Below are 284,667 nucleotides of genomic sequence, written 5' to 3'. Positions count from 1 at the left end.
AGCTTAATATAACAAAACAATCACTTCCAGAGCAGTTCTCATACTCATAGTCTGACTCTTTTCATTTTATTAGTATATATATATAGCATTTATATATCCAGAGTTACTGCAGGAAACATTAAGATAAGAGCCTGCTACAGGTACATGTTAACATACTTGTTGTTAGATGCTAATTTACCTTTCCCCCCTCACTTCTGTTTGAAGTATTAAATATATCACATTGACAAAAATCAGTCCTATAACAAAATCCTTTATTGTGATTTATTTCTGCACCAAATGTGCTTTCCCTTGTTTCCGAGAACAAATGTCTCTTGAGCGGCTCCATTCTGTCAGAAACATATGCTGCCACTGAACCGTCTGTGAGAGTTTGAGACAACTCAGAAACTCTGCGTGGACTTCGCCGAAACCCCGACTCTAGGAGACGCGCCATCAGCACAGCTGCTCGTCACTCTCTGCCTGCTCATTTCCCAGAGTGCCACCAGGCGCCCAGCTCGCTGTCACCACTGTCGCCACGGTGCTGGCCACCTCCCCCCCCCTCTCCCCCCAGTCTCACTGGCTCCACTTTTCTGTACGCTTCACTTTCCTTGGCCGCTCCAAGCTGGCGTCATCCCTGCAGCGGAGCTCCTTCGGTTTGCCATGTGCGCTGACCCGCTGCCGACCCCGAGCCATGATACAAACTACAGGATTGTAATGAATCTCTAATTACCCACAATACCCCACTCTGCTTGGCCTGCCGGTTCAGAAATGTTTCCCTAATCGATTTAGACGCCACCAAGATATTCCGGCGTTCACAGCAGAGAGAGCAAATTAGGAGGCACTCATCAGGAGTGGGTGCCCCATTTATAAAGTGCTTGAAGGGTGATAAAATAACCACATGGACTAGACAAAAAAAGTACGCATGCATTTTCTGTGTCTTCTGAGCAGAGGGAAAATCAGGGAACCGTGTGTACCAGGATGGACAGCTAGAATAAGGTACACAAACAGATTCAGGATTACATTATCTACCACCAGTTAAAGCAAAGCAATTGAGCTTCACCAGAAAACAAAGCTAAGGAGTAAGAAAAAGGGTCATGCTTTGTGTAGTGGCAGGGCTGCAGTTTGTATGATGATCGTGGAAGAGATCCAAGGGTAGGATATCCAAATAACTGATTTGAACTGGTGCTATTAGGAAGTATTATTTACTTCATTCTTGATCAAGATTGGTGACCTCTGGGGTCGAGAGGGGAAGGTCATGTAAGGTCAAGAGGGGGCAGCTTGCAGATAGCAGTGAGGAGCCCTGCTGTCAGAAGCCCAGTGCAGGACTGAAGGGGTGACATTATGTATTGTCTCCAGACCCAACTCTGCTGCAGAGATCAGAACCTGTGCCACACAGTGACACAGCAGATCCAGTATCAGTTCTAAGGTTCATCTGGCCTCAGTAACACATGGCTCGAGAGTCCAGACTTGGTCCTCCTCCCCGTTTGCAGAAAGTGATCAAGAGAGAGATTAAAATGAAAAGAGTGAAGGTCATTAATAACGTGAGAGGGAGAATGTGGCTTGCCATGCAGAGGCCAGTGGGATAGCACACCACTGTCATCATGAGTTCGGCAGACTAGTAAGACCAGTGGCTTCTGGTGATCAAGCTCAGTGCCCCTTTTATATTTTTTTACAGCATTTCTCAATTTTTGCATCAATTGTTGAACCATAACAAGAATGTGTCAGGTATGTTCATATAACACACTGTTGCGTGCCTGTTAACTTCAGTAGTTGTGAATTCCAGTTTTAGAAAATCCATATCTCCTGCACATCAGTGTTGACCTTGCCAGCTTTACGAGACAAAGGCCCATGGGTATCACTTTCTCTTTATCATAGTCGATATGTCTCTTGTGTTTCAATGTACAGATAGAAAAGCCAGATTTGGATGGCTTACAAAAAGGATGAGCCACTAGCCTCTGCATCAACTGGTTTAGGAAGGCTGAAACTGAAGCTCTTCCTCATAATATTTTGCCAGGTTGTATTTCAACATTTATGTGAGTCACCTTTCATTAAGCACACAGCGGAAATAGCATTGTTCTGTAAAACACAATACCAAAGCTTGAAGCTGGAGTTTAGTTGGAGGCTAAGCTGGGAGCAGCAAAATTAGATTGCAGAGCAGGATCACGCTCTGCAGGGCAGACAATCTGGGAAACAGTATCTCCCAAAACTGCATCTTGAAAGATGAATCCCAACAGGGTGAGAAGATACCTTTCCTATCTGATTTAGCGTTTGTAAAATGTTGTAGCATTATGTCATTGGCAATAGGGTTAGTACAGTATTCTGTGTCACCCATCTTAGCATGAAAACATGCAGGATGCAAAAATGGGACAGGGTCCCCGTTGCAATGTACTGCCCTGTCTTTATCAGCTTTAACTCTTCTTTGCAGAATCACAGAAGCATTTTTATTGTCATTTTGTTTTTTAAATATTTAACTAATAATAATATAGATTATTCTTTGACAACATAGGGATACGCAGACATGATACGTTTCCTATTAAATCTCAGATTGCTTTTTTCAAATTGTCTGTGGTAAAAGTCATACCTTCCCTGTAGCAAAATGTCACCTCATGCTGTTCTACTGACTCGAAAATAAGAGGTGGGTAGTTGTCACCAGGACAACAGAGTCTCATTTTACCCCACAGCCCATTTCCAACCTGTTACCAAATTACTAAGTGCAGGGGCACAGCTTCAAAGAGCACAGACTGACGCTGTTAATGTAATGAAACTGTACACTCATCTAGTTAAAGCATGGTGTGTCAGCTTGAGAGTAAGAAGACCACTTCTCTTTTTTACCCCTACTGGCAAAATATCAACATCTTGGAGCTTCAAAGTTACACTCTCGCCTTGTGCCTCTAGCTAAAGGTCATTAATGAGGACACTTTTTAAGGTACCAATAAACGAGAACAGTACGCCCTGCTGCGATTTTATTTTCATTGTGCATATAACAGTGAGCTTTGAGAAAAAAAATCAGTCAAGAGAAGCATTTTTTACAAACAAGCCTATTTTTCACCATCCAAATACCATCCAAATGTATCCAAAAATACAAGTTTCATTAAGCTCTCCATAGCTGCCGTACTAGAATAGTATTTTAATTAATGTTTTCTAATAAGGTAAACAACCGGGAACGTAATTATTAGAAGTGCTATCGGATTTAGTTTTTTTCCACGCCAGAGTTACGCAACAGAAAAGCACAATGAGGTGGAGGAGAAGGCAGTCTGGATGCTGGCACCTGGCCGCAGAATCAGGCCACATGACTGAGTGACAGGTACCAGACAAGAAATCAGCTGAACAGATTGACACAAAACACTGCACGTGCCAGGAATCTATAAGGCCAATTACAAGCATTTTAAAGTCCTTCAATCAGAGAATCATTTTTTATTTTTTAATTGTAATTTAATTAATTGTAATTGAATTCGGTGTTTACTTCAGTTCAGTAGAGCTCACACATAACAGAACTTTTATGGAACCTGGTTTGTAATCGGAGAACTAGAAAGGCCACAGATGAGAGGCCACTCAGCCCATCATGGTCATCTTGTTTTATACCTCCATAGAAACAACCCCCCACTCCATGTACAACACTCCATGAACAACACCTCTCATCCGCTTCATGGGACTGTTACTGGGCAGCGGAGCACATTTAGCGATAGACTGCTCCAGCTACAGTGTTCAAGGGAATGTTTCCGCAGGTCTTTCCTCCCGGCGGCTGTCAGGGTGTATAACGCTACCCTAGGCTAGGACTGTTAGCCCTTCATCTGCTCCTCTATGGACAGCATGTTTACTCCATTGTACTTTTTGGACAATCAGTCTGTATAAACCTATGCACATTTTGCACATATTTTATTGTTTTTACAGTGACTATGATCAGCACATTTTGCACACACCTATGTATTTATTTATTTTAATTTATTTTGTTTGTCTTTTGTTTTATAACTATTCTGATGTCTGTTTTGCTTGTCTTGGGCTGGACTGCTGTAACACATAAATTTCCCTACGGGATTAATAAAGTATTATCTATCTATGTCAACAACAACCTCTGGGAGGGCAATTTGGGGTAGCCATAGTCACACCACCATAGTAATTAAAACGGTTTTAGTCTGTCAGGTTCATTTTAATATGAGTGTTATTATCATAACAACCTGTGTCACCAATTCTTTTCATAAGAAAAGAATTGAGCCTCTATGAACTGGCTACATTACTCTGCTCTCCTCCCCACTGAGAGCTGGTGTGTGGGGAGCGTTCTGGCGCACTATGGCTGCCGTCGCATCATCCAGGTGGGGCTGCACACTGGTGGTGGTGGAGGGGATCCCCATTACCTGTAAAGGGCTTTGAGTAGAGTGTCCAGAAAAGCGCTATATAAGTGTAAGCAATTATTATTATTATTATTATTATTATTATTATTATTATTATTATTATTAATTATAAGAGGGAGGTTCTGGAGAGCTTAGCGCCTCTAAAGCCCCCATTAGCTGAGCAGAGCCCCCTTTGCTAGCAGATGGACTCCCATCCTGCTTTCTTGCCAGGACCCAGGCCTGCTCTGGCAGCTTCAGTCCAAAAAAAGAAGTGGCCTTCCATGTAAGACCCACTTTCAGTGGAGAAAAGAGTCTAATTTAATTTCTTTCCACAAATGAGACATTTCACATGGCCAAAGGAAAGCAGGGCAAGCCTGAGAAGATAACTACAGATGGACAAGAAGCCAACGGCTGTCCTGATAGTGGAACACAGTAAAGATTACCATGATTTGAAGAAACAGGCCCTTTCCAGAGCAGTGCCCTAGCTTCAATAGAGCTGCAGTCATATTGCTATACCCTTCACCAGCAGACTACCACAGACTGACACACGTTGCTACAGCCATTTAAAGAGAGTTTCATTAACTATTATTTCAGTGTTGTTTTTAAACTGATAAGTTCAAACTCCACTGTACTTACTGTATTTTCAGGATGTTGACTCAATGAACCAGCAGTGTGATCTGGAAGATTCTGGATACCGTGTTGAGATTACCCAGAGACGTCTTCCTCCAGCATACTGGAGATCCACAGTGGCATCATCAAAACTGAGGGATCAGGGACTGCAAACGTGAGTTTCAAACATTGCCAGCTGTGCAAAAAATGTCTGTGAACATCACAGGGGCCAATCTTACAGAGGCCTAAGAGGGCCTGCGTTTGTATAACCAAACAATATAAAACTGTGAAGCATCACAACTTCACAAAACCAGTGTCAATCCTGATTAAAATTACCAACAGTCACCGTAACTGTTTCTATTCTACTATTATGAATCATTATGAAACCTTACTGTGATGGTAAATAATGGTAAATAAAACCTTACTGTGATGGTGATGGTAAATAAAAAACATTATTAATATAGTTCCATATTCTTACAGATTGCTTTAAAAAGCTCTGTCATATTTGTGATAAATGTACAAGAGGCTCTTAAAATAATCTCAGTTTTTATATTAATGTTTCTCACCATAAAGCTTATGATACAAAATGCAAAATGCAAGAGTGGGTCTGGACTGGACTTTTTTTTCTGCACAGTGCATAACTATTAATCTCCCAGCTATTCTGACCAGGATAAATCCACTTGCATCTTTTGTACTGCGGGAAAAAGAATCTGTCTTTAAAAGATTACTGTTCTGGCAGTCTGCTGAGAATTGCAATCGCAAAGGCCAAGGGGAAAAGTTCAGTTTAAAGGTGCAGCCTGAAAGCAACAAGGACACTGATTAGGTGCATCAAGAGGTCACACAGGGTCCTGCCAAGGTCATCAAGGCCCCAGTGCTGAGAACGAGCTCCCGTTTCTCATCACCAGATAGTGACTCATCCCAGTGTCATGCCCACTTTGGGCTCAAGTCTATGAGCTGCATGTCCAGGGAAACACAGCCACAGTTGTCTGGGGTCTGGCACCTCAGGAGATCTGGGCTTTAAGGCACAGAGTCCATCGCTCTTGTGCACCTTAAACACAAACGCATTGCATTCACATTAAAGACCTTGGAATACCCCAGACAACTATCAAAAGCGTTAGAAATGATTAAATAAGGATGTTTCAGTTTACATGGTGTGAGTGTCTTTACGTGGAGTTGCCGTACTCCCATCTTGGAACAAAACAACAACGGCAGGGAGTGGAATTATTAATTCTGTGCCGCAGTGGTGAATGAGTAACAGATCCATGCCGACATTCAGCAGCTGGCCTGGAGCCCCTGCAGCTCTGAGCGAAGGGTGGGGTGCCCATGTTCCAGGGCCCCCCGCTCCCGCTGTCACCGAGCCCCGTTCACTTGGCAAGGGCTTGCTATCTGGTGGCTGGGCCAGAATCTGGTTCTCACAGCGATATGTTTAAGGGCACAGCGGACTCCACCCAGTAATGCAAACCGTGAGGTTCACTTTTCCCACTCGCACATTGTCAGCGAATCCCCCTGGTAACTGACACATTTTATAGGCACAAGACGCTCAGAAGCACCTCTTGCGCACCTCACTGTCTCCAACCTGTCAGCTCGCTAATTTAATACTTCCCATTAGACGGATGCAACTTTTCCTGCCCATCCAGTGGCCCTGGATTTGATTTCGGATAAATTAAATACTGTAAAATGAGTAATCAGTGCTCAAGGGGGGGATTTTTTTTGCAAGAAAAATTAATGGACATCCTTGTAAAATATATTCCCAGTGGTAGAAATTTGTTACGTTATATGTGTCATGTTGGCATTCCCTTGAGGCATCTGCACTACAGAGCAATGTTCACATTTTCTGAAAGAACTGATAAGAGCTTTAGCTTTTGTCTAGCCTTAGTTAACCCTTCTGTAGCTGATCATAGTGCACTGTACTGTACCTGAGCACCTGGGATGCTGTTTGAATTGTAGTTCATTTCAAGACTAATCCTGTTCTCCAATCTCAGCACTTACCCAAACCAAAAGTCATTTATTTTTCTCTGCAGCTATTTCTCTTTGTGTATGGTGAGTCTTTCCTGGCTCATTGTTGTCATTCTTTTATTTTCTTACACCTGAATGTGTAATTGCTACATATGACTTCCACTGCCTCTCCAGAACTGAGCTGACTGATGAGTATTTAAGGTAATGTGGATGTTTTTTTCCTTTTCACTTGGTAAATCCTTCCTTCACAAGACCTGTAAGTTAGGTGTGGTTTTCTTATCTGTCATAAAAAAGAACAATGTTTCAAAAGACTTAATGTTAAATCCCAACACCTGTGCAATTTTAGCTTATTTCATATACTCCCTTGTACAGCAGACAAAAGAATGACTGAAGATTATCAAGATTGTAACACAGCTTTAGAAACTATTATCCTACATTTAAACAGGAATTATATTTTATACCAAGGGCGCTTAAATGGCAATAAGTTATTAAGTTAAGGAATGCCACCTTCCAGTGTTAAAATCAACCAAAATAAATAACCTTAGAATCCTAATCCTCAGAAACCTTCTTATAATGAAATCACGAAATTTTAATTGAAGTTAATATAAATAAAATGTACATAAATGTAATCAGTTTAATGCTAGAAGTGGTTTCAGTATAATGGTTATATATTAGAGAAATAGAAAGGTGATTAAATGGTTTTCTGAGCAGAACCATCCCCTGTAAAGTTTCTGTCTTCTCTAACAGGACATGCCTGGCTTCTTCTAGAAATGAAGTTCTAGATTGAAATATTGAAAACAAAACATTTCAGGAAACAAGGAAAATTCTACTGTGCACATATGGCATTCACTGTTAAGACAGATATAGTTTCTACACACGAGTGTTTGGAATTGACTTCATGTCTGTGTAGGTCAGGCCGCCGTCTCAGTTCAGTTTTCTGCAGGCTTCTTCACACACTCATAAGAAACGTTGCAAAAACTTCAAGCTGTCTTGTCACCTCCCAGGGGTCGCTGGGCAGACCAGGGCGATGGGCATGAGCCTGTCTGCCGGACACGGCAGCACCAGTCCGACAGCAGGACGCAGAGATGATGGCGGACACTTCACAGGGACGGCCGCAGGGGGCTCTTTCATTTGCACCGCAACAACACAAAAAAACAACACATTAAATGTTCTGATTGGTCATTTTCAGACACTGTTGCCAGGGGTAACCAGAACAATTGTTTTTAATCCTTCTTAAATTGCTACTGTAGTTCTCCATTCTTGGATTAGCTTTTTAGCTAAATTGGAAGTTCCTTTTAAGTACATACCAGTATTACTACAGCTAATTCTCTTCCTGAATTTCAGATTAGACTGTACAGTTTAATCAGTGACATAAACGGTATTCTTCTACATGCATACTGCTCATATGGGGTTTGTAATGCTACTTGCTCCAGTTTAATAGAATATAAACTTATTTCTGTTGTTATGCTCTAGGATTTAAAAACTGTGCTAACTCAAAAACATTTTTTTAATCTTTATAAAAGGAGCAAGGTTGTGAGGTCTCAGTCTCCCTCTTAGTGGTGCCCACGTGTAATAATTCATTCCATTTCTGTATGGAGCTCCTAGTTTGTCTGAATTGCAATGCAAGCCTACAATCAAACTGTCCATTTTCAGTTATTGTGCCTGTTTCAATAATGAGCTCTGGAGTATCAGGAACTGGGGCAGCTTGGCTTTCCCTCGGTGTGAGACAGTTCACTCCCAGGCAGCCATGAGAAATGACTGGCCTGTACTGATGTCACCTCTGTGACCTTGAGGCATTTTTTAAATTGCTGCAATTATTTCCAATATGAAGTTCAACAATTTAAAAGCATCATTTTTCTCAAATCCATTTGACTGAATTTCAAAGCATTTTAATTAGACTGAACAGCACATTCTTGTGCTGCTGCATTGAGACAGACTCACTAATTCATTTCTGTGTGCATCGGAAAACTCTGAGGATCTATAAAAGAAGGCTTTTTTGGTCAAGGCTTATGTGTGTTTCAGTTTCTCCTGTGTGTCTCAAGGCGTTTAGAGATTCTGAGTGTGAGTGAGACTTCTACCCATCAGATAGAGTCACTCCAGCAGTATAAACCTTGTTGCTTTCATGCAGAATCCAAAAGTCCATCACAAAGTGATGTTTATATGAAAAAAACCTGGGTTAGCTTAATTTACTTCATATTGTTATTGTTTGCCATTTCTGAAACAGTCATGTGTTGCATTCTTATTTCTGTATCATGCTTAAATTAAGTATTTATTCTAGATCTGAAATAGTCACAGCAAATCTAATTATTTTCTCCATAAAGAAGAACAATGCACTTGAAGAAGAGCACAAACCTAGTGACAGAAATATCTTCACACTGTACTTTATCGTGTAAATACATAAAAATCAATCTGTAATTTGAAGATAATGTCCATCTGATGAAAATGTTTCTTTGCAGAACATTGTGTGTGTGTCCCATTTTCTTTCGCATTGATCACTTTTGACATCACTCAGACTGGACCACAAATGACAGCGTCTGACAGGCTATGAATCACCCTTCAATTACTGTCCCTGGAAACCTTGAGAACCCACAGAAGTAAATAAGTACTGACAGGCTTTTCATTAACTCCAAGAGGGGTCTCTTCTGTACACTTCATGAGTGGATCTCCAGAGAGTGGATTAAAGAGTTAATTTAAAGAATGGCACTGAGTATCAGTATAAGAGTTATTCAGAACCATGGCATAAAATAAAGAAAAGAGAGACCATATAAATATAAGAATATACATTTTCTGACATATGCTGACAACACTTGTGTGGAGGAGCAGATCTATAAATTTTAAATTTTAAATGTTCTCTTCAAATTCATTTATCACAATTTCAATAAAATCTGAAGGTCATGCTAAAGTGTATTAATTTTTCAGCACATTTTCATGTTGGTGCTTGAATGCAGACTGCATTTAAAGAACCCGTGAAACCATTTTTTCAACAATTTTCATTCACATTTCCATCAAAGGATTTTTTTAATAAGCCATGATATTTTTTTTACTATGATTCAATAACCAGAGTTCATTTCCTGGCAATGAAAAGAAACTTCATGACAAAGGTGTCCTAACAACAGATTTTTTTTTATTTCATGGTGAAATTTTTTCCTGTCTCAGGGAAAGAGCTAAAGTGAGAATTCTAGGGGTTTTCGAGATCCAGCACTTGTCCCCTCTAAGTCTGCAGTCCTGTGGGCTTTATTCTCTGTCTGAAGCCGGGAGAAGCCATACTGAGTTCAGGAGCAGAGTGTGTGTGTGCGTGTTTTCTTACCGCACTGAAAAAGCAGCACTTTGATCCTGGCTCAGGTGACATTGGCTCCACCAAAGAGGATCCCAAGTTGACTTTGCCTTCAGCCCAGGAGGGTCTCAGGGGAGGTGTCTGGTTGACCAGAGAACCCAATTTAGGCACCTGATACCTGAAGGATGGTCTTTCAGTAGGCAGGTAGGATTGGCATTGCGCTTTATCATCCTGTCAGCTTCCCCCACGCCTGAGGCCTGCCAGCTCCAGGATGCTTCAAGAAGCTGATGCCTCACCGCTTTCGTTATTATTTAATCATAAATGGCTCGAACGTGGCTTTTTGCAGAAAAAAACAAACCTTCTACCATTTTCTTCTTTGGGCTAACATCACTGTAAAAAGTTGTTTCTGCGCAGCGGTGTGTAAAGACACAGCATCAAAACAGATCGTCTTTGGTTTGTTGAAGACTGCAGCAATGTCTCCACCAATGTCTCTTTTGGCTAAATGAAAAAATCAGCCTCCTTAGTGTGTGCGTTGTTAAAGTTTATGAATTGGTCTTTCTAACAACACCCACACCTCCCCTTCTGAAAATGACACCCTTTCCAGTTAATTCCCGTTTTTCAAAAACAGGAAAAGCATGCGCTGAAATAACACAACAAACAAGGAAGATGTCAACACTGGTAAGACATGTACGTTACCTGTTGACTTTTGTCATCTCACACCATCCCATTGTTTGATTATGAGCCACAGACTTTTTACGTTAAATAATTAAGGTGCACAGCTCTTCCCTGAGGCAGGTGCTCCTTGCATGCAGATGGCGACTTTAATTATTCATGATCTAATATGCAGGTAAAACAGACGGGAAGGAGGAAAGGAGTTAAACTGCCCTGGAGCAGCTGTTTTAAAGAAACCACTCAGCCCTGCTGCCCCATACAGCTGGGCAGTGTACACAAACACACATAATTTCCCTGAAGAACGGGAATGGGGCGCAGCTCAGACATACCCAGCACGAGCTTATTAACCCATTTTCTCCTTGCCAGCATTAAGTGGTCCATGTACCACTCGGAAACTAAGCTCTGCTGGAATTAAAAGCCATGTCACTTGACAGGGTTCGGAAATGTAAAACAGAGGACAGTAAATCAAAAAAGAATCGTTGCATTTAAGAGAAAAATGCACTTGTGTGGACCGATCTTTTTTCAATAAGAATAAATCTTTGCACGGGCTGTTTAGGACGTAGGTGAAATGATGTTCTGCATGTGTTCGACAAACACCCAGATGGTGTGGGATTTCACAGCGTCCGAGCTGTAGACCCTCCAGTGCAAACGCAGCTGACAACAACCTGTCGATTGCCTGGCTAGCATCTCAAAGAGCAGCAGTAACACTGCCCGCAGTTAAGAGTTTTTCCTGTCACTTTATCAGGCTTTGTAATCAGGTAAATGAGACAGGTAACAAGTTATCATCTCCTAGGCCCTGAGGAGACATTAGACAGAACAAGAAAGGGCTGTTTTCCACAGGCCTGCCATATGGAAGGCTGATCGTTAAGGTCAGAATTACTCAAATTTACATAATCCTCCTGGCCCCCTCCTTTCAGGATGGCTTAATGTTGACATTTCCAGCGCTAGGAACCTTCACAAGTGCAGCTTATGTCAAGTTAGACTTCAGCCTGCTAACTTATTTCTTGACTTTTAATGTTTACCGTGTTTGCTTTGATTAATTGGATTTAGCATGTCAGTGATGAGCCTTAATTTATAAATGTTTGTAAAGTTTGTTTTATTTCTGTTCAGTTTTTCTCAGGGGTATAATTTGGATTTTGTGCCCATCTTGTCTGCAAAACTTTGTTACACCTTGTCGTGCTTTGCTGTCATGTTTAATTCCTAGATACAGCAATCTCTGTATTTATGTATGAAATAACACAATTAGATCATGTTAATAGTGCATGCCTGTCGATTTTCAGGCATGAATACAAGCTTGTTTTGTCAGGTTCGTGTTAACATGGATTCATTTTCTTCACCTCTGCCAGATTTGATGTTGTTTTCAGGTATTTTCTTTTCTTATCCAGGTGTGATTTGCTCTAACATTATTGAATACATGTCTTTATGTGTTATTTGTGAAAATGGAAATGGGAATATGCTTCTTGCTTTAAGAATTCCAATTAAATAAGTTTTGTTTTTCACTGACAAACAGATTGATCCACTGATTTTTTTCAGTGTTTGGAATTGGTCTTATGCGAGAGCAATGTTTTGCTTGTCAAGTGAAATCTAGAAACTAGTTTAGAAATCTCTGCATTGATCAGTCAGAACTTCCAGATAAAGTCAAAGTACTGCACGTGTCTCTGGTTCGAATTTAAGGGGTTCACCAGCTATTCAATTCACTGCTCGGAGTGCAGCTTCTTCCATCTCCCGCTAGTGCTGCGGCTGACAGTCCTGCAGGGTTTTAGACAATGATGGTCACGCCTGTAACAGTGGCATCGCCACAGAATTTGAAAGAGGTTTATCTCCCCTCGTGTAGCATTTAGGTCAAATCCGTAATTAACCTTCCAGCGTGTGTCTAGGCTGGTATCCTTGACGGCATCAAGTTTCTTTACAAAATTCAACTGCCTTTAAAGAGGCTTCTAACTTAAAAAAAAATCATCTAAATAGTCATCTACAGAAAATATGGTGGTTGTGAGCAATTTGTAATTCTTTTTCATTTAACCCCATAAAACTGTGCCTGACAGAAGAGGGGCTTTGTCTTTCTTTGGGCCGCTCTCCTTGCCCCCAAGATAAACCCATGTGGTTGAGAAGAGTGGGGGCTGCACTTATTGATATCCGATCAGCAGGACAGCAAGGCCATGGCGGTGTCAGGAAGGAGTGCTCATCCGGCGTCCCAGCCTAAGAGAGGAGAAGCCAGGGTTCTTTTCCAGAGCTGGAGATGGGAGCCAACATGGCCGTCGGTTACTGGCTTACGGCTTCGATGTGTGGGGGGGCCCCACAGACATGGAGATCCAGTGCAGGAGCCCAAGGCCTGGAGAAGGGTGCGACCGAATATCCCGCTCAGCACAGAGCTCCCCACCCGTCTGGAAAGCTCTGTCGCATAATGGGAACGCGAAGAACTGTGGTGTGGCCTGAAACAGTGTCCTGATTTTGTTTATGTGTTTGGAGCACCAACCCAGCTGGAATGTGATGTAGAAAAGAGTCTTTCTCTATGTTAAAAATAAGTACATTCCTTAATACAGCTGATTCACTTAAATGAAAAACTACACAATGAAAGATACATTTTATTCAAAACATTTTGCATACTTCCTGCAACTGAGCTTAAATTTGCATTTGTTTTACCACTCTGAAGCTGAGTTTCACCCAACTGTTTCCCCATAACTGTCTCTTCCAAAGCGATCCTTCAAACAGGTGGCTCACTTATCCTCTGACAGAGGCAAAATAACTTTTATAATGGAGCAAAAATAAGCTACAGAAATCAACAGCAGCAACAACAAAGACTCTTTTATTTAAAAATAAGATTTGGTTTGGAGGCATGACTCTAAGCTTTTTACTCTCTTAAGACTAAAGAGAGTTGAGAAATATTTTCAAAGAGATTAGAGAGCAGCTGTAAAATTGAGTGTTCTCCAGCAGTCACTGATAAGCTAACCTTTGGGCTACTGTCATTATTTCAGCTATAGAAGTAGGGAAATCTGTTACCAGGGGCAAAACAGTATTACTTGCCAATGAAAGTAGAAAAAATACAGCAGCCAATAATAAAATTCTAAATTATGAATATGACATTAAGAAACAAGCTTAAATATGATGGGAAGGAACAAGCTAAAATATAAGGGACTTCTATGAAGAAATAGATAATTCAATGAGACAACAGAGTTACAAAAATAATGAATATACATTGTTGTTTACACAGTTGTTGGGTTCTAGTTCACTCCACTCTTTTATCCACCTGTAACTCTGCACCTGGGAAGCTTATAATGCTGGGTTTTGTACATAACACCTGTAAGGAGTAAAAATCAAAATGCTGAAGCCATTTTAAAAAGTAAAGAAAGAACTTATAACTGAAACCTTTCAATGTGTGTATTGCAAATTAGACTTTTTATTTGTTATTTTAAGTGGCATAGTAAATCTATAAAACATTACAACATTAAATCTCCACCCTCTTCTGCTGTATGATACAGTGTGATGTGGTGATTCTCCTTGACAATGTTTTGTTTTCTGGTTTGTCACATTAACTCCTCAAAAATGACTCAACAGCCTTCAAAACCAAAAAAGAGCAAAGGGTCCAGAGCAGTACGTTTTCGTTTCTTCTCCAGCAATTATTGACCTATCGTTTCATAAAAAGCAATGAACCCGAGCTGATCATACAACTGAGTCCTCACTCTGTGTCAGGACTTGTGTTTATCAGACACTACCCGGCTCACTGCAGGGAGATCCAGCTGAGCTGACGAAAGGAGTGGAAGAAATCTTAAAGGATCATACGTGATCAAAGCCATTCAACATGCTTACTTGTGGCGCCTTTCTCCAGAAACGGCAAGGGAATGGATGTGAACCCAGATTCTAATAAAGTCACAGTGCCAAGCTTTGGGTTTAGACACGCACATTGCTGTATCCTATTTCTTTGAGGGTCAGAGTGCCATGAAAATTAACAATCAAGGTTAGGTGAACTCCAGCCTGAGGTTATAGCAGATGACTATGATCAAATTTCAAGTTCTTTTTGCTGGAAGAGCTGTCACTCCCTTGTTAACATGTCAGTGACTGACCAAAAATAAAGACAATTAATTATTGCTCTGACTGCCATGCTAAGTTTAGTAGATATGACAATTGCCAATTAATAGTTAGTTCATTGACACACATCACAAGCCCTGCCTCCTTGCCCCTACCTCATTAACTTTTATATGGCTTCAGGAGCAGAAACTGTTATCACAAGTACAGGATTAAATCCCTTGTCTTGCTGAAGAGCAGTGAACTCCTGGGAGGTCTTCAGGTTAAGATGCAATAATGCGCTCAATGGTTTGGTCATGATATCTACAGTGACTGTCAGGTGAAGTTTCGAGGTACTCATCAGGATGAGCACTACAGTATGTGCAAGTACGTCAGGAGGCCCTGTTGTTGAGATGTTAGGACTGAGAACATGTGTTTGCCCAGGGATTTCTCCCAGGCTCGTCAGTATGACTCATCAGAGAGCTGTACTGTAGGTGTTAACTCTGTGTTCAGAGGGTGTTTCACAGAGCAGTGGGATGAGAAGAGACATCTTAAATGTCTCTATGATTGAGAGGCTCTGTATTGTGTTTTAAACAGGTTATATCTCTGTTTGTTGGTGTATCTTGGTAAACATAGGGTGTAGTAATATTTGAAAGGACCGACGTCCACTGAGATGGGAACGATCTTGGACAATATATGAACCTTAAGCTGAAATCTATGGACTTTACACACTCATAATTCATAGAGGGCCTGGAACCCCATTAGAAAATCTGGAGCATTACATTCAGCAGATGCTAGGCCACAAATAAGCACAAATGTTAATGCTGCAAAGATACTGGCCGTATGAAGGGATGCTTTGATAAAGAGCACAAACAAGACGTGACAAAACTGTTAACAGTAGAAGTAATTAATTCTGTGTCTTCCCCATTGTCAGAGCACTTTACGCTCAACACACTGGATGGATGCATAACAACTAAAGATCGAGAAAAGCTGCTGATAAAGACTGTGTTGCTCCAGCATTCCTGCATCCCCTGTAATAAACCAGCAAGCTTCCTCTCTGCAGGCCTGCGATCTGACGTGAGGTGATGGTGATGCGGCCCTGCAGAAACAGGCACCATGAAGACGTTGTCAGGTGTGCACTCATGGTGAACCCATGGTGGCCCAGCCCATTGGAGTCTTCCCCAGAGGGTGGAAACCCTTTGCAGCAGCTGGAAGACCTTGCTCAAATTGCTCCAGCTGGGTTTTATACATGGACAGGATATGACAATTTATGAACTTCTGAATTTTATGCAGAGACTGCAGATTTTAAAGTCTTAGCAAGAAATTTAATGAAGCAAAGGTTCAGGTCGAAAATATATTTTCCATCTTAAAACACAAAGCACTTCAAACTCAGGTTAATGACACTTGCTTACTATTTAACAATGACAGAAGTAATGAATGAAAGTGAAAGGTGTTTCAGGACACCTCTGTAATCAATATTGTCAAGTGTTTTGCATTTTCCCCCTCCAGTGGGGTGGCAGCAGACTGCCACTCTGCCCAGACATCGGCAGGCACACAGATCTCAAGGGTCAAGGGCTGCTCGGATGAAGGGGTATGTCGAGGGCTAGGGTCTGAAGACCAGTCTTGCACTAACCAGACACACACAGACTCGTGTTTAAAAGAAATTAATTCTCCTGACTGAAGCAACATTTTCAGTTTTGTTTTGTTTTTTTTACCATTTCTTTTTTTGGAGCAGCAGAAGGCAAACAGAGGGCCTTTACAATAGAAATCATAGGGGCAGGTCATTAGTAGTCTGAGTGCTAATAACATTAGTGAATAACATTCGTGCCGGACTTTTTGTCTAATATCTGCTGCAGAAACATGCTGTGTAATCCTTCACTGCCCTTTGATAAAGACTGTTTTGATTATGCAGTATGTCAAGTCTCTGGAGCACAGAGTTATTACTAGAAGATTATGCTCTGCTAATATTAGTTTCACTTGCGAGTGTCCAGGCTATGTGGTATAAATAAGACATGATTTGCTTGTGGGTATATTAGCTATTAGAGGTGAGAAGCACCACTATCAACACTTACCTTTCTTCTAGTTCAAATGCAGCACTAGGGAACCTCTATAAGAAGCACTCTGTCCTGCCTGTAATTAATAGTGATTCTAAGCCACTGTTTCCAGAGACTGTATCATGAGGCTTTCTACCATAAGGTTTTCTGTCAAATAGAAAATACAAGCCCTCCCCAGAAACAGAGACTGAATGCTCTTTCTGCACTTAGTGGAAGCAGTGTGGGTAACCTTGGTTCACTTCATGAGCTCTGTGAGGTGCTCTCTGCAGCCATATTATTGATACTTTGAAACATCTGTTTTTGTACCATTAGAAATGCTTCAAATATAGTATAATAACAAGTGAAGGAAACATTTTATAGAAACTTCTTCCAGAATAAAGGAAATTAGCAAAAAATAAGCAGTACTATGAGCAATAATAAAACACTGCCTCTGCATTTCTTCTGGTATATTGTAATCAACAATAAATATGCTTGGATAAAAGGAATGAGGGATTCTGTGCATATTGACATGTAGTGTTTAGCTTGAAGACCCTTAATTCAATCCTTAACTATGATAAAAGAAAGGAATGGATCCGGTAAACACAGTAACGCTAAAGCAGTTTCTCTGGTCTGGGGCTGAATCCTTGAGAGCAATGATGGCAATGTTTTTTTTGTTTGTTTGCAGGTTATACAGGGATCAGTGCGGGTGAGGCGGCCAGCTGCATCTCCACTCCAGCACTGCACCCCCCTGCATTCATCTTCAACAAGTGCTCGAAATAAAGCAGTCACTTTTGTTCAGGACAAATTGAAACAGTTTCTTTATTTGATTTTGAAATGAATCAGACAGATCACAACGGCAATAACAGGATGGGTCACGTTTCAGCCCCCAAGTGTCCAGTCCGCTATTCTTCTCTTCCTGGACTCATAGCTAAAGAGATTTGTCCTTGATGTTTTTTATTGCTTTTTTTATGTTTCCTGGCCTGCAGTGTTTTGTCAATAAGAAGATGGTGTTATTCTCAATTAACAGGGTAATTAACCGATCGGCCTGTGTTTTGGTTCCCCCCTGTGTCCACAATGCTCCACTGCTCTTCCTAACTTAAAGGCAAAAAAGAATCAAATGAGTGTGATTTTATCTTTATTTTTGTTTCATCTGTTACACCGTGGAGTGAATAGCATCATGGCTCCGTGCGCTCATCAACCTTCCGCAGATGCATATGGACAAGTGATTTGTGTGATGTAGCGTTTGCACAGTCTGTGTTCTTCAATGCACACGAACGTGAGCCCACGATATCGCCGTTGTGGCAGTCCCTCACAAGCCTGGCACTCCGGTCTGCCGTGGACAGAGTGGCACTGCGAGAGTGCGTGTACTGCACGTTCTTGGATATGGCACTGAGAAAGTCAGAGGTAATTAATTCTTTCATGTATATGATCTCTCCCTGAGGCCACTTTGCATAATTATTGCTTATAGAATACTCCTGAAAGAGCAGCATTAAAAACTAAAATTGAAATGCTTATATTATTATCACAGTCCCACGTAACGTCTTTGGATTTATAGCACACAGTGATCATTTTGCTTAATAACCACCTTTGGGGCTGCTAATAACGGCAAACTTTCCTGCATGGCTTGATGAATTTATCAAGATCCTCACAGCAGCTGCAACTGAAAAAGAGTTTCCAAACGAGAGCCCGAGTCCTCTCTCGCAATCTCGGCATGGCAGCATGCAGATGCTGAGGGATCACACAGCCCATGTCTGAGCATCACGCAAATAAAACCGGCCGAGGAGCAGCAAGTTCTAGAAGACACTCAATCCGAAGAGGAAGTGCTGGAGAGGCAGTTGTCATGCCAGAGAGGTGGGGTCGGCTGCAGCTGTGCACAAAGGCGACTGTGACCCGCTCTCACACTCGGCAGCCTGTGGGATCCGACAGCTTAGCATGAAAGCAAAGGTGAAACTGAATCCGAAAATTGCAGTGCAGCAAGAGAGGAGGCAGCTATCCAAGGGCTCCAGCTGAAACCCCATCGCCAGGATAGAGTTTCCAGCATGGTTTCATGCCCCGGTCAGCTGACCACAGCCTCGGGGCTTGATTGGCTGCCTGGCTTCCAAACACCGTAATGATGTAACCAGAGTGTATGGGAACCAGGGGCTTGTTCCACACAGGGTGATAAATGCTACTTTCCCACTCCCTACCCTAGATTGGACGTCAATTTTCCCTGCCGGCTCACTCCTGCCACTCCTTATCAAGAAATCCAACCTGCGTGGTTGTTGGGCTCTGTGGGCTGACACGAACTCCCCCTTTCCTGCGGCTCAGTATAGAGGGAACAGGTGATCTTGGCCTTGATCGGCCTTTAAAAACCTGAAGGGACAGGTTGGTATATCCAGCACGAACAAGCGCTGATAATGTTAGACAGTAATTTGATGCAGACGAGTGAGAAACTTGTGAATGGCTTCGGACAGCCAAGATTTGTTCCGCAATTATGGTCAAGGGGAAATTGTGCAGGTTGATATATTTGCTTGTCTGCTTACAGCTATATCTTCACCTAGGTGTGGAATAATTTAGCCCTGTGCAATGGTGTTTTTCCATATTTTCCCCCCAACATAAAATGCCCAAAAAGCAGCTCTGTTATCTGTATGGATGTTTTTGTCACTCAGTGCATCCACTGAACAGTGGGCATTAAGGTTTCTGCAGATTTACTCCTACAAAGATTTGGGAGGCCAAAGCTTCCCATGTATGAATATTCTTCCCGTTCTCAAACGCTACAGACATATCGCATTGCTAATTGTAACAAGGCTTCCTTCCTATCATCCATTGAGGTTGCAGCACAAAGGGCAGTGAAGTAGAACATAGCCAGGATGCTAGAGCTGAGCAGAAAAATGCTTCCTTAATTACTCAGTAGCCTTGAGTGGCTCTTGTAGTCTTCCAGTCAATTATGCAGGGCTGATTAACAAGGACTGAAGGTAAAGACATTGTCTCACTGTGGCTGCATCCAGATGTTACTGGACAATAGCTGTGCTCCATCAGCTTCTTCATTTTCCATATCAGTGTTAGAATATTTAATTGCTTTCTTTTTAATCATTCATTTTCATTTTTAATCAGTTCATTTTATTTATTTGGGGGGGGATCTTTCCTGGAAAAAGACTATGTTAGTGTAAAAACGCTTGTTCTCCCAGCAGTAATAATACGGTTCCTTAAGAGTCAGGGCTTCTGATGAGAGGCTGACCTTCTGAATATTATTACTTTATATTATTATTTCCCACAACATTTCTCATTTGTTTTTAAACTATTTTTTATTTTGTTATCATTATGTGAATGCCATTCTTCTGATGGTAGAAAGCTCTTGCACTGTGTATTAAAATGCATGATAAGCTTTAAATGTTAGCAGAATGTTACATATTTATTCCACTATTTTAGTTATCTCTACTCTGCTTTAACCGTCTAATTAACAAACATATGATAGTTTCGGGATAAAAACAAATGTCTTCATGACTCTGTGACACATGATGCTTTTAATAATTAAAACACCAAGAATATTTAATTACAAATATTAATTTTGCATTGCTGCATTCAATGTAACATGTGGCTTTGTTATTTTTAAGCCTCCTTTAATAGCGTTTGAAGTGGTACTTTGTATCTGTATCTGCTTAACAAGCTTGACTTTGGCTTTCTTTTGCTTTGCAAAACAGACAGTTATATAAATGTATCTAACATGATCTCCTAAACCCAGTGAGATTAAGAGGTGAGTGATATTTAGTCACTAGAACTCAAGCTTCTTGGCCGGAGTTTCTGCATATACATCATTTAATGGTTTTACGTCTTTGCAATTCTGCTTCCCTTGTGCCATTAATTGCGGCCTCACAGCAAGAGCTCTGGGACTTAATCTTCTTCACTTTCCTTGTGTTTCAGGCCTCTTTCTCTGAGAGGTCTCACACACTGGCGGAGCCTTCAGATAATCAGCTGCTTGTGTGCTGCAGTCTTGCTTCCGTTCCCTGTCCCCACACGTCTCAGTGAGGAGGCGACGTGGTGCCGTGACACATGAAGGGTTAAGCACCCCTCACCCATCCCTGAACGTACCCCACAGACTTCGCCAAACCTTCCCTTAATTAATACAACACTCGCTGGAAACGAGAACGCGGCCGGCTCTCAGGACTGGCCTCCCCCTGAGCCTCTCCCCGGAGTAATGAGAGAGCAGCGCATCAGGGCTGCCAGCTGAGGGGAAGGGTCACTGGGAATGGATTTGCGGGGCTCTCATTGAGAAGCCCTCCATGCTGAGAGGAGCTGGCCTGCTCTCGGACACCTGGTCATTAACATTGCTAATTAGCGGCCATTAATCAGGGCCCTGGATTTTTTGTGTGTCATGGGCTCAGAGGAACTGGCTGAATAAGAAGATTGTTCCCCCTGTACCTCCAGAAGAGGTAGGATAAAAGAGGTTCCCATCAGCTCAAGATGAGACAGATTAAGAGAAAGGTTAGACAACAGTCTGAGATGAGTCCAAACAGGCAGGGGGGACCTGAGACGTCCTCCAAGGCAAAATCAATTACCTATAATTAATGAAACAGCATTATAACCACCACTCGAGAGACTGAGAAATAAACCTGCTGCTTTAAAGACTAAATTGTCTACCTTAACATCATTTTTCATGGGTGTTTATTCTATTCATTTTGAGCCATTATCTATACTAGTATATACAACACATACACAAGGTGTGCGATACATCATGCATAGCATTTCATTTTATTCCCAAACTGCAATTTCTTGATGATTTTGAGCACTTGACTGTTTTATGAGTCATGGTACAAAAAACATTTTTGAAACTTCCGATAATGTTTTTTTGTGTTTCCTTTCAGTGCTTTGCCTTATTTATGAATTCCACACAAAGCACCACAGAGGGATGGGAAAAGAGATTAAATACACAGGCAGACATGTAAATGACACAGAGCGTCAAGCAGTGTGATAAGCACCTGATAATATTAGACAGACAGAATCCTTCCATATTAAAATGAGCACCTTCAGGAGCAGTACTTCCTCTTTGCTGTGATACTGTACACTGTAGATACAATTCTGACTGCCTCTGGCCCTGAACTCAAGGCTGAGCCTCAGATACACAGACTCTAGGGCTCCTGTGTTGCAGTCCTATAGTCCCAAAGCCAGACCTTATCTTTATTACCTTTAGTTACCTTAATTATCTTTGCCTACCTGGAAACATAGATGGACACACAAACAGATACAACATCAAGCAGTAAATCTCTGCTTTTGTTTTGTTCAAGCTTTTGTGCTGAATGGTAATTGAAATGACTTGACATTTTGTTAAGAAATGAAAAGTGTTAGGTTCTTAATTACGATCCTTTCACCAGATTGCATATTAGAATCAATTAAAAATGTGTACCATGTGGTTGTAGATGGTGTGTGGTGTCTTAATCTGCTAATCTTTTCATTCACCATCCGTGTAAAGCAAAGCAAGATCAGGAGAGCGGCTTTCTCTTCTTGCGCAAATGACACATGAAGGGACACAAGCATTATGGGAAACAAAGACTCAGTTTTGAGAAGCCTTGTGAACAATTTATTTCAAAAGCAGCTCATTATTACACGTGAAGCATAAAAGGTTATTTATTAGCAAACAGACATTAAGATTTTTTATTTTTAATACAGTCTGTGTACGTGACTGCTTTTGGTTGTGCTGGTCTAAAACTTTTGTGTCAGAGGACTGTTTTTAAATATCAAAATTGTAACAAATAGCTTAATTGTACCAAATGTTCACACATTGGCTTCAAGTTTAATGAATAAAACTGCAGAATAGTTTGTTTCCCATTTAAGAAATGTATGGGATCATTTTTAACCACAATAAAAAAATATAAAGAAATACAGATTTAGAATTAAATCAAACCAGCCTTTTTTTTTGTTGGCCATTGAATAACGGGATTTACACTTTGGAACATTTTAATTTCTGAATCAATTTTGTACTTTCCTTCTGTATTTTATTTTTACTTCTGCTCATAAGCCAGTCTCTTAAGCTTTAATTTGATTTCTGTGACTGTCCTGGGAAAGCTGCGTACTCAAGAGAAGATTACAAGGGCCAAACGAGAAAAAAAGTTGCATTCTGGCACAGAATCATGCAAATGGAGCACATTCTTCGGCTTTCTCATGGCGGACTGCTTCTGAAACTAGTGAGGCGAGTTGCTAAAATGCTAATGAGAGAGATGCATCAATGAGCTGTGTCATCCTGGGGCTTTCAGAAGGGGTGGCAGGGAATTTGGAGGAGGAAAAGGAATTTTTGTTTAGTGGGAGACTAAACCCACTGTTGCTTTCTTCCCAACACACTCCTTCACCGTGAAGGGGAGATCTGAATCTGAGCAGAAGTGGAGGTGGTGGCAGTACAAATGCCGGCTTTGGTATTTGTGGTGAAACCGCAAAACTTTGGCTCTTACTAATTCATAAATCACATCTTCCTCTTCTTACTCCTCTTCTGTGTGCGAAGAACTAAATGACAGAGATACTGAATTGCTACTGTATGTTCGACTTAGTAAATTCTTACCTTCAAGCCTAGTCCATCTTCATACAAACAAAGTTGGATACACAGATCTCCCTTTCCAACAGTACCACTTTCCAGCTCCGCACAGAAAAGGTTAAAATAGCCACTAAGAAAAGAAAAAAACTGTGCTATCTTTTGTGCTTCCTTTTGCTACAGTATAACCAAAATCTTCATTCTGATGCTCTGAAGGAATACATGCTTCAAACATTGCTAACATTTATTTTAATTCATTTGAATTTATTTTGCAAGATCCAACAGTTGTTGAACTTTGTTTTTCTGATGCAGTACACTTTCAGGAACACAAACATATTTTGAAGCTAATGGGGTTTTCTCTGTGGGGAACAGACTAATTTAAAATGCTTCTGGAAATCATCCAGAAACTTTTCTTTCTCAGCTCAAGCTCCAAGGTTCAACTGGGCTCACTTTTACACTATTTCCCAATAAACACTTGAGATTAAATGTTCAAAAATCTCAAAAAATAAAAGCTTGTTAAAAACTTGGGAAGGAGAAGGTAACTAGATATTTTGAGAGGAGGGTATTTAAGAAGGAAAATCTATATCTACTTGTCTGCATACGGAGAAGTAGCTACATTGATGCAGAAGATGGACACTTACACCTCAGCCCCCAGATTTAATTATCACTTTATCATGCAAGGCCTTGAAAAAAAAAGCCTTACAGGAGACAATAACCCACACAAGCTGGCAGCCCACGCAGCAGACTCAATCTCAAGTAGCTGGCCATGCTTGTTCAGTAATAAGGAACTCAGAGATATGGTGCAAAATTCCACTTGCACTACTTACAGAGAGTCCTTGGACAAGAAAGAAAAAATGTATATGCACACAAAAAAGAGACAGGACAAAAGTCTTGCTGATGCAGTGCTGTCTGGCTACATGTAACTAATTAATATTGCTAGTCGCTGTTTGCTGAGGCCCCTGGCAGCCTGAATCTCAGCAATTACAGTGTGAATTGCATGAGAGGATTATATGAAGTGCTCTCGGCTTGGGGGAGCCAGGACGCTTCAGCTCGAGTGCAGAAAACAGCTGCTTAGGGGCTTTGCACCTGCTTGCTACCAGGCAGTTTTCACCTCAAGATCTGAGATGAGCCGTCTTCTTCTTCATCTGCTTCATCTGATCCTTCCAATTTCCTTCAAAAGAGGAAAGAAAGAGAACCATATCAAAGCAACTTGGAAAGTGAACTTTTGTAAGGCACGAACTTTGGGAAAGACTGGGGGTGGGTGCGGGGAATTCGCAGTGCAGCGGCGCCCGGGAGCAGAACCCAGGGAGGGGGACACACTGGCAGACCTCCAGTGTAAATCAGCAGGAGGAATGAAAGGCAAAGATTTTTATTCTTCTGAGTCCGGTAACTCAACATACGCGCACCAGTGTGTGCAGTACGTAGCGAGGAGGGAGTTGCTACAACCCAAAAACCTAAAAATCCACCAACAACATACCCCCACCAGCAATACAAACACATTTACAGTATTTCTGCAGCCTGCTAGATCTCAGTCAAGCAAAGAATATGGGTGTGACTGGGTTTTTCTCTTTGGGAGGTAAAAAATATGAAAGTATGGATCGAATACTGATATGTTACATTGGAGAAACTGTCCTGTCACCAACATACATTTTACATACTGTTCATACATTAACTAATATCCCTAGTAACATGTTGCTTTCTATAAAGGCTTACTGTTTTAGACTCTTTTCATATCTGGTCCAAATATATCTGCATTAATGTCACTAACATATTAAGTGTTAATAATCACAGCCCATCTAGTACAAGAATACTTAGTCTAGGCTTAGGTTTGCCTGCGTATGGCCTTTATTAATTTCTAGTAGAAAGCAACAGTTTTTGTAAAGCAAATTATTCTTTGCATGATGTGTTATTTTTATCCTTAAATAATCAAAAGCCCATAAAACATTTAAGATGCAAGAATACCAGAGAAGACAGTAAAGTGTGTGTTGTAAATGAGATTTTTTTCACATTTGTTTTGTGTGATTAATTAAAGGATTATTATAACTTCATTGCTAGTTAGAAATGCTCTGCGTATCAATTAAGCTCCAACCAATTGATATTCTCTGTCTTTAAGGATGACTGAGACATGTGTGTGTTTTAGTTAATATTTATATTAGCTTTGTTAATATCATTTCAACGTGTGTTATGTTCATTTAAGTAGACTGTGTAATCTTTAGTAAAAAAAATAGAAAGGTTTGTTCAGGATGTTATTTCACTTGGGGATTAAGAGAGTCTGTTTATACTGAGCCAAAGAGGGAAAGGTCACACACCTTAATCTGATGTCACCAACATTATGTTAACAACTAATAAGCTTATTCACTGCTGATGTTGAACTAATTAAAAAGTTTGAAGACAAATTGTAATGTATTGAGGTTTCTAATAGTGTCCACTGGGGGGAATCGCAGGTGTTTAGATCAGCTTAAAAATAATAACCCTCCACCCCACTGAGTGCTCCCTTTTCACAACTCTCCCAGCTTTTATTCCCGGCTGTTAAGGCTACCTCTGACAGGAAATTCCTCACGTGATTGGTCTTTCCTGGGGGTGGAGGGCTTAGTGGAGACCCAGAGGGGTCATTCTCGGATGAGCCTGTGAATAACCTCTTTGGCCCAGGCTTCTTCTTCACACTGAGCTCAGAACAGCAGTTATTGCTTCACACCTCTCTTCAGAGAGTGCTTTACGGGCCGGTGTTAGAGACATAACCACACAAGATCCTGAGGCAATCAGGTTCGGCTGTAAACTCTTCTGCTTGTGTGTCTTAAATGTGTGGCATGTTTAATAGTGTATTTATCTTCACAACAGTCACTGGCAGCTCTGAAAATAAATACTTAGGGATTTTACTTCCTTTGTTTAATAAGCAAATAGCCCATAGTTACTGGAGAGGCTTGTTACAGCAGAGAAGCATGTACAGTGTGCTTCTTTAGAGCCACAATACTAAACAGCTCTGTCTAACATGTATTTAGCTCTACTAAATCCATAGGAAATCTGCTGAATGCAAAGCCTTGATAAGTCTGTATCAGACATTCTATGATTACGTTTATTAAATATTTTTAATTTGACTGAAACAAAAACATTTATTTGGTGCCACTCTGTCATTAACACGGTCAAATTACTTCTAGTTAATTATTTGTGTCTAATTGTAATCCTTGGGAAATACTAATATTTCAATTAGATTAGTGTAATTTATCTGTGTAATCTTAATGTCTGCCACAGACAATTGTGGGACAGATTTACAGTGTTTCTGCTTTCAAAGAATCAGATGCAGTGCCTTCTACATTACTGCACAAACAATTGGTTCTATGCTTTAGTTGCTTTAAAAATAAATGAGTCTTTATTCCGATACTTTGCTTGTGCTCCTGTGAGGCTCACTCTGCAGAAACCCGTAATATATTGAATGACACAGAACACGGACAGGCCTGAACCCAAGCAACCCAAACAGAGACGTGATATTACTAACAAAATCAGGTAGGTTTAAAATGGAGCTCCTTGCAGGAAAATCAGAGGGGGTTTCTTCCAATATCTTAAAAGAACAGAAAATGTACTATATTATAGAGATTGCGGGTGGATATAAGAATTATTTTTAAAATGTTATTCATTTATATTTAAAAATATTAAGAAGCATGTGAAATATATTTAAATACCTGAATAGATTTAAAATGTATTTTGCTTTTCCATTTTTAAACACATTTAAAAGTTTCTGGTGTTGATGTTTATTACATTGTACTGGCCCTTTCCAGGCTGGGCTTGTCCTGGGCACCAGCCCCACAGCCAGAGAGGGCTGCGCCCGTCCTCCAGCAGAGCTGCTGCTGTGCTGTGCACGCTGAGGGCTTGCAGGGGGACAGAACAGTAGGCCTGACTTGGGCCCATTCAGAGGAAAACAAGAAAGAAAAACAGGAGATCAAGATCTTTAAATTCTGCAAGACCCATGAACCTCCACCGCAAGTGGAAAAAGACTGGAGGGCGCTCATGAGCAGAAGCCCCTTTGCCCTCCGATCGACGATGACCACAGTCTCACCACAGCAGGCTCTCACACGCACACACACCGGCAAAGCTTTTCCTTAGGATGTTGGAGAGGGCATCCCACACCGGACTGGATGTGAGGGTTTCAGAACCGAGCAGATCTCAGCTCCAGCCAGAAGTGCCGCCTGTCTGAGGAACACCCAGGTCTTGGCGTGTCATCGCCAGCTGCAGATGCCTAGTGCCTGTCGGCGTCTGCAGGCGTCTGCAGGTCCTGCAGGCTCAGCTCCCGGCTGCTGCTTCTTCTCCCCGGCGGCAGCCTCTTAGCGCTCTTTCGAGCCTGTCTGGAAGTGTCACGTATTACGGCTCCCCTCCTCCCTCTGCGATAATAGGTCTTTAAAACATGCCCCAGAAATCTGCTTTATCTGTCACTTCTGTATAAATTTACCTTGCCAATACTTCATATCTCTCAGCACTGTTTGTACAAGCTTGACTGAAAATATATGTCCCTAGCAGCGGAGCAAATGAAGTTTTTTTTTTTCCACTTCATCTCGCCTCAGGCATGTTTAAAGATTTTTGAGCCACAGCTTAGAAAAAGAGAACCTGTGTCATGTGTTATTGATCACACTGTGGTGTAAGAGAGTTTCACCCAAAGCAGGGTCCGCGGTTAATCAGCCGCGCGCTGCTTCGTGTTCACAACGGACCGGGAGCTTGTGCTGCAAGATGTGAAGGTGAGCTGGGACTCAGCCCAGGCCTTTGTGTGTGCGAGGAAAGGGCTTGTAATACAGTGTGACGGATGTGTGTGAATTGACACTTGACCTGCACATTTATTAACGTACGTGTATTAGAAGAAGCACTAGTAATATATTTGGAAACTCTATTCACGTTACTTCCTTTGAACATCTGGCCATAATAACTCAATATCTCTTATTTGCGTAATCCATGTGGTTTAGAAGATAGAATCAAGAAGCCTTCTACTTTAAAACAGGGCAAAGTCAGAAAGTAAAATATACTTCTTGTGTGTCTGTTGGGCTGGTTGATAAACTGTCTGAAATGACCAGAATTTTTATCTTTCCATTCTGTTGAAAAACGAAAAGTAATGGAAGTGTCCACTTCATAGCACAAAACAGAGAATGGAAAGAATTCAAGAACCTGTGTGTTTATTAGCTACAAAGAAGGCAAAATATGATTTTTTTATGTAGCAAACTGCTTTGTTTTGAGTTCAATTTTAAAATTTGAACCATATGCCCTATGGTTTATATATTTTGTTCTCTTATTTTTCTGGGAAAAAAAGTTGAAGTCGTAGTTGATTGCCTAACCTACGTAATATGGAAGGACACGGGCCGTGCTGTGAGCCAGGCTCCACTGTACTAGTCTGGACAGTGAACTGACTGAATGTTAATATCAGAAAGGGAGGGAAGAGCTCTGATTCAGGGAAAATTTTCAGGTTTCAGGCTATAGGTAATTAGATCAGCTGTTACTTAATGCCGTGATGAAAAGCACTTATGTATTTTCTTAGCAAAAGCTCCCTAATGTTTACTCAAACCTTTAGCGTGGCTACATGGCCAGGTGAGCAAACTTAAAGCGTTTGATATTTCCGAATGCACATAGCTCAGCCTCAGTTTTCCCCTTTCATCTCTCCCGCAGGACCTGCCTGAGTGCTGCGCTAGAACAGGGAGCGCCTACTTTTTCACAGTTGTTGTGAAAAGAGTGAGCTCTAAACCTCTTGTTTTGAAAAGCCAATATGAAAATAAGGGCGTTTCCTGAATACATCCAGGGAAGCACATAATCACCAATTCACAAATTCACAAATCACAAATAAATTTGTGAAAACCTTGGAGATTGTCTAATTGTAAATAACCTCTGATTTACCTCATTTGTTGTGATTGCTTCCCGCTTGTTTAAGGAAAAATAGATAGAGCTTAAATACATGTAACCGAATGGCTTTATTCTTTACATAACTTTCTCCAGTTCAGCTGATTCTCTACCCTGCAAAGTCCTGGGATTTGTGAAGCCTTTCCTTGCTTGCAGCTCCTGCTCATCAAAGTGCTTTATGAGCTGTGAGTTCTAGCAGCTTGGGCTACCACCAGCTTCAAAGAAGATGACCCTGCAGTAACCCTTGCTGACATAAAATTCAAACTACTGGGCTTTACAGGACTTTTCAAGTGCAGAAGAAAAGATGAGGATTGTCTCTTGGCTTGAAGGACAAATTTCCAAATTACGGCATATTAATGACAATTTCTGGAGAACATACAAACAGCTGTTGTTATTATTATCCAATTTATTGTGCTATCTAATAAATAATAATAATTATTATAATTGCTTGCACTTATATAGTGCTTTTCTGGACACTCCACTCAAAGGCCTTTACAGGTAATGGGGATCCCCTCCACCACCACCAATGTGCAGCATCCACCTGGATGATGTGATGGCAGCCATAGTGTGCCAGAACACTCCCCACACACCACACACCAGTTCATAGGTCTTGCGGAATTTAAAAATCTTGATCTCCTGTTTTTCTTTCTTGTTTTCCTCTGACTGGACAGTGCCTGTGGTCCCTCAGCTCTCTGTGGTTCTTCAGCGTCTCCTTGTCTCTCCAGAGGTCACTGCGCTTAGCCTGTTTCTGCACAAGGTCCCCTCTGTTGTGTTTTCTTTCTTCTTTTTTTCAGCATGGAATAAACCGATTACTTGTTCCTTTGCAGCCTACGCATGCTGACGCAGCTACCTACCTGAACTACTTATCTATGTGTTGTCAACTGCAAAGAAAATTCATAAGAATAATGTACTTAGGGCACTGCCTGAGCATTTGGAAGTGATACAACACGCCTCAGGTGTGCCATTTGAACTGGCCATCGCATTTTCCAACAATGTAGAACTTGTGACTAAATGTCTGAAGGATGGGAGCTGGGAGTTTTCAACGAGCCTGGTGCAAGTTCTTCATCCAGACCTCTCCGGCTGCAAGTGTGTTTACTAAACGGAAACAGAATGGGGAAGTATTTGTATTCAGTGGTGTAATACTCTACTGACATTACTGAGTTTATTAAACCTCCACATAAAGATGGGATGGTTTCTTCCATCTACAACAGAATTAGGCTTTTCTCTGGCATTGCTGCAGTAAACTGTACAGCCCTTACATCACATCGGTAAAAATCATTTTTTGGGGAAAATCCATGGGCAGGACACGGACACGAACGTAACCACCATTTTAAAATAACTAGCATTCCTCCTTTTTTACGAAGCATTCTAAATTAAACACACAAATCCAGCTCCACCTGCAACAGGTAGTAACCAAGGCGCTGTGGTTTTATGAGGTGGATGAGTGGGAGATTTGACACTGTCAGAGCTAGCTGAGTAAACAGGTTATTAACCTCCCCTGTTCTCTCCTGTTTTAAAGAGAAGTCATCAATCTTCATTGAAAGCTGAAATAAGGCAATACTTTACACGCCATTTAAAACTACAATATTCTTGCAAAATAAGAAATACAACTTTCTTTATTTTGACAATCTATTTTAAAAAATAGCTTTATTTTACTTGCACCACTTTCCTTTTTAAAGAGATAAAAAGTAGGAACTATCTACACTGCAGTCTTTTGTATTTATTGATGTATTTAAAATAAATAAAATCATCTCCTAAAGTGTTTTGAGGATAAAGTTTGAAAATAAATTTACAGTAGATACAATATGTACTGGAGAGGATGGACTATGGTTTCTGTATTGTGTAGTAGCTGCCCTCTATTGTCAATTATTTGCAACTGACAATGAGCTATTCCAAGAAAGTACATTGAATGGAATTCTTTAATTTAAAAGATATTGTGAATTAAGCATAACGATTACAATCACAATATTTGATGGTCTATTAAAACATGAGAAAAATTCAAATATGTGATCATTTCTATTTCAAAGTTGTCAAACATGAATAGAGTAATTTCTCCAGACTAATTTCAGAGTTTTAACCATGTAAATTTCTAATTAGGCAGCGGGATTGTTTGACATGCTGTTATGTCAACTAGATATTAGACAGCTTTTCCAGAGTTCAATTAAAAATGCAGAAAATAAATGGAGGATTTTAAGTCGGAACAGATATAGTTCCTCTGCTATGAAGGAAACCTTTATTCTTATTTGTCTTTTAGCCCTAAAGACCTAGAGAACAGCAGGCAAGAGAGTTATAAGAAAGAGCTCAGTGCCATTCTGGAGTCATTAGTCGCCAGTGCTCCAAGATAAGCTGTGTCCCCTGGCCCTTCCCAGACCCAGGGACAGTGTGGAGCATATTGAGGGCTCCACACTCCTTACTCTTGGGCTGTGTGTTGGATTCCCCAGCCTGGAGTAAGAAGCTTCACCCTGAGTGCCACAGTTCACACAGTCGTATTAGTGGGTAACACTGTGATACACCAGCAAGCTATTTCGATCCACATAAAGCATTCGAACCCGCATTTGTCCAGCTGCTGGGCTCACATACGGGCCTGCAGATAGGGAAGGAGACGTTGGCAGAGTATAGATCCAGCAAGCGGGACCACAAGGGGGCTGATGTTGGCCAAAGCAGATCTCCGAGAGGACATCTCAAAGGGGAGAAGAGTGCTGCCCCTCAGTAACGACATCTAGCACCATCGACGCAGCACAAGGTAGCTCATGGGTCAGAGGGCAAATTCAGGGAATCAGGAGACATTGCAGTGTACCTGGGAGAATCATGGACGAAAGATAGAGAAGAGCCTTTCAGGCTCAGGAGGAAATATCCTACATAGGTCATAGTTTCTAGACAAAGGTGCTGAGCTTTCCTGGAGCAAAGTGTGGAAAGAAAACTAGAACTCTGAACTCCTGAAACAAGGGGCAGTTAAATGATCTTGTGTATCATGAGATTGCACTATTGCTACTGTATATTGTATTATTGTCTTGTACTGTATGTTATACAGTATGTTATGAGCTCTTGATGTGCAAGATAAATTCCCTTGGAGGCAGTAAAGGTTAATTCAATTCAAAGTACTTGTATCTCAGATGGGTAGATTTATTTAAATGATATGCTTCACTTGGAATGAAAAAAATTAACATCTCAAAATTATCATTGTGAGATTATCAGAACATTTATTAGCAAATTTTTTGTTTCTCCAATATCAGGTATTCCTCACTGTTCCGCACTGAGTGTTTTTTTGTGTTAGTATTATACAGTAAGTGGTCTATGTCCATGTCAATGAAAATGTTTATTTAGTGTTTATTTAGCTATAAATGTATTTAAAGTTTGGCTCTTAATCCCAGGTCATCCTGTAGGTCATCCTATAGGCAATAGCTTTTCACTGTATTGTTTTATTGTACCCTTTTTCCTGTCATTGGTCACCACGTCTTTGGTTTTAATTGGTAAAATAAGAATTGTACTAAGAATGAACTCTTCTTCAAAACAGCATGCAGATACAGTATGTCTCCTTATAAGTGTCCCTTTTACTTTAAGACCATCCATCTGCCACCTGAGCCACAGAACACAGTCACACGTCAGCCAGGACCTCCTAATCTTCTAAGGAGTGGGCCCCGGTGTTTGTACTGCTGTTTGGGAAGGAAAAGTAGTAAAATAATGAGTTCAGTGCAGTAGTGCCACAAAATACACTTTAGGGCCCCACAAGTGGCACTTTCATCATCAGACACTGAAAAGAAAGTACTTCTCCATCGACACTTTGAATAAAAATAATTTGGGGTCGTCATAAATGCTTTATGATCCCACATAGTCAGAGGCACGGAATAGTATTTTATGTTCTTAATTGCACAAATTCAGATTGTAGCAGAACAACACTGCCACCTACCTGTGGAACAGCTCAGCAATGCTGAATGTGCAATACAGGTTCACTCACGGGACACTGGCACCACAAGCCAGGATACTGTCAGAAACCTGGGATCTGATTGGCTGCCACCTTACTGTCAGTGAAAAAGCAAAATCTCTCTCTGTCCCAGCAGCCCAACCTCAAGGTCAGAGAGACACCTGTCACCTATCTGAAAACATGTTAAAGGCTGAAAGCCTTTAGCCTTGGTGTGTCTTTGTTAGAAAGAGGCAGCAGTGATGGACTTCCTGTGTCGTCCTGCCATGGAAACTTTATAGCATCTGCACTCAAGAACCGAAATATTCAGAAGATTCAGCTTTTTCAAAGGAAACAAAACTCATGCACAAAAAGTAAAGTAATACAGCCAAATTGTGTCTGATCTGGCTAAAGGAGCTAGGCAGGCTCCAATGCAGAAATTTGTTATTATAATAATAATAATAATAATATAGACTCCCCTTGGTTCTCAGCTTTAACATGCTTCTCTTTGCAATGATGTGAGCTGGTTCACAAGTGTTCTGAGGAACCACTGGGCTGACTTTCACACTTAAATAGATTAATCTATTCTTTTAGCCTGTCATCAATTTAGGACATACAAATGTGTGAAAAACTGTAATGTTCACAAATTAAGTGTAAGTTATAGTACAAACATGAAGATGCAGAACCTTGCAAACATACTCACCCCCTTCTAATAATGTCCCCTTGTGTTGAATCAGAGAAGAATGGGTACTAATTACATTGTTCAAGTGAATATTTTTTAATCACCTTCCGAACTCTCTTAACACTTTCATGGGTTAAAGATGCTAAATGTCAGCAAAACAGCAAAGAACATTCACAAATTTAATAAAGTTGATTGCATAAGTATTCACACACTTTTCCATGACAAAACAAAATTAGTTCAGATGCAAGGAGCTGTTTTGAGAAGTCACAACACATTTTACTTTCATGGTTTTTGTTTTATGATCAATTAATATACAGTGAAAACTGCTCAGTAACACAAATAAATTCAATATCTTGATCGATGTTCTTACCAGTCATGCTGATGCAACACAACTAATTAGTTGGTTCTGTCTGTCTGAAGTATCTGTTGTCTTGATTTCAGAATAAAGTCACACAGTAACTTTCAAACAAAGACCATGTGGCTTTCAAGACAACTCAGGTTGTGGAAAGACATATCAGGAAATGGGTATAAAAATTTCTAAAGACACCAAATATCCCTATGACCACGGTAAAGTCGATCATTCAGAGGAAGGTGTATCATACCACAGACACTGCCCAGATCAGGTTATCCCTCCAGTCTGAGCTACTGGGTAAGGTGGAAACTGGTCAGGGAACCATGAGGCCAATGATGACTTTGAAAGAGTAACTCAGTTCAATAATAATAATTGCTTACACTTATATAGCTTTACTATAAACCACTCAAAGCGCTTTACAGGAAATGGGGATCCCCTCCACCACCACCTGTGTGCAGCCCCACCTGGATGATGCGACGGCAGCCATAGTGCGCCAGAATGCTCACCATATACCAGCTCTCAGTGGGAAGGAGAGCAGAGTAATGAAGCCAATTCATACATGGGGATTATTAGGAGGCCATGATTGGTAAGAGCCAATGGGAAATTTGTCCAGGACACCAGGGTTACACCCCTACTTTTTTTCAAGAAACGCCCTGGGATTTTTAATGACCACAGAGAGTCAGGACCTCGGTTTTACATCTCATCCGAAGGACGGCACCTGTTTACAGTATAGTGTCCCCGTCACTATACTGGGGCATTAGGACCCACATGGACCATAGGGTGAGCCCCCCCTGCTGGTCCTACTAACACCTCTTCCAGCAGCAACCTTAGTTTTTCCCAGGAGGCCTCCCATCCAGGTACTGACCAGGCTTCAGTGGGTTGCCAGTTGTTAGTTAAAGAGTGATATGGCTGCTGGCTTCAATGGCTGCGATGGGATAAAATCTCCATTAGTTAACAATGTAACAATGTGTTAACAATCTTTGTCTGACCACTCCACAAAGCTGACCTGTATGTACTGAAAGAGCCTAAAAAAATCTCAAATCTAGTATAGAGTTTGTAACAAAGCATTAAAATGGACCAGCAAACTTGAGGCAAAGGGTTACCTGATAACATGAAACAAAATTAGAACTTTTGGTCAAAATGCAAGGTATTGCATTCTGCACAGACCTCACATAATGCCTTGCCCAGTCAACACCAGCCCCACCGTCAAGCCTGGTGTTGGCAGTATCAAATCAGCAGGGACTGGGCAGCTTGTCAATACCAAGGAGACAAAGGAGGGTGCAAAGCGCTGGTAAATCTTAGAGGAGAACCTACTGGACTTCAGTCAATTCACCTTTCAGCAGTACAATGACCAAGAGCACATGGCAAAAACTACACTGTAGTGACACAGAAGGAAGAAAGTCAATGTCCTTGAATGGCCCAGTCAAAGTCCCGACTTGTATCCTACAGAAAAACTTTGCAGAGACTTGAAACTTATTGTCCGTTAACAAATCCCCCACCAACATGACAGAACTTGAGCAAGCCTGTAAAGAAGAATTCCACCATACAAGTGTGCAGAGCTGACAGAGACTTACCCAGATCGGAGTACTGTCTCAGGGGTGGGGGCGAATACATATACAATTAACATATTGTAGTTTTTGATTTTTCTTTGCAGCTTCTGCTGATATTCAACTTCTTTCAGCCACAATAATGTTTAGTTTCAACATTAAAGTTTTGATTAATAATAATCATTTAAAAAACAGTGTACAGTAAATGTCATTTATAGCTCATCAAAATAAGTCATGATTGGAAAAGTGTAAACACATTTGCAAGACTCTGTACAGTACATGGTGCCTTGGTCTATTAAAGGTATATTAAACATTTTAAATAAGGTTTGTTACAGAAGGGATAAAAATCATCTCACATAAATCTTACTCATTAAAATATTTGGTGAAGGTGTTCTTAATTCTGTCTTCTCAAAGTTAATCTCAAAGTTATTTGATTATCCTAAAATTATTCAGTGAGGTAATTTTCTCAAGCTCAGTTGGACTGTAGCAGGGATTTTCGAAAACAAACATGTAACAAAGCAAGCGCCATATGTTCTTGCTCGGTCCCCATCTCCCTCCTTTCTCTCTCTCTTCCTTTCTCTGCAGAGTGGCAGAAGGATCTGTGACAAATCTTGTTGCTAGGCTTTATGGGTGGAAACTATCCTGCGCTCTGGAAACAGTGAACCGTTCATTAGGGTCTGCACACAGAGTCCTGCACATAAATAAACAGACTCATATTTACAATGCAAACTTGCGCAAAAAAAACCTTGTGGTGAACAAGCAAATGGTTATGCCATCTTCACAGGAACTTCAGAAAGACGGACCTGTAGTGAGTGGGCTTTGAGAAACCCAAATCGATTAAACTCCATTAATCTTTGATTATACTGTCTAATTACTCATCCCGTTTATGTGTCAGGGGTTCTGTGGCTGAACTCTCTGCGGGGAACAGCCCCTTGGCAACTCCTCAGCCTCCACCTTGCCACAAGAGTGCTGTCTCCGCGCCTGACTCCTTCACCTGCTCAGCAGCAGGCTGTCCTGGGAATGTCCCCAGCCTGTCTCAGGCCTGGCCTCAGTGCCGTGATTAATGAAGCAGCCTCCCAGAGGTTACTGTCTGTGGGGATGAAGCTGCACTAGAAACTGGTAAACCTTGGGTGGTATCCAAGAAGGAGTGAGGGCGCATTTGAATGTTTGTGGAATTTCTTTCTTTACTCTCAAGAACCTCAGAAAGGCAGGGGAACATTTTGCTAAGTGAGAAAGTCACAGGCCACATTGTTCCTGCAGTTGGTATTTGTTATTGAAACAAAGATTTTAATTTAGGAGTCTGCTCCATATGTATTGAAAGCTCCTTTTTTCTACTGAGAAATAAAAAAGCTGGATGCCACAAGTTTTTGCAGAATTAGTATTTTAATGTACTGTATGCTGTGTTGAAATACGTAGCAGTTTTTAGAATTTTGCAGTTTTTAGAACGTAAGCACGATACTTAATCTGCTCTGTGCAGATCTATTCAGTCAATTAAGTCTGTGGTAGCATGCAGACATGTGTTCTTAATATTTGTCAATAGTGGCCTACAGATAAAATCTCTGCAGTACTTGTTTTAGCGACATGAACATTCTGTTCCCAATGAGAACAGTTAGCTCTGACTAAAAGAACGCCATGTCTTTGGTATCTAAGACAACATCCAGGCTTTAGTGGCTGTTACACAGTCAATATTGAATTAAATTTAAATGAAATTCTTAAAGTTAAAACTGTGCTTGAAAGATTGAAGTTTAAGTTGTAGGAAATTGGATGAAATATTGAAAAGTTATTTTTTAATGTTAGTAAAATAAAAAATAAGTTACAAAAAATCCTTTACCCCCTCTTAAATTAATTATCTGTTTATACTGACATTTTCCCATTGTGGGTAAACAAGGATCTGTTTACTACAATAAAATTAATCATTTATTATCACATTTTCACTGATCCCGAGAAGTGTTTCAGAGCAGTAGCACAATTTACCCAGTCAATCCAATCAATGAGCTGGAAACTATGGTTTACTGCAACTGTGAGCTGTCACTTTCTCACAGAACCACTTCAAGTAGATTTCTGTGCACTCAGGTATGCTGTAGCTAATCAACACTTAATCAATATTCTCATCAATACCGGATTTTTCTAAGTGCCAAATAATAACATGCATACAGTACATATATAGTGGATTCATCTAGTAAGCTGTCAGGTCAACATTGTATTATCTAACCTTGCCACTTCCTACAGCTGAATTACTTCATGGTCTTCCAATTAATTATTAATTATTTATACCAGTTCTTGTCAGTCCGAAGTCTGTAAAGAATTTATGATGTGTAAAACTATCAGTTTTCGGCTTTATTGAAAAGATATCGATCGGAGTTCAAACACGTGTGGTATAGAAACACAGTCAAGGAAAGAGAATATCTCTCAAATGGTTTGCTAGAACCAAGAGCTAAGGGGATCACAAGCAGAGCTGTTACTCGGGAATTGGCAGCACCCTTGAGGTCAGGTGAAAGTGTGGCTGAATCCTTGCACACAGCAGTTTGTCTTTTCAAAAGGTCTGTTACTCATCCCAAGATAACTTGTCTGCTTCAAGCTTGTTCAGTGTGCTGTATGGCCTGTACACTGAATGTACACTGGACTCTCACGGCAAATCTCTATGATGTAATAATTATAAGAAGAAGAATCATGATGATGATGATGATGATAAACTTTATTTTATATGGTGGCTTTTAAGGTGGTTTCTCAAAGCGCTTTACAGAATGACTACAACAAAAAAATACACAATATATATGAATGAATATATGAATACAATATATATGAATACAATGAAAATACACAATGAGAGGAGAGAGTAGATTTGGTTACGTGATAGGGAAGGAGCAGAGGGGTAAATAACAGAACCAGTGAAGTAGAAGCTCTTCTAAAGAAGAAAATTTAAGTCTAGATTTGAAAGAGTTTAGGGAAGGTGACTCTCTAATATCCGTAGGGATAGAGTTCCAGATTATTTTGGGGGAGCAGCAGGAAAAGCCCTGTCACCCCTAGAGTGTACATGGGCTTGGGGGACAGACAGAAGACCAGAGTTTGAAGAGCGAAGGTTGCAAGATGTGGAGCAGGACGATTGCAGCTCAGCCAGGTACTCAGGTGCCAAGCCATACAGAGCCTTACAGGTGAGCATGAGGATTTTGAAGTCGACATGAAACCCAACATGGAGCCAGTGCAGGGACTCCAGGATAGGAGTAATGTGATCACTTGCACTAGACCTGATCAGGATTCTGGATGCCGAATTTTGGACATTCTGGAGTTTGTTCAATGTAGATTTAGAAACCCCAGGAAGTGGAGTGTTACAGTGGTCAATTTAGGCGAAGATGTGACTTCAAATAGCCAGTCAGGTCCCAGCCTTAATCATGAACTGTTACCTCCTTGTCCAACAACAGGCCTGAGGCCCCATCTTTCCACAACCAGTTCACCCCCATCTTCTTTTCCAGAAATTGCAAATTGTAACGAGACAAAAAAAACAGTCTTTCCTGCTTTCGATCACCCGAGCTTTACAATATTTTGTACTTGTTTTTCTTGACATTTTGAATTTCCCTGCACATGCCTTTTGTTTCAGTCACGTGGTGCTGTTACAGCAGGCTGGACAGCTATTCAACTTTCTGTCTGTGCTGGCTGTCAGCCCCATGTGCAGCACACAGGATAATAGCACTGGAAGGGCGCTCTGTCTTCAGAAAGACTTTTACAGGATGAAACCTACAAACAGAAGCCTCTGGACAGCTTCAAAATGTTAGAGGATTGAGAAACTGTTAAACCATAAAACTAACATGTTTTGACAAAATGTTTTTTCAGGTACTCTCTGCCTTTAGTGAGAACTGAGATGCTTTAAAGCTGGTGTTGACATAAAGGATCCCCGTTCTCCACATAAAAGCTTTTTCAGGTCTTACAAACTGATATTTGCACACACAGAAAGGTAACAAGTTCACCAATCTTTGATGTCAGGTGTCCTTCCTCAGGCCTAAACCAATTGAAAAAAAAATGCTAAAAAGAAAACGATGAACCTTTTCTTCTGTCATCCTGGAATTAATCTGCAAAAAGTGAGGTTTTAGCCAGACTTTGTTGAGCATTCTGCTGAAACTATCAGAATTTCCGTTTAGCGCTAGTGGGGGATTAGTGTCTTTTGGAGCACGGTAGTTCACTCACAGTTGAAAAGCAAACAAACAATGAAAGAATTTCTAGACGTGGAGCAGCTGGGCCATCGTGCATCTCCTGGTGCAGTCACGCAGGTTCTCAGCCACTGGCTGTTAGCAACAGACATCAATCCTCACTCCCGATTGTTACTGTACACCTGTACGATCTGGCCTCTGTCCGCTGCCAGAGTGCTAGTGTGTTGCATGATAGTCAAAAGGACCGATGGCTGGAAAGCAGAATCTAAAGTTGGTTTAACCAGTTCTACTTTATAGAGCTGTGAAATGGCCTAAATCCACATAACCATAACTCATAGCGACTGCTTGCTCTTCAGAGTCTTAAATTAACCAAGAAAAGTCTATAAGGTCCATTGGTTATCTTAATCTGTGCTTCTTCTGTGTTGGTTTGCAAAGCCTGACTCTAAAGTATTAGCATTTCATTTAGCTCTTGGATTATTGTAAAGTGCATTGAGGTCAGTTTTGGAAAAAAGACCACAAGAAAGGTTACAAACAAGGGAAGGTGATCCATCCAGTCAGGTACGTTTGGTTAGCTGTAGCTTGAAGATCTGAGCTACAAAGATGCCAGCGTATCAGCTTCAACAACATGACTGAGTAGTTTGCCCCAGAATCCCCCCACACATCTGTGTAAAAACAAAGGCACCACATACAGTGTACAGTACATATACATACACAAGTGGAATGCATGCGAAGGGATTTCCTGACTATCCAATACAAAATGTTCAGTAGAGCGCTACAACAGTAAACATCTAACACAGGCAGCTGAGAAATCAATTTAGCTGAACAAACAGTCTTGCATGTAATGACAGCTAGTTATCCATTTATGTCATACCAACCTTCCAGAGCCTGGAGCCTGAGCCCGTGCGTGACATTCCGAAATTGATTTTCTCCATTAATTTCTTTCCTTTTAAAAAAAAATTTAAATATCCTCAGGTTTCGCAACAGCTTCTCTGACGTGCATTTCTCTAACCCAGAGTGAACACAGGTGTAATTGTGAAGCGAGGATTTTTATTCTTTTATGTTTGTACTTTTCTTGTCTGATTACAGTAATGCGGTAACCCAGACCTGAGATTCTAAGTGCATGTGGATTGGGCTCATCTACTCCCTGGGGTGGAGGGCCCTGAGCTCAGGAGGGCAGAGCTCTGGTTGCAGTCCCGGACATGTGCTCAGCGTGCGTTAGCCTCAGCCTTGCACACTGGCCAGGGCGCTGCAGACCTGACCTCACCGGCGCTGCCAGGACCGCGCGCTCCTGCCGCCGTCTGCGAAGAGACAGGCTGAAGGAGTCTCGGGGAAAACCTGCTGGTGCGGACAAAACCTCTGTCCTCCACAATCCCATCACCTGGGCTTGGGGTCAAGAGAAGGACAACTCTCTTGACCCCAAGATTAATAAAGATGTATTCATACATTAATACATAGGTGTATTAATAAAGAATTTATGGCCACATTAACGTTTTTCTATGGCTGTTTGTAACTAATTTTATCTGCACTAGCGTCCATTTAATAAAACAGAAACTCTTCACCAGCATCTGCCATTGTGTTAAATTAAGAATTAATGGTGCCTCAAGTTTTAAATCTATTACATTTATATTGTAAAATGTCAATATGCTACTCACGTTTTGTGTAGCACAGTTAATAAGTATTGGTGTTTGATAAGGTAAGGTATGGATTACTGGGACTCAGGAGCACCTGGTAACAGCAAAGTAATGGAGGTGTGTAAAAAGAAGCAGCCTCCTGGAACAATTGTCGTTTCATTGCTAGTGGAAGCTGCTACAGAGCTGAACAGTTTTCATGTGACATAAGACTCCATCGCTCGTTCTTTTTTAAACCAGGGGAAAATGGAAGACGGGGTATACTGCACAGAACTTAATTTCCAGCCACAAGCATATACTGTAATACTTCAGTTGAATTTATGACCATTTTGCAAGATTCCCAAAGCATTGCACAGTAGGCAAGGTACTGTATACATAATAAAAGTGAAAAGAAGAGAAAAAAGGTCCATCAAATTGACCCACAAACAAAAATAAGGACAAAGGAAAGGTTACAAATGAGATGGCCATTGGCCCATGTAGCCTGTTTGGAAGTCAGAAGCTTTGGTAGCTCTTTCTTGAAGAAATCCAACTTTATCCACATGTCTGGGTAACTGAGTACACTCCCACAAGCCTTTGTGTAAAAGTACCCCCTGTTCTCAGTTTTAAATGCACTTTCATGTAGTTTCCACATGTGCTCTCTGGTTTGTGGTTGTGGAGTCTGGTCTTCAGCAGGATGAGAAGGTCAGTATCGTCCACTGCGTGTAGCCTATTTTCCTAGTTTTCATAAAAATTCTGAATTCTTTGCATGAAATCTGAGTTTATATGCTGCACAATCTAATCAACACATCTAGACTACAGCAAAAACAACTGTGATTTTCTAGACATGAGTTCTCCTAGTCTGCTGGGTTGCACTCCCCAGGCCTTTATTGATTAGTAAACAGTGCCCTCCACTGGCCTCTGTACAGCACTGCCTGACTACTGCAGAAGAATGGAATGCAAATCTCTTTTGCCAAGTTTGCCTTCAACAATGTTTCCCTGTGTGTGGACTCCTGTGTCTGTTTACCGTAAACAAAACAATTTCAGCTCAAAATTATGAAAACTGAAGTGAAGGCTATTCAGTTCAAGGCTATTGGGTGAGAGAAAGAATTATAAAAAACTCAAATGCAGACAATGTCCACAGTTATCTTAACAGTGTTGAAAGAATTCACAAAGCAGTCTGTCTTGTGCAGCAACAAACAACATCTCATGCCAGAGCTATGTGGTGATGCCAGTCACAGACCACACCAGCCTGGTTTTAGTGCTCACAGACAGCGTGATCTGTGGAGAAACGTTCTTGCTGTTCAGAAGGGGCATTTCTTTCTAATAAACGTATGAGTGTTAGATGTTCTTACAGTGCTCTGTACTATGTTATGAACAATAAAAATTGTTTACAAAACCTTAATGCATGAGTGATGAAAGCCTTTTTATTACAGAGGCAGTTGGTTGCGAAGATGATCAGAGAAGCAGAAGAGGGGGAGTAGGCAGAGTTTTTCCAAAAATAAAGGCTCTGCCATTGTTCTGCCTTACATGTGACTACTAAAGGAAAAAAATATTTACCTTGTAAGAGACTATCTTGAAAGGACTGTCTGTGAGGAGGGCTGTGGATCTGGGTGCCCTGCAATGACTCTTTCAAAGCAGGTTTCCACCTCTTTGATTCGGGCGCTGTGGAGGACGGCAGTCTGTTCTGAAGAAAGCTGGAGGAGGTGAGGTCAAAGTTGTGTTTGGCATGACGGTGGAGAGGTATGTGATTATGATCTGGATAATCAGGCTCGTACAGCTTGTCTTAGATTTCCTCGGTCAAGATAGCGGTTACTTCAAAACAGCCGCTAATGAGGGCCTCACAGCACTGCCCCTCACCTGGGCCAGACAGCTCTGCGTAGCCCGGACTCAGCGCAGATCAGACACAGACACAGAACCTCACTGCATAACGCTGCATATCTTGACTGCGTATTGCTTGTCTCCCAGCTTCCTTGAGTCTAACAGGACTGCAAAACACACTCCTGGAGAGTGTGCACTGAAGAGAAACTCCTGCATTTACATGTGCAAAGGATGACATAAAATACAGCAAATTCTGTATTTCCTAATAGAATGGATCGTGACCGCAGCTATAGAACAATCAGTAACTTTTCAGAACCTTGTCAATATAAACAACCTTTCAATATAAAATGTAATCTGGGCCTTACAGACTGCAATAAGCAGATATGTCTTGTCTTTCTTTTCATTTTTTACAGAGTTCAAAAGTGCTTTTCATTTCATTTATTGTTTTAATTATTCAGCTCAGACATTTTTTATGTTTTCGTGAAAACAAGAGCGGAGTTGGAGCTCTGTGATTTTTTTTAATTTGATTGTTTTTTGTTGATCTGAACACATCAGTTGATTGCTTGGCTTGTGAATGTCCCTGTGTAGTTCCATGTGTAGTCAATGTGAAAATGCTCTGAGACAACATGTTGTGGAAGGCCCTATATAGAAACAGAATAAATAGCATTAGTTCAGCAAGCGAGCTGCAGACTAACGAGAGCTCAGTCATGAAATGTGGTGTTTGGGCCCCAACCACAGCTTAGAGAGGTGTAACTTTCCTGTCCTTCTCTTCTGCTCTGCTTCCTGATCAACCACAGAAAACATTGTCGACTCTGTGAATTTTTCATTTGACTTTAAAATGTTGTTTTCTCCAGGTGAGAGTCATTATAAGTGATGAAGATGTACTCTTCTGTTATGATTCTAGTGTTCTAGTTATGATCATCATCATGTTTAGCAGCTCCTATGTGACATTCTATTTTCCCTCCATATGTGGTAGATTGACTCTTACATAAAATATAAATTAAATACAATTAAATATAACAGGTATGACAATACACCATCCTATTCACAGCTGACTTAAGCAACTGCAAAAACTTCATGCAACTTCAAGTAGAGTCAAAGATAAGTAAATAATGCCATTCACCACTTATCTGAACACATGGAAAATTATTGCCGTAATATATTAGATTGCTGTTATCTTTATGAACACAAAATAATTTAGTGCTAAATCTAAATAATGAGAATCGGGAACTTCTGATAATAATGAAGCTGTTTGGACAAAAGAGTTAAAAAGTTGATACCAAGCCTAATCGTTTAAATGCGGTAACAGGAAAAACAGTTCAAGAAGGAAAAAAATAAAAAACATGGAAAAAATGTGCACATATTTTTATTAAGCTCAGCACGCAAACCTGGTGGTCTGAAAAGCTTGCCACAGGTGCTGCTCAGGAAATGACTAATCACCGCTGTGAGATATAGACTTTTGGATTAGTAGCTGATTGACGGCTAGGTCTGCACACCGCTTAAAGCATTTTCTCCCTAAACCTTTTACAGGTGTATTAATAAAACCAACAGAATCTGTTCCTTACCTAACTAATAGTATAAGCCATTATTCCATACCCCTAATTCAGAGCTAACTATTGTTTTAGAGCGGTATACAGGACATGTGTCTAGAGGACTGATTTAAAATCTCTGCTTTATCCCTGCTTACACTGTGAAAACACTGTCTCCATGACGCTGTTGTGCTCTGCTGATATTTTGCTGCCCCGGCTTGTTACTCCTCTGGCCTGGCTCCAGCAAAGCGCTCGTGTGTGTTCAGAGCGCAGTGTGTTACTATATATACAGGCCTGTTTGTTAGGTCTTTTAGGCGGCTAATTTCTTTCTCAAGTTCCACCTGCGACGTTGGGGGCCCTGGCCTCACTGGAGCTGCGCTGCTGTGCAGCAGAGGGCTGCCAATCCGCAGGTGTGCTCTGACAATCTCTTGGCATTCTTCTCTTGCACTTAAGCATAAAGACAACAAAAACTGAGTGGATTAAGGCACATGCAGGTACTAACAGACATAAGAAGGTATTTGACATTACACTCTAGCCCTCTCAGAGAGAGCAGGCTGATGATGTAAAAAGCCAAGTTACTATGCAAGCAGCTCCCAGCATCTAGCCGATTACCATCAGTGCTCTGCCTTCAGCATGGAGAAAACAAAGAAAGGTTTCTAGTTCACAAAACAGATAATTACAGGACACTCAACAATATGTGACAGTTTACTCTGATTTCCATACTAGCAGAGCTCACACACTCAAGGCAGGAAGATGCAGAAGACATAAGCCAGACCCCTGTTACCACACATGGTCCTTTTTTCTCAGAAGTGTTTTATACCATGGTGCAGTAAAATGTTTTTACCCAGTACATCATTTTGTTAAGAAAATTCATTTTAAAATGTTAAGAAAAACTTCATAGAGACATATATAATTATTTGTTGTATATATTACAGTAAAAAGAACCAATTAAAAATCTTTCAATTTAAATTCATCAACCTGCTTAGTCATCTTCTCATACAATTTGTACTTCTTTCAATAAACAAACACGAAGTCCACACTGAAAGGCAGGACAAAAAATGAAAACACACAACACTCTGGCTGTGTAGCCTGTCCGAGTGTGAGGTCTCACCCTGAAAAAGACTCCTCACCTGAACAGGCTCCAGACCTGCTGCTCGAGGAACGGACCTTCGAGTTCACATCCCCACACTGACCTCTAGATTCCTTTTACTTGCATTTGTGTAAAACTTTCCTTGCATCCCAGTAGGCTTGTTCAGACTTCCTCCCACCTCACATAGACATACTGACAACTGTGACAACTGTGTGCATGTGAGTGTATGTGTGAGCATGAGTGTGTGAGTGTGTGTGAGTGTGTGAGCAGTTTGTGTGAGTGTGTGTGTGAGAGTGTACAGCGTGTGCAGTGTCTGTGCAGTGTGTGTGAGTGTGTGTGGATTCCATGTGTGAGTGTGTGTGCAGTGTGTGCAATGTGTGTGTGAGAGTGTGCAGCATATATGTGTAGTGTGTGTGGTCTGTGTGGTGTGTGCATGTGAGAAACTATGAATGTGTGCGGTGTGTGTGAGTGTGTGTGCAATGTGTGAGTGTATGTGTAGTGTGTGCGGTGTGTGAGCATATCTGTGTGAGTGTGAAGCAGTGTGTATGAGTATGTATGTGTGTGGCATGTCAGCCAGGTGTATTCCACCTTGTGTCCAGTGTTTCCTTGACCCTTCCAAGGAACGAGGGATTTGACTGGCTGAACAGAAGTTAATAATGGAGTGACTTCAAACCAGATTCCTTGTGGGACTTTTTCACCAAAACCACCCACTCACAAAATTGGTCTTAATTATTTAACTAACTTAAAAACAATAACACCACAAGGCTTATAAGTGTTTTTATCTTGATCCTTCGTGATGTCTCTGCTGCCAGATGCTCCTCCTGCCTCACGGATCGCACATATCCTGTCTCCTGGCTCTCTGTGCTGGTGTCCCCCAGGTTCCACTCCTGGGTCCCCTGCTCTTAGCTTCTCTTGTTATTCCAGTACTGCTGTCTCTCCACTGGCTCCCTGTGAGAAGACTAGGGGCGGGGCTGGTAGATGAATAGGGGGGCGTGTTAACGGTGCACTGGTGCTCTGGGGCACGTGGTCAAAGGCAAACAAGTCCAGAGGGAGTCCGTAGGGAAATCCAGGGTAAGCAAAAGTTAAAAGCCAGATCGGGATCCGGTGAAGGGTCAGGGAAATAAAAAGAGGTAACAGGACCAGACGCTCCAAGCCCCGGACTCAGATGGTCAGGACGCTGTTGCGAAACTAATGCCGTCGGGCCACTCCTGGACTCGCTGGTAGGCGGGCTTCCAGGCATCCATCTTCCAAAGCCGAGCCCAGATTGGTAGGAGCGTCTGACTTTTGTAGGGAGGGGCTGGATAAGAGTCAGGTGCAAGAAAATCAGCACAAACAAGAGCCGGCTTGCCCTTAAGAGGAGGGACTTACGATCGTGACAACTAGTGGTTGACATTCTCGAACTTGCTATTTGTAATGATTACTTATTGGGTTTTAATTATATTATTTTACTGTGCTGTACCTGCATGAGTGGTCCTTGCACTTACACCTCATGTATATGTCCTTGACTGTGAGCCTCAATGCACGGAGTCATCGGTTCTAAACGCCTTTTCACTTGCTCACTGCCGCCAGTCAGGACCACGGGGCTTGATGAAGATTGACCCTCTGGCAGGCAGGAGGCAATCGGTGGGACCTGGGACTGGAGTCAGTGTTGTGCTTGCTTTTGCAATTCCATTGAATCCAGCACCTTCCATGAAATAATGTCAGATTTGAGAATGTCCACTTGAGTCTATAATAAGATTAATTATGTTAATTGAGCATTGAATTGGGAATTTAAAACCTGATGTCTCTGGGGTTTTTGAGCAGTGCAGTTTGATAGAGTAGCTCCACGAAAAGAGAAAGAGGCTCTGAACTGACTTTAATCATTCATATGAACACATTCAGCATCGTGCTGCCTTACAGACAACAGTCGGGTTCGACATGGAAACTGGGCTGGCCAAAATATCTCATCAGAATTAAGATAGATACACAGTTAGTATATGGGTAGAAAACCTCTTAACCTAAAAGGGATTTAAGTTTGAGATGACAGAACTGCATATTCAGAGGTTCCCATTTCATGTAAAACATTGTTTTGCCAAGCCATCGGGGAGTCATCCAGGAAAACTGCAATGATTTCATTTCTAACAGGAACTCAAACTCAAACCATAGCCCATGAAATAATCGTCACTGTGTAATCGTTTGATAATTACCATGTATACTATAATTAGAACCTAATAATTGCATAATGATGTAGACTCCTGAGGAGAAGTGCAAAAACAACGTGTTCACAAATGGATTTCATGTGTCTAACAGTTAATTTGAGTCATTTTCAGTGTATTTCTTGTTTCGGCTACCCTGCCATGATGGACCATAATCTGAGATAGAGACTCTGTCTCTAATCAACAGCGACCTGAATTTTCTATGAACCACAACCTTATTGATTATTACCTTATTGATGTTGCTGCTTGCTGTTCTATGACCAGAGTTAAAAGGATTGAGAATAATAACAAAGTCCATCCAGCCATTCAGCTTTGGCATGATTGAAGCTCTGTCCTTTATCGCAGTTCTTACATTCCTAATTGATTTACAGCCTTGACCTTAGCAGAGAGTTTTCAGTGACAAAGTAGCCACAACAGAGGGCTCCTCTGTGCCCTATCTGCTCTCCCCATCACTACAGGTTCAGTACTAGAAAGCCTGATTCAGTTCACTGGAGCATCCACACCCCCTCAGACCGATCCCCAGCTCACATTAGACATGTACACAGTGGTTTTAATTCAGATAGGAGGGTGAAGCAGGTTTGGAGTGCTGTCTTTTGTAAATGGTGATCAGAGGGTTCTTTTCCAGCTGTTTAACTTGGAAGTGCTTCCAGTAGCTTTTTTAACAGAAGGAGAGCAGAGTGTGCTAAAACACTATACTAAACAAAAAACTGCTGGCTCTGAATGGGGGGGGGGTTCGAATATGCGGCTCTTCATCTCTTGACCTGCGGGCTGAGCTGCCTTTCCAGCTGCACACAGCTCTCACTGAGCCTCTGCACTCCCCGCTGAGAGCAGTCACGCCCGTGCAGACAGCAAGAACACAGGACACGTTAGAAAGAAGCTGCAGTATCTTTGTGACGCATCTTAAATAGAAACATTTCTGCAGCATAATTGTGAAATCACAAAGTCACAAAACATTTTTAAGGAAGCTTTAAATAATGGCATGGATATCTTTATTTAAGTGAAGTCACAGCTGCTTTGTGAAAATGTCATTTTTTTCTTGTTCTCATTAGAAACGTTGACTAAAGCTTAAGCAGCAAACTTTGCTGAACGTCTTTCTCTAGTTAAGAAAGTGCATGATCTTATAATCCGTTAAAAACCAGACACACAGGCAACACATCAAAAGTGCAAACGAAGGGCCCAGCCTTACATGGAATAGGAGTTCTGAGTCCAGACATCTTACTGCTTAAACTTTGGATGTTATTCATTCTGTCCTTGCGTAGGTGTGCAGAGCACAATGCTTAATGCTACATTACTATACTGTACATAGATCTACAGCAGATTTTTTAATTCAACAAAAACACAGATAATTTGTTCTGCTACTATTGAGAGAGATAGCCTTCTAGAACATCAAGACACTCAACACCAAGATCAGTACAGATCTGAGTCTGTGTAATAATCAGCCGTCATCTTGATGAGCAGCCTAGAGATGTTTAAAGATTGAAGAGTTTTTACCGTGATGATCAGAGTTCCCTTGGGTTCAAGCCCACTATTTTAAAGTTAGACCATTTTCATATTACAGTTCCCACCTAATTCAATTGATGTGGCTATCTGGAATAACTCCTTAGCTTACACAGCTACTTCTCACCTCTGGAAATACACCCGTCTTCACAGGACTGTCGTGCTTCACACAGTCACCCGCTGCTCACCTAAGAGACTCAGGTTCAGCGCCCGGCAGGAGGTCACTTCATAGATACAGCCCTTGCCAACATGGTTTCCATTGAGCAACATCAAAAAACACTTCAGAAACTAAAGAAAAGCACATCACCCAAGCTTTCGCTGCTGTTGCATTCAGCGCTCTTTGATGTGATGTAATTTGTTTGGGAGGGGTGGGGACAACAAACTCTTTTTCACAGACACAGTTTATTCTGGACTCCGCTGTTTCAGAGCACATCGGTACTCATATTGTCAGAGATCACTCTCACAGCAGCACAACAGATGGAAGCCACTCAGCCACCACACAGAGCCCATCTCTGTGTCTCTGTCTAACACGTGACAAGGAATGAATGATTGGTCCACTGCCCGTCTAACCCCAACACCTCCTGGGCCCCTCCCATGCGGCTGTCTGCATCTGGGCTGCACTCGGCTGCTGTCAGCAGAGCTCTCGTCTTCATGTCACTACAGGACTTGGAGGTGAGGCACATCGGAAGCTGAGAGAAACTGTGCAAATTCCTTTACACTCTCTCCATCAATGTCTGACCCCGGCCCTTCTCCTCGGGGGTGTGGAGGGCTGTTTGCATGCCTGACAACACCCTGTCCTGTGTGGCAGACCCCACAGCCACACGCACTGGAGAGATCAGGAGGAAGATCAGGAGGAAGTCTCACTTGTTGTTGTTTATTTTTCTACTCTTTTTTTCCCAGCAAGCCTTTACTTCTGCACCAGTTAGAACATGACAACCGCCTAGCAAAGCTTGTGGACTTCTGGTCATTTTTGTTGTTTCCTCTTTCAGAAGCAGTGTTCCTTCAGGTTGGTCGCACACTCCTTTGTCCCAAGACTAATGTGCTGAGAAGATAATTCCTAATTGACAAAATGATACCTCTGCCCCCTGTGTCACAGGACACGGGTATCTGCAAGCCCTTGTCCTTACTTGCTCTCTGGGTCAGTGGAAGTGATAGGCGCTCAATTGAGGTAGATTAGTTCCTCCTGAAACTCTATCTATCGGCTCTGCGGTCAGGCAGGACACACCCCAGTGGCTAGCCAGGAGCAGCCAACCAAGACCAACAGAATCATTCTCTTGACAAACTAAGTGGCAAGTTTGTCACAGGATTCTCCCAGCTGGATTATAGGCACAACTACATTATAGTTCAAGTAGGGAGCTGCGTCAGCACGCATAGGCTGCAAAGGAACTAGTAAAGGTTTATTGCCTGATGAAATTTACAGGGAATAAACCTTTACAACTGCATTATACTCAGTGCAGCTATTGCCACACCCTAAGAGATCTAGTTATGTACTGGGAATAAAGCTCACTCTTGCACTTCGAGGCTACAAGGTCTACCAGTTTACATTCTTCTTGAGGTGTCTGTAACTTGATTGATCCATGATTTCACTTAAATGATTCCTCCCTGATTCCTGATGTAGCAATGCATGTGAGCTCTGCAGTGTTCTAGCGCTTCAGCAGGACACTGAACAGTCCCGGTATAAAACTTCCCTAAGTCACAGTGGGCTTGTCCATCAGTGCCATGCAGTTGCCTACTGGTTATGCTGCAGGAATGAGATTCTTTCTTTAGGATGCATGAGTAGAAGCAGAATGAATTTACTGCATTGCTCAGCTGATGTAAAATTTGCACATTGCTGAAAGACTTAATTCTACAGAACCAAGCAGCTTTTAAACAGAGTGTTTAACAAAATAAAGAGATTATTATCTCTGAGAAGCCAGAATGTCCATCGATCAGGTAAAACTGTGCTTTTTATAAAGCACACCTTTGAGAACAGACTGTAAAATGTAAATATGTAAGACTGAAAAGTTAGTGACATTAAAGACAACTATTGTATTAATGTACATTAGTCTTTACCATTCTGCTTGACAATCAAAACAGCAGAAATTAACCAAGAATCTACCCTTCAGTTTGTCCAAAGAGGATAAAACCCAAAATACTGAGATTTAGTAACAGTTTTGTTTTTACAATTTTTACTATTTTACATTTACAATATTAGTGTGGTAATTTCTTTCTTTATTTTTTATTAAAAATATGTAATTCAATAAAAACCTTGTTATGTATGACCAGCGTTGCAATGAAGATATTGCACTGATATAAAGTGCCGTAAACTTCTTGGGTGAAGACCCTGGAAAGTTTTTTCCTGTGGGCATGAGTTTTCCATACTGCCAGTACAACATTCTCATACACACACACCTCCGCTCACACACACACACACACACACACACACACACACACACACACACTGCCCACCTCCGCTCACACACACACACCTCCGCTCACACAAACACACACACACACACACACACACACACTGCCCACCTCTGCTCACACACACACACCTCAACTCACACACACACTCCCTGCCCACCTCAGCTCACACACACACACCTCAGCTCACACACACCTCAGCTCACACACACACAGCCCACCTCAGCTCATACACACACACCTCAGCTCATACACACACACCTCAGCTCACACACACACCTCTGCTCACACACACACCTCAGCTCACACACACACACCTCAGCTCATACACACACACCTCAGCTCACACACACACCTCAGCTCACACACACACACCTCAACTCACACACACACACCTCAGCTCACACACACCTCAGCTCACACACACACACACCTCAACTCACACACACACACACCTCAGCTCACACACACACACCTCCGCTCACACACACACCTCAGCTCACACACACACCTCAGCTCACACACACCTCAGCTCACACACACACACACACACACCTCAACTCACACACACACCTCAACTCACACACACACACCTCCGCTCACACACACACCTCAGCTCACACACACACACACCTCCGCTCACACACACACCTCAGCTCACACAAACACCTCAGCTCACACACACACACACACACACACACACCTCAACTCACACACACACACCTCCGCTCACACACACACCTCAACTCACACACACACCTCAACTCACACACACACACCTCCGCTCACACACACCTCCGCTCACACACACACCTCAGCTCACACACACACACACCTCAACTCACACACACACACACCTCTGCTCACACACACACCTCAACTCACACACACACCTCCGCTCACACACACACCTCAGCTCACACACACACACACACACACCTCAGCTCACACACACACCTCAGCTCACACACACACACCTCCGCTCACACACACCTCCGCTCACACACACACCTCAGCTCACACACACACACACACACACAGACACCTCAGCTCACACACACACCTCAGCTCACACACACCTCAGCTCACACACACACACCTCAGCTCACACACACACCTCAGCTCACACACACACCTCAGCTCACACACACACACCTCAGCTCACACACACACCTCAGCTCACACACACCTCAGCTCACACACACACACACCTCAGCTCACACACACACACCTCAGCTCACACACACACACCTCAGCTCACACACACCTCAGCTCACATACACACACCTCCGCTCACACACACACCTCAGCTCACACAAACACCTCAGCTCACATACACACACCTCCGCTCACACACACACCTCAGCTCACACACACACCTCAGCTCACACACACACACCTCAGCTCACACACACCTCAGCTCACATACACACACCTCCGCTCACACACACCTCAGCTCACACACACACCTCAGCTCACACACACACACCTCAGCTCACACACACACACCTCAGCTCACACACACCTCAGCTCACACACACACACACCTCAGCTCACACACACCTCCGCTCACACACACACACACCTCAGCTCACACACACACACACACCTCTGCTCACACACACCTCAACTCACACACACCTCAGCTCACACACACACACACACCTCAGCTCATACACACACACACCTCAGCTCACACACACCTCCGCTCACACACACACACCTCAACTCACACACACACACACCTCAGCTCACACACACACACACCCACACACACACACACAGACACCTCAGCTCATACACACACAGCCCACCTCAGCTCACACACAAACCTCAGGCCACACACACACACCTCTTCTCACACACACACTCCCTGCCCACCTGCGGCACGTCTTGGTCTTCTCTGGGACCAGCAGTGTGCTGGAGCAGAGCCTCCCTGCCTCGAGACCTCCTCTCAGACCAGGGAGAACCTGCGCGGCCCGCGAGGAGCCCAGGCGGCACGTTATGAAATATTGATTGTTGTGCATTTGAAAACCCCAAGAAGGTGAAGTGCTTCCCACGGGACACCTGGTGGCAGGGCACTTCCTCCCTCATTAGGTTAGCATTTGGATGAAAGGACAGGAAAGACTCTTGCCATCGGTCAGGAGGTCCTATTACAAGTAATTAGGAAGCCACTTCTTTTATCTGCGCTACCTTGTTAAACTGCTTCAGTGTCAGTCAGGTTGATGAAATGTTAATTGGAGCTTTTATGCATTATTGATGGGAATTTGTGACCTTTTGTTGTTGCAGGATGTCCGTGGGGGTTGTATCTCAAGGTGAATTTTACTCTTTTGTTTGTTTTTTTTTAACAAAAGTAGGAACAAATGAAAAAAGAAGTTTAGATTGAACAACGCTAGCCAAAGCCTCATGCCTGCCTCAGCAACCTCTGCTCCCTCAGCCCCCAGACTGACTTCATCTTCTTCACATTAAACTTGATTGACTTCTGTTTACAGTCTGTGTTTTTCTTGTTTGGAACTTTTGCTGAACCGATCAGGAAATAAGGTGTATATATATTTTTTTATGATATAAAGACATAAAGATAAGAAAAAAGATAGAAAAGATAGAAAGATATTAAAGTTTAGCATAAAATTAAAGCTGTTAAACAAAACGAAAATTACTTTCTCTACCTGAAATCATAGGTAATATTTTCCCAAATCTTCTTGGATTTATTGATCGGTCCTGCAGCGTCGCCTAGCGGTGCAAAGTATGTACTACAGTTTCGATACGTTCGTGATAGAAGTGACCGGCGGCGCATTGCTACTCTGACTAAATGGGTTGCAGTGCTATTTTAAAAGCTTTAAAGACTGAACAATTAAAAATCGTTCCTTACTGCAACAGACCTGAACCAACGTCGCATCTTGACCACCTCGACCATGACTTTTCAGAGTAATACTGTAACAGGAGGAACTGAGGCTTCACTGATTGCACAGGCATTGGTTTATAATCGAGCATGTCCGACGTTTACTACATAGAACATTTGAGAGTATTTACTACATGGTTACGTGTACTGCGACAAAATACTGCAAATTTCCACTGTGGAAGTGAGTTTAATCAGACGTACACGTACTTCTTTACGTGAGGGGTTGTGGAACAAGCAGAAAAAGCTGCCGAGTCGTGTGTAAGACGATACCTTAGCTTCTTTCTAGAAACTGCTGAAGGAAACGCGGGGATCGATATGCTACCAAATACCAAACAAGCTAGATGGTTCCTCTCAAAAGTTTTTATTCTCTTATAGCAGTATAGCTGCACAGAGCACAGACTGTAAGCGCGGAAATGTTTGTCACTGCATTTTCTGTCTTGTAAAAAAAAAGCTATTGTCTAAAAAAAAATACTGAAAACTGTCAAACATTGCTCCTTACCTATTTACAAATGCGCAACTAGTACAAAAGAGAGAACGACTGCCCTATTCTTTCAAATGGACCCAGTTTCTGGTTTCTATTGGATTCTTAAAAGACACATGCAAGGTGAACACTGCAAATGCTGCAACAATTCACAAAAGGGAGGTGTAGCCTTATTTCAAGAGACCTAAGTAAGATGTCACTAGAAATAAAACAAAAAGCACCATCACTTCCCTGTAGCCGGATATCAGAACCTCAACAAGGCTGCTTCTCCAGGGAAGACCAGACTGCTACCCTGGTGCTGGTGGACCAGTTACTGGCCACTGCTGGTCACTCTAGACCACGGTTCCCACTCCAGCACACTGGTACGGTGACACCGAGGTATAAACCAAGTTCCTGAATACTTGGTCAGGAAGGATCCCTGGCCATCCCAAGTTTTCATAGGAGCAAGGTGTTCACCACAGAGTCCTGGCTGAAGCCTCTCTGGGCTTCTTGTACTTCAAAACAATGGCAGGTCACAGACAGGAGGAGCCATTCAGACCTTCCAGCTCGTGACACAGGGATCCCACCCAGCTGCGTCTTGAAATAACACCAGGCATCAGCTTCAAGAGCAGGGCTGGGTAGATGTGTTGCGCACTCCTGCAATCTGCCTTCCCCTAATTCAGCTGGAGAAACAATTTCTCGCTCCTCGCCCCTGGCTTTGTAGTGGGGCTTCTGAAGCTTTGTGGCTGCCATACCTCTGCAGATGGACGCTGTAGGTATTTTGAGATGAAAAGTGCTACAGAAACGTAACAATTTGTTCTAGATTTTGTGTAGATTTTATTATAAAACATTTGTTGAGTTAAATGGGTTAAAGGATCAGATTCTGAGAGTAACTGTGGATAATGGCAGCAGCGCAGGGTTTTAACACTGATGTGTCACAACACTGGGGCTCCGGGTTCAAAAGCAGACCTGGGGTGCTGTCTGGATGGAGTTTGTGTGTTCTCCCTGTGTTTGTGTGGATTCCCCCCAGTCCAAAAACATACTGTTAGATGAATTGACTTCTGGGAAAACTGGCCCTGGTCTGTGTGTCTGCCCTGCAAAGGACTGGTGTCCTATCCAGGGTATATCCTCGCGCCCACTGTTTGCAAGGGTAAGCTCCAGCCCCCCTGTGACCCTGAATTCAAAGAATCAGTCAGAAAATGGATGGAAACACACTACACAGTAATTCACCAACCCTTCCCGCAATAGAAGACTGCCGCAGTTAAACTGCAGTTCTACAAACTTCCAGCAGAGGGCTGTCGCAGACCAGACCGGAACGGGTGACGTCACTGAAGCTCTTCTATTTGCCAGGTGTGCTCGTATATCGCAAAAGTTGGCGATATTTTTATTTTTATCGTTATGCATACATGTATTACTTGCAAAGGAACAAATACTAGGTTTATTCCCTGCTGAAAAGAGAAGAAAGAAAACACAACGTTTAGGCTGTGGAGCCTTCTTCAGCTGTGAGCATGTGTAACTAGTACTTCGAATACATATAATGTTTTTACAATGTTCACGTTTCTGCTCAGTCAACAGTAAACTGCAATTTCATTTGAAGGAACCAAATATTTTTTTTAAATTCAGAGAAATATCAGTTTTTATTGGTGTAGGGTTGCAAAACCCCCTGATACACTGGTCCTGTGCGGCAGCACAGATGCAGAGTTTCTAAATGGCTGTTCAAACACCAGAGGTGTGTTCTGTTTCTAAAGGAACAGGAAGTTTCTAGAGTGGGAAAGAGGGAGGTTTCTAGAGTTCTAGTCCTGTTTCTAGAGTGGGGTTTCTGGAGTTCTAGTCCTGTTTCTAGAGTGGGGAAGTGGCTTCTCACTTCTGCTGCAGGTGATGCACTTCGGTACTGAAAAAAGCTGGTCCTTGCCTACTGTATGTGGGGTGTGTTGTGAGATAGAAAGTGATACACCAATGTACTGTAAGTGATGATAATTTATAGATAATTTGCTATTTGTAGATTCATTTCAGGGTTTTGATTCTGTGTATCATTTGGTTCTGGAAAACTGTCTGAAATATAAACTACCTCTTGGTTTCAGCACTACTTACAATTCTGTGTGCAATGTCTAATATCTTGCACATTTGCTACACAGCCTTTCTGAGTTACTAGGTATTTAGCTGCTTTCACTGTCAAGTCTTTATTCTCAAATATACACTGTTACTCGGATTAAGCAACTAAAATTGTTCAATAAGAACAAATTAAATTATTTTTTTATTTTCTCTGTGATTAACACAGCTTCTCCAGCCGCAACCTTGATCATAACAGAACTAAAATACTAAAATACGCAGGGGAATGTTTTAATCAGACTGCAGGAAGATGCGATGGAATTAAATTTAAAAATAAGCAAAAGGCAGAAAAACAATACAAACCATAAAATTTAATAAGCTTGATTCAGTTTTACTACAATGTAACATTATAATGAGTAATTGAGAACAGTTAATGGCAAAGTGACAACTCCTGGCAAAGATCTGGAGTTCTCTACTGTAGCAGACAAACAAGACCCTTTTGTTTGCATTTGTTAAGAACAGCCATCACACAAATTTACAACCCCTGCAAGAGCTATACAAAGTGAATAGGTTCCCAAATCCATTTTGTAACTGTCTCTTCCTGTTCCAACTTCCCTTTTATGCCGAGTTTAAGCACCAGGTCTGGCTTATTTTCACCTGGTGCTGCTGGTTATGATTCTTTTCAAACAGACTGATCCATTAAAGCCACAACATTGACAATTGTGCCCTGTGAAGAGTTTAACAGACTCTCTCTAGATGTAAATCAGAGAATAACATACAATGTATTATAAACATAAAATGCTTGTGCTGTGGCTTATTGGAGTAAAAATCACTCAAATCCTAAATCACAGATATAGTTATGTGACCAGCTGGATATGAAAACTGCTGTAGACTTACATCCAAGTCTTTGTTTAAATTAGCTGTGAGATTGAGAGAAAAATCTCTTCATATTACGTTCCAACCTATGCTGGCCACCACAAAAGCTTAAAAAACATAAAAACACACAATGTTAGTTTATTTAATTAGTTATTGGGGGACACTTATCAGGGAAAACCTGTATCTTGTAGTAATGACACCACTGCCTTTGCAGGTCTTAGTCCTGTAATTCCATTTTCACCTGATTAGGCTGCCGAAGGCCAGGAGGCCTGTTTACCCTCCCAGTCCCTTCATGCAGCACAAGCGAAGACTCGAGGAGCTGTGAGTAATACTTGTGCTCCCAGACCAGCACCCATACTGACAGCAGTACTGTCACCAGTACATACTGCCAGTGAGGTTTACCTTGAAGAGACGCCTTTGCCAAGAGATTTTGTGACCCTACAGTTTTGAAACGAGGGGACAAAAAGAAGGGCTCATCGCCGTTTCTGTAGCACTTCTTGGTGGTGTCAGTTAAATTGATGCTGATTGATTCCTTTGATTTTGAAAAGGAAGAGCAGATTTGTTCCGGGGACTCAGGAAAAAGGCACTCAACGCGCCAGAGAGAGGATGCTAATCAATATGAATGCAGCCTGGCACACTCCCGGCAGCAGAACTCACTGCAGGGGACTCAGATTAAATCTCAGCTTCCATTAGGTCACTATAAATCAATTGACTTCTGGCTTACAATTCAAATACCCCCTTGAGTGTTGTAAATCAGTTCCGACAGCACTGTGCTTGATCACCAATTACACCCACCTGAACCTCCTTCAAGCAGGGGATCAGCACAGAAACTCAGTTCTTCACTTCCCAACACATACAGAGAAATGCAGCTAAATGAGGTGACCAGCTAGACCACAGCACAGGCATATTTTAATAAATACGCCTTTAATAATTTTAATATTAATTGCTTACACTTATATAGCGCTTTTCTGGACACTCCACTCAAAGCGCTTTACAGGTAATGGGGACTCCCCTCCACCACCACCAATGTGCAGCCCCACCTGGATGATGCGACGGCAGCCATAGTGCGCCAGAACACTCACCACACATCAGTGGGGAGGAGAGCAGAGTAATGTAGCCAATTCATAGAGGGGGATTACTAGGAGGCCATGATTGGTAAGGGCCAATGGGAAATTTGGCCAGGACTCCGGGGTTACACCCCTACTCTTTCCGAGAAACGCCCTGGGATTTTTAATTACCACAGAGAGTCAGGACCTCAGTTTTACGTCACATCCAAAGGACGGCGCCTGTTTACAGTATAGTGTCCCCGTCACTATACTGGGCATCCAGGTACTGACCAGGCTCACACCTGCTTAGCTTCAGTGGGTTGCCAGTTGTGAGTTGCAGGGTGATATGGCTGCTGGCTATTTTGAAAACCTTCCTCCCGTGCTGTATAGTTTTAATAGTGTTTATTTTGTTTTGTTCTGTTTTTTTATGTGGGAAGTGGCTACATTCATTTATCTACATTTCATGATGTGCCATTTCATAGATAACCTGACTTATAGGCTGCCGTTGCACAGTAGGGAACCCAGGGTCATATTCAGAGCTGGAAGTTGGGAACGGCTGAAATTTGCATTACCCAAATTAATATGAAAAATGGAGAACTTACACGTCCCTAGTGTAAACACTACGTTGAGTTTTCACCTGTAACTTTCAACAGAAAAACAGGTTTAGATTGACAATCGTTTAGAGAACGAAGTGCAGTCATTAAACAAAGAGCCGTTGTTGCTGCGTGTGTAACGGAGCGCTGAAGGTGGAACAGGGGTGACGTCCCACCCCGTGGACACCTGACAGTGTGGAATTCTCCTTGTCTTTGCCTCTGCACTGACTGACTGAGCCACTGTAATCAGAGGGGCAGAGCAATGCCACTCTCGTGACTCGTGACACGTGCACAGGGCTGTCAGCATCAAAGCACAACACTGAACAGGAAGCGTGTCTTCCAGGAGCCTCCACAGCTGCAGAATGGCTTTTTTGCAGCTGCTGAAATGTTTTATCTACAAAACCCTTTTCTGTCTAAGCACTGCAGTGCCGTTTACTGGCCTCCTCACAATCTAATCAGGTCTATTCAAAGGGTTTGGGAGCAGAATCCGTACAACAAACATGATTATGTCCGATGGTTGCAATCCTGGGGAAATAACCTGCGGTGTACTCTGTGCCTAATGCATGTCCCAGCGGATGAATCCCTCTGCCCTGTGTCTGTGATGCCTGCAGACAGCTTGCTGTGGTGCTAACGCACAGGTTATCTCCCACCAAGATACTTGCTTTCTTGACAGCAACCTGCTGTTGCTGAAACAGTCAGGAATGACTCGTCTCCTAGTAAAAATGTGTCTATTTAGAAAACCTACCCACTGCTGAGATGATCCCTTTTAATATTATTATGTAATCTTCCTAGATGGGATTTTAGCATTGGACCTCTCGTACACATGATCACATGGATAGGATTGCATAACAGGCTACACAATGTCTGCAATTCATTTTTGTAGCTCAGCCTTTGCTCCCCCACTATCAGATCCACATTTAGGCACGATTCTGGCACTAGAAAAATCTCTATAGCAAATATTCATTGAGGTTCAAGAAACAGCTTCAGTAAGCTGTTTCTACTTCAGTCCGTAATTAAAAGTCTCCATGTTTTATTTCAACCAGCATCCGATGGAGAATTTTTTCCTCTTTGCAGTCTGTTTTTAGGCTCCTGGGAGAGATGCAGGATGGCCTCCCTCTCCGACTGTGAGCAGCCTGGTAACGACACGCAGGAGGAGCACGTCTCCTTAAACTCAGATTTTCAGCACCTTTAGACAGGAATATTTTGGCCCAGACTAGAATCTACCCCGTGGTACACCTGCTCTTCTTCACATTGTGCTCTGTACATTAGAAACACTCTTCCCTCTCCAAAAACTACTCTTTAAATCCTGAAACTTAGTATTACAACGATCATGCAGAGAAGTAACCTCTTCCTGCAGCACAACTGAGCTGGTGCCCGTGTACTGTATCTCACACTCAGCACCATCTAAAAACTAAAGAGTGGCTAAATCCGTCCCCACCATGACAGCAGGGAGCAAGGAATTACTCCTGGATCACATGGCTGTGTGAAACCCGCTATAACTTGTTAAAATCAGCAGGGAAACACCAATCAGAGCACACTGAAATTACAGAGAAACAGAGAGCTTTTACACAAAGGGTTGTGGGGTACTGCAACAAGGTTTTTATTCTTAGTGCACTCTGTTCGTGAAGACAAACCTAATCTGAACAGTGTGTCTGATAAACAAATACAGGTATGTTGAATTTTAAAAAAGCAGTGAGATGGGCTCTCTCTTTCCTTGAACAGCAGGGTTCACACTTGTGAAATCTCTGAGATCTCTTGTAGCTGGTATAGAGCCCTGGCACTGTGCAGAAACTACAGCAAATTGCTGCAAAAACATTATTGGTAACTTGTTTCACACAGAAGACACTTCACAGCACAGAAACAGTCAATCCCTCTCTACTTCCAAAAAGCTAAAAAGGCTTAAAATGAGAGAATACAGAACTGTCATGATCTTTACTACCCTTCAATACAGCTCATGGAGGACTGGCCTACCTTACAGCGTACAGTATATTAAAACCTCACTTGCAACAGAAATAATGCAAAGTCTCTTTAGAGTCTGAACAGCAAAGGAAATTCAGCAAAGCTTCTCTGCTGATTCTATAGGAGCCACACAGATTTATAGCATTGATTTGTCTCCGTCCTCTGTGTCTCTCTGCTGGGAAAGATGAAGAGCACTGAGGCTAGCAAGTGTCAGGCCATCTATACCTCTGGGTCTTCCTGCAGGCACAAGTGCAACACACCAGAACAATCAATTCACTGTAAGAGCCCTGGCCATGGTGGGGACTTCATGGAACAGACACAGAGCCAGTCCATGAATAGATAAGCTACACTCAATTGACAGCTTCTTTAAAAATACAATACATACTGTATAAAATGTAAGACAACAAAAAGACAAATAAAAAGTTATTACTTTTGTTGTTTTTACTTTACATTCAATATATTACACTAAGTGTGATTAATCAGAATGCAGCTGGAGCAGGCAGGGCGCTGGGGTCCTGCGTCCTTCTGGACTGGAAAGATTCTTCGTTGTGATGAAGTGCGCTGGGCTGGAGCAGATGGCTGAGTGCCCAGAAGAGAGTCCTGCACACAAAACCATTACCACTACAGTAGTTAGCCTTCCCTGCACAGGAATTAAACACCACGCTTATCAGAGTCACGACTATCAGTTTTGGACACAGTATTGAAAAACCCCGGCTACAACAGAGACAGCTAACCGAACAGTCTCCATTCATCAGTGTTATAATATAATAATAATAATTGCTTACACTTATATAGCGCTTTTCTGGACACTCCACTCAAAGCGCTTTACAGGTAATGGGGACTCCCCTCCACCACCACCAATGTGCAGCATCCACCTGGATGATGCGACGGCAGCCATAGTGCGCCAGAACGCTCACCACACATCAGCTATCAGTGGGGAGGAGAGCAGAGTAATGTAGCCAATTCATAGAGGGGGATTATTAGGAGGCCATGATTAGTAAGGGCCAATTGGAAATTTGGCCAGGACACCGGGGTTACACCCCTACTCTTTTCGAGAAGCGCCCTGTGTTGGAGTGTTGGAACGTCTGTTGTTCTTGCAGTTTAACACAACATGCCATTATAATAACAATGGCAAACTTTAAAAAAAATGTACGCAAAGGCAGCTCTTGAGTGAATGCCTAGAGTCGTTGTGAAATTCTCTCCTCGATCTTGTGATCGTGCATCTGATCATGTTTAAGCCTGAGTGTTGGGACAGGACTGGTGTGGCTGTGCTGAGGCCTTTCTTAGAGATGCCCTTTAAGTCACACGGCTTAACTGAGTCGCATTAACGGGTATTAACTTTAATTATGAAGGTGTGGGTGAGAGCAGTGGGGGAGGATATTTTTGTCTGTTATCAGCAGATAATTGCGTCACCTGAAGACAGAACCAAACCTAATTGTGTTGCTACTGCACACAAGCACCCGAGATATCGGGTCCTGGCCGGCGGGGCCGTGACAGCTGTCAGAGGAGAAAGTGATCTGCAATCAAGGGTGTCTCACAGGCACCGAGCGTGACGAGTTCAAGGAAGTGCGTGTGGGCTTGAAGTGAAAGCAGTTTTTTTTAAAAAAAAACAAGAAAGGGTCACAGCCACTGTGAGAAGTTATTTCCCAGAGAGCTGGTGTTTAGGGGTAGCAGTGCATAAAAACGGTTGATCCTTTTCAATAAAACACCAACGTGCTTGTCACATTTTATTGTCTTGCAGCACAATTCCCAAATATTTCAAGTACACTGAAGAGGAGACCCCCTCCCGACGCTGACCCGGTACCAGCCCCGACCCGCTCCCTGCCACACACGGTCACCCCGCTGACGGACAGCGCTCCCCGCTCTCCGCTGTGCGCCCGGCCGGGGACGGGGAGAGAGGCCGGGAGCGGCTGGGAGGACGGGCTCTCACGTACTGTATCCATCCCCGCTCGCTCGCCCACCCGTCCTCCCGGGAACCCCAGTCCGCCGGCCTGACCCCCGGCGGGCGGGTCGGGCGGACGAGGCCCCGGCGTCACTTCCTGGCTGCTGTCAGCCGGAGGGGAGCAGGCGATGCAGGCAGCCAGGCGGAGGGCAGAGCAGAGCGGGGGAGGCGGCGGAGGGAGGAGGCGGTAGAGAGACGCGCACCGGGCGAGCTGGCGCACAAGACCAGCCGCAGACATCGGGTTGGCGCTTCGCAGCCGGACATGGGGAGCCCGGACAGCTTTTAAACGCATGAACGGGCGCCCCGGACGCTTTTGCGTAAACGCGCTCCTGGCCCAGAGCCCTCGCCGGCGGTGACGGGGGGAGAGAGGAGACATTTCCGTATGTGTTTGTGAGGGTGTCGCTGGGGGAGCTCACGGATTTCACCAGGATGCTGCGCTGGATCCGACAGCAGCTGGTAAGGAGGTCTCCGCTCTTCTCCTGGGGGTGGCCGAGCCGGCCGATCGCTTCCTCCGAGCTTGCGTGCGTGGCGGGAGGTGCTGAACCGCGGTTCCCGGGGGAGGCTGCAGCCAGCCGGCCGGGCGGGCCGTGGCGAGAGGCGCAGGCCCAGCGCCGTGCCGAGGCCCCGGGCTGTTGCGTCTCCCTGCCCCGCCACGACCCGCCGGAGCTCCGGGCTGCTGACAGTCCCCGGCGAGGCGGCTGACGTGTTGCCGAGGGTGGCGCTCAGGCAGCTGGGTTTTATTTCGCATCGGCTCGGGCTTGTCTATCGTGGCAGCCCCTGTCGGAGCCGGCGACCCGTCTTCAGCACCTCTCTAGTGTGGTTTTTGGTTTGGGGGTGTCATTACCTGCCCAACAGGAGCGGCCACACGATCAGGAGTAACCAGCTGTCTCACGACAGACACACCCAGATCATCCTCATCGTGTCTCCAGGTGTTTGTCAAGAGCAGTGAACCCGTCTGCGGTAGTGGTTTGCACAACCCGGAGCGCAGCTGTCCTGTATCGCGTGTATCGAGTACGGGGTGAAACAAGTGCGTAATTAACTCTGAATGCATAGAAAAATATCCCATTATTTCCTCGATAGGCAGCAGAAAGTGAAGTTCAAGTTTATTGTCATTATACTCATACACGGGTATATGGTCTAACGAAATGCTATTTAACTAGCTCTCAGACGGTAAGCAGTACAAAAAAAAAACAAGACAAGTTTTTTTTAAGATTTTTTTTTCTCTTTTTTAAGAAAAAGAGACAACAGGCAGTGTGCAAAACAACATCAGCTGTGCAAAATCATACATCAACAGAAATAAATCAAGGATGGAAAATTATGGGGAGTGAACTTCTTGACATGCGAGTTGGAGGTAGATTTCAATGTGTGTTTTGAGTTGTGATGAAGAGAGAAGGCACTGTGAGGGTTCAGATCGTAGGTGAGAGAGGCTGGGAGTTTCATGGTTTGATAGTGCGGGGGTAAAAGCTGTCTCTGAGTCTGGTAGTCCGGGCCCGAATGCTCCGGTACCGTTTTCCAGATGGTAGAGGGTCAAACAGTCTGTAGCTGTAGCTGTAGTCCGAGGTGTGTGAGCATTATAACTCGTAACATTTCTTCACTAGGTGGCTGAAGCTCACACGCTTGTATTTGCAGATTGCATGACGTTCCTGAAGACATTCAGGAGTTTTAAGAACCGCCCGGGGTTAGTCCTGCAGAGGCGGTGTGGGGTCGCGTCTTCATGAACCTGAAGGCACGGAGGGTCGCTCGACAGAGCCCATTCGACTCACTAACCCGTTTGACAGCTATTAAACTAGCATAGAAAAGAATATGTGTGGGCGTCTTTATTTTAAGAGAAGTCTGTTCCTGTGTGTCCTGGTAGCGCAGAGGGGCAGGTGAGTTAGGGAAAGGTGAAGAATTTTGCCCCTGCCCCTGCCCATGGGGGTGTCAGGATGTGTTAGTGGCGCAAGTCTGCTTCTTGCATGCAGGGATATTTGCAATCGGAAACTTTTTTTTTAATGTGGTGCTTCTCGCTCTGACGTTAGACTTGGGGTTTCGTTTTCAGGATTTGTTTTCCTCCGTTTCTTTTCTTTTAATGTGCATGTCCCCCCCCAGGCGTGTGGTCTCGGGTCCGAGCCCACGTGGTTTCCGCGCTTGCGAGACGCCCACGGTACGAACTTGCCCTGAACCGGGTTTCGACATTGCTGGCAGGTCCCGGAGATTGTGAAGCCGTTTCCGCGTTGCGCACAACGTTGCCTCTGTGTAACGGTTCCAGGACACCGTGTCACTCAGATTGGGTAATGATTAGCAACATTTCATGAATTCTTTTCGGATTTTCTGGTATGTGAGCACAAAGTGCCCGAACAGGAGGGTACATGCGGACGCATGACTCGAGTTATCTCCGACTTTGTGTTGAAAACGCATCCATGGAGAGCTGTACTCAAAGGTACAGGAACATGTCAAAGAGGCGTTCAGCAGATGCAAAGAGGGTATATTTGCATTTTGAAGGAGTATTTAATACAGGGCCTTGGGCTGGGAACTGACTGCCACCCTAATTCAAAACCTTCAGTCACTTTTGCGGAGTGGTATTTTAGATAACCTAACATGCCGACCGCAGGCAGGGAGACCTGCTGTGCTCCGGCTTGCTCAGTTGAAGTCCTGCATGCTCGCGAAGACATGACTGCATCTGTGCTTACGTGTGCATGAGCCTGTCTGTCTGAGCGGGCTCTAGTTTGGAGGAAGGGCACTACAGGCTTCAAGCAGGGGACCTCAGGTGCTGGGGTCCCTGTGGGACCGCGATGTGACAGAGCTTCGTCAGTGTGCTGTTTACGAACACGGACAGCTTGGAAAAGAAGGTTTCAGCACGTTGCATAACTGGCTGATGAAAACAGATAGTGACACCTTTTTAATTAACGCTGTGGTGCCAGATTCCAGTATTCAGTGTTACTGCATTTTCACATTCCTTCAGCTTGCACATCTTCACGTGCAGCACAGAATTTAGATAGATGATGGTGGTTTGCTAATGACAGCTTCGGTGCTCTGACAAGATCACATGGAGAATGGGGCTTCAAGGTGAGATGTCACAGATACAGTAGCTTGAGAATTATTATAGTATTTTTTTAATGTTCTCACTTTTTAAAAATGAGTAATGTTCGAAAGCTTCAAAAATCTTCAACAGCTTCAGTAGCAAAAGTCGTTCAAATATGCTCCCAAAAATGTTGGCCTTTCTTATTTTTGAGTGTGATGATGGCTCATGGAGATTGAGTTTCTGGGGACCTGTCCACTGAACCCGGAGCAGAAGCTGTGGTGCTGGGTATGATTCCGGACCCCCTGCGCGGGCCGGTACTTCGGTGCCGAAGGCTGATCCGCTCTCTCCGTGCACACTGGGCCTGTGGGCCACTTCGCCGTCGGGAAAGAGCAGTTGTTCCCTTTGGAAAGATAAGGGGATGGATTGATCCGTTCAGCAGATGTCGGAAGCCCTGAAAATGACTACATGGCTAGAAAGGCAATGCAGTTGAGGCTCAGATGAAGGCAACCTGAGGCCCACCCATCAATCACAAATCTCTGCTTCTACCTCATAGAAGGCTGCCTTCAGACGCTGGGCTCTTAATTGGGTCTTAAATGGGAATAAAAGTTTTATTTAGGAATAGGTCTGCAAATGTCTTTTTCCTTTTGAGGGAACACAGACAAAAGCAGTTGTTTTTTTATAGATGTGAAATAATTACTGTATTTGATTGGATTTGCCATATTCATAAATTTAACAGTGCTGGAAACTTTTCTGAGGCATAATTTTAAAAATGATAGGTGGGGACATTAACCCTGTTTATGTTGACACTATTAAGGCATTATATGTAACCATGGTTTTGAAAACACTTTCTTAACTTGTGGTCACATTTCGACAGGATGCTCAGTGACCTTTCCAGCTGTGGTGTAGATAGTGCCACAGGAAAATACTGAATCTTTAACTTCCTCTGCAGTTGCCGTTAACCTGCCTCATTGACATGTTTGCAAGGAGATTTCATTGCCAGTTATCAACAGAACTGTCTGAATGGGAAACAACACCCTGCTAACGTACAGGTTTGGAAGACAAGGTTGTTGGAGTGTACTCTGCGTGGAGCTCAGTGAAACATTAACAGTCAGGACACGGTCAAGTTATGTCACATGTCTCCATCTCTGATATTCATGGTCCCGAATGAAAAAGGTTTTACTGCTGTACGTCTTGCTATATCACACACCAGTGAAGCCCGTCGTGGTGAGATGGCGGTATACAGGCTTCCTTCAATGGATTGTTTCACGACTGCAGGTCAAAAGAAGACCGATGAAGGTCTGGCCTACCTGCTCTGTCTGCACCAGTAGACAGACTGTGTGGCAGGCGAAGACTTCAGGCCTGAGGGGAGCAGCCTCAGTGATGCACGAGTTTGAAAGCTGATGGTGACCTGCGGTGACCGATTGATGAGTGATGGTCTTGATGGATAGAGGGACTAGATGGTTTCTTTTTGCGGCACCACACACTACAGCACAGCATTGCCTGTGCTCTGTTTTCTTTTGTGTTTCCTCGAGGTAGATGTTTAACTGAAAAGCATGTAAATGTATGTAAAAGCATGTTAAAATTAGTAGTAGAACGTATGGCAAGTTAAACTTATCGTTTAAGATAAAATTGTGGTGTTTAATGACAAGGAGGTCAGACTGTATTTGGAATGGCAGAATTGATGCAGAGCTATGAATACACACGGGTGAAACTTCAGTTGGATGAAAGAATTCGACCTGAATGACCTGGATTGGTCCGATAAGTAGGGGGATGTGAATTGGAGCTGAATTAGGGGCGCTGACCACCATTGATGGAAGGGACTGTAAGGTTTATATTGGGAAATATTGTTACAGTCTCAGTTGTGTTAGTCTGTTCTGGAGTAGACGTAGAACATCGGGCTTTGAATTGAATGTGTCGTTTGTGAGGCAGTGCTGCCTATTCTCTCTGCGAAGTGAGTGGGCTACAACGACCCATCTTATAATTAGCCCACAGAACAAAAGGCAAACAAAAATGAATGGAGTGAACGCATCGCCCCAGTGTGGGCCGAGGTCTTCTGATGTTGCTAATTTGAGTTCAGTCTTAGTTGTATGCGTGACAACCGAGTAACATACTCTTGTTCTCTACTGAGAGAGTTCATGCCACCCTCGGAGGACTCGTGTTGGTGTTGGTGTTTACTGATGTCAGCTCAGTCATGCGCTTGCCAGCTCCTCTCTGGTAGCGACGTGCGTGTGACCACAGCAGAAGGACGGGCCTGTGACGGTTAGCACAGCTTCACACACAATATTTAGCAGTGATTAGTAAGCGATTAGAGTCTCACTGGCCTGTGCAGTAATCCTGTTTATCACCCAGCTCTGATCCCATCTGACCGTAGGCTTTGGCGGAGCCGAGCAGCAGGGGACAGTTCTACCTGCAGTGTCCTGTCCTGCTGCCCATGCCAGTGCCCAGCCAGCCTGTTCAGCATCAGGCACACTGATAATTAACAAGAGAGGAGCTCAGGAGGGTCAGTGATCCAGTTATCCCTGGGGAGAGACTGGTATTTATCTTTTCAGAATACGCTGTTTCACGGTGAGGAACCCAGTCCCTGTTTTAGGAAGACTGGAGAGCCAGGAGTACTGACTGACAGTTCGAATTGCACTTCGCTGAGGAGAAATGTCTGTTCCAGTGTTCAGTGCTGTATGGGTGGACAGTTCCATTCCTAGAGATTCAGTGTCTGGATTCAAGTTCTGCTCGTCCTCTCATCAGTTGTTTAAGTTTGGGTGAGAGAAACCACAGTGTCGGTAAAGTTAGTAAATTGAGAGCAGGCTGCTGAAATGAAACCAAGAGACTGCCGGGGCTGCCCAGGGTGATCATATGAGGATACTGTCAATGCGATCAGCTATTGAAATATTAAAGTCCTGTCCCAATACATCTGCTGGGTTCATCCCAGTGTGACATCTCCTCCGCCAGCCTTGTGACATCAGCGGTGATCTAATAGGTCAGTCAGATGATGATGTAATGTTGCAGGTTTCAAACTGTTGGTGACTGCTGGCCAGCAGTAGAGCTCACAGGGAATGATGTAGTGCCCTGACTGGCATTATAAAGATTTATTACTCCTGCTAAAAGCTTTGGCACATCCTGAACAGAGTAACCGCCTGTCCTTTTGCAGAAATATCAGTTATACAGGTGACAGATGTACGTGGTCAAAACCTTAATGAGAACGTTGCGTGTTGTTTTAATGCAAACGTGTATTTTGTCTGGGGTTTTAATGGGAATTTGCACAGTTTACCGTTGGCTGTACCTTTTTGATAACAGGATGAAGCTCGGCTTCACTGCTCTCCTCCAGGCCATCTTAAATTAGTCTTGAAATGCCACTCCAACACCTTACAGGATTTGAAATGGAAAGTGTCATGTACCGGGTTTGTTTTAGTTTCTGGGTTTAGTGCTTTCTAATTTTCCATTTAGAACACAGCAGTTTATTGAAAAGGACCTGATGGAAATGCATGAGTCAATTTTTGTAGCTGTCACGTCTTAAATTAAAAATGTTATGCATTTGCTTAGAAACGAAACATTGATTTTATGCATTATGGTAAAATGAATTCCTTTGCCAACATTTTCTAAAATGCAATTAGTTCAAAATGAAATAATGCAGTAATGCTGTATTGCCAAGATATATTTCAACTAATTCTGTGTGGTATGACAACACCTCTTCTTGAGAGAGAAAGGCACTGCAGAGAATGGTGAATGTGGCCCAGAAGATCATCGGCTATGGTCTCACCGAGATTAAACAGCTCTATGAGGACCGCTGCCGTGGTAGAATTCTGGCCATCACAGAGGACAGTCACCACCCGGGGCATGAGCTCTTCTCCCCACTGCCCTCAGGCAAGAGATACAAGAGCATCCGGACACTTGCCACCAGATTTTTCAACAGCTTCTACCCACAACCAGTGCGATTAGCGAACACATTTGGCCATGCCCCACGGACCACACCTACACCATCCACCTCATTATAATCTACCTCATTATTGCACATCCGCAGTCATTGTTTACATTCGAACTGTTTACTTGTTTGCTTGTGCATTGTCCACTGTTTGTTTGTATATTGTCTTGATGCACTGTCTGCACTTTGTGTTTTTACACTTGTTTTAACAATCGAGAGACTTTCTATAAGTAAGAATTCCATTGTACCAGTACATGTACTGGTTACATATGGCAATAAAGTTCAAGCTCAAGAGAGATTTAGCATGGCAGTCCATTGCATGAAAAAGCAGACTGCTGTTGTCCCCAACCAATGTTGGTCACACAAGAAAAGCCTTACAGCTCTGTGTGAAGCTTTTCTGGAAGACTTGCATAAGGGCTCAGGAAGTGTCTTGCTGTAACCAAAGAAGGTTCCTCTTTTTACCCCTCATTAGAAGTTGTTATTGTGTTTAATACTATTAGGGGAAAAAATGTTCAAAGTCATTGGCGTATTCATGGAAAGTATTCTAAGGTGAGGAGCCTCTCGGTGTGGTGTTGGCTGTGCCCTGAAGCCTTGTGGGGAAGAGATGGGGAAGCCCGATTAAAAGCATGTGTGGCTCCCTTCCTTTCAATGTAACTCTGCTGCATGCAGTTTCCGTTGGTTGAAAGAATGTTTTAGGTTTGGCTTGGATCAGCTGTTACAGACAGACACTGGTGTTACAGTAGTGCAGTAGCATTACAACTATTTGAAGGTATAAGATTCCTTCCTTGTTAATTCCTGTCTATTTGTATTTAACAGATCTTTATAGTAATAATGAGAGCTAGAACGTTTTTTTCTAATGCAACCTTAGTGTTTTAGTGATCTTTTATACTGTATGTTTCTTTTCAAGTTTTAGTTTTTTGTTGGATACAGTATGTCGCCTATTCCATCATTTGAAATGTCTCATTCCCTTGTTTTGTGTCATCTGGGATGAACAGTATAAGAAATAAAAGGAGACACTGTGTTTCAAGTTATTTACAATGGTATTTTCTGCTTAGTAATATATCTCTTCACGATGCAATCCTGTTAGATTCAGGAAAAATGACATATCAGGACTTTGTTGTCTTGTAGAATACGTTGTACAGTCAGTGTCTTTCTCTCTGAATAAGAACATTTAACAAATGAGAGGAGACCATTTGGCCAGTCTACCTCATTTGATTGCTAATACATTGTTAATCTGTAGATCTGCTCCAGCCGTTTCTTGAAAGAACCCAGGGCATCGGTTTTAACCACATGACTGGGCAGCTTATTCCAGACGCCCACATTCCTTTGTGAAAAGACAGCAGCCATATCACCCTGCAACTCACAAGCGGCAGCCTACTGAAGCCTGGCCAGTGTGAGCCTGGCCAGTACCTGGATGGGAGACCCCTGGGAAAAACTAAGGCTGCTGTTGGAAGAGCTGTTAGTTGGGTCAGTGGGGGGCGCTCACCCTGCAGTCCATGTGGGTCCTAATGCCCCAGTATAGTGACGGGGACACTATACTGTAAAAAGGCGCAGTCCTTCAGATGAGATGTAAAAAAGAGGTCCTGACTCCCTGTGGTCTTTAAAAATCCCAGGGCATTTCTCAAAAAGACTAGGGGTGTTACCCCTGTTGTCTTGGCCAAATTTCCCCTTGGCCTTTACCAATCATGGCCTCCTAATGACCCCCATCTCTGACCTGATTTCATCACTCTGCTCTCCTCCCCACTGAGAGCTGGTGTGTGGGGAGAGGACTGGCGCACTCTGGCTGCTGTCACATCATCCAGGTGGGGCTGCACACTGGGGATGGTGGGGTGGAGGAGGGGATCCCCATGACCTGTAAAGCGCTTTGAGTGGTGTGTCCAGAAGAGCACTATATATAAGTGTAAGGAGTTTTTATGAAAGATGTGCTTCCTGCTCTCGGTTCGAGTGCTTTAACTGGTCGGTTCCATTTGGGTTCTCTGGTTCACGTCTCCTTGCCGGTTCCGAAGAAGATAACAGATAACGAATCCCTGCGCTAATCCAAGAACAACAATGTTTGGTGACCACATTTGTACACAATATTCCGCAAGCGCCGAGCTAAACGAGCAGTATCTGTATGTCCCGGTGAGGTCCTTACCCAGCCAGCACTTCCTTCTTCGCGGTGTGCAGTAGATAGATCAGCCAGTATTTAGTTGGAGCAATAACACTGAGAGATGTGTAGTTTATCCGTTCCGTCACGAGCAGAGCCAAGCCGGCTGCCTCAGAGAAGTCTTGCTGACTGACTTGTTTTCCGCCCACCTCTCTCCAGGGTTTCGACCCCCCACACCAAAGTGACACCAGGACGGTCTACATAGCCAACAGATTCCCTCAACATGGACACTACGTCCCGCAAAAGTTTGCTGACAATAGGATCATATCCTCTAAGGTGAGGCAGAAACGTGTTTCCCTGCAGCATCCCCAGAAATGTTACGTTTTTGTACCTTTTTTTTTTTTGCACCAATCTCAGTGTCACTGTATCCTGTGAACAGTGCTGGGCCTCACTAGTATTTGAATTCATGTCTTGTGGGGATCCTCAAATTTCAGAGCAGTTTTGGATAAAAATAATTAAATGCATTATCAGAGATTTTTATTCTCGTGCTCTGTTTGTTTTTAATCGATGTATTGTCATTTATTTCTCTTTTCTTTGCAGTATACCATTTGGAATTTTGTTCCCAAGAATATGTTTGAACAGTTCAGGAGAATAGCCAATTTTTATTTTCTCATTATCTTCCTTGTCCAGGTATGTGTCTCTGTTCTCTCTGTCTGCCGCTGAGCTCTCGCGGTGCTAACTGTTGCTGGCTACAACAACGTGAGTCATTGCTTATCAGTGGGCGAGATGTCGCAGATTATTCTTTATTTTTTAATGCAAGCAGTGACCAAGAAGGCCAACAGCAATATTTTGACGTGCATCAGGAAGGGCTCGCTAGGCAGCAGACCTTACTGTCATTTGTTCAGTCGTTGGTTTAGTTTGTTTGACAGAGATTAAAATTAAGTGTGGCCTGCAGGGTGTTTCCCAGACGTTTCTGTCAGGGTGATGGTGCCATAGTCAGACATGAGCTTTTTTCCAGTTACTCTCCTGTTACAGGATGGCCGAATGCTCTCCATCAGGCTGGCCTCGCATTTCCACTGAACGTTCGAGGTCATACCTCTGTTGGACATATTTTTCCGCTTCCCCTTAAAAGACAGTCAGGAGTCCGTCTCAGAAGTTAAAAGAAGTTTAGATTTCAAGCGCATGGGAGCAAAACACGCAGAGATGCTCGGTGCCTTTTTCTCAAAGTAATTAAACTAGAACAGTCCTTAATTATCTATCACGCTTCCCTGTGCTTACAAGATTGGCAGTGTTCCAAAATCATGCACATCTTCCTCCTTCCCTATTGGCTAAAGATAACTTATTTTAACATAATTGGTTACTTAGGTTCGTAGCACAGCCTCCCTGTATAACTGTATAGAGTTACATAGTATCCCCTGTGTCCAGCATTCTTCCAATTCAGTTCAAGCCAGTTCTCAATATCCACCTTAGAAAATATTGCTTCTTTTGCAGGAAAAGTGTGTACGAAGTTCACAGAGACCCTCTGAGCACCTCGGGAATGGGATTAAAAACGTGGTGCTGCTCTTCCTTTGCTTAAGGGAGGACTGTGCGCGGCTCAGTTGCTGGTGTTCTGCCTGTCTGTTGTCCGTTTTTGTGAGGAAAAATATGGGTTTATGGTTGATTTATGTCTTGCAAAATGTTGTTATTCATACTCAGGGACTGGTTATCGTTGTTGTTTTTATTGTTTTGTCTATATGATATGTTAGTTCAACCTCACGGCCAAACCATATATTGAGATTGAAAGATTGAAATTGCCGATTAACGTCTTCATGTCTGCCGTTCAGCTCATGATCGATACCCCCACTTCTCCGGTGACCAGCGGGCTTCCTCTGTTCTTCGTCATCACCGTGACGGCGATAAAGCAGGTGAGGCCTTAGCTGTTACTCCACTGGTCAACAGGCTGGTCCTGAATCCACACACGCACACATCCACATCAGTGTTTCATTCCTTACTGTTTAAATCACTGTTAGGATGCCTTTTTAACAGGGTCTTCCCATCGCTGAGTTTTCCGAATAGTGTTAGTTCTTAAGCTGTGGTTGAAACCAGTGCTTGACGTTTTAGGTGTCCTTTCGAAGGTGTGGTGCAGCAGCTTTCTTCACATGCCTTGTCAGTGTTGTTTCTTCACTTCTTTGCACATTTAAATCCCTGGCTAACGTCCTGGCGCAGCGCTGACCTGTGCTGCAAGTAACATGCCATAGCAGGACATGTGTCTGTGCATGCATGCTGTCCTACAGCTGTGCTGCCGCTGCTCCCCGCAGGGTTACGAGGACTGGCTGCGGCACAAAGCGGACAACGAGGTCAACGGAGCCCCGGTGTACGTGGTCCGCAGCGGAGGCCTGGTGCAGACGAGGTCCAAGAACATCCGGGTGAGCCCAGGGTTCGAGGGAGGCTCCTGTCCATGTGCGCCCCTGACCTCCGGCTAGAACAGATGTGTGGAGAGAAACCCCCAACTCTTCTCTTTACCCAACATATTGCAGTGCTGCAAAACACGCCAGTTTTTTTTTTACCAGTGTTGATTTTGTGTCAGAATATAATAATAATAATAATAATTGCTTACACTTATATAGCGCTTTTCTGGACACTCCACTCAAAGCGCTTTACAGGTAATGGGAACTCCCCTCCACCATCACCAATGTGCAGCCCCACCTGGATGAATATAGTGTTGATTTATTTTAAAATTTATAACAGAGCCTGAATGTCAATTCATAGTTTTTTTTTTAAAAAACAACATACCATGTCAAAATTGCCTGTCTCTTCTCTTGTAGGTTGGGGATATTGTTCAAGTAGCCAAAGACGAAACCTTCCCTGCCGATTTAGTGCTGCTGTCGTCTGACAGACTGGAGGGGACGTGCCACATAACCACGGCCAGCTTGGACGGAGAGACGAACTTGAAGGTCGGTGTTGTCCTTCTTATCTGAAAAGGAATAGCTAGAGAGAGACTTTGAGGGGGAAAAAGAAAAACAAGACCATGGTAAATGATATCCTTTGAGGGACTACTTTGCATTCATTTTTGATAACTGTTTTTCACAATTAAATATTTTATCTGTGGAGTTGTTTGTACGCAGATGGTTTCAAGTAATATCTGACCCTTTTCCTGATTGACATTTGTTACTTTTTTCAATTAGAATCGCCAGCTGGTCTATATCCACCCTGTTAGTTTTTATCAATAAAAATAAGTTTTTACATATTGCCAGTTGTGTGTTTTTCATGCCTCGGGCTGCGCACATGCGTCATGTAGGCCGATGTCTCCGGCCCGCCCACTTCAAGCCACTGCTCTTCTGACACGTCTCAGCCAGCACAGCCCTGCTGCTCGCACCGGAGTGCTCTCCCCCACAGCACCGCACGTGTGCCGGAGAGCCCTGGCCCGCTGAACCCCAGCATCGCTGCTCGGGGAGTCCCTGTCAAATTCTGCTATTGACGTGACCCAGGCTCGAGCCCGTGACTGTGTGACCCTGATCTGCACTCGGCCATGTGCCTTTACTGGCTTTTTCGGGAGGCCCCAGTGTTAAAACCACAAAGGCGTTAAGGGTCAAGACAAACGTAGCTTTATTCTTTCCTTGCGATAGCTGTTGGACTCTCACTTGTCATTTTTGTTAGTGCTGTTAACCTGGGAGATGCCAGCTTGAATTCAGCGTAAGGGTCCGTCCTCCAGGCTGCTTGTTCATCTGACTTCTCTCATGGCTGCTAACAAAACCCCTTTCTCAGGTGCTTCCATTGCAGTGGGCTTTGAGTGACTTCAGACAGACAGAAGCCTCAAAGGCACAAGTTTGCATTAAAAATTGTGATAATCTATGTGGCTAATGTGAAACACTTTCTGTTTTTAACAGCTTGTTAGGATGTGTGCGATAAAAGATTGCTGCCATACTTCTCACTGAAGCAGCGTCTGGTGATTCCAATGTTTTATTTTTCGGAAACCCCGGTTTAACGAGGGCGAACGTCTTGTCCCTGCAGACACATTTTGCCGTCCCCGAGACGGCGGTGTCGCAGTCCATCTCCCAGCTGGAGGCGCTGGTGGCTGTCGTGGAATGCCAGCAGCCAGAGGCAGACCTGTACAGGTACGTGGATGTATAATGTGCCCTTCATAGCTGTGCTATCAATAATCATATCAATGCTATCAACACTGAACTGCTGTTCTTGATCGATCAAGATAACTTGAAGATGGATTGCATTGAAAAAATTCTCCCTTTCCTGTATAATCTCTTGCCGATGTGGCTCAGTTTTTAAATTTGGATTTACTGAGACTCTGAGTTATGGGGAGCGGGAACATGCTACGCTGTTGAATCTGAGGATTGTGTTGCAGGTGACACGATGTTCTTAATCCCTTGCACTGGCTAAAAAAAAAACTTTTCTGTTCAGGTTTGTCGGAAGGATAACCATAACCCAGCAGGGTGAAGAAATTGTGAGGTAAGCTTTGTTTGTTCAAGAGCTCGAGGTTCTCACGGTTATAAATGCAGAACAGGACTGTTATTATGCTGCCGTCGGCTACTGACACAGCAGAGATGGTTGAGGGATTCCTCCAAAGCAGATGTTAAAAACTCTTCCTGCCTGTCCACCCATATTGAAATACTCATTAATCTGAATGGATGCTTGGTCTGACGTGTTTGTAATCTTCATTTCCATTGCTGGTGTCGTTGCCTCAGACCCTTAGGACCAGAAAACCTGCTGCTGAGGGGGGCCAGACTGAAAAACACCAAAGAAATATTTGGTATGTTTCTCTAAATGCACTTCGCTCGGCTCGGGGCCTGTAATTGGTTTCAAGGGAAAATTAATTTAAACTGCATGAAGGTGAAAGAGGGCCTTCTGTAAAAGCTGAATAATTGATGCAGCGATCTGATTAAATGTTGACATTGACATTGCTCCTGAGAGCGAACGTCTAATTGGATCTTGTTTGCTTTGCCTTCGTGCACATCGTGCTGGAAGGTAGCAGCTCCTGCCTCAGTAGTTGCTTGTTGGCCTTGAGAGCTCAGCGGTGCCACGTGGACAGTAACTCTCCCGGGCTCGTTTCAGGTGTGGCCGTGTACACGGGGATGGAGACCAAGATGGCCTTGAACTACAAGTGCAAATCGCAGAAACGCTCCGCTGTGGAGAAGTAAGTTTGGGAAGTAGTTTACTTCCTTTGCAGGGAAAGAGTGTAAGAAAGTTTAAAGTCACGCAGACGTTCTCTGGCCTGTTGGATTGCAAGATCAGAGCATCCTGTCCAGCCATTCCTTGAAAAAGTTTGTCTCCTGAAATGTGGCAGGGCTGCCTGGTCTACACACCCACCTTCCTTTGCAGCTTGCCAGGATGGTACTAGAGCTGCATCAACAGATTGTTTGGATGATGTTTTCTGGGAGGTCAGAGTGGCGCAGATTAGCATTAATACTTTCACCTGTTCTCATAATTGGAGTAAACTGACAAGTCACACACAGCAACACTGGTGCGTAAACTACAGCTGCAACTCTGCCTGGTACAGCAAAACCTAAGAATCAAATGATTTCTTCCAGCTCCCGCTATTCGTAACTGAAGTGTGTTTTCAGATAAACACCAGCCTCTTCTCTCCCACTTTAAGGTCCATGAACACGTTTCTCATCATTTACCTGGGCATCCTGCTGTTTGAGGCCGTGGTCAGCACCATCCTGAAGTACGCCTGGCAAGCAGAGCCGAAGTGGAACGAGCCTTGGTACAACGAGAAGACCGAGCAGGAGAGGAACAGCAGCCAAGTAAGTGTGACGCCAGCTGGCAAGCTTGCCGTCCGAGGGCGTGCAGCCGGGGTGATGCCAACCTAATCGCCCCCACAGCGGGCGTGGCGCCCCCTGTGAGCAAGAGGCAGCTGCTCATCTTGCAGGCAATCACGCAGGTGCTGTTCCCAGTTCAGTTTTTGCGGAATCAGAAGAGGGCAGCTAAAGTTGTTACAAAATTCGGCTTTCTCATCCTGCGTCTCGCTCCTAGTTGCTGAAGAAGATGTGTGCTTTTTGTTCCTGTATCACAGTTTGCTTTATCGCAGATTTGTGCGCCGTATCACAGTTAAAAGCACTGCTTGTGAACTTTCCCCGACGTGCCTTCTTGAATTCTTACTCGATGGACGGGATCTGCCTTGCCAGCACATGCAGCCTTAGAACATCTCGTTTTGAAGCAGGCGTCCCTGATGAAAGTCGCCCCCGCTACACGACATTCCACACTTCGCACGTGGTGGTAAAAAATTCCCAGCACGTGTCTTTTTTTAAGGCACCAAAAGCCAGCAGCCCAGTGCTTTGTGGATTATTCTGTTCTGGAAATGAAAAAATATTGTGAAGATAAAAATCCAACATTGCAGATTCTTGTGGAGACTGCTGTTGCGCGCATCTTAGACTACAAATCATTAAGGCCCAGCATTAAAAGTTGAGTTAGTGTCGGCACACGTTGCATCAGTGGTCCAACCAGTGGATCAAGGTCTGATCATTCACTTCAAATGCTAAAACAGTGTTTGGAAAACGTCTGCCCTGAAGCAGCAGAATGACCTTGTTGGTTTAGACAAGACCACAATTCAGAAGGAGTTGGTGACGCTGTCTTTGTTTTAGGTACATTACTTGTGTGCACCCCTGTGCTCAAGCTAATTAGATTGTTCTTTACAGATATTAATTCCCTCTTCAGAGTCATTTCACAATACTTTGCATTATTTAAGAATGTAACCTGGACTAATGCCGCCCTCTGTGCTGTATTTGTAAGCTACAAGTGAAACACACACTCAGTCTAACTCACGGTCTCTCACAGGACCTTCTTCTAGACTGAAAGCTTCTCAGTCGCCTTGGCAAGGATCGTGCTCTTCCAGTTCTGAGCCCTCCACATTGACATTGTTCCTATGGGGAACATGCTTTTATTTTGCTATGTGTCGTGACTTTCTGATCCCTCACCCCGATGTAGATCAGGGGCTGCCTGATGTGTTTGAGAGATCTCTTTTTCGCTGGCTCCTCTCCAGTTTTGCAGGGGTTTTTTTACGGGCACAACGAGGATTGTTTATTGATTAATTATTCATCCGGCTTGGCTGCAAAGACACATCACCTCCACAAATGTTTCTGTTCAGTATCATACCCAACACCAGCTACTGTACTTGTTGTATGTGGTGAACCACCAATCATTGCAATAAATGAGTCAATGAATTAGAAAACGGAACAAAGCAAAGGAAATTCAACAAAGCTCAAAATGTATCCGCATGAAAGTACCAGTTTAGAGTTTAGACAGAGGGATGCTGACATGTGCTGATAGTGTGCAGACAGTGTGGAGTGGAAACACACTCAGTTAGAGCAGCACACAAGAGGCTGCAGACCGTGTGTGTGGGGCAGCATGAGCGCAGTTGCTCACGAACGATGACTGAAACATGGGCCCCTGCCTGCAGCTGCCCTGAATGCTTGCAAGTTGACAGCTTGACATATGGAGACCTATTAAGCATGTAAAGTCTAATTAGGTGTTCATAATGATTATCATGTGCTGAGGGGAAAGGCCTCAGGTGTGAGTGATGTATTTTTCTGTTATGTCAGGATAGCTCCAAGAGGGAGAATAACGGTTGTGGCAGCATCACAGCTGGTTACAACAGAAGGCCCACAAAACACACCCACGCAGAGGCTACAGCAGATGAGTCAAAATATTGTGACAAGGAATAAGAAAAAGTGTCTTTCAAAGCATTTGCTTGGCTTGGGTCTCCGACATTTGATATAATTTAATAACAAACCAGAGGCTGTATGCTGAAGATGGTTAAAAATGTGAGACATTTTTCCACAGCTCAGAAAGTAAAGCCTGAACTCTGTCCTTTTTATTGCATTACAGATTTTGAAGTTCATTTCGGATTTTCTTGCTTTCCTGGTGCTCTACAATTTCATTATCCCCATCTCGCTCTACGTGACTGTGGAGATGCAGAAGTTCCTAGGCTCCTTTTTCATTGGCTGGGACCTGGATCTCTACCACGAGGAGACAGACCAGAGGGCTCAGGTGAACACCTCTGACCTCAATGAGGAGCTGGGCCAGGTACGTGAGCGAACGTTCATGTTGAGCACGGGCTGCAGGATTCGTCTCGTGCCGCGCGTTTCCCTGCACTGCTGTGATGCCGTGCACACTCTGGGTCTCAGTCTGTTCTATTGCATGTTCCAGGTCGAGTACGTGTTCACCGACAAGACCGGGACTCTGACGGAGAATGAAATGGAGTTCCGCGAATGCTCCATAAACGGCATTAAGTACCAAGAGATTAACGGCAGGCTGGTCCCGGAAGGAATGATGGAAGACTCTCCAGACGGACCCTTGTCCAATCTGGTAACTGTCTTTTCACCCGACGTCATCCCAGATTGTAAACGCTGTCATATTTCAACAGGCCCATCTGAAAACGATGCTTAAGTTGAGCTAGTTATTGTTTTTTAGTCTTAATTTCTAACTGAAAAATACCAGAAAAGCCTAATTTCAACAGCAGCACAGGGCTGTGCAAAAGTGTCTTGATAAAAGCAAGAAGTTTTGCAACGAGAGTCCTGGCAAGGTGGTATCTTTCAGAGAAACGCGCGAGTCCGCCTTGGGCGCCTGTGTCCGTGTGCAGTCTGTGATGTTGTTTCTGCCCGCCTGGCTTGCCGTGCAGAGCAGGGAGGAGGAGCTGTTCCTGAAGGCCGTGTCCCTGTGCCACACGGTGCAGATCAGCTACGACGAGATGGATGGCCCTGCCGACGCGCTCCGGCAGGCCAACGGGATCACGCCCCAGATGGAGTACTACGCCTCCTCGCCAGACGAGAAAGCTTTAGTGGAGGCGACTAAAAGGTGAGGAAATTAATCGTACCTACTTGGCTCCAGGGATCGTGAAACTATAGATGTGCGACAGTACGGATTTCCTGAGGTGACAAGGTCAATAATTCCCCGTCTTCTTCCCGGCTGTGAGTTAGTCAGGTGGTGCATCATTACCTGTACTGGAAGTCGCCATTCTGCAAACCCACCCCGTTGTCTCGATGTCTCGCTCCTAGCAACCCCCTGTACACGGGTGTCCAAGTGTCTGGTATCGATCACTGTGGCACAACCCAGCCTCAAACCCTTAGAGCTCCAGCTTGAAGACTTGAAAGAGCCTTGCCCTTTCACATTAATCTTTCTAATTGGGAAGGTTTAATTGGTAGGATGGTTTAAACTCAGAAATACTGCTGCATTTACTTCAACAAAATACTGTTAAAGATGTGTGTCTATTTCTATTTTGAAAAAATGTTTGGATGTTTGGAGGGAGAGTCCCTTGAGATTTTTGGGCTTATAAAAGAAAATGTGAGTTACCTGTTACATCTTTAATACAATCTTTAATTTTTCTTACTAGTTTTACAGTATGCATTTTGATTTTTAAAGCAGTACATTTTGAAATTGTACATGAAGTAGTTTACCTTATCAGTTACAAAGATTTCACAGGATTCTTGTTGGAAAGGTGTGAAGATGTATTTTATAGCAGAAATTGTGAATATCATTGTGCAGATACCATTTAGAGTGTGTGACTTTGTGCATTTGGCTTCATTGCAGAATGGGAGTGTCCTTCGCAGGAAGCAATGGAGAAACTATGGAAATTAAAACATTTGGAAAATCCGAGAAGTAACCATTTTTGTTGTATTGATTGAATTATTACTGCAGATGAACCAGTTTTCAAAAGATAAATATTTTTTTTCCAAATGCCACTCAGAGATTTATCGAAGCTTACCTTATGATCTTACAACTCAAAGCTTTTAATTTACTTTTTTCAGTTAAATCGCATAATGTTTTCCTGAGAGCAGGAAACTAATACAAAGCTTGGCAGAGAGTGGCAACTCCTGAGAAACAAGCCTCTGTTTGCAGGGACAGCGGGAGACGTGGCGATTACTGTCAGAACCCAGGATTTGCTCTTCCAGAGACTTTTCCATCATCTCTTATTGCACTCGATCACTTATATTTTTAGTCACAGGGTAAAACATACATTGTTTTGAAATCTGTCTGTGGCATTTTGGAAGCTACATGTGAATCTCTTCTCATCTTTTTTTCACAGGTATAAACTGCTCCATGTTTTAGAGTTTGATGCGAATAGAAGAAGGATGAGCGTGCTGTTACAGACCCCATCAGGTTTGTGTGTTTTAGGTGGGGGGGGGGAAGATAAGTTTAACATTGCATTTTTTATTACAAGGCTGTGTTTAATTTGCAGGGGAAAAGATGCTGTTCACAAAGGGAGCGGAGTCGTCCATCCTGCCAAATACAAAAGGCGGAGAAATAGATAAAACGCGGATCCATGTGGATGAATTTGCATTGGTAATTAAGTTTGTGTCATGTACCCACAGTGCACTATCCCTTACTACATGTGTCTGCCTGTGTATGTATCAGTTTATCTGCGTGGTGATCTATACCTGTCTCCTAGCAGTATTTCTACATTGCCATCTCTTGGCATGTCTTTCTTTCTATCTGTAAGTGCATCTGTCTTGGATCAGTTATCTACTACCAGCCAAAACAGCCTAGTTGACCTGGATGGCTTCCTCTTGTTTGCCACCTCTTATTTCCTCTCATCCTTGCGGTGCTTGCCGGCTACTACAGCAGAGGCACGGGGAAGTGCTGGTGTGCTCGTCGTGTCCCTGCCTGGTCTCGAGCGCCCACGTCGGTGGCACTCTTGCGTGATAGTCTTTCGTTGGCCAGCAAGCACGAGCTCCCACCAGCACGGGGTCCTTCAGCGGGCGCTGGCCCCAGGAGTACTGGCCGCAGAATTGGAACGGGCCGCTCGGTGCAAACCAGCCCTTCGTCTGTGGACAGCTGCGTGGCCTTGCCACTCGCACGTGCCGTTAAATTTCTCCTGCTCTTGTCCGGCTGCCCGCAGAAAGGCCTGAGGACCCTGGTGGTGGCCTGCAGGCGCTTCTCCGCGGAGGAGTACGAGGAGGTGGACCGGCGGCTCCACGAGGCCCGGACGGCTCTCCAGCAGCGGGACGAGCGCCTGGCCGAGGTCTTCAGCTTCATCGAGAGGGACCTGGAGCTGCTGGGGGCCACCGGGGTGGAGGACAAGTAGGAGTCCGGGCGCACGTCCCTCTGCAGTGCACCTTCGCCTGCCCCCTGCCCTCTCCAGATTCGCTGGGAGCAATGCCAGATGGAGCTGGATGATCACGAGTGCCCTGCATTCTCTAGCGTAAAAGCAGCGGCTGTGTTCTCCCTGTCTGCAGTACCGTGATCATCCATCTTCCCTGTACTTCCGTTATCTTTGATTTCAGATGTGAAGGGTTGATCATTTAATATCAGAAACATGAATGACTGCCTTCATGAAGGAGCAGCCCTGCGGATGACACACGCTGTGTGGCAGTCACTGTAATATTCTTTCTAATGTCCAGCAAGGGGACGTTGAGGGTGTAGTAAGGAGGAAAAGGCCATCAGTGTATCTGTTTTATTTGCTCTTTATTACTCGTTCACAAATATGATCCACTTGTGTGATCAGAATAATGGCTTTCCCTGTAGAGGAAAGAGACTTCAAAGAAACATTATTTTACATCATGTTCCCAACAAGGATCATTCTCTTTAATTCTTTCATTGTTCTTTGTTGCACTCAAAACCTGTTGACAGAATAATCCTGAAATTAAAGTATCTGAATTGTCCCTGAAGCTGCATAAAGCAAGTCTGGTCACTCAGCTACATGAGCTAACAGCGGCTGAACATTTGTCTCAGTGCTTTGAAAGTAGAGGAAAAATGGCTAATCAGGCTAATTAGACATTTTGTTACCTAGTAATCACCCTTTTTTCAATTAATTTGAAGTTTTATCCCTGTGTTCTCAGTGACATATGTATCAGATATAATATCTAATATCTCTACCGCTGATGTGATAAGTGTTCAAATGAGGATTATGGTAGTGGCTGGTCTGCTGGGCTCTGACAGAATGGCTGTGTGTGCAGATTGCAGGAGAAGGTGCAGGAGACTATCGAGGCCCTGAGGCTGGCCGGGATCAAGGTGTGGGTGCTGACGGGGGACAAGCACGAGACGGCCGTCAGCGTCAGCCTGTCCTGCGGTCACTTCCACAGGACCATGAACATCCTGGAGCTCCTCCAGCAGAAATCGGACAACGAATGTGCCGAGCAGCTGAGGAGGCTTGCCAGAAGGTAAGTCCGACTGCTTTCGTTTTTCTGTAACCTGTCGGGCTGAAACGCTCTGCCCAGCTTCATTGCTGAAGCTGCTCCTCTGGCTTCTTTCAAGAAGCGGGTCAGTGAAATCCTTTAGTTCAATTAGCCACTAGCAGCCAATCGAGCTAAGTGCTCTGACTAAGCTCCTCTTGCTTGTCAACATTCTTATGGCCTGATGTTCGTTTCTATTTTGCTATTTTGACACCACCCACAAGGGCTGGCTTTGGTGTTCCCTGGGAGACGCAGGTTTGAGACAATTGTTCATCATCGTCTCCTGACAGATTTGTTCTGCGTGAAAGCAGCGCTACGTTACTCTAGCATTTCCTTATGCAGGACAATGAATTGCTTTTGTAGGCTGTTCTCTTCTTGTCCTCAGGGGTCTCCAGGAGGCTCTGTAATGTGATATATGGGGGAACTGGTTGTCATAATTTTGCTAGAATAAACCTGGAGCCATTTATTTTCTTGTTACTGCAGTGTTACGTAATAAGCAACTGTGAACTGAGTATTGCGTTGCTTATTGTGTAACACTATAATAACAAGAAAATTAGTGAAGATTTGATTTGTCTTCCCCTTTTTTTTGGGGCAGAAGAACTCAATGGAAATATTCTTAAAGAGAGAAGGAGTGGTTTACGCTTCAGGTTAGGCTTTGGGTTTGGGTGATTGTGATGGCACACAAGGGTCACCAAACTGCCTTGTTAACTATGTTTTGCTTGGCAGCTCATAGTGACCACAGGCGGACGAGATGTAATGTTGAGCTGCGTGTTGATCCTGATTTCCACTGTCTCGGTGCACGGCACTTGCTATCGAAGGTTTTGAAGTGAGCGCGCTCTCGGGCGTTTTGATCTGACTTCTTTGCCTTGGCTGCTCTGGGCTGAAGAGGGCCTTTGTGTTTGCGTGCAGAATTAAGGAAGACCATGTGATCCAGCACGGCCTGGTGGTGGACGGAGCCAGCCTGTCTCTGGCGCTCAGGGAACACGAGAGGTTGTTCATGGAGGTCTGCCGGAACTGCTCGGCGGTGCTCTGCTGCCGCATGGCTCCCCTGCAGAAAGCAAAAGTAGGAAAATTGCGTTTCTTTCCTTGCGTTTTCTCAGACTTAGAGGGCAAGAGGCCGAGACCGGGAAGAGCCTGAGAGTTAGAGGAGTGTTAACCGTGTATTTCTTCATGCTGATGCCATGGTCCTTCAAAATCCAGACGACTTGCAAATTTTCTTTGATAGAACGATTAATGAAATCATCAGAAATTGTAGACTTTACATGGTACGTAAAAATAATCTGGTTGGCATTGTAAGTGCAATTGCCAAGCATTTAGAACAGGCAACAAGTGAGATATAGTTTGTAAGTCCTGTTTAATAATAGGGCACCTTCTGTGAGTTGACATGATCTGAATGTGTTGCTCAGTGTACATGGATGTGCATTGAGTCTCTGGCTTTGCTCCATGTTTCACAGGTCGTGAGGCTGATAAAGACGTGCCCGGAGAAGCCCATTACCTTGGCAATTGGAGACGGAGCCAATGATGTCAGTATGATTCAGGAAGCCCATGTTGGGATCGGTAAGTATGGCTCAGATTTTTGAGGATATTTACAAACGAGCATCTTCCCTAGTGGTTTTAACTTAATGCCTGCACTTTTTTATGATATGTTCTCAGCGCTCACCCCTATTTGCCCTCAAAAGAAATTGATAATCCATTCATGCAAATTCAGTTGTTTTTTTACATCAGTTAAAATATGAAATTGATTCATGTTCCTACATGTCTATTTATCATTTTTTGGCACCTTTTCTGATTTTTGTTGTATACCTGCCCACTCCCTACCCAAATCCGCCAGTTTTGTTTTCATCTCTTGGCTCACAGCTATGGGCCCAGGGAGAGTGAGGACTGTAGTTAGTCGCCTCAGAGTCTCCCTGTTTTCCCATGTTTTCCCATGTTCACCCTGTGCCAGAGCTTCAGTGCTGATTGAAGGAGAGGCCTGTCCCTCACCGAGAGCGCCACCCTCCCGCAGGGGCCCGAGAAGCCACAGGGGGCGCTGTTTCACCAGGCGCTAACAGAGCCCTGGCTTGGGCGCCCCCGTCAGTCAGATAGTGATATGACCCTGACTGGAAAGCTGTTATTAATAATAATAATAATAATGGGGTTTATTAGGAGGCCATGATTGGTAATGGCCAATGGGAATTTTGGCTAATCACAGAGAGTCAGGAACTCGGTTTTACGTCTCATCTGAAGGACAGTGCCTGTTTACAGTACAGTGTCCCCGTCACTATACTGGGGCATTAAGACCCACATGGACTGCAGGGTGAGTACCCCCTGCTGGCCCCACTAACACGTCTTCCAGCAGCAACCTTTGATTTTTCCCAGGAGGTCCCCCATCCAGGTACTGACCAGGCTCACACCTGCTTAGCTTCAGTGGGTTGCCAGTTGTGAGTTGCAGAGTTCGGGGAGCACCTTCATCAGCTTAGCTAAATGGGTGGTCCTGATTGTAACACCCCTAGCAGCAAAGATCATGTGGTGACTCGTTACTGTGTGTTGATATTGATATTGTCACCAGCGGGATTGGTTACAATGGCCGAGAAACATTATGTACAGTACGAGGACGGCTATGTGTGGCTGTGATGGATGTGACCACTTCAGTACGATCCTGGCATCACTCTCGTGCTAAAGCTGTCAAGAAAGAAGAGAAACCAAAGAAAAAGACCAGTTTAGGCTACAGTGTTAATACTGCTGAATGCAACAGTGTTCGACACTTGACTCTTGAATACACATGCATTGCCCCGAATATTGTCTCTCCTAAGCAAAGGGAAACAGTGCTGAATGATTAACTGGATCATTTGTCCAGCTCCCAGTGGAACACAGCCTCAATAAAGACAGATGCACACCCACTGGCGTGCTCTGTTGTGCGTTTTGGTTTGGAGGAAATCAGCTTGTGACTCGAATTCCCTTCTGCTTATTTCAGGAATCATGGGCAAAGAGGGACGACAGGCAGTGAGAAACAGTGACTATGCAATTGCAAGGTTTAAATTCCTTGCTAAGCTACTGCTGGTCCACGGCCACTTCTACTACATTAGAATAGCAACCCTTGTACAGTACTTTTTCTACAAGGTAAGTAGTGGGAGGTTTTATTCTGCCTTCACTGGTTCCAATTTAAGTTTAATGGATTGTGTTTATCAGATAAAACATTTAAGTATTTTCCTTTAATTCTTATTTTCTGTTTTTTTTTTAGAATGTGTGTTTTATCACACCCCAGTTTTTATACCAGTTCTTCTGTCTATTTTCGCAGCAAGTAAGTGTCCTCAGGTGGATCGTTATCCTCTCTGTACCTGTTGTTAGGAAATTCCTGCCATCCCATTCAGTGTTTGCAAAGGTGCCACACATAAGTATAGCTTGCTCTGCAATATTAATTCTACTTCACTTCTTCTGGAAATTAAACTGAAAGCCTTACAAAAACATTAACATTTTAATCTGCCCGTGGTGACTGAAATTTAGTATCGTGAAATATTGATGTGACATGGAAACAAACATTAAATATTGGAGACGGAAATGTTGTGAGTTGCTTCATCTTTCATGACCATAGCCCCAAGAAACTTCAATAGCAGCATGATGGTCGTGTTTTAAAATGCAACCAAGGCAGCTGATGTCCCTTGTGTCCACTTCACAGAATGAGTTAGCCGATGTTTCTTGCCACCCTGAAGCCAAAGCCCCCCTTGTGCGCTCGTCCCAGTGCCTAAAGGACATGACCTGACAGAACTGTTTTGTTTTCCAGACCCTTTATGACAGTGTTTATCTCACCCTGTACAACATCTGTTTCACCTCTCTGCCCATTCTGGTGTACAGCCTCTTTGAGCAGCTGGTTCACCCCCACGTGCTGCAGAGCAAGCCAGCGCTGTACAGGTGGGTCCTCCCCAACCTGCTCCCGTCTCCTGTGCAGGAGCTCCCACTTAAGGATGAAGATCTCCGGCATTTCACTGTAGACCAGCTGTGCGGCAAAGCTTTGTGCCACTTAAAACTAGGAGTAGTGTTGTTAAAATTGCAAGGTGACGGTTCCTGCTTGTCCGTTAGTTTATGCTTCACAGTTATTTTTCCGTAACAGTCAGATATACAGTTATCTGTTAAGTGTCTACTGATTTTGACTGAGTTGATGAGATCGGTGTGGTCGCAGTGTGTTTCTGAGTAACTTCTTGAAGAATAGTTAAAATAGAAATATTAGTTTTGCTGTATTGTATGGGTTATGTGAATATCTGCTGGTGGACTGCTGCTTGATTTGCTTACTGTGGCAAATCAACACACAAGGCTTTCTTTTTTTGTCCTGCAGATTCTTTTATATACATTTTTCTTTTTAATTTTTTCTACACTGAGGCTTGTTATTTACCTGTTACAGGTCAGTACTTAGAAAGAAAAGTTTGCAGTTTGCAGAGGTGTCAGAAAAGAGATGAAGCAGGAATTTCTGTCAGAAACTGTGTGTCTGATTGAGACAGGATGTACCTAATTGACATTAATTTTAATTTGCGGTATTTTTCACATTTGTACGAATCTTTGTTTTCCTCTCCCTATCCCAACAGAGACATCAGCAAAAACTCCACCCTCTCCTTCAAAACCTTTCTGTACTGGACAGTGCTGGGGTTCTCGCATGCCTTTGCCTTCTTCTTCGGCTCTTACATCCTCATGGGGGAGGACACCTCCCTGATGGGCAACGGACAGGTGAGCTCTGGGTTTCGGCTGGCGGCCACACAGTTGTGCACGAACACATTCTGCAGTGTTGGCATTGACCTGCAATACAGAAAAATAAAGTTTTGAAATGACAGAAAACCCTGTAGGGTTAATAACACAAGACGAACCAAAACAGTCAGAGCACCTACCAGAACTGAATTTTCTTAGGGTAAGAAGTAAACTCCTCCATGCTGAAAAGAGCAGAACACAAACACGACATCTCACCCCTAGAGCCTTCTTCAGGTGACGAAATGATGTGTTTCTTTTCTTCTGTCTTCAGCATGGAATACACCTTTATCTATTCCTTTGCAGCCTACACATGCTGACGCAGTTCCCTACTTGATTTTCTCAAACTGCAGCTTCCTCTTCTCCTCCAGTAGTCTTTCTGTCCGGAGGAGTGCTGGGGTTCTATCTTGACCTTTCCTTCTTTTATTTAACTGGCTTCCAGGTTTTGTTAAAATTCTGTGGCTGGGTTTAGTGTTTCTGTTGTTCATTTTTAATAGTAGAATTCACTAGCATAGCACTGTTCCCACTGCAAGGCGGTGGCAACAGCCTCGCTGCTGTGAGCGATGAAGCCACCCGCAGGCTGCAGGAGAGCTGCTCTGTGGGCTGCGCTCTGGGGAACAGCAGCTTTCACACAAGGGCACTGTCCTGCTAGCTGCTTACCTGTAGATTTGAAGCCAGTAAACTGCAAGTTCTGGCCTGAAGTTGCAAAAGGTCCATACAGTCAAATGAAGTAATATGGTCAGTGCAGTAATCTGCTTAACGTACGAACAATAGCTCTAGAACTATTAATATAAATATTGGCACCCACCATCTTAAATGGGTTAAATCACCATTACATGGTGAATTAACCATCATTGTGAAGATGAGTGCACAATAATGTTAAAAGAGGTATCATTGAAAAATGTTCATGTAGAAAACTTTTGCACTTCATGGATTTGTGAATAATCTTGATTCAGAGTACTGATACTTGTGCCGGTTACTTGTGTCCAGAGTTCTTTTATCAGGTTGACTCACTAAGAGAACTGAAAGACTTTGTCTTTATTTCCAGGGTCACATGTTTGTTCAGGCAGGGGCGACTGATGTTTTAAAAATGGTTTCTGAGAGGTGCTCTGTGTACTGAAGACACTTCCCTTTTCTTACAGCCTCTCACAGTCTTCGGGCGTTCACTGTCTTGCCTTCCTTGCCTGTTTCTTTCATTTTTCTTTTCTCCCTCTTTTGCACCCATGCATGCCTTCAGGTCTTGAGAGCTAACAGACAACTGGTAAGAGCAGACTAGATCAGATTTGATACATGTTCTGTTCTAACAATCATCTGCCACTGTCACCAGCTTCCTAAACTGGATTTAGTTCCTTCAGTGTTTGTTGTGCATGTGAAACGTTGGAACTGGACCTTCTGTCTTAATCACGTACTGTTTCATCATCTGTTGCTTGAACTTCTTGCGATTCTTCTTTGATATTTGTGAATTTTGTTGGACCTGTAATACGTTCTTCTCTTTTGATGTCAAATACTAATTCAAAAGCTTTGTTTCTGTAATTTTTGATAATTCAACCTTCCAGTAATAAAAGAATAAGGCACATTAATTCTTGATATTAGATATTATTTGTAAATTATATTTAAGTAAATAAGTTTTCTGGCATTACTGTGCAATAATATTTTGAACTAATGGCATTTAATTTATTTTTTCCCCTCCATATTCAGATGTTTGGGAACTGGACATTTGGCACTTTAGTATTCACAGTAATGGTCATTACAGTTACGCTAAAGGTAAATAGTCTTTCATTTCTTTGCACATTAAACAAAAATGAGATTGTTACAGTCGATTGTAAAGTAACTGTGACTCTTGCTCCTGTTTCACAAGCTGGCTCTGGAGACTCACTTCTGGACATGGATGAATCACTTTGTGACATGGGGCTCCATCGCCTTTTACTTCATCTTCTCCTTGTTTTATGGGGGAATTATTTGGTAAAGTATTGAACAGTGTTGAGATCTGTGTGTAAACCTTCATTTTCGTGGGTCCCCTCATATGTGCTGTGTGTTGTATACTTCCATGAGACTACAGTAAACCCTCAGTTTAATGGATCTGGATTTAACAGAAAAATCATTGAAAGGCCTGTTAAGAAATGTCATCCTTTTCCTGCAATTGCAACCATAGTACAGAAAAATTGTTATAGGGACATAAAACTGTTTACAGTCAGTGTTGTTTGTGTCTCAGATGCTTTAGTGGAGTTTTACAAAGCAATAAATTTAAAAATTACACTAATATGTAAACTGTGTGTACAAATAACAAAGCAAGGTAAAAATAACTTTTAGGTAGGCTTAAAATTCAGGAATATCAATTGTGACCTGTAGGAGTTGGTCGGCTGCTTACGATGGATCTTTTTTGTGTTGTGTAGACTTTAGAGAATTTTATAGGGTTTTTTTACAACACCTGAAATAAAAAGCTGATACTGTATATTCATGATAAAAAGGCACAGGGACAATTTTCATTCCCCGTGTTGGTTTCAATTATTTAAAAAATCTTAAAAGACCCAGACAGCATATATATAGTATATTTTTTTGCTCATAAAAGTTATTTTAAACTGAAAAGAGGTCATTTGTGATTTAACAAGCATCGGGCAATAATAGACACCCCTTTCCCCCTAAACAGAGGGTTTACTGTATATTTTTTCATTAAGAGGCAGACCTGTTTAATATTAGTTTCCCCTGTCTGACGTGTTTTAGTGATCTGATCTGGGTCTGGGAGGCTGGAGCCCTAGACTCAAGCCCGGTGGACTGTGTGTACACCTAAGACAGTCTGCACTAGAATAAGTAACAGGGTTAGCCAAAAAAAAATAGCTAACTGGGTGCGCTGTCGTGGATGGTGTGGTGAATTTGGAAGCGCTGAGAGGCAGGAGACACAGCAGGTGCAGGAAGGACTTTAGTGCAGCGGCTGCAGCACTGCTGGAGACACAACAGGTGCAGGGAGGACCTCAGTGCAGCGGCTGCAGCACTGCTGGAGACACAACAGGTGCAGGAAGGACCTCAGTGCAGCGGCTGCAGCACTGCAGGAGACACAGCAGGTGCAGGAAGGACCTCAGTGCAGCGGCTGCAGCACTGCTGGAGACACAACAGGTGCAGGAAGGACCTCAGTGCAGCGGCTGCAGCACTGCAGGAGACACAACAGGTGCAGGAAGGACCTCAGTGCAGCGGCTGCAGCACTGCAGGAGACACAACAGGTGCAGGAAGGACCTCAGTGCAGCGGCTGCAGCACTGCAGGAGACACAGCAGGTGCAGGGAGGACCTCAGTGCAGCGGCTGCAGCACTGCAGGAGACACAACAGGTGCAGGAAGGACCTCAGTGCAGCGGCTGCAGCACTGCAGGAGACACAACAGGTGCAGGTAGGACCTCAGTGCAGCGGCTGCAGCACTGCAGGAGACACAACAGGTGCAGGAAGGACCTCAGTGCAGCGGCTGCAGCACTGCAGGAGACACAGCAGGTGCAGGAAGGACCTTAGTGCAGCAGGGAGTCTCGACAGCCGAGTTGCACGGCTGCCTGCAGTGCGGAGCTCTCCAGCCGCAGTAGCGCTGTCCTGTCGGTAGTAGTTGTCATGCAGTTGTTCTTTGGCACTGGAAGGGGGTGTTTGTAGCTTCTCAAAGTCCTTTGTCACATTTGTTTTGTGTTTTTTCCACAGGCCATTTTTACACACACAGGACATGTACTTTGTCTTCGTTCAGCTTCTTTCCAGTGGATCAGCCTGGTTCGCCATTATCATCATAGTCATCATCTGTCTGTTCCCTGATGCCATCAAGAAGATCTTTTTCAGACAGGTTCAGCCCACAAACACCCAGAAGGCTCAGGCAAGTACCCATGTGCAATCCCTATGCAGATGTCTTTGTACATGCTGAAAGGACGTCTTCTTTTAAGTAACAAAAATATAGCATTGTTGATTCATTAGTATTTTTAAAACTGCTATCAAATTGTTCAGTTAACACAAGCTAGGACTGAGGAAAAACCATTGCCTCTCTTTATCCCTGTTATTTAATATGAGCAACACCATGCAGAAACTGAAAGCATGCACACACCCTTGATACATTGCTCACAGAGCATGGCTTAGCATGTTGTAACCTGCAGCCACAAGCAGCAAAGCATGTCTTATCTGAACTGTCCACTTAAAGCCCCCAAGTCATCGTTTTGACCCTGGATCACTGGAAAGTGATGTTTGCATTATTGTGAGCTATTCTGGCAATTGAACAGGTGGGAAAACACATTTTAAATGTTCTGAACCTGTGTTGAACCCCTTGCAGTGTTTGACCTCAGTGGAGGTAGTCTGCAGGCCATATCTCCATCGCAGTGTATGTAAAACAAGTGAGAGTGAATGTTTGAAATTTTTTAACTGACAACATCAAACAACTGGGAATCTGATTTGAAGCTCTCTAGGTGTGAGTTTTAACGACCATCATTGGGGCTCCAGTTCAGATAACAACTAAGACAGAAATGTTAAGATTTTAACTGCAGAACAAGGAGTGGTGAGTTCCTTTCAGGACATGTTTATGAAAGGAAGTTCATCCGATTGCGCTCAATTGAAATAGTAAGGTATTCTGTAAGTTTGGCCACGGCATAGTTACCTCTAACTGGAGGAGGCTGTTTAAACTGGTCTGTGCGGTTGTGGGTTCGACCGCCCCTTACAGTGGCAGTGAGAAAGCCCCTATCTCCAGCTCACGCAGTCGAAACCAGGAGTGTAAGCTTGTAAAAAGACCATACACGCCCGTTTATTTTTAAGTCAAGGTTATTCTGTTATTTTCGAGGTGTCAGTGCACATTCCTCCCCCCTATGCCTTCTGTGGGGAAGAAAGGACTCATCACTGGGACAGGGGGAAGGTCTGTGAGGTGTGGGGACGCTCCGTGTGCACAATCGCAGACTGCCCAGATGTTCAGCGCTCTGCAAGCACGATGCAAACCACACACTTCGCTTACGGGCCCAGCACAGGCATTTCTCAGAGGAGGAGGTTCACACGCAGGCTGTTAGGATAAGAACAGATATGCAATAAAATATTTATGTGCCCTTAGGGCAAATATCTAATGTTACCTATTTGTTACCCGATTTTTTTTTAAATCTTAATCAAATGTTCCACTGATTTGAAATAACAGGCTCTTACTTGGCTTACAAGACACAACTAGGGTTTTCACCTACAAGCTCTTAAAGTATTAATACAATATTTAATTAAGCATATTGAGTTCAATGCGAATTTTACACCCTAGGAATTAGAGCTGGCTGGTTTATGTGACTGCTGAGTGCAGAGCTGGACTTGGCAGAAGACTGATGTTTCCTTACTTGCTGAAGTCATTCAGCTCAAAGCTGGCGGAAATGTGCTGAGGCTTAGAGAGTCCGATACTATAATACTATACTGGTATTGGAACAGCCTGCTGCAACAAAACATTTCAGCATAGCTGAAGTTCACCTTTCTAAATTGTACGTGAGAATACTCCTTTCTGCTGTTTTACAGTGAAATTCTGCTGTGACATTAAAATAGACCTGAAAATTGTCATCCTAAGAAATCTAGAAATATCTAAGAAGAGATCTAAAAAATATCTAAAATGATATTTAAAAATGAGTATGAAAGAAAATGTTTAAATGTTTGAGTTACAACTGATGCATTAAAATGTATATCCGTTTGTAAGAAGTTATTGGGGACTTGATATAGGGACTTTAAGAAAATGCTTCCTGCAGGACTTGCTGTTTTCACAAAACGTCAGGGTTGCGATTAATACATTTTGTCATGTGCAACCACAGCAAATTGTATGTTCTTAATGAACATTTGCAAACAATATAAATCCTTGCTTCCTAGCTGGCAGGGTTTAGCGGTGTGGAAGTGTTAGATTTCTGAGGAAGTGACATATCCTACCAGAGCAGATGTGAGGTAGCAGAATAATTTCTATTAATTTCACATAAATTCCTTGTTTTTTTTTTCCTATGGACATCTTGAGTAGGTGTGTTTCACAGCAGTCATCTGACAGACAGCTGGAACAGGAAAACCGATTTGCTAAAACTTAAAATGTTAAAAACTATATTAGCCTTTAATTTATAAAACAATCTTAAAATAATAAATAAAAACATTAAACTGAATTTCATGTCTGAAAAAGACATTTTAAATGCAAACCCCTCACTTTTTTCTGTTTCTTATTTCACTTTTAAAGTGGTGCTTTTCTTCTAATAAATCGGCGTATAATCAGCTGATTTTGTGATTCTGCAGCCGAGAAATGAGAATTTCAAAACCAGGATGTATTTCTGCAGTGTTGCTAATTTTGGGCAGTCTGTGCCTGTCGTTCTTAATTATTCTGGGCATCAGTTATACAGTATAAGAAATGTCAGATTCCTGAAGCATTTAGATCACTTAGTCCTTCTGTAAATTTGTAGAGCTTTTATGCAAGTGCTTTGATCATAGTGTATCAGAGCTTACAAGTGTGTTCTGTGTGCTTATGTATATACAGAGATGGTCTGAGTTAAATGTGTGCAGAAAAGCAGAAAACTAGTGAATAGATCGAAGAAATCCATTCCGTTCTACATTGCTGAAATGTTTATTCTCAAGGCCGGGAAGTGTAACCAAACATTTCTCAACTTCTCAAAATTCTTTCTTTTTCTTGGAGAGTGAAGTGTTTTTGGACAGCGCTCCTAGGAAAATGACTCTTCAGTGCCTGGCCACAGATTAACATCGGTCTTCTCCTACCTTGGTCTGTCATGTGTGTGAAATACCTCCAGCAAGTTGTTTTTAGTGTCTTCTCTCCCTTACTGACCTCTTGTGTGTTCCTGCCCTCTTCTGTCTGCTCTGTAGATGTACTCCAACAGAGTTGCTTTAGGTGATGACTTCATCGCTCTGCAGCCCTTGTCCAGAGCCAAGAATCAGCTGGGAAAAATTAGGTAGAGTAGGAAAGCCAGTCACCTGCCCTTCTGCATGTGGAAGACAAACTAACCAGCATTCAGGGGAGGGAGAGACAAGTCAGACTGAGAATGTGGAGAGGCAGTAACCCCACGTTAGCTTGCATGTAAGCAGAGAAAGTATTTTACAACTCGGTTGTACTAAGAAGCTTCAATGCTTTCCCCAGCAGCTGAGGAGTGAGCGTCCACGCATGACAGTTACAATATCTGTCTTCATTCACCAAATTGTGCTCCTGCATGCTTGAAAGCTACATCTGGGCATGTGAGGTTTACATTCTTACTGTGTTGCATGATCCATTGATAGTATCTTCGTTTTTGCATCTGATACAATACAGTAGATTTTTCTTTAGGGCCGTTTCATATTTAGAATTTTGACACTGTAGGAAACTAGTGAAACTGATGATATCAGCCTAGTGAAGTAGCTGAATGGATCAGCTGTTTCAAGAACATATTACAGTATGTTGTTCTGGGCACAGCCTTTGCTTTGGAAAGGGTTTAATCGACCCTTCCTCTGAATCCGTGTCACAGCTTTAATAAAAGGCTGCATTTGGAAATGAGGAATGTGCATGCTCTCGAAAGAAATGACTGTTTTTTAAGCATGCCTCAACAGAAAGTGAGATGATAACTGTGCAATAAGAAGTGTTCAGAAAGCTTCTTCAATTGCAGTGAAAACACCAGTTCTTAGTACACACGAAGTACAACGTGTGTCAGTTCCTAATTTCAAATCCGAACATTCCTCGGTTTAAGATCGTAAAAATATGGTTTCTGATCCCAAAACCTGCGACTCTTGTCTTTACTCCCCTGTTTGCACGTTTATCTGCCACCACGATTCCTGTCACCCCAAGTCGGACACCTGCTGTACTTCAGCACGGAGGTCAGCATGACACCAGGCCTAACGCAGGTCTTTTACACTGGTGCCAAAAGGACCAACAATCGACGAGGAATCCCGAAGGAGCTTTCTGTAACTCTCCTTATGCAGAAATAGTGACTTTGTTTTTTTACACTTACAAGTTTTTTGTCCTTCTAGATGGAAGAGGATAAAATTTCAGTCAGCTCAGAATATGACTTTGCTGAAGGCAGGAGCAGAGGCGAGGACAATTGGCAACTGTTAGCTGATTCATCCAGCCAGCAGGGCAGTCCTAACGAGCCCTAGGTAGTACTCCCATCCAGCCGCTGTGTGCTTGCACACTGGGACCCCATCATCAGCCCATCCCCGTGTAGGCAAGGAGGGACGCAGGGGAGAGCTTGTGTAGACAGGCAATGGGGAAAAGCCATAGAGAATGCTGGCATGTTTGCTCCTGTGTCTGTATATTGTGAGTTCTTGTGGTCTCATGTGCTGTATTGTCTTATCCTTAGTACAGAGCCTTATGTGCCTTGTGGAGACTGACATGTTGGGTATTCCTACTGTAATCATATCATCTCATGAACAAAAGGCCTTTCAAAGGCACTTGTTTGTAATTGTATGTTGTGTCTTTTCCCCAGATGTCATTTTTGCTAGAGCAGTTTTATACACTTTTTGTAAGACATTTCAGCCATGTTATTTTCTACAGGAATATATTTTCCAAAAAATCAACTGCCACATTAATCCTGTGCTGTCCTGTTTTTACTTGTTATTTTGAATAAAGTCATATTTTAATCACTTATTTTTCTTTAGTTTGCATTCTCATCCCCATCCCAGTTTGAAGGGTCTTTTTAAGTTTTGATTTTCAAATCAGTTTTATTTATCTTCAAGCTCTTCAACTCCTATTCTTCAAAATAATGATGCGAAAGTATCTTTGTTGTCTGCTGGGGAAAATGAAGTGATTTTCATGACTTGATCTCAGTGCAGCATGAATTCAGTGTTGTAGTAACCAACAATAAGACCAGTCTTCTTTCTGGAGATCTGGCTGGTCTAGATTTCCTCTTGTACAGTTTGTACCAGGCTGTTTATGCTTGTGTTATGATGGCTTTGCTTCTTCGTAACAGACTAATTAACAGGGAAATGCCTGGCTAGCTTAAGTTTAAAATCCTGTCAGTTCAAATAATTTAGCTTGGTCGTGGAATATGTCATGCAACACTTAACAGACAAATTATTTTTTTCTTTGTTGTGTTTTGTAAATGACCTGGAAGTGCTGTTTTTGCGATTGGCAGCGCATTTGAAACTGCTCTTGCTAAGAGAATGTGGGGTAGATTATTTAAAAGTCAACTCTTGATAAAATTAACCATTTTTAGCAGTTTTCATAAGGATTATTAGGAAGATGGCAATGTGGGCGTCCCGCTGGGAGTCAATAGGCCAATTTTTCCCCCATCAGGGTGTCTCTCTCCTGGCTCCCAGAACCCCTGTTTGTCTGCTGCTGTCCACAATACCTGAACTACATGTACATGCTCAGATGAAGTACTGTATGGTCTTTCTTTGAGTTGTTTGCTGGACTGGAGATTTTAGCCATTTTCAGGAGTTAGAGCATCACCTGGTCTCACACTGTTGATATCATCAGGCAGAACCTCCTTCTGAATGAATCACTTAAGACACAGGGAAAGAAGTTGAAAAATATAACTTAGGAGGTATTGTTGGAGAAGGGTTTTTGTGTATGTAATTCTGATGAAGGTACATGAAATACTTTAGTAATATTTTATGACAAGAGCATTGGACATGTTCTTTAATTTACACTTATTTTGCAGTCCTTTGGCAAACATCATTTCTCAAGGGTGAGTTCTCACATTTGTCTAGGGCTCTTCCTCTTAAAGTATTCTAAAGTAATTCTTGCAAATGCTGGATGTCATCATGAGCTGAATAGCATGCTCATGTTTTGCAAGTTGAGAAGGTGAGGCGGTGGCAGTTTTAAAAAATGTTTCAGCCTGACAGCAGTTGGCTGCAGTAATGCTGTCTGCGTGGAGAGCAGGGGCTGCTCTGCACTGGCCTGCCTGCTGGGGGCGCTCTGCTGTGGTCTCTGCGGGGCTGCAGTGGGAGCAGGAGTTGCTTCCTTTGCTGTGAGGCTGCAGATGTGAGCCAGCTAGTCTTTGCAAATTGAATTCAGTGGGAGGAAAAAAACATTTCACACCAAAATTCACTTCTTTCATTTTTCACCTCCTTCACTGTTTGTTTTACTTCAAAAATGTCAGCCAATATTTAATTGCCATAATCATCTTTTCATCAAATTCTTTCATTCCTCTTTATCTAGCATTTCCAAACCATGTTATTTTCTCAGTGTCCATAAAGGTATTTTAGCTTCAAAGGTGATTGTTCCATTTTATAATCACTAAAATTGTCCCATAGCACACTAAGTGGGAATACATTAATCATTAAATAGCAGAACATCCATGTTAATACTCTTTTGCGTTTGACATTACCAAGTAAGACAGTAATGAATACAAAACTAGTTTTGATGTTCCGTTTATTTAACGGAACACGGTGGAAGTGTAATTTAATATAAAGCTTAGCTCTCTTAAGACTCTGAAGTGTGGTATTGTCTAACACTTAGTCAGGAAAATGAGAACTGTCTAGGGAAGTCAAAACATTATCCCTCCAGTTTGTGCTATAACACCATAACATACCCAGGTTAAGTCTGTGTATTTCAATGAAATGCACTTCCAGAGCTGATGGTGCTTAATAGTACATAGTGCATCACATACTTGTTTAGACTTTGGTCAGAGATTTGTACAATGACTGAGCTGAGCAAAGCGAAGAAACTGCCGATTGTGAGCAGAGGAGCTGATTGGAAACTTTAGCGCCGTCAGTCTGTAATTCTTGTACAGGTAGGTATAAAAAACAACCGAGGTGCAGGTTGGCCAGAAACGATCAGGCACTGAATGACCGTTGGCCACTGGGCCCTGGGTGTGAGGTTCCACAGCTGAGTGATGTGGCAGTTTAAAGAGCACCTGTAGTTGTGTCTGAACGGCAGGGACAGCTGGGAAGGGTCTCTGGCTGTTTCTCTGTGAAGACTCCTCGCTGACCTGTTCCCTAATCTCCTCTTCTTCTGCCTGGCTCTCCCTTTCCCCCCACAGCTTGTTGAAACCTGTCAGGGCATCAGCTGCGTGGACTCGGTGTGCTGCTTTTCGGACGGGCAGACAGCTTGCGCGCCGCTGGGGAGAGTGCTGGAGCGAGTGATGGGGAGGTGCGAGCTGCCGCGGGTCCGCAGGTGTGGAGTTTCTCTCAGTAGTCTCTGCTGCAGGCACATCTCCTATAAGCTGGAGCGCGGAGAGCCTGCAGCTGTCGATGTGTAGGATCCCCGCAGAATGCGAGGGGTTCGCCGAACTGCCGGACCCCAGGACTAAGGATTTGGGGTGTGCTGGCATTTCTAGTTTTATGGGGAAAAAATAAAAGTATATAGAGAGAGAAAATATATATTTTTTAGTTTTTCTGATCCCTATGGTTCAGTATTTCGTGTGTTGTATATAATACAGGACTTCTTGGTCTGCCCGCAGGTGTCTTGATTACTGTGTCTGTATTATTCTTTAAAACAACTGTCCTCGTCCCCCTCCCACTAGTAGCCCAAAACAACGCCTGCTCTCCTGAAGGCGTGGGGCTGTATCTGTGTTTATCTGTGTGGCTGAGCGGTTTTTATGTACTAGGTCTGCAAAAGGTTTGATGTTCAGCATAACTGGAAAATGATACCTTGTTAAAACGTTTTTGCTATAATTTGTCACGTTTCATATTATGAATGTCTTTTAGTGCATTTTTTTCTTTTTTTTTCATCGCATTAAGCAAAAAAACAACCTTGACTTGTATTAGAATTTAGAAGAAAATGCAGTCTTTGCAGTGCCCCTTGGTGAAGAATTTTTGAATTTGCTTTTTGTTCAAACCTTTTGTCCATCTCTCTTAGTTTCTCACAGTTAAATATGTAACATTCCTTTGCCAGGTGTTTGGATTGTGTTCTAAAGGTCGTGGCGAAGCTGACCTGTCCTCTTTAAAGGTTGATCCCTTTTCACCATTCTCCTGCAATACAAACTCCAGTTTCAGAGTTTATTCTTAGCCCTTGAATTGTCAGTCATTATTTTCTGGAAAAGCAGCACACTTTGCTAATTGGACCTCTTTTCTGAGACCCTTTGTGTTAGGAAGGAGCTGCCAGGTATGGTGACGCTCCCTTCTTCGTAGCCCAGAAGAGACGAAACTGGAGGCTCTTTTTCCTTTAAGCAGACTAGACTGTTCTGTTTTTACTGCTGTGTGGGTCCAGGTTTGCCCTTGTTGTGGTAGGGATGGTAGCAAGAGAAATAATTACTTCCCATTTGTTTTCAAAAGGAATGTTACATCTTTAGCAGGTTTAAATTTTCTAAGTGTGAAGCCTTATGGGTGTTTTGGGCATGAGAAGACTAAATGGGGCTGTCTCTGTTACACTCTGTAAATCATGTGATGCGTTTTTCCAGTCTCTGTGTCCCTGCAGTGTCCGGAGGTCCAGTACTGCTATTTTTCTCTCTCTCTCTCTCGTTTCCTGCTTTTTGCTGACCTGTTGGTGATCATCTGTGTTTTCTTACTTTTGAGGCAACCAAATTTGCAGAACATTGTTTACTCTTTGTGTTGAAATTTAAGACTAAATTAATATTAAATACTTTCCAAAGAGGTATATTTTTCAAACATCTCAGTACTCGTGTATTTGAGTTGGTTTGGACATATGGGAATCACGTGCTGTTGTTACTGTATTCTGCTCTCATTCTTTATGCTTACATGCCTGCTCAACTGGTGCTGATCATGTATGATTAACTTGTATATAGAGCAGAGTTTGAAATTTGCATTGATCTTTTAATGCACTCGAACTGGCTTAAAAACAGTTCTCAGTTCTGGAGCAGGTTACCTTTGATCTTAAAACCCCAGCTCCTTTGATCTTAAAACGGTTGTCTGAACAGTAAGTGTAATAGATCAGACATCTTTCCTACTGTGCCCATTCAGACTTTCTTTTCAATCTAGTCTTTTACAATCCCTGTAGACTGGGAGAAATTGACCCACTTCGTAGCCCAGAGAGTACTAAAAATATTCCAGTCCAAGCTGTGCCCACAGCGCGTTCCACATGAGTTCAGAAATGTCCAGAGCGTGGGCTGTCGCTAGTGCCTTTCCACACCGCGAACACGATGTCTCTCTGTTAAAAGGGCTATTGGAAAAGCTCTGCTAAATATAATATATATTATGAATTTGATATGAATATGAGTACTATTTTAAATGCATGTGTGAAGACGTTGTAAAACTGAATTAGAGTAAGCCATATATTTTTCTATTTATAGAAAATGTAAATCGCTGTACAGCAATAGCCTGAATTTGTATTTTTCATTACATATATGTATATAGTGTATCTATATATATGCTTTGAAAACATACATATTCCAGGATGAAAATGTATAATGTTTTTACTTGGACCAATCACAGCTAGTACTGATGTTTATATACAGTGTATCTGAGAAAAAGCCATAGGCTGTGAAATGTCAGTCACTGCTATGATTCCATTTAAAGCTTGTGCACAGAAACCACTTGCATTTTGCATTCTCACCCCATTTTCACTTTGTGTTTGTCTTTTGGTTTATCGTTGTGTGAACAATGCATCCAGATCATCTTCCTGACTTTTCTGAAAGGTCACGAAGGCGTAAGGGTGAGAGATCACTGACAGGGCAAGGATGGATGGTAAAAGTCACACAATTTGCAGAACAGTGCAAGTATATTTAATATGCTTGTGGAATAAAAGCAAACAGATGCCCTAGGTGTCCACAGGGGAGATAGTATCTCACAGAACTGTCCATCTGTCTTTTCCTCAGTTGTGACAGTACAGGGGAGACTTAGGATAGGTTCTCTGCTGCTTTCATTAGGGAGATATGTACAGTACCTTAAATCTAGTTTTGAGATGTTCAACCTTTTCTGTTCATTGTTGTTGCTGCTTTTAGATCGTGGAGCGACATGGATCCCGTCTTTTCGAATGACCGAAGCATCTTGACTCTGTCGGCAGTGGAGGCCTCTCATTGCTAACGTACAGGGGACAGTAATGGCCGAGACACGACAGCTTGCTGTTGCCTTGTGCTTAGATCCCACCTCTCATGTCTGAGTTTTGGAAGGAGCCTTACTCCGTTATTTATGGGTCCGTCTCCCACAGGGCCTTATAGATCTTGGCCCCTAGACCGATTTTATTTTTACATTTTCAGTTATTAGGAAAAGGAAATAAAATGACACCAAAGACCAGTTTTTAACACCAGTCTATGAAATTTGTCAGCACAGAGGAAGAGCAGTATCTGTAGTTTATCCAGTGAATCTCCGAAACGGTGATGTCTGCTTTTGCTTTAGTGGCTTGCAGTGGTCCTGTGCCTTCACATGAGCTCTTTTTGACATTAGTTTAAAGGATCTATCATCTTTCCTGAGGAAAACAGGTGATCCTTTAAACCCATATTCTCAGTTTTATAAGACCTGATTTTTCAGGTGTGAAAATGTGAGAGCTGCGCTGCAGAGATTTTATAAAAGTCTGGCTCTTCCATATCTGCTTGGGCTTTTACTCAGCTTTAATGTTGTAACCTGTCTGAGAGAAAAGGAGTATTGCATGTCAGGCTTTGAACTGCTGGGAGAATATGGCTTGCACATTTTTTTTTTTAATCTCTCATTGCAACACGTTATCCCCCATCAACTTTGTCATTATTTCATCCTCATTTTTTAACTAGACCACTTCTTCTCAGTGCTCTGTGCACTGTCACTGTCAGCTGTTCGAAGGGCGTGGGGTCACAGTGATGGGAAGCCTATGGCTTGCTGCCGGATTGCAAGGGCAGAGCAGAAAGAGACAACCGTTTTAAACTGACTAGCAGTGAAATCATGTTTCTGTGTAACTGTAGTGACCAGTGAACATGAGGTGTGCAAGGAAAGACAATGTCCTGCAGTCTCTCTTTGCAGGCTGTCATTTGACAGATTCTTCTGGGAATTTTGGTTGTTTTTTTCATGGAGGAAAGTACCTCTTACCTCAACAGTATGAGCAATGAAGACTTGAAGATGCTGCTGATTAAAATCCCTTGATGTTTTTTCTTGTGACTTTTCCGGCCATAGCAATTATTTAAAAGTACGATTATGGATTAAAGGGTAAAGTCAGAAGGTGACTAGACTGTTCAAGTGATTTCAAAGGTTGTAAATTAAACCTGTATGCAGAGTACAGTACAAGAAAGCTGTGGAAATTGTATTATATATTATATTTCTTAATTATTCCAATACGTTTTTAAATTAGAGTTCATTTTACAAGTACCTGAAACCAGGAATGCAGTTCAATTTGCTGACAAGTATGCCTTTTTTTAAACAACATCAAAACCTGGATTGACCTATATTTGTGGTTACTAGTCAAACCGTTTATGTACTTTAGCAATAAGAACCCAGTAGGACCTTGGACACTGTCTGACTTGGATGTCATGTCAAACCTTTCATTTTTTCCTGTGTGTTTCTGTTGTTCTTATTAAATAAAAGACAAATGCTGTTACTTGTACACTGTTTGATTGCTTGTTTATGAGAGCCAGGCAAGTAGGAAGATGTTCTTTAGTCTTAGCTTTGTTTTTGCCTTTTTTTACACGGGAAACTGATGCTTTTGATGGAGTGACTATAAGCTGACATACCTCCCTATCGAGCACTGTTAGAGAACAGTCCTCTCGAAGAGCAGGATATTTCCACCTCCAGCAGCAAGACGACATGGCCTTAAATCTGCTGGATGTTCACAGGTGTGCATGGAGATGTGAGAACACTCTGCCAGCCAAGCATCTGTCCACAAAATGTGAGTAACTGAACTGTCTGCTGTGAGCCTTCAGAGCACCCCACATGTGCTCAGCGGGGCTGGGAAATGTCATTCCTTTACTGTAGGCCAGTAAGTTTTTGTTCAGACATTCTGCATCATACATCAGCTCTTAAACCTGTAACCCCTGTCACTTCTGGATTTTCACACAGGCTAATCACAGCATAATCATTGGTTATTTGGTCTTTCTATGCAAGACCTTTTTTTTTTTTTTTGCTTTCAGCTTTAAAAAGCTGAAGGACATTTGTGACTGGTATCAGCCCTGTGCTACTTTTGCTGCAAGTTTTGGGACTGCCATCATTAAGGTGTGCTAGCTGGATTTTATCTGCTTTAGTGCAGAATGAAAATCCAAATCACTGTGGGTTGTCAGAGTGTCTTTTCCACCTATATCGGTTAATCAAGTCTTTCTTAAAAGACATTTCATCTGGAATAAAGCAGCATACTCTTGCCTGCCAAGTTGAGGGAGACTGTGTAATGTGTTTGAGAAAAACGCACATACAGGTTGGTTTTTTTTTAAACCAAGTGTCCACCCAAGTTCCCTGACAAAATTGTATGGGCTCGTACAATCTGGGCTAGTTTCCATTCTATTCAGTTGAATTTCCCATTCATGAAGAAATGTTTTAGTTCTCTGTATAATCTGGTGCTTGCTGGGGCTGTTGCTACATACATACTGTTGTGCAATAACCAGGAGCCTGCTGCCTTCAGTGGTGGATGAAATGGCTTCTCAACTATACATAAAGCTCTGTAAGAGAAGTTGCTCTCTGTTCTGATAGAAGAGCAACACTGCCTTTTTTTATAGCAAACTGTCACCCTGTAACTCACAACTGACAACCCACTGGAGCTCAGCAGGTGTGAGTCTGGCCAGTAGCTGGATGGAGACTCCTGGGAAAGCTAAGGCTGCTGCTGGAAGAGGTTAGTGGGGGCAGTAGTGATAGGGACACTATTCTGTAAAAAAAAAAAAAGGTACTGTCCTTCAAAACAAAACTGAGGTCCTGACTCCCCATGGTCAGAAAAAAAATCCCAGGGTGTTTCTCAAAAAGAGTAGAGTATTACCCTGGCGTCCTGGCCAAATTTTCTCCAGGCCTTTATCAATCATGGCACATTAATAATCCCCATCTCTGAACCACTGAGAGCTGGTGTGTGGGGAGTGTACTGCTGCATCATCCAGGTGGGGCTGCACACTGCTGGTGGTGGAGGGGATCCCCATTACCTGTAAGGCACTTTGAGTGGAATGTCCAGAAAATAGCACCATATAAGTGTAAGCAATTATTTTACAGCAGTAATGCAGTAACATCATGGGACCCGTTATTTTTAAACATAAAAAAAATAATTTTGATGACATGCTGTTGGCCTCCTGGATAACAGTGGCAAACTAATATCCATTTATACTGGACCAAGAAATCTTTACAATCACTTATTGCCCTCTTCAGCAGCCTAGCTATTCCAGGTCCATTTTTCAAGCCTGGTGAACATTAGAAATAAAGTGTCTGAAATCAGGCACAGTCAATGGTTTCTGATGAGATGAAGCAACTCTGTTCACTGAGTCAAGCTCAGAGTTCAGACTGAGAGCAGTTCAATAATTCATAAGGGTGCAGAGGTGTGTGTCATACAACATTTCTATTAATGGGGGTGTGACTGGGCCTGGAAATGGTTGGGAAACAATGCAATACAGACTGAAGGCCTGGTTTGCTACTACTTTACAATCCTCCATACCACTGATTTAGGCCATTCCCCCTAGTAACTGGAACGCACTTCTACTATGGAACAGAATATTTTCACATATATTGGTATGGGACTGTAAATAAAGATCAAACTAATCAGACCAATGATACTTCTAAAAACTGCAGAAAGAAATGCAGGTCTTCACCATTTCGTGGAAAAATCCTCTCTTGTGTCTTATTCTGTCAGTGTGCAAACAACACTGGCCTTTCATTTCAACCATCCTGAACCTAATACAAAAATACTGCAGTTTGTTTACACATATATTGTGCATATATTTAAACAGACCCTAACAAAAATCCAAAGATAACTGCAATTCACAAAAACCAAATATGGGGTTTTTCACATTTTCAGTCTTATCTGCTGACATCACAAAATTAAGTTGTTGTTTTCTTTAATAAAACAGGTGTCTTAAGTTACATCTACCAGACTATTCAATCCATATCAGTCTTTTAATTTAGCATTTTTTGGAAGAACAGGCTTTTGTTTAAAATAATTGATTACATATATTGTTCTGGATTACATCTGTACAAGAATTTTGTTCCATAACCATAATTACACCACACTATAATCCAGTCTATCAAAATCTTGGTGACTACATTTGAACAAGTCCCTCAGAAGGTTCTACAATACTCTGTCAGAAGCATAACGAACTTAAAGACTCTTCAAATTGAAATGTGCTATTACTAAAAGCACTTTGATATGTGCAAAGTGATCAGTACTTTATAAAGAAGAAAGGTGGATAGATGAAAATATTACTCACCAAAGAATAGTTCAATCCCTTCACATTTTTTTAAACATGTTCCTGACAAAAAACCCACCAACTGTGTCACAGTCACAGGCACTCCATGACATTAGAGTAAGACCAAGGGTTCACCTGCTCAGCAAAGACATTTCAAGCTTCAATCAATTTATTTTATAATTACATAGTAATTATAACAATGCAGTACCACTCTGAATTTTCGTGAATGCTTGGAGGACTTTACATTTTGATGAGCACAGGCAGCATGAACATGGTTTCTGTCCGTCAACCAGCACTTCTGAACTGCCTTCCCCACCTCAACGGAAAAAAAATGTGATTTTACAAATGCTAGTACAAAAACTTTACTTAAAAAGGTATAAATAAAATCAAAGTGAATTCCACAGTCCTTCTGCAACATAGGAAAAAAAAAGTTGAATCCCCATATCCTTTCTGCTGCTGGTTAATAAAGCACTATCTGAATAAGCCTTCATAGTCATGTCTTTTCATGGATGTGAATTTTACATTATTTTTCCAATAACTTGACATTAAGATAATGCAGCACAAAAGAAAAAAAAACATTTGAACATTTTTTCTTAAGTTTTCTTTCAAGAATACAGTCTTTCCCAATTTATTACAGCAGAGAGTATCCATTTAACCTTTATGCATATTTTATACAAGTCCACATTAATTTACACTATTTAGGTGGTTACACTTGAAGATAGACAGCAGTAACATTGCCCAAGAACGTGGAAAAAGGATGCTCTGTGCAGGTTGGAAACTTCCTTTTGCATCTTTCCGGTTAAGAATTCCTGCCATTACACGTGAAAACTTGGTACATTTCCAACTGTTCCCCACCTCACAAGTCTTGTACTGCTTTTATAATTCATTTCTGTTATAAATAAGTGTAGAAAAGAACCTAAAAAAGCATCATATCAATCTGGACTGTTTTGGCTTTCATCTTATAAGTGAACATTATCTCCTTCTTACGTCCCATGAAGATTTTTTCAAGAGTGACAACAGGAATGACAGTTATCTAAATAAAGTTTCTCACAATTCAAAAAATAATGACCGGCAATCTGAAGAGAATCATTGCTGTCTTGGCTCATATACAAAGATGAAGTCTGAAAGGTTTACTCAGAGGACAGATCTGTTAGTCAGGCTACTAAATCTTTATAAACCTTCAAGATTAAGTATCTTCTCGAAGTGTTACTTTCACAATACTGTTCAATTCAACGGATGGAGTTTCAATTTCCTGTGTGAGGAACTGTGTCATTAGACCTAGCAGCAGACACTTATCAAAACAGTATTGACCATTTTCTTTTGCAAAAAGAATTCTCTAAAAGGTAAAAATTTGTACACACCAAATAGGGTTAAACAAATTAAAACACATATTAGCCTGAATTACATGAAGCCTTTACAGACAATCTCACAAGTGGCAGACGAGCACAAATTATCAACGCTGGTATAATAAGCAACAAGTGGCCACTGATCATTTTATATATGCCTAATTAATGCAATCATTATCTACACAAAATCATAGTTTCTGCCCTATCGGAATAACCTGATATTCCTCTAAAAATTGTTAGAATAAACAATTTGTACTGGTCTGTCACTGAAAATTTTATTAAAATAAGAAATGAAGGAAAAGCCAAAGATCTAACGCTTTGAAGAGCATTAAAAGGAAGATGTACGTGACATTCGATAATAGAACCTCGTGTTCTGATTTGAAGACAGAATTGTGCTTCATGTAAATAACTGATGCTTCAAACAAACAGCACAGACCTAAGACTGGTAAAAGAATATTAAGGATAGCCCAGAAGAGTGGACAAACTCCAGCTGGCTGTAATAAATACAAAAGGAGGCCCATACTAAAGATAGAAGCCCAAACCACCATCAGATGACTGATAAGATATGCTTTTTTGAATGTCTCTTGCATCTCAACCCTCAGAATGGAACAGAAGGATTGATCTTCAGCAAAGTCCAGTCATCAGCGCTTTGTTGACTGCAAGTTTCAGGTGTGACTTGACTTGTACAAAATATGTACATTCTGGAGGAGGTTTTCACTAGACGGCACTAGACCGTTGTACTTCTCGTGCCAATCTGTGGTCGAGCAAACTCCACAAAGTCATCAATAAGGACTGGCCACGCACCTACAAAACAGCAGAAATCAAAGCCAAGAATAGTAAAGCCCATGGCTTCTTAGCTTTAATTACAATTCATCATTGTATATGAACAAACCGAAAGCAACAGATCAACCTCCTCAATAACACTACCCAACAGTTCTGTAGGTTCTTTCATTACCAGATCTTTTTAGAAGATCTTTAAATGTATATTTTACAAATAGGGTGGAAGTGTGTCCCTTCTGTTGAGGTCAAAGAAGACCTATCTTTTAAAAAACATTCTTCCTACTAGCTCTGCAACTCAAGCCTCTAATTTAAAATAGAAAACTTGACTTCTCCTTATAATAAGTCTGTTGCACTTAGTAACGATTAGAAGAGTCAGATGATATATACCTTCCTCATCATAATTTGACATGTCATCAGCTATCATTGTGCTGAAATCTAAGAGTAGGTTCCAGGTGTCTTTCGGTATTGACCTTTTATGATGTTCCTAAAGGACAAAAAGAAAAAGAGTGAGCAAACAAAATTTCTGCATCGTAGTATCTGTGCTGCATCACAGATCTGCTTGATCCCTGTTTTTCTGAAGATCAGAACGAGACTGCAGAAGAGTCTCCTCTGACGCCAGCACTGGCACAGCTGGCAGTGCAGCAGGTGACCCCATCTCTGGGAGAGGAGACACTGGCATCGGGGACACACTTCAGAGCGAAGAGTAAAACACTCGCCGGAGGGTACGAGTAGTAGCTGTAAGAGCGTTTAAAATCGAGAACAGGAGGCACACAGGGGGATGTGGAAGTGACCTTTCTTATGTTCTTAGTCATAAGGCCACAGTGTCAGCCCTCTCTATCAGGCAACTTGACACTTAGGAGGAAACCACAAAGGGAGTCCTACTCAAGTTACAGTACACTACTACTCAAGCAATTAAAAATCAAGACTGGAACAAATAAAGAATCGACAAGATCAAACTGAATACCAGGTTTATTTAGGACAGAAAACGAGCCGTGCCTGTACCCCTCCTTCTCTGCGAAGGTCTGTAAAAACTCTGGCAGCAGATTACCTGTAATCCACCAAAAAGTGGTTGGAAGAGATCCTGGGGGTTAATCAGAACAGCAAAGAAGACCTCTGGATGGAACACAAGCTCCTCTAACATTCGTATCAACAATAAAACTGGGCACGTTATTTACACAAGATCAGTTTTAAACATGAAGAATAACTTACCAATAAAAACTTGTTCCACAGATCTAAGAATTTGAATCTTCCTTGAAGTACTAAATTCCAATATGCAATTGCCATTTCTAAATCTGTGAGGAATAAATTCAAAAACAAATATTTTACCTCAGGTACTATACTTCTGGAAGCTAATGCCAAAAAAGCATTAAAAAAAAAAATACAAAATCAAGGTTCATACATACCTAAACCTTTCTGCCCAGGGTTCTTTGCAAAGTTAAATGTAAACTGATAAAAATCCTTAAATTTCCCTTGGTCTTTTAACTCTTGTTCCATTTTTGGCAGCTGTGCTTTTAGTTTTTCTATACTGTCACACCTTGGACAAAACACAAGATTTTTCATCAGTAACAATTGGAGCAAGAGGTTCTAAAACCACAGGTTTAAAAAACAGTTTGTAGAGGGGAAAAAAAACATCCAGGAAACAAAATGTAAAGAAAAGCCACGTGGCTCCCAGCTCCACCCACTTTTATAAGTACAAAACAAATTCACCTGAAGTGAGTAGAGATTGGAATCTCTGACAACATCACTGCCAGGTTCCTGAGTCCATAAACAAGCCTGATGCTCTGCTCACCTAGAATTCCCACATCTCTACACTGATGCACAAATGACACACAGATCTGGGGTTACATGGATTTTAAACACAGGTGCCCAACAAAATCACACACATCTGAACTTAAGTATGGGTCAAAGTATCTAAATAATCCTTCAATATTAAACGTTACACACGGTCAAAATAGGGACAACCAGGCTGGCATCACGACCTCCCAGAGCCTTAACACTAACCTGGCAGCCCTGACACACAGACCTGGTCAGCCTCTGGACACACAGCTGGCCAAGGCTGGCCAAGGCTGACCAGTCACCGCTGTCACCAGTTTATAGTATTAGAAGACGGTTCTACTTAAATGTCCTATTAATAGCGTCTACTAAGCAAATATTATTATACAGAAGGAAGGTTACAAAGGAGCTGGGGCTTATTAATGTGAGGATCTCATCTAGCTGTTTCATGAAAGACATCAGGGTACAGTCTCTGAAGCCATGGCTAAGTAGCTTGTTCCTGACCCCCACAACCCTTTGTGTAGGGTAGTTTTTATCAACAATTACTAGAAACTATTTTTACTAACAGACTTACAAGAAGACCACAGCCGTGGGAAGACATTAGTATTGTTCTATTACAGTGTCATCACTGTGAGGTTATGCTTCACTGGATGTTTCGCACTTTAATTATGTGGAATTTGCTTAGCGGACACCCTAATCACACTGGCACTGGCTTGCAAGAAAAGAAACACTGTTGGCCCAAGGACTCTCAGTGCATCCCTGTGCAGTCTGAACAGATCCCTGCCCACATCATCGCACTCTCAGAGCCCCACTGGCTGGCGTGAGCAGGCCAACATCCTCACTCTTTCACCCAGTCTTTGGTCTCGTCAGGTCTGATGGGAGCGAGACAGCGCTCAGTGGTGAATGAAAACTCCACACTGCTCTCTGTGCCACCCTAGATGTTCCCTGGCCACAGAAGAGGACGATTGCATCTCTAAACTGTCATCCTAGTGTGCATATCCTTTTCACTGACAGCCGGTCTGCATTCTGCTACACAGGTGGATCCTGGTGACTATCTACCTGTCAGGACCAGCTTGTGGCTCACAGAGCCAGTTTCCAGGTCTCTCTGCGCTAGTGTGCAGGTTGTGGGAGCAGAACTTTCACTCTCAGGGCACCATCCCTCACAGACAGGCCACCGTCATCCATGCCCACAGCAAACAGGTGATCTTCATGACTGATGCAGGGTGTGGTGACATCTTTCACTGATCTCGTGTTCAATACAGTTATGTTTTATTGAATGCCTGTTTGCACAGAATGTTCAACAATACATTCATGCAAATTTAACTCAACACACACATCCAGCTCTGAGCACTTAACTTTTTGTAGGAACCCATATGATTGTTATTCCAAGAAACTATCCAATTCAACAACCTGCTCTCCACGTAAAATGGAAATGACATAATGTGACCAAACTTAAGACTGCTGTGTTATCCTTGCGTGTCAGTATACCTACACAGAACAGTTTAAGTCAGGCTCAATTGAATTACAGGAGACCCAGGGGTCACACCTTATAACCCTTCTGCTCCTCGATTTATAGATTTTGACATAAACACAGAAATCCATCTTTAAACCATAAACGTTTGTGGTGGGCCATCACACCAACAATCTAAATACCCCACCCACCCCCCTCGAGGACCGGGAGTGTCTGTATATCTTTAGCTTACCCTTGCTCAGTCATACCGTCCATAAACTCCTGTTTCGAGAACTCGCACTGCGTTGCTGCTCTGAATTTCCAAGCAATAACCAGCACACTTATACTAGCAGGATCAAGTCCAAGATCGTCACAGAACTGCTGTATGCCATCTATACCGATCTTGTTATCATCTTGAGGATCTGAGGAAAGAAAAAGAACAGGTCCAGATGGAGTGCTCTTCAACAAAAGGAGAAGAGTGTTTTTCCTGTTACAGCTGCATGCCAGCTCATTCCTTGAGAGGGTGCAGTGCACACCTCATTTCATTTCACATAATTTCTGGCCCATCAAGAGCCCACTGAAGGTGGGGTGGTCTTCCTCACTCATGGCAAAAGAAAGGAATTCTGACAAACCGACAGCATCTGAAACATCAGTGCAAGACAGCAGTACCAGCGACTCTTCAAAACATGGCAGAGCCTGCTGCTCTCGGAGGACAGCTACCACAGCAAATGATTTTTAGTCACGTGTCCGAACAGCGAAACCATATATTTAGGACAAGTCCTAATCTCCCTGCACCAGGGGAGTTAACAGGTGATTCATGCTGCACTTTTCCTTTAGACACTTGCTTACTTCAGGAAACAAAGCTGAAGGGCTTTGTGGAGATGAATGGTGCCCAGGGTACTTCTGACCACTGTGACTCATATCTTCTCTCCTTGTGACATTACACACCTCTTAGGAGTTACATGAGACTCCTAACAAAAGCTGAAAGGGGCTGGTGTAGTGTAACATATACCTGCTTATTCCTTATTTTAGTGCAGCTCTGGAACAAGCATTGCTCTGACTGCCCAGCTTTCAGAAAGTCACTTTGCTGGTGATATAAGGATGTGAAAGAAGAGCTTCAGAATGTTTTAAAGGCTTTCCAGAATGTCTGGCCATGAATGTGAGGAAGAGGATGTTACATGCTTACCTCTGTACCTGTTGTAGAGCTGCTCTAACTTTTTCCTGTCCAAAACCCCCTTTAGGCTCTCGCGGATGTAAAGTTCTGGGTTTTGGAAAAAATTGTCAGTAGCAACGTCCAATTTCCAGTCATTCTGTGATAAGCAGCTCACTGCAGTCTTCTCACTGGATTGGGTGAAGATCATGAACTGACGAACTTTATCCTTCTGTGAGGACTTCAGCTTGTTCTGGGGGAGATAACCAGCACATTACCGCCAGCACAGCCTGCTCATTGCAATCATTCTGAGTGTTTGCTCCGTTTTGCATTGTGTCTCTCTACATAAAATAGAGATGTTTGAAAGAGATGCACTGGTACAAAGCAAAGAGGGACTTCCAAAGCTTTTTGCTGCCTCAATATCACAACTTGTTCCTGATTGATTTCGGAAGGTAATGGCACAGAACTAGATGTCTACAGATACCGACACCTAGCCTGATCCGGCAGGACTCTTCCACCATCCCATCCGGAGAAATCAGACTTTTAATCGGAGGAACTACACAACGTGGCCCCGCAGCGAGCTGCTGCCGGCTCGCTAGCGACAGTGTGGAAAGCGAGAGGCTGAGGCGACCAGGAGAGGAGACAACAAATCTGAAGACAAACACTGCCGCACCTGCGCCGGTACCCCCAACGTCAACAGCCTGTTTCGCTATAGCCAGGGAATTACTTAAAATGCGTCTTATGCAGGCGAAGGGACCTTGTTTTCTTTCTTTCTTGTACCTTGTGCTTTAACCTGCCAACGGCCGGAGCCCCTGCAGCTGCCGACATAGAGGCTGTGCAGCACTTCCGTGATGCCGGGGCGCTCCGTCGGCGTGCAGCCGGTAAAACAGCTCTTCCCCCGGTCTCACCTTCCGCAACACTACCGCCGGCCCCGCCGGTGGATTAGAGTCTGCCCGACGGGCCAGTCCTGCTTCCCCGGGTTTGTTCAAGCGTGCGATTTGTTTCCTCTCACCTCCAGCGGTTTACGATACTGGGCAAGCATCTCCTCGCACAGCGGAGAGCAAAAACACAAATCCAGAGCCACGGACTACAGGCGTCAGTAAAATCAATTATTTCACAAAGGTGAGGGGCTTTCGTCCCTTTGCCTTCTTACAACAATATCTGTCAAAAACAGAGAAGGACCTGCCTCCGTGCATTATATCCCGGTACTACAGCCTCCGCGCACCCGGGCCCTGATCATCCACGGGCCTCGAGTGGGCTCCACTGCCGGGCCTGTCTCTCCGCCGGGCGGTGGAGCAGCCCTCCCCGCGCCGAGCCGGCGTCTCCGGCTTCCCCGGGCTGCACCAACAATGAATTGAAACCGGTACAGGAGGAAACCCCTAACCTCCCCACTCTCTCTCTCTCTCCCTCCTGCCCCCCGACCCAAAACCAGCCGCCCGAGCCCGCAATACCGCGCAGGGGACACGGCCCGCGTTGGGACTGGTGGGCAGGAAAGCAGATCAAGGAAGCGAGCCCGCAAACAAAACACAACAAAGTGGAATCGCACTCACCATGTTTGTAACTGACAGGCTCCCTCTGTCCCTCTCTCTCCCTCTCTCTGGCTCCCACTGCTGCTTCCTGCTCATGCGCACTGCCGCACCGTGCGCTCCGGCTCCTGGCCCAGCGTCAGAGCGGCCCTCCTGCACACGCCCGGGGCCGCACGGCTGGGGCAGCACCGAGCCTCACACACTAAAGACAGGAGGGCTTTATAGAAACACATCATGCAGGTCGGCAGTGAACTGAATTCCGTTACTTTGAAATAACAAAGAAGACCTTACAGGAAAATACCCCCTTTATATTATAAACGTGTTTTCTTCTAAAATAGTTTTTTTTTTCTTTTCTCTTAATTTAAGGAATGAATTAACGTATCTTGTTAACGACCTGCCTCCGTCCATTATATCCCGGTACTACAGCCTCTGCCCTGATCATCCACGGGCCTCGAGTGGGCTCCACTGCCGGGCCTGTCTCTCCGCCGGGCGGTGGACCAGCCCTCCCAGCGCCGAGCCGGCTTCCCCGGGCTGCACCAACAATGAATTGAACCCGGTACAGGAGGAAACCCCTAACCTCCCCACTCTCTGTTTTACACGAAACTATTTTAGACGAAACTCCCAAAACTATTTTAGAAGAAAACACGTTTATAATATAAAGGGGTAATTCTGTAAGGTTTTGTTATTTCAAAGTAACGGATTTTGAACCAGCAACCTTCCAGCCACAGGCACAGATCCTTAGTCACAGTGCCACCTCTGCCCCCACAGGGTTTTGATGACCAAAGGGAGTCAGACCTCGATTTTACATCTCATCTGAAAGCCAGCACATTTTTACAGTCTATACTCTACTGGGGCATTAGGACACACACAGACTACAGAGAGAGCACCCCCTACTGGCCCCACTAACATCTCTTCCAGCAGCAACGTTAGCTTTCCCAGGAGTCTCCCGTCCAGGTACTGGCCTGGCTCACACCTGCTGAGCTTCAGTGGGCTGCCAGTTGTGAGCTGCAGGGTGATATGGCTGCTGTAATTGGTACCTTAATGACTCTGGTTTCAGCTCCCCTTCCTCCACGCAGCTATACTGTGCACAATCAAGCCTTTTCAAAGTCATTAACCGGGTAGGAAGCTTGATGGACCACAGAGCTTTGTGAAAAAGTAAGTGGACTTGACTTGAAATGAGTTGATTGACTCAATGCTGACTGATGCTCACTGCATTTCACCTGGTCTAATCAAGCACGAGCAGATCCAGAGTCTCAGGGAGCTGAATGTGAGACCACTGTGGAACTGAAGGGATTAGGGATCAGAGGTGTGTCTTTTCATTATCTTACTGATAATGTTCAGTCATCACTGAACACTGGATGGGGGCAGCGTTGCTCTTACCCACTTGATGAAGATTACACACACGTTTATATGTATACTGTAAGAATGCAGTTTTATTTACAGTGCTCTTTACGAAACACAGTATTGAATATATAAATACAAAGAAATTATGCAAAAAAAATCTAAACATGATTCATTGAACATTCAGGGTGTTCAACAAGGCTACCCACTGTACTCTGTGAAGTGTAGTGGTGGCACCATAGTAATAAAACAAATGAACATGCTGATCTTACAGAGAAGATGTTTGGGTTGAATTATAAATTAGAATTGCAACACCAGCATACCAGAGACCCCCACAATAATTTTCTGGCAATAGAAAGATTGTCAGACTGTCATGGTGCAATTACATGCACACAGTTATTCCTTTGTTTCATTGTGTGTTTTTTATTAAACTGTGACACTATGTGTTTAGTGATAACATCTGAATCATTAATTAATGAAGCAATTTATACAAATACAACAATCAGGAAAAACAATCCACGGTCCCTATGCTTTAAAGCACTAATGGAGGGTCTTTCATCATCAGTGGCAAACTGGAACCCCCTTCCTATGAAACAGAAATATACAAAAGCTTGTGTCATGTGTATCTTTAGAAATATACTTCTGTATTGTAAAAACATTATTTGAAATTTAAACATGTACTGTATTCATCCATAATTAAATATACTTAATAGATGTGTTCTATGTTTTTTCAAATGTAATATCATGTACTTTTAATATCTCAGGGAATGTCTAAAATACGCTTTTTATGATACTTCTTTCAGTTTTTCCTCCATATGGCCGGAATAAACAAAGAATAAGGTTCTTCTTTACACACATTGAATGAGTGTAAGAGCTTCTGTTGCACATTGGAAGACAAAAAGAATTTGAGGGAAACTGTGAGAATGAAAATGCTCCCCTGTGTTCTGAGCACTGTGCTCTTCAGCCCTGTAGGACTAAATGAAAACCTAAATTTATCGTAGATGTGGGGCAACGGTTTGACATGATTTACCTTCATTTCAGTGAAGTAACGATGGTACGCTGTCATGTCTGTATTAAAAGAGTTGTGGAGGTTTCTTTTTAACAACACCTGAACATAATCGCAGGAGAGCATAGAGGATGTGTATAAATAGTTTGTCTTGACAAGGCTGTAAATTATTACTTGCTGCCAGCTGTCTTTAACAAATGCGTTCTTCAGCCACGGCAGTGTGTGGCGGCGATTCCTCCAGCGAACAACACGTCTGCTCTGCCAGGAAGGGCAGCCAGGTGAGGACGCCCGAGCAGAGATTCCTCAGGAGTCATGCCCGCGTGCTGCTGTTTCGGCCGGTCTGCCAAGCAGGGCAGCGAGCAGGGGATGAGATCACAGCTCTGAGGCACTGGACGCAGCTGCCCCCCCTGCAGGCAGAGAGTGGGACAGCTCTTTCAGCACAGGTCGTGAGTGGGTGTCAGAGCAGTTCTTGCAGCAATGGAGCACTATCAAGCAGCGATGGTCCTGTCCGAGGCTGGTAACAGAGTGGGTTCCCTAAACGCTCAGCACGCCCTTTGGAAGAGCCTTCCAAAGCTGGAGGAGGGCTCAGAGCTCCTGGAGATGGTGATGCAGTCTTCCGACAGGCAGCCCTTTCCCCTGGGTTTCCTGCTGCACATGGCTACAGCAGAGGCTCTGATAACAGGCAAGCGTGTGATGCAAATGGCAGAGAGGTCTACAAGTGTGAATGCGTATGTGCCGTATGTGGACCATCTTCAGATTCATCACAGTCTGGAATTTTCAGTGTCGTTTTGCATTTCCATATCATATCAATTAAGTTTAATTTAAATAACCATTTAATTCATTCAATTTTAAATTGTCAGAATAACTAAACCTGAAATCAGACTAGATTTTCTTTTCAATTGCTGGTAAAGAATAATTTTAAAGGCTTCTGCTGTTGTTACAGACATATTTAGCTTTATGAATATTACATTTTTATCAGTACAACATACTGTACACCGAATGAGTATAAAGGCGTCTGTTGCATGTGTGTATTCAGAAGACACTCTAGCAAGAAACAGAAAGGGCTGATCAGCCAGCTTATTCACATAGAATTGACAGAAGTCTGAAATGTAAAAGATGTGGAGCACATTTCCCAACCGTTCTACCTGATTACAATTCCCTTTCACCCCTGTGTTCCTTCTCAAACCACATAAAAGATAATTTTAATTGTATCACTGTTCCAATAAAACAAAAAAGACATGATCGAATTCATTATTTAAAAAGACATGACATATTTGTGTTGTTTTAGGCACAGACAGCCTGCAATCCTTCTACAAAGAAGCTGTGAAACGATATCTTGTTGCAGTAGAAAGGCATCAGAGCTGCAGCAAAGCCTTTACCCTCGACACCAAAACAGGTACCTGATTCAGTCAAGAAACTGTTTACTCCTCCCGATTGGCTCTTCCCAAGCTGGGCTGCTGCCGTCGTAGCCGGCAGTTTTTAGAATGGCTAATTATAACAGGCTCCTGGGCTCGACTGCGGCAGTGGTTTCCCTTTGTGTGCACACAGCTGTCTGTCCCCATGCCTGCTCTCTCAGGGCATTCCAGTCGGTGTGAAAGACACCTTCCAGTGATCGACACCGTGAGCAGACTATAGGCTGGCTTTGACAGATCGTGCACTACAGCAGATAGGGGCCTTGCAGTTCATTTGTCCAGAAAACGCATTCTCAGACATTTTATAAAAATCAAATGATGTCATGTTTAATACAGTAATTGTTTTTTTTTCTACAGAAAATAAGACTGGTGTAGCTGTAAGAGGTTTGTGTATAGGACTGCGCTATTCAAAGCCTGATCAACTTTATGACCTAATTCAAGCCAGTGCTGAATGTGGCCTCATGACACACAGCTACCCTACAGGTAAGAGTTTAAATATACTTGGGCTAATTAAAGTCTTACTATTTCTTAAATATCCAGCATCTTCATTCTTTTTCATCTGGAAAGATGCAAGCTTTTAGCTCACATATATCCAAGGCCGCCATGGACTGGATTCTCAATCCTCGCAATCCTAAGAAGTCCAGTTACAGAAAACGTTTGTGAAAACCTGTCCCCTGTTTTCATCTGTTTGGCTCCACAAACGAAGAGAAAACTAACACTTTAGCTACAGTATATATTCCAACATTCTGGAATAGAGGAGAAAGAAGCGTCTTATTGAAATAAGGATGGTTATTGCAGTTTGTATCCCTCAGAATGTGAATATGATCACGAAGGCGGTTTGAAACAAACTAATCCTTCAGTTCCACTCAAGCCTTCCTTGTCTAGATTCCTCTTCTGTGAGCTCAGGCTGTGTGTGTGTGCTTGAGTACGTATCAAGAAGTAACTCTGCAGTGGGGGCTTTGTAAAAGCTTGGACACCCTATCAGCAGATTGGGTAACTCTGTTGGCAGGATACCTCGGGTGTCTGTGTGCTGCGCTGTTCGCCTCCTATGCCATACAAGGAGAGCCGGCAAGTCACTGGGGGAAGAGGATGCTGGGAGTGATGCCCCTGGCTGAGGAGTACTGCAGAAGGAGAACAACACTATTTTCAGGTACAGCCGAAATAGCCATGTTGTAAACATGTTGGCCAGTCCTGCAAACACACACAGAGATGTAAGTTTGAGTAAGGAGCTCCGGCAGCATGCGCAGGCTACAAAGCAACAGGTTTCCTTGCAGAAAGGTGAAGAACAGTAGGGAAGCACTAGGCTTCGGCTGTGGGGCCTTCTTCAGATAACAGAGAAACAGAGTGAGAGTTTGAAAAAACTAAAAACTGAAAAAAATTAAACTTACCCTCATTCATGAAGAAGGCTCCACAGCTGAAACCTAGTATTCCTTTTCTTTACCTTTCACATGGAATGAATCTTTCCTTAATATGTAAGTGTATAAAGTGTATACCGAATTATGCCAACTATGAGAATGGAAGAAATCTAAAATTTAATCGGGTAATTCTTTTAACTTTTTAGTAACCTCAGATAAAAAGCAGCCACAATGTTACCTTCTGGACTTGTCTAGTTGCATAGTTAAAATCAGATAAGATGCTTTGTAATGTACAGTATAAGTGTTTTTAAAGAATTAAAAAATTGTGGTGGGAAAGCGTACAGTATTTTATTTGTATGGTACTTAAAATTATATTTATTTATAAAGGTTGTCTTTATTCAGTTTTTAGTTAATTTGGTTTGTAAATTTACCTTCATATCATGATCTAAGAAAAGGTGAAGGCTTAAATAATACAAATAAAAGTGTTCTTATTTTTTATGGTGCTCACAGAGCTATGAGCTTAGTGCCACTGGAAGTTTAAACATCCACATCGTTTGAGAGATTAACGTATCAAATGATTTTGAATCATTTCACAGATGCTGTGGTCACAGTTGGCCTTGTCTGCCAAATCTGAATTGAAATTTGAATCCCTGGCTTCTAGTTTGTGGGGGTACCTTAAAGACAAATTGCACAGGAAAAACTTATGGACAACCAAAGTTCACATATAGAGATCACTTCCAGAGCTGGCATGGGTTGTATAGAATAACCACAGGTTGCATAAATATAGAAAAGCATAAGAAAACTGGTTCAAATTCTCAAGTGATGCAATTCTCAAATCTTTTTTACGTGAGATGACCTCCTAGTTTAGTACTTTTAAAAGGTCTAAGTAAAATACAATGTATTGGTAACAAAGGATAGAAACAAAATTAGTATTTATGTAGAGGGACTGTACAGAAATTCCCCAAAGCTATTGCACATCCTAATTTGTATTTTCTCACTAGATTATAGTGAGGACTGGCTTTACTTCGAAGCCAAGTGGCAGCTCTACCTTCAGCTCAGGAGGATTGACAAGGAGGGCTGTGGGAAGCCATTCTTTTCTGAGAATTACAGCCCCATAGAGAGAAGCAAGGTAAGCAGACAGCACATCTCAGGTGTGTGTGTTCTCTCTGTTTTCCCTTTAGAGGGAATTTTCTAAATTTTTGTTAGGGTGAGGCTGTCCTCTTCAAAAACATTTTTTTAAACATATTTTAGTTGTATTTGTTCAATTTTGGTTATCTCTTCACCTGAAGCATTAACAAAGATACATCTGTAATCGGGCTAGATTATAAAGGCCAGTTTATATCAGTGATCTACATTCTGGTATAGTAACTTAGTAAACTGGTCTCGTTTGTAGACTATACTAAATCAGGAGAATTGACAGATGATCTAAAAGCAGTGAATGAAATTGCAAATGATTTAGGTAAAATTCAAGGCTGAACAAACATCTGACAGATGGAATTTAATGTGGACAAGTGTATTGTTTTGCATGCAGGTAGTAAAAACATGAATTCTAAATAGGAAATGAAAAACAGTGAGCTAGAAGAGGCCACTTATGCTTTTATGTTGATTCATTTATTATTTGCTAGACACTGCAATAAGATAGAGCAGTTAAAAAGCAGACACATTCTAAGATAATTAAAAAATGGTGGATTTCAGATAAAGGAATGATTTAAATATCAAATGTGCAAGATGGGCCAAATGGCCTCTTTTTGTTTCTAAACTATTCTTAACTGAAATTTAATTTTGCAATTATTGCAACAGAGGCAGTGTGGAATATTTTGTAACAATAAACATGCTATGCAGGAATACCATTTCCTGTTAGCCACAGTTTATTTTCTTTCTTAGAATTATTGAGCCAAAACAGTCTTGCCTGGATAGAAAATACAAATAAAGTTGCCAAAACCATTCAAAGTACTATAATGAGAACTTTTTAAGTGAAGTGTAAAAAATCTGAATGTCAAATTATTGATTAAGTTTATTAAATTTACCATAAATGCTCATTATATTAAGAACTGCATTATAAAGTATTTCTGATCATCTAGGAACAACACTGCAGTTGTGATAAAAACCATAGCCAGAGATTCTCCAGTAGCTGAGAGTGACTGCAGATGGACTTCATGACTCAGAAAGGCATTAGTTGCAGTAATCAAACAGGCAAAGTGTGCAAAAACCTCTTATCATAATCCTTATCCTGAGAAGTGTGCAATTTCACATTTAGAATAGCAATGACATAAACTTAAAACAAAGAAAACCAGGGAGCGGATTTGAACACTTAAAGAAAAAAGTGAAAAGCATGTTAGTTGAACATGTCTAGCCACACTCAGCCATTTGTTACATGCATGCAGACGTCAGGGCTTTCCTGGCTGTGTGCTGTTTCCAGATGACACTTGGAGCTGGGAGGCATTTATGAAGGTGCCAGGAAAGTCAGGGAGTGACGCGGTCTGATAGTGGCTCGATGCTGATTGAGCAGCACGTCCTCTGCTTCTGCACCCACACAAAGACAAAGCTGACAGGATCTTCACCTGCAGCAAGGCGCTTCCAAGATAAATTTCACCCCAATGTCACATTTTGGGTTGGCAGCTGTACAAACGCTGGTGCGCCGAATCGTCCGGAAGGAGGCAGGGTCTGGAGGTGCCGCTGATCGCCTATGACGCGATGCTGGCCGCAGGGGCAGACTGGAACAAGCTCTGTCAGTGGGCCACGTTCCACGGAGGTACGGAGCAGTAGAGCAACTTACAGTGTAAGGGCTGTGGGAGCACAGCTCACCCTTATAACCAGCTGGAGAGCCTTCAGCTGTGATGCAGCTGGGTTCTTAAGTGCTGACTCAAAGCAGATGATGCTTCTGTTGTACAGTATATCTGTGAGGAGGAAAATGGTGACAATATTGGCCTAACAAAATAAGACTTCATATTCATCTGCAGAGTAATCCCTTTGCCTTTTCTCGATATGACACTGTAGGAGACAGTGAATCTACTGGCACCATCGCTGCAGCCCTGTATGGCCTCCTCTATGGGACTGATAACATTCCTGCACCTTTTCTCCAGAACCTCCAATTGAAGGAGCAGATGGAAAAACTAGGTCAGGCCTTATACCATAGCGCAGGTGGAGGAAGGTAATCAATCATTTAAAATGAACGACATCTAACACAGGAAACACCTTTGAATGCTTCCCTTATGTTCAGACTTTAATTCCTTCTCCGGAGAGAAATTGCAAACTGAACCAAGAGTGCACAGAAACCTAGTCTACTGGTACACAGCACTGATTGCGCTCTGAGCAGAGAAATCTGTTTTAAAGATGGTGGCAAATACATCACTGAAAAATAGGAATTTATTCTGTCCTGCAAAATTATATTTTTTAATCACATATTGGATGTACATGTGATTGAATTTGGGATTATATTTATAAACAGCTGTCTTTGCAAAAAGTCCTTGACACTTCAAACATCATGAGAAAACAGTCCATTTCTTTTTCAACTTTTTTTTTCTTGGGTGGGGCGGCAATCTGCTTGATATACATTGTTTCCTTGTGTCCTGTTTCACTACTGTATGCTTCTGCTAACTAGAGTACAGGCAGCGCTCATTCTAGATCCCCTGTCAATGTGCCGGTCAGAGGCTCCTGGTTTTCATTGCCTTGCAGGTCACAGCCTGACAAGAGCTCCACACCCTCCCGTGCGGTCGCTGCTCTACGACAGGCGGTGAAAAAACTGTCCAGCAGGCGCAAGGCAGACGAAGTGCATAACCTCCTCAACTACATGGCCAGCCTGGAGAAGGCCAAAGCCAGTTCCCCTGGGAGTGGGGAGCCTTCCGGAGCCACCAGTGGAGGAAGAGGGATACAGATGAAGGAGGCAGCAGCACTGAAGCCGAGACCCACCAGGTTCCAGCTCCTTCAGTCCAGATTCACCAAGCGCGGCCTCAGGCCTGAGCTGGAGAGGCTCACGCTGAGCGGTCCAGGAGAGGAGAAGGCAGCCCTGAGGGCCAGCCAGGCCTCAGGCGGGGACACTGATCATTCTGGGAAAGATGTCAATGGGACAGCGAGCTCCTCTGAAGGACTGAGCCTGACATCACACTGGCAGACAGCTCTATCGGATAAATTAGCTCCTCAGACGGAGCCTGTAAGCAAAGTTACAGGGCTGCCCAAGGAAAAGTTGAATAAGAACAGTGCTAAAAGTGCTTTTCTAACTCTGCCTTTTGTTAGAGCAGACAGTCCTCAGGAAATAGCTAAAACACGTACTTTGAAACAGCATTCAACTTCCTCAAAAGCTGAACACATGCAGTTACCTGCTGAATCATCTCTACAGTGCTATGGCAAAGAATATCCTGTTTCAGAAGACTCAGCCAGTTGGACGGTCAGTTGTGAAAATAATCCTGAAAGTCACTGGGAACACAACCCACACGTTTTGTTGAACACGGCATCTGTGGGACTGGAGGAATACACAAACAGCAATGCTCAGGGGAGATCTTTCAGCAGTGCTCAGGAGAGATCTTTAAGCCATGCCAAGAGCCAGACAGATGATAAACAGGACACAAAGCAAGAGGGCAATGAAAGCCACAATTCTGACTCCAAACAAACGGCTACAGGAATTCCCAGCTTGGTCTTGGGCAGGAATAATGAGCCTCTGTCTGTAAATAAAGACTCATATGACATTGAGCTCCCTGGAATAAAGGCCTGTTATGCTGATGGCAAAATCCCTGTTCAAGAGAGACAGATGTGTGAAACGGAGTCTCGCGCAGAAGCTGATAATGTTAAAATTAATCCTCCCACTGCGTCCAGCGGCAGTCCGGCCCAGCTTTCTGGCAGGGTCCGCAGTGCGATTTGCAAAGGCTCCAGCTCGGGTGCAGAGGAGTCACTGCCATCAGTCTCTGAACCCCCTCCAGTGACCCAGCCCGGCACAGACGAGTGGCCAGGCGGCCCCTGGGACAGGCCTGGCCTCCCCCTGCCTTGCAGCCTCTCGGCGGTGTGGTTCACAGAGAGGCCCGAACAAAGGCCTCCTGTGCAAGAGGACCCTCTGCGCCAGCCAGACATCGTGACTCCGGTCCCGGAGGCATCACCCGCTGGCCGCACCAGCTGGCACGATCCCAGAATTCACAGCCGCACCCAGACGGACGAGTCCTGCAGCACACACACTGCTCCCTGGAAGTATAAGGTGCACAGCTACGCAGAGCCCATCTCTGCTGCACAAACCCCACAGACCACAGCCAGGTTTGTTATACGAGATGGGCAGCTCATGAGACTTTCCTGAACCCTGCGGCCTGTCTTGCTCTCTCCTTAAGAAGGAAACTGACTGGTAGATCGAAGCCTGTCTGGCCAGTTTTGCTGTGTTTTTAGGAATCACACCTGAAGGAGGTTGGAGAATTGAATAAATCAAGTAGGAAAAACATTAGAGCAGCTTTGAGATATGAAGAAAATGCTATATCTGTTGTAACATGATGTGAACCAATTTTGTATTTGAACATGTTTATTAACTTGTGTTTAGTGTTCTACTGTTATCATTTTTGGCAGCATTTAATGTACAAATAAAATACCACCTTGAATCCAAACATAAAAGAATGTTTATTTGTGACTGTTTTCAGAAAAACATTAATGATTAAACTATTTAATGATTCCATTATTCAATATTAATTTACATCACTTACAGTACAGTATCATCATTATAAGTAAGTAACTTATCTTTGATGCTTTAAAATATTTATTGCTTTTTAAGGCACCTTTCAATCATCTAACTTAATGCTGGACAAAGAACCTGATTCCAGTCCATCATCCTTCCTCTGAGGAAAACTGAACTAAAACATCCCCCTCGTCCCCAGACTCCACACACCTGGGAAAGTGCTGAGCTTTGAGCACGGTCTGGTAGACTCCACACGGAAGAGCGCTGTCCAGGGATTCAGCCCGGGGGAGGAGCTGGAGTCTGTCTGTCTCCCGGCCTGTGTGTGCTGCACGCCCGCAGTCCAGCAGACACAGGTGAGGGCTCAGGTGGGGGCTAACCCAGGCCTTCCGCTCTACAGGGCCTGACCGGCCACAGCCCTGAACACAGCCTGTCCCTCGGGAGAGGGGGCAACAAGACCTCCCTGCCCCGCGTGTGCGTTAGCTACGCGATTCTTGGCCGACTGCCCTCAACCAGGCAGAGCAAAAGGCCACCTGCCTTCAGCCTGGTGGCGGGTTTGTAAGGGAGCACAACTCGCTCACGAGTTTTTGGCCGTAACTTTCAAGAGAAAGGTCCCTCGGCACACGACTGCACTGGGCACCACGGGAGACGGAGACGCGGTGCAACAAGGTGCGCCACAGTGAACGAAGTCTGGTTCCCACGGATACGGCAGCGGGACATCAAGGGCGACGCACCACCGAGGATGTGCCCTCACAACAGATGATACAGACGACGGGGAGGAGTTTTTCTTTTTAATGTTGTTCAAGGTGTTTAAAGGAAACTGGTACAAAAAACTTTTTCTATGTTCATTGTTTCTCCCCTGACAGGTGACGTACAGAGCTAGCTGACATTTTCAACATGTATTAGTACAGTTACTGTCTCACCAAGTATTTGCCACCACAGGCTTTGACTTTGTCCTGTTTTCCCTGCACACACACACACACTCGTGCACCTGTATGCACTCATTCGCCCACACACACACACGCGCACACGCGCACACACACACGCACGCACGCACGCACGCACGCACGCACGCACGCACGCACGCACGCACGCACGCACGCACGCACACACACGCAGGGCATTTCATAGCTTATTCTTCACTGCCTGCTTCCTGCTCCTTGTCTTCCTCCAGTTCCACCAGCGCGGCCTGCCTGTTGGCTGTGGCGCCTTCCTTGAAGAAAACTCGTTTGATCACTCCGTCTTTAGGCGCTCTGATGGTGTGCTGCAGGAAGGAGAGAGGAAAAAAAACCCATCATTTAGACCGAAGCACAAAGGCCTCCAAAACAGCCGAGTGACCGCGCCAGTACAAATTCACTGCCTGGCCTCCCAGGGGATTGTAAATCAAACCCTGGAAGCTGCTGGTCACCAAGTCCAGCTCAGAATAAATAAAAACCCCAAAAATGTTTTCAATTTAAACTTACAAGCTTCCACCCATCGGCGGGTTTGCAAGGGTTGCTTGATAGGCCGAGTGGCCCCCTCCTCTCTTTTACAACCTTATGCTCTTAATTGAGTAACAAGACAAGAAGCACAGCGATTACAGCCCCTCTTTCCCCTGGTTCTGTCTGAGAATTACTGCAAACAGCATGGCTGGGTGGATGCAGGGGTGCACAAGACATTGTTTGGCAAACGCTGTACTTGACTTTACATTACACTAATAATTTCAAGTCTTATTAAGATTATAAATCTGCTATAATGTTATTAACAATACTCTTTTCTTATTACCTATAGCTGAAATAAAAGATTTGATCAAAGCATGAGCTCACCTCCATTTTCATGGCAAGCATGACTACCAAGGGATCCCCAACGCGTACTCTGTCCCCCACTTTAACAAGAACCTGTGAGAAAGAGAAGAAATCAGCCTCACAGGAGGAGGACGACCGATCCGCCCTCCTCCTTTAGTACTGCTTTCATCTTTCCACTCCAACTGTTTCATCTCCACCATCTGAAATAACAGGCTACACCTGAGATAAGAGCTAAGAAATGAACCAGAAGACACAGGAATGTGCATTTGAACCCAGGACAGGAGACTGGTCTTTACCCTGCAGGCCATGTTGTTGAAGGCGATACCATGGTTTCTTTCTGCCTGTGAGGTTGCTGGGTAAATTAGCTACAAACTGCCTGACTAGACAGCCCAGATGGCCTTGTCTTTCTCTTAGCCTTTACTATGAACGGATGTGGCCAAGTTTCTTTGCATATGTGGGGACGTAAAAAAAAGCTACTTCTCATTTCTTATTCAAAACAGTATTAAACCACTATTGGGCATCTTATATGTGTGTAGGAGCACTAACAGGAAATTTCTGCACGTCTGCAACACAGTGTAGTTTCTCTATAATGACCCTAGAATCACAATAAATTTTCTCCTGTTTCGCAACAAAAATAAAGCTGCTCTGCAGGGGAGCTGTGGAAGAGACGCTGTCAGGTCTGGAGCCCACGCTGTGAGGACCTTCAGCTCTGGCCCATGTCTCCAAACCACCTGGAAATGTCAAAAGAGCAGGAACGTTTGGCGAGTTTGAACACGCGTTATTACAAATGGTCACTCTGCGCCACAAATGCAAGAATGGGTAAAGCTCACGAAGAATGCAGAGTTCTGATCTGGAGCAGCGGGGGGGGCGCGGACAAACCTTTTCGATCGTCCCCGTCATGGGGGCCACAGCTCCAGCCTGAACTGCTGACCCGCCAACTCCCGCCAGGAACTTCGGCACGGGTGCGGACACCTGCGCGCTGCCCTCCTAGGAACAAGAACAAGCGCCGGGGCGCGGTGAGACTCGCGCGTGCTGCAATCGGGGGAGCACCGCATGGGCAGGGTCACCCCAAGACTCCTCGTCTGGCTTCTACTCACAGCCAAGACACACGTCCCACTGGAGAAGCACAGACAGGCAGGAAGGGCTGCGGTCAGGTGAGCCACACAATGAAGCAAAGCCTAGCAAAGAACTGGGCAACCTCCTGTCACATCAACAGTAGATGAGTGCAGAGACCTGCCTGCAAGCGGTTTAAATACTCAATAAAAAACTGGTGCTACTGAGCCACAGGAACCTGCCTTAAAGAAACCAAGTCTGCGCTGCTCTCATGATGAGGCTGAGTATGCAGCTACGCAGCAGGGCCTCACCTACCAGCAGGCAAGAGGAGCTGCTGTTCCTATGGAGACAAGCCCCTGTCTATCTGTCAGTGTCTGTCCATCCCAATCAGCACTCGTTACCATGGAGAAGAGGTGCACAGTGTCACCCAGGAAGACCAGCTTGGGCCTGGACACGACCCCATTGACAGAGCATCTGAGGTAAGAAGCATCTTCTTCCCTGATCACATCGCCGGACACCTGGAACACCTGTCCGCCGATCTGCACAAGAAAGGACAGAGGGAGGAATCAGTCCTGGAAACACAGACACTCTTACTGCCACACAGACGCTGTCTTTGTCAGTTTATATATAGGGCCACAGTGTTCCTGTTCTGGCGTTTATGAATGGCTTGGGCATTATGTCAACAAAGCATTTTCTATAGGAAAGTAGTGTGCATTCAGGAGACTCTCACTAAGGTGCACTCCTGACATGTGGAACACAGGTTTGACAACTAAACCACTATTTTTCTTATTTTCAAGGATCTTCTGTACACATGCACGTCTGAATTACAAGAGAGACAGTGGCCCCATGTAGGGTGGTTTATGGTATCTAACACCTGAGCCATTTTGTAAGGTCACCTAGGTTCTTCCTTGTTTCGCACGCAAGCAGAATGAAGCAAAAGCATGCAAATCTGAGCACTTCCATTCTATTACTTGCAATGCAGTATCGCTGAGGTCCTGTATGTGCATTGCAATAAGACTCCAGTGCACTTAGACTAATCTCTACCTGAAACACTGCAATCTCACCCGCACGCGTGTTCTATACTCCAAGTGTAAACGAAAAAGAAAAGACTGGGCTGGTTTTAGGAAACTGTGTAATGAGAGAAAGAGGGAGAAGAATCACAGGCTGCAAAGATTTAAACCAAGGAGTTAGGGTTTGGGTTATAATAATAATTATAATCATTCCTTACACTTATACAGTACAGGGCTTGTGTGGACACCCCACTGAAGCGCTTTTCCCCTCCACTACCACCAATGAGCAGCCCCACCTGGATGACCATCTCTCAGTGGGGAGGAGAGCAGAGTGATGAAGCCATTAGGAGGCCTTGATCGGTAAGGGCCAACGGGAAATCTGGCCAGGATGCCGGGGTAAAACCCCTACTCTTTTCGAGAGACACCCTGTGATTTTTAATGACCACACAGAGTCAGGACCTCAGCGTCCCCGTCACTATATTGGGGCATTAGGACCCACACAGACCACAGGGTGAGTGCCCCCTACTGGCCCCACTAACACCTCTTCCAGCAGCAACCTAAGCTTTTCCTAAGAGTCTCCCATCCAGGTACTGGCCAGGCTCACACCTTAGCATCAGTGGGCTGCCAGTTGTGAGTTGCAGGGTGATATGGCTGCTGGCAATGGTTATGGTTTCACAAACATAACAAAAAGGAGAAACCACTGTCAGTCCCCAGAGCAAAGCTGGTTTGAATATGTAGACTGAACATTCAAACTAGACTTGTAGGCAAAAGGCCAAAATGTAAAAAGATTTACCTCCATGCTGTAAGTTCGGTCGGGATTGTAAGTAACAGCTATCTCCACCTCTAGAAAAAGCAATAAGCAATAAAAGTTTAATTAGATTTTTTCCAAAGTCCAGGATGAGTTCACCAGCCCTAAAATCTGTACTGCGGCAAATCACCAACTCCACACCCTGTCTGCTTCTCTGCCCCGCGTTTTACACAAATCTCAGATGTGTTTTGACCTTGGGGAAAACTTAGGCAAATCTATCAAAATGATTTCAGAGTCTGCCAGAGCTCATAATGAATGTGAATTAGTAGGCAATTTAAACGAAAGTTGCTGCCATTATTCAAGCAGTGACAAATAAGAATGTCACTTTATTACTGCTGATATAATCTCAGTTCATCCCGATGACAAATGACTGTGCATTTGTGCCTTCCGGAGTCATGAGCTCTCACACCTGCTCGTTCCAGCAGTGCGTGGCAGACTGATCAGGGTTGGAGAGATGATCGGCGACTGCCTGCAAGATGTTCCGCCAGTTTCCTGAAAATATTCTTCTCCCACTTATTTGTTTAATATCCATGACTAAAACAGAGATTTAATCTCTATGAGGCAACTGCATTTATACAGGTCAGCATTTACAGTAATCTTCAAATTCATTCATACCCTTGAGGAACAGCAACTAAATTGTGATTACATTAAGTACTTTTCAGTACAAATACAATCAACATCTAAACATGTGCCCGACTTTCAATTTTGTCTGTGTAAACAGAATATGTGTATTTCTAAATATAGAATGTTACAGCTTTTCACACCATGGCATCAGCATTTTGTTATTTCCTCCTTTGGCTTTGGTAACCTCAAAGAGGCACTTCCTGTAACTTTTTAATAGGTTCGTTAACTATTGGCAGGGATACTGCCCACTGCTTCTTGCAGATTTCATGGTTGTGAGGCCTGTGTTTGCGATCTGTTACTTTCAGCTCACTCTCGTAACTTTATGCATATTAAACTTGATCCTGGCTTTGTACTGTAGTACTAATCTTCTATAAAATCCACAAAGAACACATCTGAACTCCTTGACAGAAGCATCGGTTTTTGGGAAAAAAAAAAGCCTGGGTAAATTCTGGAAGCCATCTTGCCATCACTTCTAACAAGGACATGAGGATCAGAGAATGCAAACACCTCTAAACAGAACAGAGCGATTTCTATTCACTGAAGGGTTCGCATTCTTTTCCAGCACAAGCTTCTGCCTTCTGTGCTAATCACACCAAAGGTGAGTTTATGTTTCATGCAAAGCTTTTAAAGATTTTCAATTGTTGTCCTTGAGTGTGAGTTAGCCTCCTAAATCACTTTACTGACATTAAATTTCAGCAAAATGTTACTTCCTCATTCAAATGTGGAAGAAACCTTCTCGTTAGCTTTGGACACCTTGATAATGGACACCACAGTCACCCGGGACTTCTGATTAATTTGGTTGGTTAGGATATTTACAGGATATGAATACATTTGAAGATTGTGTCTAGGAACAAATTTAGCAATTCCATTTTCAGTTGTGCTGCAAATATATTAGCCCACCTTTTCATCCATTTTTCAAAATTATTTTTAATGGATACTTAGAAATGTTGATATGCTCTCCTTCACCCTGTCGTGACAAGAGCACCGCTGACTCACTCTCTCCTTCACCCTGTCGTGACAAGAGCACCGCTGACTCACTCTCTCCTTCACCCTGTCATGACAAGAGCACCGCTGACTCACTCTCTCCTTCACCCTGTCGTGACAAGAGCACCGCGGACTCACTCTCTCCTTCACCCTGTCGTGACAAGAGCACCGCGGACTCGCTCTCTCCTTCACCCTGTCGTGACAAGAGCACCGCTGACTCACTCTCTCCTTCACCCTGTCATGACAAGAGCACCGCGGACTCGCTCTCTCCTTCACCCTGTCGTGACAAGAGCACCGCTGACTCGCTCTCTCCTTTACCGTCGTGACAAGAGCACCGCGGACTCGCTCTCTCCTTCACCCTGTCGTGACAAGAGCACCGCTGACTCACTCTCTCCTTCACCCTGTCGTGACAAGAGCACCGCTGACTTACTCTCTCCTTCACCCTGTCGTGATCACCGTTTGCTGTTGCCCTAGGTGTGCAAGTCTTGACCGTCTGGGATTGGACACTTACTGCTTTCTCCCTGCAGCAGCGTCAGGTTCCGGGTGTGCAGAATGTTCACTCGATTTCCACTGCTGGAGGCAAACGGGGAGTGAGGGTCTGCAACAGGAATCACAAACCCAGGAATCAGGCACTTCTGAATTATTAACGTAATATAAGAAATCTTAAATAAACGTTACCCAACAAAAGTGTTACCCAACAAAAGTGCATGTTTAAATGTAATGTTTTTGACTTATCGATCTTTCTGATGATGCAAGTCATATTCAAAAGGCTAGATTGGCAGGACTGATGAATTTGTGGAAACTCTGTGCCATTTAAAGCAAGAACGGGCGGCACTTCTTTACTCAAAGGGTTGTGGGAGTGTGGAACAAGATTCCCAGCCAGGTGGCTGAAGCCGACACCCTGGTATCAAGAAACAGCTGGATGAGACACCGGCATCAATTAGCTACTAACCACCCAACGAGCTAGATGGGCCAAATGGCTCCTCTCATTTGTAACTTTTCTTGTGTTCACCACAACCTTAAACCTCTAACAAAATTTATTTTAAAAATAAAGTCCCTTGCTTGACAAATAACCTAGGTGTATGAGGTCGTACCCTCATTTTAATTACTTCATAGATTTACTTCTATTTCGAGAGTATTTTGTCCTGGAGAACTAGTTCAGCAGAACACCGACAGCTCTTATTCTGAGCCACTCGGGTCAATGCTGCTCTCACTGGGCACAACAGCAAGAATATCCACAGTGTAACATCTGGGGCCTCTGCACACAGCAGGAAGAGCTGAAGTATCTGCTGCCCAATCCCATCTTGTTCCCCCCGCAGATCGTCCGCGGTCAGCTGGGGTCCACACAAGGGCAGTGCCGTGGGGATCCGAGGACTGGGCTGCCCAGGAAAGGGGGTGGGTGGACGTTCGTCTCGGGCTCCTCGGGCCAGCCTTGCACTGACTGCTGATGAGGGGGTCATTTCTCCCACCTATATCATCCTGCAGCTCACAGCTGGCAGCCCACTGGAGCTCAGCAGGGTGAGCCTGACCAGTACCTGGTTGGGAGACTCCCGGGAAACCCAAGGCTCCTGCAGGAAGAGGTGTTAGTGGGGCCAGTAGGGGGCGCTCACCCTGCAATCTCTGTGGGTCCTTATGCCCCAGTATAGTGACAGGGACGCTGAGGTCCTGACTCTCTGTGGTCATTAACAGTCCCAGGGTGTTTCTCGAAAAGAGTAGGGGTATAATTCCAACGTCCTGGCCAAATTTCCCCCTGGCCTTTACCAGTCGTGGCCTCCTAATAATCCCCATCTCTGAACTGGCCACATCACTCTGCTTTCCCTCCCACTGAGAGCTGGTGTGTGGGAAGCATACTGGCGCACTATGGCTGCTGTCACATCATCCAGGTGGGGCTGCACACTGGTGGTGGTGGAGGGGATCCCCATTACCTGTAAAGCGCTTTGAGTGGAGTGTTCAGAAAAGCACTATATAAGTATAAGCAATTATTATTAATTTATTTTCATACTGAGGCGTCCTGATATCGCGGTTAACCCTATAATGAGTGTAATAGTGTAAAAATCCCAGGCCAGGCCTTACCACTGGAGTGGCCTCTGAAGTGGTCAGTGAGCTCCCTCTCACGCAGGATCAGCGCCAGGGCAGCCTGACACAGTGCCGTCCTGCAGGGGGCGCTGGGGGCCGGGAACAGCTGGCTGTGGTGCTGGGAGATGAAACTGGTGTGCACGTGTCCCGCCTCAAACTCCGGGTGTCCCGACAGGCTCAGCAGGAAGTCGATGTTGGTGCTGAGACCTACAATCTGACACACACACAGCGACACCACACCTGACATGGGTGCAAACACACTCCTCTGTACAACCAGACCTCCCTGCAGCCAGAGCGACAGTCTCAGGGACTGTAACTATTCTCTACAGACAGCAGCCACAGGTCAGTGGCTCTAGCAACAATTGTCCCCGAATTCCAGAAATCTGGAATGTGACTGTGAGCTCCACGAAAGATTTTCTAAGTGTTACTTGGCAAAAGTGCATTTTTTAAAGTCAAAACGTTTTTGACTTATTCATGTTTCTAATGATGCAAGACATGTTTAAAGGGCTTGATTGGCAGGACTGATGAATTACAGTGTAAGTAAGGTAGAAACTCTGTGCCATTAAAAGCAAGAGCGGGTGTAATTCTTTACTCAAAGGGTTTTGGGAGTGTGGAACAAGCTACCCAGCCATGTGGCTGAAGCCGACTCCCTGGTTTCTATAGCTAACTTCCCCTCCAGCTCTCGTGATGCTTCTGCAGGGGCGTCTTTTTTCTCACTACCTCAGGGCGAAGCAGGAACAGCACGCAGTGTCCTGAGAGGACTCTCCACAGATCTGCCAGGAGCCTCCCCTGTTTCTCAGGGATAAGACTACAGCTACACCAGTATGAAAAGCCTTCTTTAGAGGCATACGTAAATTAACATAAGTAGTTAATCCACTTTTTTTATTAAACAACTTCACCCTTTTGGTTTTCCGTCAATGCAACCAGTGACCTCAGGAGTACATTCATCCAGGTGGATGCTGCACATTGATGGTGGTGGAGGGGAGTCCCCATTACCTGTAAAGCGCTTTGAGTGGAGTGTCCAGAAAAGCGCTATATAAGTGTAAGCAATTATTATTATTATTATTATAACAGGAAAGCAATTAAGCTGTTGAATGAAAATGTGAAGCTGACTTTATCAATTAGTTGTTGCCTTTTTAGGTTTTCCACCATGTCCTGCAATACGACGTGACTGAGACAGACATTACTGAATGCCGCCGTATCAGACAGATTAGTCACATCTATTACAAATCGTTACTCAGGTGCTTGTCTCAGTCAAGCATCCACAGAGCCATTGTTTCATTATTCAAAGCTGTAAATCACGTTACCCCACATTATAACTAGATTTTATGAATACATGCAAGAAACACTGTGATGCACTGTGAAATAATTGAAACATAATCTCCTGTAAAATCAAAGTTTACTTGTTAACCTAAGAAGACCTTAAACTAACAGTGTGATACTAAAACAAGAATAAAGATCCAGACAGACTCTCTGTGCCCCTGGTACAAATATCAGCACCTGAGTCTGGCACTTGAGGATGCTGCTATGTGTGGTTGTTGGATAACATACAGTACAAGCCCATCTCTATGAGAGCAGGACTGTGCAACATTAAAAATTTGTTCATTTCGGGGTTCTCCAAGTAAAATACAGTGTTTTAAACTGTATGCAAGCTAGTTTATCCTTGTAGAAATCCCCAGTAGAAATGTGTTTCACACCAGCACATTAAGCAACATTAATGATGTCAATGGGCCAGTCAGCCCATCAGGGCTCAGCACTGTCCTGCAAACTCAGCAGCTGGGCCACACTGGCAAGCCTGGGGTCTGCCACCGCATGTCCGGTAATCCCTTATATCCTCTGATGATAACCTGTCTGTAAACGCGTTCCCACATTTACAGACATGGAAAACCTGACTTCCAATAAGTGTGCACGTATGTTCCAGTGCTCTGTCAACTGAACTTGGAATAACCCTCAGCAATCAACTGTTTCTACTCCCTTTAAAATTCTGAAGACCTCCCTCAGATCTCATCTTGCACATCTGTTTCTGCTCCTCCAGTGTGTGCTCAGAATTCATCTCCCTCGGCCCTGGAACGCCTGCTGCTGCTCTTCTCCTGATCAAGTTTAACCTGGATTCTTCCGTCTGCGTTACACATCTGACCACCCCTTTCCCCCTTATTGCTCTCTTACATTGTACTGACGCAGACAGTATCGCAGCTTCTTCAGGGCAGCAGAGCGGTCCTCTCCCCACACAACTAACTTCGCAATCATGGGATCGTAGTGCACAGAGACCTCATCACCTGGTGGGCAAGAGTTGGTTAACAAGGTTAGTGCCAGTCGAACTCGTTTCCTCCCAAACCACAAACAAAAAACAACACCACACAAAAAACGAAAAGGGCTCATACAAATCTGCACTGAAATGCATAATAATACTGATGCTGTCTTGCAAAGAAAAGGTGCCTCACAGCTATCCAAAAATTAATAATGTAACCCTAATTATTAGGTTCCTGAGTATTCTCCATTACCTGTAAAGCGCTTTAAGTGGAATGCCCAGAAAAGCGCTATATAAGTGTAAGCAATTATTATTATTATTATTATTATTATTATTATTATGATGATGATGTTATTACCGTAGTGCATAAATCAGACAGCACTGCGGTATGGATCTACAGGGAACAGGGCACTGAAAACACTGAAGCGCAATTCCAGATTGAAAACCACAGGACAGAGATGGGATACACTCTTCGACATTCCCAGGCCCGTCTGGGATGGCCGCTTGAATTTTTCTTAGCATCAGGATGTCACCCTGGATGTGCACCGCTTGGAGTCCTGGGAGAAAGGCAAGGGGCTGCTGGAGGAACCTCCTGTTCTCTTTGTTGTAAAAGTGAAGGTGAGACGAAGGTGCAGCAGTGGTCTTCCAGCCGCCTCACAGCTCGTAGCCCAGCTGCGTCCGGCGCCAGCGTTTTCTCTGGGCCCCTACCTTGCCTCACGCCCGTCTCGATCCGCGTGAGCGCGTCGGCGCGGGGAGTGGACAGGTGCAGCAGAGGCCCGGCCCCCGGGAGGAAGTCGTTGTTCGGGTCCTCGGCATAAATCCGGGCTTCGAACGAGTGGCCCCTCAGAGCGATTTCCTCCTGCTTCAAGGGCAGCGCCTCCCCAGCTGCCACCTGAGCGCCGAGACAGAGACGAGACCCCCGTCAGCGCGACAGGAAGCCTCACTGGGGGCCTTTAAGCCCTTAAAGAGAGAAATCGAGCTGCGAACTGTGAAAACACCTCACCTCCATCGTCTGAAACAACTGCTGTTTCATCACAATTGCGCTGTAGACCTATGAGCTCACATTGTGTTGCAAGACTTTGCCAAATCTGAGTGTGTGACTATGTCTGTCAATTTTATTTTACTTTTATTTTTTGTTTTGTTCATTTTCATGTTTCATGTTAATTTTCTTATTTTTATTTGCTTTGGCAACACTGATTGTACCCATCGGTCATGCTGATAAAGCACCTTGAATTGAATTGACTATGGGAGGGTTACGCCCTCTTGTGGTCACTTTGTCAGTTTAGTTGAAATCGGTTTTAGTGCCACATGGACTTCAAAAGGAACTGAGGCATCTTATGAGAATATGATGCAGGAGAAGCATCCATGGCATCGCCTTTCCTGGCTCTATGAAGGCAAACCGACCCCATCCTGATCGACCCGTTTACTCCATGTCCCCTCTGCAGCATGGCGGCCGTCTCTCTCACCCTGAGCTGCCACTCCACCAGGTCAGTCCCCGTGATCATCTCCGTCACCGGGTGCTCCACCTGCAGCCGTGTGTTCATCTCCATGAAGTAGAAGTTGTGCTGAGAGTCCATGATGAACTCCACCGTCCCTAAGAAGGAGTTTCAGAGCACGTGCTGCATTAAACAGCAACAGGTACCACAATTCCAAAACAAACAGCGTGTGGAAATCTTCTGGTGTTTTCTGCAAGAGGCATCATTACTTTCATCAGCTAGCGTGACGAGCTCTGAGCTCCCTTTGGCAGCGCTGGTACTCAGTGTGGGGCTGTGCTGGAGGCTGATGCCACACCTGCTTACAGGTGAAGTGTCAGGCAGGAGTGAGGAGTGAGGCGTCAGCAGGCAGGAGAGAGGAGTGAGGGAAGAGTGAGGCGTCAGCAGGCAGGAGTGAGGAGTGAGGGAACAGTGGGGAGTCGGGTAGAAGTGCTTCCCTTGCATGACAGCTACAGCAGCCTGCTGGGCCAATCGGATCGAACACCTGTGCTCACCTGCGCCCACGTAACTGACCGCTTTGGCAGCTCGCACTGCTGCCTCGCCCAGCTTCCTCCTGACCTCCGGGCTGATTCCCGGCTGCGGGCACACGAGCAGAATACAGGCCAGTTGTCAGAGAGAGTCTCACACCCCCCGCTCCCCTGCGCCCCCGACAGCAAGCAACCCAGAAGAGACTGTACCCCAGGCGCCTCTTCGATGATCTTCTGGTGCCTCCTCTGCACGCTGCAGTCCCTCTCGAACAGGTAGACAGCGTCTCCTTGCTGGTCCCCGAACACCTGAACTTCCACGTGCCTGCGGGAGAGCAGAGGGCACAGTCCTTCGGCTCAGGGAGTTGAGGATTTCTGTGTAAGGAATCAGTGTCCTTCTGCAGAGAACCTGGTCTCTGCCCCCTCCACCCCCCACCATCGAGGAGCAAGAACACTGTCCAACTGTCAAAGCAGGTGGCTCCACTTGCCCCTATGCGTTTTCCATTACATCGGCACCACTGGGTTTCAAACTCTGTTTTCTGAAACTTCAGAGGTTCCCAGAAGAACAAACCCCCTTGCAAGGAGAACATGCTTTTCAAAGAAACAACAGAAACGAAATGCATCCTTAAACTAGGTTCACACCATCCTCCTTCTCTCCATGACAGACTTGTTTTCATGTAACCTTCTCTATTCTCATGCAGGTTTTGACTTCATACCTTTCTTCACCCTTCTGCACTTTGCACTTCCTGAGTGGCCTCTGCCCCTCCTGCCTCCTCCCCTCTCCCAGCTTGTGTTCTTCTGTGCTATTTAATCTTTGCTGTCTGCCCTGTCCTTCTCACACCTGAAAAAGGCTTCACAGCCAAAACGTTGTGTTTTCTCTCTTCTCTTTTCAGCACGGAATAAACCTATTACTTGTTCCTTTGCAGAACATGCTTTTCTCCTCTTGCCTCAGCTAGATGCAGTTCAGCAGCCTTACAGCAGAGGGCACTGTGACCAGGTTTCCTCTGTACTAAACTGCTACAGCAACACAGAGCGCTCCCCTATACTGTACATGGTAAATGACAAAGACGGACAGACATTTGAAAAACATACCTGGGGTTTTCCACGAATTTCTCGACTAGCATGACATCGTCGTTAAAAGATTTCCGGGCTTCCCGCCGCGCAGATTCTAGCTGGTCGCGAAAGTCAGCTTCTGTTCGAGCGATACGCATCCCCTGCACAGAGCAGTTACAGAGCAGTCATTAACTCAGGAAGAGCACCCTAGGTGACATATACACACCACAGGATATGTACATTCATGTCTTGGAATCATCATATCCCTTTGGGGTTGTGGTGATCCGAAGCCTTTAAGCTTGTCCTTGGATCGTGGAAAGAAATCAGAGAACTCTGAAGAGAAGACCCACACAACCGCAGGAGGAACATGCAAACTCCACACAGACAGAGCCAGATTCAAATACAGGACCACAGAACTGGTGCCCACTGCACTCACTACAGTGCACCCTATACTGTATATGTACTGCACCGTATATAAACCCATTTCTGTCTCAAACTATTGCAAATAAAATCCACGGCTGCTGGCTGGATCTTACAGCACACGCAGCCAGAAAACAGATACAGATCAGCCCCAGAAGACCGCACGTTTTTCCATGTCGAGCTCCTGTTGACTGCTCACCAAAATCAACCCGCATTCACGTTAATCCATTCTAATTCTCTCAGCAGGAATTAATCATGAACAAATATTTGTTTTAAAAGAGTACCCTAACAACCTTCCAAGCAAAACTTGTGGCTCGGTGACAGAAAATGTGAAAAAAATGTACTAAAACATTGAACTCGGAGATAATTCCCGGTTCCTGTTTCCTAGCTGACCCATATGGTGGATACTGACCTTCCCGCCTCCCCCCCGCACCGCCTTGATCATCACGGGGTAGCCAATCTTGGCCGCCTCAGACAGCAGCCTCTCATCTGATTGGTCCTCACCATGGTACCCTTCAATGATGGGCACCCCTGCCGCTGACATAATGTGTTTTGAAGTGCTGTAAAACAAACCAAAGGCTGCTAAAAAAATACCTCTTCTGACCAAGCACATTGAAAAGAAATAAGAAAAATTCCAAGGTCTTCAGGACCTACCATAGTCCTGAAAAAGCATGACTGCTACTGTACAGTATGTACTTTATCAGTACAAATGACAATGAAAACAAAATTACAGGCACCAGAATGTCGGTTCTCATGACAGAGCTAACTGAGTAAAGGAGTCTGTTATAAAGGTGAATCTGGTGTCGAATTCTCCTGCAATACTGTGGGCACAGCAGAGTGGTGATGGAGAAGTATGCTACACATGTGACAGACATAAAACTTGCCAGCAGTGCTGGAGTATTTTTCATGAAATAAACTTTAGAAAATGACGCAGACCTTTTAATCCCCATGTCCCGTATGGCTGAAGATGGAGGCCCAATGAAAATGATGCCTTCTTGTTTGCACAGTTCTGCAAACTCCGTGTTTTCCGACAGGAAACCATAGCCTGGGTGGATAGCCTAGAAACACACAACTCCAGCCATGAGGAGTGAAAAAATTCTTCCGACGCCCAAAACTTAGAAGTCTCTCTGACGAAGAACACAAGCTGTGCCATGCCACTATCCACAGTGCTTATCAGACTACTTCTCAAGTGCATTCCTGAGACTTTCTGTCAGGGCCTTGGGGCCTTGAACAAACAAACACAGGGCTCTGAAGGAACAGTTTATCTTTACAGACGCAGACATCAGCTCGTCGGAACTCTCCTCTCTTCTGGCAGTATCCTCCTCCTCCTCCTGCTCCTGCTGTGGCACTAAGCCCAGGACTGCAGTGCAGAAGCGTCAGTGTTTCATGTTCACCTGCACGCTGACAACAAGCCTCTGCGTTTAAACCGAACTCCCCCGCTCTCAGCTCTACCCTGAGGTCCAGCCGTACACCACAGCGCCCCAGTCTACCCCACAGCAGAGAGGTCGGCCGCCCGGACCCTCCAGTGGAGGAGGGGCCAAACTCCTCCACAGCGCACTGCTGGCGAAAGTTCTGTTGTGTCCCCGTGGATCCAGGTTAATACAGGGACACTTACAGGTATCCTGTTCCCATTATCCACAGGAACTAACAAACCTCAAGGTCACAAACCTTGTACGCCTCTGCTCTGTGCAGCATCAGATACTGGATATCAAAGTTCAAAGGAGGTTAAAGGGGACCTGCAGTCCCAACTACTCAGACCGGTTATTAAATCTTGTTAACCAAATAAAGTCATTGACAGTGTAGAAAATTTTTACAGATTTCAAACTGAGCATAAAACAGTGAACTTTATAAAACTACTGTAAGTCTCCATGTTTGCTCACACCCCCAGTCTGGCCACAGGCAGGAGCGAGAGTTCCCTCGAATTGTGACTTGAATCGGCCCTTCCCGCTCACTAGTCACTGTCATGACTGATGTAATGTGACGGTCTAGTGAATCAGTATAGACACTTCACCGCAGAAATGTTCCAACGTGTTCAGCAGGAAGAGTTAACATATAAGTAGTATTTGTCTGTAAAACCGTCTTGAAATTGAGAGCAATATTTCTATTGGAATAAAAGAGATGTATTCACAAGCCTGCTCGTTTACAATTTAATAGGGCCGCTTAACGTCACCGGAATTTTTGTTGCTCCGTTCTGAATCACAGAATATGGCCCTGCAGCATCCTTGGAAATTTTTTATCGATTTTGTGATTATTAAAAGGTATTAAAAGTTACTGTGTGTATTTTACTTTTATTGCGGGTTGAAATGCACTCCTCAATACTGAGTCTTTCTAACCCCAAAATTTAAATTGTTGCACTTCACCCTTTAACGACACGAATCTTCCTCCTTTCGATGTGTGCCCATTTGTTCCCAGCATCTCGAAGGCATACGGACGACCTCCGTTCTAAATCGTTTGGATCAGACTGTACCTGGGCGCCACACTTCCTGGCAACATCGATGACCTTTTCCATGGATAAATAACTCTGCTGGGATGCAGCCGGACCAATGTGATAAGCTTCATCTGCCTGGAATGAATTAAACATTAAACCACATGCATATTAAAATACTTCCAGCAGGCCCTGCAAAACATTGCTGTTATATTATTTTAAACACGTCAAGCGGAGCCCAGCCCAGCCCCACCTGCACGGCAATCCGCGCCGCTCCAGATTTTACAGAAACCAGCACCAGACCCTGTATCCTCCAAGCTCATCATTGTACCTTACTGTGAATAAACCTTCATGGGCAGACATACTCAGTTACAACATGGAAGACACTGCCTTTTTGCTTCTCATAACTGAATGCAAACTGGATGGAATCAGACTATCCCGGAGTGAACTAGCACTCGGACACTGAACCGCGCACAGCTGTGGTTACTGTAAGTGCTGTCGTGCGCTGGGAGCCGACAGCCCCTCTCTCACCATGGCCACGTGCATCGCGTGTCGGTCGGCGTCGCTGTACACGGCCACAGACTGCAGGCCCATCCTCTTAGCTGTGCGCATCACGCGGCAGGCGATCTCCCCCCTGTTGGCGATGAGGATCTTCTCCACCCTGACCCTCCCTGCACCAAAGAGCAGCCGTTAGCAAAGCCGAGACTGCAGAAGGGCACACAGCCCTGCGCCCCAACCCACACCAGACCGAGGAGAAGGCAACATTAGTGCTGCCTTACACAGCTCAGCTTCATCAACTGAAACACCAGTCCCAGTAAAATGGATCAGGTCTGTCAATGCTCAGCTCCAGCCCCTGAGGTGTGTGAGAGGGTATACCATGACACACAATCCTGGATCCTTACCGAGAGATGAACACCTCCTGGGGCTCGCGGTCCATATCCATTTCCTGGTGAGGAAGAGACAGCTGATTACAGAGAGCTGATTACTTCTGCAAGGAGCTTGAAAATGCATTTAGACTGAGCAGCCCCACCTGGGTAAACACTGAATCTTTATTTCCAAAATATCCAGTGTGCTCATATGTAAATATATTTCAAGGACAATGTAAGTATCAACTTTCTTCCAATGAAAAATAATCAATAATTACAGCACAATTACTGTTGCTAGACAATATATTCCGAAACCCAAAAATAAATGCAAATTGCTTCTGTAACTTATTGGTATTGATTTAATCAAATATTATTTCTCCCGGTTAATGAATAAGATTAAAGTTCATACTTTTTATTGCTGAACGAACTTTATGTCCAAACAAGTAGTGATGATAACCGCGTATGTAGTATCGACCTGACATGAATTTCAAAGCAGATAGAAGTACAGTATTTTATGGGGAGACTTAGATTTTCAGGCAAATACAATGCACTAAATTTATACACAAAGATTACACATGCACCTTCCCAATAAACAACCGTTGCTTCACTATATGACTCACTAAAGCAATGAGCCTCACTTACTGTTGCAAAACTGCTCTGACACCTTGGTAAATCTGCACTCTCAATAGGAGAGTCGCCATGTTTATACTGTCACTAGAGCTACCAGGCACCGCACACCCTGACGGCAAATACGTGCTTCGCCAAATTCGAAGTGTTACTCATTCGTGATTTATTTCAGGTCTGCCGTTCCATTTTCAAAGACGTATGAATCACGCATGCCGTACACCTTAGTCTGGTCAAATAGCACACGCCACCGTGCTAGATGAGGCGTTTATACTGTGTAATTCTGTAGTTCTGTGAAGTTTGTCTCTCCGGTGGACCCGTAGAAAGGTGCAGGCTCTGCCCACCAATGACAGTGGAGGACATGGAGGGGCGTGACGTGTGAGTCATGTAGGACACACGTGTGTCTGCAGTGAGGGGGGAAGGGGGGGGGGCATGAGTGCCTTCTCAAGTCCTTCACGAAGACGGAAAGGTACCGACGTACAGAACAGAAAAACAAACCGAGGCTCCCTGACCGTCACTGGGAATGAACTATTATTTTTATTAGAAGACAAATGAAAAAAAAATGAGCGGAGGCAACTCATTCTTTACTGGTGTCCAGAGCACCCGCTGATAAAGTTTTATTTTATGGGGATAATACACAGGGGACGCAATAAAGACGCAGTTATGGATGAGGCCATTAGCCCGTTTGGCTGCCAATAGTTACTTGATATGATGATCTAGATGTATCAAACAAGGTATCCATTTAAACTTGGCCACTTGGGCGAGCTGCTTATTCCATACTCCCACAATCCTTTGTGTAAAGCAGTGCACTTCTACATAATTTTCCACTTGTGTCCTCTGGTGTGTGGCTCACTGCTCATTCTGTAGAAGGCAGTGCCTTTGAGGATTCTGAATAATGGTGTTGGTTCCCCTCATAGTCTCCTCTGTTCAAGAAGAAAAGGTCCAGTTCCTCCAGCTTGTCAGTGTAGGACATTCTCTTAAACCTTGAATGTATCTGGTTTGTCTTCTCTGTACTGAATCCAGAGCACTAACATTGTGCCTATGATACAGTGATTGAAATTTTATGCAATATTCCAAATAAGCCCCAACTAGTGCATTGCACAATCTTAAGATAACCCCTTGATAGTAATCCTTCTCTTTTGACTGTATAGCCTAACATTTTGTTTACCTCTTTATTTCCTCTGCACATCAGAAGATGTAATTGATGTGTCAACATAAACACCCAATTCTTTTTCATAAGAAGTTACTTCTAGCTCAGTTTCTCATTTTGTATTTAATGGTTTGTTTTTATGACTCGCATGCAAAACCTCGCTTGTCTTCATTAAACGTTTTCTGGTAATGTTAATAAGTGTTAACCAGGTGTTGGCACTTGTGATTTTTATCTAAATCTTTTTGAATTTCACTGCATTCACTAAATCTCCTAATTTGTTTCATCCACAAACTTAACTAGTTCACCAGCTGTCCCAGAATCTAGATGACAGGTGCTAGTCAGGGACAGCATTCAATTCCATCATACCCAGTCAACTGGTGACAAAGCTCAGGGGATTAGGTCTGTGCAACTCCGTCTGCATCTGGCTGCTGGACTTCCTAATCGAGAGACCACAGGTGGTGTGGATAGGTAATAAAACATCAAAACCACTCACCCTGAGCACTGGAACCCCACAAGGTTGCTGTCTGAGTCCAAGGTTGTACTCCCTGTTCACTCACAACTGCACAGCAAGACACAGCAACAACCGCATCATTAAGTTTGCAGATGACACCACTATAATAGGCCTGATCAGAGATGATGATGAGTCCACTTACAGAGATGAAGTCGTACAGCTGCTTGGGTGGTGTCATAGCAATAACCTGGACTTGAACATAAATAAAATGAAAGAGCTTATAGTGGATGTGCGGAGACACAGGCCACACACTCACAGCCCACTCACTATTGATGGAACAGAAGTGGAAACAGTCACCAGCTTTAGGTGTTTGGGAATTCACATCTCTCAAGATCTAACCTGGACTGTGAACACCGACTATCATGAAGAAGGCTCAGCAACACCTTGATTTCTTGAGGTGCCTCAAGTGATGGGGGATGCCAGTACCTGTACTGGTGAACTTCTACTGCTGCACCATTGAGAGCGTTCTCACCAACGGGATCACCATGTATGGCAACACCTCTTCTCGAGAGAGAAAGGCACTGCAGAGAATGGTGAATGTGGCCCAGAAGATCATCGGTTAAACAGCTCTACGAGGACCGCTGCCATGGCAGATTTCTGGCCATCACAGAGGACAGTCACCACCCCGGGCATGAGCTCTTCTCCCCACTGCCCTCAGGCAAGAGATACAAGAGCATACAGACACTTGCCACCAGGTTTTTCAACAGCTTCTACCCACAAGCAGTGCGATTGGCGAACACATTAGGCCATGCCCCACGGACCACACCTACACCATCTACCTCATTATGATTTCTTATTTATTGCACATCTCCAGTCATTGGTTACATGTCTGCATTGTTTACATTCAAACTGTTTACTTTTTTGCTTGAACATTGTCTACTGTTTGTTTGTATATTGTCTTGATGCACTGTCTGCACTTTGTGTTTTTACACTTTTTACAATCAAGAGACTTTCTGTAAGTAAGAATTCCATTGTACCAGTACATGTACTGGTTACATATGGCAATAAAGTTCAAGTTCAAACTCAGTGGTAATAGCACAGGTAGGCAGTTAGAGTGCCTATTAGAAGAATGGAAATCAAATTAAAAAAGTAAGTTTACAATTTCATATATTATGTCTTTAGCCTTTTTGGAATATTAAGAATTTTGGATAGTATATATTAAATCCTTTCATAGCGCCCTCGGTCATGTTCCCGAATAATCAAGCAGGACAGAATGACAATCAGGCTCAGCCCAACCACAGTGGCCACCAAGATGATGGGAATCGTTCTTCTTTTCCAGTCAGCGGAGCACTCTTCCTCTGGAAGCAGAAGAGCAGCCTGTCAATCAACAGAGCTTGCACCTTGTACAAGAGCAGTGGCATGGCTCAAAAGCACTAACATGGATCCTTTTCCCAGGGCTGGGGGTGTATGTGTTACTACAGTACCCGTGGGTGTTGCTGAAAAGGCATCACTGTGAAGTGGGGGGTACAGGGGGCTTGAGATATGCTTTCAGCCAACAGCTGGAGCAGCAGAATCAGCACAATCACAGTGATTCGTCTCTGATGGGGACTTGACTCCACTGCTGGCGGGTCTCCTGGAGGTGTTACTCCAACAGACCGATGGCACTGAGAAACTGTTCTCTTGACATCGCAATGAAAATAGAATGAGCTTTGAGATACATCTTTTCTTGTAATTGTTTTTTTTCACCTCTTGGAAGGAAGGCAGGCTTTGAACTAAAAAAGTTCATTGCCAGGAATTAACTTTTAATATAATAAACATAACAAACATGAAAAACTTAAAAGAGCTTGAGTGAATACAGAATAAAGAGTGTGTGACCTACCTTGTCCAAATCTCCCATTAGCGATGTTAAATGCCTGCATCTGAGTGTTGACAATCCTCAGGCTGAGATTCTCAGCTAGAAAGACTTCATACTGACTGTTGCATGTATAGGCATGTCCATCTGCGGTTTTAAATAGCTTCACATTGACAATTTTACCAGTGTATTCCTCACCTGGAACTGACAGTTTACAGTGAATTTACAAGAGTATTTAAAACCAAAAACGGAAGAAAAGTGAATTTCCTTACTTAATTTGCATAACAATTGTAATCTTGCGATTTTGCTATTGTTTTTCTATTTTCCTAAATCTTTAAATAGAAATACTCACTTGTGCATGAAACACAAGTAGCTGTTGGGTGCAGACTGGCTCTTATTTCATCAACATAAGAAATACTTCCTTCCTGCAAGAAACCACAGACTATTTCATTTCATATATCCAAGTAATTAAGAAAACAGGTTGCAAACCCTACGGAAAAAAAATGTTTCAAGTTTTACAATGAAAAAAGCTCTCATAATACACTGAGCACCAGGAAGAACCGATAATCACAATAAATTCCCAGTGTTATCAGGAAAATGACAATCTTTTTTGTAGTGGTAAAAATCACTATCCAGGTCAGTGTGTCTTATCAGCTGGGGGTCTGCTGTGAAATTACTAGGCTCCACCAACAGGAGCAATACGAGCTGCACATCTGCACTGCTTAACCTTGCAGATGCTGTCTGGTGGGTTTCTGTCCCTTTCCATCTCATTCCTCCTGTAGGTCTTTGAGCTTTAAATGTTCAGCTGGGATCCAATCAGTGAGTGGCGTCCCAGGATATGATCAGTGAAGCGCCATACAGTCAGCTAGTATCCGTCACTGTAAGTGGAGCTCTCTGCTGACAAGTTAGTCATGCCCAGACCATCACACTCAGCTCTTCCCACAAAGAGCCATGCCTAGTGCTGTCCCCAATCGTGGAGTCTCCTGGGACCAGCTTGCCTGGTTAGAAATTGCTAGCTGGTGAGACAGTGCGCTGACTCAGTCCAGCTCCTCACACACTGATGGCATGAAGGCGTTGTTCTCTCAAAGTGAGGCATATCGGCTCCTTTCTGTGCTTTTCTCTTTTCAGTTTCAGGTTTTTAAAGAAGCTAAATCACTTCATCACCAGCGCCCGATCAGCTCTTACTGATGAGGTTTCTTATGCAATAGTCAGTCGATCTTGAATGTAGGACTGCCGGTCGTGAACAATCCAAAATCTATATACTTCATTTTTATATAATCACATATGCATAGTTCTTTAGATGTTCAGAATTCCCTTTATTTTGCATATTTATATAATTTGATTCTGTACAATTTAGTCTAAGTCTAAATTCTGATTCTCTTGATTTAACTTCTCTTGTCTTCATTGTTCTCATGTGGATTTAACATTTTAACCGTGCTTTACTAACCACAGTATAATAAAACCATGATTTACCATGGTACACATTTCTAAGGGGTTACTTGCATATAGTACAGGTAAGCTGGGAGGATAGTGCAGGGAAACTGGGGTGTATTAGCACACAATTATCAAGATAATCCAGTTCAATCGCACTTTCACACAGATAGCAGATGGGAAACCGATTATCATTTACCCACAGCCTCTGTTCTCACCCATCTCAAAGACCGCAAATTTGATCATGAGTCACTCTGACCAGAAACCCTACATGCAAGTGAGCCTGCAAGACAGCCCTGGAACCTAACACTTCTCACCATCAAGGAGCTCAGAGAGATCCTCACACTATCAGAGTATCCTTTTGGTGTTGCATCAGGCAAGAATCTCAGATTCTTATCGAGAGCTTTTTGGCATCAAGTATAAGCATGACGAAACTTAATAACACACTGCTTGCAAATGGTATTAAGGTAACACCTACCTTGACAAATGTGAAATTAACGAAGCCCTCACTAAAGCTCAGTAAGAGCCAGGCTTTGCTTTGCCCACATTGTCCTTGTGCTTGTGTGGAGGTGGGGCTGATGTTAAAATAGGCAGTTTTCTGTGGAACAAGGAACTGTGTGTAAGAAATTGGCATTATAATTGGCACAGCTGAATATAAGAACCATAACTCAATCAAAACAATTGTGTTTGTCTGGTGATATGGTAAGTCCATAGTGTTGTCAAAATAGTATAAAAGGGTGTATTTATTATACACTTTAGAAATATGAGGGTTCTCCACCATCATCTCTCCTCCCATCCTCCCACACAGAGGAGTTGTGTTCTGTGGCTGGAGGTGACTCTCTAACAGGCCCCTGTGTGCACAGCAATGCACTCCTGTGTGCACACTGGTCAGGCAGTCTCCCCAAGAGCGTCGCGTCTTTAAGGGAAGTATCGTAGGCTGCCCTGCTACAGCATCAAAGAGAATATTCTGACCGAGCACTTCTGTCCACCATGAATTTTGTCTCCCTCAGGGGTCTCTCTAAATCTAGGATTTCTTAATCCAGTTCCAGAGGTCAGCATTCGGCACTGCAGGTCTCTTCAAGTAACCAGCACCAGTAGAGCTGGACGACCTGTAAACTGCTCTGATTAAGACAATGATAGGTGCTGGAATGCAAACCTGTAAGACTTGGTCCCTCCAGGGAAGGGTCTGAGAACCATTTATGTAGATGACTGTGGCACAGTGACATGGTCGTTGCATACTGTATTTGGTTGGGTAGTTAGTTTGATTCCAGACATGCTACATTTTGACTTCTCTCTGTACATAGAGTATACAGCTCTACAGCAGGGGAGTATAGCTCTACAGAAGGAGTATATAGCTCTACAGCAGGGGAGTATAGCTCTACAGAAGGAGTATATAGCTCTACAGAAGGAGTATATAGCTCTACAGCAGGGGAGTATAGCTCTACAGTAGGAGTATATAGCTCTACAGCAGGGGAGTATAGCTCTACAGAAGGAGTATATAGCTCTACAGAAGGGGAGTATAGCTCTACAGAAGGAGTATATAGCTCTACAGCAGGGGAGTATAGCTCTACAGTAGGAGTATATAGCTCTACAGAAGGGGAGTATAGCTCTACAGTAGGAGTATATAGCTCTACAGAAGGGGAGTATAGCTCTACAGTAGGAGTATATAGCTCTACAGAAGGGGAGTATAGCTCTACAGTAGGAGTATATAGCTCTACAGCAGGGGAGTATAGCTCTACAGTAGGAGTATATAGCTCTTTAGCAGGGGAGTATAGCTATACTGTAGGAGTATATAGCTCTGTAATGGGGGTGTATAGCTCTATAGCAGCATTACTCTACATCAGGAGAATATAACTCTATAGCAGGAGAAACACCCAACAGACCTTGTTCTTTTTCACCATGAACTGTGCTCCCAGGCGTGCCTTAATGCACACTTGGTGCTCGCTGTCGGTGACGGTGTAGTCGCCTGTCAGGGGTGTGGCTGGGCGGGGGCTGAGAGTGGCTCCCGCGGAGGAGAGGGGGGGTATGGGGCTCTGGCTGGAGACGGGGGGATGCCCGGCTGCTGGAGGCGTTTCCTGCTCGGCCGAGCGAGTAGCTGTGTGGCTCCCCGAGGCTGCAGCCTCCGAGGGGGGCCGACTTCCTGCCGCTGGCCTGGGGGCGGGGAGGGGGCCTGTAGCTGACCGCACGTCTCCTTGCTGTGTGAATCCACAAGCATGTGCTGCACACACAGCTGAGGAGAAACAGAGAGCTTTTACACGAAATGACACAAGACTGAGCAGAGGTCTTCATGATATTAACAGTCTCTTTACTGCAGCTTATCATTCTGAATCAAACTGCACAGCATTGAATTCTCATGGTACTCCAAGTGACAAAAACTTCTAAGCATGCATAAAATACATGGAAACCAAGGAATCTTAAACTAAAGTATCAATATTTTTTATATGTAAAAGAACATTATCTTTTGACAGTTAATTATAAAGCAGGGCAAAACAAAGTCTAGGTATGTCCAGAAATATTCCACAATCAGCAGCACACTGTGAAGTAAAAAATATCAATTCCTTTTAAACATATCTTTGTAACTTTGTAAAACGGCAACACCAGCACAGTGTAGAAAGTTCTATGTATCCCGGTAATCACAAACAGCTGTAAATCGTAAGTGGTGGATCTGAGTGTAATTTGCCATTGCTTTTCAAATGCCCCGTACTAATCAAGCAATGCAGCAGAATGATGGAAAGGTGCCTGAACAGCGCAGCCCCTGCAGACTCACCCACTATAATGAAGACATGTAGCAGAGGCTCCATTGCAACCTCTGGCCAGCACCTGGAATCTCCTCGTGCCCTTGATCCCGCAGCGCGCAGGGTGCAGAGGTGCTGCCTTTGATGCTATGAGAAAGGTTCACAGTAAAATTAGGAAGTGGTGCTGAAGGAGGAGCGCAGATGTTTCAGCTGGTTGCCTGAACATTGCTCTTGCGATAATGTTACAACGAGTGGCAGTAGTTCTGCAGAGAAGCAGTGGCGTCACTAGTAGCGAAAGAAGAATGAGTCAGATCAGTTAGTTGCAAGGTGGCAAGTGAGCAGGAGCCTTTTTTAATTTTTTCGCAGCTTAACAATCCCCCTACTGGTCCCCACCCTGCAGTCACAGGATTAGTAATGATCACAGTGCATTGTATCTGTAGGACTCCTACTGGTTGGGTAGATGTAGTAGTAGTAGGAGTATTTTCAGGAAATTTAAAATGACATACTCAACCCAAATGACTAATTTAAGACCAACAGAGTAATTGAAACCAAAGGTTATGGTGAAAATTTCACCAATTGTTCTTGTTATACTTGTAAGGATCGGAGGCCAGGACAGGAACTTCAGACCAAATAAGAAAGTTACTACAGCAGCCCTGGGACTCAGGGATGAAGAACGTGGTGTCCCTTATCTGAACCTGTATGGGTAGTTACCTCCCTCCTAGTGGTTCTAATGAGGCCCTTATGTCTATGTTCTGATACAGCTACCCGCCAAGTAGCTCCATCAAGGCCAAGCTAATATCTTCCGAGCCTTCGCACAGGAATGGGTATGATATAGTTTTCATATAATTTTCATATAACCCCAGGCCTAAGCAGGAGCAACTCAGAAGAAGGACAAACACGTATTGCAGGACATAAGAGTGATATAATGATAACAAAAATGATCAAACAACATTAATCAGACAACACATTAAGTAGGGAGCTGCGTCAGCATGCATAGGCTGCAAAGGAACAAGTGAAGGTTAATTCCTGGTGGAAAGAGAAAAAAAGAAACACAATGTTTCAGCTGTGGAGCCTTTTTCAGGTGTGTAGAAACCCGAAACGTACATGCCTGAAGAAGGCTCCACAGCCGAAACGTTGTGGTTGTTTTCTTCTATATACAACAAATCAATATTAGTATGAATCAATACTAGTTCAATCAATATTAAGAATATATGCAATGATTAGAAAACGTGCTACTACAAATTCCAATCCCCTTCATACACATGCGGTGTGGAACAGGCATGTCTCAGGGGAGACTGAGGAGCTGGAGGCAGACTCCTCTGACCCACCTGCCTGCAGCCACTTGTGCTAAAACACGTCGCCTGTCCTGCAGGTTCGGAGCAGACTGGAGCAGAGACGTGCCACTAACAGAGGCCACAGGGGGCGCTGTGCTGCTGGGCATCATCTCCCCCCACCCTCAGTGACACTAGTGACATTGGCTGGGCTCGAACCCGAGATCGTGAGTGCCTTTACTGGGCTGGCAGAGTCTCCACAGGGAGAGGCTCTGGAATTCCTTAAGAAATGCCTGAATGGTAGTCTTTGGTTAATGAGATAAAAGATAATATCTAAATGAGAAGAATGAGAGAAAGTCTCTTCTTGTCTGTTTTTCTCGTGTCGAAAAACCCTGCTGCTCAATAAGAAAGGTAAATGTTTGGCACAGTCAAAATTGTACTTGACATTAAAAATAAGGGGCAGAGGGCACTCAATCTTCAACAGGTGTGGATTTGAACAAATTAATTAAAGGCATTTGCCATGTCTCTTAGAACAGTTCCTTTCGATACATTACACTTTAACTGCTTCATACAATAAAGGAGCTTATTAAGCTGTTATAACCTTGTGATTGCCAGTACTGTCCTGGTTTTGCTAAAACTACACACACAAGATGGTAAAAAATAGCAAAAGCAAACAGAATAATGTATTTGGCATTCACCCTCCAGGAAGTAATATTTAACTCTCCCCCCCCCTCACTTGGAGAAATGGAGAATGACCGTTAATTGAGAAAGGCCAACAGTTATTTAAGTATAATTACAAAAATATCTTAGTATAGCCTATTTTTATCTTATTTTTTTAAAGGTCATGTTATTCAGTGGTACACACTGATATTCAAACCCTTGAAGGAAATTTCTTCAATAATGAGTAAAATAAAAGATAAAAGTAACATTGTTTTTTTAAGTCTAATTAGAAAACTAGCCTTTGACTGGCAGGTTCCTGTAGTTACAGTATGTGACAACACTTGAGTGTTAGATCAGGCACGAGGAGTATGACCTAATGGACAGTTATATCCCAGTATCCAGAACAGATCCTGGTTCTGCCACAGGTGAGCCAGACACTGCAAGCAAACGAGGGAACGGGGTCCAGAGTATCTGGACAGATAAACATTTCTTCAGTTCAGGACTGTCAGAGCAGCTCTGTACTCTGGAAAGATCAATGTGCTTACTTAAGCAAAATCTATGAATGACAGAATAGTATTTAATAGACATCCATTCCAGCAGAAGTCTTGCCTTTTCTCTGAGTTCCTTAACTGGAACATTTGTGGACTGCGATGGCCAAGCCAATTTGCAAAGCTTTCGGAAAACATCATTTACACCGCTGACTTGATGCACTACTTCTGGGGTCTTGTACTGTGAGTCCAAGTGGTTACATGTGTTTAAGAGAGCCCCCGTGTTGGCGATGAGGTAACCCATCTACACCCTCAGCGTTTTGGTTGAAAGGACAGAAGCACAGGCAGACAAGTTGTCTGCGGCGCACAGGGGACTCTTCCAGAATGACCAGTGCAACGTGACTCAGGGGACTCAAATGGTGCTTTTGAAACAGAGAGCATGAGGCACTTATTCACACAAAGGGTTGTGGGAGTGTGTAACAGGCCACTCAGCCATGGCGATGGCAGTGATACCCAGGTTTCTCTTTCTGGAACAGATCGTTAGATCAACGAGGTGCTAGTAACCATGTGAGCTGGGTAGGTGGAATGGCCTCCTCCTGCTGGTAACCTTTCTCATGTTCTTAAAATTATTGTTCAAATGGCTTTGTAACCAGTTATAGTAAATAAACAAAACGCTGCACATGTGAAAGCATGTCTGCATCGTCCACCCATCCATTTTCTAATCTCTTTGTCCCATACAGGGTCAGGGGGAGAACTGGGGCCTACGCTGCTCAGCTGTCTGTATCTTTCTAGAAGGGAAAAATTCTTAAAACAGGTGACATACCTGTAGCTGGGACAGCACTATCTTTGTAAATCCCTGACTTTTGAAACCAAAATATTGATTTTTAAAGTTTGCAAGCCTTGAGTGACCAAGGAGCACTAATAAGCAAACATTTGCATTCTGCCCTGGCCAATCGCTGTCCGATATCTGCATTGACCAGGTTGGGACATCTTATTTGAACAGGTTTGTTTGGATGAGTGGGCTGTATTTGCAGTACCAGGGGTTATATATACTGTAATTATCAGTCAGGCATCTCTGAAATGGGAGTCTGAGTTTGGAGAGGACTTGCACTGGGTACCTCTCTGTCCACACTGCTGTGAAACCCTTCCACTGCTCATGTGCTTTCACAATGTTAAATATCAAGCTTTTAGCAATTTTTTCAGTCTCTTTACTGATTTGTCTTAAAGGGGCTCGTTCCGAAAAGATTCAAGCTTTCTGTGATGACAAAGAGGTTGAGCTAGCTGTGGATCATGCCATTTTAGAATACAATAAGAACCTTACCGGGGGCAACCAGCTTGCACTCTTCCAAATCAGTGAAGCCTGGAAAGTAAGTAGACTTTTTTGTCTCTTTGTGATACACTGCTGGGGATGTCAGTTTGAACAGAGTTTGAACTCTGTGCATTTTGTTAACATGCTTCAAAGCAGAATTCTAGGTGGTTTCATATGAAAAGTCAGTTTCCGCTGTGTTTCTGTTTGCGTGTTCACCTGTCTAACTGTCTGGTGGGCTTGTGAAGTGTATCAGTGGTGGGAAATGAAATATCTCACAGTTCAAGCAGGGAGCTGCGTCAGCATGCGTAGGCTGCAAAGGAACAAGTAAAGGTTTATTCCATGCTGAAAAGAAAAGAAACAGAACATGTCAGCTGTGGAGCTTTCTTCGGGTGTGAGAAAGACAGGAAAGTCAGCAGAGATTATATAGAGAGATCTAGAAAAAGATTTAGAGGAAGGCATAGTGGGTCACTGCAAAAATAGGCTGAAGTATTACACGTAGGCTGCTGTGTTGACAGCAGCTGAACAGTGCTCTCGGCTACTTCTAAAGGACAGAATTATCATACAGTAAAACCCCGATGACTTTGTTTTTTGTCAAAAGGCTTTCTTATTATGTGTACTATTGCTTTCTGAAAGCGTTTAGCTGGAGAAAGTTGTTCAGTTACTACTTTGGGAAACTTTCCTACTGTATCCTCTCAAACTTCTTTACAAAATCCATGATCCTGAAAATGGAGGCTTGAGTTATCAAATGATTTTACTGGCCCTGCAAAAGTTAGACTGTGATACCCACAGCCCAGAAATCCACTGAAATGGATCCATTATACTAATACTACAGGTCCAGGTCCTTCACAATAACACCCTGGTGAAGTCAGAGGTGGGAACACGATGTTAAAAGCCTGACAAATCCAGCATTCCTGTAAGACTCTGATTTTATTGTCAGATAGTTTGAATTAGTAAATTAGGGCATTGAGCTGTGAGTGACTGTTGAATTTCTCTGGGCGCCCGCATTGTGAGGGTTAAACGGTCTCTCTCCTGCTTGTGCCCAGGAGGTGAGTGACACGGGGACAGAGATCTCGCTGCTCTTTCTGGTCAAAGAGTCTGACTGCCCTGTGGGGAGCGACAAAGTCTGGAAACAATGCGACTATGTGGCAAACAGCCAGCTGAGGGTAAGTCAGCTCCTGCAGTGAGCTTCTGTGGTTGAGGAAGAATGTTCCAGCAGAACTTTGTTTTAATTTTTTTTAAATTTCCATTTCCCAGGCCCCCTGGCCATGCACTGCTACGGTTGTAATAAATCATCAGGAAAAATCGCAGGATGTTACGTCAGTGAAATGCGTTGCCTCTGGTAAGACTGAATCAATTGATTAATCAATTGAATAATAATTAAGTCACACAATTGGGGCATTACAGTCAGTTAAGGATCTTTGGCTGGGTGTCAGCTGAGTCACTGCTCACAGACGAGTTGCCCTGTGAAGCTTAGGGTAATATTGTCAGCAGTGTCAGAGTGGTTTACTAATCTATTACAGCTGGACTTTAATATTATTTAAAGTCATCGTTCTGCTTCCAGCTGAAGAAATGTTTACCAATAAGAAAGGTTTATTTCCCTCCAAAATACATTTTGAAAGATTGCCCTTCAAGACCTTGAAAGTATCATAACTAAAAATGAACTGGAGAAGATATGACGACTAATTGATGCCAACAACAGACAGCAGGTATTGCAAGTAATTACTGCTAATTGGAAATGTAAAGAAGAGATGCAATTGATACATTGATCGAGCATAATTCTTTGCAATGTTGCTGAGGAGTTCAGAGAGTTTGTGATATTATAATGTTCACAATGTCTCCGTTATTTTGTAAATTAGTTGACAAAGGTTTCTAGCTCAAGTATGTTTTGAGATAATTAAATGAGACCAAAAAAATCAGTTTGAATCCTGTTTTTTTCAGTCGAACCGAATATTGTTCCTGAATCTTATCCGTGTGCTGGGTGCCCTCATGAAATAGACTCCAACAGCGACTCAGTGACAGAAATACTGCAGTTAGCGATGGAGAAACTGAACGCCCAGGACAATTCTTCACACCACTTCATCGTGTCCGCAGTGACCAAGGCTGTTTCACAGGTTGGTCTCCACCCTGTTGAAGCTCATGAACAATACAACTACACGTTACAGATTACTAGTCTATGTCTCACAGTATCAAGGGCACAGGAGTCTAGGATGTTATGCTATTGATTCATGTTCCTTTCACTTATTATTTTAACAGCAGCTACAACAATATAAATCCAGTTTAGAATTTCCCAGACACACTCCTTTGACCCTCTCTAGAGCCAAAGTGAAATCGGCCCTCCTGTGACCTCCATAGCCATTCTGAAACACAGGCCACATGCTGCAACAGCTCTTTGCTCCGTACTCGCTGACTCTCTGAGCCCAGGCCTCGCTCTCTCATGATGCAGACTAAAGCTGGACTTCTTCTTGTGATCGTCCGGACAGCTGCCTCTGATCTGCACGTTGCCTGTTGCTCAGGGTGACTCCCTCAATGCTTCCTTTCAATTCTTTAGGTGGTCAGTGGGATCTTGTATAACATTGATTTCGAAATTCGCCTCAGCAACTGTTCCAAATCCGAAGTGGTGAACATAACAAGTGACTGTCACCCTGACGAAGACAAAAACGTAAGTGACATGGCCCAGCGTGCATGTCTCAGTTAACCAAATATGCAAAGTTAGCGCTATCTTTATTTTTTGCAAAAGAACACATTATGAAACACATATGTTAAAAACGAATGTATTATAATGGAACTAAGACCTTTAACAGGTGAATGAATTGAATTATTGGTTGAATTTTCTAAATTCATCTCTACACAGTTAGATCCTCTGGTCCATTAGCATTGAAAATCGTGGTCACATCCAGATCGTCGTGGTCACAGTATGTTTTTTGCCATCAATGACTACAGTTAATGTCCTTTCAGGACCTGCAGCATGTGCTCGCTCACTGCATAAACAGGGCTTTTATTCCGAGTGCTCATAACGATCTGACAGTTTCAGCAAAGCCCCGCCCACAACCCACGCAGAGCTGGCATCAGATGTCATGACTCCCTTACCGAGTCCGGGCGGTAGCAGTGAAGGGAGGTGCATGATTGAAAAACGTGTAAGAGGTTCTACACCAGCTCAATGTAACAGGTCAGCTTGTGAGCCTGTCTCTCCACCTGTAACCTCTGCCCTTTCTCGTCTGCCCTCAGGTTTTCGCCCAGTGCAGTTCTTCCGTTGTTGTTGCACCTTGGAGGCAAACAACTGACCCAACTGTGACCTGTGGACCCCAAGTGCATGTACCTGTAATTAAGCATTTACATTTATTATCTGGGGAAGATGATGAAGCGGTTTTAGTGATGCTTTTTACAGCCACCTTTACATACATCTCATGACAAAAACAGCAAAGCGGCTGAATTTGTAGCACAGCTAGAATAAAAAACAAGCCCCTGGGAAAGTCGTGTGTAACATTTTTTCTTAAACTTTTTGCCGAGCTCACGTGTAATAGTTAAATCGTGCTTTTTAGAATCTGTCTTGCATTATTGTTTGTTCATTCATGCTAATTTTTAGATATTCTTTGTGAAAACTAGTGCTCAATATGATTCCTGTGCAACACTAGCAATTTTTAAATCCCACTTGGTGATTAAGTTGATGAATGATGAGAAACATTCTCAGCATAGCTTGTGAACTTTCTATTTTTTATAGAACACCTTCGCCAGGAGGCCCCCTGGCTGGTCTCCTTTCCGAACTGCAGCTGTGGCTATAGACGGTGCCCAGCCTGTAGCACAGCCTCTCCCAGGGCGTCTCATGCAGCAGGATGTGCCCATGATACGCCTGGATCGTGGGCTTCACTCCGGGCGTGGACACAGCCCAGGCCATGTACAGGGTCCTGGACAAAGTCACAGCCGTGGACAGGGACAGGGACACGGACAGGGACACGGACAGGGACACGGACAGGGACAGGGACAGGGACAGGGACAGGGACACGGACACGGACACGGACACGGACACGGAAAGGGACAGGGACTGGGACACGGACAGGGACAGGGACAGGGACACGGACAGGGACACGAACATCAAGAGGAATTTCCACCGTTCCTGCTGCAAGATCCTGATGTGTCTTCTGAAGAGTCTTCTGAAGCTACAGGAAAACCCCCTGTCCTGGCCACAGCAGAGTCCCCTGTGCTGGTGGTCGAAAGTGTTACGCAGGGCTCTGGCCCAGGACCGGTGATCGGTCAGGACTTGACGGAGGCAGGTGGTGTTCCACTGGGGTCAGCTCCCATTCCAACGAATCCAACGGCTCCGACGACTGGTCCTGCAATCTCGCTGGGGTTCCCCCTGCGTGAGACTCCGTCCTTCCACTGCCCCTCCAAGCCATGGAAGCAAGAGCCCCCCCAGACGAACCCCACATCGCCTCCTCTAAATCCCCCCTCCAGCTTCGACGACCTGGACTTGTTGCCCTAAATAAGTCCCAGAGGCTTCTTGTTCAACTGTACTTATCTGTCACTAGACCCTGATGTACAGTAGGCACTGTGCATACAATTAAATGCGTTCCTACGTTCATGATGCAGTACTAAATCATCCCAGAAACATAAAGGAAAAGAAGACCCGTGTCCAGGACTATATTTTATGATGTACTGCTATTTCACTCTTATTTGGCTATGGTGGATGTAAATTACCAGTGTTTGAAAGTTATTAAAATACACAGTAAATACCAAAGTTGTTGTCCTTTATTTCTAAAGGAACTCTAAAATCCACACAAAACAAAAGCTTTTCATTTCACACTTTGACCTTATTTTCAGTGTGTTTTGAAAGACCTGTGCTTTTGAGCTTTAATCAAAATAGTTAAAAACATCTTTAATTTATTATTATTATTATTATTATTATTATTATTATTATTAATTTCTATGACTGTTATGATATTTAAAAACATTGTAAACTAGAAAAGCACTGAAGAAAGGTTTTCCTTCACTCTGGAGAGTGGGGGGGAATTGAAAACTTAAACAACATAATAACGTTACAAATGAGAGGAGGTCTCCTGCGATTTAAAGGTTCTGTTCCCTTTAGTATAGTAATTATTGATAAAAAACATCATCATCATCTGCTTATTCCTGGTGAAGGGCTGCAGTGCTAACAGGCTGCGCAGGGTAGGGCAGACTAGACCCCTTTTTCCCTAGCAACAGTCTCCAGCTGCTCCTGGGGGATTCCCTGAGAGACCTACTCCCTCCAGCGAGCCTGGCCGTGCGCAGGAGACGGCCGGGGTGCGTCCTCACCACAGGCCCAGGACACCACAGCTGGCTCCTCTCGATCCCGGGCGGCAGCAGCTCGACTCCCGCAATCCCATTCTCCCTCTCACCGCCCCGACACTTTGATAAAAAGTACAAAATAAAAACACACTTAACTGTTTCCCTTGATTATATACATAATATATATAGTTCCAGTGGGTAGCTAGGTCAGCATGCATAGGCTGCAAAGGAACACGTAAAAGGCTCCACAGCCGAAACGTTGTGCTTTCTTTCTTCCCCTTTCAGCATATTACTTGTTTGTAAATATATATACAGTAGTTCACAGCTGCTGGCAGAGGTGCCACTGGCAGCGCAGGCTTTTGCCTTCGGGGCGTTTGGGTGTACGACCATACGACAGAGACACCAGCTGTGGGACTGGAGGCCCTTTAATCCAAGACCTCAGAGACGAGAGCGCCAGGCCAGATCCAACTCTCTTTTTCAAACACCACCAATTTTAATCCACCGCCTACTCACAGGAGGGCGAAAGACTCGCTAATGAGCCTGCAGGCCCCGAGACATCGTGCGTATCGGCTGAATACCCTGGTTAAAATTCAAGGGGTCTGTAATCTAACTTTTCCGATCAAGTCGCAGAGCTAGAACTTAAAAACCGGAGACCTCCATTAACTATTACTGTACTTTTCAAATAATTATTCGGACGTGTGATCAGCATTGTTTTGTTTTATTTTCTAGTTGCGTTTAACTTCAAGGTTGATTTTGCTTGTATACACATAATAACACACAAATAATACAAAAAGTTTGAAACTTTCCCTGTGCCCCTGTAAATTACCTAGTTTCTGGAAAACACCTGGTACACCGCTGGCCCACTTACGACTACTAGCGGTGAGACCCATGACACTTCACTTCCTGGAATTCAGCCAATGGGAAAGCAGTGTCCCAGAACTGTGGACGGGACTTCCGGTGTCCTCATATGCAGGGGCTTTCGGGAGACCCCGTAGCGAGCCGCATAGCCCTTTTCTTTTACTGCAATATCCTTCCGCTGAGTTATATAGTCCGAAATGCATTTTGTTAAAAAAAAAAGATATTACCTTATATTCACAACGCATCCTAGGAACGTACGCGCATTTCTGTTCTCTGTGTATTTATTATGGGGCTTCGGGAGTGAGAGCTGGGTGTTTGTCAGGGGGTTTCCCCCTTGCCGGAAGCTGGGGTCCGGCTAGATAAAAAGATGAGCGGGTGAATGCCTCCTCCTTTTCAGTTGAGCGCTGAAGCTTCGGCCGGATCATGTCAGGCGGTTCTGCGGATTATAACAGGTAAAAATCGACAAAAAAAATACAGAACCAGCCGGTCTGATATTAAAATATAACCATCTTTTATTATTTCGTGTTCGTGCTGCTTCTCGGTATGCCGAGGTGTAGCGGTCCCTTCGTCTTGGAACGTTTTTCGCGTACTAGATGGAGAGGCGCCCGCGCCGAACTGGGGTTCTGGAAACGCCTGTCGGGATGTGGGAAATACATTTCATGTAATCGTGTCCGGCGGCTGTGCAGCCGGAACACCGAGCTGTAGGCTTTTTTTGTGCGCTGCCGGGCTTGTGTGGGTTTAGCGAGGGCGAGAGGGGGGCGCTCGGCGAGCTGCCCACCCAGTTTCGGGCTAGGCCGTGATTTTTTTTTCCTCTCCCCCTCCGCGTGGAGGGGAGCCCACGGCGATCTCTGGCTCCGGGCCCTCGGCGTGCTCCTGGGCGGGAGCGCCTTGTGGCTGCCGGTGGCCCGGGGCCGTGAGCCTCCGCCGGTCCGCCGATGAGCACTTCTGTAATGGAGTCGTGTTCCCCGCTCCCGCCCTGCCCGGCTGCTTACGCCGCGGGCTCGACGGCGGTACAGTGGAGTAACGGGTGGGAGACGCTCGGACGCAGTGAGGTGATGGCCTACCATCTTTCGGGACTGACCAGTAATGGAGACACCCTTTTTGCTGCTGATCACTGCCGTCCGAGCCGTCCATTCCACGTGGCCGGGGTGGGGGCCCCCGGTGGGCTCGCATTGGGGGGTGTCCGCACCACTTCTTGCCGTACAGGGCCCGAGTCGAGCCCCTATGTCTGCTTAGCAAGACCTGGGCGAAACGGAATCCCGGGTTGAAAGTTCCCAGTCTGCCTGGACCGAGTTGCTGGAATTCGCTGACGTTTCGCTTCCACCCTCTTGGTTTTCGCAGCTCTAGAGACAGAGACCATGGCGGCCCGGAAGGAATGGAGCCTGATGGTGTCATCGAGGTGAGAGTCCGAGCGGCGTGTAGGAGCGGCTCGTTTCGGGTGTACGACTTGGCACACGTGGGCTTATCATGTCTGCCTCTTCCTACAGAGCAACTGGAATGAAATTGTGGACAACTTTGATGACATGAACTTAAAAGAAACGCTCCTCCGTGGTATTTATGCCTATGGTTTTGAAAAGCCATCTGCCATTCAGCAGCGAGCAATCATTCCTTGCATTAAAGGTAAAATGTCCAGTGTGTCACTTCTGCATATTGCTGGGAGGAGTGAGATGATGGTATTCCATCTTTCGGGACTGACCTGGAATGGAGATAACACTTCTTACTGATCACTCTGACCAAGACACTGGTTGAAACTTCTTAAGAGATTGTATGAGATTCAGAAATAACAGATAGGTTTAAATCACACTTTTAAAGCAAGGGGGAGTTCAGGTGCCTTTATGGAAGTGTGGGGAGCTATGGTATGAGTGCCCCTCTAAGAAGCACAGTGCTCACGAGGGACACTAAAAGTGAGCCCCCTAGGGTTTTAGCACCATCAGAACTGGCATATCAGCTAGTAGGTGAAACTCAAATCCTCAGCAAGTTGGTGCTGATGAACTTGTAACTTTTGTTACTAGATAAATATTAAATTGTACCCTTAACATGTTCTACAAGAGTTGATCAACGCTTATTGCCTTGTCTTTTTCAGGCTATGATGTCATTGCTCAGGCCCAGTCAGGAACTGGCAAGACGGCCACCTTTGCCATCTCCATCCTGCAGCAGCTGGAGATTGACCAGAAGGAGACACAGGCTCTGGTCCTGGCTCCAACCAGAGAGCTGGCTCAACAGGTATGCCGCACCTGAGGACTGAGAGAATACAATGTGGCACAGTAAACCAAGGCAGCATGTTTGGATGGTCTTCCAAAAGAAGAGGTACTAATTTTTCTTTGGGAACAAGTAATAGGTTTATTCCATGCTGAGAAGAAAGAAAGCACAGCGTTTTGGCTGTGGAGCCTTCCGAAACATTGTGCTTCTTGTTTCAGCAGGGAATAAACCTATTACTTGTTCCTTTGTGGCCTGTGCATGCTGACGCAGCTACACACCTGAACTATTTTTTGTTCAGCCTATTGGTACTGTTCAGGACTCTTCATTTCTTAATATGAAAGTTAATGTAAAAATTCTAATTGTTTTGCAGGATAAGTTACAATACAGCTGTGAAGTGCTCTATTGTCGTTCCCCCTGCAGAAAGAAACTCGTTTCATACTATCCCTGACTGTCCTGTCTTGTTGACTGGCAGGGACGCTTGGTCACGAACACTGTCATTCTGCTTTTGCATTTTGTGTTAATGTACATATTTAGTGTTGTTGTCCTGTAGTTCTGACATGGGATTCTTGGTTTTCTGTCAGATTCAGAAAGTAATCCTGGCTTTGGGTGACTACATGGGTGCCACATGCCACGCCTGCATTGGGGGCACGAATGTGAGGAATGAGATGCAGAAGCTGCAGGCGGAAGCCCCCCACATTGTTGTGGGCACCCCTGGGCGGGTGTTCGACATGCTGAACAGGAGGTACCTGTGTAAGTATCTGCCCTTGATGGGCTCTCTTGCAGGGAAGAGGTGGTGAGCTAGTGTTTGGAACTGCGCTCTAGAGGAGAGAACTATTATTTTAAAAAATTATCACTGCAGTATCTTGCACATAAATAGAAATATTTAAAGGGGAGTGACCTTGAACTAAAATGTTCTTTGGTTAAACAGCTCCTAAGTGGATCAAGATGTTTGTTTTGGATGAAGCTGATGAGATGTTGAGTCGGGGATTCAAGGATCAAATCTATGAAATTTTCCAGAAGTTGAGCACAAACATCCAAGTGAGTGTTCTTTTAGTGTTCTTTCAGTAAACTGGGTGACACAAATTCACAAAGAACTGCATTTAATAAGTATGGAAGACAAATTATAGCACTTTTATGCTGGTGCTTTTCTGACAGTCTTCACAAGAGCCATGGATACTGTTCCATGTTTGATCCCCCCAGAAAAGTTATGCCATTTGCACACTTGGAAACATGATTATTCAGAAACGGTTTTCCTTGTGGGCATATTGGCCATAATTGTAGTTCCAGTATTTTTGGAATACCTCTGTTGGAGGTGGGATAGTTTGGGAACAGTAGGTGAAGACTTTGGTTCATCTGGCGTATTCCACTTTTATGTGGAAGTCTTCCTTACAAAAGAACTGTGCTAAAACTGTGAAATCCATTTAATGGATTTGACAGTAATGCTAGCAGAGTATAAACGGGAAGAAGAGTATTTGCACTGTACTGCAAAAGAGACTTGGTTGGACCTCTTTCTTAATGTCCAGTGTCCATGTTCTCAAGGTCCAGTGCTACATTCCTTGCTTGCTTGTTTGGAGACTCGATTCTAAGAAAGCGGTTATGGCAATAATGTGACATTTTACAGGTCGTGCTTCTCTCGGCTACCATGCCAGCTGATGTGTTGGAGGTGACCAAAAAATTCATGCGTGACCCAATCCGTATCCTCGTGAAGAAAGAAGAGCTTACCTTAGAAGGTATCAAGCAGTTCTACATCAATGTAGAAAGAGAGGTGGGTGTTATACTACAGACTGCAGTGCGTTGTGCTATGTAAAGTGGTGGTTGTGGAGGGGAGTCCCCAAAGCGCTTTGAGTGGAATGTCCAGAAAAGTGCTTTATAAGTGTAAGCTATTATTATTGTTATTATTATTTTATTATTATTAAAGTGATAACATTCCTTGCAAGTTAGCCAGCAGCCATATCACCCTGCAACTCACAACCCACTGAAGCTAAGCAGGTGTGAGCCTGGTCAGTACCTGGATGGGGGACCTCCTGGGAAAAACTAAGGTTGCTGCTGGAAGAGGTGTTAGTGGGGCCAGCAGGGGGCGCTCACCCTGCGATCCATATGGGCCCTAATGCCCCAGAATAGTGACGGGGACACTATACTGTAAACAGGCGCCATCCTTCGGATGAGACGTAAAACCGAGGTCCTGACTCTCTGTGGTCATTAAAAATCCCAGGGTGTTTCTCGAAAAGAGTAGGGGTGTAACCCCGGAGTCCTGGCCAAATTTCCCATTGGCCCTTACCAATCATGGGCTCTTAATCCCCATCTATGAATTGGCTACATTACTCTGTTCTCCTCCCCACTGATAGCTGATGTGTGGTGAGTGTTCTGGCGCACTATGGTTGCCGTCGCATCATCAAGGTGGATGCTGCACGTGGTGGTGGTGGAGGGGAGTCACCATTACCTGTAAAGTGCTTTGAGTGGAGTGTCCAGAAAAGTGCAATAGAAGTGTAAACAATTATCAATTATTATTTTCTGGGGATGGGGTTTTAATTATTTTTCGTTCCTTCTAGTAAAAGCACTGTGCTGAAATTGTGAGACTCAAGCCTCTTTGGTTTGGCTCTTGTGATAATGCCAGCATGAGTACATCCAAGAAGGAGAGCAAGTGCACAGCATTGGAATGAGACTAGGATGGACCTCTTTCTTAATGTCCAGTGTCCTCTGTCTTAAGATTCTGTGCAACACTTTGGATTTAGAGCTTGTCTTTTTTTTTTGCTATACAAATAAAATCAGGTTTTTACTTTGGGCTTTCCCCTCTCTTGCAGGAGTGGAAGTTGGACACGCTGTGTGACTTGTACGAGACTCTGACAATCACTCAGGCTGTCATTTTTTTGAATACAAGAAGGAAGGTTGACTGGTTGACAGAAAAGATGCATGCCAGGGATTTCACAGTTTCTGCTCTGGTGAGATCATATTTCCTGTTCTGCTCAGGGTAGCAGTGCAGTACTTGTCAATGTCCTGCACATTTCTTGCTGTCCCCTTTAGCACAACAAAACAGGCAGTGATTAAATGCTCTTTTGGACCTTTGACTTTTGCACACTGCACATGTATAATGTGTTCTGTTGTGTGGCGGGTTAAAGAGGGATTGTTATCTTCATCTTGTGTATGTACTTGCAGCATGGAGATATGGACCAGAAGGAGCGAGATGTGATCATGAGAGAGTTTAGATCTGGATCTAGTCGTGTTCTGATCACAACTGATTTGCTGGTGAGTACCTGTTACTTCTTTGTCTCAAGATGTTGGTTTTGCATCTTTTAAGTCATCAGTTAAGTTTCAAACACTACAGTGCTCTCCAACATTTGCATGTGAAAGCATTTCAGTACCTGTTAAATGCATTGTAGAGCTGGAGTATTTCCATTTGGAAGAAAATGGGACTAGAAGAATTCTGCTTTTGAGGAAGTTGTTAAATAGAAGGCTATCCAACATAAAGATTATAGAACCATGAAGTTTTGTGAAAATTTACATGGTGTAGCTAGTTTGCCTTTTAGAAGGATGTCATTCAGCTGTAAAAACCCAAAGTGGAAATTCTCCTAAAATCCAGATTTCAGTAATTCTCCTTTGTTAGAAAATTACTAGAAGAGGTCTAAGTGAGGTGTCTTGTTTTTAAGGCTCGTGGCATTGATGTACAACAGGTGTCTCTAGTCATCAACTATGATCTACCCACTAATCGGGAAAACTACATACACAGGTGAGTGACAGTTGAAATGAAATCCTGGGGTATTCCCCACTCTAGTCTATAACTTGAGCTTTTCTGGTACGTGGTGCATGTTGAAACTGTTGAGCGTAATGTTCAAACTAATTTATTAAAGCTATAACTTTATTGTATAATTTTATTTCAGATTGTAGTCTTAAGAGTGAATCGTGTCTTCGTTGGTTAAATCAGACCTGTAACTGACCCGTTTTCTTTTGCTCTTTGCAGAATTGGTCGTGGTGGCCGTTTTGGCAGAAAAGGAGTTGCTATAAACTTTGTTACTGAAGAAGACAAGCGGATTCTTCGGGATATTGAGACTTTTTACAATACTACTGTTGAGGAGATGCCGATGAATGTGGCTGATCTGATTTAAACCCTGGGATGAGATTGATCTTATGCGGTGCTCGCTGTTGTTGAATAAACGCGTGCATTGTGCTTATTTTATTGGAAAATATTGAATCTTGTCTCAATGCTGAAAACGGATCAGAAATCCAGATTTTTGAAAAGTGAAGCGACATTTGTCGTGAACTCTTGTGAGGATAGCCTTAGGCTTACTCTTCAGAGTTAGACTGCTGGGGTGGGACATAAAGACATGGGGTCTTTAAATTTTTTCTTTATTAGGTTTTTTTTTCCTAGTTTAATAAAGTTGTGTGTATTAGATGTTCTCTATCATTTAATAATTTACTTATGGACTAAAAGATATAAGTGCTGTATTAAGTCTGCCAATTATGTGAAATTAACATATTTGCAGTTATTGTGAAGTTTGGGTCAGTGGGGATGGCCTTCTAAATTGTCAAAGCACTTTTAGTTCATTTTGTGGAGATGTATTTATTGAATAAACTATTTAATCACTTACGGTCTATTCATTTGTAAAATCTCAACTTGTTTGAGCTCTTCCTCCTTTAATGTGGGCCATTTAAAATTCGCTTTCCTGACCTTTTAATTTTGTTTTAATCATGAAGGCCAAATTGTTGAAAGACCCCATTTTGAAATAAAGAGGAATATGTGGTTATGTGTGTTCTTTGTTTTCTAGCTTTCAAGACCACCATGGGATCTTTTTCCTCCCTTAAATTCTAAATTTTTAAATCTGGCTGTGGCTCAACTAAATGAATTTGAAATTGCAGTACTTGTATCTTTAAGTCAATGCCACTTCCATTAAGTCCTGCAACACGGTGGTACTTTGGGATTTTCAGTGTTTGTCTTGATTCAATGTTTTTCTTGTATTGACATTAGGAACTTGCATTCCTGAGTGTTGCGAAGCACTGCTGTTAGCTAACTTACATCTGTGCTTTAGCATTCTTAATGGTATTACATCTGCATTGAATATAAGAGTATGAATTAAACTATGGTCTTAAACTGCATTTAAGTTTCATTTCAATAGCTTAAACTGACTTTACATTGCTAAGTAAAGTTTTTCTTTTGCATGTCAATGTATACAAAAGGCATAACTAGATTTTATTTTGGCAATTCTGTTGCTGCACAACCAATTAAAGCTTCAACTGAAAGCCTTGTTCTTGCTTCTGTAGTTCCAGCTAAGTGCTAGGTTTGCAGAAAGGGTATTTGGTTTTTGGAGAGGTGATGTGAACTTCACTGTTCAGTATCCTTAATGGGAGTGGCATGAAATGTAGGGTAAGGTTTATAGCCACATTGGCTCAGATTGATGCATGGAAACAAGCTCCCAAGATAAATGGGTGTTTTAGGATTCAGAATTGATTTCATTATTGCCAACCCATTCTCTTGGAATAACTTTGATTTTAAGTGGTGAAGAGTACCCATAACAACTAATACTAACCTTATCCATCACCAGAAGTAGAAGTTTTTCAAGACCATGTGCCATTTAGTACTTTGTCAATTCATACACCACTGCAGAACCAATCTGCACCAAGTTATACATGTGCAAGAAACATTCAAAGTGCAAGCCATTTCTCAAGTGAAGCACAGTAGCCAACCAGGACAAACTACAATACAAAGTACATTCTAGATTTTTTCCTTAGTTTTAATATTACAAGTGATCATTTAAAAATATACAATAAATGCTCTTTTTTCCATTCAGATCATTTGGGCACCGAAATGAATGCATTTTCTATACCGAGGCAAAGTTTAAATTTCAGGGGAAAACGTCTGCAGTTCCCTGTGAAGTTTCAGTAGCTCCGTTCAGTTGTTCTGGGAGCTCTGCTGCATAATAACAGAGCAGAGTGCGATCATCTGCAGGAACTCATCAGCGCCATCAGCCAAGCACTTATCCACTTCCTGTAAAGGAAAATCCAGAATGTTAGGCTGTTCTTACTCACTTGCTCTTATATATCGATTGAATGCTTAATTAATACTCATCCAAAATGCTGACCACTGCAACTTCAAGTGGCAGTACAACACTGGAGGTTAAACTGTAAGTGCAGTAATTTGCATCTTTACTGTTATTTTTGGAAAAGGCACAGGAGAATAGTGGATCTATGTTTTCTGAAATAACTGGTAACATGTTTTTTGGTGGGCCAGAAGACCTAACATGGTTTATGTGTGTGGTGTGAGTTTTTCAAGTTTGATTAACAAATGTCGATAGGAACTCGGCAACAGCTCCGTGTTTCACTGTCATCACTGCCAGGACAAGACGATTATGTCCTTTGAGCCCAACTAGGTCAAGTTTAAAAACTATTTTTTAATTGGGTGTGGGGGTGAGCGTCACAAATTTTCCATGGGATATAAAAGATGGAGAAAAACGGTGGCCCCAGAGCTGGGTGTCCGTTCATTAGTGAAAACGGACGTCTCATTCCCTGAAGCTTTGCGATTCAAGAAGCCCTCAGTGTTCCCCTGAGCCAAATATCCCAGCCTCCTTGTGCTCTATCCCTGACCCTTAAACTGACTTAGATAAGTTACATCTACCAGCTGATGCGGACTGGCATCACCATGCCAGAACCTTACCGCCATTTTTTCTGCGATGGCCGACTTCTGCTTGTCGTTCAGGCGCTCGTCCTCGAAGACGGAGTCATGAAGCTGGTTGAGAATTTGCGTAGCCGCAAATCCCTGGTCTATCAGGTCCTGCGATTTACAGCAAGAGAGGCCATTAAGGCGACAGTATTAACATGAAAGCACTGAGGTGCTAATTGATAACCTTCTTCTGGGTCTGTGACATTCAGTGCTGAGGTGAGAAAGCGACAACGAACCAGTCTGGACCTGCCATTCTGCTATTTCACTTCCTGGGGTGGAAGCCTGTGCTTTTAACACCCAGGGGACACCAGCATGCAGGCTGTCGATGCGCTAAAGACCAGATGTGACGCAAGACCTGACAAGAAGGAATGAATGTGCTCGACTCCGTAGAAGTAACAGCAACACCCTTCCTATGCTGTTGAAACTGCTCAATTCTTAAAATCATAACAATGTTCTGGCATCCTAGCACCTACATGAAAGTTATCATACTTTGCATTTTCTTCCTTCAAGCCATAGTAAGACCGAAAGAAACTCAGCACAGTCTGAGCAAAATCCTCTTAGCATAAGAACAACTGCTCCTAATTTCTTATGTTTTCAATTCACCTTCACATTCATATTCTTAATTCTTATTCAATATAAATAAAATTTGAAAACGAAATCTTGTACCTTGACAGAACTTTCCATTTTTTCAAAGGTGCTGTTGTAACATGTTTGTAACAGGCTGTCGATCACCTTGCAGGGAACAACCTAAAAAAGGACAAAATGTATCTGACAAGCTCTGTATTTTTCCTTTTCTGCAATACGTAAATGGAGAAATCTGGGATAACATGAACAGAAGGAAGGTTAAATGCCAGATGAGGTGATTAGCCCACCTAGCCCATTTAATGATGGGAACTAATTGAACCCAGTATCTCATCTCACCATTCTTGCAAGAAACAGGCATGGTCTTTAACAACATGGCTGGGTCACATGTTCCAGATTCTCCCAGCCCTTTATAACGAGCTTCATAATTAACGCACTCCCGTTCTAACTGAGAGAGCACCTGTAAGCGCTCTTACCCCTGCTATCTCGGTCACGATGCTCTCTGTAATCTCCTTCCCAGCAGTGAGCCGGGCAGCGCTCTGGAGAAAGGTGATGGCTTTTCGGAGGTCTCCTTCCGACACCTGGACCAAAGCAGCAATTCCCTACAAACAACCCCAAATGACAAAATTGACTGCAGGCACTTCAACAAGGCAGTACAGAGCACACACACTGTTAGCCCGGAGACAAACGATCTGAAGTCAGGCCTTATCAGGGTATCCCAGTGACGGGAAGTATTTAACGATCCAGAAGAAAACTTCGAGTGTCATGCAAGCAACATCGGTACTGTACCTCCTGTGTGCATTTCAAATTTTCCTTTTCACAGATTTCCAACAGTCGCTCCTCCTGTATCTTGTCACTTAATGGTTTAAAACGAAACTTGGAACATCGAGATGTCAATGGCTCAATGATCCTAGGAGGTGGGAACAGAAGTTTCAGTTAGCCTTCTTGTGGGACCGCTGCTGAGCGGGGCTACAGTACAGCATCACAGTGCCTCTGGAGCTCAGACCTGCTGACGTAGTTACAGATGAGGCAAAAGCGCGTGGTTTTCGACTCCTTCTCCATGGTGCGTCTGAGGGCTGCCTGCGCCGCGCCGGTCATGGAGTCTGCCTCATCCAGGATAATGATTTTAAATGGGGGGCACATCTTGCCACTGGTAATAAGAGACAAGAAAAGAAAACCTGGAAAACCTAGTGTCAAGCTTTAAAACATGCAACACTAACACGCAATATCAACAGCGATGGAAATCCTAGAGACCATCAGGATTTATAAAAAAAGGCACTCATAAAAAAAATCACCTACAGAACTGTGTCCGCAATGTCATGAAAACAGGGAAACGGCAAAACACAAGAGTCTTCTTACTCTGTGCGTGTCCCAGCAACTGTCAGCTGCGCAAAATTCTTCACCTTCTCGCGGATAACCTGGATTCCTCTCTCGTCTGAGGCGTTCAGCTCCAGCACTCTCTGTCGGAAGAGCTCTGGGCTGCCGGCACCAGACAGAAAGATGGAAACGTCACTGTCAGGCGGCAGGTGACCTTACTCACTTTGCTAAGTCACTCTCCTTTTTATGTACCACTTCTGCTCATCTAAGGTTTTTACAAAAGTAATATTATGCACTTATTTTCTTAAATAATTATCTAATATTAGAATAGAGACAATGGTGTTAAACAATTCTTAATAACCACAACACTTAAATGTGTAAAGCCCCTTATTTTTGTAATATACATACATATGCACATATCTGTACATTATACGAGTATAAAATGTCCTCATCTGCTTTGCCCCATCCAGCACACACTGTTGCAAAGTGAGGGAAAAAAGTTCCTGAAACAAACTGAAGACCAGGCTGGTCAATCTGAGTCTTTGTAGAAAAATAATTTTTTTCAGCAGGGGCAGCAGTTAGCCGGCACTGCCGATGTGGGCCAAGGGATTAAGGCTTTTGGAAAAGCACCAAGAATGTAGTGAAGTCAGCGGTTTTGAGCTGCCGAGACAGGCACTGTAACTGAGCCGCTGCGCCGCTGGGCTCCCGGCCTGCCAGATCTCTCACCCGTATAGCTCCCTGGCAGCTGCCAGGATTGTGGAGGTCTTCCCTGTCCCTGGAGGGCCATAGAACAGAAGGTTGGGAAGCTGGGAGGAAGACAAGGAAAGAGGCAGGATGAGGCTTCTATGCTTATACTCAGCACGGAGCATTAGGACCGCCTTGTGAGAGGCCCTGCTTCATGGTCACACTGGCCTGTGGCACACCTTCTTCCAAGCGCTGGACAACTTGAAGATCAGGCGGACAGTGGTGTGGCTCAGAGAACCGGATGAGGTGGAGCCACTTGCACATCCAACAGCTGTGCACACTCACACAACAACTGCGATTCTGGATGATGCAAAACCCAGAAGGAATGACCGCACACCTTTTAACTGCTAGAACTAAAATTCTGTATGCCCCTAAGTCAATACTGCACTACAGCTTCGCCGGGGGAAAGGTGCGTGGGAGTTCCCTGCACAGTAAACAATGCAGCAGTAGACAGCAGTAGACAGCAGACGTGTTCTGCAGCTTCTCTCATATCTGTTTCAAGTGCAGAGGAGCCTACAGAAAGAGTCTCATTGCGTCCATGGGGCCGCGGCCCCTGAGTTATAGAATTCGGAAACAAGAACTAGGATTTCTCACTTCCTGCTAAGTGTTGGAGTTTTTTCCCCTTAGAGAAGAAAAGGTTAATAAATTACAGGTACAGATGTTTTCTTTTATCAATTCAAGACATAGTAAATCTATTCCATGCTGAAAAAAAGAAGAAAGAAAACACAACGTTTCGGCAGTGGAGCCTTCTTCAGGTGTCACACCTGAAGAAGGCTCAACAGCCAAAACGTTTTCTTTCTTCTTTTTTTCAGCATGGAATAAACCTATTACTTGTTCCTTTGCAGCCTACGCATGCTGTCGCAGCTTCCCACCTGAACTACTATGGTAATATATGTCTTGCTGTTGAAGGGCTGCCTTTCCCTTTTGAAAACTACTATTAGACAATAACTGCATTTAAAACCACAAATCGCAACTATCTGCCACTCCACTCTTGTGTTATATGTTCAATTGTTTTAGTGATACACACACACTTTTAGGTTTTAATAATTTTCCTATTAAAGGAATCTGACAGTTAATATAATCTTTAAAATTCAGAATTTTTTATTACTGCCCTTAATTGAAGTGTCACCATTTATCAGTGTGTCAGAAACTTGCATTTAAAATTTGTCAAAACACCATAGAAACAAATATACTAGAACTGAAACCCGACCTTTAAGAAAGTCAGAACAAACAAGTTCCTGGTTTGAAACTAGAAGACATGTCAGCAGCAGGTCGATTACAAACCTTTCCGAGGGAATCTACAGGAGTTTAAGAGATGGTACAGTCAGCTAAATGTGCAGTTGTAGCACATAGCAGGTATACCCAGCAATGGCTTTGCCTGAGTATCAGTTACACTTGAACCGGTGTCCTACAAAGAGGGGTGAGATTCAAGACTAGGGAACAGTTCCTCCGTTATTTATAGTGCAAAGGAAACTCAATCAGGGCAGCGAGAGCTACATTAGCACAGGGAATGACGAGTCTAGAAGGGTGCAGGTGACAATGCAGGCCAAACTGCAAAACACACCACACCGCAATTAAATTGCATTATTACCCCACATAGCCTCCAGTTCCAATTCCTGAACAGTTTAATCTGGAAGCAGCAGAAAAACATTTTTCATCTGAAACAGAGAGGTCTAGCCCACAGCAGCCTGAAGAGGCGGAGCCTGGGGAACCCACTCCCACTGCGACAGAAACAGGGGAGCCAGCTGTAGCAAAATCCACAACTGTGCAGAATCGGGAACCGTGTGGAAACAATCTTCCCGTCGATCACAGAAACAACTCCCACTGTTCCCCCCTCAGCTCTGCAACGCTGCACATCACACATTTCACTCGATACCGGCAAGAAAGCTCACAGAGGTGAACAAACAATGAGGCAGAAAACTCACCCCTCTCAGAAACGGACTTGCAATCCAGCTTAACCCTCATTTCTATTTTCAGATGCTTTCACAATGTTTTTTGTTCTGTCTGCATCTCCTATGTGCGTATTAACTATGCATTTCATTATGTAGTGAGAAGCAAAGTTATTTAAAGGAATAAATGTCCTTGTGGGGTTTTTATGCACATCTCTATTTTTTTTTGCACATGGATCATACAGAAAGATCACTCCTCTGGTTCGGAGCATTACACTTACTCTCTTACAGTGGATGTCACATGGTCTCGCTGGGCTGCTTCTTAGCTTCCTATGACATCACCTGTCTGTGCATGATGAGGTCATTACGATCAGAAGCAGCCCCAACAGGAACATTGTTACAATAGGCCTCAATTCTGTACTTGTTTCACATGTACACAGCACAGCTGTCCAGAAGACATGACAGATATAAGAGAGACAGGTCTTACGGTGTATCCTGGGGCCCAGGCGACGCTCTCAGAGAACAAAGAATGCACACAGAGGGCCCCTGCTTGAGCCAATGTGCCTGTTTAAATACACTAACGAGTGTGAAATAAGGCCAATTACACAGCAGAAAGACTCACATCAGCGCCCTCTAGCGATCGTTTCAGTACTGCAACCACCTCTTCCTGAAAGGCCACATCGTCCACACATTTCGGTCTGCTGTAAGACAACAGCATAATGTATTAATCACTGTCCCCAGGAACACCCAGATATGAACCCTGTCACTGGGATGGTGTATAACTACTCTGGCTGAGGTGATCAAGACAGAAGCACATCTTATGGACTCTCCTGGTAGGAATTTTGTGCACACATTGTATGACTATTACACATCTTTAATGATAATAATAATAATAATAATAATAATAATAATAATAATAATAATAATAATAATAATAATTCCTTACACTTATATAGCACTTTTCTGGACATTCCACTCAAAGTGCTTTACAGGTAATGGGGATCCCCTCCAGTGTGCACCCCCACACTGGAGGGGAGATGGAGATAGAGATAGAGATGGGGATTATTAGGTAAATAACATGACTGGTAAAGGCCAGGGGGAACATCCCTACTCTTCTCAAGAAACACCCTGGGATTCTTAATGACCACAGAGAGTCAGGACCTCGGTTTTGCACCGTCCTTCGGATGCACGTCTTTTTACAGTATAGTGTCCCTGTCACTATACTGGGGCATTAGGAGCCACACAGACTGCAGGGTGAGCGCCCCCTACTGGCCCCACTAACACCTCTTCCAGCAGCAGCCTTAGTTTTTCCCAGGAGTCTCCCATACAGGTACTGGCCAGGCTCACACTGCTGAGCTGCAGTGGGCTGCCAGCTGTGGGCTGCAGGGTGATAGGCTGCTGGACGCATCTTTAAATCCTCACACTTTATTTTCTTCTGCCCCGTCTTTTTCATTAACTTATCCCGTCTGCCTCCTGAGAGGAACTCGAGCCAGACTAAATCAGATTTTATCTTGCCTGTAGATGAACGTCGTCTTATTATAAACACGTGCGTGTTTAATTATTATCTGATCTGCACAACCACTCCAGTACATCCTCAGCTAAACAGATCAATGTGGCGATGAGCCGGTGTGAGCGAGGCGGGAGTCGGGTCTTACTATTTCTCCACCCAGGGGACGGGTTTCTGTCTCTTCTCCCCGCTCGGCCCGGCGGTGGGTTTGCTTTTTTGCGGTTTGGGACCGAGGCTGGGGGTCCCTTTCAGAAACGCCTGCATGCTTCGCCCTGCAGGAGCGACACAGAAGGACGCTGAGGCGCAGGATGATGGAGAACCGGTACGTGTCCGACCCCACCCCCCTCAATCTCAGCCTTTCATCTGTCGACTTCTTGAACAGAAAACCACCAAACACGGCGAAAAACACAAGAACACACTCGCACATCACCATACAGTTCATGCACCCAGATAAAAGATTAGAATCTGCCTCAATAAGTCAACAATGGAACAGCCACCGGGCTTACAGAACAGTCTCATTAATAACCTTACCATTCAGCCATTCTTCACTATCAGGCACCTAACCTCTACCACCTTACCTAAACGTGGAAATATTCAGTATCTTCTTTAATAGCAAACTGTTGCACACCCCCACTGACAGCAGCTGCAATCCTCCCCGTGCACACAAATTCCCGCCGCCAGAGCCGAGCAACCTCCTGCCGGGACCATGACAACACTTCCGCTTCCGGCAGTCTGTGGCTCTGCCGGAGACAAACTTCCGGTGGGGGCAGCGCAGGGATTTATAACTACAGTATATTTATTCGTCTAAAACGACTTTATTGTCTCTCTATGGTCATGGTGGACACATCGTATTATGTAGTTTTCCGTGTTCATCGGAGCATAAGAAAATTGTCTAAAACTAACGTAGAGTACAAAACGCGGCGTGTTTGGTTTAGATTTTTTACTGTTGGTTTTCACAGAAATGACAGAAGTATCACCCTTAAATGACACATATAATGTGTATTGTATTACTTACATTATGTATTATGTATTTATAGTCAGGTGACTATTTTGGTTGAGGTCGTTTTAAAATGTAAAGAAGCGGTCGGATCTAAACCAAGATGTAATAAAAATTGCTTACACTAAGTTATGGATACTCCACTCAACGTGCTTTACAGGTGATGGGGATCCCACCACCTGACAGCACCAGTCCGCTCCCCACACATCAGCTTTCAGTGGGGAGGAGAACAGAGGGATGAAGCCAGTTCAGAGATGGGGATAATTAGGAGACCATGATTGGTAAAGACAAGGGGGAAATGTGGCCAGATAACACCCCTACTCTTTTTGACTAACACCCTGCGATTTTTGTTGACCACAGGGAGTCAGTTTCAAGTCTCATCTGAAGGCCAGCCTTTTTACAGTATAGTGTAACTAATACAGCGCTGCGCATAAGAGGGATCTTGGCCGCCCGGTCTGATGAAGGTCTTCTTTAGCTTAGCCAGCAAGACTCCTGTTGAGCAATGCCGGAGACCCGGGCACAAGCCCAGGAAACCAAATTCGCTACAGTATTCCCCTTGTCATTATACTGGGGCATTTGGACCCACACAGACTGCAGGGTGAGCTCCCCCTGCTGGCCCCACTAACACCTCTTACAGCAGCAACCTTAGTTTTTCCCCAGCTGTCTCCCATCCAGGTAGTGGCCAGGCTCCCACCTGCTAAGCTGCAGTAGGCTGCCAGTTGTGTTGCACAGTGACAAGTCTGCTGGCAGGATATATCTTTTGATTAGTAAAACTTATAACCAGTGTGCTGTCAAAGTAAAATAAAATAAAATGTATAAACACCTCAATTCTTCTGTTTCAAGCAGTGTTATTCCTAAATTGAGCAAAACCTATCTTAACAAAGTTAGTTGGATCTGTGTCACAGCAGGTTATAGCCAAAACACAACACAACACAACACAACACAACACAACATAAGACTGCTCTCTCCTTGATAATTGTAAGTCCCCAGTGGAAACAAGACTAGATCTACCACCTTCTAGAGATTTGGTAAGAGATAACATGAAATGTGACATTAATTTGGATATTTGCTCCTGTAGGTTTATGGCCTTCAACCTAACAAGATAGAGGTATAACCTCTGAGAAGGAGCCCAGCTGTTTGAGATCTTGAGACCTGAAGAACTAGGAAACAAAATGAGAGCGACTGTTTTGTCCATGAAGCCCATGTGGTTCCTTGTAGCTAATTAGTCTAAGGATTTTGTACAGAAGTTTCTTTAAATAAATCAGGTATCAGCTTCAACAAACTGGCTGGCTGGATTTTTTCAGACACCCACAACTCTTTGTGCAAATTTAGTTTTATTCAGTTTTAAGAGTGCTTATCCTTCGTTTCCATATATATGCCCTGTGGTTTGTATTTCACTGTTGATTCTGAAGATGGTTACTGATTTGATTTTGTTGGCGCCTTTGAGGCTTTTGAGTACTATGATCAGTATCTAGTCTTCTCAGAGCTAGAAAGATTCCGGCCTTTCAGCGTGTCGGCGTGTCAATATACAGTATCTGGTTTATCTTCTCTGGATTGATTCCAGCACAACAACATCTGTTTTACAACACGGTGATCAAAATTGCACACAATTATTAAAACATGTTATATTACATAACATGCGTTGTGCATTTTTATTACAACAGCAGTTTATTTAAATTTTTTCTTTTTATTTATAGATTTTCAGCATAAACATATTCTTTCTTCGTAAATCATTTAGTTTTCCTATCTTAAATATAGTTTATGTTTTTACTTTCTTTATGCAAAACTCTGCATATCTATTTTAAATTACATTTGACTGGTGCCTTGAATTATGTCCTTTTACATTTCCAGTAATTATTCAGTAGTTTACTAGTCTACTAGTAGTTTGCTAGGTTTTTGCTATAAATTAGGATGAGCAGTGACTAGGTTGCACATCACACAACCCAGTATCTCCTGAGGCAACACATGCTCGGCCATCCTACGAATGTGACGTATTGTCCTCATTAACCCTCCTCGACAATCACCCTGGCCTGCATGTGAGAGCCGATTACAGCACCACCTTCGAGCCTACACCTGCCAGGTATCTGCCGGAGCTCAGGAAGGGCCGGACCCGAGAGCTCTGAGGAAAACCAGGTTGCTGTTGCAAGAGGCGCTAGTGAACCAGTGGGTGGAGCTCTTTTCCCTGGACCCTACAATGTTCAGGTTTGCCTCAGTGGGAAGTGCTGTTTCTCAGACACATTAAACCAAGGCCCTGACTACTCCGCCATTGAAGATCCCTTGGCACTGCAGGAGAAAGTATCTTCTGCACTACACTGTGATCTCTTCCCACATGTAAATAACATTTGGGTTTGGGATTCCAAATAAAGGGAGGGAATTATTAACTACACTTCCGTAAATACACATCCAATGAAAATACATACTGTACTTGATTCATACAAGAACAGAGCGAAACAAGTTGAAAGCAGGTTGTAACCATGCCTGGGTATTTTCTGAAGAACTTGTGAACACAATTGTAATTGTAAACCCAGATAATACGAGAACACTTACAGGAGGTGACCTGCCTGATTTAAAATACTTGGATCTGACCAGGAGCTGGTAAAGTTGCTGTTAAAAAGAAAAATTACAAAAAATAATATTTAACCGTTGCACACTGTGACACTGTTTGTAGTTATACTGTATATTAGAGTGAGATGTGGAAACATATTTCAATATTTAATGTACTGAGTGCACATGCATACAATGATTTAGAATGCATGAAACTCGCTGACCCATAATGGAGGCAATCTTTCGAACCAGAAAATATGCTGATCAAGTCAGTACAGGGTTTCTAGGGGTTTCCAGGGATTGTAGAGGGAAAATTACTTCATATTATTTGCTGAACGATCTGAGGAGTTTTTTAAATGTCCTTAAATGGCCCTACTCTGTAGTCTTATCTCACATGAAGTTGAAAGCTGAACTGATAAGGGAGGGAGAAACTGTAACTCATTAAAGGAAAATTGATTATCTGTGTCCTATTTTCCTGGTGAGTGTCACATATTAATGGAGAAATAGTATTTTATTAAACCAACTATTCAGATTTGTTGTGCTGTATGATAATATTCAATATTCAATGGGCGGAGCGGTGGCTCTGGGGCTCAGGATCTGCGCCTGTGGCTGGAAGGTTGCCGGTTCAAATCCCACAGCTGGCAGAGGAATCCTACTCCGTTGGGCCCCTGAGCAAGGCCCTTCACCCCAACTGCTCCAGGGGCGCCGTACAATGGCTGACCCTGCGCTCTGACCCCCAGCTTCTCTCCCTGTCTGTGTGTCTGTGTCTCATGGAGAGCAAGCTGGGGTATGTGAAAAGACAAATTCCTAATGCAAGAAACTGTATAGGGCTAATAAAGCAACATTAACATTATTACATTAAATTTGACAAAAATGTAGTCTTAAATTTAACATTAATTCCATTTCAGGTGACATTTTTAACACCCTGACCTGTAAATCCAGTGTATGAAATTAAGAAAATATACAGTTGGCTCATAATGTTAAGTATTTATTTTGAAAGCAATCTCTTAAGAAGGGCCATATAATTTACAGATAATCAAGTGGTAAGATTGTACTGATTATTACAGCTGCTTTTTTGCTCCCACAGGCAGGGAGAGGAGAGTAGCAAAGGCATCCAAAGGGGTTTTTATTTTTCTCTTCTGGAACTGCAGTCCTTCTGTATGCAGTGTGCATGCTCTTCATTGTTTGTGCTTCCCCTGCGGGCTCCAGCTTGTACCCACCTTCCCCCTCAGGTGTTCTTAATCGTCTTTGCGTGTGCGTCTCCTGCTATAATCCCATCTCGAACCCTGTGCTTTGGGACAGGCTCCTGGTACCACAGCTGTGACGCTTATCATGAACAAGCGGGTTTCTGCTGATCATGCAGCGGAATGGCTACTAGCACTGCCCTGTCATTTCAGACAGTGGGCCTCCTGGTACCCTCAGTGAGAGGACTCTCAGTCCTGAGATTCACAGGCTGATGGGGAAAGGGATAAGAGTGGGTGAAGGAGTTCATCTCATTAGACATAAGCGAACTGATTGTATTTTGTTTTTGGAGAGTGGAGATGTATTCATTAAACTTGAAGAACAAGTTTGGCCCTACGAATAAGAAGAAGTTGATATTCATTGCTGCCGTTTCTGAATACCTTGTATGCACTACTCTGATAACTGTTCCGATTTTGTTTCATTTGCTAGTAGGTCTTCATTTTTTACGAACTTAGTCTTGCAGTTCTTTTCTTCTTTCTCGGGATTTGGACTCAGGTATTGTTAGAAATGGTGCGGAGGAATTGAGCTTATCAGTGCCTGAGATATCGATAATGGAACACACAATGACCCGTCGTTTCCCGGGGAGCGAGCTAACCGGTGCTGTATTCCCGTATGCTGTTCCAGTTTCTCTGCAAATTAAGAGCGCACCAAAAGGCATGATAGCATCCTATACATTTTTAATGTTCTTCAAGCTTACATGAGGTTACATATCTTTATTTTCCGTGTTTATATGAATTAACTGCAATCTAACTGTTTTGATCTCCGTGGTAAATCTTATCACGATTTGTGCGCTCTTTCATAAAGGACGTACATCTTGCGTGAACTGTAAAAGGTGACGCTCCATCTCTGCGGGGCGATGGGGTTCATCTGAAACAGGGCGAAGGCTCTCTCTCTCTCGCAGGCCAGCTGCGCTCCTGCCCCGGGGGAGATGGCGAGACGGGTTTCTTTGTGCCTGTAAATACGGGGCAGGTGTAGTCTCTGGAACGGCTTCTCACAGATGGTTTATCTCGCAGCGCTTTCCTTTCCTGACGGTCCAGCACGATTGAAATCCCCGAGTCATTCAGGTAAGGGAGGAAAGAGCTGTAGGAAACGAGTCAAGACTTAAGTGTTAAGAGTTCCCGTTTGGTAAAACAATATTCCTCCCTTAATTACGGGGTTTACATAGTAGGATAACCCTTATCTTTAAGATAAACTACTAATAATAATTGTGGTGGTTGGCGTTACTTTTATTAGGGATAATATCTTTTATTTTCAAAATTGTATTTAAAATCAATCAGAATTGACCTTCGAAGAATAAAATGATTGTTATGACTGAAATCAACGCAGTTCAGAATCGGAACAGAGACTTTGCACGCGTAGAGCAACATTATTAATTGCTTGTGCAGCGGGGAGCGGGCAGCTGGGTACTGTAGGAGAATTAACACACTGCTAATGCCAAGCGACAGAGCATCCCCAGCTCAGCCGGCGCCGGCCAGTCCCTGCGGCCCACAGCTCCGAATTATTCACTTTAATTGAAGACTGCATAACGACCCGCCGGCCCCTCTCTGATTCGCCGCCCTGTGCCGGACTCAGCCCTGAGGGAGAACGGGGATCCCACCGGAGCAGAACAGGAGGCAGATCCCCACCCCACACCCCCCAGCACACCGGTGCGCATCCACCGCGAGAAAGAGCCGAGGCAGAGACACGGTCAGCAGACTGGGACGAGCACCAGCACCGACTCCTCATACCGGGACGAGCACCAGCACCGACTACGCAGACCAGGACCAGCACCAGCACCGACTCCTCACACCGGGACCAGCACCAGCACCGACTCCACGGACCGGCCGGCGCGTGCTCCTGAGAGTGGGAGTGGCACGGGCTTTGTGCTGCGGAGCGCGCGTGCTCCGTGGACCGGGCGCCGCGCGTGGATGCTGAGCTGTGCCCGTGATGCTCTTCTGGCTAAGAGAGGAAGAAATGTCTCTTCAGGAGCTGCGGGAGCGCTTGGACAGCGTCATCACCCATGTCGGTAAGAAGAATCCTTCCACCCGTGGGCGCGTATATCTGTGTATATAGTACATGAGATATATACAGTATATAAACCTTTGTGTTTGAGCGAGGAGTGAACAAATGCCGACTCAGGGCTGCAGTATGATCTCACCCCATCACCTGGGAAGGACAGGAGAGATTTTTAACAGACTTACAAATACCGATGAGTTCGCATTTATCTTCCATTTAAACGGTTATAGTACGCAAAGGTAGCGTGTGTTCACATGCCTGTCGTTGGGTGTTTGCCTGTTCATCTCTGTATCAAGATGCGTGTTGGAGAGGATGTATTTTTATCCCGTTAATGTAGAAATAGGAACATAGACGATCTTTAGTGACAGATTGTTATGTTATGTGAGCGGCATATTTAACCACTTACTGGTTAATTAGGATTAGAATTTAGAACATAAAATTGCAGGTGTGATTCGGTGAAAAAGCTGAAATAAGGCTGGATTTCCTCTCCAGTGAACACGGGGCGCAGTGGTGCAGACGGCTCAGCCGACATGAAGTGGGGTGACTGTAATACTGTGCACGGAAGGAGCTGTGTAATATCTGCATTTTGGGGGGACCCCTCTTTGCCTACGGGGAAAACTGCTGTCATTTTAGTGTCGACAACCTGAAAAATACGAGCAGTTTTTCCAACAACATCGTTGTTTCTGTGCACAGCCCAGTTATCTGGAGAGAGAAAACGAAACCATGTTGCGGTTAATTTTATTTTTTATGGAACGATTTGCAAAGATATCAGTGTGCACCGTGATGAACTGAGGTGCCGTACATATACGCGAGAGGTTGTCACGCCCTGAAGAGCAAAGGTAAAAACGTTTTCTGTGAGCAGTGCAGAAAACATTTAAGGAAATTACTTGTCACAGCTAAATTGTCAATATTCTTACCATCAGCCAGATTGTCCCATTCAGTAAGAGTCATAGGGCCGAAATATTTTATTAGAAATTTTACCTTTCTGGGGTGATATTTATTTTACAAAATTAGGCCTGCCACTTTGACATCATGCAACTGGGTAACTGAGCAGTCCTTGTACACTGGATGCATTTTATAATGTCCATTTTGGTCACATATGGGTCCGCTTGTTTCAAAATGACATCACCCAGGAAGCTGAGCAGGAAGTAGATTATGGTGCCAGTGTGGAAGCTGTGATGTCATCAGCCTGGCTCCGCAGCCACCCCAGAGAGAACACACCGGTAGTCGCCATGGAGACAGAGCTGGCCAATGCCTGTGCGCTGTGTGCGCATCAGGCCACACTGACGCTGCAGTTCTTGCAGCCCTGCAGCTCCTGCAGCCCCTGAGATCCTGCAGCTCCTGCAGCTCCTGAGGTCCTGAGGTCCTGAGGTCCTGCAGCTCCTGCAGCTCCTGAGGTCCTGAGCTCCTGCAGCTCCTGCAGCCTCTGCAGCTCCTCGGTTCACATGTGGACATGGTGACAGCAGGCTCCCTGACTCCCATGCAGACTGTGAGCATCTGCTCCTTGTTTACCTGGAAGGTCCCTCAGCTGTCGTTCTCCTTGTCAAACCCCAGGTGTGTGACTCACAGCCCTGTTCACGCGGACCTGAAACACGGGCACTCAAACACTCACCGTAGGGCCTGCTGGATCGTAAAGAGCAGTCTGCGCTCTGCTGTGAAAAGGGTGGTGTGCAGTCAGAGTACTGCTGCTATAAATAATGTCCCTCACAGTGCAGGAGGCTGGTCTGCCATGAGCCCGATAGGTCTGCACTCTCTCGGCCAGGGGGAGCAGCTGTTGTCTCGGGAGAGACTGCATCTGGTCAGGGACAGACACCAGCAATCTACCTGTACGTTTAATCAAGCAGCTCCCACAGATGCATATCAAAGCACTTTACAATGAGAATAGGCTGATTGCAAACCTCTAATGAGCCAGGGTGACTAAAAGAGTTTTTGCACAAATGTAGGGTTTGCACATAAAAAATAGCCAGAGTGTGCATGACAGCCCAGAATCTGTGGGCTGCACGTATGACAGCAATGACCATTGTCCTCAAATTACATTCTTTAGGACGACTTATTTCTGTTGAAGACCTGGGTGTGTCTGCAGCTATCCTGAGTTACCCCAGCCCTCAGTAGATATTTAGCTTATGCCCTGATAAGAGCTGGGACCAAGAGAGGAAATGCCATATTTCTCTGGAGTAACACACCATCTGGGACAGACAGGGTGTTATTGCAGCTCAAACCTGCAACATGTCTCTCACTGTGACTCATTTACTGCCAGTACCAAATCATCCCCGGTGCTCTCAGTGTACAGGCATGCTGCGCTGTGATTGGCTGTGGATGATGTCAGGCACAGCTGTGTTTGCTAGACTGACAGATGGAAAGGTATGTGCTTTCCTCCTGACCAGTATAGTTTATATAAGATCATGAAGCACCTGAAACAGGTTAAACTGCAGCGCAATGGGAGTCTGATTTCTGTACGTATGTATACTATCCAGGGGTTCAGTGAAGCATTCTCTCTCGTGTGTTATTCAGTCAGATTGTGTGCCTATGTAAACTTTAGGTCTGTGCTGTGCTTGACAATAAAATCATGGATAAACTGCTGCTTTTTTCATTATTTTATGGATTAGTGCCATAAAAATCATTTTATGCACCCTACAACACATTCCAAGTGAAGCAGTGATAAAATGCTCAGCCAAGTGTTAAGGGATTTTTCTCTGAGCAGTGATGTGCTTTGTAATTTGGAAATCTACTGTAGTACATTGTGTTACATGACAGAGGGATGTCATGTAACGTAGCTCTTGACACATTTTGTTCAGAACTCAGAACTGGAATACAGCAAAAACACAAAAGAAATTCACACACTATGACAGTTCTTGGTTCTAAGGGCATACTTTACACATCATTCTCTGTTTATTAATATAAATGCTGAGATACATGCACTAGTAATTGAACGGTGAGAATGTCATTAGTTAAGGGTTTGGAGAGGAAGTGGTGGAGACAAAGAGTACCCCGCTTAATCGAACTGCACAGCTAAGGAGAACTGGGGTGTAAATATGCTGGTCTCTTGCTGTCCATCATTTTGTGGGTAGTAGTACAGTAATGGTCAGGATCAGATGCTCTTTGGGTTTTTAGTTTTCATTTATCCTTAGAAGGTTAAAAGGTTCCATCTCTCATGAATATTTCAGTTTAATATAATGCAGCATATACTGAGTTCTGAAGCACCTGGAATGTGTCCTAAAATGAAAAGTGTACAGATTATAAATAAACTATGAGGAAAAAAAAACTATTGGTTTATCCTTTCCATGTCCTGTTTCCAGTTGCAGCTAAATATAATATAGAGAAACTGCAGCTCTTTCCAATTGAGTGAGTCATTTTCCCATCCTTCATTGAGTTAATAGCTTTCCCACAATCAGGCCACTTCCAGCAGAGTCCCAGTGATGCCTGAACATCAAGGGAAAATACAGCATCCAGCACCAGGGGATCCTGTAGAGTCCAGTGAAGAAGGCACAGGGTATAAGGCAGGATGAAAAGGTGTACAAATGGCTAAATATCTCAAGTACAAGTTAAATACCTGCCAAGAATAAATTGCTGGAGTGTCTGTTTGAAAGTCTTCCTCTTGTGGCACATTTTGCTCCAGGGCTGTCCAGGATGTGGAAACAGAATTGGAAGGGGTCATGCAGAAAAGGTCTAATAAAACCATAACCATTTCTTATTATTCCAAGCTGTGTTTTAATTACTTGGAACTATTACTTGCTTGGGCATTAAGGCCCCATTCTTTGTGACTGCAATACATTTCCATGCTCTGCAACCTTTTTTCCTTCTGAATATTAGCATTAAAATATTTGTAACTTTCATACAAATTCATTCATATATAAATTACATTTTCTATATAGTTATATTGTTTTATATTTTGCTGTAGATTGAAGAAAATTGGATTTATGTTTTCCATTACTGGTTTAATTAGCTTTTGGAAATCCTTGTACCCGACACTAAAACAATTTGTCCAAAGTGATACGTTATGAACTTTAAAAATTCTTAGAAATTCTATCTGTCAAATAAGAAACTGGAGACTTGATAGTGATGCATGATTTTACTGTTCAAGTTAAATTATTACTGGCCATAGCAGAATAAAAGCAATGATCCTAAAACTACAATTTGTGATGCAGAATTACACTTTGATTTATCATGTCTTCTAATGTCGGAGTGGTTGTTTTAATTCTACTTTACATTTCTACAAAAAGTGTGAATATTTTTGCATCTGAAAAAGCTGAATATTAACACTTTCCAGTAAAATGAAAGGTAGCTTCTTGACTTTAATTATTTCTCCAGTACAGTGCAAACTTTAAAGCATGATTAATCTCCTTTCATGGAAAAAAATAAAATATATAAATATTGAATTTTCTCAATTCATTAGTGAATTAAAAATATATATAGAAAGTGGCAGTACATTGGCACAGTTCCTGGGGATCTGTCTGTGTGGAGTTTGCATGTTCTTCCAATGTTCACATTGGTTTCCTAGTGCTCCGGTTTCCTCCCACAGTCCAAAAACTTACAGGTAGTTTCACTGGCCTCTGGGAAAACCGGCTCTGGTGTGACCATGTGTGTGTGCCCTGTGATGGACTGGCGTCCTGTCCAGGGTGTACCCTGCCTTGTGCCTATTGCTTACTGGGATAGGCTTGGGCTCCTCCACAATCCTGAATGGGCAGAAATGGTTAGAAAATGGATGGATGGCTATACTGTATTTAAGGCATTTTACAGTTCAGAATTTAGAGTCTCCCTTTCTTAGCCAACAGAGGGCAATAGTGTTCGTTAAAGCCCTCATGTGACAGACTGTGTGTGTTAAGTGAAACCCCATTTGCAGCGATTGGGAGGATGGAAGATGCAGACCTGAAAATAGCTCAGACCACTTCTGGAATTTAGAAGAGAGCAGACATAGGAAGCATGGAATTCTCCCTCCCATCTTGTTCTTTTTCTGGAATTCCTGCAGTTGTTTTCGTCATCTGAAACAGTTTAAACACGTGTGCTTGTTTTCCTCAGTGCGTGTTTCCCCATACATACAGTAATTAAACCTGGTTTTGGACCATATTCATCTGAGACCAACAACAACTGTAGGAAACAGTTTTTGCTCCTGGTTCTGCTGAGCACAAAGAGTGCTTCACATGGGCATTTCTGCAGTTCAGAAGTTTGCCGGATGTGTTTTCAATGATGTCATCTTCATTTGCACCAGTTCTCCTATTGTATCTGTCCGTCCTGTTTGCTCCAGCTCTTTTGCGCTGAAGGCCAGTGAATATAAACCCTGATTTATACAAGCCTGCACTGTGACAGCCCTCACAACTCCAGATCCCCAGTTTGAGCTCAGCTTGGAGATCATGCTGTGTGGAGTTTGCATGCTCCCCACATGCCTGCAGGATTCTAGTTTCCTCCCAAAGCAGTTACTGAAAACGGATGCACCTATTTATACATTTTATGTACTTCATTTAAAAAAATAGTTCAAACATACATTTCCAGCTTCCTATTTGCTTTGCACATTCTTCTCAGTCTATTGTCTCCCTCCTACTTCAGGAACCAGGGAACAATAGTCTTTTCACTTGCTGAAGATGAGAAACCACCATTATGGTCTCAATCAGGGTTCAAACAACCTACTTCGCTGCCGTGCTTTGTGGTCAGAATTGAGCAAGGCGATTCAGAGCATTAACCCGCGGCCTTCCCTCACACAGCGGCACAGCCTGGAGACAGGCTAGGCTGGCGTGTGAGGCAGCTGGACCAGAGGCAAGCTGGGCATTTCGAGTCCAGACACGCAGGCAGTGCCGGGCGCCACGCGAGTCCATGAATCAGCCCCGATCCTCAGTCAGACGCTCTGAAGAGCCAGCCCACATAAAGCTCAACACCCCGGAGCTGGAGCCCTGCCGTGGTTTCTCACAGCCTTGCCTGAGCGCGCTTCCCAGTGCCATTATCAGTGTTGCTGTGCTTTGCTGTTTTCGGGAGTGTCACACCGGGTCGTTCAGGTCTGGAGTGCTGTCCTGCTGTCGATCCTTCAGGAAACAGCTGGACGAGGGGCAGGAGCCAGTAAGCAACTGGCAGCCAGATGAGCAAGCCTGGCCAGCTGTCTCCCTGTCATTGCCAGCCTTCCGACTGCTTGTCCTGCACTACCTTTACTGTGGGGCACCAGAGCACATATCTCCAGCAGTGACTTTGCGCAGAGGCCAGAGGTGGCTGGGAGGGTTAAGAAATGTTCTGTGTGCCACTGACATCCTCGCAGGCCAGGGAGTATACATCCCGCGACGACTATTCTTCTGGCTTCTTAGCTGGAGCTCCAGTTGATACACTCCTGCAAAAGAATGTTTTCAGTTGAAAATTGCAACCCAGCGCTTGCTTGGAGTGATGCATTCCTTTCCTGATGATCCTCTGTAGTGTGCTCTTTAAAAAATGTATCACATTGACTTCTGGCTAACTATCCCCTTTAGTAATCTTCTATTGATTTCTCTTTCAATTTTTCTCTAAGCAGTCTCAGTGCCTGGCTTGTAAATTCAGAAAAGGTCATGCTCTGCATTCCAATTGTATGTGTTTTGGTGGTTGTTTGTTGGAAAAAAGTGTTGGAGACACAGAATAGTAAGAATTGATTTTAAGTGTTTCTAGTAACGAAGCACAGTTTTTTTAACATTGGGTACTGGGAATAAAACATGCTAATTTTATTTGGTTTGCAGTGGTATTTTCCTACTAAATGTACTAATGCAAGTGTACCATTTCTTTTTTAAAAGCTATGACAAAAAGGGTGTAAAATTATCTGGAAAGTTTGTGCACTGCAGGGAAAAGGGCTGAGTCTGCTGTAATTGTTATTCCACTACTCAAGGTGCAAAGACAGTTTTGAGGTTGTGTCCCTCTGTGACATCAGATCAATGTGTTTAGAAACTGCTGTGCTTTGATTTGCATGGAGGTGTAAGTCCCCTGATACCACCTGCTCTCTCAGGAGTCTCTAAACCCTGGCCTTCACCACACATACATGTGCCAGACCCCATAGACAAGAAGACTGGCACATGGCTTCTGGCACTGCGGAGAAGGAAGTTACTAAACACTCGTCACTCTCAGCTAGAGCCATTGCAGTGACACGAGTTTATGTTGTGTCCAGTTAGAAGAGGTGGAAGGAGCCTCACTGTGCATCCTCTGTCTGTTCACTGTGGAAAAAGCCTTCCATTTCCCCAGTGACAGCTCCTCGTACCTGCTAGCTCAGCACCTGCAGTAAGATCACTGCTCTGTGTCCAATGACTCAGAGCTCTCAGCTGACTGAACGTTTGAGGGCATGTTGATCTTTCAAACAGACATTGATGTCTGTCCTGGTATGGTGTTTCAGGAAATAAACATTACTCTAAAGGTCTTTTGATCACCTTAGGAGAAAAACATTATTGTTTAGGTGTTTTCATATTACAGTAAGTGCAGCCTTCACTAAATCTTAATTTTTGATGGGTGCACATTTTAATTAATGATTTACGCAGAAAAGAAGTCTCAAGGATTATTGTTGCACAGTCTGAGCAAATGTAGGAGGAGAGATCGATGTTTTCTTTGTCCAGATCGGGGCTATATGCCACATGTTAAGACCTGTTAGAGTATTGTTTGCATTTGCCTTAACAGTATGATTGGTTAATGACTGTGCTCGGGGTTAATGTGTTGTATGTCACTGACTGTAGACATTAAGCACCACTAAAGAACTGCTTCAGTGACAGATGGAACGGCACTGTTCCCCTAATAAGTGTTTATGTTATGAAAAAGAAAGAGAAGACATACGGTTACTGACAAAACACCAGTAATGATCCACAATTTTAGAATCTTCCTTGCATTATATTTATTACCATTATACACCCTTATCTCACTCAGGAAATTGCTCAACTTCTACGGTATAAACCTATTTGGTAATTAAAATAGTTTAATAAAACAAATTAGCATTTTAATGAATTTCTTCACTGTAATAGTATGGACTTTTTGCATCTTTATCAGCTCAGTAACTCTTCCAAAGGATAGAAGGCATGAAACCTCTCCGTATGGCTTTAAATGTTCATTATGAACCTTATAATTATAGAAATTCAGAAATGCAGCCTGCTTTTGAAACAACATGAGCCAATCCTCTATGCAGCTGCACCTCCTTGTTTACAAAGTAAATGCGCTAAGACAAGGCTGGCCAGGATTTATCTTATTCCCTTCATGACAGGTCTTGGATATTTTATCACCGCTGCTCACCTGTTTATCACTGCGTAAACGACTACTTAGGAAAAGTAACTCTGACTGCTGTAAAATCATTGCCAATGACATTTGCTGTAAAATGTCTCTGCATTCAGAGCGCTCTTCATAGGCACTAGCAGCACTCCTGTACATTATGTTTTAATAGAGCTCCATTAAGACGCAGGTAAAGTCTAGCGAGTGCTAGGGCAGCTCCTGAGAGGCTGTTCTCACCAGCTGGCTGAAATTACTCTTGGCTGTCTTGTCGGAAATCGTCCCCCCTTGCTTATGGTATCCAACACTGTCCGGCCCTCCAGTGTGGAGAGACTGGCAGAGCTACCCACAGCTTTTGCTGGGGATTTTAATACCCATGATAGAAAATAAAGAAGCAACTGTCACGATTTTAATGTGGCAGTGAGGAGAAGTGTTGCTTACCGCTGGAATTTTGTGACATTTCTGCTCATCACCCCCTGTTCCCTGAGCCACCCCAATACCTCCCTGCGAGCTGTCTTCATTCTGTTTCTCCTGCTTTTCTCAGCTGTGTTTTTGTGGTGTTTCGCCTCCTTGCCCCGTCTTTGTCTGGCTGACAGCTACAGAGAGGAGCTGTCAGTCTGAAAGCCAGAAATGAGTAATTAGGAGCTCAGAAGGACATCCGGCTCAGAGACCCTCCTGGCCTTGAGTGCTGTCTGTTTGATCCAGGCTTCACCGTCTGCTCAGGAATACAATCTGCTTGCAATCCACAGTGTCAGAAACTAAAAAGGCTCAGTTCCTTCGGCCAGTCTGTGTTTGTGGGACCTATCTGTGGGACCAGAAATTATTCACTCCATCTCCTGTTCATGGCATGATGTGATCAATGGAACACAGCGTTCTAAGTGAGCTCTTCCTGTTTGTGGGACAATTTTGATATTCTCCCTTTCAGATATTTTTTTCAGCCATGTATTCTCTGTGCCTCAGTGAATTTTATTTGTATGCAGGGATACTGAAAGAGCACGGTTTAATTTAGGATTTTCACAACAGAAATATAAAATGATATGTTACTGAGGTTTATATGCAAAGAGCTGTGATTCTTGATTTACTTGCAAAGTACTGTTGTGGTGATGGTGCCTGAAGTCAGCTGCCTTTCCCAGGTGAAGGTGACGAGCAGAGCTACCCGGCAGCTCAGGCCTCCTTGTGCCGATAAGGTAATGAGATTGTGCAGCACAGCATATGGTTTGTATGAGGAGTGTGAACCCTGACAGAGATTAGGCTAAAAATGTGGCTCACAGCTGCTGCCTGGTCGGTAAGGACTTGTTTTCTACTGTATCTGTGGGAATTGTGATGTGAAACAAGGAACAGATGACTGGCGACGCTGTAATCCTGATCTTTACTGATGCAGTCTGGGCGAGACCCTCTGCCTCCTGCCTCAGGACACAGGGGCCCAGGTACGAACCTCAGCCGTACGCGCAGCAGAAAGGCTCTGGACACTTGTGACGTTTCAAAGAAATATTCAGCTTTTACCAATTAAAGAAATACTTTGTCCATGCCGGCAGGCAGTGGGCACTTCCAATGCAAAATAAACGGCAACTGACTGAATCAAGGGGAAATGTCATGTCATGTCATGTCATGCGCCAAGACGCTCTATGCCATACGGTGTGGCGGGAAGCTGGAGGCAACGAGCGCAAGGCAGGGTGCACCCTGGGCGGGGCGCCAGTCCATCGCAGGGCTAAAGGGGAAAATGCAAAAGGGGAAGTAGAAACCAAGACGGAGGCACAGACCTGCTGTCAGTCTTCCCTGCTGTGGCCCCCGCAAGCACCAGGAATGGAGTGAAGGACTGGCCTGATCTCCAGATCTCCGGTCTGAGCGGGCGAGCTCGGAATCGGGAATCTCCCAGCGGGCGTGGCTCGTGACTGGCGTCACGTTCGGACAAGGGCAGAGCAGGCCTGGAGACGGAGGAACCCAAGAAAATGAGACATACTATAGGAGACCCTCTGGGCCACCTTGTGCACTTTAAAGAGGGCAAAGGAGACGACGAGCTTTGGACACGTGAAGGAGACTGGCCCTGCTGTAGCCACGCCATGTTGCTGGCGGAATGCTTTTGATCTCAGATATGAATTTAAGTAAAAACAGGCGAATAAGCTTTTCATGATAGTTCAAGCATTTAGTGTAGATAAAGGCTGTTCCAGTCTGCTGAAGAGTTTTGAAAACAACCAGCAAATCTACCATAGGTCCCGGAACAATCTGAACATTTAGGTTAGAATTGTATTATTTTGATTTTTGTATCACTTTTCTTATTGTGTCTTTCTTGGTTCAGTAAGTAAAATCTTTATATTGCTTGCATGCTAAACACCTAGAAACATGAAATAATAACACTAAAAATGAGAATCGTATTTTCTGCTGGGTATGGCTCAGACTTCTCCACCGCCTTTGCAAGTGTTATTCTGGGAGTTTAAAAGTATTAATTGATTTTAAGATTTGAATATGTTCTAAATCATCCCTAAGCAGTGTCCAAAGGCACAGTAATTTATTTTGACTGCTCTTTCGATGTTTGCTGAGTTCCAGGAGCGTTTCGATTTTGGGAGTACAGTAGCATTTGTATTGGACTGGACAAAACGTTTCGCTGCGTGAAAACAATCTGTGACTCAGGGCTGTTGTGTGCTACAATAATGAAGGCCGCCCTGGGTGGGAGAGGAAGAGGAAGCCTGGCTTCCAGTATTGTTCAGGACCTTTGTAGGAAACCTGGCCGTCTGCTGAACTGGTCCAGTAGCTTTGAATGGAATCCCGGCCTGAGCTCTAAATAGACACACACAGGCGTGAGAGCCGGCAGGCCAGGCAGCAGCTGGAGACCCCTCTGTCAAGAAATCGCACTGAAGAGCGGCCAGCATGGGCTCCGTGATGTGTGAGTATGCATCTACATCGTTATGCCGAGGCTTCGGTTTTCACTCGAAAGGATGATTGTGAGGTTGTGAAAATATCGGCCAGCACAGACGGCTGTATCCATCCACCCGTTTCCTAACCACTTCCTCCAGTCCAGGGTCGCGGGTCTATCCTGGGCTCCCCCTGGGCAGGGCACCCGTCCATCCCAGGGCACAGCCGGATATATTCTGGATTCTAAAATATTCTTGATCCGTTTTGAATAAAAGCGAGACCATTTCAGAGCTGCTGCTGTTCGTAAGATGCTGTGGTTGACTAAAAAGATAAGAGCATCTTGCTGGTCGGTTGGGGTGCAGTCAGGCGTCCTCAGCTGATGTCTTGCATAAGGAGATATTTGTTCTTAATCACAGTTCAGAAGCTGACTTGCAACGTGACCGAAAGGGAAGTCATTCCCTGTATAAGCTTTGTCATACACAACAAAAATACCCTTATGTCAATATTTATATGATCAATTGTCTAATTATACAAGAACGTAGAGACTAAAATCAACTAATTCATAGGATTATTAGAAGAAAAATACTATGCTGTATTGCTCTCTGATGTTACAACCAAAACAACTTTTGTTTACAAAACAGTTTCTTTGGTGTATTTTCCTGTGAGATGTTCATGCTGTGAATCTGCTCGGTCAGTCCACGAGGGACAGTCCCAGCTCCTGAGTTGGTCCTCTTGCTGGCTGTTTGAGGTAGAGGAGAGGGAGCAGGAGGCCGGACAGTGTGGGGCCATAGCGCTCAAAATACACACGCGAGAGCCGGTGATGGAGAAGTGATCAGGACCTGTGAATCTCAAACGCTGTGTGGCAGGGTACAGGGAAGTGGAATGGGCACGGGACAGCTGGAGCAAGGGAGTAATTGAATTAACCTGGGACTGCGGAGCACCAATCACTGCAGCTTTGGAGCTCTCCCTGCACACAGCTGACCTTGGGCGCACTTAGGTGGAAATTAAGCCAGAGGAAGAGCTGCAGTCGGTCAGCGCTGACAGCGGTGCGTATGGATGGTACACAATGGAAGGGCGGTCTCCCAGTCGCTCGGCGGGCGGGCCCACCACAGTGGTGCACATCTCGGCTGCGGAGATGGAGAGCTACCACCACTTCCTGGGGTTGTGCCTGGACACCGAGGGCTCTGCGGCCGCAAGTAAGCGCCTCGGCGCTCTGTGTGCTTTGTGAGAGCTGGTCCTCAGATAGAGACCTCCACCTGAATGGATGTCTTCTGCTGTCCTTTGCCACATTCCTGTGCTTCTGGTTACTGACATCATGCTCTTCCAGACCTGAGCAGATCTGCTCCATTCCAGGTCAGGCAGGTGATTTTTGTGAGCTGTGCAGGTAAAGCAGTGCAGTGCTTGTGATCAGGTAGCGACCAGAATCATGACAAAGCCTAGACTGTAATTATTAATATATAAGGCAGTCCATTAAGAATTTTTGTATTTTGTAGTGTAACAACATGCTCTCTTCAAGAAAGGGAAAAGAAAACCTTAAAATCACATTATTTGAAACTCAGTATTATGTACATTAATTTAAACAAGATCTTACTTTGAGATATGCAGTCTTTCAAATATATTTAATCCTATTCCAAGGTTTAAGTATCTACTGTACGGCTTGTGATTTTGTTTCTAAAATTAGAGATGTCTTAAACTTGCTGAATATAAATTAGATTACACTGTGTGATTCAGTCTAATTCATCGCATTGTCTTTCAACATTTTTAAATATTGTGTTTGATTTGTTACAGACAAAAATAACAAAAACAGCCCTATCATGGAAATGTTAATAATTTGTGCTTACATCTAAAAACTCAGGAAACGGTATTTTCCAAAGTGAAAGCAGATATAACAATATAGGAAAGTCTGCAAACGAAAGGAAGCTATTTGGTCTACATAGCCTGCTTGGTAGTTTGTAGCTAATTGATTCAATGATCTCATCAGCCTTTTCTTATAAGTAGACAGATTATCAGCTTCAGCAACATGCTGTAGTTGGGTAGCTTGTTCCAGACTCCCACTGCCCAAAGGGTACCTTTACCCAGAGTGCCTTCTGTTCTTGGTTTTACACGCACCACCATGCAGTTAAGTTAAAGTTGGGACATTGCTTATTGGTGGTACAAGATATATTTCGCAGGTTCACATGATAATATATTATGATATTAGAATTATTTCACCTTTACCCCAGTATAATAATTTTATGAGAAATGATTAGTAAAGTGTTCATGGAATGTTAATTGAGACATTTCTAAGTATAAATATAAGCATTTTCCCGAATTTGCTGTGGTCAGGTTTTTATTGTCCTCTTTGTCACCTTTTATGTTCCTTGTTAAGATTAGATGCTACTTTTACTAACTAAAATTAACAAGATTTAGTGCAAAATACATTTTCCCCAGTACCAACTCCTTTTATCCTGAATAAAACAATTGATATCTTGCAAAGACATTAGACTGTTTTTTTCTGACACCTTATGTACATGACACTAAATGCTTGTTGTGTACAGGATCTCCTTAGTTAGTATTGCAGAGGTGTTCAGTATCTCAGACTGACCTGGGCTGTGACTTCAAAGGCAGATCTGTTCTCAGGAGGCCTTAGAGGTGCTGAGAGCACAGGCAGCACAGACACCATAGGCCCCTCCTGAAGACCTTTCTGTTCTTTCAAGGAACGTGCTGCATTTAACCATGATTTCACGGAGCAGTGATTTGTTTGCGCAATGATAATAATTACAGTTCCCTGTTTGTCCTGTGCTCAGTGTGACGTAGGAATAAAAGATATAAAGACATTTTCTAATCTGTTTGACATGGTTGCGGAACTTTGCTCTCCCTGGGTTTCTGCTTGTTCCTTGGAATTTGGGTCAGATTTTCCACTACATTTAATTCCAGATAAATCTGTGACCAAGCAGACTGAAGCACAGCTTCCACTAGGTGATGGCTTGAGCTGAGAACTTCCTACTGAGGGTTTCCTGTTTCAGGCCCTGGTGTTTCTTAACCCCTCTAGTGTTGCTCAGTGCTTTCTGGTACCTGGCAACTCTGTTCTCTTGTCTGTGGAAACAGGGCCCCTGCTCAGAGTGACACAAGTTTTGGATGGGTTTAGAAGTTGAGGGGAGGTGGTAAAGGGGCAGGGAGAGGTAGGACAGCTCCACAAAGAATCTTTGATAAATTCTCAGCACGTCCGTAGGGACGCAGTGTAACCCTGGATCATGGTCAGGGGTGAGAGCACAGAGGTGTGGGAGACACTGAAGTCTTCCAGAGACAGAGAAGCCTGGAGGAGAGGAGCTCCTGAAGAGGGCCGCTGTGTTGAGCCTCGCCTCCCTCTGCCTGAAGCCCGACCGGGCGCCGAGATTTACTGCGCTCAGCTGTTCCATGTGTTCAAGCGCTCAGGGGGACCAGGTGAAGCTGGCTCCTCTAATGAAACAGCCTGAGCAAAATAAAGAAAGACCAGCGCATGGTTTCAATTGAATTGTTTATTGCTTTTTGCTGGTATGTGAGCACCAGGCTCTCTGAGTCGTATGTGAGCCGTTGGCTCTCTGGAGGCTGTAAAGCAGGACAGTGCAGGCCCTCTGTGCTCCTCCAGACCCAGCTCAGCCCTCAGACAGGAACACTGTACCTTCCCTGTGAGAAGAAGACACAGAAGAAATGCTATTATGATGTGAACAGAGACTTTAGACTCTGGACATCCTGTGATGACATAATATAGTAAATTGTAATATAAATGTCAAAACAATGAAAACGGGGTAGACAACCTGTATGTGATACAATAATAAAGGTTTTGAAAAACCCTCAGCAGTGCCTGTAAAAGAGAAGAAAGGCGACTGTAGTAGAGATTTCTGTAGGGATTATGGGTCCAGCACTGCTGAAGGTTAGAGTCCTTATCCTGCGGTTGTGTGCTATGTGCTGTATACACTACAAGGGCAGACTGGCTGGCAGCTGTCCAGACTAATTCTAATAATCCCCGTTTCGAATGAACACTGCAGGACGCTTGGAAAACGCTGGCAAATGGGAGGTGTTTTGTTTGGGAGGTGGCTGCTGGGAAATGTGTCAGCTGATGCTGTGCTGATAGTACTTGTTAGTACATTCGATGCCAACTTCAAACACTGGGAATGCCTTCTGCACCTGCTCTGAAACACACAAGGCAGTGACAGTTTGATACAGAAATGTTTGCTGCCCACATTTGCTATAATTTGCCTTTTCAGATTGCTGGATAAGTGTAGTTGTGTCTCCTGTGCTGCTCCACCCACAACTTTGCAAGGCTTCTAAAAACCCTGATCTGTCCTGAGGCATCGCTCCGCTGGGCTGTTAGAGACCATGTGAACTCCCTGATGCTGATTCCTTTCGGTATCTAGAGGCTGCTGGGGTCTCAACTATCTCTACTGCAGCACAAGCGCTGAGCAGCCTTCAGAGTTCCTCTCTAGGAGTAGATACAGTTCTGTGGCACGCCTCTCTCTGAGTGATTATGTGAAGTCACCGAATCAATCAGCGCCACACTGGCGCAGAGCTTGAGACATCGACTGTTACTGAGCCGTGAGCAGTTAGCCTACAGTGTCATTCTGGCTTGTGTGTAATGCACTAATGGCAATTGTGATGATGGGAAATCCACTAATGTACCGGTGTTGCTGTAAGTCCATGCTGTAGTGTCAGTGGCTGCACTAGATAGAGGGATAGGAAATGTGGTTGTTCTTTAGCAGTGAAGAGTGGGGCAGAAAATTTAAAGAAGGAAATTAGATTGAAACTCTCCGGCTTGTGTAAAGAAGTGGAAAAGGAAACTTTAGGACATGGTTGCTCACTATTTAAACTCCAGCTGTTGATGTCATAAAAAACTGGATTTGAATCCAAGGAGAGTCTGGATCACCTCATGGGCTGTGCTTTTCAGCAGTATCAGTACCGTGCACTGTGCATACAGTACGAGAGGCTAATAATTATCACGTCTCCCTGCGACTGCTGCAGGCTAGGCGCTTTTCTTTCTGTCTGCCCTGGCGTTTCTGAAGCGAAACCTCAGAAATGGATTTTGAACCTTGTTCTTGCCAACCTCAGCAGCTTTTGCAAAAATAATTTAGCTGGAAAGAAATGGAGAGGAACTCTGCTGTTGCACAGCCCTTGCATGGAGGACAACATGCTGTATATGAACTCTTTATGAGACTGCCTGGCAGAAGCACTTTATCATCGAGCTGTTTTACACACAGTACACAGTTTCCCTTTACTGAAAAACACACTGACAGTTGAAAAGACCTGGTCTCAGACACTCCCAGCTGGAGGAAACTGGACAGTCAAACAATACCTTGTTATAGAATAAACAAACCCCCTCACCATCGCAGGGGGCCCCAGGCTTGGGGAAAACTTCACTTTTTTTTTTCCCCAATTCACACAGGGAGTCCCGGCTCTGCAGCGGGAGACTGTTGCACATGATTTTAATTTGAAGGAATGTTCAAGGGAGAAAGCACACAGACCGAGGCTCACATGTCAGCCCATGAGATCCAGCAAGCAGATTTCTTTCTGGGACAGAAGGCAAACAGTGAGGAAACAGGGAACTTGTAAAACAAATGCTATTAATGGATTCCTTCTCCTCTCTCTCCTGTGATAGGTCTGCTCTGTCTTATTTACACTGAGCCGTGAAAGATTGTGTCAGAGAGCAGGGTCCTACAGTTGGAGGAGCTGTTAGGCTGGAAAAAATTACAGAAGACGTTTCTTCCCACAAAAAATGTGCTTCTCGTCCAGGCTCATTCACAGCTGGTGTGTTTAGAAAGCCGAGGAGTAAAAAAAATGGTAGCGGACTCAAAACTGGCCAGACACTCTTTGTTACTGTTTTTTGGGAATGTTTAATTCATTTTTTTGGTGGCATCCTGCCTTTCTTCACTGTCACAATGATGAAGCGAAATAGACCACTCATAGGTGAGTGTTTCGTTGGTTATGAGACTGCGTTCATAATTTATGGACAAAGGCTGCCAGGTTTTTGACTCTTTTTAACTCTGGCTTTCATGTTGTGTTCAGACTCAGCACAGAGAGATAAATACTGTAGTGTAGTAAAAGACCGACCGTGCTGACTGAAAGATTCTTCTGGGTGTGATTTAAATCAGTGGAACTTAGTAAAGATGTGTGAGAGCCTTTGATCAAGCCTATGACCTTCCGAGACAGCTGACAATAAACATGATATTTCACTGTCCTGGTCACTGTCACTAGTCCTGGGGTTAAAGAGCTGAGGTGAGGTGACTGTCTGTTTGCTTGCATGTTTCTGCGGCCTGGTTTCATCTGGTATGTTCAGAACTACACAATGTAATATGTAGGATGCAATGACACTCATGTGGTTCTACACTGCATTATTATATGAATGCACAATATTCTTTCTTTTTAATAAAACCACATCACAGTGATTATTAGCTTGTTGCTGTGTCTGAGATGTGCTGGCCTGTGGAAATGCATTTTGGTTGCCAGCCTTGCGATTTAACCACGAGACAGAAACTCTGTTGTCCAAGTACATTGCCCTTTGGTTCTGATAATCCTTCTTAATGCACAAGGACCTTTAACTGAACATCTGGAAAGATAATCCCTCAGAGCTGGCTACCCTCAGTAGGCCTGGTGTGTATTAATAAGGTGATGCTGGAATGCAAACACTTGGAGCTTCACCTCATCCTGGTGGAGTAGAGGTGGAGTGGAAGTGAAGTGTGGTAAAGGTGGAGTGGACTAAAGATGAAGTGGAGTTGAGATGGAATGGAGTAGAGATGATGTGTATGTGAAGTGGATTCGAGAGTGGAGTAGAGGTGGAGTTGAGTAGAGATAATGTGGATGTGATGTGGAGTAGAGGTGGAGTTGAGTAGAGATAATGTGGATGTGATGTGGAGTAGAGGTGGAGTTGAGTAGAGATGATGTGGAGTAGAGGTGGAGTTGAGTGAAGATGAAGTGGATGTGAAGTGGAGTAGAGATGATGTGGATTTGTAGTGGAAGAGTTGTGAAGTGGAGAAGAGGTGGAGGGGAGTAGAGGTGGAGTGGAGTAAAGGTGGAGTAGAGGTGGTGTGTTGTGAAAGGATGCTGTAACTTGGGCTATAATGTACTGTTCAAGCCCGACTCAAACAGACTCTAAGGAACTTACGAGATTCCCAGTGTTTCATCTGGAGGATGTTGAAAGTTTTAAACATGGGTTCTCTGTATTTCTATGTGTGATATGTTTCGAGAAAGTGCCACACAGGCTGTACAGCATTCCCACTGGTAAAGATACAGACTTGTGACCCAGGGCCTCCTGCAGAGTACCTGTCTGTCAGTGTCAAATGCACAAACACTGAGCAGCTCTCCTCTCCTCCTCTTCAGTTCCCTTTATTCAGTGAAAAAGAGACATAGAAATACATAATATATGAGATTTAAGTAGATAATCAAGTCTGTCATTTACTGTACTTGATATTACGTTACTATGATGTTTACTTTTACTTGCAAAGACTGTACCCCATTTCCCTTGGTCTGTAAACAGAAGGTTATTGATGGAGTTCAGACACTTAATCATGTGACCAGAGGTAAAAAGCAGCTTATTTATATCTGAAATTTGTGAGAGAATGTACTAATCAGGATTGGTCATTTTGAGTCTAACTGTGGGTCTTTAAGAAAGGCTGTGCTGTGTGTTACCATGGTGCTGATCTCACCCGGAGTGTCCTTGTAATCTGTACAGAGTCAGAGCCAAGGTCTCTGTCAGAATCTGTCAGAAAACAAAGCAATGCTCTTACTGTCATTCCCAGCCCTGCACTAGGTTATAGCTTACAGGATGGTTTTTCAAAAGCTTTTTTGTTTCTAGTATTCTGAAAATTTCTGTAACTATTTTGCAGGTGTCAGAAGCCCTATAGACAAAGGAAGGAAGAACTCCGGTGATATTTTATCACATAGTTTGGGAATTCTAATGAATCAAAATGTTGCAAAATGGAGCAAAACATTTGAAAAGCCAGTCTTATGGGGTATAAATCATTTTCATTGAGTTAAACCTCAAGTCTTGTTTGCGCTGCTCTTCAGCTCAAATTCAACTGACAGACTTTTTTTCTCCAGTACAAGACTTTTGTTGCCTGTTTGTCATGCAGGTGATATAAGCGCAGTCTCAGCTCTTAGCCCCAGTGGCAGACATCACTGATGTGTGCTGCAATTCTATTTTCTACTGCTTATCATTAAAGGGAAAGTAACCCATGTTAGTAGCTCTTTATACAGAAAAAAAACATCAAGTCATTTTAGTTTTGGTTTTGTTCTGGATGTGGAATTTCCTACCGAAATATTTTTATCATATTTTTATCAGGTGCTGTGGCAGAATACAATGGAGAAGTCAGGCATGTAAGAAGTCAGAAGGGCTGTATGGAATGAGGTCATGTTAACACAATAATGTCTTTAGAATTAAACATGGGCCACAGCTGTGCTAATTAGTTAAGTTAAGTCCTCCCCTGAAACCAGGGCTTCACTGAGCCAAAGACAGTAACTGTAACTGTATTACTACTCTGATTGTTTTGACAATACTTTATTCCCTGGGATATGTGCAGATACCAGGAATCCTGGGAATCTGTTTGCTGCAGAAAAAGCGGACATATTAGTGACAATCAAATACTATTGCTCTGATTTATTCCCCATGAATATCTCTTAGGAAAATGTACAACATTTCAGTGAAATTCAGTACCTCTTATTTTATATGTAACAGGGATTAATGGTACAGAGGTTCTTATTTAGGTGGCTAATCTAGACTTGACTTTAGACAAAAAAGGATGATGATTTAAAAAATTTCCCGTCACGCTTTTTTGGTGTCAATAGCTCTTGCAGCTGCATCTGGAAGCAGCTCAGGAAATCTTTTTCAACAACATGGCTGCACAGGTTGTTTCAGAAGTGTGACCTGTTACGAAGTGTCTTTCAGGACCCTATGCAGACGACACAATCTGGTAGGGAGTGAACACACACAGGGGGAGACGAGGAACTGGGCTGGTAGAGGAACTGGGGGGGGGGGGCGTGGCGAAGGTGCTCCAGGGGGTGTGAACAGTCCAAAAGGGATCTTAAGGGAAGTCCAGGGTGAGAGAAATGTCCAGAGCCGGGTGATCGATCCAAGACGAACAAGACAAAGTTAAAAGCCGGAGCGGGATCCGGCAAAGGGTCGGGGAGAAAAAGGGGGACGGAACCAGGCACTCCAGGTCCCGGACTCGGCTGGTTCAGGAAACCAATGCAGAGCCCAGAACAGAGTGAGCGTCTGGCTTTTGCAGGGAGGCAGGAATGGGGAGCAGGGGCACAAAATCAACTCAAAAGTGAACGAGCCGGAGCGCCCTTAAGGGGGAGGGACTACAATCGTGACACGACCCTTTTGTATCTCTTGGTTCAGTTCGGAGCTTGTTCCCTCTAGATTTCCTCTTCTGTCTTCAAGTCTTCATTTCAACGTAACACCTGAGCCCTACTCGTCCTGTTCACTTTCACTTACTGCATGTGTTCCTATCAGGTTGGCTCATGGTCTCCTCTGCTCTGTACTTAGGAGTCGTGGTTCCCTTAACCTGCCTGAGACACTGCTCAGAAGCCAGGACATACAGTAACTCTCCCTCTTTGAACGGCTTCCTTTGTAACCAGAAGAACCCTAAACCTCTCCTCCCTGCCAGTCACAGATTCAGCACTTGGTGGTGTTTTCCTTGCGACAGAGGCAAGAGGCATCTACATAACCAAGATTCACCATCACATGAAAAGTCTGGACTTTCTAATATTAAAGCTCTGTTATTCTAATAAACGCATACCTTTAGACAAACAGAGCATATTGAAGCATGCTCTGATAACTATTCTGTAAAACCACTGTGTATTTCCTCAGCTCCATATTTAGTAGCTCTTTTTCTTAGTAGTATTTTCTGTAAGCACCCATTGTCTCTTATATTTTTCTTGGTCATATTATAAATATTTATTTTAGAACAAAATGCAGTGTAAGACTCGGCCTCACATCTGTAACTATTTTTGATAATGTTAGCTGTTTATATTTGGCAGGAGCTTTGTGTAATTAGTAGGGAGTCTAAGAAATGGTTAGAGCTACCAAACACGACGCGGATCTGCTGCCTCCGTTTCAAACCTTTACTCTATATTTAGCTTCATTGTGAATCTTCACTTGAGAAGAACAAGCTCTTAATAAAGTGCGATAATGCAGTGCTTTATACTGTTTCACAGAAGGGGTTTTGTTTGCTTTTAAAGTTTGGTACTTGGCTTCAGTGAGCTTTGGGGTGAACTAAACCATTAGGGCAAAGGATTATGGGAATGACAGGGAGCCCCCCTGGCATAAAAAACAGAGTCTTCAATATGGAAGAACAGAGCTGTGAAAAGATGTTTTGTGTGGCCAAATGAACTTTTAAAGGGATGGCCCCCATTGCTACAGTCTGAGCTACGGAACAGGCATGATGACTGAACCCTTTGTCCTGAGCAGCCAGAAAAGTGACCAGAAACTCCATAGAAGCAGAGTTACGTGCAAAAGAAGGGACTTGTAGTGAAGATTTTGTTTTTTCCGTGCATCATAATCTTCTCTGTTGTGGAGATTGTCTTATGACTAAGCCAGTGTATTAATACCTGAAGATGTCCTTGGTCAGTAATGTGCCGCTCTGATCCCGAAAGCTACTCTTGACTCTCTGGCTCTGCGCTCTGTCTCTTCTCTCTCCCAGACGAGATCATGCAGCAGGAGATCCGGCCTCTCCTTGCCGTGGACATCATCGAGCAGCTCCACCGCCAGTTCGCCATCCTCTCAGGTAGGGCTCGGCTCCAGCTGACGGTCTGCACCCCCCTGTCACACGCTGGCAGGCTCTGTGCTGCCACATTTCACCACCAGCTCCTCCCCTTGGACAACTGGAACACAACGGCTAATTCACCCATGACACATACCTACACGATTTCTGAAGTGTTTATAGCTAAGGGAGCTGTTTACATAAGAACATATTTCATAATTAACCTTTAATGTCCAGTCACTTGGTACTGTAAGTACCAGCCATGACTGTGTTTCATTGCTGCTGTTTCCCTACAGAGCACGTCCTTGCTCTTGAACCCGTAGTCCTAACTTGCCTCCTTGTGCACACTTGTTAGTCTGTGCCCTAATACTCCATGGGCAAATTGCACAGATAAATTACACGCAGAATGTGTTTCTCCCCTGACTGTGTCACTGGGGGTCTGTTCTTGGGTGGGTTATATTCTTATTCAACGCATTAACTCTAGATACTCTAACTGTAAGTTACTGCCTGCATTTTACAGATTAACTATTTCCATATGAATGGCTCAGATTTGCATCAGTTCCGACTGACTGGGCTAGGAACTTTAACGTGTGGAAAAATACACATTTGCTTCTATCCTGCACACAACACCTTTTCTTCTTACCTCCTAAAATGCGTCATTGTGAAAGTGACACAGATCTCCTGGTGAAATGCAGGTCTGGGCGCTCTGTGAAAATGTTGTTTGCTTTATTTTGTTACCTCTTGTGTTTGATTTTGTTTTTGATCGCTCAAAGCAGGAAATGCCTGCAAGACCTGAAATCATTACTTTATCTTAGCAGGGAGAATACATTTAAAAAATAATTTAATGGTAATCATATTTTATTGAAGCTTTGCAGTTTTTATGCGCTTAGCACCGCAGGTCTAGGAGAATTGTTACCTAACTAGGCAATGAGACGCAGAACAAGTGTGTAGAAATAAAAAAAGCTGAAAACATCGCTGTGAATCAGTGAAATAGGTTTGAAGGCCGACATCTTGTCGTGGCTCAAGGAGAACAGGCTGGTCTCCCGGGCGCAGATAACAATTCACTGCAGGTTAGGCCTTCCTCATGCAATAGTCTGATCCCTTGTCAGAAGCTATACAGCCGCAAAGAGCCCAATTAACAGCTCCTCAATGAGCTGTTTCAGTGGATTTGTATTTCATAGCTGTTCTGTAGTGCGCTGCCTTTGTTTAAAATATTGAGTGGTTATCGAACAACGTGTGCAGGGCCAAAGAGCCAATACACATGTTGTATTGACTACAATGATATTCCTTGTTCCTTAGATAACAAATTACCTGTGATGGAGGAGGAGTTCAGGGAGCTGCCTTAGATCAGTTCAGTTGAGCTGGGATTGCACTGTGCGGGCTCCTCATAGTCTGCATCCTACCATAAACACACAATACCAGACAGACAGCAACAGAAACGGACAGGAAATCTGTTTCCTGAGGTTCAGGAAATGTTTAAAGGTGGAATATATAGCAAGGGAAAATGTAATGGAAGAAACAGAACAAAATAAGAAATTATAAAGATGTTTGGTCCTCTTTATGTTAGTGAAGGAGAAGAAGAAAAGATTTGGCTTTAGAACTATTAAGCTTACAGATTTAGCTCATGAAATGGTTGCTGTTAAGACATACTTTTTTGTGTTTTGTGTCTGGCTAAAGCTACTGTAGTATATATACAGCAGTTGAAAGACCCTGCTAGATTAGATGTTTAGGAAATTGAAATTGAATAGATTAGGAAAACTGTTTTGTAAAGAGAAACAGAAAAAAGTAATGAAATGCAGTACTCTGTTCTTCCACACTCATTACAGTATTATATTTGTTAACTGAATTTGACATTATGAATTGTGGCATTATTTATGGTACATAAACTTTAATATATTTTTTAATTTAATAATGTATTTTAAATGGAGCAGATTCTGTCTGTGAGAAATGTACTTCTGTGAGGAGCAGGTTGTGAGGGACACTGAAGGACAACAGAGACACAGACCTCTTTCCTCTGCACTCTAGCATGATAGCACAGATCAAGCATGGCGGCTTCTTAGGTTAAAACCTGTTTAATCTTCTGGAGTCTTATGTCTGCAGTATTCACTCTGCTGTACCCTGGATAAGAGACTCAAGCTGTCTGATACTTGAGGTGTTTGGTGTAACCAGACGCAGAATTTTCAAGACCTCGAGAGTCAGATGTTTCCGTGGAAACTGCTGCAAGTGAACGATGCACAGCAACCAGAGAAAGGCCTTCCTGTGCCAGAGCAGCTGTGCGGAGCAGAGAACGACTGTCATTCTTTTCCACCCATGTAAACCCTCCAGACTTCAGTGTGTGAAAAAACTGCAAAGCTGGCACTTGCTATACGTGGAAGACTCCAAGTTGTGTAACTGTACTGCGGGACAATTTTATAGAAAGGGTGTGGTAGACTCATTGATTTTTAGAGAGCTCTGCTATAGCCCAGAATACTTAATGCTTTTTAATACTGTATATGGAACTAACTTTGTATTTAGCTTGGTGCCTTAGGTTAGGGTGTACTGATTTTGAAAGTATTGATGATAGATGTTTGAAAAACTTTTGGTCAGATCTAAATCCTTTTGTCAAAGTGACTTTTGTTTCTTGACAAGCATTTGAAGGAAGTATTAGTCCTAGGATAGTTACTGGTCTAACGTCAGTGAAGCGAATGTTTGACATTATGCATAATCCTGTTTATAAATACCCTAAAGGACAGGGAAGAGCTTACACAAAGGGACTTTTGAGAGACACTGCCTTTGTACATCTTTGAATTACTCAAAATCTGAAAGCTGATTAGAAAGTGTGTATTTGAATAGCTTTCTGTGAGTCTCACATGGATTTTGCAGGTCCTACAGAACTGTGAATCAGTGTGTCAGATACTGTACATGAGGTTTGGCAGCTTAGCTTGGCTGTTTGGTTGGACTGTAGCAGGAAATGGAATATAGAAAGAAAAGAAGACAGTTTGCAAATGACTAGAGGGTATTCAGCCTGTCTAGCTCATTCAGTTGCTAGCAGATACAGTAATTAGTCTTAGAATCTTGTAAAGACAAGTAGCCGAAGTTCCAGTGTCAACTGCATGGCTTGGCAGCTTGTTCCAGGCCCCCACAGCTCTCTGTGTAAAGAAGAGCTTCCAGAGTCTTAAATGCACTTCCCCATGGATTTCACTGATGTCCTCTGGCGTGTGTTTCTCTGCTGACTCTGAAGACGTCGTTGACACCTTTGGAAATGTTGAATACTTGAATCATCTCCCGCGGGCGGCACAGTGGGGCAGGGGACAGCATTGCCACAGTACCTCACAGTTCTGGGGCCTCAGATTCAATTACAGCGCTGGGGTGCTCTCTGTGTGGAGTTTGTATGGCCTCCTCAAGTTCACGTCGGTTTCCTCCCACAGTCCAAAGGCACGCTGGTAGGTTAACTGTCCTCTGGGAGAATTGGCCCTGGTGTGAGTGTGTGTGTGGCTGTGTGTGTGCCCTGCGCTGGACTGGACTTCTGTCCTGGGTGTGCCGGGGAAATGCTGGGATAGACTCCGGCACCCCTGCAGCCCTTAACTGGATAAAGCAGCTAGAAAAGGATGAAAGGATGAATCAGGTCCTCTCCTTTATCTTCTCTGTTTGAGGTTAAAAGCTTATTCCTACCTGGAATTTGTCTGATTGCAGAGCAGGAATATCTTTGTGTAACATGATGGCTACAATCTGTACAAAACATCCTTTGAGTTGAATTCAGCTGTATCTCCTAACATTTCAATTTCCCTCTTATCCTGCTGGGCTGCCTGGAGCCAGATTCATGCCAGGACATGACAGGCTGCAATGTTTAAAACTACTAGAAATTTCCTTTTGTCCTCAAAAACGTAAAGAAATGATTGAGTACGAGAGAGTGATTCCTGATAGAGTAAAGGAAAGTGGTGAATGTCAGAAAAAAAGAAGAATATGAACTGGCAGGGAACTGCATGACAGAGATCCTTGATACGTCTAAGAAACGTTATGCTTAAAAAAATTCTGAGTGTGAGAAGAGGTTGGGCAATATTTTACTGCGGACAAAGACCCCTTATCAGGAATGTGCAGAATGTGTGTCTTTTCACAAGCAAGGGCCATGGCTTTGAAGTGGGAGACTGATTGGCTGTAAGGCAGGAGGGAAGTTGCATGTCTAGGACAGCCCTGGGAGACTCTGAGAACATGAACGCAAACAGACCCTGCTTCTCTCTGCTAGTCTGGCCCCAAGCAGAGATGTTGGAGAAAATGATTGTTATTCCCATGAAAATAAAATGACAACTTTATTTAGGTAGGGGTTTTTATTCATTATTATTTTGCTTCCGTGGGCTGCAGGTAGATGTGGTACAGATGTACGGTGCCCAGTGTTGCTGTTCTCTGAGGGAGTTACTGACTCTCCTGGTGCTCCTTTTTCACAGGAGATGTAAAACCCAGGTCGTCTTTTTGGTGACGCAAAACTGATGAACGATTTAGCCCTATTCTCTGTTGTTCACTTTACATCAATGGTCAGGAAGAATGAGTTATGGAGCTGTAATTAAGTATTAAGGAAAGCCTACCAATGGCACCCTGGATCATGGAGAATACAACTGATACATTGTAAAGCACAGAAAATTAAACGTGTAAATCTGAATAGATGTTATTACAATTACTGTGCATAATTGTATACACATTAAAATAAGTAACGGACAGAAAAACAAACTAAAGATTTAAATTAAGAGTATTGCGACTGTTAGCACATTTTAGCAAAGTTTTAAGAACAATCATATTTTTCGAGAAGTTGGGAAGCTGAGAAAAAATCTAGAAATCAGAATTGCAAGAAAGAAGAGAAAACAAGCTGTATTTCTTGAACGAGTTGCGATGCGGTTTACAACTAACATTTCAGCTGACGGATTGACGTACCATGTAAAACAAAGCAGTGTTTAAAGAATGCAGCGGGTTTGAGGTTGTGTCAGTATTTAGTCCAAGAGCTCCACCTAGTGGTACGTGTTTGAATAGGTTTGATAGGTGGATCTCTGCGACCTTTTTCTTCTGCCTTTCAGAGCAATTCAGTCTTTTCAAAAGAACCAAAGGAAAGTTACGAAATAGAGAAGGACTTTCAGTCCAACAAATGAATTGGGTTGCTGGTAGTTTGTTGATCGGAGGATCTCATCCTCCCATTTCCTGAAAGAAGCAAGGATATTGGCTCTGACATCGTGGCTGGGAAGCCTGTTCATCCACAACCCCCACAGCCCCTTATGTAGAAGACAACTCATGGCCCCATTTTCCACTTTTCCACTGTGTTTCACTTCTGATTCTGGACATTTGGCTGATGTTGTCAGTGCCTTTGAGGATTTTGAATACTTGAATCAGGTCTCTGTTCCAGGTTGGAAAGATTTAGGTACTTTAGAATGATAGTGACTGACTACCGCTTCTGTTTGCTGAAATGCAGTACTGTGGTCTTGTGGTCTTGACTAGTGAATACCAGGGTACACATTTTCAATCAGAGTTGACCCATGTAAATCCCTAGTCTTAACCCAAATACATGAATCTAACCATTAAAACCCTACCTTTAAAGCTTTAACCTTAACCCTTTCATCAATTTCCCTACGGGATTAATAAAGTATTATCTATCTATCTAAATCCCTGAACATGGAAAGTAGACTTGTCCTTAAACCTACCTGTATTCCTAATACTATCTCTAACCTTCCCAATCCCCCAAGCACTCTGTGAGCGTGTGGAACAAAGTGAAAAGCTGATTTCCTGTATCCTCCGAGTAGCAGCGTGTTGAGCTTCTTGGAACAAAGACCGGCCAGGAGCAGAACAATGCAGGAGTGCTCTTTCTCTGGGCTGTGCAGGTCTGGGTGTGGTTGAGTCTTGCCTTAGACTATTCATTGACTTTTACCTTAATTTGTAACATAAGAATATAATTGTGATTCTTTGCCATAAAAACCCCTAACTGGTCTTTTCCTCGATGCTACGCAGGAGGCAGAGGAAAAGATGGAGCCCCAGTCATCACGTTCCCTGAGTACTCCGGGTTCGGCGACCTCCCTGATGAAGACTTTCTGAATGTCGTCACATATCTGACCAGCATACCTAGGTAAGATGGGATTGAGTTCTGTAATTTTTACATTTTTGCTCTTTATGAACTTTTATACTCTTCAGCCACGTGATTTGGAAGAGCCGGTTGTGTGTTTTTCACACCCCTGCTCACAGCGTCAGGCCACACGGTGAGGGAGAGCCTGCCCAGCCCCAGAGCTGGCACAGCTGAGAGAGTCCAGGCTGACTGGTGACATGACCCAGGCTCACACCCCTGACCAGAGCGCTGCCTGCACTCCAACCAAGGCTCTCACTGTCTGAGTCAGCCCAGCTGTGCCAGGAAAGGCTCTTTTCTGAATAGAAAGGACAAATAGAAAAACTCGCAGAACTTGTCCCTCTTTCATGAAGAGAAACCTGTTGTGTTTTGTGTGTGTTCCTTCCTGGTGACACCATTATTCTGTAATACAAATCTCCCAATATGTAATCTAATCTCTTCTTCCAGTTAAGCAAAACACGAAGTTCCACGAAGAGTGAATATCCTATTTTGTTCCCACAGTCCACCTAAACAATGTCCGTTTCAACTGTTTAATGCCGAAGCTGAACTTGAGTCACAACAGCTGTTTCAGGGCAGGGAGGGAACTGTTCTCATTTTGAGTCATCTTATGATGGGCTTCCCTCACTCCTCTCCCATGCTGCCTGACTTAAAGTTTGCATGAGGCTCTGGCACAACATGCTGAATAATTAAACTGCCGAGCTCTGCACACTGTCAACATCTGAGGCCTCCCGTGTCAGTCTGGGATGTGCCCTGCAGAGCCACCTGACACCTGCTCCTAGACAGGCCCTGCTCACAGAACTGAGGAGAAAAGGCACCTGTAAACCACGTGAGAGAACCAGCTCTGAACCAGCTTGTGAGAAGCTCCAGAGCCTGCACTGGCATTAAATGTTTCACTGCAGGTTTTTGGAGAGACCATTTAAAATGAGCGTAATTATCTTAGCGAAGTGCACAGGGGCGTTTGATAGTGTCAAATCATAACTGTTGGCTTAAGATAAAGTTTCTAAAAACAACTTGAGGTTATTATTGTGAATAATAATAATAGGTTATAGTATAATTTCGATACTAGAATACACTTAGTCTATATGTAGACACAATTGTTTAATATATAGATAGTAAACATCAAGCAGGGAGCTGCGTCAGCATGCACAGCAGCAGATGAACAGGTGAAGGTTTATTCCAGCTGAAAGGAAAAGAAAGGAGACGCCCAAAGAAGCTCCACAGCCAAAACGTTGTATCGCTTTTCTTTTCCTTTCAGCAGGAAATAAACATTTATCTTTTCATTTTCATACACAGTCTCTCTCTCATCCTAGCGTTAATCCCGCATCAGCAGGGTCCGCTTGTCGGCACACCAGTCTCCATTTGGTGGTTTGAAACAAATCTTTCAGCTGACGTTGCCATTAAATAGGACCGAGAATACTCCAACCGACGCGGTAGAGGGGGATTATTAGGAGGCCATGATTGGTAAGGGCCAATGGGAAATTTGGCCAGGATGCCGGGGTTACACCCCTACTCTTTTCAAGAAACGCCCTGGGATTTTTAATGACCACAGAGAGTCAGGACCCCGGTTTTATGTCTCATACGAAAGACGGCGCTTGTTTACAGTACAGTGTTCCTGTCACTATACTGGGGCATTAGGACCCACATGGACCGCAGGGTGAGCGCCCCCTACTGGCCTCTCTAACACCTATTCCAGCAGTGGCCTTAGTTTTTCCCAGGAGGTCTCCCATCCAGGTACTGACCAGGCTCACACCTGCTTAGCTTCTCATTTTCATACACAGTAAACCTGCTAAATAAATATTTAACTTGTGTTTTTATACCTGCTTCAGACCAGGGCTAAGCAGGGAGGGCAGCCGGGAGACAGCAGGAGACAGCGGGAGACAGGGGGAGATAGCGGGAGACAGGGGGAGACGGGGGGAGATTAGGGGAGACAGGGGGAGACGGGGGGAGATTGGGGGAGATAAGGGGGACAGGGGGAGACAGTGGGAGACAGGGGGAGACAGTGTGCCAGTCTGGTCCCGGTAAGCCAGCAGTGAGCTGATTCAGGTGGTTATGGGCTGAGCTGGAATGAAAGCCTGCAGTCACACTGGCCTCCACCAGGGCTGCACAGCCTTGTCATGAAGTCATGTTACTGGGGGCTCTCAGCAAAACTGACCCTCAGGTCCTCAAGCAGATCATAAATGACCTGGTCCTGGAAATAAGGGAATTTATTAATAGACCTCTAGAGAGCATGTTTCTCCTCTGACTGGGCAGTCGTGAGCAATGGTGCAGCGCAGGGATATGTTTCTGGCTCATTGCTCTTCGTGATTTAGATTCTAATCTAATTAGCAAACAAGATAAATTTACAAATGATCCAAAACCAGGGGGTGAGGCAAAAGCAGAAAGAACAGCAAGGTGCTCAGCGAGCAGATGGAGAGCAGCGTCTTGCTGACAGGCCGAAGAGCCCAGGAGCAGGCTCGGAGACAGCCGAGAGCAGACAGAGATTGCCGAAGCAGGTGGGAGAGGGGGGGCTGACAGAGATTGCCGAAGCAGGTGGGAGAGCAGAGTCTGACTTCTCACTGGAAGGGAAGCAGGCTAGTGATGCTGAGAGCACTACCCGAGTCAGAAGCTAGCTCCATGACAGAGCGTCAGATCAGAGAAAGAACAGGGCTTAAATATTATAGATATGATGGAATAATTGCGGCAGGTGGTTGGAACAGTCAGGCCAGGTCCTATCCTGTCCTCTCAGCCCTGGGAGGTGCTTGACTCGTCTTGCAAATGTGTTCCGAGGAGACAGACACTGAGTGGGAGCAACAACGAAAAAAGTGGACAGAATGCTTGGGAGCAACAATGTAACATTTGACTCCAGGGAATTTACACTTAAAATTACAATTTACTACTCAGATCTCACTTAGAATACTGTGTCCACTTTTTTAAAATAATATTTTTATTCGGTTTACAGCATACCCATCATTAACAATCAGATAGCCAGTAAGGCAGCATCCTGTCCAGTGACGTCCAATAATAATAATAATAATAATAATAATAATAATAATAATAATAATAATAATAATACTATAAGAAGAATGATTTCTTACACTTGTATTGTGCTATCCTGGACACTCCATTCAAAGTGCTTTACCGGTAATGGGGACCCCTCCACCACCACCAGTGTGCAGCCCCACTGGATGATGCGACGGCATCTTTCGGTCTCCACACCACAAAGAGAATAGTATAGCCTTAGAAAGAGATCAAATATAAGCAAGAATGAATCCTTTCATCATACAGTATGTGGACGGGGTTGTGGATTTAAATCTTTTCAGTCTAGGACAAAGAGGAGTCTTGATTCGAGTGTGCAGTATAAGTGTACAGGGTAAGCGTAGGGGACTACTGTAAGTAGCTAAACAAGGACTCGGGATCACAATTGCAAACTCAAAGGCACAGAGAATAACAAACTCTTCTTTTCTCGAAGAGTAGCGGGTGTCTGGAAAGGCTTCCCAGTCAGGTGGTTGAGGCCCAGACTCTGGGCTCATCTAAGAAACGGTTGGATGAAACTTGAGCTTCACTTCAGTACTTAACCAGTGAATAAGCAAGAAGGTCTGAGGGACCTCCTCTCGTTAGCGACCTTGCTGTTGCTATATTCCCCTACAATTTAAATGAATGGATTCATTAGAGTTCGTTGTGTACCTGCCACTTGCAGAAATGACAGACATTCAATAGGCCAGCTGTCCTGTACCCTTTGTTTCCTCTGTCCAGCCTGGAGGCAGCCAGCATTGGCTTCATTATAATCATCGACCGGCGGAGAGACAAATGGAGCGCTGTGAAAGCATCGCTGATGAGGATCGCAGTGAGTGGTTCTGTGTCTTCATAACAGCTCTTCACTTGTGTTTACCTGTGCTTCCCTGTGTGTGTGTGTTTTGTAGGCGAGATTTGGAGATTTCTTCTTGAATTTTGTGTTTCTTTATTTTAAAAGTATACATTTCGTCATTTCGTTAGTCTACTGGAAAGGTTTGTGTGAGAATCCGCACCAGTAGTCCTGCTCCCAAGACTGGTTTTGCTGGGGGCCTTCTGACTCATTCCGGGCAGGGTAGGTGGGGGGTATTGCACTGTTGGGCAGGCCTGAGAGGAGGGAGCAGAGCTCTGCTGCAGTCACTAGCTGTAATGCCTGAAATCCTTCAGGGATTTCTGTGAAGTGCAACAGGGATCGGGCTGCATGGGGATTATATTGTGTAGTGGGTAGTTTGTCATAACAGGCGGGTTGTGGGTTCGAGTCCCTGCAGTTGTGCCTTGAGCAAGGTACTTTACCCCGGTGGCTCCAGTCCTCTCAGCTGTGGGGACCAGTATTGCTGGGGGGATCATCCCTGAGATGGACCAGAGTCCCACCCGGGGGGAAATCACATCCTCTCTAGGCTGCTTAATGCCACAGAAACCAGCCTGAGCTCTGATCCGATGAGCCAAATAAACATAAACCCAATTGCTGTTAATTTTGAGCGAACCTTGCAGGCACTGACAGTTTTATACAGCTGCTCTTCTGCTTGTGGCCGCTAGGGGGCGTTTCCAGGGAACCTGCAGCTGGTTCTGGTTCTCCGACCCTCTCGCTTCTTACAGAGAGCCATTGCCGACATTGGAATCAGGCTCCACCGGGATGACTTTAAAATGAAGGTACCGGTAAGCATGTGCCCTTTTCCTCCAGGGCTGAGCGATATTGTCGGTCCCTGTCCTGAACACGAGTGTCTTGCCGAAGGTGAAAACAGTGTGTCCTAACATGCAGCACGTCCTGGCGGTGGGGTGTGTGTGAGAGAAATACGAATTCAGCTGCTTGAATTCTCCATGTACCGGTATGCAAACCCAGATTTCTCACAGCGGAACTGGCTCCACTGCTGGCCAGGAGCCAAATAAAGGACACAGCTGTAAAGACACTGTTTCAGCACTTGTCTGGGTCCCTGTCAAACTAGGATCAAACTACAGTAGGAGCACTTTACCTTATAAATAGCACATTATTACCTTTTTAGTGGACTTAGTCCTAGTTAATCGTGCAGCGTTCGTTTTGTGTTCATGGAGACAGTGAGACGCTTAAGCTTCATTCCGAATGAATGACTAAAAGCCCTTAATAAATAAAATCGTGCGGACAATTCTGAAGGCTTTCGGCTTTCAGTGAATGCAAGTAAGAAAAGAGGTCTTCTGCAGTTCAGCAGCAAAGGGATTCCCCTCCCTGCCTGCTCTGTCCTGTACCGCAGTGTTTCCACCCACAAGATCTCCATGACACGCGAGGCCACGCCAAACCGCCTGCAGCAAGAGCTCAGGAGGGGGGTGTTCGGGGTTCTGGGGGCCCCCATACAGAAACCCCACTTGTCCCGAGCCCTCCCACACCAAATCATCCACCACCGCACTCGTAAAGAGGGGTGTTTCTGTGTTTGGACCGTTCCCTGACGCTGAGCTGGTGTTGCCGGGCCTGCCGGTGCCTCCAGGAGGCGTGTGCAGCCATGGGTCGCACTTTGCTTTTCCAGATCGTCATGCTGAACTCGGTTTCCGAACTGCACGGCTACGTGGATAAAGCCCAGCTGACGGCCGAGCTGGGGGGCAGCCTGGAGTACTGCCACAGCCAGTGGATCCACCACAGGACGGTGAGTGTGGCCCAGCCGCGCGGCTGGGGGGGGGGGAGAGGCAGGGTCCAGCCGTGGCTCTGCAGCGTGTCTGCTGGGCACTGGCCTGTCCAGGCTTCCCACCCTCCTCTCCTGACTTTCACAAACACCAGCTCCCTCCAGCGTCTATCTGTCATGTGACCACGTCAGTGTTTCTGATACCCTACAGCAGCTTTATTATTAGGTGTGATGTTGTCAGACGGGACCCTGTAGTTACACCTCGCATTGATTTTTTTTCCACCCGTTTGAATTTTGTGCTTAAATCTAACAAATCTGCAGATTACTTATCTTATTAGAATGGTAACAGCAGCAGTTGATTTCTTTTACCTGCCTGGCCGCCTTGTGTTGGGCGCTGGAGTCAGGGCAGAGTCAGATCATCCCGAGACACACAGCAGCAGTCTTATGTCCTAAACCCTGTGTCTGCCCTTCGATGACCCCGGCTCTGCAGGCCATCGAGAACTTTGCTGTGACAGTGAAGAGCACGGCGCAGGTGCTGCAGAAGTTCGGCACCGATCTGGCGGAGACGGAGCTCCCGAATGAGGTGCAGAGCACCGAGGCCCTCCTGGGCTCCCACACCGAGAAACACAACAAGCTGAAGGTAAGACGAGAGGCTGGGCAGGGAAACACCCTCTCGCAGGACAGGGCTGAGTTCTGCCAAGTCCAGCGCTGCAATGAGTAACGACCTGCAGGTAACGAGGAAGCAACATTAGGAACCAGCAAAGGTTTAGCTTGTACAGTGGATATATAACCCTTCTCCCGGGTATAACACAGAAACTCGTTGCTGTATCGAGGGTGAGCGAGGGTGAGAGAATTGGAATGTCTTTGTCCATATCAAAAAACAAATAAACATTTAACAAGTCACAAAAATCAGTATGAACACCTTATACATCTCTACATCACTGCAGAAACTGTTGCAAAAAGAACCCTCTGTGTTGTTTCTGCAGAGGAGGCCATCCAGCAGGTTGTAACATGAAAGAACAGATCAGGCTATTACAACGTCTCCTGCTGCACCTTGAACACGAGCTACTCAGTGTCAGCCTCGGTGGTCTTTGTCAGCTAAACTTTATTGTACCAATGATCTTTCCCCAGGACCTTATTATGGGTGGATCTAATACTCTCCCGTTTGTATTTTAGATTGATTGCTCAGGTCGTCTCTCAGTTATAACATTTCTTATGCTCTGAATTCTTTCCTTTCTTTCTTGTGCCAGGATGAGTTGAAAGTGGCAATGAAACAAGGGACCACACTGCTCTCCTGTATTAAGGAACAAGCAACCAAAAATGCAAACTACAAGCTCAACCCCGATGAGCAGGAGAATGTAGCAACGGTGGAAAGGTTTGTAATTGTAAACTTCGGATTTTAGTATATTATTATTTCAGTTATAAATAACTGCTACGTAATGTAGGGGGTCAGTGTAAGGTGATGGGTGGATCTGTGGACCCGTGACTGGCGGTTGTGGGTTCGAGTCCCTGCTGCAGACACTGCTGTCGCACTTTGTACTTTGCCCCAGTGCCTCCAGCCCCCCAGCTGTGTGAGTGCGGACCAACCTCGCGGGGGGGCGGCCCCACGATGGACTGGCGTCCTCTGATGGGAACCAAGAGCATCTAGACTGATGGGCCGTTACTGTCTATATCACAATAGATCTCAAAACTACATCTGAGTTAGAAGGCACTCCAGCGTTCTCCACGTTTTTCATACCTGCCCGTGGTACCTGTCCTATACCATCCAGGGTGTGTGTTTTAAATGTACACTTTATGTATAACTTAGTAATAAGTTTTGCCACACAGCGGCAGTTTTACAGAATCCACTACTGTTGAACAATGATGAATATTCTCAGTAATTCTGTATCTGATCTGACTCTGTACTGTACTGTGCTGGTTCACTCTTTTTGTCAGACCTGATAAAATATCTGAAGGGTCCTTTCACTTTTCTCTTGGTTTTCAACACTGGAGTGTGGTTATATAATAAGTTCCTCAATCGCAGGATGACCTTATGCTGATTTCACCCTGACAGTCTCCTGTACTTCTTGCCCTTGGGAGCATCTACAGGTTGTGTGGATGGGCAGAGGGACAGAAAATCCATGCGAAGATAAAATAATGTTGTGGGACAATTAATTGTGACTTCCCACATACTGTACAAAAACACACAATGGGGCAAAAGAAATGATAGAAGTTTTGTTTTTATGGAAAGCTTTATGACCAGTGTTGGTGTACAAGTGCAGTATTCCATTGCAAACTGAAAGCAGAAGAGAGAATAAATGGCTTTCAATGGGCATATTTCTGTCATAGGTTGTTGGCGCAGCTGGATGAGACAGAAAATGCTTTTGAACAATTTTGGTCTAAACACCATCTGAAACTTGAACAGTGCTTGCAGTTACGTCATTTTGAACAAGACTTTCGCGAGGTAAGCCTTTTTACAAGAAGCTCAGATACAGATACAGTAGGCATCACTGGTTGAGTGGTTTTAAGAAGAAGAAGAACGGAAGGTTCTGATTTTGTTGCAAAACACCCACGGTCTTCAGCATCAGAAACTGTATAATGATGTCATTACTGTTTTAAGGAGATTGTTGGAATATTGAACTTTGTGGGTTGAAGAGCGAATGTACTTTTCTGTGGTGAACCTAGATATTAACCCCTCGAGAGTCTTGGGGATCATCCCCGATTGTCAGGTCTGTGCTCTTCAGAGGCAGCCCTAAGCCCTGTTAAAGCCTGAGCAGCACCTCGTCAGAAACAAACTGTGATGAGGTCAGTCAAGTGTGGATGGTCTTTGCTTGAAGGGGTGGACATACCTGCTGCTCAAACCATGACATCTTTGACAGCTCCTATTCATGAAAGAATTGCTTAGGCAGCCATTGGCAGACAAAATCTGACAACCATTGGCAGACAAAATAAGAAATTACATGTACGTGATTGACATGCTGTTACATTAAATGGATATGAAATGAAAAATCAACTTTCTTTCTTGTTGGGAGTGTAGCAGAACTTCGTTTAGCTGGAGAGAAAATGCAAAGGACTTGAAGGGTGGAAATGATTATTTGTAAAAAATGTTTTTGTTTTTTGTTCGACAGGTAAAAGTGGCTTTAGATGGTCTAATGGAAACCCAGGCTGCTTTCACAGACATAGGAGACTCTATGTCTCACGTGGAACAGCTTCTGAAGGACCTGAAGACATTAGAGGAGAAAGCACAGGTAGACACTGCACCAAACCTTACAGACTAAAACTGATCTAACAATGAAAATTCGGTAAATTCTACACAATGATTTCCATCTCCCAGCATCAGAAAATTGCTGTGTGTGCAGGAAGGGGCTGACTCCATCGCACAGTTAGAAAGAGCCCATCTACACAGTGGATCAGGCTTTTATTGCCAAATAAAAGTAATGGGGAAATTTAGGCAGGTGGGATGAAGAAAATATGCACATGGATATAGCCATGGTGCCTGTCCTGTTTTCAAAGGTTCTTAACATGGATTACATGGCATTAACATGTAACAGAGACCTTGACTTTCCTTCTCCTCTGAAGTAAACAGTATGCAACTTAGTTTACCTCATTTTGCAACAGGTAAGTCTATCCATAGCCGACTGTTTGCTCAGCTTGGAGTTCCTGTGTCTTGAGTGCCAGTGTCCTGCCTTGGGACTGTCATTCACAGGATACGTTTACTTCATGAAACCCTATTCCCAAGTTTTATAGTGTCTCTGTAGTTATTTCCTCTGTGTTTCCATCGAAGTTCATGCTGCAGGTACAGGTACTCTGTGATTAAACTCTCTCTTTGGGGTCACTGTGTGAAATGTTTAATCTGCCTACCAGTCTCCACTTGGGACCAAGCAGTTTTCCTTCGGAAATAATTTGTATGAATGGTCTTCTGTGCCGTGCGTTTTACAGGAATGCTTGGAAAAAGCACAGCTGTATGCAGTGCGCGGAGACCAGCTCATCCAGAGCAATCATTACGCTGTGGACTCCATCAGGCCGAAGTGTGTGGAGCTCAGGAGGATCTGTGATGACTTTACTAACGAGGCGCAAAAAAAGTATGACATACTGGGAAAGTCCCTTGAAATCCATAAACACATGGACAAGGTAAACAGATACCCCACGCTTCAGCTGCTATCTAACAGCAGTGTGTCGGATTCTTTTCCTTTCCATGCTTCCTGATTTGCAGAAGAATACATACAGTACGCTGCTCATTGTTTAGGAGATGATAACTGTGCTTGCGAGAGAGCCGTACACTGACAATGTCCACACCTGTTACACCGTCGCTGTTGAAAAAATCACAAACACAGCGGTTAAATACGTCACTTACGGGTCTGTCGTTCAGACCCTCAGATATGCTATGATAATCACCATTTTAATTGCCTTGTGGTTCTGAAGAGAAGAAGAGAAGTGGAAAACCTGAGGTGGCTGTGGCTGCCTCCAGGCCCTGATGAGCTGGCACAGGAAGACCACTTTAAAATAAACCAGCTCAGGGGCACCACAGTGGAGTAGGCAAACAGTTTCCAAAAAGCAGCATTGAGTGGTTTAGCTTCTAGTAGTATTTATAGCACGATTGACCTTCAGAGCAGCAGCAGGTTCAGAAGCTCTGCTCCTTCCATTCCGAAAAGTGAGTTTAATAGTGGATTGTTATAGCAGACAAGCAGATACATGTGAAAACTCTTATGTTTAGCTTTCATTATCTTAATCAAATTACGATTTGCTGATGCACAATGAAGACTACACCAGTGGTAATTCTGGATTACTTGAAAAACAACTTGAAAAAAACTGGCTCTGAAGCTTGAAAAGCGACAGGGCTGAACATACATTCTGAATGCACACGTAAATATATGTGAAAACATAATAGTGAATAAAATGAAACTGATTGCCACTGATGCATTGTGTGTAAGGTAATTGTTGTATTATGTGAGGCATTGAAGAGGCAAATGTGAGTTATTTCTGGATCACTAAGTATGATTTTGTTAACATACATGCACCACAAAAAAAATGTGTATATTTTATAAGCATATACAGTTGCTGTCCCTCTAAGTCTGGGGTCACAATTGTCTGAGATTTTCAGTAAGCAGGGGTGCTGCTTGCGGGTCTTAATGGGCTTCCCTCATGACGAGGTGTGTCCATGGTGTCCATTGTGCAGGTGCGGCAGTGGTGTGACTCCGGCGTCTACCTCCTGGCCTCTCAACAAGTGGACAAGTGCCAGTCGCAGGAAGGGGCAGAAGCTGCTCTGAACGATATCGAAGCGTTCCTCGAGACGGCTAAAGAGAGCGACGTGGGCGGCCTGAAGGACCTTCACAATCAGCACGAGATCATCCTCACTCCCGCCGTCAAGGTGTGGGCCGGGACGTCGCTCTCTTCTCCCGCCCTCCAGCTCTCCTGGGCTGGTGATTCATGCATTTATTCATTTTATTCATTCTGGCAGGGCAACGTCCTGAAAACCCTGCAGATGTTGGAAGACGTGCAGGAAATGTTTGAGAAAAGACAGGCCAGCCTGAAGAAGCTGTCGGCCAAGCAGACACGGCCTGTGCAGCCTGTGGCTCCTCGGCCAGAGTCGTCCCCGAAGCGCTCCTCTCCAAAGACGTCCAGGACAAGCGGACCCAGTAAGAGACCAGGGCACGAGACTGGCTGCAAGCACGAGGAGGCTGGTGCACTGAGCCAGTTCTGCCCTTTGTCAATAGCTTGTTAATTTCATAGTCACGTCAGGCAAGTCTCCAGAAGAACTGTTGGGAACTGGCTACAGTGTCTGGCTAGAGTAGATGTTTCCAAACACCTACAGCTCTGACACGTTTCAAGCAAGCATGAGCACATCGAGCACAGATCATGAGTGTGTGTCAGGACCGGTTAGGAAAGCATAACTCTAACAGACCCCACCCTTCAAGAGATCCCAACACATTAAAACTCACGATGGACGTCAAAGTAAGTCCAGGAGGCCTTATGGGAGGGATCTTCAGTTAATACACAAATGGACCACTTCAGCAGCTTCGCCAAACTGCTGTCAAACTCCCAACCCAAACACGTACCGTGGAAGCCGGAATATCCCCGAACGGTACCAGTTACACCCCACGGGAGAATGTAGACTTCACCACCACCAATGATCTGATTAACTATGTCTCACCCGCTGTGTCTGTTTACAGTAATAGGGGCCTCAGCTGCCTCTAGCAGCAGGTCGTCTGTAAAACAGAGAGCCGGCCCACCACACCTCCCCCCCCCTGCATCCCGATGGGGCTGCGTGCTGGTGGGCCGGGGGGAGTTCAAGCCCTCCACCGTGAGCTCTTTCGGGGCAGGTGTGGGGGTTGGCCACTCCCCTCCCAGGCTCCCGGGCTACTGACTGGGCCTGGACTCTGACCCATGCTCGCAGCCAGGCCTTCACCCTTGGCCTTCACTAGCTAAGCCACCCTGGAGGCCCCGGGTTCAGAAAGTTTTTGTTTTTTATTTAGAAGTCGTCTTTCTGAATGTCTAAGAAACTGTGCAAGAATCATAAAGCCCGTGTTTGTCTTTAGTTTTCTCACACGTTTGAGTATAAATGATCTTCGTGTACATCAGCTGTACACTGAAGAGTATCAGTACCCTTGGTACTTTGCTGTATCTTGCAGTTATTGACATGCTTGTCGATTGCCGCCTGTGTTCAGCATCAGGGCTACTGATTTTATTCCATCTGATCTTGGGCGCTCAGACCAAGGAGTTACTGTCTGCTCTGAGCAAGATAGCAAGTTTCAGTGCTCAAGGGGGTGGCTTAATTATCCAAACATGAAGTTCCCATGGTGCCAGCAGATTTGCGTGCTCTGTCAGACACAGATAAGATAAAGTCAAGCCCTGGGAAAGCTGTCCTGTCGTGGGGCAGAACTGCCGGGGTGCAATGGGAGAGTTGTGGACAATAGATTTGTTTTCACAAGGGAAGGGTGCAAAGAAAATACTGCACAGGGGAGTGATGGCAGAGAGGGCGTGAAGGAAAGGACCCCAGTTCAGGCTTACTGCTACATGTGGAGCCTCCATTAGAGAGAGGGAAGATTTAGCAGTTGTTGAGTGTGTTTTTTTATGAAAACTACACATCAGAGTCTATACAGTATGTGACAAAACGGGTGTCATCACTTCTGGAATCCTGGCATGGTCTGTTGTTTGTGATTTTTAGAAAACGAGGTTTGACACCAGATCCAAGTCACTGTCTCAAAATGAACCTCCGAAAGTACAGCCCACACAAAGTTTGAATGCATCTCAAATCCACTGGACTATAAAATCTAGTCATTGGAGTTATAGGAGCATTGACTCCGTAATAGGCTAATCAGACTTGTTGCATGAAAACAATGTAGTATACAGCTTAATGATTTTTGGGGTTATTAGTTTCTGGTATTATATTACAAAATAATAGTTCATTTTAAAATCTCTATAGGTGAACTCCACATGATTGAAATGATTTAGCAAAAACAAGCACATAAAATTATATCCATCTCATCCCTCTGAAAGTGATTTCAGTCTTTTCTTCCACCTCTCTTTTGTCAGTTCAGTTATTTCAAATGATAATCTGTGTTTCATCTAGTGAAGAAACATAACTTTCTCTGCTGCAGCACCGAATCGCAGAGTTTCGGACACCTCCAGTATACCCAGAGCACCCACTGAAGCAGACATAGCGAAACGGAAAAATGTCCGAAAAACGAAAGGAGGAATTAAGGTAAATCAAGGCCTGTGTTTTGCTTGTGCAAATGAATTTCATTTGGAAAAAAGACATAGAATCTAACCTTGAAAGTCAGATATTTAAATAAATATTTAAATTATTTGTGATAATTTGCATAGATTTAGAGAAGTTAAGAGTACATGCATGTATGACATACTGTATTCCTATTAAATATTGCAACAAAATTTGTTTTCAGTTAAAATATTTCAGTTAAGATATCCTTGTGCTTTTGAAATTCAGAAACACGATGCCACAAATATCGTCTGCTGTTGTAGGGTATACCTCCCATCAAATCACTGCACTGTAATTAGAGCTTCTTTCTATTGCGATTTTCTTATTAAATCAACTGCTAAACCATTCCTTAGCGTGAAACTCAAAATAATTTACATTGTAGCAGCCGAAGAAAGAGCCTGAGAAAAGGCAACTCATTTCTGCCTGCGCCTTTGTGCCGCCCAGGAGTCCGGCTGGCACCGCTATGCGCTCCAGCCTGCCAGCTGAGCGCCGTTTCTGTTCTGTGCTTAGATCGAGGTCATGCACGAAGCCAGCCAGGGGGGCACCAGCCATGTCCTGATGACCAACGAGACAGAGGAGAGCTTGTCCAGCCGCCGGAGGTAGGGCCCGTTCGCCTGGGAGCTGGGAGAATGCAGGATGGAGTTTCTCAGGGTGTCTGTGCACACATGTTTGCCTTTAAGTCGGCAGGCAGGACACCCGGATTTTGGCGACGTTTCAGTATCACTAGTGTTCATTAGTGTTAGATTTGAGCTAGTCTGAAATTTCTGAAATTTCATCACCAGCCCCGCAGAGATCCCAGCCGCGCAGGTTTTATAAATCAGCCTACAAAATTGGAATGTAGTATCAGCTTGTCCCATGAAGTCAGCAGTGGCGGTTCTGGCCCTAAAACAGCTAGAAGAGGTTCTCAGTTTCCTTCCAAAGGAGTGAATTACAGAGAACTGTGGATTTGTGCTGTGGAGTTTTCAACTTGAATAGAAATCACTACAGACCTGTTAATCCTACAGCACATTTGGCTTTTTATAATTCACCTCAATGAAAGTCCCACATTTTTTGGTAACACAGATTCTTAACTCTTCATCAGAAAGGTAAAGTGTTACATCAACCGTTCTTTCACTTATTTCCAAGAGGAACTCTCTCCATCCATTTGCTTCAGTTTTCTGGTGTGTCTTTTCTGAGGGGCCCCGTGTTTCGTATTTTGATGGAGCGCAGGCAGGTATTATATTGTCACGCACCCACATGAACCCGAAAGCGCTACAATATTATAACTTGACTTTTTGCAGATTTAATGATGGCTAATTCCTATGTGTATTTTTAAATGCCTTTGTTTTGCAAGCCATTTTACTTTACCTTTGTCTTTAACTACTGAGCTGTTATAAAGAAGTAGAAAAGAAAACTTGTGGGAAGTAAAATGCAATGAGAACATGATAAAGCATGAATCACCACTTTTGCAGCAAAGCGGATACACAATGCATACATTGATAAAAATGGAGATAAATATTTCTGCAAATTTGACATAAAATTTCACTGAAGAATCACTATTTTCAGCATGGAAAGTGGCCAATAGTGCTTTGTCACCTGTTGACTCACATTTTATATGCTTATAAAAGGTTTATCTTCAAGTTTTTTCGCTTAACTTAAATGAAGTAAATTGCAGTTGCTTCAAGAGAAATGTATCTAACCAAATTCTATCTTTTGAATTTTCGAATGAGGACTTCAAGAAACTTGATTTAACAAAAATTCAAAAGAAGATGGCACATTACAAACTGTGTAAATTCAAAGATTCAAAGATAAAAAAGTGTATACTGAGCTTCAGGAGTAGCTGGAAAAAGTTATTAGGATTGCCAAGAGGGAAAAACCAAAACATTTTTTCAAGAACAGAGAACAGGAAATGTGTCTTTTCACATTTTTCAGATTGATGTTGTCTGTTTGGATAGTGGGTGAATTCTGTTTTTCACACTTACATAAGTCTCCTGAGTACAGTATATAGAGTTTTGGACAGTGAATACAGTAAATGGTTTGATGGACAAGTCTTGTAGATTATGAAAATATGAAAAGTTTGGCTCAGAAAAAGAGACATTATGGAACATTCTAGTTCGTGTGTGGCTACACAATGATATTGTATGTAGGTTTTAAGGAAATACTGACCGAAAGAGAAACTCGGCACGTTCAGCAACACATTTTAATATTGTGGCTTACAATCTAATGAACTGTCATTTTAGGGAAAGCTTAAAACATGCAGAGATAGTTATCTCTGTAGGTTGTGGTCTCTTTATGTTTTTAACTTTGAAAAATGTGGAGTCGCAGAATTTTGTATCCTGCTTTTTTCTGGTGCTTGAACACAGAAACTGTATATCTTAACTGTTTCATAGCCTGAATGTATTGTTGTCAACTGCTTTCCAGAGTAAAACATACTTTGGATTTTGACTGGATTCATAATGATGGGAAATGAAAATACATATTTATATATAGAGAGAGTTTTGAATTGGAATAAACTCAAAACTAAAACATTTCCAAAACTAAATTTAAAAACTCAGTGTGATAACAGAGTTGCCATTCAGTCTTTATTTTGACATTTTGAAATTGCAGGTGGTTTGCATTTTTAATTAGTTGGTCTGAATTTGTTATGTATGAATTTTTTAGCAGATAAAAGATTTATTTTGTCCTCAGACTGGATTTATCTGATTTTCTTTATTGATAATATTATGTCTATAGAGATTGGATTTATCTGATTTTCTTTATTGATAATATTATGTCTATAGTATTATCGGCACTAGGGCATCAGACCTGTGGCATCAACAAGAAATTGCTTGACACACTTAAGAATTTGACACAGACTGCCAGATGCTCACTGAGCTGTGTATTTTTATAACTAAATAGTAAGAGGAAAAACATCATAAGATGGACACACAAGTGCATTCATAGTACAGCCTCTGTGTACTCATGCTCAATGTAAACAGTTTGCAATTATCAGCCCTAGGGCTACTCTCACAATCATTCTGTAAAAATAAAATAGAAACAGTAAATTACAGCCAGCATCATAATACCGTTGTTGTGAAGAAGGTGTTTGCCTTTAGGCAGAAGGACCCCTTGTCTTTCCCCCTCATGACCTCTTCCCCCTCTGGCTCTGTGACTGGCATGAAGCACCTGTCTGCCCCCCATCTGAAGGGGGACTGTGTTCATCTCTCACCTGGTCTTGCAGGTGCCCTGTACTGTAGCTCAGGCACGCCTCTGAGGAAATCTTCACAGTCACTGAAAGCTCTCGTGCAACTCAACAGCACGACAGCTGAAAGTGCAGGTTAACTCACGTGGACTCGTCACATGGTCCCTGTCACATCTGCTTCGTAGCAGCAGCCGAAGACAAACCTCAGCCAATGCCTGCTGAATCTAAGGGCATCATTTGTTCTTCAGATCCCTGTGAAATTCATTCCCACTCCAGTTCCAATGAATCTGGTTTGGGAGTGATGCCTTACAGACGCTCTTTAACAGAGCGGGATGTGATATGGTTTCATGAAGACCTTAGAAAGAGTAAATTCTGCCTAAGCTTGTTATTACAAAATGTTCAAAATGAACAAGTAGAAAATAGCCTAGTCAATTCAGCATTCGTTCAAGGGATGCTGGTTTGTGTGGGTCGAATTAGACTGCTTTAAAACTGACATTCACATCTGGTCAGTGTCGCAGATCTTTGACCCAGTTCTTGGCTCACCCTACAGTGAGCACTGTGCCCTGATAGCAGCAGACACAGAGAGGATTCAGGGACCTGATTTTTAGCTGAAATTGTAGATGCTTGTTCCTATTCCATGTTTGAGTGGACATTTATCACTCAATGCAACATAAAAAAGTTTGACTTTATTTTATCTATGTGGAAGATAACCTGGAAAAACACTCACCGTACTTATGTTAAGAATGCCTAGCTGCAAATGTGAAAATAATATAGCGAAACTAAAAACAACATGCTGCAGGTAATCAATAGAATCAATCAGTATGTTTCTGGGAGTGTACACTATGAAAAAGCTGCCTTGCAGGGGTAAGTGTTGAAATGATATGGTTTACAAAGAAGGTACAGCTTTACAGCCGTACAGTACAGCTTTCCTATTATCCCTGAGGAGGTGTGCTTAACCTCTAAATTGGTGGCCTCCTTCCAGAGATAATGGATATCCTCCACATGACCGTGGGAGGTCATCATCTTGTCAAAGATGCACTTGTGATAGGGAGCCTTCCCCTCTCCTGAGAAGAACACGTGTTCCTGGGCTGCCACCCCCATTTTCACAGCACAGATCCCCATGAAGACGTCATCGATGTAGAGCGTGGCATTGAGAGTTCTGGAAGCTTGGTAGATTTTCTCTGCTACGTCCCCTGAGACCACATACCCTGCCCCGGCTGTGTAATCTGGATAGGAGGACCACTGGTACATCTCATAAGGCACATAGTACTTGCTGTCTTTCCTGCGGATGGGAGGCGCCCCTCTGTGCACGCGCCCAATCCAGAAGCCCTGGACGCCCCTGTGCTCCATCTCCCGGAGGTACCCAACCAGGTTGGGCATGTGGACGAAGATGTCGTCGTCCGCAGACATGACGAACCTGGCGTGGCCGCAGAAGGAGTGCGCCCACTTGAACTGCAGGATCAGCTTGATGGTGAGGTTGTGGAACGCGTCGACAAAGCCCTGCTGGACGAGGTCCCCGTGCCTGGTGTCCTCCTCGAGGAGCTCCTTCTGGAACCGTTCTCGCTGTAGGGGGTTTCTGTGCACCCCCAGCACGAACACGACCTTCACGGTCGCGCGCAGCTGAGCCTGTATGTAGGTCTCGTTCCCCCAGGTGGACCGGATTGACCGTCTCCGCTTCACGTTCTCGGGAGGCGACTTCACGAAGAGGAGAAGCAGCACATTCTGCTTCTGGCACTTGCCCTCGTGATTGATCAAGTACGGATAGTTGTGTAGGCTTTCAGCTTCTTCCAGGCTAATGACCATGCTCTTGTTGACGAAGTTGTAGCTGTTCACGAGGTAGCGGTAAGAGTAGGACTTCATGTGACTTACCACCTTGTGATCAAGATGCTCCCAGCAGATGGTCACAATAGACACTATGAAGCACGTTGTCATCAGCTGCATGCATTTCCATTTCCTGACTTTTCTGAAATTTAAAAACATTCTGCAAGCTTCCTAGCTTCCTCTTGTCTCTGTCAGGTCCAGTATAAAGTCTTCGGTGGGTAAACGTTGCTGTTCTTCCACAATGTAAAATGTGCAGTTTGTGTGAGCTCCTTCATATTGTTCTCACAGGACAGAGAAGAGTCAGGGCTCCTAAGAGATTCCACGGGAGTCAGACGTCAGCCAAGACCATTTCTGGTTAATTCACTTGTCCTGTCTCACTGTCACTCTCTGATGTCCTGGTTTATGACATTGAACAGTGATTCTGTGCTGCTTTCACAAAGACTATTGTAGTGGTTTTTACTGGTGGTCATTTCTTTATTTCTAGTTAGAAAAAAGCACAAAAGGGAAAGGTGTTAAGACCAGTACAGTTCATCATTAAAAAACAAAATAATCTTTTTAAGGCTAGTCTAAAATAAGGTTAAAATAAAATGAGATGATTACTTTTTGTTTAAGTGGTTTTATATAGGGTGACAGCCAAAGAATAATGGATATCAAAGCCCTAGTTTGTGCTGGGACAGCTTAAATGACCAAGAATGAGTACTTCCCTGTCAGAAATGCTGATTAAGAAATTGAAGGCAATAACATAGAAGGAAATACAATTATTAAGAAACTTGAGATCATGAATGACAAAAACAAATGCCAGCTGCAAAAATGCACAACCAACATGCAGTCATTCAGGTGTTGTTTACAGCTCTTAAATACAAAATTTCCCAGACTTATTGCATATCTTTATGCATCTGTGTGCCTGAGAACATGGTTTGTTTCAAGCGAGTTGGATATCATGTCATCTAAACAAATACTGTCTGTATCAAATGATGTTTGTCTACCCAGAACAAATAAGCTTTATGTTGTACTTATTACTAGCTTCTAAAATTAATAAGTTGTACTTTATAACAAACAGTAAAATTTTTGTTTTATACTACGCACATGTTTCTAGCAGCTTTTTTCAAATGCAGGTGTCAAATGGACCTCCATGACTCTCATCAGTCATGTAGCTTATCTGAACGCAAGCAGAAAAACCTCTCTTATCATTGCAAACAGTGGCTTAGTTGAATGTAAACGGACTTGCAAAACTTACAAATCCTACTAGGCATTTTGCAAAAAGCTGGAAAAGGTTGTACAGTAGTGCACATGTAATAGACCTAGCAAATGTAACAGAGCAAAAACAGAGCAGACCATTTAGAGATGGTATCACCGGTCTTTAACGCCATGATACTGTTTTCATACACACAGTGTACCACTCTAGCTGTATTGCTTCACTGCACAACTCAGTTTCCACGTTACTCGGCTAGGAACACACCACAACGTCCTACCATGCCCAGTTGTGCAATGGCTGGTCTGCAGTGTCACAGTGGCCACCCCGTTGCTTTGCCATGCACTGCTCTGCCGCTGGGAGACGCAAGTTTTAAAGGGGACCTGCAGTCCCAGTTTCTCCAAATCTTGGTATCAAAATAAATTAATTGATGGTATCACAAAATTTCGAATTAAGTACAAAATCATTAACTTTTTGAAAGTGCTGTAAGTCACCATGTCGTCTCAAACCCCTGGTCTTGCCACAGGCGACAGCGAGAGTTCACCGAATCGTGACGTGAAGCAGCCCTTCCTGCTCACTAGTCACTGTAATGACTCATGTGATGAGATGGTCTAGCGAATCAGTAAAGGTTGTGCATCAGACATTTCACCACAGAAATGTTCCAACGTGATCTGCAGGCAGACTTAACGAATAAGTTCCATTTTATCAGCAAAACCGTCTCGAAGTCGAGAGCCGTATTTCTATTGGATTAAAAGAGATATATTCTCAAGCCTGATTGTTTACAGTGTCACAGTGTCACAGGGCTGCACACCCCACTGGAAGTTTTGTTGCCTTCTTCAGAGAATATGGCCTTGCGCATACCTAGAACTTTGGTCTATTTTGTGATATAATTGGCGGTTTTACAACTTACTTTACAACTTACTGTGTACATTTTGCTTTTGTTGTGGTTTGAAATGCCCCCATCAATGCTGATCTTTCTGTTCTTTCTAAATACCTGTACGTTTATGTTCCTGAAATGTAAAATGGCATTGAGCATTGCGGTTCCCCTTTAAGCATGAGAGAGCAGTTCCCCATCCAGCTGTGCATATCTAACACCTGCATGTGTGTTGCTAGCAGGCAGATCACAGTGATTAAATGCGGGGATAGGATATAGAAACCAGCTACAAATTCATACAGTGTGGTCAATAATCATGGCTAGATGCCAGTTTTAGTAATGACTTCACTCTCCAGACATCCTGCAAATGTCTTATTACAGAGGGCATGGAGATGAAATGAGGACTTTCTTCTTTCATTATAAACCCAGGGGGAGAAACTGACTGGCACTCGAATTACAATACATGCTGAGGCCCCACCTATTGACAGACTGCAGGGCAACGCCGGGTCTCAGGCAGCGTTGTTTGTAAGACTGCTGGGGGGTTGGGGATGGGTTGTGAAACTGGTATTGTGGGAAATAGAAGAGATTGAGAAAGAAAAACCCAACTTTTCTTTAGCATTAATGGCACTAAGCACCCACACCCTTTACCTTCAATTAATCATTTCACAGGAAAAAAACTGCTTTATGTTTCTAAAGCCCCCCCAAAACAGTAAAAAAGCACAGACTGTAAGCTATAGCATTATCGCTAGTCACAAGTTCTTTCCTAAATTCATTAAATCAAATTGCTCTGAACTAAAACACAATCACCACCTGGCTGGGGAAGAGACCCTGTACCAGACACCCACAACTTTTCATGTAAAGACGTGTTTTCAATTCCCTCTTTTAAATGAACCCCCTTTAGTTTCCAGTTTCACTGCTCAGTGGGGAGTAGTCCCCTGGGTTGACAGGGGACTAGAGGGTTTTATACAGTTGGATCAGAGCTCCCTTCGATCTTTTTAGTTCTAGACTGGAGAGATGCTGCTCTTCTCTGAACCCTTTCGAAGGCACTAATATCCTTATTGTTGATACGGTGACCACAAATGAACACGATCTTCCAGGTGAGGTGTGTTGTAAAGGTCATGCAGTACTTTACTGCTGGATTTATTTTCATAATTCCGTCTCCTTTTTCCCGGTCTTTGGTGTTCCCATTTTTCTGGAGAGCCCTGCACCATTTCCTGCTCTGAGCTGCACCCGTAGTTTAAACCCCCTGTGAGCGCACAGCTCAGGGTCCCAAGAGAGGTTAATTGTGAATGAATATAAAAGTCGATTCAGCGGGAATGCAGCATGGCCCTCAATAATGGAGGGGTTTAAGCAGCAGACAAAACAAAACTGCTGAGAGCTCTGTAACAGTTCGGCAACAATGACAACAGCAACAAAAAAAAATACCATTACAACAGCAAGTCTGCTCAGCACCAGCCATGTTCCTGAAAAATGCAACAACTGAGCCCTGAGTCAACAGCGATCACCAGCCTACCAGTCACGTCATAAGAAAATGTAAAAATTATTGCTCATAACCGAATGATCAATGATTCAGAGAATGTGGTTTTGTTTGCTAAAAATATTTGTGTGATTGACAAATCATAAAAAGATATTTAAAAAAAAATCATATCTATATCTTCCAATATATTAGATTGTTATAATACTTAGAAAAAATAGTTAATCATAACCAGTAAGGGATGAATGAGCCACTAAGAACCCTTGTTAAGTGCTTGAATGCTTTTTTAACTATTTTTTTTGTTTTAGTTGACAAGTTGGAAAATATTCCTTATTTTTTTACCATCTGTGAAGAATAAATGACATTTCTCATTGTCCCCTTAAAATCTCACACATCCGGATAGGAGCAATCTAGAGAAACTGGTTTCATTTAAAACTGAAACCTGATTTAAAATTCCTCTGATATTTCTACACAAAAGCTCACATGTAGATACACACCCACAAATATGTGTTATGTTTGCTGTATTAGGCTTTATATTTTTTTTAAATTGAAACTTGTAATGTGTATACTCTTACAATTAATATAAACTGAAACTTGTAGACAACTAACTTGATTTAAGTAGATTAAATATCTCACATTTGAATAATACACTTCCACATAAGGCAGCGGTCTATGTTTAAAAATGTAAAAGAGTACGTTAAAAAGAATATAATGCATTTCTTTCTCCATATTTTCTCCTTTGTAAAAAGATGTTTCTCTTAGTTTTATTTTCGAAAAGTTTTCACTTTAATCATTTTTATACTTCTGAACCATTAATGTAGTAAAAGATGAAGAAAAGTATTAATAATAAAGCGTTAAATTTCTTGCCTAACCCAATTCTTAAGTATATATTTTTATTTTTCAATAAAATCTCACATTCTCCACATTTTACTAATTTTTACTCGCACAGTTCTCCCCCTGAATTTACAAAATCTAACCTCTTTCTAAAACCTTGTACAGAGAAATAACAGACTTAAAATTAATCTTAATTTCCCATTAAACAAAAATCGTGGATTATTTGCAGTAATTCTTGAAGCAAAGACTAATGTTTAACCAAAGATGTAAAATATGCAGAAGCAAATATGTCCCACAAAGCAACATGAAAAAGCTTGCATCACATATCACATCAAAGCGCTGTCTTTTTCTTTATAAAGCTTTCCTTTGAAAGAAAGGAAAACAAAGCTGAACATCTACACAATATAACAAGTTAAAATATAATTTAATGTGCAATTTTTACACTCCTTTAAAAGGAAATTCCTTCACTGTGCTTATTTTGGAAAGATAACTATAATTAGACTGTAGAAAATAAGTTCGGAGTTTATTTGCCATTTGTAACAAGTACACTGGAATTCTTATCCGCAGCCTGTTCTGTCCGTCTACAGACAGGTGAGGACAACAGTAAATAAAAACCGTTCACAGAGCAGTGCCAAAAACAGTATGATCCCGCACACAACACGACACAACATACAGTATTGAAAAAAACCTCTCATTTCTGTATAAATAAAATAATTGAATTTGCTTACCAGTGTACGGCAGCCACATGCAGGCCAGCGTCTGTGCAGTAGGTGAGGCAGCAGTCCTGGTGAGAACAGTCTGAGCTGAGAACAGTGAGAGAACTGTGAATGCCATACAGCTGGAGCCAGGCTGAGCTTCTCTTCTGAAAGGAGGAAGGGCTGCTCCAGCCTAGAGATCAGCCCTCAGGCGATCACGGTTCTGTCTCTGTGCCTGTGCGAGTCAGCTACTGGAAAAGAAGGAAAATCAAGATTAGATAGCAGACCCGTTCTTTAAATGGCCTTGGAATTTGTGTCATCTGAACTGGATTAGAAAAAGACACTTAAGCACAAAAGTCTGGAGTTTATTTCCTCTACTGTTTACTTTAAAGAGCTACTAGAGGCCTTGGAAACCACACCGCAACACAGCCATATACACTCCCACTCACCTGCCAGACTTATGCCCTTACCCACTGGACTGTTCTCTCAGGTTTTGTGTTAGAAAACCTGCTTTCCTGAATCACTGGGGTATCTTGTGGCACAAGTCCAGATGTCTGTGTGTCTTCGGCAGTGTAGTTTGTGGTTCAATCTGTTTTGAAAATTGCATTTCACATTGCTATGCCTGCATAGCCCTTTCTGTTTCTCACTGATAGTCGAATGGATTTCTGTTGGAATTCATCTTCCGGCAGTGAAGTGTGTGGTGTTAGTTCCCAAAGCCATGAGAAAAAAATTCTGACATAACATTTTGTTTAAATCAGCAGTTTCATTTTTATTCAAAAGTGAGAGCAGAGAACTTTATTGTGCTCATACAAAAAAAAAAGATATTTCCCTGAAAGGACAAACACTCTCTGCCCTTCAGGGGATCTGCACACTAGCAGAGAGCAGAGGATCAGGAGATAAAAGTACTAAGTCTCGATCGGAATAAGTGATTAGAACTAGACTGCAGATTCACTTTCAAAATGACAGATTGATTGGGCTTTGTTTTTTTCAGTCAATGGAGATCTTTTAAAATAATTCTCCATTTTCCTTTGCAGGCACATTATGCATGAGCTGATAGAGACTGAGAGACTCTATGTAGAAGAACTGCAGAGCATCATTGAGGTGGGTTTGAGATGCATTGATTGTCTATAATGAAACATCTTGAAGAACGGGCTGGGAAGCTCAATTAAAACAGATTGCAAGCTGTTAGGATTTCCGAGATCATTGTCCTGATTTTGAACATTACAGTCATTTTGTAGTTTAAGAAGATAATCTTCACATATCTTAACTCTTTTTTTTTTCATCTGTTGTAAGATCTGGTCCGGCGCAATTCTAGACTTTAGCATACATGAAAACGAAGAAGTAGGAATTTGTTCTTGACAATAAAGTAGTTTTTATTACACATAAAAATTATGCAGATACTGTAGTGGAATAAGTGGAAGTAATGGATGGAATTATTTCCTAGTAAATAAAAACATGAAATAGTGAACTGGTATTATCTCTGTCAAATCTGGAAGGTTTAATTTCTCCATTTAAAAGGACAGAAAAGGCGTTTGCTGTGCAGTCTGAAGATGTTGTAGCTCTGCTCTCACTACAGTTAAACTCAAAGCAGGCGATGTTTGTAAAGGGTGGCTCTAGTTTTCTGTGCAAGCAGTCATGGCTGTGTTTGTCAAGGCTGCAGAGTAATAACAATATTTGTAGAATCCCTCCTTTGTTGAAATCAGGTATCTGACGTTATAATTTATAAGAACGCAAAAAGCCTCTTGGCCTGTTCCTTGAGGTGCTTTCCCTGAAGAAGAACATTGTTATTTCTGATATAATAAATATTATTTTGTATATGCCCTTAATCATTGTCTCATGTCTCAATAAAAAAAATCAAATAATAAATAAACACAAGCCAGAGCTACACACATATTAAAATGGGAAATTAGACAAAAGTAAAAGTGTAGTATAGGAGGAGGAGAGTATAAAATGGAGTTTCAGCTTTTAAAGAGGCAATGCAATCTTATCAGGTCCTCTGAATCAGACTGGTATCTGTGCCGGGATACCCTCTGTGACACTGCAGACATCGAACATTAGCCTCAGGTGCGAGGCTCCAGATTCCTCACCTGAGCAGTCGCACTGGCTCCCCGACCGTTAATACACCAAACCAAGACTGGCAAACACACGGAGCTGCTGACGAGAGCCAACCAACACGACTGCAAGCCTGTCACATGTCAGGTGTAACATCATCTAAGCAGTGTGACAAAATGGCTCGTGCATGACTAATGTCAGGTTTCAAAGGAACAAGTAAAGGTTTATTCCACGCTGAAAAGAAAAGAGGCATAGGTGCATTTACACCTGAAGAAGGCTCCGGAGCCGAAACATTGTGTCTCTTTTCTTCTCTTCTCATAAAGGTCAGGTTTTTATGTGAACAGAAATTTTGAAATCGGCAGTGTAAAAATGATACGACTTTCAGAAGAATCATAAAGAATGTTTTTTTTTTCTGTTTTAGGGTTATGCTGCAGAACTGGACAATACAGAGCTATCCCATCTCATTCCCACTGCTCTGCACCAGAAGAAAGAAGTGCTGTTTGGCAATCTCTCAGAGATCTATGAGTTTCACTATAGGTAGCATGCTTTTCTGTTTCTTTAGCTTATTGGCCATTTCAGTGCAGCAGAAGTAAAGACACTTGATAGTTTTTTTATAGCATGAGACATACGTATAATCTATTTTATTGAGGCTACTGTATGTTATTATTTTTCGTTATATATTTTCTCTCCCTGTGCATATCTACTTCCTGCACCGTTAAGAGAGTAATGGGCAAGATTACTGTATCCATAGTAATTATAATTGATTCCTAATGGCTTTTGTCCCAAACAATAACGAAGTGCTTGCCATACACAGTAGGAGTGGACTTTGTCCCGCTGAAGGGAGGCCTTACTTGGTTTCCATCAGTATAATCAGCTAACGTCTTGTCTGAAGGACCTTCCCTGCTCCAGCGCTGGTGTCAGAGAGCTTATGTTTGCCAGGCCTGCGTTGCCACTACTGTTGGGAGTTGTCACCTTCACGACGCAGAGAAGGCTGAACAGAAAAACCTCCTCTTCCTCCCCGCTTTTGTTCCTGCACCCCAAAATACATGTGGCTTACCCCGACTCTGCTGCAGCAAGGGGCGCAGAGTAGAGGCATAGCAGGCAGTCTCGGGGGGTGAGGTGGGGGGGCAGCTGTCACTCACAGGTTCCCTGGTGTCCGTGTGCTCCGAGGAAGAGCCTGCATTTCACAAACAAGGCAGGAACAGCACAGTCCAGGACAGGAGGGGAGGAGAGAGTATAGCCAGTGTCAATGAAATCAGACACTACACACAAGGACAAAAGAATTCCTACAATCCACACTCTTTTCAAAGTGAAAGCAGAACAAAACCAAAGTGCCTATAGCAACAAGCAGCATTGCCTATGGATGTTATTTTTTTTGAGGTTTGAAATCAGATGGCAAATTGTGAGACTTCACGGTAATATTTGCTTCCCTGTGATGAAGTTGTTCTCAAGTTACATTTAGTTACAGCAAACAGCACATGCTTAACAAAGCTCCCCACAGCGCTCAGACGTCACCCAGCCCCAACACCTGATATCTCCTGCACTGTAATAGGAGACCTTCCTCCATATGCGGTACAGTCAGCAGCATATACAGTACATACTGCACACCTGTGCAAAGGGAAATTATAGCTACTTCCTTCATTTATTTTTATTGGCGTATTTATTAAAGATCGATACCTATATGTTTGTTTTGTTCTTGCTGGGATAGGCTCCAGCTCCTCAGCAGCCCTGCACTGGATAAAGCAGTTGGAAAATGGATGGATGTCTGCTTTCTGCCCATTGTCTGCTCAGAGGAGCTCTGTGATTCTCTACTAGCAGTTATTGCAAAGGGGAGGATGGATTGATGATTTCTGTGTCTAGAATCTCCATTTATAGTGTCTATAATGCATTGACCTCATCTAAATCTAATCTAAAGTCCCCAAGTGTGCAATAAAATGAATTTTGTGTCCTGCAAGGTGTTCAGTTTCCACACATCAATCAACCTTCTATTTGAATGAGTCTGATAGTGGAAAAACTGGTGGGTGGAGAAAACTTTGAGGTGATAGCTTTGTAAAATCTGGAGAGCGTGGAATGGAAGTAGGTCAATCTTATCCGACACTTTCTGAAATCTTCGTTATTCTTCAGTGATATTCAGAGAGCCTTGACACACATTCTTGACCTACTAATATGTTTGTATGCTGATAATAACGCATAGTTTATACAGTTTCTGCAGCTGCTTCAAGAGTTATAAGTGATTATAATGAAATTAGATTTTTAAATGCATATTTCTAAGAGTATTTTTTATGTTTCACAATGTTTCAGATTTTGTATCTAGTTCGATTTATTTTTCCCCAGAAGTGTTTTGCCAATGTTCTGTGGTTCATGTTCCCTTTTGATTTCTGAGCACCTGTTCTTATTTGTTTCTTTATGTTTATTTTAGGACATTTCTGAAAGAACTGGAAAATTGCATAGAAAGTCCCGAATTAGTAGGAACCTGCTTTCTGAAAAGGGTAAATCAAGTCCATCGCACGTATTCAGAGAATTCTGGATTCTGGATATTGATTAATATTTGAGAATAAATCTTCAAATATTAATCAGTATCCAGAAAACAATATTTCAATATTAAATTAAAAATCTATTATTTGAAAAGACTGTATTCCTTTAATGACTTGTAGAATATGACTTGTTGGATTTAGATCAACAACATTTACATAATAATAAGCAACAACATAATAAATGATAACAACAACAACAACGACAGTAATAATAATAATGTTGTGTTTTTTTCAGAAAGAAGATCTGCAGATTTATGAGAAGTACTGTCAGAACAAGCCAAAGTCTGAGGCCCTGTGGAGACAGCATGGAGACAGTCCCTTCTTTCAGGTGCTCTTTGCTCCGCTTTTCCAGAGACTGGGAGACTGCACAGACTCCGGTGACGTGTAGAACTAGGACAGGGAAGCCTTGAGATTTCTCTGTGTTTCAGTAACAATAGACAACAACAGAGCAGAAAGCCTTTATATTGGTCTCAGCTCTTCTCTGCAAACATTGTGTTGCATTTCCAAAAGGATGACAATTTTACGTTACGGTTTACGTTATGGCCTTGTGGTTGGCTCTGTAGCGTCCAAGCTCCACAGTCCCGGGTTTGATTCAAGCTTTCCGTGCCTGTCTGTGAGGAGCCTGCATGGTCACGCTGCGTTCGTTTGGGTTTTCACTAGGTGCTCCAATAGTCTCCAGTCTCCCGAACACACACGGCTAGGTTCATAAAGCAACAGTATAAGAAATACTGAGAAAATTAAATCTTTTAAAAGCTTTTTCCCAGCACGACGGACAGGATATGCAGTGATATACACTTGTTGGAGCCAAGCCGGCTGGACTATGTGTTTCCTTAACTCTTGTCATCTAAATAAGTGTTTTGGAAGATAGACCAAGTGCTTTTTTTAATCTTACTTTGTGAAAGATCTGTAGGCACTGATGCATTTAGGTGTGTCCTCTCCCTGTGTGCCTTGAGACCCAGTCTTTTTTATATATAGTAATATACAGACTGTTAGGCTGAACTACATTTTTCAGTGTTGTTGCTGTATCTGTAGGAATGCCAGAAGAAACTGGACCACAAGCTTTCTCTGGATGCCTACTTACTGAAGCCTGTCCAGAGGATCACCAAGTACCAGCTGATGTTAAAGGTAAATGAAATGGAGGTGTGAAGATTTCAAGTCTTAAAACCAGCATCAGTCCACATGTAGGTGGCTATGGCTACAAGGGGCAGTGTCATGAGCTTGATTTGGTTCCTACAAACCTGAGAATGGAAATCAAACTGTCTTTTATATATAGGTGCTTCAACAGTTAGATTTGCATACAGGAAATACACAGCTAGATTTGCATACAGGAAATACACAGCTCCACACCAGCAACTCCAGATGCAGATTGCTCTCTGGGTGTTGCCAGTACCCACCTATGCATACAGTGGGAATCTCCTGCAATAGAATGTTTTTGGAAATATGTGACTAACAAGTCTAACAACTTTAAATGTTTGCTGCAAAGAATGTTTGCTGGTGGGTCGAACAGGAGCTTAAAATCATCTGTTTCTTTTCTGTTTCTCTCAAATGTGGATGAAGACTGAGACACCCTTACCTTGCCTTTGTTGTATTCATTACCAACATTATTCTTATAAAAAGTAACACAGCTAAGTTACAATTAGTTACAATTTGCTGGTGTGGTCAGAGAGCTTTTTTTATCTTAACAACTGTTTTCCTCTTGTGTCTGTCAGCTCTCTCCTTGTATCTGTTGTCTTTTCATCTGTGTCGCAGTTTGCCAAATTGTTAAAAATATGCTTTTATTAATAGCTTTTTTTAAAGTATTTATTTTCTAAAGTTGATAAACATCCAGCATATGAAAATGCCATGTAAAAATGGTGAAATAGTCCTTCAAGAACCATTTCGCACATAAATGTTTTCTGAGATTTCTTAATATTTTTCTTCAAAACACACCTTTGCTGGGACCTTTTTACTGGTAATGTCTGACATATTGTCTCCCCTTAAGCAGGATCTGGGTACAGTCTAACAGCAGATTAAATTACACAACACAAAAAAGTCATCCTCTGGGGAGAGATCACTGGCCTGTTCTGAGGTGCGGACTCACTGCCTGCTGCTCTTCTGTGTAGGAAATGCTGAAGTGCAGCTCAGAGGGAACAGTGGAACTGGAAGAGGCCTTGGCCACTGTGCTGGACATTATAAAGTCAGTCAACGATTCCATGCACCAGATTGCCATCACAGGATTTGAGGTGTGTACTGTCAAGGGGTGCGGGTGTGCATTCACGACAGCCAAAACCAACAAGCTGAGAAACAATAGCAACAGAACAACACAACTTACTGCTATTCAGCAGTCCTGAATTGTTTTGCTCTTTCCCATTTTATGTGAGACATCAGCCTTGCTGTGTTTTTGTTGTACAGACACATTATTGGTTTTAGTAATTAGAATATTGTTTTAATTTCTATAGATACTGCAGGGTTACAGTGTTATTGAAATTAGCATTATTCACAAGACAGCAAAGAGGAACAACAGTGGAGACAAGTGACCTTTCCGTTGCAGCTTATTAATTTCTGCTGCTCGTTATGTTAACTGTGAAATTGCTTTGAAATTTAATGTCGATCCCGTAATTTGTATTTTTTTATTTACAGTTGGTTTTTGTCCAGGCAAAACTGATAGCATGACTGAAAGGCAGTTTGGGAAAAGAGCAAGACAGCCAGCAATTGTATTTTCCTTCAAGCGCTACACAGGAATGGGAGTGTTGTTTGTTTCATGTTGTTAGAAACCAAGAGCTTTGGCCTGCTTCAGGACAGAGGTATACCTCTTGTACATAAACAATTAGAAGGAGGTAAAACAAATCAACTTGTCAGAGAAGGAGAAGCTGCTGTTCTCGTTGCAAAGTCACCCTTAGTTACCATTGCAAAGCAGAAGTGAAGCAGATTCAGTTACAGATAAGCCACACAGGGGGGTCAGTGTACTTTATTAGAGTGCAAGGAATCGAAAGAAAGGAAACCAGCAGGATGGTTTGACATTTGTGCGAGTCTGTGGGTTCTGTAAATTTGCTAGCTTCCTGTGCACATGAAAAGTCAAAAGTAGATTTAAAGAAAAAACATATCTGTTAACTGCCCAAACTCCCTTGACTGGGAATGCACCACACTGAAGTCCAGCATGTTAAGAAACTTCATATATCCTCCTTCTTCACAGCTACACCCTCACAGCAAGTGCACGTGCTGGACTGTACCTGTAACTTTACCCCCCTGGGGTGAGCCTGAGCCTGACAAATGCCAGCTATGTTTTAAAGCTGGGAAGAGGAGGCATGTCTTTACACAAAGGGAGGTAGGAGTGGGGAACAAGCTACAAAATCATTGTGCAAGAGGCCCTGTCTTCTTCTTCAAGAAGAGACTGGATGAGATCCTTGGATGGATAAACTCCTAAATACCAAGGAAGCGTGTCTTGCTTGTGGCTCTTCCCGCTGTGTGTCCTCGTGACAAGCTTCATTGATAAAATGCCGCTCTGCCCTGTTTCTCAAGGGGAACCTGAATGACCTGGGCAAGCTCCTCATGCAGGGCTCCTTCAACGTGTGGACGGACCACAAGAAGGGCCACAACAAGGTGAAGGACCTGGCGCGGTTCAAGCCCATGCAGAGACACCTCTTCCTGTACAACAAGACGCTGCTGTTCTGCAAGAAGCGCGAGGAGGCCTCCGAAGGGCACGAGAAGACCCCCTCGTACAGCTACAAGCACTCGCTGAAGGTGCGGTAAGACCCTGCTCCCCCGCTATCGCTCCACGCTGGGCCTGGCGGAAACCCCACTCCTCCGGAGACACGCGCGCGGGCGCCTAGCAGGGCTGCCGTAGCCGAGGGAAACCGAGCCAGGCACCCTGTCAGTCAGGTTCGGCAAGGACGGCCCAGCGGGCCTCTTCAAAACAAGGTCATCAGTACAGGCGTTGACTTTCGTTTGAAATTTTAAAAGAAATCAAAGCAGGACAAAGAATGGCTTGTATTATTCCACTGTCACTGTAGTCACGTAAGAGCCACTAGGGAAATAAAATGTAAATGATCTGACGACAAAACATGAAACGGGCAGTTCTATCACCCTGCAATTGCTGGGCCCGGCTATCGGTGTGCAGCTGGGTCCTTGCAAGCTTATTTCACATTGAAGCTCACGTTTCCCTGGTCGTGTGGGGCTTCTGACGAAGGTACGGCCACTCTGGCAGGTCTGGCCTGCAAGTCTGTTTGATCTGTGTCATGGTTAGGGGTGGGACCAGTTCGACCTCAGTCATCATAGCTTGATATAGGAAGAGTCAAGACGGCTGAGCTAATCTTCCAGGTAAGGCTGCTGGCAGGCTGTGGGGCTCAGAGGAAAGAGAACGTCTCTCACAGTGCTGCAGTGATTTCTACACGTCTTACTGTGGTTCTGCTGTTGTAAAATTGTCAGACTTTGCTGCGCTGGAACAAGGGAAAGGCATGATATACCATAACAATACTATCTATATATGTCAGTATAGTAAATGTGGTTTCCTCAGGTTCCAGTACAGTAAAAAAAAACAGTAACGCACTGGTGAAACCACAGCAAGAGAAATTTAAAACAAGAGTCAATGTGCAAAATTACCATCATAAATTTGAGAACAGCTCAAATTTACCGCCCTAAGGTTTTATGCCTTGCCCAAGCTGGTAAGCATTTTTTTAGGAATTATTACATTCCCAGAGAAATAAGGTCACAGACAGGGGCTCTTTCGTGAGATGAAGACTGTTCATGGACGAGAGAGATTTGTGTACCAGAAATGGTGATCACTGATGTAGAAGAGGATCCCCCAAGAAAACACAGAGCTACTGTATTTAGGCAGTAATTCTCTTTAGGCTGAGCGCAATAATAGATTCTTGTCATGCTGTGGGGGCGCCGAGCTTCCGGGCTCACCCAGCACAGGAGTGGAAAATCGCTGAGATGATGAACATGGAAGAGGGCGTGTGTGCTGTGGCAATGAGGTCATTCTGGATGAAAAATAAGTGGTATACAGCAAAAGGTATATGTGATCTAACATTTTACACAAAGTATCAGTTTAGCAAAGTAAAATGTGCTTGGTAACTGTAACCAAAGCTCAGGAGAAGGAGGAGCCCCCATTCCTGGCCTGTCCCTGGATCTCTAGGGACGAACACAGGCCTTTAGATCCAGCATCCTGCATGCTGACACCCCCGTCACTGCTGAAGAGGTAATCTTTACTTTAGAAACCTTTGTCCCATTGTAGAACTTAAGCAAAGTTAATGGATTGTCAGTTAAGTAATCAATCACAGAATGCAGAATGCTGGCTGAAAGCATGCCCTAACCTGAGGCAAAAGGTCTTTTGTGGAGTGTTCCTCATTTAGAGCATCGTGTTCAGAGCACAGTTCATGCTGGTCACACTTCCTGTGAAAATGCTGGTGGAGCCAGACGCTTTCAGTCGTGAGAAGGCCTGCAGTTGTGCAAACCCACTGACACTGTAGTGAGTCAGCTGCGGCATAAGAGCTGTCATGGTTTGTGTTCTTGGTGCAGATGAGTGCTGTTGGCATCACGGAAAATGTGAAGGGGGACAACAAGAAGTTCGAGGTGTGGTACAGCGGCAGAGAAGAGGTCTACATTATCCAGGTATGGTTTCCATGAGCGCCAGTGGACCTATGCGGACTGTGCAGTGGTGTGTCGAGGTGGAAACGCCTTGCATTGCTTCTGTAGATTTCAATGAGTTTGGTCCCTACTGCAAATTTAACATTTATCATGATAATTGTGCGAACACAAATATACCACAAGGGATTCTTCTGAACACTCACCTATTGCTTCTGAAATCTTATGACTTAAGATTATGACTTGCAAATGCAATGCTTATTGATTACAGTTTAGTTGCCAGTTTTATATGAAGGTCAGTGATACTGTTAACCTCATTGTTGACTTATAGTGTACAAGTCCTTGTGTAACCTTGAGAATCATGCTCATTCCTGCTGCATTGGAGTTCTGCCTGTTTCCTCAGGAGGGAGACACATTGCCTAGTATTTCTTAATTATCTTCACTTGCGCCCCAACTTTACTGCTTTACCTTTTTTTTTATTTGCTAAAATTTCCTGGCGGTAGAACCAATAGATAGCAAACAAATCAATTGAAAAACACCCATTTTTTGACCACTGTGTGGCACTGTTGAACCACTGAAGGGGTGAAGAACGCTTGTTTGCAACAGAGAGATTGGGCTGCACTGAGATATGGGACCTGCTATCCCCATTTCAGGCTCTTCAGGGATAATTCTCCATATCAAGGCACTTCGCTTACCGGCAAATAGCTTAAAAGAAGGCTTTAAAGGGACCATAGCTAATATTAAAGTCTTTATTGCTCTATAACAAGGATGCACAGCTCCAGCACTCCAGAAGCCATGAAACAGGTAATTCAACTTCTTATCTAAACAGTTAGTTTAGGGAAGTCATTAAAATCGGAGCCCGAATGAAAACGAGAAGCCGGCGTGGTCTGTGAGGATGGGAGCTGCTCGCCCTTGCTTTAGAAAGTGAGCACATAGCAACTCACCAAGGCCGGGCATCCTGCAGAAGGACCAGCCCGAATCAAAGCTCTAGCTTTGAGTCTCTAGTGTTAGGAGCTCAAGGACCGGGCCCTGGAGCACCGGGGCGCACTTGTAACAGCCTTGCCTGCCCCTTCTTGCCAGGCCCCCTCCATGGACGTGAAGAATCTGTGGGTGTCGGAGATCAGGAAGGTGCTGACTGGCCAGCTGGAAGCCTGCCGAGGTAATTCTGCCAGTCGGCCGCTAGCAAGCGCCCCAGTAAGGACAGGCTGACCTGATTAGTGCCGACTGTTGGTCAGAGTTACACTGAGAATATAGACAACAGTCTTGAGAAAGCAAATCGGAGGCTGCTTTTTCTATTCAAAGACTCGAGAACTTTAATGTTAGTCAAAATGTCCCAGAGGTGGCATATAAAAGCCTTGTTGAGAGCATCCTGGCATTTAACAGGACAGTTTGGTATGGAAACCTGGGGTTGAAAAGCAAAACCAAACTGTCCAGGATTGTGAAAATGGCAGGAAAAATAATTCGGAAAGAGCAGCCCCAGCTCTGTGACTTATATCCCCCAAGCCCGTCTGCACTCTGAGGGTGACAAGGCCTTCTCCTGTTATGCCCCCAAGCTCTGGAACTCTCTGCCCAAGGATAGAGAGTCACCTTCTCTAAACTCCTTCAAATCCAGACTCAAAACCTCCTTCTTTAGAAGAGCCTTTACTTCACTGGTTCCATTCTTTACCCCTGTGCTCCTACTATACTTAGTACCACCATCCACAGTCTCCTATGTGTATTGTATTTGTGTTTTATCTTGTGTATTCTTTTTATTTATTGTTGTTGTCATTCTGTAAAGTGCTTTGAGAAGCCACCTATTATTAATAATAATAATAATAATAAAAATAATTTATTATTATTATTATTATTATTATTATTATTATTATTATTATTATTATATCATAATGCAGTTCTTAAAATGGCAAGGAACATCACAGCTGACTCCACACACCCACTCCACTCTCAATTCATAACACTCCCATCAGAGAGACAGTACAGGGCACCAAATTCAAATATTATTCAAATTAATTATATGTCCCCCCTGCAGTAAAACTGCTCAATGAATGTCTGTAAATGTACCCCCCCATTTATATATCCATCTGTTTATCTGTTTCTGTATCACATACTGCTGCTGTGATTTTATGTGATTCTTATGCTTTGCTTGTGTTTTGTAATTCTATGGAAGAGGCAAAGACAAATTTCCACAGCGGTGGACAATCAAGTATCTGTCTCTCTCCCTCCCAGATAGTTTGCCCTTTCCGGAGACCTTTATTTTTGCACCACGTTGCTGTGTTTTCTTTCATTAAAGAGGGAGAGATTGTGTCATTTCTGTGTGGGGAAACTGACTTGAACGTCAGGACAAAGGTGGGAAGTCAGCTTCGGTGTTGTTTCCTTTGGCAGAGGCCAGTCACCTGCACCAGAGGATCACCGAGAATGTTTACCACGCTCCGATGAACACGCCCAACGCCAGGTACTGCGCTGTGTCTGTTCGGGGCTGCTTCGCTTTCTGTCGAGTGGGAATAGAGCGACACCAAGCGGACAGACAGGTTTTTCCAGGGGAGAGATACAGCACACCACCTTTATACATGCCCCCTTTTTCACGGTTGTTCATTTTATGAAAATTTGGATACTACGAAGCAAGTGAATTGTTACGCGCATTTCGAATAGCGAAAGTCAGCTTCGACACAACGAAGAACCGACGCAAAGAAAAATGTTGAAACCAAACGTAGAGAGTGACGAGGAAATCGTCCCATGTTGAATGCACACATCACCCTCCGCTAATGGGTGAGGGAGGAGCAGCAGCGTGAGGCTACCGAGCGGCATTTAGCGACGCCGACTTGGCAGCGCCTTTCAAAATACAGGTTCCCTAAACCTGCCTCAGGAAAAAAAAATCCGGGACAAGATAAAGTCACATTTATAGCACGACATCAATTTGTAGATCCTCAAAACTGGGTGGAATGTGATAAAGAGGCCCACAGCTAATACGAAATTGCCGTTCTTCATTCTTTTTTTTTGCTTTCTTGTAATCTTTTTGGTAGTTTTATATCACTTCCTATTTGCAAATTGACACAGGGCTGTGCACTGGTGGACAGGAAACACTCATTCCTGCCCAAATAAAAATGTGTGCCCCTCCAAAAGTAGCTCAGATCTATTTTACCTACCCACAGCTAGTAGTGCATAACCATTGTTTGGTCAGATGAGCGTCTTTGCCAATGCTGCTGTGGTCTACAGACTACGTCCTGTTCTCAGACTGGGACTGGGGGCGACCTCAGCTGGGAGGTCGCATCCTTCTCCGAGTGCCGCTTGCTGTTGTGTGCACTCTTACGTTTCGTGTAGCAAAACTTGTGGTTTAGACTTTATCATGGACCCCGAAGGTGTTCAGAAAATGAAAACTGTGAGTGTGCGTATGTAATTACACAAAAAGCAATTCAAGTGGTTACTGTATAGTACTGTACTTGGGTATAACTAGGTAAGCAGTATTGTTTTTATTACTAAAAAGACAAACCGCAATATGAATGTGAGTTGTTATTGTTTATTTTGTCATTTTTGGTGAAAAAAGGTAAAAGTAGAGGTGACCTTTTTGTGGTCCCGAACGGATTGTAATTTTTCCCCATAAGAAATAATGAAACAGTTTTTACATTTTTTTAAAGAATTTGACTGTTGAACTGATCAGTAATGTGTGCGTCTCACCGGTTAATATTTTGCAGAAAAATTAGGAAATCGGCTTTCAAGCAGGACAGCGTTAAGTCGGAGTCCTCCAGCCCGGAAAGTGTGAGCCGGAGGAGTGGTCTCGCCAGTCCCGGAACCAGGCAGAAGAGAGGTAGGGCCTGCCGACACAGCACACTCACAGAACCAGAACAGAACCCGCAGTCTGGCTTGGCCCGGAGACCCTGGTGCAGAGCACGACAAGCTCCGGTAACGCCCTGCCAATGATCCGGGACTGTGTCCCAAAATGAAGTGATGCTGTTACCTGTTTTCCATTCCTCCAGAAGATTTCCAGATAACTTTTGAAAGTGCCGTCAGAAAATGGCAAGACAAGACTGGCAAGAAATTATATATATATATTAGATAATATATATATACAATCTACATCTACAATTTCTTGTATTAGGAATTTGTCTTTTCGCATGCCCCATCTTGCTCTCCATGAGACACACAGACAGGGAGAGAAGCTGGGGGTCAGAGTGCAGGGTCAGCCATTTATACAGCGCCCCTGGAACAGTTGGGGTGAAGGGCCTTGCTCAGGGGCCCAACGGAGTAGGATTCCTCTTCCGGCCGCGGGATACAAACCAACAACCTTCCAGCCACAGGCGCAGATCCTTAGCTCCAGAACCACCGCACTGCCCTCACATTATTAATCCTGATTTGTCAAACATCCTGAATGCCTTTGTTTTATAGTGTTTACGTACTGCTATTTTTGAACTCCTGTCTTAGAGACAGCTGGCTAGGTGTCACCTGAGCTGTGTCACTCACTGCTCACCAACAGAACTCAGAAAGACACTGAAGAAAAGCCCGTCAGCACACTCTCCCCTCTTTAGTGAAACTGGAGCAGCCAGTCTCTCTTTAAAGACCAGGGGAGTTCTGTCCACGCCCCTGTACTAAGGTATTCGATATTCCCGAGTGCAAGAAAGGAGATCATTATCCCATATAAAACACTGGGTCATGGGCTTTTTACATTTGCTGAATTGAAAATGAGGTGCAAAAAAAAATGTTTGTTTTCTCAGAATATTATGCTGCAGAATATAGATGTTTAAAATCATGCTCCCTGGCAAATAATGCAGGAAGCAAGAGGGCATTTTCACTATTGATTGCCAATCAGATGTTTCAGTTTGGTATCTCACTTTAGTGCCTTTATTCTGAAGAACGTGCTGCCAAACGAAGACAATTAGTAAACGAGATGATTTATTCTTTGTCTATTCAGGCATCAACTTCGATATTCAGTCTCAAGTTTAATGGCACAATGGCTCTTAAAGCGTTGTACCATTGTTCTATAGATCTGTACGTTCACAGGACCCAACCAATATCCAATATGCAAGTTTCAAGCCTGGTTGGATCTGTGGGCTTATTTTGCTGAAGGCAGGTCAGGACCCACTGTGCTGGTTTCCAGTGGGTCCTCTCTTTCCCATTGATGTAACTCTGGCCAACAGCTTTATTCATCTAAGGCCTCATACAGCTGTCCTCGTACACGTCGGATGAGCTAGTGCCCACTTTCATCCCTCTCATGAAGTCCAAAAGTCTCATGGTTGTTGTATGAGGTTTTTTTTAACATATAGAAAGCCAAGTTACACTTTTTCAAGAAAAGTGTTGTATTTCAATGGGAGGTCCAAACTTTTATAGTAATTTTAAAATATTGTTAATTTTATTTTACAATTCCAGAGCTGCACTGATTTGCTTTTTTTCCAGCTCTAGGGTGTTCAATGTTGTCAGTCCTTTTGATGCTTATTTTATTTGCCATTTGATGTATTTGATGATGTACTTGATTGATATCATCCAACTGGAGCAGCAGGAATCGAGGGAGACCTTAGATTTTTTTTTCGGTTTTATTTCTTTATTTCCAGAGCTTGCTGCCTGGTCTCGCATTTCTCTAGTCCTGTGGGCTTCACCATGCCTTTGCATTCTCCTTCACGGCTCACTAGTTAGGCACGAAATGACTCGCGCTGGCAACAGTGTACTATCACCTCTAGCTGAGAAGTGTTTACTGACTGGCAAGAGCCAAGCCTTAAAGCATGACGACCCTTCCCAGCAGGCTGCAGGAGACAGCTGCAGCAGGGCCTGAGCAGCCAGAGCACTGACTGCTTCCAAACCGCACTTCCAGTAGCATGAGAAGAAGACATCCCGAGGAAGTCGGATAGTGGTCATTGATTTTCGGATTGACTTGGCATGAAGGTTTTATTTTGGGTGCAAGCTCAAGGGGTAGATGAACGAGTTTGCCCAGACAGGAGCCCACAGGGCACACAGTAAGAACCCCTGCAAGAGCCAGTGGTGAAAGGTGCCTGGGTCAAGGCGAAGGCGCGTGTTGGAAATGCTGCTCATGCCTTAAGGCTTTGCTGGATGCTGCCGCTGGCGCGAGGTACCCCGAGCTTCTGGCACTGTCCTGTCCTGCCTCACCTCTGCCTCTCCCTCTCCTCTCCTAGCCGATGCCTCCGCCAGTCATAATCTTGAGCGTTCCGCTCTTGCTAAAAAGCGCTTCACATTGCAGGGTCTTTCCAACCGCAGGCCTCAAGCTCAAGGTAAAGCACGGCCGCCCATTCGGGGTGACCTCTGACCCCGGTCTGTGTGTCGCCTGTCCACTCTCCCCCAGCTCCATCCTCCACACATCTCAGGGCCTTGATTTGTCTTTCTAGTCCTGGATTTCACTTTATTTATTGTCTTTTCCCTTAATAACAAAGATCATTCAAACCCAAAAAACAATATAAAGCAAAAGGCTTTGCTGTTTATCTGTTTAAAGTTAGTGGCAAAGTTGAACTTTTGCAATGGAACGCGCTTTCCAGCACCAGTTCAAAACCAGCCTTTCTAACCTTTCTAGTTCAAAACCAACCTTTCTTTTGTTACTTCTATATTGCTTTTTATTAATTAAAAAAGCTATCCAAGAATAAGATTATAAAGCTTATTTGTGAATGTTAATAGAGCTATAACACAAATGAGATTATTTAGATTGGTGCAGGTTTCTCTTTATGTTCCCGATGTTCTTGTTGTGCTAGTAAGGCTATTTGTTTTGTTTAATCCATGTTTTTAGAATTTCTAAGTAAATCAAAACATTAGCATGCTTAACATCACTCATTTGGCATTGATAATTCTGCATCACCTTATTTATAATGGAAAAATACTTGATGAAGATGAAAGGACACATTTATACTTGGTTTGCTGGTGTAACAGCAGCCGGAGAGTTTCGGTTGTCAATAATTTCATCTCGTTAGCATTTTCTGCATTGATTCTTCATCTGTGCTTGTGGGTCAGCAGCTGCTGAGAGAATCTGCCATTTCTCATGCTTTTACTGTCTTTACCATTATTAAATATTTGCCGGTCTGAAAGCAACTAACAAGACGCTCAGATCCATTGAACTTGGTTATTAAGTAGAATTAAATAAACCTCCACTGCAGTACTAGCTCGGGTCAGAAACGTGCTCCAGCAGATAAGCTAGCTTTTGTTAAAAAGATGTAGTGGAGGAGCATCAGGCTGAATTGTGTGAGCGCCTCATTTAGTTCTTGCTGCTTACTGTTCACAAAGCTTTCATGTTCTCTTCCCTGGCTGACTAATTGCTAACCCTCCCATGCTTCTCGCCTTAGAATCCCAGCCTAAGGAGGCAGATGGCACACGCCGCTTCTCCTTAGCGTCCTCTATCAGTGCCTCAGCTACTAGACGCACAAAAGGTACCTGATTGCCAGCAGTTCTCCATCACAGTGCTTGCAAAGAGCCTAGATGAGATACAGGACAGGTCCTTTGTTAGGGGACAAATGAAACCTGTCGCCGAGGTCGTTTCTGCACAGAGCCAGCAAGCAAATGCAAAACTGGAGAAATGAAAATTATGTACCGTATAAATACAATGAAGCACTACCACATGCACATGCATGGACAGACACAAACATCCGCAGACAACATGGAGAATCTCACTGGTGCCCAGTGCTGCGGTTTTGGATAAGCTGACATCTTGAATGTACTTTCAGAAAACATTCCTAGTCTAATTTTACTACCTTTAACAGTTTATTTGCTATTATCACATATGTTTTATTTGCTAAGGAGATGATTTTATCCAGGGCTACTTAAAATGTATACAAATTGTACATTATGTGTAAGAACGAAGGAAAAGAATCATATGGCTTTGTACCTCTGTCCTGCTTTTATTTCTGTTATTTGGAATTAACAATGTTTTCTACCAATATAATTTTGACCTTGTACACCTTGCCTCATGCCTAATTTACAGTGTCAACACGTTTGTGTCTCTTTCTCTTTAATGTGTGCTGCTCTGCTCAGGCCCCCTTGCCTCTAGCCTAAAAGCTAAGAGGCATGAGATAAAGAGTGACCCCACCCCGCTGGGGTACGAAGGTATTGCTCCTTACGTCCACATGCATGTTGTTGGGACAGGAAGCTCGCTGGTTGTCTGTGTTGCTCGAGCTGTGTTGTCTGTATTGTGGTGATACTGGTATACTGGATGTCTTTACCTGTTTCAGCTTCCTGTAGTGCATGATGTCTATTAGCTTGTGCTGTCCCTGGCTGTGGAATATGTTATCTATTGTTTGGCATGGTGCACTCTGAAACAGGGGGGTGTTGCTTGCTTTCTTCCTCAGGTGTGGGGATCACATAGGGGACACCAAGGGTGCTTTCAGCAAAAGGGAAGTGCTATCACTCTCAGGCAGTGAAGGGGCATCATGTTCTGGCCCTCAAAGTTCACAGTCCAGCAGGTTTTGCAGGTTCTCTTCACTCACAGACAGCTGAAGACAGCTGGATCCAGCTGAGGCTCGGTCTGGACCAATGTGACGCTTTTCTAGACATGTGATGCAGGTGGTCATTTAGAGGAACCTGGACAAAACTGCTGGATTGCTGGCTTCAGGGCCAGAGATTCAGGGCGTAGAGGGCTGGTCCCGCTGTTCTTCAGTCTCCAGGACAGGGCTTGCTGCTGGCCAGGGCATCTGCATTCCATCTCTCCGTAGTGGGAGAGAGAGGGATCATCTTCCTCAGGGATGCTGTGTCTCTCCCATGCACTACGAGTCACTGTGCATAAGGAGGAATAAGCAGGAAGCTCAGCGTCCTGTCACAAGGGAAAGCTATAGATTTAAGAACAGCTCTCGTCTGCCCTACTACGCACAACTTGTTATATTATGATAAATATCATTGTGAAACCACAGATACATGTATTGCGAAATAAAAACAAAACATACAGCTTAATGCAGCAGCAAGTTGGTTCTGTTTCTGATGTAAGTAGGAAAGTTTAGAATCTGAGTGGTTGGAATGATCCATCGCTGGCTCTGCGGCTGTTCTGTAAGGTTTCCTTTTCCCTCCCAGATACTTTGCGTGACGCTATCCCTTCTGAAAGCAAGCGTCACAGCACTGCGAGTACAAACTCTGCTGTGCCTAGATCTGCCTCCCAAACAGGTAATCGAACATTACAACAGGCTCGTCCTGCATCACCTGCCTTGACTCAATCTGTGATGTCTTTTCTTCTCATGGTGTTTTTCCCTGTTTTGTTGCTCAATGGTGTCTGATATTCTGTACAAGCAGCAGCATTTACTGCAATGCCTTTTTTTATTTGGAGGAATCTTCATTACAGCACATTTCAAAGAACATAATCCATGTGTTCATTTCTAATTTACTTTTTTTTCTGGAGTATCACAAATTTCAGGGAATGGAAGGGATGTTCACTGGCTTGTCTGTTTCATTGAGCTCAGTCTTGCCAGGCTTGTACTAGAGATACCCTGCTGGTACTGGGCAGCATCACAGTTTTACTGTGTCAATTTGTTTATCTTAAAGGGTGGACCAGTAGGCATATTTCTTCAGCGGACACCTACGAAGATTTTGAAACTATCCTCTCCAGTACAGAGGAACTGTCCAACTCTTCGGATGCAGAGGAGCCCAACAGTAAAAATGTAAGTGTGGTTACGTGCAGCTCACCAGGTGAACTTTCTTATTCCCACGTGCATTCCTGGTAAGCTCTCAGAAACCCCTCCGAAGACTTTTGTTAATTGTTTTCACAATTCTGGATCCTCATTAGCGCTGATTGAGTACTTGACATTTTAAAAGGCAAGGAAAGGGAAAAAGGATTAGCACAGAAGGTCTCCCTTGTGTCTCAATTGACAGAATTTCGGCTTCAATTATAATTGTGCTGATGTATGAGAAGGCAGATCTGTTTTAATGGGACCAGTACATAATTGGTCTCCATTGTTGTAAGGAGTCAATGGAGATGAATGTTTCTTGGTGTTTAAAGAGAGAAAAAGTGACAGCCACCACCTCTAAATCACCACCCTCTGCCTTCCCTCTCTCTCTCCTGCCCTCTGTTAGGGGGACCCTGCTCTTTTTCAAGTTCAGCTGACATACGAGGCGAAAACATCGGAGGAGCTGTCTCTGGAGTCGGGAGATTTAGTGCAGTTTCTGGAGGAAGCAGAGAACCGACACTGGTGAGTGATGAGAGAGCCGCCTCATTCATAACAGGGCTCCCACTGGGCGCAGAGCACATTTCGTACAGAAGCACACAGCACTGCCCCACTCGCAAGAGACACCCTTCCTCTTTCTCCCCAACGGTGGGCAAACATGCCTATTCACTAGTACAGCAAGGAGACGCTGTGTGCCTCACGGATTTTTAAACAAAGGGTATAAAAATATAGAATAGATGGAGCTTTTTATTCTTCTGCACCAAGTTTCACTCACTCAATATGTTATCAGTCTATATCATTTAGTGACTTTCATGATTTCATCTCAAAGTACTGTACAGCAACTTGGTGTACAGCAAAACAGTAAATGAATGTGATAAACATATTTCAACCATGCTTAATTTACATGAACATGAAATCCAGAAATCAGGAGTGCTGGAAACACTGCTTTGTAAAGTGTCCTTTAGCCACTCAAATGTAATGTTGGCCCTGACAGGGGCTCTTTAATGTCCTTAACTTTGCACTTACTAAGCACATAAAGTGTAAATTAATACAGATTATGAAAACACTTTATGTTGAAAACATGCACATGTAATGGCCATGGGTTTCAGCCATTAATTTCAAAATCCCCACTAATTATGAAAATAGAGTATATTAAATCACAGAATTGTGAATTGTATTCTCTTGCAACTGGAAGAGGTTCATTTTGTCATAAACATAGAAGAACTTTCCAAAATCCACTGCCAATGTAATTGGATTTAAGAAACCATTCTAAATTGGGATAGAGCTTGTGCAACAGTATTTTGTCTCATACTGCATTCAAGGTACATTTTAGTTATTATATTTATTTATTTTGAGTATGTCCACATTTCATCACACTGTGCACATTAATTACTTATTTAATAAAAATCTTCATTCATCTGCATCTTTTGGATTTGGTGCTAAACCAAAACTCTTCCTCACCCTTTCTAATGAAACTACTAATACATTTCTTTAAAACTGTGATTAATTCTGTAACTCTTGTATTACCAAAAATAATCTAGAATATAAATGCAAGGCCAAAAAATAAACAGGTGATTGGTATTGTCCATTTTATAGACTACGCCAGTGTTACCCTTTCAATTTTTCAGGTTCTGAAATCTGAAAAAAAAAGCAGACAGTCTACAACACAGTTGAATTGACCTTTTTATTTGCATATGTATATTTTGTCCCCATTGAAATGTATACAGGTGAACAGAATCATCAGTTAGTGACAGATAGTCTGTACCTACATAATATTTCAGCTCCATGGCGTGTTTCACAGGACTGTCTGCAGAACATGCTTGCAGAATAAACTGCGTGTTTACATCTGAAATTAGGACAGTGCACCTGCTAAATTTGTCGGTCACATTAACGCTGTGTTCTGCCTGCTGGCACTTCAAAGCCAGATTCCAAGCTGTAAGAGAGGATTTGCAGAATGACACCCGGAAGACAAAATGAACATTACCGACAAAATCTACTAAATTGTGCGGTTAACTTAGTATAGCTAAAAAATTTAGTGTATCTGATCAATAATGCAGTGAAAATACTCAAGGTGCACAAATAAACTGGAAATACAGTAAAATTGTGAAATGCCATTTGTTTATTAAATTGTATGGGCTATAAATGAGCCGAAGTGGATTTAAGTGAGTAATATTTTTAAGCAAGGAAATGTCATTTGTAAGAATGAGAGGAGTCCATTCAGCCCATCCTGCTGTCTGGTAGTTAGTAGTTAATTAATCCAGTGATCATGATAACAGTTTCAAGAACATGGCAGACCCTGCGCTCTGACCCCAAGCCTCTCTCCCTGTCTGTGTCTCCATGGAGAAAAGCTGGGGTATGCGAAAAGATGAATTCCTAATGCAAGAAATTGTATAGGGCTAATAAAGAAACATTAACGTAAAGAAGTGCCTCCTGTTCTCGGTTCCAAATAGTTTACTCTTGTGTCTGCTGGTGTGTGGTTAGTTGTTGATTCTGAAAAGTCTGCTGGGAAAATTCATGTCAATGAGTCACCTTCTTCTAATCCAAATCAATGATCACTCTGAAACCCACCCCTGTGGTAAGCCCTCAATTGAACTGAACATTCTTTTTCGTATTTTAGGCTAGTCAAGACCCTTTTAACTGAGAAGACAGGTTTGGTTCCGTCCAGCATATTGCTGTCTGCAGGAGGAGTTCACATAAACAGTAATACTGGTACATCTTATTAAATACTTAATGCCATTTGTAACAGCTAGTGAAACAGGTTGCAGCCCACAGTATTTGATAATACGTTATGTAGTAGAGATATTTAAAATAAAAAACAGGGAACTAAATAGCAGGTTGAAAGCTAAATGAGTGCAGCATGCATTGTCTCTTTTCCCATTCTGCTAACCCCTTACTTGCAATATTCATGGTCTTTACTTTCCTGGTGGCTTGGCTCTTTTCACTCTTCATAACAAGTGCCTTTCATCCTTTATTGGTGTGAAATAGATTAAATGGAACCATATCCATTTTGTATTGTACTAATGTGTTTGTTTTTATCACGAGACCCTGGAAGGTGTTGTGATGATACAGTTAGAGAAGAGCCCCCATAGCTGAGAACAGCCTGTATCCCTTCAGTGTGTTTTGCTGTAGAGCAGGAGTCACAGGTTAAGTTCCTGGAGGGCCTGGAGTCTTCTGGTTTTTGTTCCAACCACGTTCTCAGTTCCATACATGATCTAATTATTTAATTAGCTATATAAGTGTAATGCTTCTAACCAGAATCCAAAGTGATTTGTACTGTAGGTAGCTGTACCTTAATGAAGCGAGATGTGTTGTGCAGCCAACTGTAAAAAAGTCCTTACCAAAAATCCTGTACAGGTCTAATTCAGAAAATAATTAGGTTAATTGTTTAATCGACTCCTTAGGTTGGAACGAAACCCAGAAGACAACAGGCCCCCCAGGAGCCGAGCCCGAGACCCCGCTTGAGTCAGGTGGTAGCTTGAGGTCTCCTCCACTGTTACATCCTGCTGTTCTGGAACCTTTCGGTTTCCCCCGAGCCTGTCTGGCATTTCCATCCCTGTATTCCCGGGGACTGGCCTGGCCACACGACTGCATTGGCTTGCAGTGTATTCAGCCAGAGAACAACCCAGCAGCCCAGGACAGTAAAGTTAGATAGTGCTGTCACTCGTGCAGGAACACCGTGCGCTTTCCCGAGCGTCTGCAGCGGCCGCCTGCTGTCTCGCACAGACAGAGTCGTTTCAAAACGCCGCGTTGCCATTCGTTTCTCCGCCTTCTTAACCGCCGTTCCCCTTTCCAGATTTTTTCAGCGACATGTGCACGGCCGCTCTCGCCGACACGGAAGAGAAGGAAAGCGAGCGCGCTGGACAGATGGCGACGGAGTTGAGGGCTGGGAGTTGAAACCGAGGGGATTCTCAGTCGTCTTTCACCTTCTGGCTTTCTTGTGTGCCACGCGGGTCTGGAGCTTGCAGGCTGCCTTCAATCCACCCTCCCAGAGGAGTCCTCTAGCGGAAGCTGCTTTGCTTATTGTAACTAAAGGCTCCAGGTTCCAATCTGCCTGTATTGTCCAAAGAGCTGCTACGTCTGCTGCCATTGGGTAGTAAACCAGACACCCTCTCAGCTGCTACGTCCTGTACAGAAGCTCTCCTTCCAGGCGAAGAAATAGCACAAAAAGTGGTGCTTTATGCTTTGATTCAGCGCTGTTGCAGTGCCTTTCCGTTCCACAGTTCCAGTAACGTGCCGCTGCTCCTTCCCTTCCTGGCTGTAACTCGGCAGAGCCGCGTGTGTGGCAGGAGGTTGCAACAGCAAGCTGGGACAGCTGAGAGGACCAGGTCTGTCAGCGTCTGTTGAGCCTGAATACAGACATCGATAGTGTGGCGACGGAGATAAAGGCCCTGCAGCTCTGGTTCTCACTGTGTTTAGCTGCGCTCCAGCCTGGCGACTGTAACACTCTGCTGAGGGAGAGGGTGATGTTGTGAGTAGTTCCTGTGTGGTTGTTGGTGTCACTGTTTCCCTCTCCTCTCCTTTGGCAATATGGACAAGAACAGCACAAGCAGAAACAGGCCATATCCGGTCTGCGGTGCATGGATTTCTGCGTCCTGCGAAAACTGAGCACTTTTGGACAAAGACCAGTCACCAAATAGAAAGTTATTTGTGACTTGCCATCTGTGAGAAAAGTAATTCTTTGAACAGTACAGGTTTACCTCTCATTTTTGAAGAAGCATTCACTCTTGGCTATATTTCATCTGAACGTGCTGTATTTGTTTTCAGGCTTAGTGTTTTGCTTGTGTGAAGTTCTCGTGTACTTCTCGCAGCCACAATATTCAGTTTGATCTGAGAGTAGCATATGTTATATATATATATTTTATAAATATTTCTGTGTGTCAGGATATTAGCATTTTTACTAGACATACTCTTCAATGTTTAGTAAAATGTGAACTGTAGAAAACCATTACAAGAGCAAAACACTCTTGCGTTCAGAATACACTGTTACGCTGGGAACACTGTCACAGTGAGAGGCTGCTAGTTAGCTGCCATGAAGACGTGATGCATACATAACGAGACAAGTGTAGCAAATTGCTAAGAATAAAGTCATGCGCACATTTTGATTAAACAGATCATTATCAGTAGTTTATAAACTTCAGGTTTTGATCATTTTCAAATATAATTTCTCGTATCAGTTTTTTTGTAACGCAGAATAATTCATCTTCACTGTACTCTGCTTCACATGGGCATTACGAATTGTCCTGAACTCCTTTACGTGAGCTAGCCATTACTTGTCAATGATAAGCTTTATGATAGATGACCAGGAATGTTTCTTTATTTTCAAAATTACAGCAGTTTTGTTAAAACATATTCAAGGTGTTTGTGGGACTTGTGCCTGAGAACTTACAGTAGGGGCCTTTTGATTTTGCTACTTGTTCTAGTGGATTGAATGTAATTTTATCTTTTAATGGTGGTGTAAAAAGAGATACCCTAAAATTCTGGTCTTTACTTTTGTGACCAAAAACAAAATCAAGGTGTTGCATTGTCTTGATGTTTCTTAAAGCATTTCTACTGAGGCAGACCATTCAGGCACAGTCTTTTTCATTCAGAAATTGTGAAGCTCCTTCTGCTAACTTTTGTCTGTATTTATTTGAAAGGATAAAAAAAAAAACTTGGAATCCTAGACTGCAAACTGCATTTTGTATATGTATGAGCAATGTCATTGGATATACTGTGTAAATGACCTTTCTGTACATTTTTAAACATATTGAAATTACAATGCGTTGTTAAAAGAAGGTGTCTGTGTCTTCTTGTCGGCTCATGATGGATGCCATTCAGGTACAGTGGAATGCATACAGCACATCATTATAACTCTGTGCTGTCAGCTGCTGCTCCGGCGAGGAACAGAAAAGACCATTAATGTGGGCCTTAAAGCGTAATGTATTCCTTCGGTTGGTGGTAGGTACTAACTTTTTATCTGCTTTCTTCTGTCGGGATTAAATTATATATAAAAGATATGCACATTGTAAAGTTTTACATGTTGTTCCCACTATTGAGTGTGTCAGCTGGCGGGTGGCATCATTGATCCAAATTAGCGCTGATCCGAGCCGGTCGCCTTGCCTCCTCATTACAGGCCTTCATAAAGGATGGCTCCTCATTCCAGCACCGACGCTCTCGTCAAACCAGAATAAATTAAACCCCACTCTCGGCCTCCCCGTCTCATTTATGCACAAAGAGGCACCAGATTTCATGCACCAGAGTTGTGTAGAAAACACACAGATAAATGTGTTTTATATGTATGCTTCAGAAATTAATCTTGTAAAAAAAAAATATCTGCAGTGTCTGTGATTGTGAGGTCTTCAGTCATAATGTTAAGTGTCCAAAACTATATGATAATACATTTAAATGAGACTATAAAATTGTAGGGTTTTTAAAAACAATGTTTGACACAAAATGATTTTTTCCACAAACACGTGATCATTAATTCCTTTCCTAGGCTAACAAAATAAAGAATTGCACTCCTTTTTTCCTTCACAAGAATACATTTAACTTATGTTAACTTATGTTTTCATGTGCCGTGAAATGAACTTTTCCAAGCTTTTAAAACTTAAATAATGGGCATTCAAAACTATACTTTGATACTAGAATTCTGAAAATGGCTTCTTGGTGCTTTTGTTGACTCTCAAATAAAAACATATGTGGGGAACTTTGATGCAGACTGAGTCTCCAACGAATGTATCGTATTTTGCAAGTGGAAAAAGCAGATGAATCCATGTCAGCAGGGTGAAGGTGAAGCAGAGTACCTAGACGTGTCTTGTGGCGCACCTTGAGCGGATACTCTGGCGTCTACAGCAATAAAACTGAGAAAGCTGTAAGAATCAACTTTCTGGGGTCACCTCGTACAATAAACACATCTTTCCCATCATCATTCACTCGAGATAGTCTCCGGGTAATAAGCTGAGAAACGTTCCGCGGCGAAGTCGTGCAGACTCTTCGGCCGGCCTAGAGCACACTGCAGAGTCACCCTCCAGAAACTGCAGCGAACACAGCCCTGTCAAGTGTCCACCACCCTATGGAGTAAAACTGCATTTTTTTATGCAATTAAAACCATAGCATCTGATCCGTGTTGATGTTCTACGTCGACGACAATAACGTTTTTATAAAGGAAAGAAGTAAAAGCAAAAGACAGAATCCAGATTGCAGAGATGCACACACGCACACTCGGGCTGTCAGCGTTGGGGTCCGGCGATGCCAAGTGACCTGCAGGTTCATGCTGCACCAGTTCAACACCAGCATGTGAAGACTCGGGGATGCAACCTGTGCGTTTCAGCACCATCAGGGGATACAGAGGCCAGAGGGCCACGTTTGTGTAAGAACGTCTCTCCTAGTATACGAGTTTGAGTCACCCACCGAGGTCGACGGGACCTCCACTCATGTGAAGCCCTCCTGTGTTTTTAATGATACTTTTGTCCTAGCTACATTGATTCAATCGCTCGGAACCGTGATGTTTACAAGCTGACAGAAACCCTACCGAGACGAACCGCGCCCGCCGCCACTGCAGGCTCGCGCACTGGGGCACTCGGGCACGCGAGCCGGTTTGAAAGCGCCAGCCAATGGGAACCGCGGGGACGTTATTTCCGGAAGATCCCCTTCCGGTCCTGGGCTGGCCTCTCGTCCAATCAGCGCGCAGCTCTGTGTTTGTCCAGCTTTTTTGAATTCAAGGAGACGAAACATAGCAGTTTGCTGCGAGAATGGGGCTTTACAGTTAATTCCCATTACACACAATAACCGCGGAACTTGACGTATTATCTTGTTTCTTTGTTTTTTTTGTTTTCTTTATTAGAAACGCGTTTCGTGTTGTAGCCGCGTGTGGTTTTGTTTGCAGGTGTTTTAGCTGCGTCCACCCTACCTGACTCTGCGGCGCCGGCCTGCTCCTGTCTCTCCTGCTGGTGGGTGTTAGTCTTCATGGGAAATAAAAGAATAGATGTTTCTTACAGTTTGCCCCTGTAATGCCCGGGTCAGAAAAGGGTGAGTCTGTTTCTGCGGGGCAAGACATTTGCTGACTAGTTTGTAGCAGGTGCGATTGTAACTTGTTCAGTTCTGGTCAGTGCGTTGCATTCTGCAAAGCTTTGTAGACTTTGAATGACTCATGACATTAAATAGTTCATGTTTATTCCTGAGTGGTTCAGTCCAGCATGTTGCTGGCTACTCTCAGTGACTTCTGAGTGTATTTGTACCTTAACCGGCTAATCGTTACTGGCTAATATCTGTGGCCGGTTTTGAGACTTGGTATGTGAACATCTCTGTTGATCATTCCGGAGGGACCTAAAGCTGAATCCTGTGCTCTTTCAGTAATCTTCCGTGGCTCCGAAGCTTAATCTTCCAATGAACGTTAATTTAAAATACTTCTGAATCGGGAAGTGTTTCAAAGATTGACTGGTACAACGCGTGTGGAGTTTTGATCTCTAAGTTTTTTTTCCCTAAAAAAAGTTCGTTGCATTTATAGATAGTTAAAGGTCGAGTCTTGCAAGTCCTCGCTTTCTCCTGAAGCATGTTATTTTTTCAGTAGCTTCTGCAGCTTTGTTATTTAGGACAGTGGCTGCACACGGGGATGGAGGACGGGCTTATTTGTGTTGACCCTGAGCCTTCTGGTTTCTGAGCGAAGGCTGCGAGTTCTGGGCCTGATTTGTTTTCCTCCCTGTTGCTGAGATGGGCTCTTCATTTCTTAATAAGATTCAGCAGAGGCTGCGCTCTTGTGAAGCACTGCCGTTTGTCTCGCACTCCGTGAGAGAGTCACGCTGAAGGTTTCCATGATCAGGTTTAGTGCCGTGGAGTTGTTTCAAACTATTTTAAGGGACCTGTTTTTCCTGCACGTTTTAGATCATTTTGTTACGAACTGCTTCGGACACGAGTGGCTTTAATTTCAGGTAAACGGTAATTCGTTTTTGATGGGGTAACTGGCATGCGGCGTGACATGTTTGCCCTTTCGGCTTGGTGTTTGCGTAGGGACATCAGCTCCTGATCTGCCATGGCTGACAGCAGTACTCTCACACTGGGGGCGGCCCCCAGCCTGCTGGTGGACTCCTCTGTCTATGACTCCAGGATGGCCGAGACCTCCAGGGACCACCTGTTTCTTGGTCTGACTCCAGAGGATGCTGAAGGTGACTCCAGAAAGCTAAGTCTTGTTACAGTTGTGCTGGGTTATTGCTGTCAAACTGGACATGTCTAAAGAGGGTTTGAACAATAATGGTGCACAGCGTCTCTTCAAAGGCCTTGGGAAATGCAGATCTCACCCAGTATTGCCAACCTGTTAAAATCTTTTTAATAATGATGAATTACAAAGTCCTCATACTCCACAATCTGTGGATCCTAAAACCTAGTGTGTGTAGCTTTTCTGGATTACTGTGTTGTGGGGGAAAAAAAAAGAAATGTAAAAAATGTTTTGTAAACCGAGAAAGTAAGAGATGTGGAATAGACTGATGTTAGAAGCCTTTTTTCTCTTTTGTAATTTTCTCTTATTTTCTGGAAGGGATTTTGAAAGTTTACAGGTGTGTTTGTCTAGCAGGAACGGAAGAGTGCGCATGTATCTCCCCAGATATACAAGCACTGATTTTAAACTTGAGTTTGCACTTTATTGTGGGATCAGAAAAGATGTTTATCTTTTTAACGTTTCTTTCTATAAATATGAAAATTAAAGATGCCGTTTTAGTCATTGAGCTGCACAGTGAGAACATAAATAAGCTGCAAACGAGATTCAGCCAATCTGGCTCATTGAGTAGTTATGTATGCATCATCTTAATCAGAATGGCTGGGTGAGACCAAGGGCCAGAACAGTTCCTGCTATGCTTATTTTTATGCTGTGAAGAGCCTTCTGTGTGCATTTCAAAGTCTAGTTTTCACTGTGGAGCACATAAACTACAGACTAGCATTTGTGTCTTAACTGTTAGAGCGGAGGACAGTTTAATATTTGTATCCATTCCCTTGCTTTGCAGTAATCATCTGTATCCTTTTGCAGATATGCTGCCTCGTGTTGAAACCAGGGTTATTCTTGTGGGAGAAGCAGGAAACAATGAAGAACTTGTTAAGGCATTAGAGGTAAAAAATAATACCATAGTGGGATATTTTATTCTTCCTTTCCTCTTTACAATAGCTCATTACTTCTGGAATTATTCAATTTTCGGATGAGTTGCTAAGCCTTTAGATGCAAGACAACACTGTACAGATTTAAACCTGCTGATCCTATAATAGTTTTTGTGTGATAGTTTTGAACAAATTATTCAATGGATAATATGCTAACAATGCTCCCCTTGGTATATATTACTGAAGCTCCGGGACTAAGAAACTGATAATTTTTATTTAAATTGACAAATCCCCGTGTTGTAATTTCAGATTGCTGTTTGGAAATAAATTTATCCTAGAGTACTATCATTTGTCACTTGCTAAAAATAATAAAGTATGAGCAGCAGTAGATGTTTAAGGTTAAAATATGTATGACTCCAGCCATTTTTAGACAGAAATACCATTTTTCTTTGTCCCTTCATTTGTTAGATTTTCACAGTACTTGCACGGATGGTATAAAGGTGTTGCAATATTAAAATCTGAAATTAAATATCATGACCATACTGTGGCGTACTTAAAATGATTTACTATATAATAATTTTAAGTATTTATTGAGCTTCAGTCTTAGGGCTCCTGAAATCACAAATCTGTATGTAGATTTGTTTCTTGCAATGACCTATAAATCTTCACTGGGAGATGTTATTATTCTGAAGGTTTAAGATTGATTTTTATTTTTTCTTGCAAACAAAAGCTATGTGATGCTGTCGTAACCTGTGGTGCCTTATGCTGATCAAAATGATCCCTTCTAACTTCCATTGCCTTGGGTATCATACCACCCTGCAGCCTGATCTGCTGAGATCTCAGATCTTTGTCAAGGCTGGGCCTGATTGGTACTGAGATGGTATACCTCCCAAGAAAAGCCAGGTTGCAGCTGCAAATGGGTATGCAAGAGGGACTTTTCCATCTGGATGAGAATTCCCAAACTTTTGCCCTTGCAAATATGAGGGTGTCGTGTGCAAGTTGCTTTCTTCGGAATGAGGTTAAACTGAGGTCGTGACAACTTGTTTGTTGATCCTATGGTACTGTTCACACTGGTGTCCTGGCAAGATTCCACTCTAGACTTGTATGTCTGGTCTCTTTCTTTAATCCCCTTGATTCGACTGGTGAAGCAATTTTTCCATCTCATCTGTTCCAGCAACCCCAATAAGATAAGATCACTTTATTAGCCATATCAAATTTCTTGCATTAGGAATTTGTCGATTGCAGAATGGCTGTCATGTCACCCAGATGGGACTGTACTTCCTTGGTGAATGAAGTGTTTTTTCCTAGATGTAAAGCTATTTGGAGTCCTTTGGCATAAAAAAGCACAATATTAGTGCAGTGAATTTTTAATATTACCTCAAAGATCACTGCTGGGATGCTTGAGAAGCAACTTAACGTGAGAAACTGTGAAAAAACACTTGTCGTCACAGATGTTTTGCTTTTTGTTGTCTGTAAAGTTTGATGCATAGGAGTCTGGTAATATCAATGGAGCTGATAAGTATTACCTTTCATTAATCACTTTGCTGTGGATCAATGTACTATAAACTAGCTAATGAAAGGTAGAGAGAAACTGGTCTAAAGTTTTTGAACATAAGAAAACAATCTGCTTTATCTTTCATAAATTTCTTAATTTCAAACCGATCGTCTTGTTAGACATGGGAAAAGAAATGGAGTTGTTCTCCATTTAACATGCGATGCAGAGCAATGTCGCCTTGTTTCAAGAGAGTTCTTCGTTTTTGCAGGCCACTAAAATAATGGAGGTGCCAGTGGTAAAGATTAAAGGAGCTGAACCCGGCAGTCAGTCGGGAGAAAAGTTTATAAAATCTATAGTCAATATGGTATGTCTCTGGATGTGGGCTGTGCATGCTTAAATCCACCCTGGGACAAATACTGCATGGCTGGGTGAAGGTGATTGGTGTATTAACACTGTCTGTTGTGTTTGTTCACTAAATGAAGGTTGCATAACACCTAGAAGTCTGGCCCACTGTTCTCTAACAAAACAATCTGTCCAGTTGTCTGGGGCTTTTTGTTTTGAGGTATTGTTGCAGAAATAAGGGTTTTCACTGCTGCCTTTTTAAAGAAGTCCTGCACTTTCTGATGCTGTCTGTCTTGTTTTCAATACGCAGATGCATCCTACTGTTAAAAGAGCAACCGGAGTAACCGTCATAAATTATTTGCGCTGTTATTAAGTCCTGTGCAAAAGGTTTATTTAAGCTTGAAATTTCATCTGAAATAACTAAAAAAAGAAATGAACTGCCATACTGTTACTGAAGAACGGTGTTCACAGGAGGCAGGGTTGTGTACTCCTATCAGTAATGGGTAGATCAATAAAAATGTAGTCATGTTTAATGAAATACTTGTAAATAAAAACAGTCCCCTTTTGACTCTAAGTGTACACCGAGCTCAAACAAGACGGTTACTTAAGCCATTCGAAAATGCTGGTTATTAGTGTTAACGCTAATGCCCAGTAAAGATGTAACAAGCTTTTAATTCTGTCAGAGTTGTACTGCACTGCATTGTGTGTCATATGCCTGGTGTTAATTCTGGGCTGATTAACTCTGCTGCCCTTGTTGAAGTTGCTTTTCACACATGAGTATCTTTGAAATGCCTGCTTTAACGGACCGTATGATCTGGCATTGTTCATTGCTGTGGTGTAAATTTGCTCTGCACGATGTGAGTTACTATTTTTTTCCTTCAATTAGGAAATTAAGGTACCCTGTATAAAGACTGACAATGTGAAAGAGTTTGGAGATGGAGAGAACGCGGAGTTTGAGACCGTGTTTGTGCTGACAGACTTTAAGTGCCCTGACTACAGCTACTTGTACAGGAATGACAACAGGATCATCGGTCCACCTGTTGTGCTGCATTGTGCAATGAAAGAGGAGGTAAGTAGTAGATGTCATTTTTATTTCTTATTTACTTACTCTGGCTCTGAAAACTCTTGCACTAGAACATTTTGTTTTGAAGTAACTTACACCTGTTCATTACAATTTAATCGCAACAGTTAACTTTGCAGTAGAAAAGCACAACTGATACACTTGGTCGTTATTAAGTTAGATGATAACCTTATCCCGAGTAACATCAGATCAGTTAAAATACTTAGTTGTATAGTGTTAAATTTACATAGGAACAACATTGTTTGCGAACGAGGGGAGGCTATTGCACACATCTAACTTGATTGCTTTTTGTAGCTAATTGATCTGATGATCTCATCCGGCCATTGGCTGGGTATCTTGTTCCACGAGTGTGGATTTAACAATGACTACAAAATGTCCGCAAAACAACTCAGAAATCTGATTATACCAATATGTTGGACTGGTATAGCCTGAACCAATGCGATCTGAAGGAGGAGGGTGGTCAGGGGCCATTTTTCTGTGCCCAGGAATCGCACAGTACAGTGTACTCCTGTACACAGGGTTTATGCAGTAACGTGCTTCAAAAGTTTTAACTGTTGTTGACTAATTCTGCAGTTTTTAAGTAGCTGGGGATACAGATTTGTCTTGTATCTATTTGGCTGGCAGCCTGGCCAGTGGGTGAGGATGAGGCCATTGTAATGGCTTTCTTTCATGTGGTCACTGGTATTCTTACTCAAGACGTACACCTAACCGTTCTTAGCTTTGTTTAGTTTTTTATAAATGGGAGAGATGGGCAAAGAGTTTATATTGCAATTTGAATGCTAAAATGCATTGATGAGTTTTATGTTCCATGTGCATTTTATCTTCCAGCCTCTTCCTTTTTCTTCTCGGCCTCTGTACTCCACCACCATGGTCAGCCTGGTGCTGTGTTTCACTGGGTTCCGCAAGAAGGAGGAAGTGGTGAGTCTGCTCGTTGGATCAGATCACCTGCTTTGATCTTGCTGTAGGATTGTTAGTTAGCCACAGGCAGTTAGAAGCCAGAGTGAGACTGGTTAATGGTGTCTTTTCCTTGTAGGTGAATCTAGTGAATCTGGTCCATCACATGGGAGGCACCATCCGCAAGGACTTCAGTTCCAAAGTTACTCATCTCATAGCTCATTCCACTCATGGCGAGAAGTACCGGGTTGGTATAACACTGCGACTAGAAAACCGTGGTTGTGTAAAACTGTATTCATTTGCTTAAGTGTAGTAATGTTTTTATACATTTTGCAAATGGAACTTTTCCAAGCTTTCCTTGCAGGTAAACATGCTGCAAGATCCTTGGCTTCAGTGATGGCATATATCACTGCTTTTGCCCAGATTTGTTTTTTCTTGTCTAACTCCTGCAGGATTTTTTTTTTCCCCTGTGAGATTTACTATGTGGCAGTGCTGTTTATTTTATTGATTAGTTTTGTTGTGATTTTTTTGTCCCCCAAGAGTCCTTTAAGCTCAGCACATGAAATGTTTGGCTATGACAGATGTTGTGAAAATAACTTTGATTTGAAAAACGTTAGAAAGTAGCTTTGCACTTTAGCTTGCATCGCTTTCATCTGCAAACGCACTTGAGCTTTGAGTCATGGTGTTACGCGTAAACGAGGCAACAAAAATCACTCTTTTGATGAAGGAGCCATTACCTTGTCATTTACATTCAATAGACCATTGACTGCTACTGACATTATGAAGATTTTAGGTTGATCAAAAGCAAGATATTTGATACGGCTGAAGTGTAAATTTTTCAAAAGATCCACAATGGGCGAGTGGCTAGGACAGTGGTTTAGTTTGCTTTATTACCTCTTGCTGGACAAGTCTTTGCTGGCTTGAGCACAACATGAACCCCAGTGCTTGTTCTCCCTGCAGCTTGCTGTGTGTCTGGGCACGCCGATCCTCAAGCCTGACTGGATCTACAAAGCCTGGGAAAGAAGGAATGAGCTGTAAGTACTGAAAGCAGCAATGTGCCAAACAGCTGTGTGTTATGATAGTGGTTTCGGTGGCTGCAGTGAAACCAATACACGCATTTTGAACAGTGAAGAATGTTATCTTTATAAATTGCCTTAATCGTGATGTAGTGGTAACAATTTGGAGTGGGTATCCAGGCTATCCTTATACTCGTATACTATGCTTATCCTCAGTAGGGGTAATTGAAGCTTAACACTCATTTAATTTTCTTTGTTTAGCTTCTGATTTGCCATTTTTAGTACCTTAAATACAGATACTGACTGTCTCTGTACATACTAACTGCATTTGGCCCGTTGGTGTTACTGTAAGAGACAAGTGCTACAGTATCCCTAACGGGTTATTGTAGCAGTGGTTATTACAGTCCAACTCCTTATTTACACTTCTCAAAAAAAAAGTGCAATTTGCGGTAAAAGGTAATATAGACAATAATTCAATAATATAGACAAATATTCAATATACACATAACACACACAAGACAACCATACAGCACAAACACTGAAACAGTAGTGGCGGACAGTGGACTCCTGCGGAGACATTGTTTTGGTTGGGACTGGAAGCAAAATGGCGTGCGTTTCGGGAAAACATCAGTACGGATAATGCCAGTACGGGGTTCGAATGTCTTTATAGTATTAATAATAATAATAATAATAATTGCTTACACTTATATAGCGCTTTTCTGGACACTCCACTCAAAGCGCTTTACAGGTAATGGGGACTCCCCTCCACCACCACCAATGTGTAGCATCCACCTGGATGATGCGACGGCAGCCATAGTGCGCCAGAACGCTCACCACACATCAGCTATCAGTGGGGAGGAGAGCAGAGTAATGAAGCAAATTCATAGATGGGGATTATTAGGAAGCCATGATTAGTAAGGGCCAATTGGAAATTTGGCCAGGTTACACCCCTACTCTTTTCAAGAAGCACCCTTTTACGTCTCATCCGAAGGACGGCGCCTGTTTACAGTATAGTGTCCCCATCACTATACTGGGGCATTAGGACCCACATGGACCACAGGGTGAGCGCCCCCTGCTGGCCCCACTAACACCTCTTCCAGCAGCAACCTAGTTTTTCCCAGGAGGTCTCCCATCCAGGTACTGACCAGGCTCACACCTGCTTAGCTTCAGTGGGTTGCCAGTTGTGAGTTGCAGGGTGATATGGCTGCTGGCCATATTATTGCTGGCCAATAATAATAATAATAATAATAATTATTATTATTATTATTATTATTATTATTATTATTAGTTATTTTATATTAATGGGATGTTATAATGGGTTTTCAGGGCTGTATTTACACCACAAGCTGAACAAAGGAATTATTGGAAAGTTCCTAAACTTTGCGACTGTAAAGTTGCATTCCAAATTTTATGGCAAAGTGTGATATCGCTGATTAAGGGAGATAACTTCTTGTTTTAGAGCATAAAGCTTGCAAAAGACCCAAGGTTGCATTCAACCCATCTAACCTGCTTGGTAGCTAATTGATTGAAGGATCTAATCCAGCTGTTTCTCTAAAGAAATCAAGGTATCAGCTTCATCATGGCTGGGTAGCCTGTGCCATATTCCTACCTGCTTCATTGGAGCAGCTTTATTGGGTGTCTGTGATCTATTTGGGCCTTAAAGGGGGGAAATATGAGATTACAACACAACTGGATCAGTAAAATCTAAAATGAACTGCCTGAAGCTGTGATTGCTCATTTGTTTCGCTCTGCTTAGTCTTCGATTGTGTTTTGTTAAGCAATTTTAATGCAGGAGATGAGGAGTTTCGGACCCAGTTCAAAGTGCCCCCCTTTCAAGACTGCCAGCTTAGTTTCCTGGGCTTCTCTGACGAGGACAAGAGAAACATGGAAGAAATGACAGAAATGCAAGGTATGCCCAGTTTGAGACAAAGCTCCCTTTTCTTAAATCTCAAAGTGTATTCAGGGTTGTTATTAGTTTTTTTCCCCCGCATTGAGCTTTTATGGAAGCTCACATCCAATCAGCATTTGGTAGTCGTGTGTCCTACTTGACCTCTGTGTCATGGATGCTCTGCTGCTTTTATTTGCAGCCTTCTGTAATCTATTTAAGATCACCCTGTGTTGTAGGACCATGAGCATTACAAAAACATTTTTACCAAGAGAATGTTAAAGAAGCCTGTGTCCTGATTGCCACTGACGTCCGTGATAATGTTTTGTTTGAAGGTGGCCGGTATTTGGAAGTTGGGGATGAAAAGTGCACTCACCTGATCATTGAAGAAAACACTATAAAGGAGCTTCCTTTCATTCCATCCAAAAGACTGTATGTGGTAAAGCAGGAGGTAAATGCATGTCCTTTATTTATCACAGCTGTCTGGTAGTCCTTATTTGTGTTGTGCAATGCATTTGTCCCTCTAAACAGCTTATGGTCTACATGCGTACAGTAATGAAATCTCATCTCCGTCGCCCTCAAGTAAATTAAAGACTGGTCTTCCACTTCACTCATTGGTAGTGGTTTTATTATGAGGAAATGGATTCTGTCAGTTTTGTCCCAGAATCTGTCAAACACTTATGTAGTTGCATGGGCAGACATTACACACCAGTCTGCTACAGTTTACCATGCCTTCCTCAATGCTGTAGTTAACTATCAATTTTAATTTTCTTCCTGTGGTCTTCACTGATAAGCAGTCTAACTGTAGCAAGAAGAGTCACTTTGTGTCTTTTCTCTTGTTCAAGTGGTTCTGGGGGAGCATTCAGATGGACGCCAGGGCGGAGGAATCAATGTATTTCTATGAAAAGGTATGAAACGGGGCTTCTGTTGCAACTGTAGAGCCTGCTGATACTCCATGAGTGGCAGCAGAATGATTTCGCACCATAAAAATGATGAAAAGCATGAACAGCCTTTAGCTTTTTTCCGTCAAGGAACGGCAGTATCATCAAAATATTGATTTTTTTACTTATTTTAAATTCCCTGCTTTTCAGCCGGAAAGCCCAGCTCTGAAGAAGTCGGTCTCTCTGATGTCCCTGAACACGCCAAGCAGCAATCGCAAGAAGCGCCGTTTGAAAGACACCCTGGCACAGATTGCCAGGGAAACCGAGATCTCCCCCTTCCCCCCACGCAAGAGGCAGTCTGCTGAGCACTCCCTGTCGATGGGCTCTCTCCTGGATATCTCCAACACGCCCGAGTCGGGCAAGGCCGTCGGAGGTACGGCGGGGGTAAAGTTTGTCCACGGCGTTCCTGGGCTCTGTCCTCGGCGGCTCTCTGCAGGCTGTCACGGATAGATTGGTGGCTTGTCCTGCCTTACCTCAGTTTCAGCATTGCCTCCATAAGTAAAAAAAACAGAATGGGAAGTAAACTAATCCTTTATTTGAAGGTTTTGAAAAGTTTTGTTTGTACATCTCTTACAAGGAGCGCCTATCAAAGTGGCAGTGTATTTTAAGAGTGAGCGGATGCTGTGACTTATGGGATCACAAATGCTAATCAACTCCGAATGTTTCAAAACAAGCTAAAAATGTCTAATTTCCCTTTTGGCACCTAAAGTCAATGTTCGATGCTAGTCGAAGTCAAGTAGATATTCGCAACCCCTTAATATGTTTAATACGTAGACTGAGGTTTTCTTTTTCTTGCAGAGCACAAACTGTGCAGTTTAAATACCAGGAGTAGGCAAAGCTGCAGCCTTCCTGTTGGTCTCAGGCAAATCAAGAGAGCTAAAAGGGAGAAGCAGCTTAGATCAGAGAGTAAGAGACTTTTCTTCACCAGCTCTCCGAAGCAAGAAATAGATCCCAAGTGGAAGGCAGTGGTTTGTAGAGAAGAGTCCTTTCCCCTGCAGCAACAGGCTCCTCAGGACACTTCACCCCTCCGGGAGAGGTCCAGCCTCCATGAGGAGGAGGAGGAAGGGGCTTCAGGAATGGAGCCGTCGTGCATCTCGTTGCAGGAAGGTTCAGTTAACGAATGCCCGCTGGGGAAGTGCCTGAGTGGGGTCGAAGTTAGCACGTACAGTGCAGAGCAAGCTCCAGGGCAGGAAACGGAGAACTTTAAGCCATCAGCTCCTCTTCTGTCCAGTAGAATCAGTGACTCAGACTGCAAGGAACGACTGCACTGTGAAGGGTCAAAGGCAGAGGCAGGATGTGGATGTAATCTGGAAGGCAAGATGAGTGAAGCTCGTTGTAGTTTAATCTAGGCTGAGATTTCTTAGGAAGCATCCAAATGCTTTTTAAACTGTAACAGACCCATCTTAAAACCTGATTCTCTGTTGCAAACTAGAAACCCAGTCCTTGATAGCAGCTCGGTTTTCCAGGAGTTTCTTTCTTCTCCCTCATAGGAACGTGCCAGCAGCTACTGGGCTTTTGTAATTTGTAATTGATATATCAGCCCCAGTTTAGATGAAGGCAGAACCGAAGAACTGTGCTGTTCGTCTTGGGGGAATGGCGCTTCTGCTTGAGACAGGGCCACTTGTCTAGTCTAGCCAGTCTTTCATAATGCCAGCTAGCCTAGGCAGTCAAGAAGGCAAGAGCATTGCAGAGGCTTTAAACTGAAAAATGAAAGTGTTAAAATAATAGCATTAGTAAAACCGTTTCACATCTCATCCATGGCATTAACATTGTGGCTGACACATTTTGCTTTTACAGAAAACATAAAGACATCAAAATGTTCTGCCCTGGCTCCTCCCAAGCAGTCTGCGCGATGGCAGGTAGCCAAGGAGCTGTACCAGACTGAGAGCAACTATGTGGATATCCTCACAACAGTGTTACAGGTGGGCACACCAGCACGGGGCTAAATGGAAGGGCAATAACACTACTAATGCTGGCCGTGCCCCTCGTCATTCTGTTTCACTGCCAGAAACAGATCGCTGTGTTCTGGGAAAATGCAGCTTTGCACATTGCCAAGTGTTGCTACAGCTGTTCAAGCATCATGCCTGCAGACTTTCCCTCCCAATAAGGCCTTTATCTTTTAAGGTTTATTCCTTGCTTTAATGTCATCCCCATTTTGTGCAAAGGCTCTCCGTCTGTGCTCAGAACAGCCAGTGAGTTGCCTTACAGTTTTCTTGTTTGTTCAACAATGACGTGACCTGTACATTATTTTAAATAAGCTGTAGCAACACTGGCAGGTTTCTGGACTTACACTGCATAGTAGTTAAAGACAGTGGAGCAGTGAAGTCTTAAGTGAAGAGCTGGACAGCTGGCACCTTTCTTGTGTTCTACAGTGGACAGGGGTGGGAGTCCTTGTTTTTTTTTTCCAGTTTTCAAATCTTAACAAAATGACAGACATGCCCTGTGAAGCTGTCCATAATGCCTTGCCAAGACTTGAGGCATTAATTGAAACAGATGGAAATGGTATCAGCATATGGAGTGAAAACTCTGCATGATTAAAAGCAGATGTCCCTGTGGAAATTTTGTGGAAGAGGGGCTTGGTGGCCTAGATTTGTCAAGGTCTTAAAATTTGTGTTGCAGTTTTGCAAAATCATGGCATGGAAGCTGCTAATTTCTTCAAGAATGTAGATGGAAAGTGCCATTAATGTCTTTGAAAACAAGTGTGAATTCTAGTATCCTCTGTCTGAAATGTCTTTCAGTTGTTTAAAAATCCACTGGAGAAGGAAGGACAGCTTGGAGGTCCTATTCTTGCACAGGAAGAAATTAAGACCATCTTTGGCAGTATCCCAGACATCTATGATGTTCATACCAGGATAAAGGTATGCTGTCTCTTTTCTCTTTTTGTGTGGATTTAAATTTAAGATTTCAATCTACAACATTAAAAGAAATTCTCAATTTTTTTTGTTTTTTTGACAGGTGGAGCTCGAAGAACTGGTTCTGAACTGGTCAGAGGATAGGAGTGTTGGAGATATCATTTTGAAATATGTATGTGTTGTAAACTTGGACAGAAACTAGTAGTTCAGAAAACACCTGTTCACTTCACCTGCACAACTCAAATTAAGTTTTAACTAACTGGAGAGGGGGGCATTTTCTCTTCTCTTCATCTGTTTTTCAGCTTTTGCAAATAGTATTTGAACACAAATTACTTTGGTGTCAAACTTGAAGCAATATCTTATAAATTCATGTTAACGTTTTTGGTTATTAAGTTGTGGACTGTTGCTTGAATGTTCTCAAGTGGTGGAGTTTGCATGTCTTATCTGAAATGTTTTTGTTCTTGTGGCGAAAACGTTTTTTTCTCTCCTAACAGTCGAAAGACTTGGTGAAAGCTTACCCACCTTTTGTCAACTTCTTTGAAATGAGTAAGGAAACCATTGTCAGATGTGAAAAACAGAAGCCAAGGTTTCATGCTTTCTTAAAGGTATGGACACTGGAACCTTTTGTTTTTCAGTTTTTATGGGGTTTTTTTTGTGGTTTTCACAAGCAGATCTGTTACGTCTTTTTTTCCCCCCTCCCCCCCAGATTAATCAGGCCAAGCCAGAATGTGGCCGGCAGACGCTGGCGGAGCTGCTGATCAGGCCAGTGCAGAGGTTGCCAAGCGTTGCTCTCCTTCTTAACGGTAATCTCTTTCAGAGAGCAGGGGTGCGCTTTTGAGTTTGGAATCGCTAACTTTTTTTTATACTACATCTTTCGGATCTAGGCTATTATTCTTCTGACTGCTGCCACAGTCTTAGGGTATGAGTGGTGCAGATGTGCTCCCATCCTCTGAGCCACTGTGAAAATTCACAGCGCAAAACATCAGCTCTCGAGTATAAGATGGAGGTGAGATGCAGACTCTCCAGTAGGGTTCAGTTACCTAAGGGATATCTTGCTCAAAGATTGCTTGTACTCTAAAGACCATACGAGACTCTACTTTTCCAATCGTGTGAAGTTATAAGGAAAGTGATTACTGTGGGATTATGCACAACTGCACGTTAAAGTACATATGATTGTAAATGCCTCTTATTTGCATTAACATTTTTCTTGTCAGATATAAAGAAACACACTGCTGATGACAATCCTGACAAAAACACTTTAGAAAAGGCCATCGAATCGCTCAAAGAAGTCATGACGTAAGTGACTGCAAACTTTGGGTTTCCAGTTGTTTAGTAACATTTTTTGGAAGGTCCTAGGCTTTATTCAATGTTTCATAACCACTGTAGGCAGAATTATTGAGTGTATGAATACTGCATGCATGATGTATTGTCATCATGGAAAGTAAGTAGATGGGGGGGGGGGGGGAGTTTTTGAAAAAATTATGTCGCATTATACAACACTTTAAAACTGCTCACTACAGTTTTAAACTATTGCATAAGAAGTTAAAGTTGTGGTGGAATGTGGACATAAACTTAATAACCTGACTAATCTGTGGAAAAACTGGATTAACTATTCATTTAAAAAAGCTTTCTTTTAATTTCTTAGCCATATAAATGAGGACAAGAGAAAAACAGAAGGCCAGAAGCAGATCTTTGATGTCGTTTATGAAGTTGATGGTTGCCCAGTAAGTTTTTCTCTTTCAATTTGTGTTGGAAATAGTGTTTGGCAGTGAGTGCACTAATGCTGCTCAAGAAATCTTTATGTATTGTGACTCCATATAATTTTTTGTGGCAAGCAGTTTGCAGCTCTGTGAGGTTCCATTTACTCGCTTCACTTAATACACTTATCGTCAGTGAATCTGCCTTGAATACGTTTTTGAAGTAGTTCACAGCGTGTACAAATCTTATAAAGCATGGCCTATTGCACCTCAGTAACCTCTTTAACGTGTTCATTATGGTATTTGCTGTGCAAGATTTGCTTTAGGGTGTCGTTTTTCACAGCCAGGTTTTGCTTGATAAGGTCCTAATGGTAATGCAAGTCGGTTTTCAGTACCTTTGCTGGTGTGTGGTAAAAACACTTTTTTCAATTGAATTGCCTCATAAATATGGTATTTTTTTAGATGAAGTGGATCGGTGGTTGAAGAATGCGAAAGTGTAGGATTTAATGTAGGATTACTAGCTGTAGATGATTTGGGTTTAAAAGTAGAGATTGATTTAAATTCCACTTTCCTCATGCACAGGCAAACCTCTTGTCTTCACATCGCAGTCTGGTGCAGCGAGTTGAGACGATTGCGTTAGGAGATAAGCCCTGTGATCGTGGGGAAAACGTCACGTTGTTTCTCTTCAATGACTGTTTGGAGGTAACTAATACAGTGGAAGCTCTTGTTGTTGTCTCCCACATTGGATTTTGTTCGGTTTAATTCAGTGCTCAATCGAATGTCTAATCTGTGTACCTTAGGCAGGTGCTTATACTAAGAGTTGCAGTTCCGGTATTCTTGTAAATGGGTTACTGTACAAAAATGTTCCATGCTAAGCGGTCAGAAGCCAACTCGTGTAGCTACTAAGCAAAAGAAACCTGGCAGTGCTGCAACATGAGCCAGGTGTCCTGAATGAGCTCCTCCTGCTCATAACCTTCTTTCATTCCTGTAACGGAAGATACTGTGCAAGGTTGCAGTAGTCAATTTCGGCTGAGAGCCTTACAACGGCTTGCGTGATCTCCCGTCCTGGGCAGCGGGGTACTGGCGACACCTGTTTAGAGGTAAAAAATCAAAGATCTACAGGTGCAGTGAGGATTGAGCTTTGAGGCGACCCAAGGAGAGATTAGTCTGGCATGTCTCCAGTTTATGCCTTAGAGATTTCGGATGCCATTCTAATAAATGCACATCATTCTATTAGTCCGCCGTAGAATTCTATGATATGACAGCCCTTTTCCAACCATTTTGTGGTTGTTGACACCTGTTAATTATTTTTCTACCCTGGATGTTTCCCTCCTTAATTCTTTCTACTTTCTCCCTGAAATGCTAAAAGTGCAAATTCAGTTGCAATGAGCAGCACTGTTAAATTTGAATTATTTATGCGTGTGCAATCTATCGTTGCTGACACAGCTTCTTATCTGTTTCCTAATTAGTGGAGGGTTGCATTAGAATGGGGTTAGCAATCAAAAACAGAATCTCAGCTCCTGATTCAGGAGTGTCAAGCCAGCCTGGTAATGAGCAAAGGGAGAGCGGAGGGCTGTTCTCCTTAAATTATTCATTGATAAACTCTTCTGCATTCATATCTTCCCTCCCCTTTATATTCAGCGGTATTTCAAATGAATGCTTGTTCCTGGACAATAAAAGACCTGGTAATGAGGAGGGATCTTTTGCCGTGATTAAGGAGGTATTGATTGTTGCAGCTTAACTGGTCCCCCCCTGCCCCCACCTCCCATTGGCAACAGAATTGTCCTGGGTCTGAGAAGAAAAAAAAAAGCGTTGCCTTTACTCATTAAGTGTCCGTTATCTACATTCATACAGGTCGCAAGGAAACGCCACAAAGTAATAACCACGTTCAGGAGCCCACATGGGACCACACGGCCTCCAGCACCACTGAAGCACATCACCCTCATGCCTCTGTCCCAGATCAGAAAGGTCCTAGACCTGAGGGAGACGGAAGGTAGGTGCAGGATCGAGCGCCGTGTGCAGCACAGGTGCCTCAGTGTTTTCCTCCACTCTACTGAGGCTGTTTCCTGATTCAGTCATACTTATAATGGAGTAAATGCCTTTGAACGGCAATGTAACTTGTAAATCCGTCTTCTGGCTTCGATAATGGGTCTAATATAAAGGGAAGCAGATGCTCCAGGATCTCTGAAAAGGGCCTGAGTATATTCAGTTTCACCCTCTTTCAATTGCCATGTGAATGAATAGCAAGTTAAAGGAGCTGTTACTTCCACAGTGAAAACAGAATTTTAACGTACTCTGCAATTACAGACTGACCTACCTACATCACTAACATTAACACTGCAGCATCAAGCTTATGGGATGCTTTTCCATTCTCTCTCCACTTTGGGGTGTTGGCAGGGGAAAGCTTGTTTTACCCTCTTTGCCTCAGTGATTCCCCCCCCCACCACAGAACCAGGTGGCAAATCTGGCCCAAAGATCGTTAATTAGCTGCTTTGGGTTGTGAAATCGATGTTTTTTTCTTTATTTTGAGAGAGTTCGCAATAAATCCAGTTCCACATTTTTTTTTTGTCGAAAAAAGCTTTTGTGTGAATGCTGCCGTACATGCGCCGTTCCCAAGTTTGCGCTCATGTTTTTGGGTTTGTTTGTGTCGGGCAGATTGCTGCAACGCTTTCGCCCTCGTGGTGCACCCCCCCACCGAACAGGACAACCTGTTGTTCAGTTTCCAGATGACGGGGGAGGAGATTGTGAAGGCCGAGTGGCTCAAGATGCTGTGCAGGCACATAGCCAACACCATTTGTAAAGCAGACGCGGTGAGTGTGGCTTCATACTACGAAGAGCAGGAGTAGACAGCTTGAGTGCCTTTCCGCATTGCCACAGATCTCTTTACCATGTTTTTGCATATAATTTTGTATTTCAGAAACCATTAGAGGTCATATAAATATTAGATATCCTTAATGTTATCAGTGAGGATTGTCTTATTAATTTTTTATGGTGATGAATTCATGGGCTAAAATGGCTAACATTTATTTTAGGACGTAAAATACATAGTATGTAACAAACAATTGGTTACTGGCATGTCTTTTTAGTGTTTAATTGTATTAAATTGTCCATTAGTTGTTCAAAAAGTCGGGCTATTAAAATTGAAGCTAGAATTTAACTTCATCTCTTTATCTTTTTCATCTCGTTGTATCTGCTCTCCAAGTCTTTGCTCTGTCACTGTATTTTAATACAGTAATTAAAATGTGCATTCATGAGTGACAGATGAAAATGTGCTAATTTACAATAGCAAAATAATAGCCTTTAAAGAGTGGAGTGGTTTGTCCTTGCAGTACTAGCTTGGATCAAGCACAGGGTGGCAGTGTGTACCACAGTTCACTCCTAATTGGTGCAACATTTCAGCCAAACCTGGAATCTCAAGAAGTACAGCCTTGTCTCGACTGGGCACCAGCGCTCCAAGTGTTGTGCTTTGGCACCGAAACCTATGTTGGATCAAAACCAGAAGGTTTTTTCCCAAACAGTTTACACATGTGTCCGTTTTATTGTAAACAGGAAGATCTGATCCACTGCACTGATCCCGACTCGGTGCAAGTCAACACTAAAGATGTGGACAGCACGCTGAGCCGAGCATCAAGAGCAATCAAAAAGACATCGAAGAAGGTAAATAGATCTTAAGTGAGACCGACGCATACCCAGCATAATTTATTTATGCAAATTTAACGTCTTTAATATCTGGACGGAACTATGTGATCTACACATCAAAGTTCGTCATAGGAAGGGCATAGCAGTGGAAGAGTTAAAACTTGAACCAGAATCCGTGATGTTCATTTTTTCTTTTAGGTTACTAGAGCTTTTTCCTTCACCAAAACCCCGAAGAGAGTGATCCAGAGGGCCTTCATGGTGACCAGCACTCCCGATGGCAAGAGCCCAACTTCCGGCTTGGAGAATTATGGAGGCGGCTGCCAGGCAAGCATGTCATCACTGGCTGTAAGCGCCTGATCCATTTCCTGACTGATTTTAGCTGCCCCACCAAACCAGCCAACCCATTGTGATAGTAGTGAGCTGTCAGAAGACATCAGCAACTCCTGCTGTAGTGACGCTGTTCTCAGTCCAAAACATTGCATTAGCTGATATGTCTAACTATTATATAGGCTTGGAAGTCTGGGTAGCGAAAGAAGTTCGAAGCTGGCTTTGCAAAGTTGTCTTTTCAGCCCTGAAGTTTATAATAGTGCTTGAGTTTGTAATGAAAGGGGCATGGGTTTGTCAGCCAGCAGTGGCTGGTGTATGTCATTCAGAGATTTAGTCTGCGGTGCGGTCACCAACACAGATATATTATAACCAGGCTCATCTAGGGAGACAGATTAATATCAGTGGCCTTGAGTACACTTCTAACTGATTTGTGCCAAAACGATTTGCCAGGCCTTTTTCCTCTGAAAGCAGAAAATTTCATGCCCTGCCTGGTTCGTTTAAAAAAAAAAAAAAGCTGTTTCCATATAAATGATTTTTTTTCAACAACTGTAACATTATAGATTCCCTCAGAGGTGGCTCAGCTTCTTTGTGTTAAGAGCGACCGTGTACGGAGAGCTTGATGGTACAATTGCTCTTGTTTTCATTCACTGCTGCAGTCTTTCATTAGCCTTGGTGTCAGCCTGCAATTACAGGCTCCAATACTTTAGTTCTAGATTTAATAGTTTTCCCTTTTTTCCACTGGGACAAAAAATGAATAGGCATTGAATTGAATAGCGCATGACATTAGAATAGGAGATGCCCAGTTACACTTCACTTGAAACCACACTTTTTTTTGATGATGTAAGGCAGTTTTAGATTTTCTTTATTTTATATAGTTCTGTTTAAAACAAAGGTTGCACATAAATAAATCCTGAAAAAATGTAACTTCCTACCATTTTTTTAGGGGATTTTCGCTGTTAAACCGCTCCTCATTCCCATTAAGGGAAATTGATTTTTGTTCCTTCCCGTCCCCGTGTCTGTAGATTGCGCGCTCCTCCTCTACCTTCAGCCTCAGCTGCTCAGCCCGGCACGCCAACGTGCAGCGCTCCAACTCCCTAGACGGGAGCTCTCCGGGCTCCAGGCCCCGAGTCCCTATCTGTATCAGGACCCCCATCAGCCACGATCCCGTCCTCCAGCCCTACTCCTCGGACGCCTCCCCCAGTGAGCCGAGCGCCCCAGGGCCCCCGACTGCCACACCCGAGCACCGGCTGCAGGGCTCCCAGAGGGAGACTCTCTTGTAGTGCCGGTGGCTGAAGTGAGCATCGCGCCCCCAGCAGGGGGCCTGGCCCTTGGGTGGTTTAACACTGCACGCTTCACCTTGGAGACGAATGGCTGTGTGGAAGTTCTCACTGGTGTTGGGCTTTAGCGAGACGCGTTAGGGTTTGGGTTAGGTTTGGGGCATGTGTTCCTTTTCTCCAGACTCGATTTGCATTCTTCCAGGAAGCACTTTTACTATACTAAACTGATCGGCTTCTTCGTGGGTTTGAGCTCTGTACTAAAGCTAATGGCGTGTCCCTCCACTAGAATCCACTTATTTGTACTTAAATAGAACTTTACAATCTTTTAACACATCGGTGTTCTCTAGAACTCAAAATAAGTATACTCAAAATAAGTATTCATCTAATCAATTTCATTAGTCAGATTTCACCACTGGTCATTGCAATGATACCATGTTTTTCACCTGATACTGTAGATCTGATGTTTGTACAAGGTGCTGCAAGTATATTAAAGTGCCTGGATAATGAACCAAACCCTAAAGCAAATTTCCACAATAGCCACTTTCTACACTTTTAAAAGCCTAGTGGTAGCAAGAATAGTTGGAAACAGGGACTTACTTCAGACAACTGTTGCACTGTTACGTGGGGAAAGGTGGTGTTTTGGTGGTGGTGTTTTGGATGATTATAACTTTCTTATAAATAAGCTGCACAGAGGACGTGGGTTAATTTTCTGGTAAACGGAGGTTATTTTTCTGTTAATTATGTCACAAGGAACTAAACGAACATTGGATGCATTCATACAATCCTGTTAACTCAGATAGTTCAATAGTGAAAACTGCTTAGTCTAAAATTCACTTAATCTGCCCTTTCAACCTACATAATCATCATTCATGTATTCAGCATCTTTCATGTGTGTATCTCAAGGTGCTCTACAAAAGCAAATGTACTCAAGACTTATTTAAATAAATGCATCTCAGACAGCTTTGAAATTGGACAAGTGTGAGTGGGCATTCACCCTCTTCAGACCATTTCTTGTTGTGGGTGTAGAGATTTGAAGGAGAATATATTTTGCTATGCTTTTAATTTCTGTTTGGAGGTTTGTCTTTCATATTGCTTTGTTTAGTCACTGACTACAGCTCTTGGCATTTGTTGATTTTGAAGGTGTATACGCTGTATGTTCATGCACCATAGCTGTTTAGTGATGGCTCTTTAGGCCCTTCTTATTTCTTAAGAAATAAGGTGTGGAAGTGAAGGGTTTACAAACTGAAAGCTGAATGTTTCCAAAACCAACCTGAGGAGATATTCCAATAATTTTGACATCCTCTGTTTTGCGGTCCTCATTATTGTGTATTTTTGTTTTTGTAGGGAACCCATTCTCCTTCAATGGTCAACCTTTCATCGATGTTTGAAAGGAAGTATCACACCTTCAGTCGATCTACAACTCACCTCATATAACAGAGGTGTTCCCTGCGAGCCTCTGTTTGTATCCTGCTGTAGGAATAGGTTCACCCAATTGTGATGGTACTAAAATTAATCTTGTATTGTCTAACATAAACTCAGATAGATATTATCTATTGTGAGAATGAAGGATTTTTTTCTATTTACCTTTGTTACATTCACAATTGCTTAACCCGTTTCTGTCCTGTTTCAATTTTCAATCATAGGCCGATGTACAGAATCGAAGGTAATCTTTTGCAAATGTACTTATTTTTTGTACTGGCATAAACAATATTTGCATATTGTTTTCAGTGAAATAGAGAAAAATCAGCCATTGAGACTATCTCTGTTTGTTTTAATGTAAAACCTGCTGCTTTTGGTAACTGCATGTAGAAGATTGTCAGCTTTTATAAAGCTTTTGTATACCTAGTTTTAATGTGCGATCAAGTGTAAGAAAAGGCAGAAGCACTGTTGCAGGAAGTACAAAAGAGTTTTTTAAGCAGCTAATTAGCAAAGTACATTTTACAGGGTCTTTGGTAATGGACCTAAGGTGGTTGGTCGTACAAAAATTTGTTTGTTATGCATGTATATTTTCCAAAGCCTCCTATGTGAATCTGTTCCTTTCTTCCTTTGATCTATTTATATGTAAATTTGCACTTTCTCTTCCCAAGTGTGTCATACCTGTAATTGTCCTAGATAATTATACTGGAGTTTAGTTTTTATGGTACAGTGCACAGTTTCTGTAACCTGAAGCACTTACCCTTATATTTATGTTATAATTCAGATAATCTGTCATACTATTTGTAATAGGGGTAGTTACATGTTTATTGGCCTTTTGGCCTAAACGAGTTACAATTGCTGAGAATAATCCTGTCTGACAGTGGTTTTCCACAGCCACTTTTTATTATGAGTAAAACTGACATTTATTGTTGCTGTATTACAATAAAAGAAGAAAAATACAATGGCTGTTTTTCTTAATGCAGGCATTCAAATTGCATATTTTGCAGGATCAAATTCTGTGTAATAAATATTTTTCCCCATTACTTTTATATCCAAAGTTCTGTATGAATTCCAAGTACGTCATATTTTATTCTAGGCAAAACGAGACACTGAAAGTCTCGTGTTTTTGAAGATTATTTTGGTTTTCATTTGAAGACACTACATTAAGTGCTGGGAGCTGTACTAGACCACAGTTAGCCTTGCTGATGTGCCCAGCCTTGGAACTGACTTGGATTCTCTCTGGCCAGAGCTTCCCAGTCTACGCCTTAGTGGCTCCAGCTGTATTTTGGTTAATAAATCCTGTGTTTAAATAACTTTGTGTTTTTTTTTTTTCGACCTGTCAGGTTTTAATTTACTAAACGTAAGT

At 43.5% G+C, this 284,667-nt stretch overlaps 11 protein-coding genes, 2 long non-coding RNA genes and 5 other non-coding genes across 47 annotated transcripts; 12 read left to right on the top strand and 6 right to left on the bottom strand.

The window, feature by feature from the left end:
• The first annotated feature begins 63,686 nt into the window (after positions 1-63,686).
• On the top strand, positions 63,687-104,929 carry atp11b (ATPase phospholipid transporting 11B). Of its 11 annotated transcripts, none has more exons than XM_088622167.1 (32): positions 63,687-64,254; positions 73,021-73,137; positions 73,402-73,491; positions 74,625-74,705; positions 75,099-75,206; positions 75,606-75,734; positions 76,792-76,895; positions 77,197-77,244; positions 77,481-77,545; positions 77,848-77,929; positions 78,389-78,539; positions 80,620-80,817; positions 80,941-81,099; positions 81,413-81,588; positions 82,321-82,389; positions 82,817-82,890; positions 82,970-83,073; positions 83,630-83,811; positions 84,687-84,890; positions 85,812-85,965; positions 86,357-86,459; positions 87,856-88,001; positions 88,123-88,182; positions 88,663-88,790; positions 89,459-89,597; positions 90,850-90,873; positions 91,311-91,376; positions 91,471-91,574; positions 93,283-93,448; positions 96,421-96,506; positions 97,552-97,677; positions 100,506-100,615. In XM_088622167.1, exons 1-31 carry the CDS (start codon positions 64,228-64,230, stop codon positions 97,634-97,636), a joined length of 3,429 nt encoding a protein of 1,142 aa, XP_088478293.1. In that variant the 5' UTR covers positions 63,687-64,227; the 3' UTR covers positions 97,637-97,677; positions 100,506-100,615. The 11 variants fall into 11 exon arrangements, 9 of the variants coding, with proteins under 9 accessions (XP_088478293.1, XP_088478283.1, XP_088478310.1 ...); XR_015930850.1 differs by lacking the exon at positions 96,421-96,506 and adding an exon at positions 103,365-103,467 and having other exon boundaries at positions 63,690-64,254; XM_088622157.1 differs by lacking the exon at positions 100,506-100,615 and having other exon boundaries at positions 63,688-64,254; positions 97,552-98,167.
• Positions 104,930-107,841: 2,912 nt separating this feature from the next.
• dcun1d1 (DCN1, defective in cullin neddylation 1, domain containing 1 (S. cerevisiae)) lies at positions 107,842-115,898 on the bottom strand. Of its 3 annotated transcripts, none has more exons than XM_088622114.1 (7): positions 115,740-115,898; positions 114,226-114,442; positions 113,293-113,461; positions 111,220-111,350; positions 111,026-111,108; positions 110,204-110,300; positions 107,842-108,006 (listed from the first exon to the last, which is right to left on the bottom strand). In XM_088622114.1, the coding sequence occupies exons 1-7, from the start codon at positions 115,812-115,814 to the stop codon at positions 107,882-107,884; spliced, it is 897 nt and encodes a 298-aa protein (XP_088478240.1). In that variant the 5' UTR covers positions 115,815-115,898; the 3' UTR covers positions 107,842-107,881. The 3 variants fall into 3 exon arrangements, with proteins under 3 accessions (XP_088478240.1, XP_088478223.1, XP_088478232.1); XM_088622097.1 differs by having other exon boundaries at positions 107,842-109,840; positions 115,740-115,897; XM_088622106.1 differs by lacking the exon at positions 115,740-115,898 and adding an exon at positions 115,376-115,547 and having other exon boundaries at positions 107,842-109,840.
• Positions 115,899-118,408: 2,510 nt separating this feature from the next.
• On the top strand, positions 118,409-126,415 carry LOC148677401 (uncharacterized). Of its 2 annotated transcripts, XM_088622060.1 has the most exons (8): positions 118,409-118,744; positions 119,351-119,458; positions 119,832-119,957; positions 120,484-120,624; positions 121,831-121,958; positions 123,449-123,581; positions 123,827-123,980; positions 124,505-126,415. In XM_088622060.1, the coding sequence occupies exons 1-8, from the start codon at positions 118,540-118,542 to the stop codon at positions 126,105-126,107; spliced, it is 2,598 nt and encodes an 865-aa protein (XP_088478186.1). In that variant the 5' UTR covers positions 118,409-118,539; the 3' UTR covers positions 126,108-126,415. The 2 variants fall into 2 exon arrangements, with proteins under 2 accessions (XP_088478186.1, XP_088478194.1); XM_088622068.1 differs by lacking the exons at positions 118,409-118,744; positions 119,351-119,458; positions 119,832-119,957; positions 120,484-120,624 and adding an exon at positions 120,699-120,946.
• Positions 126,416-127,246: 831 nt separating this feature from the next.
• Positions 127,247-144,694, bottom strand: mccc1 (methylcrotonyl-CoA carboxylase subunit). The gene is made up of 19 exons (XM_088622078.1): positions 144,421-144,694; positions 143,815-143,858; positions 143,444-143,583; positions 142,955-143,050; positions 141,424-141,545; positions 140,900-141,047; positions 140,107-140,228; positions 139,228-139,339; positions 139,045-139,126; positions 138,524-138,651; positions 137,766-137,949; positions 136,976-137,085; positions 134,807-135,023; positions 133,245-133,331; positions 131,111-131,160; positions 129,709-129,846; positions 129,134-129,241; positions 128,276-128,347; positions 127,247-127,734 (listed from the first exon to the last, which is right to left on the bottom strand). Exons 1-19 carry the CDS (start codon positions 144,477-144,479, stop codon positions 127,603-127,605), a joined length of 2,151 nt encoding a protein of 716 aa, XP_088478204.1. The 5' UTR covers positions 144,480-144,694; the 3' UTR covers positions 127,247-127,602.
• On the top strand, positions 131,910-142,758 carry LOC148677400 (uncharacterized). Of its 2 annotated transcripts, XR_015930838.1 has the most exons (3): positions 131,910-132,347; positions 133,208-133,381; positions 138,503-142,758. It is a non-coding gene; the product is annotated as an uncharacterized LOC148677400 (long non-coding RNA). The 2 variants fall into 2 exon arrangements; XR_015930835.1 differs by lacking the exon at positions 138,503-142,758 and having other exon boundaries at positions 133,208-133,806.
• Positions 144,695-146,843: 2,149 nt separating the features above from the next.
• On the bottom strand, positions 146,844-152,387 carry lamp3 (lysosome associated membrane protein 3). 2 transcript variants are annotated; one of them, XM_088622049.1, is made up of 6 exons: positions 152,054-152,387; positions 151,170-151,516; positions 149,765-149,884; positions 148,208-148,280; positions 147,883-148,053; positions 146,844-147,361 (listed from the first exon to the last, which is right to left on the bottom strand). In XM_088622049.1, exons 1-6 carry the CDS (start codon positions 152,085-152,087, stop codon positions 147,222-147,224), a joined length of 885 nt encoding a protein of 294 aa, XP_088478175.1. In that variant the 5' UTR covers positions 152,088-152,387; the 3' UTR covers positions 146,844-147,221. The 2 variants fall into 2 exon arrangements, with proteins under 2 accessions (XP_088478175.1, XP_088478167.1); XM_088622041.1 differs by having other exon boundaries at positions 147,883-148,059; positions 152,054-152,384.
• Positions 152,388-155,498: 3,111 nt separating this feature from the next.
• kng1 (kininogen 1) lies at positions 155,499-160,481 on the top strand. The gene is made up of 7 exons (XM_088621998.1): positions 155,499-155,807; positions 156,793-156,912; positions 157,004-157,088; positions 157,688-157,860; positions 158,298-158,408; positions 158,975-159,067; positions 159,468-160,481. Exons 1-7 carry the CDS (start codon positions 155,610-155,612, stop codon positions 160,224-160,226), a joined length of 1,539 nt encoding a protein of 512 aa, XP_088478124.1. The 5' UTR covers positions 155,499-155,609; the 3' UTR covers positions 160,227-160,481.
• LOC148677396 (uncharacterized) lies at positions 160,475-162,078 on the bottom strand. Its single transcript, XR_015930819.1, has 2 exons — positions 161,835-162,078; positions 160,475-161,128 (listed from the first exon to the last, which is right to left on the bottom strand). It is a non-coding gene; the product is annotated as an uncharacterized LOC148677396 (long non-coding RNA).
• Positions 162,079-162,165: 87 nt separating this feature from the next.
• Positions 162,166-168,804, top strand: eif4a2 (eukaryotic translation initiation factor 4A2). Its single transcript, XM_088622007.1, has 11 exons — positions 162,166-162,318; positions 163,208-163,265; positions 163,354-163,486; positions 163,950-164,089; positions 164,647-164,815; positions 164,994-165,103; positions 165,687-165,830; positions 166,867-167,004; positions 167,219-167,308; positions 167,710-167,789; positions 168,021-168,804. The coding sequence occupies exons 1-11, from the start codon at positions 162,290-162,292 to the stop codon at positions 168,163-168,165; spliced, it is 1,236 nt and encodes a 411-aa protein (XP_088478133.1). The 5' UTR covers positions 162,166-162,289; the 3' UTR covers positions 168,166-168,804.
• Positions 162,912-162,983, top strand: LOC148677395 (small nucleolar RNA SNORD2). Its single transcript, XR_015931098.1, has one exon. It is a non-coding gene; the product is annotated as a small nucleolar RNA SNORD2 (small nucleolar RNA).
• Positions 163,527-163,596, top strand: LOC148677394 (small nucleolar RNA SNORD2). The gene has a single exon (XR_015931097.1). It is a non-coding gene; the product is annotated as a small nucleolar RNA SNORD2 (small nucleolar RNA).
• LOC148677393 (small nucleolar RNA SNORA63) lies at positions 164,430-164,557 on the top strand. Its single transcript, XR_015931046.1, has one exon. It is a non-coding gene; the product is annotated as a small nucleolar RNA SNORA63 (small nucleolar RNA).
• Positions 165,446-165,620, top strand: LOC148677392 (small nucleolar RNA SNORA81). Its single transcript, XR_015931066.1, has one exon. It is a non-coding gene; the product is annotated as a small nucleolar RNA SNORA81 (small nucleolar RNA).
• Positions 166,606-166,788, top strand: LOC148677391 (small nucleolar RNA SNORA81). Its single transcript, XR_015931057.1, has one exon. It is a non-coding gene; the product is annotated as a small nucleolar RNA SNORA81 (small nucleolar RNA).
• Positions 168,805-169,767: 963 nt separating the features above from the next.
• Positions 169,768-177,484, bottom strand: rfc4 (replication factor C (activator 1) 4). Its single transcript, XM_088622019.1, has 11 exons — positions 177,332-177,484; positions 176,902-177,025; positions 175,869-175,947; positions 173,340-173,419; positions 172,656-172,775; positions 172,303-172,446; positions 172,086-172,206; positions 171,773-171,898; positions 171,381-171,461; positions 170,709-170,825; positions 169,768-170,042 (listed from the first exon to the last, which is right to left on the bottom strand). The coding sequence occupies exons 2-11, from the start codon at positions 177,015-177,017 to the stop codon at positions 169,947-169,949; spliced, it is 1,080 nt and encodes a 359-aa protein (XP_088478145.1). The 5' UTR covers positions 177,018-177,025; positions 177,332-177,484; the 3' UTR covers positions 169,768-169,946.
• Positions 177,485-182,936: 5,452 nt separating this feature from the next.
• On the top strand, positions 182,937-260,154 carry mcf2l2 (MCF.2 cell line derived transforming sequence-like 2). Of its 10 annotated transcripts, none has more exons than XM_088621909.1 (34): positions 182,937-183,541; positions 205,215-205,298; positions 211,239-211,353; positions 215,080-215,170; positions 215,872-215,991; positions 216,831-216,947; positions 217,414-217,563; positions 218,174-218,298; positions 219,252-219,366; positions 220,031-220,150; positions 220,842-221,033; positions 222,079-222,270; positions 222,361-222,538; positions 224,501-224,604; positions 225,130-225,218; positions 235,704-235,770; positions 237,143-237,258; positions 239,141-239,210; positions 239,491-239,583; positions 240,288-240,380; positions 241,358-241,477; positions 242,754-242,975; positions 244,752-244,844; positions 245,898-245,976; positions 247,197-247,266; positions 248,504-248,616; positions 250,931-251,026; positions 252,083-252,166; positions 252,768-252,839; positions 253,797-253,886; positions 254,262-254,377; positions 254,790-254,905; positions 256,998-257,089; positions 258,174-260,154. In XM_088621909.1, the coding sequence occupies exons 1-34, from the start codon at positions 183,463-183,465 to the stop codon at positions 258,272-258,274; spliced, it is 3,774 nt and encodes a 1,257-aa protein (XP_088478035.1). In that variant the 5' UTR covers positions 182,937-183,462; the 3' UTR covers positions 258,275-260,154. The 10 variants fall into 10 exon arrangements, with proteins under 10 accessions (XP_088478035.1, XP_088478064.1, XP_088478026.1 ...); XM_088621938.1 differs by lacking the exon at positions 182,937-183,541 and adding an exon at positions 194,290-194,593; XM_088621900.1 differs by lacking the exon at positions 182,937-183,541 and adding an exon at positions 195,253-195,758 and having other exon boundaries at positions 215,872-215,985.
• Positions 227,462-235,043, bottom strand: b3gnt5a (UDP-GlcNAc:betaGal beta-1,3-N-acetylglucosaminyltransferase 5a). Of its 2 annotated transcripts, XM_088621986.1 has the most exons (3): positions 234,703-235,043; positions 230,687-230,759; positions 227,462-230,080 (listed from the first exon to the last, which is right to left on the bottom strand). In XM_088621986.1, the coding sequence occupies exon 3, from the start codon at positions 229,757-229,759 to the stop codon at positions 228,620-228,622; it is 1,140 nt and encodes a 379-aa protein (XP_088478112.1). In that variant the 5' UTR covers positions 229,760-230,080; positions 230,687-230,759; positions 234,703-235,043; the 3' UTR covers positions 227,462-228,619. The 2 variants fall into 2 exon arrangements, with proteins under 2 accessions (XP_088478112.1, XP_088478103.1); XM_088621977.1 differs by lacking the exon at positions 230,687-230,759.
• Positions 260,155-262,038: 1,884 nt separating the features above from the next.
• On the top strand, positions 262,039-284,263 carry ect2 (epithelial cell transforming 2). Of its 5 annotated transcripts, XM_088621842.1 has the most exons (26): positions 262,039-262,308; positions 263,366-263,520; positions 264,375-264,454; positions 266,203-266,298; positions 267,163-267,345; positions 268,186-268,275; positions 268,391-268,498; positions 269,212-269,285; positions 271,046-271,176; positions 271,488-271,603; positions 271,998-272,060; positions 272,244-272,466; positions 273,891-274,015; positions 274,832-274,951; positions 275,049-275,117; positions 275,440-275,550; positions 275,652-275,748; positions 276,160-276,241; positions 276,591-276,669; positions 277,225-277,344; positions 278,497-278,635; positions 279,298-279,452; positions 280,192-280,299; positions 280,480-280,626; positions 281,631-281,902; positions 283,230-284,263. In XM_088621842.1, the coding sequence occupies exons 2-25, from the start codon at positions 263,388-263,390 to the stop codon at positions 281,886-281,888; spliced, it is 2,907 nt and encodes a 968-aa protein (XP_088477968.1). In that variant the 5' UTR covers positions 262,039-262,308; positions 263,366-263,387; the 3' UTR covers positions 281,889-281,902; positions 283,230-284,263. The 5 variants fall into 5 exon arrangements, with proteins under 5 accessions (XP_088477968.1, XP_088477974.1, XP_088477993.1 ...); XM_088621848.1 differs by lacking the exon at positions 266,203-266,298; XM_088621867.1 differs by lacking the exon at positions 281,631-281,902 and having other exon boundaries at positions 262,040-262,308; positions 280,480-280,605.
• The last annotated feature ends 404 nt before the right edge of the window (positions 284,264-284,667 follow it).

The sequence above is a fragment of the Lepisosteus platostomus genome, chromosome 2 (assembly GCF_059453375.1).
Source record: "Lepisosteus platostomus isolate fLepPlt1 chromosome 2, fLepPlt1.hap1, whole genome shotgun sequence".
Lineage (NCBI taxonomy): Eukaryota > Metazoa > Chordata > Actinopteri > Semionotiformes > Lepisosteidae > Lepisosteus > Lepisosteus platostomus.
The sequence above is the reverse complement of the archived record's forward strand: the minus strand, read 5'-3'. Positions and strand labels throughout refer to the sequence as shown.

Coding starts and splice junctions, on each gene's coding strand:
- atp11b (XM_088622126.1), top strand. CDS start 64,228: ATGCTGCGCTGGATCCGACAGCAGCTG. Junction 80,818..80,940: donor TCAATGAGGAGCTGGGCCAG/GTACGTGAGCGA, acceptor TGCATGTTCCAG/GTCGAGTACGTGTTCACCGA. Junction 90,874..91,310: donor TGAGAGCTAACAGACAACTG/GTAAGAGCAGAC, acceptor CTCCATATTCAG/ATGTTTGGGAACTGGACATT.
- LOC148677401 (XM_088622060.1), top strand. CDS start 118,540: ATGGAGCACTATCAAGCAGCGATGGTCCTGTCCGAGGCTGGTAACAGA. Junction 119,459..119,831: donor TACCCTCGACACCAAAACAG/GTACCTGATTCA, acceptor TTTTTTCTACAG/AAAATAAGACTGGTGTAGCT. Junction 121,959..123,448: donor GCCCCATAGAGAGAAGCAAG/GTAAGCAGACAG, acceptor TTGGGTTGGCAG/CTGTACAAACGCTGGTGCGC.
- kng1 (XM_088621998.1), top strand. CDS start 155,610: ATGTTAAATATCAAGCTTTTAGCAATTTTTTCAGTCTCTTTACTGATT. Junction 156,913..157,003: donor TGGCAAACAGCCAGCTGAGG/GTAAGTCAGCTC, acceptor TCCATTTCCCAG/GCCCCCTGGCCATGCACTGC. Junction 159,068..159,467: donor GACCCCAAGTGCATGTACCT/GTAATTAAGCAT, acceptor TATTTTTTATAG/AACACCTTCGCCAGGAGGCC.
- rfc4 (XM_088622019.1), bottom strand. CDS start 177,017: ATGCAGGCGTTTCTGAAAGGGACCCCCAGCCTCGGTCCCAAACCGCAA. Junction 172,207..172,302: donor ATCTGTAACTACGTCAGCAG/GTCTGAGCTCCA, acceptor CCCACCTCCTAG/GATCATTGAGCCATTGACAT. Junction 171,462..171,772: donor TCGTGACCGAGATAGCAGGG/GTAAGAGCGCTT, acceptor GTCCTTTTTTAG/GTTGTTCCCTGCAAGGTGAT.
- lamp3 (XM_088622041.1), bottom strand. CDS start 152,087: ATGGAGCCTCTGCTACATGTCTTCATTATAGTGG. Junction 151,517..152,053: donor ACATGTCTTCATTATAGTGG/GTGAGTCTGCAG, acceptor GTTTCTCCTCAG/CTGTGTGTGCAGCACATGCT. Junction 147,362..147,882: donor TAATGGGAGATTTGGACAAG/GTAGGTCACACA, acceptor TTCTGCTTCCAG/AGGAAGAGTGCTCCGCTGAC.
- mcf2l2 (XM_088621890.1), top strand. CDS start 195,629: ATGGAAGGGCGGTCTCCCAGTCGCTCGGCGGGCGGGCCCACCACAGTG. Junction 195,759..205,214: donor CGAGGGCTCTGCGGCCGCAA/GTAAGCGCCTCG, acceptor TCTCTCTCCCAG/ACGAGATCATGCAGCAGGAG. Junction 254,906..256,997: donor GAAGCAGAGAACCGACACTG/GTGAGTGATGAG, acceptor TTCGTATTTTAG/GCTAGTCAAGACCCTTTTAA.
- ect2 (XM_088621842.1), top strand. CDS start 263,388: ATGGCTGACAGCAGTACTCTCACACTGGGGGCGGCCCCCAGCCTGCTG. Junction 268,276..268,390: donor TCCGCAAGAAGGAGGAAGTG/GTGAGTCTGCTC, acceptor TTTTCCTTGTAG/GTGAATCTAGTGAATCTGGT. Junction 280,300..280,479: donor TCAAAAAGACATCGAAGAAG/GTAAATAGATCT, acceptor TTTTTCTTTTAG/GTTACTAGAGCTTTTTCCTT.
- b3gnt5a (XM_088621986.1), bottom strand. CDS start 229,759: ATGTTTTTAAATTTCAGAAAAGTCAGGAAATGGAAATGCATGCAGCTG.
- mccc1 (XM_088622078.1), bottom strand. CDS start 144,479: ATGGCGACTCTCCTATTGAGAGTGCAGATTTACCAAGGTGTCAGAGCA. Junction 143,859..144,420: donor GTCAGAGCAGTTTTGCAACA/GTAAGTGAGGCT, acceptor CTTCCTCACCAG/GAAATGGATATGGACCGCGA. Junction 137,086..137,765: donor CGAGACGGGCGTGAGGCAAG/GTAGGGGCCCAG, acceptor CTTGCCCACCAG/GTGATGAGGTCTCTGTGCAC.
- dcun1d1 (XM_088622114.1), bottom strand. CDS start 115,814: ATGAGCAGGAAGCAGCAGTGGGAGCCAGAGAGAGGGAGAGAGAGGGAC. Junction 110,301..111,025: donor TGTGGAACAAGTTTTTATTG/GTAAGTTATTCT, acceptor TTTGTCCTTTAG/GAACATCATAAAAGGTCAAT. Junction 108,007..110,203: donor GTCAAATTATGATGAGGAAG/GTATATATCATC, acceptor TTTTCCGTTGAG/GTGGGGAAGGCAGTTCAGAA.
- eif4a2 (XM_088622007.1), top strand. CDS start 162,290: ATGTCAGGCGGTTCTGCGGATTATAACAG. Junction 165,104..165,686: donor AGTTGAGCACAAACATCCAA/GTGAGTGTTCTT, acceptor GACATTTTACAG/GTCGTGCTTCTCTCGGCTAC. Junction 167,309..167,709: donor TGATCACAACTGATTTGCTG/GTGAGTACCTGT, acceptor CTTGTTTTTAAG/GCTCGTGGCATTGATGTACA.